At 40.4% G+C, this 288,358-nt stretch overlaps 5 protein-coding genes and 2 long non-coding RNA genes across 15 annotated transcripts; 3 read left to right on the plus strand and 4 right to left on the minus strand.

Moving 5' to 3' along the window:
- Nucleotides 1-6,374: 6,374 nt before the first annotated feature.
- LOC121132967 lies at nucleotides 6,375-19,583 on the minus strand. Of its 2 annotated transcripts, none has more exons than XR_005869681.1 (3): nucleotides 18,885-19,583; nucleotides 10,048-10,127; nucleotides 6,375-8,587 (listed from the first exon to the last, which is right to left on the minus strand). It is a non-coding gene; the product is annotated as an uncharacterized LOC121132967 (long non-coding RNA). The 2 variants fall into 2 exon arrangements; XR_005869682.1 differs by lacking the exon at nucleotides 6,375-8,587 and having other exon boundaries at nucleotides 9,915-10,127; nucleotides 18,885-18,941; nucleotides 19,163-19,583.
- A 119-nt stretch (nucleotides 19,584-19,702) lies between these two features.
- Wasl (WASP like actin nucleation promoting factor) lies at nucleotides 19,703-71,305 on the plus strand. The gene is given in 13 exon segments (XM_005078060.4): nucleotides 19,703-20,165; nucleotides 49,744-49,878; nucleotides 51,281-51,367; nucleotides 52,313-52,409; nucleotides 53,237-53,260; nucleotides 57,974-58,142; nucleotides 58,940-58,982; nucleotides 59,721-59,874; nucleotides 64,553-64,578; nucleotides 64,580-64,654; nucleotides 64,656-65,072; nucleotides 65,817-65,925; nucleotides 68,738-71,305. Coding segments are annotated over 13 exon segments (1,506 nt in total). The 5' UTR covers nucleotides 19,703-20,057; the 3' UTR covers nucleotides 68,800-71,305.
- On the minus strand, nucleotides 42,706-60,666 carry LOC110342432. The gene is made up of 3 exons (XR_005869683.1): nucleotides 60,574-60,666; nucleotides 43,749-43,801; nucleotides 42,706-42,790 (listed from the first exon to the last, which is right to left on the minus strand). It is a non-coding gene; the product is annotated as an uncharacterized LOC110342432 (long non-coding RNA).
- Nucleotides 71,306-81,196: 9,891 nt separating the features above from the next.
- On the minus strand, nucleotides 81,197-88,580 carry Lmod2 (leiomodin 2). Its single transcript, XM_040728678.1, has 3 exons — nucleotides 88,164-88,580; nucleotides 81,909-83,267; nucleotides 81,197-81,408 (listed from the first exon to the last, which is right to left on the minus strand). The coding sequence occupies exons 1-3, from the start codon at nucleotides 88,434-88,436 to the stop codon at nucleotides 81,382-81,384; spliced, it is 1,659 nt and encodes a 552-aa protein (XP_040584612.1). The 5' UTR covers nucleotides 88,437-88,580; the 3' UTR covers nucleotides 81,197-81,381.
- Nucleotides 88,581-106,450: 17,870 nt separating this feature from the next.
- Asb15 (ankyrin repeat and SOCS box containing 15) lies at nucleotides 106,451-163,590 on the minus strand. Of its 6 annotated transcripts, none has more exons than XM_040728524.1 (12): nucleotides 163,185-163,590; nucleotides 158,335-158,424; nucleotides 142,083-142,113; nucleotides 121,733-121,841; nucleotides 119,927-119,979; nucleotides 119,707-119,838; nucleotides 118,298-118,456; nucleotides 114,644-114,889; nucleotides 112,957-113,128; nucleotides 110,832-111,402; nucleotides 109,914-110,067; nucleotides 106,451-106,672 (listed from the first exon to the last, which is right to left on the minus strand). In XM_040728524.1, exons 3-12 carry the CDS (start codon nucleotides 142,093-142,095, stop codon nucleotides 106,500-106,502), a joined length of 1,782 nt encoding a protein of 593 aa, XP_040584458.1. In that variant the 5' UTR covers nucleotides 142,096-142,113; nucleotides 158,335-158,424; nucleotides 163,185-163,590; the 3' UTR covers nucleotides 106,451-106,499. The 6 variants fall into 6 exon arrangements, with proteins under 6 accessions (XP_040584458.1, XP_040584459.1, XP_040584460.1 ...); XM_040728525.1 differs by having other exon boundaries at nucleotides 163,102-163,189; XM_040728526.1 differs by lacking the exon at nucleotides 142,083-142,113 and having other exon boundaries at nucleotides 163,185-163,589.
- A 173-nt stretch (nucleotides 163,591-163,763) lies between these two features.
- Nucleotides 163,764-173,553, plus strand: Ndufa5 (NADH:ubiquinone oxidoreductase subunit A5). Its single transcript, XM_005078058.4, has 5 exons — nucleotides 163,764-163,893; nucleotides 164,162-164,206; nucleotides 169,234-169,350; nucleotides 172,959-173,024; nucleotides 173,391-173,553. Exons 1-5 carry the CDS (start codon nucleotides 163,873-163,875, stop codon nucleotides 173,490-173,492), a joined length of 351 nt encoding a protein of 116 aa, XP_005078115.1. The 5' UTR covers nucleotides 163,764-163,872; the 3' UTR covers nucleotides 173,493-173,553.
- Nucleotides 173,554-173,687: 134 nt separating this feature from the next.
- Iqub (IQ motif and ubiquitin domain containing) lies at nucleotides 173,688-234,636 on the plus strand. Of its 3 annotated transcripts, none has more exons than XM_040728522.1 (14): nucleotides 173,688-177,900; nucleotides 179,669-179,787; nucleotides 182,096-182,469; nucleotides 184,235-184,369; nucleotides 188,371-188,532; nucleotides 188,616-188,788; nucleotides 189,447-189,602; nucleotides 200,803-201,013; nucleotides 210,276-210,451; nucleotides 219,731-219,901; nucleotides 227,079-227,255; nucleotides 229,329-229,577; nucleotides 230,108-230,293; nucleotides 233,836-234,636. In XM_040728522.1, the coding sequence occupies exons 3-14, from the start codon at nucleotides 182,100-182,102 to the stop codon at nucleotides 234,016-234,018; spliced, it is 2,349 nt and encodes a 782-aa protein (XP_040584456.1). In that variant the 5' UTR covers nucleotides 173,688-177,900; nucleotides 179,669-179,787; nucleotides 182,096-182,099; the 3' UTR covers nucleotides 234,019-234,636. The 3 variants fall into 3 exon arrangements, with proteins under 3 accessions (XP_040584456.1, XP_040584455.1, XP_040584457.1); XM_040728521.1 differs by having other exon boundaries at nucleotides 179,669-179,782; XM_040728523.1 differs by lacking the exon at nucleotides 179,669-179,787.
- The last annotated feature ends 53,722 nt before the right edge of the window (nucleotides 234,637-288,358 follow it).

The following is a 288,358-nucleotide window of genomic DNA, read 5'->3' on the forward strand; positions in this document are numbered from 1 at the left end:
GAGAGTGCAGCTCCTCAAATGGCAGTTGAAGTGTTCCTAGTAAGATTAGGGCTGTGCAGGTGCACAATGATGAATCTGCTGGCCTTACACGAATTTGTCAGGTGACATGAACAAAATGTACCCAAAACTCTTAACATCCCAAGACACTTGCTTCCAGGATATTTGAGGCAGTCTTATAGCAGCTAGTCATTGCCCAGGAGAGGTAGCCAAATGTCTACATAGTGTCACATATACAGCAGTGTGAAAGTGTTCATAAGACAGGTTTTTATCAGATGAGAAAACGAAAAGACAGAAAGCAGAAATATTTAAATTTTATGAACTAAACCTATGAAAAAACACGAGGGCACTTGCTTAAATTATTAAGCTCAACCCTGTTGGCTTTGATAATGATAATTTTAATCATAAACCTAACATTTATTTCTGCTGCAATGACATAATATTTGTATCACATAATTCTACGTGGACTAGATGGCTGCCTGACGTGTAATTACTTCCGCTAACTTGCTTACTAAACGTATTTATGCTTGGTGTTGGGATGCCATACAAAATATACAATATCCAATTAATGCTTAATTCCAGATCAATAGAAAGTGATTTTTTAGTATAAACTCTCCCCAAAATACTAAAGACCATGCTGTTGTCTATCTGAAATTCACATTAGGTGTCCTGCTTTCTTCTTCTCAATCTGACATCTCTATATTACGATATGCACATAACACATTTTATCATATAGCATTCATTTTCCCTATTGCTGGTAACCACAGTCTGCTTTCCTTTTATAAAAAGCACCTACTACTTTAGAAATGTATGTAGTGTGGGAGAACTAACCAAGCTCCCAGGATGTGTGACCTAAGTTTTATCTATGAGAACGTTGCAAGTGAGATGCTACAGTGACTAGGTCAATAACCATCATGTTACTGACAAGGAAAGCCTGAGTTCAGACGCTTGCACGACAAGTAAAAAAGGGGAGTATTTTTCTTTGTCGCTCCAAGATTTTGTGTGTGTGTGTGTGTGTGTGTGTGTGTGTGTATGTGTGTGTGTGTGTGTGTGTGTGTACATGTGTGTGGGTACCCACTGAAGCCAGAAGATGGCATTGGATCTAATGCTGGAGCTACTGGATGATGTAGCTGCAGGACATTGGCACCGGGAACTGAATTTAGGTCCTATGTAAGAGCAGCAAGTACTCTTAACCACTGAGCCATCTCTCCACCCTTGGAGGACGGTTTTTCTTAATGTTTATGTTTGTCATCTTGTTCCTTCGTTTTTCATGAAATAAATGAATAACTGTAAATCCTGGAGCTAGTTGGAATTAGCACATGGGTAGATCTTACTTATGAATCCAAGTTACATAGAAAAGTACTGACAGTCAGGTATGAGAACCAATAGACTAGGTTTGCCTTTTTTTTATTTTTAAGCTACATTAGCTGTACTTAGATTTCCACCAGCTACAGTCATGAGTCTCCTCAGCAAAGATATTGTGAGAGGTTAAAAATACATAGAATGATGTTATTAAAGAAAAAAATGGGTGGGGGTGGGGCCTAAGGATATAGCTCAATGGTGTAAGTACTTGCCCAACATGCACAAAGTCCTAGTTTCAATACACACCACACGAAAACAGCCACAACAAAAGGAAATCAGAAACAAATCCAGAAGAACAATGAAAACCAATCCTGAAGGCTAACATAATTACTGTTTTAACACATGCATTGATAATATGTGAAATGCAATTAAAGTACACATAACTTTTTAAGGTTGGTGATTTTAAATTACTGCAATAAAAATTTTCAATATATCTAGCATACCAGGCCCAAGACTTTTTCAAAAATATTTGTTAGTATAAAAATGGTTTTATTATACAACAAACTGCTCTTTGTAGTATATGGGGACAGGTCAAACATTGTGAAGGCATTATAAAAGCGACCAAAGTGCTTCATGTCATTGCACATCAGATTTTGCTGCTACTGTTCTGGCACACAGTAATGGGGTAGGCAACAGGGGAGAGATACAATGATTTATAACTATTAACAGAAAAAAATCTCAGTGCTTCTGGAAAGCCCACTCACTTTTCACAGCTAAATTTCAAAATGAGCATCATATTTTGCACTTTTACAGAGAGACTGCTAACTTATATTACTCTAGAATATCCTCTACAATAGCATTATAAAAAGATAAAAATAACTTGTATAAAGGTGAATTTCTTATTTTTTTCTTACAGCACTCATCCATTAAAATACAGAATGTTAAAACTAGACTTTAGTGCATTTGGTCCTATAAGAGATGTAAGTTAATGTGGTATAACTATTTAGCCTTCCTGGGATGTCATTCAATGAAAAAAAGAAAAAAGAAAAAAAAACTTTGGCTACCTAGGGAATCCAGTGGAGAGCACTTCAATTGAAAACTTTTGTAAAGGCTTCATCTCTTACTGGGTTTAGAAAAATAGAAAAGGGGGTGTAATTAGGGGTTTTGCTGTTTATGGTGGTCTTGGAACACTAGTATTCTATATTGGTAATCAAGGACAGACACACGTGCTTTCCAAATCAAGAGAACAAACGACAACTATTACTGAAGATAAGAAAAGGGCTTTTTTATCCGCTCAAAGAGTTCTGTACCAAGTCCCGTCAGGAGTCTTTCCTACTAGGTATAATACGAACATAATGTCCTTTAGAGCAGAACATAAATTGTTAGAAAGCTGTGTGCAGTAGATCTTTTCAACGAGGAACTATAGGAACCATGGGAAAGGGGGAAAATAACATCTAGTTGTTACAAAAGAATAAGTTACATATGATGGAACCACAGCAAGAGGCAGGGAAGGGAGCGACCAGCAATTGGCCTTGTACAAAATGTCTTGGGAGGGAAATTAAAATAGCTTAAGAAAGAAAAGCAGCAAAGAAAACCTTAGGAACATGAAAGAGTAACAGGATGTGTTAGAGTGAACACATCTAGAAAATACATGTCCTCGGAATAGTGTTTGCCTTGCGCAGGAAGCAGAAAGAGCATTGTTTGATGCTTTTAAGTATAAAGTGGATTCATAGTCTTGACTTAAATAAATGTGATCACTCAGGAGGCAGAGGCAGGTGGATCTCTGTGAGTTCAAGGCCAGGCTGGACCGACAGCCTCCAAAATAATACAGAGAAACCCTGTCTCGTAAAACCAAAAGAAAAAAAAATGTGATCATCAGGGGGAAGGCCTGCACTGTTGAGGTGGTGAAATGGTTGGAGAAATGTTGACTGCAGAAAAGCGGATTACAAAAGCACTTGCTCTGTGATTCCAAGCTTCCGATAAATGAAATATCTAAAAACATATTTTCTTTTACTACAAGCATTTGCTTTTGATTGTTTTAATTTTAAATGGACAAGTCATTTTATTACCAGACATTATTTCTAAGAAACTTTTGGAAACCGAGAAGGTAATTAAAGAGTAGATATTAGAAAAACAGACCATAAGCCCCTTTCTCGCTCCATTTCCTGTCAAATCAACATATATTTGGTGCTGTGAAAAGCAATGAATTTTCTCTGTATGTATGATTTCATTTTAAATCCTTGACTTACAAAAACCTTTAATATATACATGCACATTGTCAATTTTTCTCCTTACATATACTGACATGGCTCCCTCTTTCCTACCTGCCTCAACTTACTTAGAAAATAAAATACACAAACAAATCAGCTCTTAGTTGCCATCTTTCATTTGAAATCCATACAGTAATGATTAATTTCTTTCATTAATCTACAAATTAAAATCAACATTTTCTAGAAATCGATTTATTTTTCCAAGGAAAAGTGGCAACTTTAAAAAAAGGAAATATACTTTTAAGCTGGGCGTTGGTGGTGCTTGCCTTTAATCCCAGCACTCAAGAGGCAGAGGCAGGCGAATCTCTGTGAGTTCGAGACCAGCCTGGTCTACAAGAGCTAGTTCCAGGACAGTCTCTAAAGCCACAGAGAAACCCTGTCTCAAAAAAACAAAAAAAAATGAAATATACTTTTAATGAAGAACAATATGTTCAAAATATGCATATTCTAAGCATTTAATATACTTTTGAGTGAGTAGTGCATTGATCAAATTATTTCAATATGGTATGTTCTTTCTGGGCAATGTGGCTATATTATTAAGACAGATATTATTATATCTGTCTTTAAGTGCCAGTCTCACTTTCAAAAGAAAGTTTATAAGATTTCCATATATCAGGAGAGTCAATGAAAAGAAGCAAAGGTTAAAGAGGAAAGAGGTAGCTGACAAAAGATTCACTGAAGGAAGGAGAATCATGAAGTCCCTTGTGTGACTTCAGGGGACAACTTTGACATGTACAGCCCAACGTATGAGAACGGAAATCTCAGTCATGATTTAAGCGTTTAGCACTGGGAGATCCAAGATTATTTATCACAAAAGGAAACAAGGTGCTACAGGGAATGTGGGGTAGTTCTTAGACCTCTGGGAATCTCTCTCTCTCACACACACACACACTCTTCTCTTCTTTAGCATATTTCTCTGACTATTACTCAAAATTCATACTGAGAATCTGCTCTAGGCAGAACAGTGTCATCTTTATGAAAAACACCTATACAGTAGATATGCTTACAAGCATAGATGGAAAGTGCAAGATGAATTGGGGGCAGTATATAGAGATCAAAAACAGGGATTCTAGTTAAGTTTCAGCAGTGTTTGATTTGGGGTATAAGAATAAATGAAAAGAAGTATTGACAAAAAAGAGAATAAGTAAGTTTGACATGATTTGGTAACTGGTAATTAAAGACAGGGATGGTGTGAGGACGGAGTGATTTTAAAGCTTCTAATTGTATGACTTTATGGTGTTTGGTATTCAATAAGACACAACATACAGGAAAGGAAAGATCTGGGATAAAGTGTATTTTTATGTGATGACATTGAGGGACTTGGCAGTTTGTGGCTGCTACTCCTCAGGAGAGATATCTGGAGAGAGATTTGGAAATCAAGCCATTAATAAGGTTACTGATAAGGGTAGGTTCTGCTGTCAATAGGTCCAGACTTGAATCAGCTCTCTTGCTAACACTGTGGAATTTATTGGAACATGTTACTAATAAAGCCTGCAGAAGGCCATGGAAGGATAAATTCAGTGAGAGTGTACCTAAGTAATTCAATGTAGAGCCAGGCATATAGAGCGTGTTCAGCAGTAATTGCTTATATTGCTCTCTCAAGTAGAATTAACAAACTGACCTCTTACATTCAAAGTCAAACAAAAAAGCAAGATGATAGGATTCCATGGTTATCAATATTTAAGATGTAAAGCCACAGAGAAGACAAAGTGTGTGAGCAGTGAACATTTGATTATCGGAGACAGACATCATATTGATGGTGGATAGCTTGCAAAGAGTCAACTATTATATTTATCAGTACCACATAACTGAAGTCTCAAATACTTTCAATGATCTTGTAGTCATCATTAGTGCTCTTAATTAATAGAATACATACTGGTGGTGGAAATAAGATTACATGGCTTGATTAAAGAAAAAAGGAAAACGGACAAGGGTATAGATTACTCTTCAGAAATTGTCTATACTCAGGAAAATACAGGTTAATAACTAGTCAGGCAGTTCATTTATTTAAGTTCCTTAGTTATTCTAAGTAAACAGTTTTATTTTAATGTGAGAGGTATTTGAATACACTTATACATTTATAAGAAAGATTCAGTGGTTTTTTTAAATGATAGAAAATACAAGAGGGAAGTCTGAAGCTTTGGGTGGAGCAAGATACAGAGAAATCTGGAGCGCAGCAAAGCAGAAGGTTTGACGAAACGTCGTGTACGTCTTAGTGAGCCTGGAGAAGGCAGACCAGCTGGGTGCTCAAGTTTCTCTTATTCACTTGAAGAATTACAAGGGATCTCAAAGTATTATGGTGCTCTATCCTGCCTGAGAACTAATTGTATTAGTCGGGTTGTCTACAAGAACAGAACTTGCAGAATAATATATATTATTATCTCTATACAGCATATATAGAAAAAGGGGGAGTGAGGGAAGGAGAAAAGAAGGGTGAATTTATTAGAATGGCTTACAGGCGGTGATCTATCCAACAAGCTGTCTACCAACAGAAAGTCTAAGAACAGAGTTGTTCAGTCCTTAAAGCTAGATGTCTCAACTCGTCTTCAGTATATGCTGGAATCCTGAAGAAGTGGGATCTAATGCCAGTGAAAGAATGGACTAGCCAGTAAGAACAAGCAGGCAAAGAGAGCTAACTTCCTTCTTCATGTCCTTATAAAGGTGCCAACAGAAGGTGTGGCCCAGATTAAAGGTGGATCTTACAACCTCATAAGATCTGCATTAAAGGTGTGTCTTCCCACCTCAAAAGATACAGACTTCAATCCCACTTCATAAGATTTAATTTAAAAAAATCCTTCACAGGTGTTCCAGCCACTTGGGTTTATTTAATTGCAAATGTAGTAAGTTGACAACCAAGAGTAGCTATTATGTAACTATAAATCAGTTCACCACCGGAAATAAACAGCAATAATGGTATATGCAGTTAACTTAAAAACAGCGGAAACTGACCCAAGCTAACTAAAGCAAAGGGGCATTTATCAGAAAGTTACAGTAAGACTCGGGTCAGTTCATTTTAGTGCAAAGGTCAGCTCTCCTAGAGCACCTATCATCTTGGCATTATCTTAGTCCATTGCTAAAATAACATCATGCCGAAATGACCTGCAAAGCAGGAACTGGTAAATATATTGGGTTCTTGATGAGATAACGTATTTCCTAGGGAATATAATATAAATAGCAACAGACACAGGACTCAGGTATCTTGTAAACATCTCTAGAGGCTAGTGTTCTGAGGTGCATAAAATACATGCAGATCTTTGGACAGATATGACAATAGGTTCAGTTATGATTCAACCTGTTTATCCAGTGATCACAAAACTGGGTATTCAGGAGTGGAGGCGAAAGCAGAATAAGGCCATATATTTAAAGTGGTGTGTCAACAGTCCCTTAAGATATGGTAAGTCTATGGTGCTTGGGCAGTAGTAGGGGCTTGTCCTAAAACAGGAAATTGTGAAAGGGTAACATTCTTCTCACGTGTGTCAGATATTATAATGTGTATCTGTATCCATCCCATCATTGCATAAGAACTGGGTCAACATGTCAAGTTGAATCTGGAGCCATGCTAGCTGTTCTCCTCAACCTAACATCAGTGCAAAATCATTTCACTATGGGTGTGTCTCTGGAAAATGATCAGCATTAAACACCTGTCCTCACTATCTTAGAGGAAAAGGGAAATGTGAAAGGGGGAGTGCAATTCAGCTGCAATAAAATCCTTTGTGACATCTATTTATATGTGCGTGTATGTGTGTGGGTGTGTATGTCCCACTAACTACAAGTGGAGGTCAAAGGACAACTTGCAAGAGTGGATTCTCTCCTTCTTCTGGGTGGGTCCCAGGGGTGGAACTCAAGTTGCCAGTCTTGGTGGAAAGTGCCTTTATCCACTGAGCCATCTTGCTGGCCCATAATTTAATTTTTAAATTGTTTGTGAAAACATTATCTTGGTAAGGATCCTTTTACTTTTATATGACAGGAAAGCCTCTGGGGGCAACTGAAACAAAGGAGGGAGGATTTATGTAGGCTGTGTAGTATTTACACAGTATTTCTCGTGATCAGGAGCAGAAAGTGAAAGTCGGTCTTCTGAAGAGCTGGGACCTTTAACTGTATAGCTTTGGGTGGCTCTTACTTGAATCTCATTCCCTCTCTGCCTCTTCCTGTAAATTTATTCCATTGTACTTTCTAGGCTAAAATTATTTCCTCATTCATTCTAGTTCCCAGAAAACAGTCATAGCATATTCCCCAAGTTTTCATATCCCAACCTACTGCAATTAGTACTTGGCAACATAACATATACAGTACATGTGATTCACAGATCTAAGGAGACAATTGTGATTCCCCAGGTAGGATTAGACATATACCCCCTTTTAGTATTCTGTGGCTAGAGGGTGAAACAACAAAATATAAAGGTGGCTACTGCTGTCTGGGATAGTGGACATGAAGCTTACAGAAGAGTAAACTTCACTAGGAACATCACATATGGAATCTTGTTATCAGCACATGATTTAAAAAGCTAGTAATGAATAGAAACATTGAAGAGCGATAAGGAAATGAATCAGGAGACAGGACACATGCTACTCTCACCGAACGATATCTAGGTCCTAGGAACGCAGAAGGCCAAAATGCGGCCTTCCACTGTTATTTTAGCAATCATTACTGCATCTGTCCTTTGCTCTTTCCTGCTGAAGCCGTTTCTCACCTTCCTCTGTTGTGATGTGGATTGTAGAGGATCTGATCCCTACACAGCACAGTTCCCAGCTTGGAAGTAAGGTGCACCCCAGCTGGCTGAAGCCCCTGAGAGGCTCCAGCAGGATACTGAGAGCCAGACCAAGAAAGAAGCCAGGAAACTTTTCTCTCTTCTGCCTGAATGCACCTCCTCCTGCATGAGTCCACTGAATAGACCCCTAAACATCTATGTTCTACTCAGCAACTCCAGGTCTTCCTCCAGCTTCGATGCTGCAGTGACTTTTTCCTCTTGCTGATCTCTGAGTTTCTTCATGGTCTCCATGTGGCTTCATTCCTCTCACCTATGAAAACAAAGGTCTGGATTAAATTAATTCTTTTATATTACATGAAATATCCCGTGACTTATCAATTGCAATCCAATAAATATGTCCTACTTTTCTTTTGTCATAGCCAAGTTTCTCTGATGCTACTATAACGAGGGTTTTGGGGACAACAAACAGCTTGCCCTCTGGAAAGTCACTCCAAAGCTAGGTTAGGCTATTTGCCCCCAATATGCCAATTTAAAATGACACAAAATGGTGAAACACAGAAAGGTGAGATTTATTCAAAGCAGCCACTTTGGGAAGAAAAAAATCCAAGAGGCACTTTAAGTTTGAAAAGAGAAATAATTGGGAGGCTGCAATATATGATTGAGCAGTCCTGGCCAAGGTGTAGTCTGGCTGATCTTGTCTCAATTCTGGCCCACCTGTGCTTCTCAGTATCATACCTTGAGGGCATCCGTCTGGTTCCTTAAATATGGCCCCTTCTGCTCCAGAGTATAACCTCACCTTTGTAGACAATTGCTCTCATTTAAGAGGTGGTGTGTTCTACAAAGTTGTGTTTGGGGAACCCATAGTGACCCAAAAGGAAAGTTTAAGGACAACAACATATCTCTGTGTTTGCAGTGCAAGGGAATAGAGAGACACAAAATAAACACACCCTTGCCAGTGTTGCACTGTTAGCCCGAGTAAGGAGTCCATGCTCTTTTAGCAAAAGCAGCTTTTACGTTTCCTTTTCCAAATCTTAGATGTTAGAAAGCTAGAGCTGAAGGCAAGAATGTAAACCCCTACGGAACAGAAGCCTCCAGTGCTGCAGGAACTTCATAAAAGACTATGTTTTATTCATCACTGGCAGCAAGTGATGCCAAGTGCCAGTAATTATCGAGCTGAGAAAAACTGTGATTTGATTTATCAAAAGGACAATGTCTACTCAAATATTCTTTTCCCTTAAGCACCTGTGTGTATCGCCATCCTTGCTCTGCGGAGCAGCACTTGACACCCTTCTCAGCATCTTAGGCTTCTGATGTCACTATGCCATTCAAAGCTTTTGTGGGAATTAGCAACACGGAGCTAATTGCCCGAGTCCACACCTTGACTGGCAGAGTAAAGCAAATTTACAACCCTGTAAGTTTTTAAAACTATAATTTGATACATTTTGGATGCAAATAAAGAAAAGATTTAGAAGCCAACCTTTCAAAGAAACTACAGTGCCAGGTCGAGCACCTTGTCTGCTTCATCACCTACTTGGCCAAAGCTCTGAGGGCTTCCTGCTTATGGCCCGGCTGTCACAGGCTTGTCTAATGGGAACCACCACCCAAGCTGCTCCTCCCCCCCCCCATGACCTTCTTGCCTCAAGATAATTCTGCTGAGCGATTCATGCCAGAGCTACGAGAATTCAGCCAAGACTACGTCATTTGTGTTGCTTTTCCCTTCATTATCCACCTTCTTCCATTTCTTTCCCATGCTTCCTGAAGAATATTTACTTTAGAACCACGTGCGCTTGGAAGATCTGTCCTCCAGTCTGCCTCTGAGGGCAGCGGTGGGGTGGCACCCTTGGGGTCGCCTAAGAACATTGGAAAACACAGATATTTACATTACGAACCATAACAGTAGCAAAATTACAGTTAAGAAGTAGCAACAAAAATAATTTTATAGTTGGGGGTCACAACATGAGGAAGGAAGACTGGGAAACACGGCCTTAAGGGCTCTGGTCTAAGTGTTAAATGTAATTCCTTTTTAAATCCTAGCAAAGAACAAAGAGAAAGGAAGTATCAACAAATAAGTTATGCTTGGTAATTTAGGTTCAAGATTCAGAGGTCTAACCCTAATATTTCAAATTTGTGACTATCAGAAGGTGGACTGCAGATAGAGTGGAAAGGGAGTTTTCCTCTTTGTTTCTTTCTTTTTTGGAGATGGGTTTTCAAACTTGTTCTGCTCTCTGTAGGATCTTCAGGTTGATGTGTTTATACATTCAGAGTACAAATGCATATGGGTGAATGGTGCGACATCTTTTATGTGGGAGACTCTTAGACTTTGGTTGCTGAATGCCAGCCTGTTACTATTTTATTACAACTTTATGTCCTGCAAGAATCTTGTGAGATGAGTTTATCTCCACAGTACAAAGAAGTTTAGTAATGTGACCGACGACAGAGCCAATCTTCAACTCCAGGTCTGACTATCCTGTCTGCAATTGTTACTTTATATTATGCTGCCTTTTAACCAAAATGTTAGAGATATGTAATCAACAGCTGTTGCTATGCAACAGACCAAAGATACCCACATATGCCTATCCACTTTTCTGTCTTTTCCATTTTTAGGCACAGGTAAATGAGGAGTTTGGACTGCATAATTGCTAAGGTCCCTGCCCACTCTAATGCATTGTTTCTAAATAAAGATAGAGCCAAATGAGTCCTGAACAAGAATAAGGAAACCACCCTAACATGGTCACTGACTCCGACTAAATCATATTAATGGTCAACATGTTTTATATAGTAAAACATTTTTTAAAAACAATGAATAACGTTAAATTCTAGACATAATGAACTGACTCATTCTCACTGGTTTAGTAATTATCAGATGTTATACATGTAATACACATGTGAGGAGGAATACAAAATGTCATCCTGAAGACACAACTGGACAGCAGGTATTGTCTGTGTTTGCTACTCTATCTTACTGCTTTTTCTGCTAAAAAGACCTCCTCCACAGTCGTTCAGCATCTTGGGGATCCATCTGCTCACAATTAAATTAACTAGCTGTTGGGTCCCTTTTGAGCATTCTTCCTTTCCCTTGGGAACTTCTGACTTAAGAAACTGTACATTCCTAATGTTGAGATTTAAATATCAGGCTCTCTTGTAGTTAGGGCACAGGTCTGTACAAAACCTGTACAAAACTCAATATGCATGACACACACTAGACCAAAAATTTCATGAAATATTAGTCACCAAATATCCATTCATTTCTTCTCTGAAGTAATTGAACAGGGAGCATTTAAATTTGGTATACTGTAATTCTTACTACCCCATGTAACAGTAGAGTCAGGCATATTCATTTTATACAGTCAAAAATGTATTTGTAATTGTGTTACATCTCAGAGGAGAAAAATCAGGCAGGAGCCAAAGAATACCACAAAGTCACACTGCACAAGCCGCACACAAGAAATTTTTTGGGAAAGACATGGGAGGGTGGCTCCCTCTGCTCAAGAGAGAAGCCAAAAAGTACTGAGCCAGAGATAGCCTTTATATATGGTTCCTTAAGGGCAGCGTTTACCAGGGTAGCCTGGGATTCGTGGGATTTTGTGGCCTGATCCTGGGCTTTTTACTCTGTAGATGGCTCTTGGCCACCAGCTAGGGGATGGGTCCGGTCCTTAAGGTCTTAAGTGTTCTGTGGGCAAAGCCTGGAAGTTGGAGGTCCTCGGGGGTGAGTCCTGGCAGTAATAATGAAAAATGTAATATTATTTACATTCTCACGAATTGCATTTACCTGTTATGTTTCATTGTTGGTTATTTTCTAAATCCAAAAACCATAGGGTTGACCATAGATTTTTGAGCTGAAAATGACTCTAGTGATCACTAATTCATTCGTTTCACAAATTATCACACAGAATCATACAGTGGTTCAGGCACATTACTTTAAGGTTGCAGGGATTTTTGAACAATGAATTCCTGCTTACTCTAGAAGCTGTTTTGTCAGATGTGAATAAAGATATTTGGCTGTAAATTCTATCCCGTCTAAGTCTTAAGCCCAACATGAATCCCAGTGAGTGATTCATCATGAAGACCCACCCCCACAGAAGTAATGAGACTCAGACACAGTCAGTGCATAGCTACATTCTTTACAAGCTTGGGGAAGGGTGGTAAACTCAAGCCCTTGGGGTGTCTTCTTGCAGGACACCATCAAAATCTCTAAGAGCCTTTTTGAGCATAGATAAGTAAGTCCTGTTTGAGAGTTGCTTATTCAGGACCAGTTTGCACATGTGAATTTGAGTTTCTTGCAAGTTTTCAGGTAATGCTAATGGTGCTAGGACAATCTTATTCCGAAGCTACCTATCTACTTCTTCCCAGGCCCTGGTGTTTATTTTCCTTTTAAATTTACTCATTTCTAATTGGGATTCTCATTTCCAGCTCCTAATATTAATGGTAGTTTGAAGTATTTTGAGACCAAATAAGACAACGGTTGAGACTTCACTGGAACAATGAAATTTAGGTGTACATTCTGGCTGCAAAAAAAGGATGAAATGGGAAGTCTGAAATTTGACCACCAAGGATCCCAGATAGAAAAGAGAAAAAGAAAATTCAGGGGAGAGAACCGTCTAAAATTTTTTTTAGTTCTAAATAATGTGTGGTTTTAGATAAAAGGATCTATGTAATGCCTAGCAAAATAAATGCAGATGTCCATTATGGGTTCATTATCAAATTTCAAAATTCCACGGCAATGCTAAAAACCTTAGTAGGTAACAGTACAACAAAAATGTGAATTGTGACTATATGACACACTTCCTCCAGTGAGGTGTCACCTACTCTAACAAGGCCATACCTCCCAATTCTTCTCCAGTAGTGCCACTCCCTGATGACTAAGCGTTCAAATATATGAGCCAATAGGGGACATTCTTATTCAAACTACTACACCTTGTAACAACAATTATGCCTCTACAGACACCAGAAGTTAACAAATAAAAAGTGCCAGGAAATCAGTTACTTCTTTTAGAATTGTTGGCCAGTGTGATCCCTTAGACACCCAAATATTACAAGCTACTTCCATTGCTCTTCATTACCCTCCAGAACTTGACCTTCAGCCTACTGTCGAAGACACCCCACGTTTGAATCATAGAACATGTAGAAATCAAGTTGGTACTAACCTGATTCATTACTACTGGCTAGCTTTCATGGTACTGTGCATGCTACTACAAAAGAAAAATAATCATCAAGCATACCCAGGTTTGAATCTTGTGAGCTATGATAATGACTGTCCTGGCAAGACCTTTCTATTAGATAGTGTAATAGTGGCACCAACTAATGGGAGTAACCAACCACTTAGTGACTGGATTTGAAGCCCATTCATTAAGATGAATCCCATACCTGGGACCTTCCCCGGTCCAAGAGTCTATGACTACATAGGTGAAAGGCACTAGGGGTGAATTGACTATTACTATTTTGCTAAATGGGGAGATAATTAAACTCCTAATGACATATCTTTGTGCTCTTAGATACTTTTATCTCTCAACCCTCAACTGAGAAACTTCTATTTGCAGGGGATAGTGATTAACACAGAGACCTACCACTTGTCAAAGTGTAGGAAATAAGAAACTACAGAATGTTCAACTCTCATCCATTTACTCTTCCCAATGCTAAATTTCCATTGTAGTAGAAAGGGTGGGAAGAGTCTAAAAGTAGATAACTATAAGGAAACAGTATGTCCTAGACAGCAGGACATCTGCACATATGAACTCACAGTCAATTGAGACAGCATGCATGAAAGCCAGCATAGAGATTAATGTTAGGCATGAGATCCCATCCCTCACCATTGAGATTGTTTGTAGTTGGAGTTTTCTTGTCCAGCCAGGTCTGGCCACTTCAGTCCCAAATGAACACACAGAGATGCTATATTAATTATTACACTGTTGGCTGATGGCTAGGGCTTCTTATTGGCTAGCTGTGTCTTAATTATTAACTCATTTCTATAAATCTATGTATTTCTACGTGGTCTTGGCTTACCGGAGAATGCCCAGATCTGTTACTCCTTTGGCAGCTACATGACGTCTCCCTGGGGTCTCTGACTACCTTTCCCAGAATTCTCCTTGTCTCCTAGTGCCACCTGTCTTCCTGCTTCTATTGGCCAAACAGTGTTTTATTCATCAACCAATTAGAGAAACATATGTACAGAGAACATCAATTTTTAACTGCTGGGAGAATTTCCTTTAAGAGTATAGCCCCTGGTAGCTGACTATGCACCAGTAGAAAACCACATATCCAAGAATATTTGGGCAGCAAAATTTGGTCTTGGTGGGTTTAAAAATAATATTTTGAAAAAGGGCACAAAGTTGAGTGGGGAAGGGAGGGGAGGTAGATCTGGAAAGAGTTGGAAGAGAGGGTGTGCATCAATCAAAACTCATTGTATGAAAGTCTCAAAGGAATAACATTTTTAAAAATAAAAGTTATATGCCAGAGATAATATCCTTTACCTAAAGCTATCCATCAGTGAAGCTATGAAGACATTCAGCATCTTCAAGTTATCTAAGAACCCATTTGCTAACTCAATTACAAATTGACCTTGAGCACATTATAATAAGGAACTAATGTCTCCCCTCTCTCATTTGGAATAATTAAAGTAATAGCTATTGAATATTCATTAAAGTTAAAGACCAGCAGCTGGAACAGAAGTAAGCAGCATCGTGGGAGCTATAGCATGCTTAGCACTTCAAATCACTTCATGAGTAACAGTATGTTTTAGGTGTCTGGGGACTAGTCCATATAGTTGCAACAGCTACCACAGGTAATTCACTAAAGTTGAGTAAGACTCCAATTTCCCACTAAAATCAATGACGAATGTGAATGAGTTGCAGATCATCCATCAATTCTTTAAATGGAATCCACAAAGTGATTTGTACTTAAAATGAATTTGAACAGTAGGAAAAAATAGTTTGGCAGCTTTATTTTTAATAACAAAACATTCCACATTTAACTGGAGAAAATATGTACTAGATCAAATATGCTCAAGTATTCCAACTTACACAATGCTTAGACAAAAATGTTCACAGGAATTCTACATCAATGTGGACATTTTGCACCCATGCCACTTGGAGGCTGCAGTGAAATAAGCCATATTCATCTTCTCTGCAGCATCCAGACCTGCTGTTTTGTCTCTATAAGTCAGTTCTCCCGCAGCTAGGCAACATGTCAGAAACAGCAATTATGGCTACAATGGCTGAATGCCAATAGATCCCTGTGTGCTGCTATTACCCCATTCTCCCACAGAGAAGGGTGTCAGTACATTTTAAATTATTAACATTCACCAGGGCAGTAGTGTGTTTCGGAGGACTTGTAAGAGTACATGCACACTGACATCTGTAAAGAGGAAAAAGGAATAACTGAAGACCAGGATAAGAAAAATGTGCCAAGTGTAGTTATAGTAACATGGGAGACATCTGAAAATATGCCCCCACTTCCATAAATATGTTACTCCAAGGTGCTCTGACAAAATGAAGGGTTCACCTTAGAGGATCATAGCCAAGCAAGACAGCAGAAAATAAAGCACTAGGAGAGATTTTAGGTTAGGGATGGAAAGCCACATGAAAGAAGTAAATGCAAGAATTACTTTTTATATTTATTCTATTTCTACACATTTTAATACAGCAGATGTATTTTATATTAAGATAAAACAACCCTACTCTTTTTAGCCTAGCTAATAAACTTCAAAACATGCAGTTGAAGGAGAAGCAAATGCTTATTTCCTGGATCAAATCCAGTATCTGAAACTGGGCAAAAGGAATTTGAGATAAGAAAATGGCTTGCCAAAGAAAACAACGAAAGCTGTCATGTGCCCTGCTAGAGAAGTTATGCTATCAAGCATAAGTCAGGACTTGCTGGGCTTTTGGAAACAAATATTGCTAATACTTCTTGATTTCAAGATGAATGTGGAAAAGAGCACAGTTTGTGTACTGTACAGAGGAACTTTGATAATACATTATTCACATGTTCAAATGAGTAAGGAAGTCTCATTTCCAATGAAATGTTCACACTTAAATTTTCATGCTTTAAGACTATCAAGGTAAGGCAGGCAGTTGTAGCACATGCCTTTGGTCCCAGCACTCAGGGAACAGAGGCAGGAGGATCTCTGTGAGTTCGAGACCAGTCTGGTCTACAAGAGCTAGTTCCAGGACAGCCTCCAAAGCTCTTGAAAAACAAAACAAAACAAAACAAAAGACTATCAAGGTATTGGGGAAAGTCCTGAGGGAAAAAATAAAGAGGTGGAAATAAGAACTGAAGGTATAACTTTGTGGACAAAGGGATGGGGAGTGGTCTTCTGTGTATATGTTTGTCTTATTGGTTGATGAATAAGGCACTGTTGGCCAACAGGGAAGCAAGATAGGTGGGACTCAGAGAGGTAAAGGATTCTGGGAAACAGAGGCACAGGCAGTCATCATGTAGGATGCCAGAGGAGTAAGAGATCCAGACCCTTTCTCCGGTAAGAGAAGACCACATGGAAATACTCATATTAGTAATTATGGGTTAATAATTAAGTCAGAGCTATCCAACAAGAAACCACAGCAAACGGCCAACAGCTTCATAATTAAAATAGCATTCTGCATGTTCATTTGGGACTGATGCGGCTCTGGGACCAGGCTGGCGGGAAGAATGCTCGTTACAACAAAGTACTATATTGAAAATTTTGTGGAAGACACAAATAACTTGGGATTGAGGAAAAAGCACATGACCATCATAACTTTTAGCCTTCAAGTATAAAGAAAGCAGACGGCAGTGAATGAAAGCTGTACTTAGGTAAGACGTAAACATTTCTTGAGAAGGAAAAAAAGCAGACAATACAAACAAGAAACACAGGCTAGTAAAAGTGTGTGAAATGATCAGAACTCAATAGGTCTCTCATGTTCTAAGGCGCAGACCTATTGCCATTCACTCACCACACCACAGCTTTTCTTGTTTGTTTGTTTCCACAATTTTCTCTCACATCTGTTTTCAAAGCAGTTCACTGGTATTGTTAGTTCAAAACTGTTCTTTCTAATTTTGTGTACAATTTTAGATGAAAATAGAATAAACCTCACTTTCACCCTTCCCTTCCTCCAGCCCCTCCCAGTCATCTTCCCTCCAACCCCTCCCATACCACACTCTTACAGACACTCTCAAAATATTTTGTAATTGCTTCTTCTGGTGTGTTCCTTTCTTTGTCAGTGAAGAGGATCGAATCCAGGACCTTGCACACATTAAGCAGGCATTCTCTGGGCTAGGTTCCTAGTTTCTTGAATTTTACTAATTAATAGGCCTGTCTAGAATTATAGTATTAACCATTTTGGTATTTTAGCATAATGGGATAAAACAACCTATTTGGAAAAATATGTAGCCTGAAGAGAGATTATAGTCCAAACTTACTGACACAAATTTGAGAATTGTGAAAAGCCATAAATAAGAGGGTTTGAAGGATCAGAGTTTTAGAAACAACAAATACAAAAATATATTCTTCAATTCTTTCTCCTTTACACCAGTGTTTCCCAACCTTCCTAATGCTGCAACTCTTTCATAGTTTCTCATGGTGTGGTGACCCCCAACCACAAAATGATTTCAATGGTACTTCATAACTCTAATTTTGCTACTGTCACGAATCATAATGTAAATATCTGATGCCTCTACGGGCCAGGACCCTCAGGTTGAGAACCACTGCTCTTCTCAAAGGACCATCTAGCAGATTATAAGCAATGATGGTAAATGGTTGGCAGGATTGGAGTAACCACTGTGTATCAGGTTATCTTACTTTACAGTTTTAAAGTAGGTGTAACCATCCAAACTTCCACTATATTACCTTTATGAAAGAGCAATTTCATTTTACAGATGAGGAACCTGAGACAGAAAAGGTCTAACAGGAACTTTAACCTTGAACCAACTACAGCCTCTGTTTTTGGATACTAAAATTCACGTGTTTGAAAATGTCAGGGCTGAATCATTTCCCAAGAATTTCTGATGACTTCAGTTGCTGCTGTGCTTTGAGTTAATAAGAGGTGTATTTTTAATAAAACATAAACTGACATTTCCCACGTTAGTTCTGTGATTCAAAGTGGTTTGCACCTCTACAAGCGACTTTTCATAGTCTAATTATTTTAAAGTCTTTGCTATTTTTTTAGATTAATTTTCCCCTTAAAATTATTATTTGTTTAATTTGAAATATCTACATATTATGTGAGTACTCCTAAGAGTATATGATATCATCTTTTTTTGTAGACTTGTTCCTGGTCACCTAATTTCACTATGGGCATTATAGGCAGCCTTAAAACTTTCATATTTTTATTACTTCATTGGTAATGGTTTACCAATGCATTGAGAGTTATCACAGATTTACCAGAGTTTGTCATAAAATTTTAATATGCAAGTGTTTAATTGAAATTGAATAATTCACAAACATTGTTAGTACAAGTTACGTGATAAATTGTATCCTTAACGGTGAAATGCACATTTTATATCATTCAATGAAATGATTTATCATTTCTAGACTCCAAGTTTTTTAATAGTTTTTTTTGTTTTTCATTCAACCATATCATTTTATATTAAGCTTTGATATTCTGAAACACAGTTAACGAAGAATTCTCAGTATTTACTTGTGCTGGGAATGTAGATCAGTTGTCTGAGGGCACACCAGGCCTAGGTCCCAGCATCTACAAAACAGAAATTAACTCGTAAGGATAAAAGAGGTAAGGCATATCCCTATACATTCCCAAATGCGCATATTTATGCTGAATAAAAAGACAAGATCTTTGGAATTCGAGACTGAGGACGATGGAGAGGGTTAGTTTCCAATTCCAAGACAAGAAAAAAAAAAAAAAAACTAAGTGGCATTCAGGGCTCGTCGGAAAATTCGAGTGTAAACGCTACACACACTTATCCCACGAGATCCGCCAGGCAGGTGGTGGACGCCTTTTGTAAGGGGGTCCGTTTTTGACATCTATGAAGAGGCCTTCCCTGATCCTGGCTCCTCCACGCCCCCAGGGGCAGCCTGTACTGAGTTCGAGAACCGGAGGCACCTGATCGGGGTTCTAACCGAAACCACGCTGCTGGCCAACCTTTGCAGCTAATCCAGACCTGCCAGGCGGCCTAACAGTCCCATCTCAGTTAATGCCAAACCCTGAACCCCGGGCCCGGACGCCCACAAAGGTGTGCGGGGCGGTAACGAGGCGTCCAGTCCGGGGGAGGTAACGCAGGACTCTCCAGCGCCGCCTCGGTCCGAGTCGCGCACGCGCGAGGCGGCTCCCGGGAGACTCCGGACCCCATCCCGGCTAAGCGCTGGCGGGCGTCGCGGCTCCCGGATGGGGGCGGGGCTTGCGCGGCCACGCCCCGGCGCGCAGCAAGCGAGAGGGCGGGGGTGTCCGGCCGCGCCGCGCTTCCGGCGCGCTCCCCACCTTCCCCCCCGCGTCCCGCGTCCCGTGGTCTCGCCCGCCCCCGCTGCCATGTTGGATTGTGCGGCAGCCGCCGCCGCCGCCGCCGGAGGACAGGAGGAGTAGCGAGTTTAGCGCCGCCCGCCCGCCGGAGCGCCAGGACGACGACCATCCGGCCCGAGCCGAGCCGGGCGGGGGCCGGGAGCTTCCCCGTGGACACGCAGTCCGAGGGCGCCCGCCGTCAGCTCCTTCCCTCGGCCTCCGCGCGCCGGAGGAGCGGCGGGATGCTGCGCCCGTGACTGCCGGCCCGCGCGCGCCCCTGTCACCCCGAGTGGGGACCGAGTGCTCGGCCACCTCCCGAGGAGACCGCCCTGGACGCTCCACCCGACCGGCGACACCATGAGCTCGGGCCAGCAGCCTCCGCGGAGAGTCACCAATGTGGGCTCCCTGCTGCTCACCCCGCAGGAGAACGAGTCGCTCTTCTCCTTCCTCGGCAAGAAATGTGTGGTCAGTAGCCGGGACCCTTGTCGACACCCACAACGTCCCCTCGGCGGGTTCGGGCTGGGGGGGACGACGACTGGAGAGTAGGAGGGAGAAGGGGGGCGGGCGCGGCTGGGGTCCCGCTGCGGGCCAGGCCTCCAGCCTCCCGGGCCCTGGTGCTGCCCTCGCCCTGCTAGCCCGGGTGCAGGCCGGCCCGGCCCGGCCGGGAGCCGCCTCCCTGAGCTGTTGGAGAACAAGGGAGTGTCACCTCCTCCGCTGGCCTGCCCGGTAGTCCAAGTCGGGGTCCGCGCCCTTGCTGCAGGTTCAAACTTTACTCTAGACCACAAGGGGATTTTTTTCTTGGTGCATCAGTAGCTTCATCTCAGCACAGGATCCCAGCACTGGCCCTTGCTTTACTTCCTACTTCTGGATCTGGGCTACTCTTCCTTAACAATGCTTTAGGAGTGAATAGATGGGGGGTGGGGGAAGAAGCGCATCGGATTTTCGATCCCCCTTTAGGATTCCGTGAGAAGATGGAGTGGAGTGCAGGTTCATGGTCACCGTTATCAGAGCAAGGGGCAGGGAACGCGTCTGCACCCCACTGCAACGAAACGGGGTTTATTTCCCCCAGCGTTTGCGCCTAGGCCTAGCTTCTGCACTCCGCCCCACTGTTTTTCTGTTTTATTTTGTGTTTTTTTTTTTCTTCCTTGCATTGGTAAGAGAGTGCTGCTCTCTCCGCAGCCATGCGTAGAGACGCCGCAGTTTCTAGTAGTTCTTGGCCGTTGCAGTCAAAAGTGATTCTGAGTTTGGTCCTGTGGGGTCAATCCCAACCCCAGATGGCGGCTTGGGAGCGAGCAGTTCTGTGGGAAGAGGGGGGAAATGCGTGTTGTTGACGGAAGCATTCATTATGGGCTTGTGGGGCTGGAAGGTTCTCCCTGGTGAAGGCCTTATCTTGATCTTACTGAGTTGACTCGAGTTGAAAGGGGGATTGTTGAGATACTGACCAGTCCCTTGCTAGCACCCCCCCCCAGTGTGTGCTCCTGGAGCCCAAAAACACCCAGAGAAGTTTCAGCTGAATAGGACCATTTTATATTTTTCCTTAGCAATGGTAGATATGTCAAACCAGACTACACCTGCTTAAGAAGTTAAGAGTAGACGGTTTCTGGAAAGTTACCAGCTTAATTGTTAACTTTATGAACTTACTCTTTATACCTACTTTTGGACGCTAAATCATCCCATTGGACTTAAGATGTATTTCTTGTTCTAAAATTTAGACTTAAAAGAACACCAAGTCTACAACCAGAAGTAGTAAACAGTTTGAAAGAAAGAAAGAGGGGGAGTCAACTTTAAAAATGAAGGAAGTCCTTCTTGGTATATAGTATTTTAAACAAAAGAGAAAGTGGAGCCCTTGGCCCCAAGTCACACAGTAATTTAGGAATGTAACTGGAACTGTATGTCTTGTCCCTTTGTACTTTCCACTACAGCGTGTTGTTTCGTGAGGACTCTCTGCCCCTTAATAATTTGGTTATCAAAGTGGTCTTAAGGGAGTAACACTTCATTTTTGCATAAAACCAGTATCATTAAAATGTGAGTTTCTTAAAGCAACGTTAATTTTTTAATTTTTTTGAGTTTGGGAAAATCTCCAGCTTTTTTTTCTTAAACATGTACTGCCTGTGCAGGGAAAAGGCCGGCTTTGCTGGTTTTATTATATTTAGTATACAATCTACCAGAAGTGATTGCTGCGTTCACATACCAAGCCCATGAATTTCAGGCATGGAGGGCATTGCCTGTATGTGCTAGTGGACTCATTGCTCAGAGCTTACCTGTAGTGTTTACCCAGGGCTTCAAGGGAACGGCAGGCAGGCAGGCAGACGGGGGAGTGTGTTTTGATAGACAGAGATAGCATGGCTCACTGTAAGCAAGCATAAGTGGGTTGCTGAATTGGTTGCAAGTAGTCAGTGCTCAATTTCTTTACGTCATATATTATTAATCAACTTTACCTTTTGAATTGCAGTAATTTAAAACCACATTGTTGTTGCCTTCTCTTATAAGATGAAATTGTGAAAATTAAAATTTGGAGACTTTGGTTTAATAGAGAGCAATGTAAAAATCAGTGTTTTGAAATAATTTTTATAGACCTAGACTCTTTTTTTTTTCTTTAAAACAACAGTGAAATGCATTGTCTCATAAATCAAGCAGTAAAAGTTACAGGTCAGATCAAATGTAGTAAACAGATGCATTCAGAGCTCAGTCTATGAAGTCAAGGCATGAAACTAGTTATTTGGTGCCAGATTTTAAGCAAGTTCTTCATTCCTTGTTTCATCAAGTAAACATGTATTGAGTAATTGAATGTTGAGGTCAGAAATCAAGATTGATGCTTGCCCTTGGGGAATTTAGTGTCTGATGAAGGAAATAACAAATAAACTGATGAACAAGTCAGTACTTAAGAGTAAATATGCAAGAGGTGCTGTCACAGCAGGACTCTTCTAGCTTTGTAGTCAGGAAATGTGGATAAACCCCTCAACTCTCCTGCCCTGTGTTTGCTTTTCCTACCTGTTAGAGCGCGGTCTCATGGAGTGGTGTGCTGGTTAGGAGTATACATAAATATCTGAAAACCTGCTACAAAAGGAGAGTAGATAAATAAAAGCTTTGTAGAATCGGCAATACCTTAGTAACAGGTACTAACTAGGTTGATAAAGGAAGTGCTTGGAAAATGGGAGGGTTTCATTTAAAGTTAACTGTAATATGTGAATGTTATAACTTAACATTGGGTTAATAGTTCTAATGGTGTCATTATCTGGGTATTGTCTCGAACTTAACAGAGCAAGATTTACTTACCTTTTTGACAAGGTTTCTGTGTGCTTTGGCAGCCCTGTTCGGAACTTGCTCTGTAGACCAGGTTGGTCTTGAACTCACAGAGACCTCCTGAGTACTGGGGTTAAAGGTGGTATTTGCCACTGTGCCCAGCAAGATTCACTTACATTATTGTGAACCTGGCAAAGTGATAGGTCTTGCCATGTGGAGTGTAATATGTGTCGTCCAAAATAAGTGGGGAGTAGGGAAATAAACCCTGTAGCTGGTTCTGGTCTACCTTCTTTGTTCTGAATGGGTTGACGCTGGTGTGGATTGGCCATTTTCTTCCTGCCATATTTTGGTTTTTTGTTTTGATTTAGTTCTGTTTTGCATTGCTTTCACTGTTAGTGATTCTTAGAAATTTTTTATTAATTAGTGTTTACATTCATTCCCTTTACTTCCTCGGCCCTTGTTTTTATTACTCATCTCCATTAGTTAAATTGTGTTTCCTCGATTTGTATGCAGTTCTGAGAGATGGACCTAACACCTTGGTATTTTGCTATAATTTTCACATCTATCACAGGTGAGTGAGTACTTCTTGGTTGAATAATTATAATTGCTCATTTGATTCAGACTAAGGAAGCTAGTCAGCATCTCTTACTGCTTGATTAAGTTGACAAAACTTTATATTCTTGGCAGATGTTATCTGGAGCTCAATCTTTCTTTATTAAGCAAAATGGTTTCATTCCCCTGCTAAGGTAATATAGGTAGTAGGATTGACTGTCTAACAGTCATTTTGTTTGTTTTAAGTCACAACTTGTACGTAGTAGTTCTCAAATAGATATAGATGGACATATATACTTAAAAGATACCTTCTTGAAAATTGAATTAAGGCAGTAGCAATAGAGTGACACTGGGAAATGTCTTTCACCTTGAGCAGTGAGGAGAGAAAACACTGAAATTCACTGGGTTTGTAATACAACCATGAAAAATGCCTTCCTCTAGTGAGCACCAAAGTATGATGCAGTGTGGACGGCGTGAGCAGAGGAGATGGGAAAACTTAGCCTACGTTGTAGATCTGGTCGTTTTTAGCCCTTAGAGTGGGCACATTTCTCAGCTCAAGTGTCTAGATCTCTAAAAGGGTCTTACTAAAGGGTTTCAAGAATTCCATAGTTAGGTAAATCATGGGAGAATGGCCACCACCTATGAAAAACTTGAAGAATTTGTAGAATCATATGAAGAATGTTGTTCTTGATAGTATTCAGTGTTGGTTTACATTTCCCTTTGATGACAAGGAGGTTTTGATTTGTTTAAAGTTTAGTTGATGGTGAAGTCTATAATAGCTTTTGGACACAGCTCTCTGAAGAGCCTCTCTACCGTTTCCTCATAAGCCCATCCCTGCCCACTGATTCTGCCACCGTTTGGCCAGTGGGGGTGTTTTATTATAAAATACATCATTACAGAGGTTATTCTTTATTTAGTGTAATAATGCTACTTAATGGTTAATACCAACTCATCCAATCTGACAATAAAATGAAGTCTACTGGAATAATAAACTAGCTTGGCTGGGATCTTCATTATCACCCATGTAAGAATCTGTTGACTGAAGTCCTGAAGAGAAGAATTCCACCTGTAGGGCTGTTGAGCAGTTTCTGTCATGAAACCAGCATTGTAGCCTTCAGAAACAGAATGTATGTATGTATGTATTGAGAAAAGGTCTTTGTCTAGCCTCAAACTTGCAATGTTGGTGTGGTTGGACTTTAATTCCTGATCTTTTGCCTCCAGCTCCAGAGTTATGGGATTGCTGATAAATGTATTCACACCCTAATGTTTGGGGCATAAAGCATGATTTATTTATTTCCTTTATAAAAAGTAGGCATAAAGCATGATTTATTTATTTCCTTTATAAAAAGTAGGAAGAGTAAGATTCAAATGAAACATTTTGACAGTATCTCATTTTATTTCTGTCCATATTCCACAGATTTTAAATAAATGATTTTAATGGAAGCATTTTATTAGCCTTTTCAGTTTTAAGTAGAAAATAATTTTAAAAAGCAGATAGTTAGGCTTTGTTATATGTTATTTTGTAGGTCTAGAAGTCACAGCTTTTCCCCCACATATGGTAACCTAGTATTAAGAATGCAATTCATTTTTATTATAAAGATTTTGGAGGCAACATAACTCAACACATTGATATTTACCTTTATAAAGAGGGCACTGCTATTTGTAAATGTAATTCTTACCGACTTACTAATAACCTAAAATACTCATTCTTTAACTGTTAACTAGTTACTAATTAGTAGCTGTTGGGCATCTTCAACTATATTCATAAATGCACATGAGAAAACCTCATGTTTATTGACTGTGTCACTGCCAATCCTCGTAGAAGTAGTATATGAGTCCATCATTTTAATGGTAATAAATGATAGTGAATAAATAAATAACTCCAATCTCACTTTTTAGTTGTGTGTTGCAAGTTTGTGACACAATGGTAGCTTGCCTAGCATATGGCAGGTTGTAAATTCGTAGAATGGTCAAAAATAGTCAGGAAAACTCCCTTTAGAACGTAGGGTCAAGTGAAAGTTATGTAGTAAGTTTATATTTTGATTATCAAAACAGTTAATTCAGTATCCTATACCCTAGGATTTCTTTATAGTAGTAATTCATTAAGACTTATTTTTAATTTGTCATTGAAGATTTACTAAAGGAATCATCTGTAAACGAAATGCTTATTGAAGATTTGCTACTTTGAAACAAAGGGGAAATTAAAAAAAAGTTTAGGAATACATAATAATGTATTGGGATTATCACAAAGCTGTATGCTTAGTAACAGTTTAAAAGTCTTTTTACTTACAGAGTTAGAGTTTTATATTAGGTTTAAAGAAGGTAGAAGTATTTACAGGCAAAGTACTTACCAAACCCGTAATTCCAAATTAAAAATAAATCTTTTCCATGGTATTGATTGTTGACGTATAGACGGTTTCAAGGTGACTGAGGACAGCTGTCTATTCTGTTTGACTTGGCCAACATTGGAGAAGGATGGCATTTTACTATTCAGGTTGCTGGGACAAAATGCCTGACAAAAGCAACCTGAGGAACAGAAAGCTGGCCTTGGCTAGCAGTGTGAGGTTCTGGCCCATTCTAGGAGTGTGCAGCAGTCCGAGCAGGCTTATGGCCGCAGACCAGGAAGGTAGTGGGCTTGAGGATGGGTGCACATGCTGTTTCTTGGCTTGCTTTCTCCTTGTGTCATGTTTATTCAGTTGGGAACCACAGCCCCTTGGATGCAGCTGAGCAATTAGCATGGTTCTTCCCTATCCTGTTAAGCCTATCTGGAAACGCCCTCACAGGTATACCCAGAATAGAATGTCTCTCCTAAATCATTCCAAATCCAGTGAAGATTAGCAATCATAAGTCCTTTTCCATAATAGTTGAAGGACAAGAGATGCTTAATTTACCAAAAAAGCAATATTTTATATAACTTACATTTCTTATGTTAGTGGTATATTTCCTTGTCCATTTATACCTAATGCGTTCTTTTTATCTTGCATTTAATGCCATATTACCAGATGATAGGAAGTTACATGTAATTTGTTAGTCTATACTGATAATGCTAGAGGTGCTATGACAAAATACCAGAAACCAGATAGTCTTTAGAACAGTTTATACTCTCATTGTTCTGGACCTAGAAATGTAAAGCCAAAGTACTAGCAGGATTTGTTCCTTTGTGGGAAACTGAGAATGACTCTATTTCATACCTCTCTTTTTAGCTTATAGCAGTTCGGCAATGTTTAAGGTTCCTTGACTCCAGTCTCTGCTTGTACAGATAACATGGCATGGTGTGCTCACTCTGTTTTCACCATTTATAAGACATTAGGGCCACATTTTAACTTGTTATATCTCAAAGATCCCGTTCCAAGTAGGATTGCTTTCACAGGTATGAGGGTTAGGGTTTCAAGGGAGCTTTCTGGGGGGTACGATTCAACTTAATACCAGTATGTGTTTTGACTTTCAAAAGAAAGGTTCAGTAATGTGATAAACTTTCAAATGTGTCCTTTCCAGTATTTCTGTAGAATAAGTTGTAAAGACGAAAACTAGGACACAAGCATCAAAAGTACCATGTGGGTAGATAAGTGCCTAACTGCCCTCCAAACAGTTGTTACAAATTACATTTTCATCAGGACGGGTATTTAAAAAATGTCTTACTGGTGAAAGAGCCTCATTGTTGTATTTGTAGTTTCTGTGAAGTTGAACAGCTTCATATCTATTGAGCATACATACTGTTCTTGGGCCACTTGTTTTTCTTTTAGTGATTTGGAAGAACTGTTTATAAGTACTGGATAATAGTTCATATCATAGTATTTTGGAAACTTGTTTATCCTTTGTTAAAATTATCTTTATGTCTGTGGTAATATATAAATCTTAAATTTTCCTATGGGTGTTGGCCTGTTAACCCCCCCCATCTGTTTCAAAAGGTTTGTTTTCATTTGGTTTAAGGTTTGGAATCGAGGGACACCTGGACACTTACAGAGTTGTTCAGTGGCAGAAGAGGCTCAGGCATCAGCGGACTGCTACAGAGTTGAGGAGCCTCTGGTAGGCCTCCAGGACTTCTGCTAATACTTGAGGGTGTGCTTCTCAAACTTCCCCAGGGACAGCTAGGGCCAGGACAACCCTGCTTAATAAGCCTCATCTCCTCATCTGGAAGCGGCTTTTGTGGAAGCCACAAAGATGAGAGATCCTTAGGGCAGAACCCAGGGCGAGAAGATCTAGAAAGTCCTGGTTTGGGTTGTTATTCCCCAGGGCCACCTCCATAGACTCTGGTTTTACCCCACTCCATCTTCAGAAAGCTTCTGTGCCTCCTGAACAGCCCAGCTGTGGAACTGGTTTTGCATCTTGTATAGACAATCTTGGAGCCATCTTTCCTTCTCAGGAGTTTAGGGAGAAGGGAGCTGTCCATCTAGAACTGCATGCCTGAAAGAAATAGTTGCCCAAAGAGAAGCAGCTGTAGGGTTCCTGAGGATTCAAAATAACCAGGCAGATTGCTGTGCCCTCCAGTTCTGATCATGGGTGATCAGCAGTGTGGGAGATATCACAAATAGATGTGGCGGCTGTTTCTGGGGCTGTCAAGATGCGGCTGGAGAGATTGGAAGGCACTTGGAAGTGTAGAAGGAAGGAGTCCCCAGGTCTGCTCTGTGGAAACACTGTTGAAACAAGACACAGATCTAGGACTTTGGGGTGAGCTATTTTGTTTTGTCAAGTTTATAAATTAGTTAATTAAATATATTTACTAATTTATACTTTTACCTGTTTGAAAATAGTACTTTGAGTGTCCAGGTGTACTTAAAGCTAGTTTTACATTCTCTTCTGCTTCTTCCGTTTGCCTGCTGCTTGTCTGGTGCAGTTTCCGTGTGTAGCTTTACGGTGTGATGATGCAGCTGAATTAGAGGTTGTTATTACCTCAATGTTTCCTATTACTTTATTTTGTCTGTACTTAATACCCAGTAAAACTATGCTCTTTCTACCCATTACCACAAAATAGTTGTTTTGATTTATAATAGCATTGGATTTAAGGTTACTTAGAAGGAATTGCTACACTGAGGCTTCCTGTTGGTTTCATTTTTTTTTTTTTTGTTGCTTTGACAAAAAACATTCTTAGGGAAAGGGAATGTATTTTAGCTCACAGTTTAGATTACAGCCCATCATAGCAGGGAAGTCAAATCAGCAATTATTTAAAGTAGCTAGTCACATTAGATCCATAGTCAAGAGCAGAGAGAAATCAGTGCATACTAACTGTTCAGCTTGCTTTCTCTACTGTATCTAATTCAGGACCCAAACTCAGAGAATGAATGGCGCCACCTACTTTGAGACCGTCTTCTCATACCAATACCAACTAACATAATTAAGATTGTTGCAATAGCCGGGCGTTGGTGGCACACGCCTTTAATCCCAGCACTCGGGAGGCAGAGGCAGGCGGATCTCTGTGAGTTCGAGGCCAGCCTGGTCTACAAAGTGAGTTCCAAGACAGCCTCCAAAGCCACAGAGAAACCCTGTCTCGAAAAAACAAAAAAAACAAAACAAAACAAAAAAGATTGTTGCAATAGACATGCCCACAGACCAAACCAATCTAGATAATTTCTCATCTAGACTCTCTTCTCAACTGATTGTAGATTGTGCCAAGTTGATAATTAAAAAGTACAAGAATATTGCTCACATATGCTTGTTTAAATAGTATTTAACCATGTATGCATGTATGTATGTATGCATGTATGCATGCTCCCACTGCACTGCCAGGGTTAATAGGACTCTTCCTGGTTCTCCCTAGTACGATTAGGTTCCACATTAAGCTCTTCTCAGTGGCTGAGTCCCATTCTCTTCTGTGCATACTTACATAGGTATATGTATACCTGCATTTTATCTAATGATTTTATGAAGAACAGCTGTATCTATCTTGGTTTTTTTTTATTATGGGGTCTTAGATGGATGAAAAGTAGGCTAGAGTTACGTCTAACTTGTACTGTGGCCATCAGCAGATAGCCTGTCTTGAATGCACTCTATGTCCCCTCACGTACTCTTTCCTAGATTGTTTAAAAAGGACTCTTCAGCATCATGTCTTTCACCCAGTGATTCTGGGGAAAGATTTATTAAGATTATCTTTTAAAATAATAAGCTTTTAGTTCCATTGATTTCTACAGTGTTGTTTTCTATTAATTTCCCTATGCTTAATTTGCATTTCCCAGGTTTTCATTATTAAACTGATTTGTGTTTATTAAGCTGATATATGTTTATTTTTAAAAGGTGAGTATGGGGCTGGAGAGCTGGTTTGTCAGTTAAGAGTACTTGCTGATCTTGCAGGAGACCTCAGTCCAATTCCTAGCACCCATATGGCAGCTCATAACTGCCTGTAATATCAGTTTTAGGGGTCCAGTGCCCTCTTCTGGCCTCCCTGAACTTCTGCAAGCACATGGTACACATACATGCATTCAGGCAAATACGTATAAGATAAAATAAGTATTTTTTAGTAGGAGTTTTTTTCTAAGTGCTGTTGATGTGGGGTTTTGCACACCGGGTACTCATGCTGTAGTGCATCAAATTGACCAGTAGTACTCAGGTCTGCTTTACCCTCGCTAATTTTCTATCTACTAGTCTCTGACTAATTGGGAATAAGGCTGCTTCATGTAATTTTGCCTCAAATATTTTAAAACTTTATTAGATGTATAAATACTAACAATTGTTGTCTTGGTGAATTGGCTCTTTTGTCATTGTGAAGTGACCTCTTTTGTGCCTCATAATATTTTTCTCTAAAATCAGCCTTGTCTGAAATTAATATCACCACTGTAGCTTTCTTTAGCATGGAGTTACAGTCTTTTTGCATTCTCCTGCCCTTAGTCTCGGAGTCTTGCAGGCATGCTAAGAGTTACCCTTAATATCTGTGGAAAAGTGGTTTGTTCCATACATAATACAGGATACATTCTACTGAGTGCTTTTCAGATTTTTCTGTTAATAATTGTATTTTTAAAGGACCTAATAATGGTCTATTTTTGTATGGTTTGCTTGATGTTTTTGTGCTGGGTGATTGTTGTTTGTTTCTTGGGTATATAGGCTTAGATTGGTTTGTCAACTGTGGAAATTTTTCGGGTTTTGTTTTTAAATGCCACCCTACCCTGATGGACTTAATTTACACACATCATGAACTGCTTAAAGGTTGTCCTGTATATTACTGCTGTTCTATTTCAGACATTAGTGTTTTTATATATGGAAGCTTAATTTGGTTCTTATTCCATGTTTCTATAACACGTCTAATCTCGTTTAGCTTTAATATATGGAATGCAGTGTGACATTCTTTACTGATTGTATCCTAAGGCCAATTTTTCTCAACTAGCTCTTGTCTGGGTTTTTTTGTTTGTTTGTTTGTTTGTTTCTTTTCCTTTTGGGGGCAGGGGGACACAGGGTAGCTTGGGAGGCTGTCCTGACTAGCTCTTCTAGACCAGGCTGGTTTTGAACTCACAGAGATCTGCTGACCTCTGCCTCCCACGTGCTGGGATTAAAGGTGTGCGCCACCACTGTGTGGCAACGAGCTCTTGTCTTAACTGTGGAGCTATGTTCTTGCTCTTTTTTTTTTTTTTTTTTTTTGGTATGCTTGGGAACATTCAATTAATCCCAACTATCCAACTATTCTAAAGTTTAATTAGCCTTAAATTTTTGATAGTTTTTTTTAGTTACACATTCACATACACTGTGCACATGTGAGTATCTGTATGTATGGGGGCCAGAGGTCACTTTGAGTCTTTCTCAGTCACTTTTTACCTTGTTTTTACAAGGTCTTTGCCTGAACCAGAGACTCATCATTTCGGGTAGACTGACAAGACAGTGAGCTCTGGGGGATCAGCTTGTCTCCTTGCCCATACTAATGGGGTTGAAGACAGTGTTGCTACCCTGGGTTTTTATGTGACTACTGCATACAAGCTATCCAAGTTCTGCTTCCCATAACGCTGGAGTGCCTCATGGGCAGTGGGGATCCCTTAAAGGGTTTTTCTATCACCCCCATAAAATTTGCTGCTGTCTTAGTTTCTGTTTGCTGTTAAGAGACACCGTGGCCAAAACAACTTATAAAAGAAAACATTTCATTTAGGGTCTGGCTTACAGTCTCAGAGGATGAGTCCATTCCCAACATGATGGAGAGCTTGGCAGCAGGCAGGCATGGTGCTGGGGCAGTAGTAAGTTGAAAACAGAAAGAGGGAGACTGAGACTCTCACATTGATCTTTGAAACCTCAAAGCCCCACCCCCCACCCCAGTAACATACCTCCAACAAGGCCATACCTAGTCCTTCCCAAAACAGTTCCACCAGCTGGGGTTCAAGCATTGAAATACATGAGCTTATGGGGGCCATTCTCATTCAGATTACCCCAGCTGCCGTTATACTTCTCACTTAAAAGCTGTAATCAAAAGCTGTACTCACTGAATGTTTCTTTTACTAATCAAATTATTATCTTTTGTTGCATCAATTAAAAATGAGAAAAATAACATGTTCCACTTTCCATTTAGCATCCTTTGTACACATTTGGATTTCTGTCTGTCTTGGTTCCTTTTCTTTTTTAAAAATGAGTCATTATTGGAAATATTTTACAAATAAAAAATAGTATGTAGCTATATTAATGTGGCTACTTAAACAAGCTCTTGCCCAGACCCAAAATCTATACATCTCAATGTTAGTTCCTTTTTCTATATCTGTGATCATAAGTGATTTATGTAAGAAAACTCACCCCATTCAGGGTATAGCCTGTCATTGGAGGGGAAGTGTGATGGCTGCAGGGATGGTCACGTTGCATCTCAATCAGGCAGCAGCACTCTGAATGCTACTGCTCATCTTTCTTTCTCCTCACAGGCATGCCTAGAGACATGGTTCTTTGTGTAGGGGGATGGAAAGGGCCATGGTGGTGTGCTGCAGTGGATGTGAAGGTCAGAGGGTGATATAAGGGAGTCGGTTTGTTCTTTCTACCATATGAGTCCCAGGGATGGAAGGAATTCAGGCCCTCAGATCGGCAGCAGGTGCCTTTAACCCACTGAGCCAATTAGGTAGCCATTTGTGAAGATTCTAAGTCCCAGAAAATTGACACTCAAAATTAATGATCGCAGTGGTCCTATTACTAATTTTCCTCCTCCTCGGAAGACCTTTTAACATCACTGGTGCAAATTCCCTTAATTTGTGTTTGAAGGACAGTTTGCTGCATACAGAATTCTAGGATAAGTAAGGTCTTCCCTAACATAAGGGCTTCTGTTATTCTTACTGTCTGATGTCTGAAGGCCGTTCATGGTAATCCTTGGCCCGAATGAGACAACATTCTTCACTGTGACCTCTTAAAACTATTTGAAGCATGCATATTTAAGGGACTCTTAACTTTTGAACCTATGCAATAATCATTATAGCTTCCTATTTTTTTTTGAGAAAGATACAAGGAACTTTGTGCAGCTTTTTTATTTCTTTGATTAATTGTATTCTGACTATAATTTCATTTGTGGCCCAAAGCTATGCTCATAATCCATGCCCAGCCAGTGGCTGTTGAATTGTGCTGTCAGGACCCACTGTTGGAATATGTGGAGATCAGAATTAGTTTTGTGCATGTACTTATACATCACCAGAGGACTCATGTTAGCATTGCATTTTAAATTGACTTTTGGTATTGTTCCATAAGCTCTCTCAGCCCAACCTGTTCGTTTCTAAAAACAAGCTTCTTCACAGAGTGCTAGGAAACAGCTTAAAGTGTTCCAGAATGTTACGTAATACACAGCTGTGAGGTTTTGGAAAGGCTCTGATAGCAGCGCAGTGACTTGTTTTAAAAATTAATTCTTCTCATTAAAAACAGTGCTTTGTATTAAAGATTTACTGTTGTGATGACCATGTGGTGCCCGGTAGCCACTAAGCAAGTGGCTGTTAGACACTTGCAAAGTGATGAACTCAAACTGAGTGTTGAGTAAGATGAAATGTGCTCTGGACTTCAAGACTGAGGACAGAAAGAATGCATCATGCTCTATCATTACACTTGATAAATGCTAACATTTTAGGAATTTTGATTTTATTTAAATAAAGTTTGCTAAAGCTCATTTCACTTACTCTATTTACATAGTGACTACTTAAACATTTGCAATATGTTATTATACCATTTCTTCTGAGCAGTGCATACTTAGGTAAGTCACAGAATAAAGTCAAGATCAAAGTATTAATAACCTATGAACTCTACTGCAAAAATAGTATTTATATTTTTGTGCAAATCCTCTTAGTAGATTTTGTTACATATCGAAAATATGTAACTACCCACACATGCATTTTCAGATGACACACCCTAGGGGTACACTCTTCCATTCTTTCATGGACATTGTTTCAAGTCAGTGAGCATGTCACTAACAAAGGTCTTAATTAAACATTAAGTCTATACATTCAAACACAGTGTTGTATTATAGGGAGGTATGATGTGTGTTGGGTGGGGGTGGGGGAGTAGTGAAAGCTGTTTTTGAACCTGTTACCCTCCTGCCTCAGCCTTTCAAGTTATTGGATTGCTGGCATGTAGCACTGTAACCAGTGACAGACTTCAGTTATTTTACAATGATAATTTCCAAGAAATAGGCCTACCTAGTTAGAGGAAAAGAACTTTTAAAATTTGACTTTTCATTGCCAAATTGTACTACATGATAGATTATGCCTCTTATAATGACATCCTGGTGTGTCCTCTGTGGTTGTTGGTAGTTCCTAAGTCCCATGTAATAGCAAGCAAATATAAGGACCAATATTTTTATTTTATTTTGTTGAAATGTTCTTGGTTATAAAGCATTTTACTAAATGCTGGAAATACTTTTCCTGAGCATTCTTAGAGATAACTAATTTTAAAATGAAAATGAACAAATTAGGTGAATATGGCAATATACTTTCAATCAAGTGAGGAATTACGTTTCTTTCCTAAAAAGGAAATAAAAATCGATTAATATTTATTGTAAGAAGGAACTCCTCTTTAAATTAGTTACTTTGAAGTAGGATGTATCAAACAAAGAAGTGGTCAGTTTTCTGTGATTTGCTGTTACCCTTTCATATTAATACACTGATCATTTTAAAGGGGTAGATATACAAGATGGCTGTGGTGGTGCACACCTTTAATTCTAGCACTCAGCAGACAGAGGCTGGCAGATCTCTGAGTTCGAGACCACCTTGATTTAATAGCAAGTTCCAGGATAGCCAGAGCTGCATAGAAAGACCTTGTCTTCAAAGAACAAAAAAAAAAAAAAGATGAAGAAGGGTCAGGGAAGATGACTCGGCATAAGGACTGGAGTGCAGTTGGATCCCCACTGTAGTGTTTGGTTGTTTTGTTTTGTTTTTGTTTTCTCTTTGTGGGCCCACCACCCAGCTACCAAATAAATCCATGGAGACTTATTCTTACTTATGAATGTCTGGCCTTAGCTTGGCTTGTTTCTAGCCAGCTTTTGTAACTTAAATTATCCTGTTTCTCTTTAACTGCATTTTGCCTCTGGGCTTTTTACCTTTCTTTATTCTATATATCTTTCTTTCCTTTTTACTCTGTAGTTGGCTGTGTGGCTGGCCTGGGGGTCCTCTTCCTTTTCTAGCTCCTCACTCCCTTTCCTAGATTTCTCCTTGTGTTTATTCTCTCTGCCTAACATCCCTGCCCATTTCTCCTACCTGGCTATTGATGGTTCAGCTCCTTATTAGACCGGTCAGGTATTTTAGGCAGGCAAAGTAACATAGCTTTACAGAGTTAAACAAATGTAGCATAAAAGAATGCAACACATCTTTGTAATGCATAAACGAATGTAATACATCTTAAACTAATATTCCACAACACCCATTACTCACATAAAATCTGGGCTGGCCTTTCAGTAATCCCATTTCCTAAGCGGGTGGAGGTGTGTGTAGTGGGCGGGTTGTGTATGATTAGAAGGGAGGGATGGAAACAGCAGAAACTTGTTCCCCAAGGCAAACTGACAGCTAGAGTAGTTGAACTGTCAGTAAGCTCAGGGTTCAGTGGGAGACCCTACCTCCTTAAATACACTGGAAAAAGCTTGAAGAGGGTACCCAATGTCAAGTGTGCATGCATGTGCAAATAAGCACACTACACAAACATTGCAAATTTTTATTTCAAAGTATACTTTAAAGTAGATATGCAGATGCTAAATATAAAGTTTGACAAGTAATGTATAGCCACTACCTTTAAAATAAGCTTATGAGTATCTCATGCTTCAAAAAGTGTTTCTATCTAGTTGTTTTCTTTTACTGTCATTATCACTTTGTTTGGCTGCTTAGACCTTTTTCATTCAGCATATTTTGATACTCACCTATGTTAATGACTGAGTTTTCATTTTTGCTCAGTAATATTTCATTGAAGAATCTACTGATATGTTTATTCTCATATTTAAATTATTTATGATTTTGAGTTGGGTTGCCTGTGGTTTTTTTAACTGTTAAAGAAGAGGCTGACATAATTGTTACACTCTCTGGTGTGTGCACATCCTTTGTTTCCAATGAATGCCTGGAAGAATTGCATTGTCAATGGATTGATGTGAATTTATCTTTAAAGAACTCCTGCCAGTTTTGACTTTTCAGTGACTTGGAGCTAGTTTCTCTTAACATTTGATGTGAGCTGTGGTTTGGTTGCTGGTAGTGAATGTGGAATGGCCTCAAGTGACTCTTATTGGACTCCCTTGAGGACTACCGATGCTGAACACTGTCATATGTCTATTGGCCATTTGGACATTTTGCTTTTTATTGGTTGGCTTTTCTGCTGCTTGTAATGCCTTATGGCCATTCTTTGTGTATTTGAACATATGGCAGCACTTAGGAATGTGCACTTCTGGTATCTTACTTGGGTTGTCCCAGTGATGTCTTTTAGTTGGCCTGGGCATCTATGGGGCCTCTGGCAGTGGAATCAGTGCACAAATGGACTTTGGGAGGCCATTCCCTATGGAGGGATACTCTCTCAGCCTGGATACACCAGGGAGGGCCTAGACCCTGCCCCAAAGGATGTGACAGACTTTGAAGACTCCCCCATGGGAGGTTGGGAGGGAGAGGGAACTGGGATTGGTATAAGATTGTTTTTAATTTAAATGAAACAAAATTCCTCTGCCAAAAAAATATATTTGGGATTCTGTAGAGAAGAAAGTCATTTCAAAAAAGTAGTTCCTATTATTATTATTATTATTATTATTATTATTATTATTGAAATACCCCCAAATTAAATTAAAAGCAATGCTTCCTAAATGTAAACAGGACATAAATCTCACGTTCTGTACCTGGGTATATAGAGTATGTGTCCTCAGTGGCAGTGCACTTGCCTAACAGGCTTGAGACCCTAGGTTCACCCAGCACCATAGGAAGAAAATAAAAATGACATGTTTTTCATTTAATTCCTTTACTTTCTACCTTTTTTTGGTTTTTCGAGACAGGGTTTCACTGTGACTTTGGAGGCTGTCCTGGAACTAGCTCTTGTAGACCAGGCTGGTCTCGAACTCACAGAGATCCACCTGCCTTTGCCTTCCAAGTGCTGGGAGTAAAGGAGTACACTACCAACGCCCGGCTCCTTTACTTTCTTTAAACACATTTTTATTAAATATAATACTTGTTTTGTTTTTTATCGTGAACCTGTATATTAATAGATATCAGGCAGGAGGAAATCATGAAGCAGAATAAATTGGAAGTAGAGTGTCTCTGGAAGGGCTGTTATAATGCCTCTGGCAGAAGGAAGTATAAATTTCAGGTCTCGTTGGTAAGTGATAACAGCTTGGGGAAAACTGAAATTATCTCCTAATCCCCTTCTATAAAGTAGGACAGTAGACACTTGCTGTATTGGGGTAGAACAGTGCTCAGCATTGTGGACTCCACTGTGAGGCAATTTGAATGTCAGATCCACTCCCTTTTGTTGGTAATTCTATGACAACAAGCAAATTACTAAACATCTGTTTTAATTTCCTCTTGTATGAAGTTTGCTCTTTCTAGGGCTGCTAGTTAAATACAAAATACAAGTAAAGATAAGCACATAGTCAGGGAATGTAAAGGCATTTTGTTCTCATTGGTTTCTTTCACGAGTTCAGAAGTAAAAAAATGTGTGTACTTTAGGAAGTCTTTAAGAAGTGTAGTGTTGGGTAAGGTTTTTCATTATTTTTAAACAAATAGTGAAACTGACTTTGACTGGCTTAATCAGAAAGGAATTTATTGGTCACCAGAAGATCTCACGGAATCCAAAACAAAGCAACAGTAAATCTTCAGCAACACCAGAAAGCTGGGATGCTCTGAACAAAAAACAGTAGGGATCAGTGGAACCTTCCTCAGCTCCCTACGTCACTTCCCAAAATGCATCACTGCAAGAATCAGTTCCTGGGAGGAGAACTGAGTAGACTGGAAAGAAAGAAAGGAAGGAAGGAAGGAAGGAAGGAAGGAAGGAAGGAAGGAAGGAAGAGAAAGAAGGAAAGAAAGAAAGAAAGAAAGAAAGAAAGAAAGAAAGAAAGAAAGAGGTGGAGAAAGCAAGACCTTGCCTTATTCAGTGCCTTTAGTGATTCCTTTAATGTTTGTTCTCAGATTAACCATACATACTTCTCTATTTCCTCCCACTCTGACTCTTTATATTGCAGTCCAACAAATTAAACATGGTTGTGTACATACAGTACATAGGTGTATGTCTGTGATGTTTTTAAGGTCTTCGATAATAGACAGTTACAGAACATAGAATGGCAAATACAGAATTGGAATACAAAGCCAGTCAGTTATAACTGTGCTGGTTAACCACGTTTAAGAGTTGAAAAGACTGGCCTTCATTTTAGATAGACCTTCTTCCCCTGTAGAAGACAAAGCTTGCTTGCGACTGGACGTCCTATGGCTATATAGCATGGTATTAAGGAACCCTCACTTTGAATTTCTAAGGATGCATCTTAAAAGCTACTTAAAATTTTCCTAGATTGCAGTCTGTCAGAAAGATGGTCTTTTCCAAGACTAATACCATAATGTGACTTGAACATGTCATTAAGTTCCAGAAAGCTAAAACAGCCACCTGATTTAAAAGCAAAAATAGCTATGTAAAATGTAACAAAGTTTCTTTCATATTAGTCAGCATTTCCCATCTGTCCCTCTTTAAACACCTGTACACAAAAGAGCTAGGTAGATGGCACCTAGAACTAGGTGTTTCACCTTTATGCTTACTTTGGACAAAAACAAGTGACTTATTTTCTTTCACCTATACATTGGTTAGCATACTCTTGCCCCTTATTTCACATCTTTCTTTCTTCACATAGCCGCCCTTATCATTATTTAAGAAGCACTCCCTCCCTCCCTTGTCACTGTATAATATTCTGTTGTATGGCTAAACTGGTATGTTTAACGGACTGGGCAAATATTTTTCTTTGCGATAGAGGAAAATTTATATTATGTCTATAATATTGGATAATTTTAAGGTTTAAATACTTAAATTGGTGTAAGGTTTTTAAATCCATAATGATTTTGCTAAAAATCTTTCCAAAATGGGTTACCCTCTATTTACGCTTACTTAAGTAGACAATATACTTCATTGAATTCATTTTAATACTTATATGATAAGACTACATTGTCTATGTAAACATTGGATACTATCCATTTTATGCAACATTTACTTGGTCCAAAGTCCTTTTTTACTGTAGGATACAACTATCTTATCATGGTATTTTTTGAGTCCATTCTCTTTTGACCATGATGACTTGCCTTTTAGGGGTCTTGGTGGCTAGTTGCAACCCTTTTTATATATGCTGTATGTTATTTTGCTTCTATAACATATCTCATCCCTCAGAAAACTCAATTTTAGTGTTTTGTAGTTTTGCTGCTGTCCTATAAAACAAGTATTGTTGGAGCATGATTGCCTGTATTTTCTGAAGTCTACACATGCTGTGAGGTGATTGTGCCTTGTTAGCAGAAATCACTAGTGTCTGTGTCCCCAGTATGAAAACCCTGGCTGGATGTTGCAGTGATCATCATTTTTCCCCAAATGAAATTAGTTTTCTGAGTATGTTTATTTCTCTATGATAACTTTTTATCTCATCTATTTCTTGATATTTCCTATCCACTAAAAATTTAGCCTAACCTTAACCCTGATGGAGGAAGTCCCTCTGTGTATATATTTGTCCTATTGGTTGATAAATAAAGCGCTGTTGGCCAATAGGGAAGCAATATAGGTGGGACTAGGAGAGGTAGAGGAGTCTGGGAAAAGGAGTCACAGTCAGTCACCATGTAGGACACAAGAGAAGTAAGAGGTCTGGACCCTTTCTCCGGTAAGAGAAAGAAGGCCATGTGGAAATACTCAGATTAGCAGTTATGGGTTAATAATTAAGTCAGAGCTAGCCGATAAACCATAGCAAACAGCCAACAGCTTCATAATTAATATAGTGTCTCGTGTGTTATTTGGGGACTGAGACAGCAGCGGGACCCAGGCAGCTGGCTGGAAAGAGTACACATTGGGCCTTACCCTTCCTAGTCCCCTGAAAAGGTTCAATAAAAGAGTACTCCCTCCACTCCGATTGTGTTCTCCTCCCTCCCTCCTTTTCTTTGAGTATGCTGCAAAAAAGTAGGGGCAAAGGCATCCTCTGAGAGAGGATGGTAGGAACTGTCCTCTTTGGTTAGGAGAGCCCACCAGGCTACTCCTGAATACAGTCTCTGCCATGCAAACGAGGGCAGTCACAATGGGTGGACATTTGTTTAGGGGCAGAGTCTGGGTAATTGTGTGATAACAGGTCATGGCTATATCTTCAGCTGCTCAGAGTTGGTATTAATGAAGCCTGTTTTGTGTTTAGGGACTCTTTCTGGACAAACACAGACTGGAAACTTCCTGGTGAGGGCTTGTTCTGTTTTGCCCATATGTAGCTGCTGTGCTCTCCCTCCAACAGAGTATTCGGCACAATTTAAGGAAGCTGATAGGAGGTGTTTTCTTCATGATCTTCTTGGAACTGAGCAGGGCCATCGCTATCTATCATTTGTTAACTCTGCCAATGGCAGAGATTAGTAGAATGCCGCCTTAGCTGGCCCAGGAAACTTAAGGGATCTAAGAATTCCCATGGCAGAACTTAACAGATTTGTCAAAGCATCATCTGGAGATGGAAATGTTGAACCTTGTATGATGTCCACCCTGGATGAGCAAAATTATGTCTCAGGAGTGCTGGCCAGAAGAAAAAGAGAAACTACATAGTGCTCTAGCCTATGTGTCAGAGTCTAGAAACTGTGCTGAGAGTAGTAGAAGATTAAGAAAGACAGACACCTTTCTGGGTGTTGTAGGAGATGAAGAAAACTACAAGTAACACAAAGCTGGGTTCTGGTAGGCCATGCATTTGGATGGAGATGTACTAGCTGCTTGAATACTCAGTATGTTTACATCAATAAGGAAGCAGGTTAGGTAATCTTAGTGGGGGGTTTCTCTAGGTGAAATAGCCTCAGGGGAACATGATCATGTAGTTGTCTGGACCAGCAAGCTGTGGCTCCATCACATGCTGATTTTAACTAAAGGGCAACTCTTTGTCAACATCTATACTAGGACCAGGTAATGTCTTGCCATTCCTATATGAGGCATTGACATCCTTGACATGACAATGCTCATGTCATGAATGCTCACTCATACTGGAGTACACTCACTCCACACACTGTAGGGTGTTGTCCTTGTTAGTTTTGTTAATTTGATATAGCCTAGAGTCATCTGAGAGAATTGCTTAGATCAGACTGACCTGTGAGCCTTTCTTGATTGTTACTGCGGGCAGTTAACATCCCAAGACAGGTAGTCTTGGGCTGTATAAGAAAACTGGCATGAGCTTATAAGCAAGCCTGCAAGCAGTGTTCCTCTGTGGTTTCTGCTCATAGTCCTGCTGGAGATTCTGCCCTGGCTTCTCAGAGATGTGGTCTGTGACCTTTTGTAAGCCAAATAAAGCTTTTTCATAAGTTGCTTTTGGTCTTGGTGTTTGTCACAACAATAGGAATGAAACCAGAACAGGTGTAGAAAAGTGTCTGCACGGTGGGAATAGAGATTGACCCTTCTGTATAGGTTAAGAGCAGAGAGCCACTCTGTTTCAGGCTTTCAGATCCCACCAGAGAAGTGCCTTGGCCACAGATCCTGGACTGCTGATAGTTGGTTTTTGTTTTCTGTGATAAAACACCATGACCAGAAACACCTTGAAGAGGAAGTTTATTTTGGCCTTTGATTTCAGATGGATGAGTCCCTCGTGGCAGGCATGGTGGCTGGAACAGGAGCCGAGAGAGAGCTCACATCCTTAGCTGCAGGTGTGAAGCAGAGAGCAAACTACAAGTAGGACAGTGCCCTATACTCTCAAAGCCCGTCAACCGTGCTATACTTCCTCTAGCAAGACCACACCACCTATACCTGCCTGCCCAAACAGAGGCACCAAATGGGGGGACAAGGACTCAAATGCCCAAGCCTATGGAGGACATTCCTTGTTTAAACCACCAGACCAAGAAGGGAGGAGTGCTACTGAAAGGCCTGCTGAAGAGACTTGGTCCCAGGCTACAGGAATTATCTGTGTAACAGAGAAGCTTAGAATATAGCAGTTACTCTGGCCCCCAGCCTTAGTGTTGGTGGGTTGTCACCTCAAATATCTCCAGGTAGAGAAGACAGTTCCTAGAGAAGACCAAATCACTCACCTTTTTATGTGGTGGCAGGCTTGTACAGGAGCAGGTGGCCCTAGGCTTGAGTCAGGAGAAATGTAAGAGAGTTAAGGTAGTCAAGCCTTGAGTGCTTTGCTCATTAGACCAGAGTAAAGAAAGACAGCTTTTACTTCAATAGAGGAAGTGGCAGCCATGGGCTGTAGCAGAACTTTCTGGTGTCTTGGAGCTGATTAAATTGTCTTGTTAGACAGGCTTATATTGGTTGCCTTCATAGTAGGAAAAGTACTAATGCTGTTTGTTCTTAATATTTCTTTAACCTTTGTATAATTGCATGCTGTGTACCTGTAGGGCCCCCATCTTCCAGGAGATGACAGTCTGGTAATAAGACTTAAGCAAACAGATTGTATAATAAAGTTGATGCTAGGCATTGTGGGACCACAGAGAACAAACCTCTCCCAGGCTAAATGAGGGTGTGCGTTTCACATTTGGGAGCACATATCTTGAGAGGAAGGATCAGAACATGAGGGAGGACCTTAATGACCCCAATACAATTTCTTGCATCCTAAGTTCTGTGAGAGTGGGGCTGCAACATTATTTTTATGATTGGAAGCTAATTGTTTTCCCTTATCATCTTGCACATACTATATACTTACCAGACACATGGACATTCATTTTAGTAAGGACCACCAGATTGGTAGCGGATTCATACATGACTCATTTGTCCCCTGCACAATAAGCAGCATGCTGTAAAGAGAAGGGGGCTGCTTTACAGTAGTTTTGCCATTAGCCAACTACTTCTGTCACAGAGCAGATGCTCTATAGAATTGGAAACAAGAATAAAGGATATAATGTCTGTGGGTAGGGATTGCCAGGGAAACAGCTAACAACTCAATAATAAGTGTTTTCTAACTTAACTGCTAAATAGCAAAGTACTCTTACTGTTGAAACAGAAAGGTATTTTCTCTTGAGTATTGAACCTCAGATACAAGTCAAGCATTCAAGCAACTGCTGTGTAATCACTAAAAACATCTTACACAAGTAGGGAAGAATCAATCCCTTCCTACAGACACCCGTCCGTGGCTCCTGCCTGTCCTGCCTGTCCTTGTCAAGTTGATTTTGAAATTGCTAGCTGCTGTTTTTCTAAGTGGGTGAGGCCACTCAGTGCCAAGAGTCATTTCATTAAGTGTGCTTTGGAAAATGGAATATAGTAATTCAGCTTTTTCTTTAGATACACAATTCTATTTTTCTGGTTGCATCATGTTTGTCTTATGCCAACGTAGGTTTTGTATCTTGAAGTTTATACAATTTGGAGGGAGTACTTCAAGAAAAGGTATTAAAGTTAAAAATAAGGTAGGCATTTATTTAGCATAAGAAACAATTAGAACAAATAAAAAACAAATTCAAAATTCAGGGGGGAAACCTGTTAATATATCACTGTTCTTATTAAATGGAAATGGACTTAGATGCTTGGCAAAATTTATGATGAAATGATACCAGGTTGACTCTGGAATTCTGCAATAAGCAAACCCTTCCAGCAGCCACACTGCCTGCCTTTCCATTTTGTTGTCCCACACTGTTCCCGCAGGGAATGCATGGAAAAAGTAGTAGTAGTTACACGTTGTAAGCCTTTTTCCTTCCATGTTACCAGGATTTAAATCCTAGCTGGTAATGCTGACCATTGGTGAATGAATTGGAGACCCACCTTCATTCCCTGAAGCTTCCAATCCAAATTGAGCATTTCCATAATCCACCAAACTTCAGGACGAGACAGGAAAGAGGAGGCAGAATAGGAAAAAGATGAAAAACTTGATTTAGACAGATCCACTTAAGCTATAGGAAAGAAGCAAGAGAAGAGCACCCGCATCTGTACCAATGGTCTTTAGCAGTGTCCTCACCCACTGCAGATAGGTCCTGGAGTCTGATGGGTACAGTACCCTCTCAACTGTGTCTACAGATGACTAGCCCTCTAGTGGGAAACTCAGGACCATTTGTAGTTACAGTGACCGTCATTGTGAGTTCAGATAATTCTAAAAATCTGTGCAAGATGATTTGTAGTTTATAAATTTGCATTTTAGGCACCTCCTGAGACTTGAGTAAGGGTTGTAACTTTTGAGTGACCTTGATCCACTCAGCATACTCCTGTCAGTGTGACTTTGTAAAGTGTTTGGGCTTCTTTGTTGCTGGTTATCTGTTGTTTTTGTTTTGTTTTGTTTTACTTTGAGACAGGGTTTCTTTGCGTAGGCTGTTGGAACTCACTCAGTACACCAGGGTGGCCTTGAACTTAAAGAGATCCGCCTGCCTCTGCCTTCCAAGTGCTGGAATTAAAGGTATCTGCCGCCACCACCGCCTGGCTTATAAAGTGCTTTTTAAAGATGTGTTCTCCCCACAAATCTTTCTGATAATGATAGTATGACCAAAACTGTTTCTGATTCACTGCCAGTTTAAAGTACATGTCTGTTATAACTAAAATAGAAAAAAAAACCTGTAACTTCGTCACAGGTAGGTTCTTTAGTGTAAGCAGTCTTAACAGTGTCTGTCACCCATTGTACAAACAAGCCATCTTACTACTTTATGTCTTGAAGTAGTACAGTCCACAAGAAGTCCCACAGAAGAGCACCAATCACATATGCAATCAGCACGAGTTTTTATTAAAATTCCAACATGTTGGGGTGGCAAATGACAATGAGGAGAGAAGCCACTCCTGTAAAGCACGATAGGGGAATTCCAGGGAGGGGAGGTTAGGCTGGGGGCTGATGGGTGGTGGGTTTAAACCAAAGTTTACCGGTTGCTGTAGGATTGATTGGTGTCTCAGCGGTTAGGGACTTTTAAGCTGCAGGGAGGGAGAAGCTATCTTTAATTCTCTTTACCTTGTTCAAGGCTGTGGGGTGTCCTCTGATTGGTTGCCGCTGGGTTGCGGCTTTCCCAAGAACTTCTTGCTCAGTTCTGGCCAGTTCCAGTAAAGTGAAACTAAGGCCTGGTCTCTGGGAAGGTACTAGCAGGGCTTGCCATGGCCCTTGTCTGGCTCCCCGGCCCTCTCAGGAACAACATAGATCCATTTCTCACCATTTGGCAAATAAGCTCATGATTGGTGGCATCTAGACTTTGACCTCAGGTTTTTAGCGCAACCCTGCCTTTGAGAAAAACAGATCACACTGTACACTTTCCAAACTTGGGTTATTTGCTGATGTACTTTTGGTCAAAGCAGATGATATGGACAATTGCAGAGTGATCGAGAAGGAAACCGGTGGGAGCTTGACTAGTGAGGCACCAGGGGCCATTACAAGAACACTGTTATCTCCAGTTAAGATTACCAAACTGGGGAAAATGAACACAGTTCTACAAGAATGTAACAAAGTAAAACATGAAACAGTGTTCCAAAACAAAAGCAAGATTACCAAACTGTATATGGTTGGTTATCAGTCAGAACCATGGAGTTAAACTGAGTTTGATGTTATTTTAATAGTAAGTCTTTAGTTTTTCCCTTTGATGTTCACTTCACTACCCACCCCCACAAGGTGCCCCAAAATGCCATAGTCCTTCCCTGCTTTGTTCCCCTGATCCATCTGTTTTCATCTTTGGGGTAAAGTATTACTTTAGGAATCCTTCCTGTGGTATTAAGGTTTTTGTCTTTAGGTGATTGAATGGTTGGTGATCTCTTTGCCCATTGTGTCTGGTCCCAGGTTACTGACTGTTTCCATATGGCTGCATTTTCTTCATTTGGGATTCTACTTGTTACTTTTGCTGGTGTTGTCCCGCTCCTCTTCTTCCCACCATAGCTTCAGTTTACTTTTGTTCGGTTTTATGTTTTAAGTTTCCAGATTCTGTTTTGAGATTGGTGTTGAGCAAAAGTAATAGTTATTTTAAAACTTCTTTATTGAAATCACTTCAAAATTATAAAAGTTCAACCAAATATTTTATATGTTTTACTTTTCTGCTTTCTATACTTCATAGAGTAAAACTTCATTCCTAGCAATGATGGAGGTGTCAAGCAGAATTTCAGTATCAGAATAAATCATGCAATTTTTAAATTTAAATTAGAAACAGTCCAGGCGTTGGTGGTGCACACCTTTAATCCCAGCACTCAGGAGGCAGAGGCAGGTGGATCTCTGTGAGTTTGAGACCAGCCTGGTCTACAAGAGCTAATTCCAGGACAGCCTCCAAAGCCACAAAGAAACCCTGTCTCGAAACCCACCCCCAAAGGAAAGAAAAATTAGAAACAATCTTATTTTACATATCAATCCCAGTTCTCTCTCCCTTCCATCCTCCCCTGCCCCCCCACCAACGCCCCATCCCATCCACCTTCTGCTCCCCAGAGAGGGTGAGGTCTCCCATGGGGGATCTTCAAAGTCTGTCACATCATTTGGGACAGGGCCTAGGCCCTCCCCCATAAAACATGCAATTGTTAATTAAATATTTGTTTGGGAACAGAGTATGGCTAGACTGTAAGTACAGATTTGCAAATACAGTATTTCAGGTGCTGTGGGACATTACAATATTTTACGGAGTAAGAAACCAGTACAGAAAGTTAGTCTATCTTAGAGTGAGATCAGTGATGTAACAAGTAGTAGCTACACAAGAAAGTTAAGAGACAGAAGGAAGAGCCTGCAGGCAGTGAATGCAGCCTGTAAAGCCAGCCTTGGGGTATGACAGTGTTGCTGAAGGGCAGTGAGAGGTGAATCACCTCCCTTCCCTGGGTATACCTCCCCTCTCGTTGCCTCTGACACTGAGATTCTGAGTGGGCAGCATTGTTGAGTTAGTCAGTGCTGATTAGTCTGGGTGCACAAGGTCTGATGGTTCTGTCTTGGTCACCATCATTGTAGTACACTTGTCTCCTGCTTAACAGGTTCATGGCCTTTATTGGACTATTAAGAAATGGATTTCTGTTCCAAAGCACTCGTCCCTAGGATGTTTTTCATTAATATCTTCTTGATTGTGAAAGACAAGAGCAATACAGTTGATTAAGTTCAATTACTTTAAAGGAATGGTAGGAATGTTTGTACAAATTTAATTAAGCCACTGTCAATCTAATTTAAGGAATACTTAGTAGTTTATCTTATTGTCTGAAATTTTTGTGTTAATGTTTTATGTCCAAGCTGTTTTTACATATACTGTAGTCATTGTGAATTAATCCAGAAAGACATTATAAAATGCTATAATATGTCCTTTTCAACCTTTGACAGTTTAAAGTAGAAAATGGTGTGGATAAATTTATACTTATAGCAAATTTTTAAAAATATTTCTGAAAATTGCTTATTGTTGGGTTTTCCTTAGTTTTGTATAGTGTGAAACTATGTGTGGAGAATTATAGCATAGTTAAGTCTTCATTGCATAAGCAATTTTGTCAGTATTTAAACTTTTGTTATTTTTTTGTGTTTGCATACACATTCAGATGATGTTCTGTAGTGTTAGTATTGATGCTTCAGTAAAGAGTTCTGACAGTAGATTTCTGCCTCAGTTACTGGTTATTTCTTGTCCCACCAGGTCCTGCTGCCCTTCTCAGTCCCAAATAAACACACAAAGACTTATATTAATTATAAAACTATTGGTCAATGGCTAGGGCTTCTTATTGGCTAGCTCTGTCTTAATTCTTAACCAATAACTACTAATCTATGTTATGTATTTCTACATGGCCTTATATTACTGGAGAATGCCTCTCTTGTCCTATCCTCCTGGTCTCCACATGGCTTCTCTCATGTCTTCCCTCTGTCTACCTTTCCCAGAATTCTCCTCCTCTCCTGTTCCCACCTATCTTCCTGCCTCTATTGGCCAAACAGTGTTGTGAATCGTAATGTAAAGTATCTGATATGCAGGACATTATATGCAATCACCAAAGGGGCTGTGACCTGTGGCTGAGAGCTGCTGACGTAGCGGCAGGCAGCCTCCGGAGTTGTCAACCTGTCCATTGGGCCAGTGTCAGCTCCTCAATATCATCATTAAACCAGTGTCCCAGAGCACATACTCTTCATGTCCCTATAATATTTCTTGTGGAAAATTTCCCAGTTCTCTGCATGAAGTTTAGGTGAAAAAAATTTTTTATTAAAAATATAGCATTGAAGCCGGGCGTTGGTGGCGCACACCTTTAATCCCAGCACTCGGGAGGCAGAGGCAGAGGCAGGCGGATCTCTGTGAGTTCGAGACCAGCCTGGACAACTAAGTGAGTTCCAGGACAGCCTCCAAAGCCACAGAGAAACCCTGTCTCGAAAAACCAAAAAAAAAAAAAAAAAAAAACAGCATTGAACACTGTAACCCAGAATGTCTTTATGAACTTTTGGTCCCTAGTAGTATGCTGATCTCACATTCCTGGTTTTGACATAATTAAAGGTTTATTTATATAAAAGTTCGAAGGAATTCTTTTGCCAGAAGGCATTCCCCAGCTATAATTAGATGATACCAAAATGCCACACCTCCAAATCTTAATATAGTCTGTCTGCTAAGCTTATACAGTGCCCATATTGACTGTAAACATCTTAATTACTTAATCAGATCCTGATTTTGATGATTTAGATTGCATATGTTTACAATCACATGACTCGTGACAGCGGAAGGGGACTGGTTGGAAAGAAGAGGGTCATTGGGAGTAGGGAGGGCTAGGAGGGACTATCGGAGGCAAATATACAAATACATTATGTGCCTGGGTGAAACCCATTATTGTGCATAATATTGCCAATTAAAACTGAAACAATGACTCAGGAAGTAATTTACTTTTATATTTACATTGAGAAATAATTGATTTGGTAGCTAATTCCTTAAATTTTGATTTAGGAATGAGATTAGTGGTCTTGAAACTATAATTGTTATTTTCAGAGTTGTTAATGCTATCTTTTTGTGAGTGCCACTTTAAGAGAAATAGATTAAATAGCTGTCTTCAAAAAAATTTATTCAGATTAAGTGGGAGTTTGCAATAGTTCCTAATTGCAGGAAAGGTGGCAGCAGGTGCCCTGGAATACCTGTCAGCCCAGGATGTCCCTTGCAAGTGTTGCAGTTAACTCCTTCTGTCACCTAAGAGCGCCACTGTGTCCTGTTCATGGGAGATCCAGACAGCGGTCAGTCAGATTGATTTTTGTACCCTTAGAATACTTTTCAATCTCTGTACTACCTTTGCAAGTGACTTTTTACCATTTTTAAAAGAGGAGTTATCATCTGTCTTGATAGGCTTATTAGTAGTAATATCAAATTTTGCTTTCGGGTTTGATTTAATTCCTTTGCTATAAAGGGGCAACTGTTTTATGGAAGTCAGCTTTCCCCGATAGGATTGTTCCACTGTTTAAATGTCCGTATCCTCAAAATGCGGTATGATTAAAGAGATGTGAAAATATAGAATCTAAAGTCACACATTTCAGCTTTCTCACTTAGCAGTTTATCAGACTCCTTATTTATCCTTAGTGTTTTGTTTCTTGAGTGTAACGTTTAGTTAGAATAGCAGTAATGATTACATGGGGTTAGTATTTTTAAATGCATATTGCCAGAAATAGTTTAACAATCAATAAATGTTACTTTTCAGTAATTATTGGTATGGGTATTATATTAGTTATAACTTCAAAACGAAGTAACTAAGATAATGAAAAGTTCCTTGTCTCTGTTTCTGGAAGCAGTTGAGTGGTCCTGGCTTCGTGCTTTGGGAGGTTGCAGCCGTCATCGGCAGGGACTGAGTCTAGCTGTTTTGAAAGTAATGGTTGTGCATTGTTGGTATTTTGCAGACTATGTCTTCTGCAGTGGTGCAGTTATATGCAGCCGATAGAAACTGTATGTGGTCAAAGAAGTGCAGCGGCGTTGCTTGTCTTGTTAAGGACAATCCTCAGAGGTCTTATTTTTTAAGAATATTTGACATTAAGGTAAGTTTGGTTTTCATTTCATTTTAACTTGTAGGTGCTTATCTGCCTTGATTATAATTTAGTTTAGATATTCTGATTGTCTTGTGTATGTTTAAATTGATAACTAAAAGAGTGACATTTATTGTAGATACTGAAGAATATTGGAACCAAGTGGGAACCCAGATATGGATATTGTGACCTTGTTCCTATGGCTTTGTTTTCTGTCCTTTAGTTATCTGTTGTCATGAATGGTCTTAAAAGTGAAAAACAAATCCTGAAGTAAACAATTCATTAGTTTTACATAACTTATTACAGACCTTTACTGTAGTTGGTCTGTTTTATTACAGTTTTTACCATACTTCAAGTATAATTAAACATTATTGTAAGTATGTTTTAAACAGGGAAAGCTATGCATAGGTTTCAGACATGAGTGGAATGTCTTAGAATGTGTCCCTCCACTGATAGAGTAGACTGCAGTAGTTCCCTGAAAGTAGCTTTATATTTCTTACCAACACTAAGAACTGTTTCAAAACAGGACTATATAACTACATTAAGAAAAAGAAATGTCCACTGTAGTGGTCATAATATATTTATAGCAGATTTTTCATGTTTTTTTCTTTTCCTTTTATTTTTTAACAAATTGTACTTAAGTCATCAGGGAACTTCCAAAATATTTCATCTTCATTCTTCAGAAGTAGGCCACCATGTCATATCTTAAATCCTAGTTCCCTCATGTATGCCTTATGGGCCTCAGTGAAATGTCCACAGTGTTTTTTTCAGTGATGCATGCATTGCCTGCCTTCCTCAGCAGCTTCTTCTCCTTATGCTCAGGTTGGGCAGTGATGTATATACATGGGTAAATTTCCTAAGTGCTGGCCAACCCTAGCTGTCGATTTTTCATATTTTAAATTCGTAATATAGGTGGAGTCTTGGGTTTCAGAATTGGGCAATGATTGCATTTTTCTTACTACTGAATTCTGATTAAAGATAGCTATTGCTTAGTACTTTGGCATGAAGAATAAATACGTTTCTTATGCTGTGGCTGTAGATATTGCAGTGTTATGTGGATCTCTTGTCCATTATTTGAATTTATTATTGAGCAACGCAGAGAAAATGTCTGCATCTGTAAATTGAGAAAAGATACTGCTGTAGTGTTTGATAAAACATAGCCTAAAACTTGGCTAATGGAGCACCACATTTGCTCATCATGATGTTGGTAATCCAGTGAGTCTAGTTATACTTGGCTAAGTGGTGTACTTGAATGAAACTGCCTTATATACAGGTTTCCTAAGTTGTATGATACTGTATTGAATATGTTATGTGTATATACATATATGTGTCCCTAAAGGTTCCTTTAGTGAGTTATCTACTTTTAGTCCTAGAAGTATTTTTTTGTAAATTTTAACTTTTCCTGTTTTTCTAGGATGGGAAATTATTGTGGGAACAAGAGCTATACAATAACTTTGTGTATAATAGTCCTAGAGGATATTTTCATACCTTTGCTGGAGATGTAAGTCCTATTTTCTTTTCATCTTGATAATTATTCTACTGGATGCCATCTTAGTTACTTTTCTGTTGCTGTGAAGAGACGCCATGACCAAGGCAACTTACAGAGGAAAGAGTTTATTTGGAGCTTATAGTTTCAGAGGTTGAGTCCATGGTCATCCTGTGATGACCACGGTGATGATCACAGGAACAGCAGGCGGGTGTGGCTCTGGAGCAGTATCTGAGATCTTGCATCTGACCCACAAGCAAGAGGCAGAAAGAGCTAGCTGAGAATAGTACAAATCTTGTGAAACCTCAAAGCCCACCCCTAGTATCACAGCCTCTCCAACTAGACCACACTTCCTTAATCCTTCCCAAACAGTTCTACTGACTGGGGACCAAACATTTAAACCTGTGACCTTATGGGGACATTTTTATTTAGACCACCACAGTTGCCCATTTTCAATCTGCGTTACTTACAATGCTCTGTTGAAATCAAGCTTAATAAGTTTTTTTTCTGAAGATGAAGTATTCAGTTGTTTAAGTTTCTGCCATGTAAAAATTTTTTTCTAATAGTCTCACTTTACCTTCTCTGGGCTTTTTTACTTAAAAGTTATTTAAATCATAGGCGAGCATTTGTGACGCACGCCTTTAATCCCAGCACTCAGGAGGCACAGGCAGGCGGATCTCTGTGAGTTCAAGACCAGCCTGGTCTACAAGAGCTAGTTTCAGGACAGGCTCCAAAGCCACAGAAAAATCCTGTCTCAAAAAACAAAACAAACAAACAAAATAAAGAAAAGAAAAGAAAAAAGTTACTTAAATCATAAAGTGATTTTTCATTTTAATTGTCAGAAAGCAAAACTTTCCTCTTTCAAGTGTGCTTCTTTGGGTTGCTATTATGCCATTATCATTACTGCATAAAGCTTAATTTATATACTTTTGTTTGTTATTTTTGATGGAAATACTTCAGACTTGTCAAGTTGCTCTTAATTTTGCCAATGAAGAAGAAGCAAAAAAGTTCCGGAAAGCAGTTACAGACTTGTTGGGCCGACGACAACGGAAATCTGGTAAACACCTTGCTTTTCCTTTTCCTTTTTGTACATGAAATGAGCCAGTAAACTGGTTACCAAGCAAATGTGAATCACTGGCTGTTACGTATAAACTGTAGAACTCTGGCTCCATTCGTCCGCATGCATACAAGCTGTGGCTGTGGCTAGTTTTGTCACATCACAGCTGCAGTGTTGTAATGTAGTCATCAAAGCCTGAGATGTGTACTGTCTAACCCTCTCCGCAGCAGAGCTCTGTGATACCTTCCTCAAAAGAAATATCTTTGCTCCAGTAACCTTTTTTTTTTGCTGATAAAATTCCATGTTTATTGATTCTGAAACTTGCATTATTAGTGCCATTTTTATAGCAAATTTAAGTGCTTTTATGCTTTGTAAACAAATACTTTCAAGAAGCTTAAGAATAAGCAGAATGGCAGACTAAATCTGCAAATGTTGCTTTGTCTTTCAGTGTTCAATGCTGTACACTGTACAGTCTTAAGGAGCTTAATTTAATGCATAAGACAACTCTTAACATAGCCATATACATAGTTAGTATATGTACATAGTGATTCAGTAGAAGTTTAAGTTAATTAGCATAGAGCTATTGTTTGGCAGGTGTCCCCAGCCTTGCTGGAGTGAAATAAAGGCTGAATAGGAAAGATGAGCCTTCCTATAACCATCCTGTAAAGTGTCAGTCTTAGGGACACACTTTAACTGTCTACATATCACCTCAAGAGTAAAAATTTATGTGTCGTATGTTATCAAGGTTTTACTTTTGTTAAGTATATATGTGTCTTTTTTGATAATATTTTATGGGTCTCATAAATTTTCTGATTTTTTTTTTACAGAAAAAAGACGAGATGCTCCGAATGGTAAGTTTTTGATAATTATTGACAAAAAAGTTTTCAAATTACAGTTTAATTATTATAGAAACATGTACCATGGGTCAATGCTTAATAATTGTGATCTAATGCTGTAGTTTAATTCTTATTTTCAATTGTGGAATGATATGCAAACCTTAAAAATTTACTGTTCCTAATTTGGTTTCTAACATAAAATGAAAGTTTAGTGTAAAGGTGGGTACTATTCTATTCTGTACTCCCAAGTTAGTTGTTTAGAAAGTCCATGTGCTTACTTCTTTCCTAAAGGAATTCCATTTGATTTTGTGTTGGGTTCTTTTCGAGATAACACTTCCTTTATAATATTTAATATTTATCATGTGTTACATGACACACTTTCTTAAGTGAAGACTTACATGTGTACCAACTATTATGCACATAACCCTCTAGAGTTTGGTAATGAACTCTTAAATGTGATAAATAATTATTGTTCTTTCTTCTTCCTCCTCGTCCTCCGTGTTCTTTTTTCTGGGAAGAGGCTCTGTTACTTTGTCACATTCAAATTGCTCCAAGAACCTCAATTAGAAGTGGGGATTTAGCTTCTGATTTTTAAATGCATTCCAAATCCTCCCTTTAGAACTCAGAAAGATTATTCAGGAAAATTTGCACAATACAAAGTTCTTAATATAGGATGACCATTGGTAATTATTGAGGTTTGTACCCTTCACACAGATAGATTGCCTTTTAATTTTGTCTCTTTTGTTTGTTTCGTTTTTTGAGATAGGGTTTCTCTGTGTAGCTTCGGCACCTGTCCTGGAACTAGCTCATGTAGACCAGGCTGGTCTCGAACTCACAGAGATCCACTAGCCTCTGCCTCCTGAATGCTGGGAGTAAAGGTGTGCACCACCACCACCTGGATTAATTTTGTCTTAAAATCTATTTTCCAGGTACAAAACATGAACCAAAGATAGATGTATTAAATTTCATTATTTAACCCTTAAAATTGTTAATAGGTAATTGTTGAGAACTAGTTGTGAAGGCCTTCTAGGTGTAGCATCTAATTTTTGAGAAAATAACTTGAAATATTAAATAATAGATATATGAATTATATGCTTAAAACTTTGGAAACATTTATTTCAATATGCACAACATGTATTTATGAACAGACACCTAATTTCTATGAATTGATACAGTTTTAATATTCCCACTGAGTTGCTCACAATTGTCTTGTCTTTCTTGAATTGCTCTTGGGTTTTTTTTGTTGTTTTGTTTGGTTAACTGGTTTGAGTTGTTGGTAGGTTGGGTGGTTTTTTTTTGGTTTTGAGACAAGAGTTTGATTTTCTGGAACTCATTTTGTAGACCAGGCTGTCCTCGAACTCACAAGGTCCTCCTGTTTCTGCCTCCCATTGCTGGGAATAAGGTTGCTCTTCGTAATCCCTAGTTTTATACTCTTAGGTTTTTGGTGTAATAGTCCTAACTTGTTTTCATTAAATAAATAGGGAAGCTGGTTGTTTTTTTTTTTAATAGTATTATTAAAGGGCAAAATTACACATCCAGTATTAACAATATATTCATACTTTTCAATTTATAAAAATATGTAAGTGTAGCTACATATCATATATATATATAGTAGTGAGGAGAGATGGGATATATTATGAGAGTTTACATTTGACTTTTCGGTCCAGCCAGTCTTGCTCCACCACTGTGTGGAGAGTAGTAATTTTAATCAGCTACAGCTGTACTGTATTTTGATGCGTCACCACTAGGTGGCAGTGGACACCTTAACCATGGTTTGCTGTCTGCTGCACACTCTCAGGTCCTCATGTGTCAGACCTTTTCACGTTGTAACTATTAAAAAGATCTTTATGTAGAAGTTACATACATTTCCAAAAGGAAATTTGCTCATCTTCCTCAGTAGGCCTCTGTGTCACTGTTTTCTCAGATATCTTACCTTAGTGGATAGTTCTTTCATTCTAATTAAAAGGAAACTTGAGTTCCCTTAGATTTGAATTTGAAATTAAGATTAAAATAAAAATCAAGTATCTGTTGTTCGTAAGAATACTTAAAAGTCCATTCTTGTGGCAGCTGTCCTGAATCAGGAAGGGGTGGTTTGTGTCTTCCCGTCCTCTTCACTTGTTGCTTTGGTTTTTCTGTTTGTTTGTTGTTACTGTTCATGTAGAACAGTCTGGTCTCAAACTCAAGATGGAGCCAGGTTTGGCTTTCATGGCTTCCTGGTCATTCTTAAGCCTTCTTCAGAAATACATGAGTCACTTTTCCTAATGTGATTTAATCAGGCTTTCAGATAACTTTAGTAATTCCAGTACAATGGAGAGTTTCAACTTAATTGAAGAATTACAATCAAATTGACATTAAGTGATCACTTGTTGAGTATCAGCCTATATTTCAGCAGTTCTCAGTCTGTGGGTCAAGACGCCTTTGAGAAACCTCTGTCTCCAAAGATACTTATATTCATAACTAGCAAAATTGCAGTTAAGAAGTAGCAACGAAAATAATTTTATGGTTCGTGGTCACTACAACATGAGGAACTGTATTAAAGGGTCACAGCATTAGGGAGATTGAGAACCACTGCTATAATTTATTAAAGTTTATTGGTTTTTGAGGCAGGATTTCTTTGTAGCTTTAGAGACTGGTCTGGAACTCACTCAGTACACCAGGCTGGCCTCGAACTCACCGAGATCCACCGGTTTCTGCTTCCCAAGTGATGGGACCACTGCCTGGCTTAGGATTTCTATTTGATGTTTATAATTCTGTTGAGGATTCCCAAGACAACTTCTGTGGTTAGGGACTCACTAGGAGAACTCATGAGACTGAATATGTAGTTGTTTTTATTGAAAACATCCAGCGTAGTAAAGAGACAGAAGCCAAGTAAGCACAGAAGGCTACAAGGGATGAGCTCTATAGACCTCCTTCTGGAACCAGTAGTGAATTACGGAAGTATGTGCAGTGTGGTCTAAAGGAAAGGCTCATTAGAAGAGCTCGTTGGAGATTCAGTGCTTAGTGTTTTCACACAGCCTATAACCATGATTCCAGACCTTCCTACATGAAGAAAGCAATATTAAGTGTAATTGTTGGCACAAAGTTGGGGCACAGTGAGTCTGAGTCCACCTTTTCAGGGAATGGTGAAAGTTTATGTCCCCACTAGGCAGCTAAGATGTTTTAGTTACTACATTTCTGTTGCTGTGATAAAACTCCATGACCCAGGCAACTTATAAAAGGTTTTTGATTTGGGCCTCATAACTGCAGAGGGAGGGTCCAGCACGATCATGGTGGGGAACATGGCAGCGAGTAAGCCAGCATTGGCACTGCAGCAGTAGCTGAGAGCTTATGTCTTGATCCGAAAGCAAGAGGCAAAGAGAGAACTAACTGAGAATGGCATGGGCTTTTGAAAGCCCAGCCTTCCTCCAGTGACACACCTCCTCCAACAAGACCACGCCTACTCCCAAATAGTTCCACCAACTGGAGACTTAAGTATTCAAACATAAGTCTGGGGCCCATTTTCATTCAAACCAACATGCATATCTCAAGCTTTGATTCTTATGTATAAATAGTGGTGATATTTTGATACTTTTTGAAAATTGTTAATGAAATGATGGCAAAGGAACTTGGTCTGAGAGGAGATTTTGTTGAAGAATGTGTTTTAAAAATGGGGTGTTGAAAGAACACGTATTGACTTTAAGTTCAGGAATGCATAATAATTTTTAAATTCAATTGGTGTTGCACTGAGACCTCCATATCTTTGATTGTGTGAAAGTTATGGGATATGTCATTTAGTGTTGCTCCTAAAGAGATTCCTGACCGGTATCTGGAGGTCCCAAGGTACTTTTACCATTAGATCTTTGCAGGAGGTCTGAGTGTTAGAATTTCTTTCACTGTATGTATTTGAGCTTTGTATTTCTCATAGCCAATTTACATATGTACTAATGGGAAAATATTAGCAGACTTAAATCTGGCAGTTTGCAGGGAAGGTGGTAGCAGGATATTTTAAATAATCTTTTTCTTACTGATAAATAAAGTTGAAACAAGACAGGATTAATGATGTCATTACTTTCTTTGTAAGTGTTGTTTTGTGTTATATATATCAGAATTACAGTAAAAAAAAAAGAAAAAGCCTTAGGGAATCAGGTTAATTAAATTTTATAGACATCAATGTTCTTCATGATATTTAATGTCGAGATATAAATAAGCAAGCATAAGTTAAAAAATAAAATACAGAAAATTAAAAATTATGATTGTATAAAATTATTTTCTTAAATTGTATTCCTTCCAGCCCTTGAATCCCAGACAGATGGCTGAGAGGCCATCAGGGGACTGATCCAGACTCCATGAATGTAGTGTCAGTGGGGAGGCCTCAGAAATCTCGGGGGCCTTGGGTAGTAGATCAGTGCTTACCATGGCGTACAGATGATCTTTGGGAGACCATTCCAAATATAGGGATGCTCTCTCTCAGCCTGGACACATGGGGAAGGGCCTAGGTCCTGCCCTGGATAAAATGACAGACTCTGGAGATCTCCCCCCAAGGAGGGCCTCGCCCTCCCTGGGGAAGGATGTGGGGACTGGGTGGGGGGGGCTGGAGGGCTGGTGGACAAGGGAGGAGGGGTGGGAGAAGGAGCTGGGATTGACATGTGAAACACTCATGTTTCTAATTTAAATGAGAACATATATTGAGGGGAAAAAAAGATGAAAAAAAATTGTATTCCTTTCATACCAGTTTGGCTTTCTTTGTAGGTCCCAATCTACCCATGGCTACAGTTGACATAAAAAATCCAGAAATCACAACAAATAGGTTTTATGGCTCACAAGTCAACAATATTTCCCACACCAAAGAGAAGAAGAAAGGGAAGGCTAAAAAGAAGAGATTGACCAAGGCAGATATTGGAACACCAAGCAATTTCCAGTAAGACTCTTCCTTTGTCCTCTCGTCACTTAAAAACACCAGCTCTTGCTCTGTTATAGCCTAGGCTGCCTTGGCTTTAGGATCCTCAGCCTCAGCTTCCGTAGCAGTGCCTGGGATTACAGGTGTGCACTGCTACTACACCCAGCTTTATCTTGATTCTTTTTCTGTGTTCTGTGCTGCTCCTGTTCTTTAACCTGTTGGAACATTTTGGTTTGGGGGAGCTCTGTGTAATATTCGCTTGTCTGTTGCTGTGGTAGAATATCCCAACAAAAAGCAAGTTAGAGGAGAAAGTGCTTGCTTCTGCAGGGGGGGTACGCCGTCATGGTGGAGAAGGCGTGGCTACAGGGGTGTAAGGGATGCAGAGGAAGTGGGCCAGTCTGTCACCAGTGACTTGCTTCTCTAGCATGCCTCCCTCACAAAGGTTCTACAGCCTTTCAAAGTGTTCAAATACATGAGCCCTTGTGGGGAGGGGGACACTCCATATTTAAACTATAACAGGAAGAATGGGTATATTCACTGGGGTGTTTGTTTGTTTGGTTGGTTGGCTGGCTGGTTTTGATTTGAACAAAGGGAATGAGTTGATTTATTAGGGAAAGGTGAGAGAGAGCCCCAAAGGAGCAGGCAGGCTTCCAGGGAAGAATACACACATTCATCTCTTTGTGAAACTTAGAAATGTTGCTGTAGTATTGATGTTGTTTGCTTCTCAAGACAGTACAGATTTCGTGTTTTTTTATGCATTGTTTTGCAAGCCCTTGTATGCTTTTACTTTCCTAATCTTTTTCTATTTTCTACCTTAGGCACATTGGACATGTTGGCTGGGATCCAAATACGGGGTTTGATGTTAGTATCTTTTTGAGCTATATAAAACTACATAGAAACGCTATGGCTTATTCTTGGATTTTTATTTACAGTTTTAAAACTTAGTATGTATTAGAATTTGAAAATGCTATGTTTGTGTGTGCTGCTGAGGTTTGAATCCATAGCATTATTCTGTCATAGTTGCTAAGTCCCTTAAAACAAAATTTTGTATTCCTTGTGCTAAATAATTTTGTTTTGAATGCATAGTGAAAAATGTTATTTTTTAAAGTAATAATTTCAGGAAAGTCTGTCAAATTACTGAAAACTAGTATAACAAAATTGTTAGTATCCAGTTATAGAATTATCCAGTTTGTTTCTAAACTGGGGTTATTCTTTTCCCTGTTGTCACACACTTGATTAGCACTGTGACAGCACAAAGAGGTCCTTGCCCTCAGATCTTCAAACTAATCGGTAATTCAAGATTAAAGCCAAATCTTATTTAGGGCAGGTTGGAATAGATGAGCACAAGATCTAGTCTTGAGTAGATTAATAAAAATAGGAATAGAATGCCCTCTTTTAAGGCATGGAAAAGATAAGATAAAACAGAAAACCTCTCTTGTTCTTTTCATAAAAGAAAATGTTGTGTTAGCGTTTAAGTTACATAACCATTTTAAAAGTCTATGAATTTAGCTTCAGAAAGACACAGGTAAATTGTAAGTTTTACTAACTTTGTGTTTTGGAGCAGAATTGCCTGCTTAGAAGTTGTTTTATCTGTTGTAGCTCAATAATTTGGATCCAGAATTGAAGAATCTTTTTGATATGTGTGGGATTTCTGAGGCCCAACTTAAAGACAGAGAAACATCAAAAGTTATTTATGACTTTATCGAAAAGACAGGAGGTGTAGAAGCTGTTAAAAATGAACTCCGAAGGCAAGGTAACTTTTAGTCTACTTTGGCACCTGGCTGTCTTTTTCCTTTAGAGTTTTGTAAGATTAACCTTATGGTGGACAACTACACATCCTTCTGTGAGTAGAATGTTTAAATTTATGGATGACAAATTTGGTCCAGCACCACTATATTATTCATTTATTTGGTGTAACTAAAGCTTTGAGCTAGATGTGATAAGATGACCTTTAATCCCAACACTCTGTAGGCAGAGCAGTCAGATTTCTGTGAATTTGAGACCAGCCTGGTCTATGGAGTTCAAGGGCTACATAGTTAGACCCTGTCCTTAAAACAAATGGACGAAAACTTGACATGATTGTTGGTATAAAAAGTCACCTTGTAATCTGTAATAAAACATTTTCAGAATATAAACTTATATAAAAACTTTCTATTTTAAAATATAAATCTTTTTTTTTCTCTGTTTAGTCCAGAATATAATACTTTCTCTTGGTTCCTGTGATCATAGTTTCCAACCTTGCGATGGTTGGAACTTTGTGTTTTGCTTGCTTCCCAGCACTTATGACAGGCAGGTGCGTAGATGCTTTTGTGCTCATGGTCACCTTTTCAGCACCGTCTCAATTGGAACCAAGCTTCTCCTGTTCTTTGTGCTCACACCAGTGTAGCTGAGCTGAAGCTCCAGTTACATGGTCTTGAACTGATTGTCATTTGAAAGTGGGTATTTAACTTACCTTTGCCTGCGTTTTCACTGCTGAAACTCAGTTGGTCTTTGATTGAATGTGTTCTTCCCAGTGTTCTAGTCAGTGAGGTCTCGGAGTCTTCAGAGCCAACTATGGAAGCAAACAGCTTATATAGCTCATATTGCTGCTGTATAACACAGCTAGTTCAATAGAAACTAGCATTGTGCTAGTTTATCTTCCTAGCAGACACTACACTTCAAATGTGGTGGATTTTAAAGCATTCTATGAATACCGTGTCATTTTAAGTGTGTATGATCATGAAGACTGCTCTTCCTAGCAGACACTACACTTCAAATGTGGTGGATTTTAAAGCATTCTATGAATACCGTGTCATTTTAAGTGTGTATGATCATGAAGACTGCTCTCTACCACACCCGCTGGTGCTCAGGGCTGCTCAGCTCAGCAGTATTGGCTGCATTGCTCTCCTGTGTCCTTCATGTCAAAAGAAAAGTGATCATACTAACTAGACTGAGTTTTCTTAAACTTTATTACATCTATTTTCAAGACAGACAAGGCCTTTCCTTAATTGTTATCCTAAAACAAAAAGTCACAGGATTTCAAAATCATATTGGCACCAAAATATCAAGATATTAAGATTTTTATATTTCAAGGACCTAACTTTTTCAGTGTGGAACCTATTATGCATCAAATGATGGTTTTATGTAAGATTTTTCTTTTTAAGATTTCATTTGTATTTGATTTGCAATTAGAAACTGAAATATGGTGGAGATGGGGTGGTGGTGTGTATAAGCTTCATCAGTCAGCTGTGAGCTGTTTGGCATGGATTAGGAACTGAGCTGAGGTCCTCTGAAGCAGTTCATACTCTTAGCCAATGAGCCATCTCTCCAACCCAGATAGTTTCTTTTTTTTTAAAGATCAAAAACATAAATTTTCTGTTCAGTTTTTTCTAACTAACTGATTTTTTTCTAGAAAGATCACATACATAAATTAATATTCAAAAGTATGGAAAACACAGAAATGGAGAAGTCAATGAAATTTGTCTTAACCTACTTATTAATTCTTTTGTCATTTTATAAAATTGTGGAAAAAGATTTATAAAGACAAATTTGTGATTTCCATATCTGTGTGTGTAGCTATTGAAGTCCATTAACTCACAACAATCTGTCCTTTAGGCCCACCACAGTGGAGTGGTATGTATGTGGAACAGAGTTTGAACCACTGCTCTGAGTTTTGCATGATTTGCTGTGTTGATTTTTGAAGTAGCTAGAGTTTGTATGTTCTGCCTTTAAAAACTTACTTTTGAGAATTAAGATTCATTTGTAATAAAAAGAAATATATTTCTGTGAGTCGGAGCTTAAATATTGCCTATAATTTTGATTAATTTATTGAAGTTCTCTGTATTTACTAGGAAATACCTCTTACCCACAGCTTTCATCTTGTTTTCACTGATACTGATTGATTATGCTTGGCTTTATGCCTTGTTTATCTCTAACTTGTGTAAGATATGTTTACATTGAGTAGGGTAAAGGAGGAGGGAGTATTATTAGTGAGCACAGTGTCATATGTCCACTTACGGACTTAACAGTATTTCCATAAATTTAATTATATCTAATATAATTGAATTAGATAACATTTGTCTGTTAAATTTTCAGGAGAGATCATGATTATCAGTTCCTAAATGTTTTAGGAATTCTGTAATACTATATGTTTTTAGTATTTTTGCATATAATTCCTATGGTTATAATTATATATAAGAAATGCAATTATCTATTGGTATTCTTAATGTTGATATTGATTTGAAATTATAATTTTCAAATACTTTAGCCTTTTTATGTACCATGAACACAAGGGTTTTTTGGTTTTGTTTTTTCTGTACGATTCAATATTCCTATAGATTAACCAAGGGTACTTATTTTTGGTTGTGAGCCTAGCCTTTAACAGCTGACCTATCTCACCAGCTCCCAAGGGTACTTATTTTATAATATAAAAGTATCTTCTTTTATAACTTTATCTTTCATGTTTTCCTCTGGTACTTTTTTTAAAAATTGACAAATAACAACTGACGTTTTCCTTGTGGTGTTTGTGATAACTCTTAAAAGTCCTCCTCACTGGTGGCTACTTGACTGGCATCTTGGAGCATTGGACTGTCCAAACAGTGTGTCTGTCATCTGTCTTTACCTTTCTGTGCTAATTCTCCCACATTTGTCCCTGTGATGTAGTGTGCTCTTTGTGTTAGCTAGAATACAGATGATAAAAGCGAAGGATTGGTAAGAGATTATTTCTTTAAGGAAATGCAGTGGAGTTTGTTGTCACTTAAGACAGCAGAAGGTCTAGGGCTCCGTAAGCAAGCACCAGCTTCTCATCCAGGGGACTTAGGTTCAATTCCCAGCACCCACATGGCAGCTTACAGCTGGAAATCCAATTCCAGGGGTCCAACAATTTTCTGGATTCCACGGGCACTTGTGGTGTATGGCATACATGTAGGCAGAACACATACATGAAACAAAATACTTTTTTTTTAAACAAAAGAAAATAGAAATGCCAAAAGTGGGAGTGGAGAGATGGCTCAGTGGTTAAGAGCACTAACTGTTCTTCCAGAGATCCTGAGTTCAATTCCCGGCAACCACATGGTGGCTCACAACCACCTTGAATGAGATCTGGTGCCCTCTGCTGGCATGCAGGCAGAAGACTGTATACACAATAAATAAATAAAAATATTTAAAAAAAAAAAGAAAGAAATGCCAATAGTATAAGTTCTTTTCCTTTTGTGCCATTGTAATAAGGCATAATAAGGCCGATATGTGTAACAGTGGGTTGAATAATGTTACTAAGTACCATGTAAATTTCAGTAGCTAAGTATATAGCTTCTATGAGTTCTAAGATTGCTGTGTACCCCTAAAAATCAGTTTCTGTGATCAGTCTTTAAACAAATGGGTAGTGATACAGTGCTTAATGTAACATGGATTTGTATATGTCATTAGTGAAACGATGTCTCCAGAAATACAAGATTTAATCCTTAAAGGGTTGACTCACAGTCCTCAGTATATTCTTATATTCTTTCGGACTTGTTTTCCTTATGTAGCAAATGTGTTTAATTCTAAAGAGAAGGTACTTGTTATTACTATCAAAGTGTAGGATAATGCTTACAAGCAAAGTGTTTAGTTACAGTGTTACATAAACCATAAAAATGTATATTTTCTTGTGTATGTGTCTGTGTACTCATGCATGCCTGTGTGCATATGTGGGTACCTACGGAGTCCAGAGTCGGAATCTCTGGAGCTGGAGTTCCAAGCATTTGTGGGCTGACTGATATGGGTCCTGGGGACTCAGTATCCTCTGTAAAAGCAAGCATAGCTTATAATTGCTGAGCTGTCTCGCCAACCATGTATTTTTCTTATAGCTTCAGAGCTGACACTGACTACTCATAACTAGATTCTGTTGCTTGTTGACATCAGGAAGGTGATCTTTAAATATTTGTTTCCAAATAAAACTGTAAGATGTCACCTATACTCAGATGGTGATGGAAGTCTTTGTTCTGCCCTGTCCTTCATTCAGCCTTTTAGTCCCAAATAAACACACAGAGGGTTGTATTGAACTGTTTGGCCAATGGCCTAGTCTTCTTAGTAGCTGTCTGTCTTAATTGTTAACCCATTTCTATTAATCTGTGTATCTCTACATGGTCTTGGCTTGCTGGAGATTGCCTGGGCATCCTACCTCCCTGATGGCTACATGGCCTCTTACTCGACTCTGCCTTCGTCTGTAGCCCCGCTTAGCTTCCTGCCTGGCTACATCCTGCCTGTCCATTGGCCGAAACAGCTTTATTCACCAATCAATAAGAAACAATATTTAGAGCATACAGAAGGATATTCCCCATCACTCAGATATTTATAAAATTTATTACAAAATTTTGCTGGTTTTGCTCTTTGGTTTATACTGTGTTTATGCGTGCTAAAGTAAATTGCTTTATTAATATGTTTATGCTCTTATTTTTTCTCTGTTCTTATTTCAGCACCACCACCTCCTCCACCCTCAAGGGGGAGGACCTCCTCCTCCTCCTCCCCCTCCTCATAGCTCAGGCCCTCCTCCCCCGCCTGCCCGGGGAAGGGGGGCTCCCCCCACCACCACCTTCAAGAGCACCCACAGCTGCACCGCCGCCTCCGCCTCCCTCCAGGCCTGGTGCTGCTGTCCCTCCCCCGCCTCCGAACAGGATGCACCCTCCTCCGCCGCCAGCGCTGCCCTCTTCGGCACCTTCCGGCCCACCCCCACCTCCGCCTCTGTCTATGACGGGGTCCACAGCACCACCACCTCCTCCACCCCCTCCGCCTCCACCGGGGCCACCCCCTCCCTCTAGCCTGCCTTCTGATGGTGACCATCAAGTTCCCACTCCTTCAGGAAACAAAGCAGCTCTTTTGGATCAAATTAGAGAGGGCGCTCAGCTTAAAAAGGTGGAGCAGAACAGTCGGCCCACATCCTGCTCAGGAAGGGATGCGCTTTTAGACCAGATACGGCAGGGCATTCAACTGAAGTCTGTAAGTAATGGGTGCTTTTCATTTCGACTATTTTAGCACTGTGTGCTTTTACCAGACCCCGTTATAAAGTGTCTGTCTTTGAGGCTTATATTTTTAAGATGTTGGTTATGTACGATGAAATGCACACATTTTGTATGTGTCCATTCTAGCTGTGTAGACCATACTTAGTGTCAAGCTGTGACGCATCTGTCACCATAGAAAGTTATCTTGTACTCCCCGCCAACAGTCAGTGATGTGTTTGCTATGTGATACTTATGCGTATTTTAGACATCACATAGGCAGAGTCTTACAATGTGTATAATCCATTGTTCTAGACTTTGCATAAAAGATTCCTTAAAGAAACTACTTAATAAACTGAAGGGAATTAAAAATAGCCCACTTGAAAGCAGTCTTGGTAAGTTCAAACAAGTAAGTTTATAAAAATGAAAGCATATTCTTCAACACTAAAATTTTGTATTTGGAAATTAAAAATCAGACTCTACAGAAAGTGAAAGAGGTTCCAGTACTAGAATTCACAACAGTGGTGGTATGTAGGTTTGGATTCTGTCGTTCTTCATCTTCTAAGTGTTAAGAAAACTCATCGTAATTGCAGATGAGCTCTTAACCTTGTTGTGTGTGGGGCTAAAGGTCAGAGCTCAGGTCCTAATGCTTCTGTGGCAAATCCCTCGGCCCTCTGAGGCAAAGCCCCACGCGGATTCTTTGCCAAGGATTTCTAACTGAGTTACGATACTTTCCTTCTCCAAGGTGTCTGATGGCCAAGAGTCCACACCGCCAGCACCTGCTCCCACCTCAGGGATTGTGGGTGCGCTGATGGAAGTGATGCAGAAAAGGAGCAAAGCCATTCATTCCTCAGGTGCTGACGAGGTCTGGGGGCTGGAAGTGTGTTTACAGAATCCGTGAAGCTTTTCTTTGTTACATTTTTGTCTGGTAGTTGTGCAGCTCATTGGTATTGCAGTTTTAAAACGCAATGCTTAAGAGAAAGATGCCATGCAACAGAGCTTGGGTGAAGGGGTTTTTATGAATGGGAAAGGGGAGGGGAGACTGGCCTCTGGGGACAGGAGCACCAAAAGAAAGACGAGCGAGGGAGGGAGCGAGGAAGAAGAAGGATGGGGGGTGGGCAGGGCCAGGCTCTTTTAAAAGGGAACATAGTAAATGTGCTGGTGCTCTTAGTGGCTGCAGCTGAGACAATGACTGGTCTTCCTACTATTATTTGTTTTTGTTTTTGTGGTTTTTTTTTTTTTTTTTTTGGTTTTTACGAGACAGGGTTTCTCTGTATTGTTTTGGAGGCTTTCCGTCCAGCCCGGCCTCGAACTCACAGAGATCCACCTGCCTCTGCCTCCCGAGTGCTGGGATTAAAAGCGTGAGCCATCACCGCCCGACTCTTCCTACAATTTGATAGATACCAGGACACCACAGCCATACAGAACCTAGAAGAAAAAAACTTTGTAAAAAGTGATGATTTCATTTTCTGTCCTGGAAAACACTATAGAATCGTTGGCAAGCAGCCTCTAGATAAGGCATTGAGATTACTCAATACCGTTTCTGTGATATTCTAGTAATAAGAACTATAGTGACAAAGACAGTGTTGTGCTTGGTTTTTTACTCCCTGAGGGGCCTGCCACCTAGCTCCCAAATAATTATACTGACACTAATCCCTTCTTATGAATGCCCAACCTTAGCTTGGCTTATTTCCAGTCAGCTTTTCTGAAATTGTCCAGTCTACCTTTTCCCTCTTGACTTTCACCTTTCTCTGTGTCCATATATTTTTTCTTCCTATTCTGTGTCTGGCTGGGTGGCTGGGCCCTGGCGTCTTCCTCCCTTCTCCTTTTCTTCTCTCTCCCTTCCTCCCTGCCTCCCCTCTCTCTCCTCCTCCCTATTTATTCTTTCTGCATGGCAGCCCCACCTGTCTCTCTTTCCTGCCTACCTATTGGCCGTTCAGCTTTTCGTTAGACCAATCAGGTGTTTTAGATAGGCATAGTAACAGCTCACAGAGTTAAACACAAAATAAAAGAATGCAACACATCTTTGCATCATTAAACAGAAGTTCCACAGCCTAAACAAATGTAACCCATCTTCAACTAATATTCCACAACATAGTGTGTTGCTGGTACAAAAATAGACACGCAGACCAATAGGACAAAATGGAGCAATTCAGAGATAAGCACAGTAGTGAACAAAAAACATTCACTGGAAAAAGGACAGCCTACTAAATAAAGATACTGGCAAATGGCTATCCACTTGGCAGAAGAATGCAGTTAAACTATTCACCCTGCACAAAAATCAGCTCAAACTAGATCAAAATACCTTAGTTTAAAACATGGAATTCTGGAGAGAGGGGATTAGATTTCTTTCACTTTTCTCTACCTTCTGTTACTTTTCAAATCCAGATACTGGTGCTGAAATAGTTTCTTATAGGAACTTTGTCTTATAAGGGAGCAGAAGATATTCTGTTTTTATTTATCCCACATTTATAGTGTCACATACTCGTTACTTTCTGGCTCTTTATCATCTTAAACATAAGTATTTAACACCATCTTTCTTTACACACTTGGCCTTGGTAGGTTTTTGTGAGGTGTGGATATCATGGAAAATTGATAGAATGTGAATGTTCACTAGTAGAATTAGATGACATCAAAACCTGAATTCACTCAGAGAATAATGACTGAACAACTCTACACAGCACTCCTGCTGTTTAGGATCCTATGATAGGTAACAGACCAAGACTTAGCTTTTGTGGAGTCCGTATTCTAGTATGATACGTTAAATTCACAGGCAGTCTAAGAAATTGAGGAAAGGGAAATGAAACAGATAGTTCTCGATTCTGGAGAAGGGTCACACAGGATAGTCAGGAAAAGCCTCTTTCAAGAGTGATTGCTGAGCGGGTTGTAAGTGATGAGATGACCAGAAACAGGAAAGAGCTACTTCAAATGCTCTGACATGAAGGGACAGTTGGTTGAGGGTGAGGACAGTAAGGGAGATGATTGTACTAGGGACAGTGAGAGGCGGGGCAGGGCAGGTGGAAGATTAGAAGAGGGCAGAAGGGCTGGATAAGTCAGGTGTGATGTTCCAGAGCAGGTTCAGAGTAAATCCAGGCAGCAGTGGCCAGCCACAGGAGGCCTTTGAAGGAAGAACGTGGCATTGTAAACTTAGAGTTTTAATTTTCCCTCCATCTTCTCTGAGGTGAACCTGCTGGAGAACAGCTGTAACTAAGGCAAAACCTGACAGTACGTATAGACCGTGGTGGAAAGGAAGGTATTTGATGGAAGGAGAGGAAAAGCAATTAAAGCCACATGCCTGCTAACCTAAGAGAAGATGATGTCATTAAGATGAAGAAAAGTAGATTGTGGGAAGAGGAAAAAACTAAAGTTCCAGGGTTACAGATTTATGTAAAGTGTGTAAAAGTAATTGTGAATCCAAACTCTCGAAAAGCTAACCCAGGTTGCATTTGACACATTCAAACATGCAGGGACCAAGGGGCTAAAATCCAAGTCTTGGATCTCCTGTTCTCATCTTTGATCCCATTCGTGTCTGTAGATTGATTTTAAGCCATCTTAGTAACTAGATTTCAGAACTTAAATGTTTGTTTCAGGAGTTATTTAGAGAAGTCACTGTAAAGTTAATGTCATCTTATTCATGTATGTTTAACTCTTGGTTTTGGGTTTTAGATGAAGATGAAGATGATGATGATGAAGAAGATTTTGAGGATGATGATGAGTGGGAAGACTGATCTATATATTATATATATATTTTTAAGGTGAAATACTAAACACTTTCTGTCTATGGATCTGTAAAATTATCATGTAAATGTTCTACCAATTTGCTGTATATTTTTGTTGCCTTTTGCTTTTTTTTTTAAATTAATCTGTGCAATACCTCATTTAATCTGTAAAGGTTTGTTATAATCCTATACAAAGCTACTCCCTGTTACTGTGTGCAAGTTTACAGCAGGATGCTCACGTGATTTGTGAATATTTTCATTCCATCAACAAGGGAGTTTAATTATGTGTGAGACTGACACAAACCTTAATGTAATTTAGTTAGAATGCCAGAAGGAGAACACTATTTTCATACCCTACTTTTTCTGTACCTAAATTTTCTTAATAAAATTTAGCATAGCACTACATTCTTTTTCAAGTTATGTAAACTTTAGTTTCTTTAGCCCCTTCATTTGGAAGATGATGCCACATATGAATGTTGAAGCTGATACATTGCACAGTTCTCTAGACATCACTACACTGATGGAGTTTTTCAAATTCTAGCAATAGGTTCTGCTTAAAATCACTACAAATACTAATGAAGAGAAATGGTAGCAGCACACCTCTTCTGTAATATTGCTTGCCGTTGGTAAGCAGTGGCATCTGCAGGCAGGAACCCTGTTGAACCCTCACATATCTGTACTTGACCAAGCTAGCTTTTATGTTGTGGCAAATGTGACAGGCTCTTTTCAGCAAAGAATTAAATACTTTTGATATCACTCCCCGAAATATTTTCAGTTAACATTTAAGGAGGTTGTTTTGTACCTCATAAACAATTGTAGTCATGCTCATATTTGACTCAAAGTGATGTCAAAGCAATGATAAAATGGTGTGAAGTTATCTTTGTATTTTGCAGATTGTATGCATTGTTGTATTCAGAAATATGAATTGTAAGTGTCAGATTTTTTGGCAAAAGTATGCACAAATGATAAACCTCACATATACTGTATGTTTTTACGTTGATGGTTTCTCCAAGGTTTTTTCAAAAAATCTGATGAAAAGTTACGTTTTTCTTAAAAGATTGATGGTACCAATGGGAAATTTCTTAGAATACATAACTAATTGGATAGATATAAAAAAATAAAACTTTACAGCCTGCACACTTGTTATGCATACTAGATGGTATGTTAAAATTAGGTTTTCCTTGCCTCATTACAGTACACTAATCTGCCTAAAGGTGGCCATTTCATATTTACAGTGATAATTATCTTACCTACATACTTTAATTAAATTTTAGGTAGACGATTATCTGATTTAAATAGTCATATTTTTCTCATATTGAGTTGTATGCAGAATGTAGCTTCAAATGTATTCATTATAGTCACAATATCCAACTAAAAAAATTATGCTATCTAGAAGTATACCGACCAAAATCTAGTATTGACATGATCTTGACAGGCTGGACCTGCAAGATATGGTTTGAATTTTAACAGTTTATCACATAATCTTTAGTGATCATGCATCTAGTTATTGTCAGGAATAATTTAAAAGGGTTAGTTGCTGAAAGCAGTTAAGTGGTACAGTAAGACGATTAAGTTATTCAAAGAATGTTACCTTCCTTGCAAGAGTAATTACAGCACATTGGAAAGATCCTCAATTTTGTGTTTCTTGTAAGAAAACAAAAACAAAACAACAAAACACAGTGCTCTCTGCTGCTAAGAACCTTTTTCTGCTTACTGTCATTTTCACGTGGCTTGAGCTCTGTGAGGCTGGTGTGTGTGAGGCTGAACAGCTACAACCCATAAAACTGGGAGTTCATGCAAATAGCAAATTATTTGTAAATAAATAACATCGGGCTTTTATATTCTTTTTCTTGTTGAAATAAAAAAATTAAATTCCTTAACATGTCTTTTGAGATAATGCCAATTCTGATGTCCCTGACCTTTTGCCAAGAAGTTTGGGATTTGTTTCCAATTAATTTGGTATTTGACCAGGAGCTTGCCTAGAGACTCTCAATTCTTTGAATTGCATATACATGGGGGCTTATGTTATTTGCCAAAGATAATTGGGTTCACTCTTCCATACAGAAGTGGCATTTTGTTTTTGTTTTGATTTTGATTTTTGTGCAAAGTCTAAATTATAGGAGCTGTGGAATTCAGTACAGGCATGAAGACTAAATCCACTCTACCGAGTAAGGTACGCTTGTACATCTCAGTCCTCCACCACCATCTTGCACTATGGGTGGCACTACACCTGTACATCATCTGGAAGCCTCGCAGATCTATCCAGCTATGTGATTGTCTGATAGCCTTTGCATTTAACAAACTAGCATGAGGCCTTTTATATCTAAATGCTATGTGATAGACAAGTAGCCACATATTGTATTATGAAATTCATAAAGATTTTTCAATCATTCAATTCCATTTATCAACTGAAATTTTGTTTAGTATGTGAATTTTTTTTTGAAATGTATAGTGAATAGGATGTTGCACTGGTGGCAATTCATCATGGAGCATAATAAAATTAATTTGACCCAAATAGCGTAAAATAGTGTGCCTTATTTGTTTATTAAGACTTTAGAACAGACATTTTTAATTGTTGAGTCTAGCCAAGAGTGCACAGCAGTGCCACTGCCGGGTAATGGTTGAAGTTTCCAGCACCGCATGCCCTGAGAGGTAGAACACACCATGATGTAGTAAACATGGTGCGTAAAAGAACTCCTCAGCCTGTTCCAGGAATCCTGACAGCTGCTCAGCACTTACTGTGAAGGCCTGCATGGTACAGCGCTTCTAAACGGTATTTATAGTGCAAGGTCAGCGTTGAGGACTCTTTGAGACCAAAAATGTTCAAGTTTTCCAGCCTGGAATGATACTGTATGTAGTTTATTGGGAGTTTAGTAAATACCAAATAATAGTTCATGTGGAACATAGTCTTTAATAAACATTATTAGAGGTGATGTTCATTTCAACCAGAAGCTTAGTTTTTGGTAAGTGGCATGTTTTGTTCCACTGACCTTGGCCCAAGTAGGAGCCTGAAAATGGAGCTATGCTTGGAACCCAGAGTGTTGGATGCTACAAAACACCCTTAAAAAGCTTTGTTCTATGAAAGTGTTTCTGTTGTACAGATAGGAACACTTAAGAATATATAAAACTATTAGAAGAATTATTTCAAGGCAGTGTACCGTAGAATTAACCTGCCTGTGTATTTATCTAGATGAAGATCCTGAAGTGACTGCTTTAGAAATGGGGTTCCTGAAGGGCAAGTGTATTGAAAAGGAAGGGTTGTGCAATAGGAACCCTCTGCAGAAGGGTTGAGAAACTTTACATTCCTGAAACACATCTCCCTCTACAGCACAGTTTCCTCTCATCGCTTCTTTAATCTGAAATGGCTGAGGATTGGAGAGATAAGAGCACTGGCTCTTCCAGAGGCCCCGGGTTCAATTCCCAGCATCCACATGGAGGTTCACAACTGTCTGTAACTCCAGTTCTAAGGCATCTGACAAACTCTTGCCTCCTTGGGCCCCAGGCACACGTGGTGCACGGACATACATGCAGCAAAACACCATGCATGTAAGACTACATAGAAATATTTTTTTTTTTTTTTGGTTTTTCGAGATAGGGTTTCTCTGTGGCTTTGGAGGCTGTCCTGGAACTCGCTTGGTAGTCCAGGCTGGTTTCGAACTCACAGAGATCCGCCTACCTCTGCCTCCCGAGTGCTGGGATTAAAGGCGTGCGCCACCAACACCTGGCTAGAAATAATTTTTTAAGAAATTTAAATTTGGGAAGCCACTAGAGAAAGATTTGGTAAGCAGCTTGTTATGGATGATGGGGCACATACTCTTCGATTTGTGTAGGTGTATGGCTACAAATTTCACCTTCCTCACCAACTAACTTGATAGAAGCCACCAGCACCTGTGCCTGTCTCTACCCCCAAAAAACTGAAGGAATCAGCTTTTTCCTGGAACATGTGGTAGTGTTTTGGCTCACTAATGATGGTCACCCTACATTGCCAAGAAGGTATTTATGGCTTGAAATGAGGTTGAGCTTTGGGTTGTACATGCTTTGTACAAATTCTTTGTAGACATTAGTAGACATTGTTTTACTTGGACATAAGTATTCTGTGAACTCTTATAATAAGCTTAACCTAAAAGAAAAATAGTTTTCAAGTGCAAATATCTGAATAATTTAAGTCAACAGAGGCACTGTCAGACTGGGAGTTCTTCCAGGGACCACATGGACATTTAAACACAATGGCCTAGTTTTCCTGAGGAAAGGAACATTCTGATTTGATTGCATGTTCTTCATGTTTCCTAGAAAAGAATTATTCATGCCCCTCTACCAACTACCATATCCTACCAACCCAACTCCATATTCACACACACCGTTTTGTAAAATCTGTTGAGTCCAGTTTGTGGTGGTCAACAACTCTTGGGCATGGGACCAGCCCTCGTCCTGGCTAGTTCTTATGTCCACTTGACACAGACTAGATAGTCATTTGCCAAGTGGGAACCTCAATTAAGAAAATACACCCACCAGATTGGTTTGTGGGAAAGACTATCGGATATTTTCTTGATTGACGATTGCTGTGAGTGGGCATCCCACAGAAGACAGTGTCACTCCTGGGTGGGTGGTTCAGGGTGCTATAAGAAAACAGGCTGAGCACACCATGGAAAGCAAGTATGTCCTGCCTCCAGGTTCCTGCCTTGAGTTTCTGCTCTGACTTCCAGCTGTGATGGACTGTAATCTGTGAGGTGAATACAAGTTCCTTCTGGTCACGGTGTTTTCACAGCAATAGAAACCCTAACTAAACAACTGGGATGATCAGTGCACCAGATGCCATTACATTGAAAACCAGCTTTCCCTCTTCCAGCAGCAATGAAATGCCAGCAGCTCCTTGGGGCAGGACTTTTGTAGGTCTTGTACATGCTATCACAATCCCTGAGTTCATATGTGTATTTGTCCTGTTGTGCCTGGAAAATGGTTTTTCTTAAAGTCATCTACCACCTCTCTGTCCCCTCTGCATAGATCCCTGAGCCTTGTGGGGTAGGGTTAGACATACCATTTAGGAGTACGTATGCTACATCATTCTCTACATGTTATCCACTTAAGAGGTTTTCTATTAGTTGCCATCTGTTGCAAAAAGAAGCTTGTCTGGTGAGTATTGAACAATGTGTGATCTATGTCTATGCGGTGGGATAATGGTAAATAGTCCCCTGGGGCCCATAACCCTATCTAACAGGTTCTTGGCCTCATTGACAGAATACACGTATGGATTCAGACTCATGAAGCAGGCCTTAAATGAGTTCAGAAAGTGGTTACTTATTCCCATATGCCACTATTGCATCAGTGAGCATATTTTGACATGTTGATCATTTTTGTAACTCACAGCGCTTATAGTTCCATGAGACTGATAATTCCTTTTCTCTGCTGCCTGCATAGCACATTCCAGCACTATAAACACTATAGTCAGTAGGGATGACACTTTGAGCTAGTTGAGTACCAAGTTGATTTCTCCATTCTCGATGATCCAAGTACATGGTGTCCTCAGCAATAGGATCTTACCATCAACTTTTGGAGGGTTTCCAACACCATTGGCAGTAGCGTGTCATGTTTAGAGGTTTATGGGACCCCATTAGCCAACAACTAAAAAGGAGATAACTCACTAGTAGGAGGCATTTGGTTGGGGGCAGAATATGGTTTCTACTTAGGATACTGTCTCCCACTTCATAACCTCCATTTAAATTACTTTCACATATGTATATATTTTAGGAAGGTTCTCCAGCAGTAGGTTTCCATATGGCTTTCTAAAAAGTCCTTTAGTGGTAAGTCATCCCCATATTTCCTCCTCGTTACCCTTGTACTCCATACCTCATCTTCTTATTCCATTTCCCCCTTTCTCCCCTTATTACATGGTGAACTAGTGAATAAAGTAAGAAATAGAGACATGAAGAAGCATTTTTTTATATTATGTTCCTGTCTTTATAAGTTCCCAGGTGTTTTCTAAACCAAAGACAAATGTACTTGAACACACATATTAGTATCTTAATGTCCTATAGTAAAGCAAGTTATTAAAAATGATCCTGTTACTATAATTGAAAGTAAACACCAGAATAAATTCTCTCATATAGTCACCTTTATAATAGTGGTTCTTATCCTTCGTAATAGATAATCAAATTCATTTGACCATATGTAATGCTAATCCCACTGAGGGTCTTTTGTTGTTTTTTGAGACTGGGTCTCTCTACATAGCCCTGACTGTCCCTGTAACTGGATATATAGACTAGGTTGCCTTTGAACTCACAGAGATCTGCCTCTACCTCCCAAATCCTGGGATTAAAGACAAGCACCCCCATGTCCAACCTATGAGACACATTTTTCTTCAATTGCTTCTGGCTCTTTTACAGGTTTTAGTAACAGCAAATTGCAGGTTTGGAGGTGTGCTCGTGATCAGTTAAGACAGAGCGACAAAAAGATACTCATTAGTGAAGTTAGATGATTGACACTAAATATTAGACATACATTGACATTAGTATAATGTTAACAGATAATTCTTGGTGTAAGTTGTTCTCTTATCATCCTTGAGGCGGCATATCCTGTTTTCAGCCATAGTAAATGAGACTTGGAGAAGTTAAGTAGTGTGTTCAAAGTTAAATAGCTAGTCAGTGCAAAGCTGGGTCTTGACTGCCTTGGGACCTTGGCACAGATAGATGATACTAGCTATCAGTAATGATCTAGCTAAGAAACTAAAATGTTTCTTCAGTACCTTTAGATGTAGAAGCTTTGGGGTTTTCATGCTTCTGCAGATAGAAAGACCTGGGTTAAATGCCATCATACTGTTTCCAAAACAACAAAATGCAGCAGAAAGAAAAATGTACTATAACCATGCAACTAAACCAACAGTCTCTAATGGCAAACAAAAGCAAGTTCTAAGATATGGATGGCCCATATTAGACTGAATAGAATGTTTACCGTTTTTTCTTGTTGTTTTTTTTCCCCCTTGGAGACAGGATTTCTCTGTGTAGCCTTGGCTGTCCTGGAACTCTCTGTAGACTAGGCTAAACTCAAACTCACAGAGATCTGCCTGCCTTTGCCTCGTGCGTGAGTGCTGAGATTAAAATGTGCCACCACCATCCACTGATTGTTTAAATTTTGAATTCTGTTTTCAATATTTTATCTTTGATTTGATCATCTCTGACCCCTATTCTCTCATCCATTGAAATTAAAACATTTTCCATGTGAAATATCAGAATAGGTAACTGTTATGCTTGAGTAATCCCAAATGCCTAATAATTGATTATGTAAGAATCACACAAGAATTTATTTAGAATTTTCTTGTGAATTTAAAGTAAACCCTGACCCTGGTTTGATTTATTTGGGAGTTTGTAGGACTCTTTGTTTTGCTTTTGGGGGGAGGGGTTGTATTTTTTTTAAAACAGTTTTTACTAGGGACATAGGGACACCCTCTGTAGGAAAATGACTTTATTCCATCCCACGTTCTGACAGCTTAAGTTTGCAGTCAAGTCTTCTTGTCAGCATCCAGAGAAGAAATGTTGATAGTGCCTGGATTCTCCTTTTCTGCTCCTTTTCTGCTGACTTCTGGTCTCCTGTAGCCTGTCTCAACTAAAAGTGTGTTGAAAAAGCAGATGTAGAAGGCTAAAACAACTTCTAGGAAGACATTCCCAAATAGGTATAAACAAATGTGTTTTTCCTTGACTTTTCTCTTTCAATGTAATTTACTTTCTAGCTCTTCATCTAGGTCAAGGACAATTTTGGACTACTAGTTGAATCTTCTGATCTTGTTAATTTTTATTGTATTTATATTATCATTATTATTGTTACTATTTTTGCTTTTTTATCTTGGGTAATGACACTTCAAACCCTATCTTGAATGAGGGTTATTCTTTGATAAATTTATAGAAGACAGCTTGTAAAATTGTAGCCTAAAGTGACTGCTTATGTTACAGTGAGATTTCATTCAGGAAGAGAAATTTAGTAATCATGCCAGCAACAGCTTACTCTGATGAGAGTGGTTTGGAATGCTTTTCATTTGGGTGCCAAATTTTTAAATTTTAAATATATGACTCCAAAATTGTATGTTGCTAACAAACACTTAGCCTGGGGTAATCACCCTTCAGCTAATTACAGTGTTTCAATTGGGAACAAAGTTACTTCTAAAAATCAGTGCGGAAGAGCCAGTGTCAAAAGCCTCAGCCCTAGGTGCAAATGTATTTAATGACCTCAGAACTTAAGGCTGTAAAGCCTATGGTCAAATACCTCAGGATGGCTTCCTCTGAGATCAAGATTATCATTTTCCAGTTGAAAGTGCCTGCCCCTCCCGGCTGTACTAGGGGACCTATGCAGCTGTGTCCTGACAGTGCTCTGCACCACACGTGGAAGCAGGGTGCTGTCACTCAGAAGGGGCTGACCGCCAGTGCAGAGAAGTGCAGGGAGCCCACTCTCCGACAGCACTCTCTTGAAAACTTAACGGGTCAATAGGCTTTTACCGTGTTTGGGACCAACCCTACATCCTCATACTTCAGCCGTGAGCCTTTTCAACCAGCGTAACAGCTTTCATTTGTGAATTGAACACAACTAGCCTGCTTTCGGGTCACGGATGATGGATGATGTGCCAAGACTTGGCTGTGCACCTCCTCCTGTACCATTGTAACCTCCACTGAGGAGGAACTGAGCTGCTGTTCCAAGGAGCTCAAAGCTCTTTGCTCTCGAACAACCCAGACAGGGATGCATATGGCTCTGGACCGCATGCCTGTTTGTGAGTATCTTCCTAGAAACAAACTGGGACTTGCTGCTTCAGTTGGAATGGCTGGCCAGCAAGCCTCCAGGGTCTCCCTGTCTCTGCCTGTCAGTGCCGGGATGACCACACCAGGCTCTCTATGCAGGCTGAGTTCCAAACCACAGAGAGGGAGGACTGATGAGCATAGGCATCAAGACTGGGCTTGTTTAACCCACAGAAACAGCTGACCTAAGCAAGCGGGAGCTCTTGAACCCCAGACTGATGGCTGTAAATCCAGCATGGGACTGATTCAGACCCCCTAAATGGATATCAGTGCGGAGGCCTAGGCAATCTATGGGGCCTTGGGTAGTAGATCAGTATTTATCCCTGGCACACAAATGGACTTTGGGTGCCCATCCCACAATGACAGATGCTCTCTCAGCCTGGGCTCTTGGGGGAGGGTCTAGGCCCTGCCCTGGATGAAATGACAGACTATGGACACCCCCCCATGGAGGGCCTCACCCTCCCTGGGGGAAAGAGTGAGGATTGGGGGAGCGGGGAATGGAGAGGTTGGTGGGAGGGCATGGGAGGAGGGGAGGGAGAGGGAGCTGGGATTGACATGTGAAACAACCTTGTTTTTAATTTAAATTTTAAAAAACATTAAAAAAAGGAAAAGAAAATGTGAAGCACTTAAAAAAAATAAGAGCCTAATAACATCTGTACTTAAAAATCCAAATTGTCATCCTGTCTGAGAAGCTCTCCTTCTGTCCCTGTCTGTTTTAGGTAAAGGGTCTGTAGTAAAATGTGGCTCACCAACAAAAGTCATCCGGTGACTGTTTTTTAACAACTTGTCAATTAAAGGAGGGCTTGACCCTCCTGAAACACCTGATGTCCTTGCCATTTCCACAGCTTTGATGTAGAGGGTGTTTCTGACTCAGTGATATCCCAGTGCAGAGCAGAGTAGCTCATGCTTGGAACCATTGGGTACACCATGTGTGAGGAGTGTTGTAAGCACCTCACAACACTGGATACAGGTGTCAGTTCCTTGGCTCCTAAGTCCGGTGTTTGGAAGAATGTTTGGATAAGCACTTGGAAGATATTTATGGATGTCAAGTGCATGGATGTCGGTGCCATGGTTGGAAGTTTCAGAGCAATCCTTAGCCTTTATCATGTTCATGTTATGTGGTGATTAATGGAAATGAAAGTCTGCTTTATGACCCTCATAGAAGGAAGAGATGTTAACTTTCTGACCGACACACACACACACACACACACACACACACAGGCACGCACTCGCGTTCACACACACACCCCTAAAGGGCTTATTCACAATAGGAAGTCGTGGTTAGGAAATCTTCACAAGAACATACTGATTTACTCCAGCCTTTGAATCATCTCAGTGTAGGGTTCCTACTGCCTCCTCTCACTCCTTGGTACTAAGTATCTCAGGGCAGGAGGCAAGGCAAGATCTTGCTGACAGAGTTACTAAACACCTGCGGCCGTGGAGCACTGCCGGAAAACAGTGCAAGGCTTGGTGATTTTGGCCCCAGTGCAAATCAGGATGAGGTGTATTTTCAGAGACCCACGTGCACCTATAAATCACCACCTCAACACTTCGTCTTGGGCAGTCTTTCCCTCGAGGAGCTGAATGCTTCTTATAGAAGATGAGCTAATTAGTTTTGACACCAGCGTTGTGAGTTTTCAGCCTGTTGAATGGTGAATGGTTGAATGCCACAATGCCCTGCCTATTTGCAGCACTGGCCCCTGACAGAACATGTTCCACAAGTACTTCCCGTTAACTAATGTGCTCACTGGGTACCTATCTACGCCATACTTGTCTTTATTCTGAACTTGGTAATACACTTTTGTGAGCTGTGAGGGTCCATATCTGTACATTCCACTTTTATGGTATGCCTGATAAGTCATTCTGTGTTCTGCTCAGGTTCACAGAGATCCAGCAAGGCAGGGTTTTGAAGTGCAAAGCAGTAACTTGTCACTTAGTCCCTTGCTTCTGGGGAGAAGACTTAGCCCCACAAGCCCCACAAGCTAAGCATCTCCTGGTAACACAGATGCTATTAGCTGTTCCCTCCTCCTTTAGGAAGTCCTTGTGTGGCCTTACTCATGATGGGGTTTATCAGGGCCCATTCCTCCTCTCTCCCTTCCCTCTCCTTACCTTAGGTATACCAGAGCCTGTCTCTGCAAGCAAAGGTCAGGAAAAAGGAAGGTCTGGCTTGCTATTCTGAATTCACATGTACAGGAACATAAACATACACACATCTTTAACCCTAATTAAAGCATGATTTTGCACACTAGTGGAAAGGGTGAAAATAGTGTAGATACCACCCCAGCAAACAGCAGTTTACACTGAGTGTAGGAGTAAGGGATATCAGAGGACTAGCATCTGGGTAAGAGTAGAACACAACTGCCTAGGCTTTGCAGTTAGTGATTCCCAGCTTCATATTAACCTCTGCTCCTCCATTTCTCACTTAGCAAATGGAGACAGCGCCTCTTTAATGCTGTGAAATAGACACCACCTGGGTTCCGAAAGTGACCCTCATCTACTGCCTCTAATGTGAACCTCAGGCACTGACTAAACCTACAGCCTCTGGAACCTTTGATTCCACTTATTCTTACTGAGAGATGGGATGAGCAGAAGGAATAATCCTGAGAATTACTACAGGTCTTTCGGTGCAAAGCTTGATGGTCTTCGTTAGAGAGAACTGAAAGGTCTGCCCATGAAGCAGGTGCCCATGGTACCTGCAGGCCATGAGGGATGGCACAAATCCCAGTTAATGCAAAGGATCTGGAGGATGGAGGGAAGGAGATCTGCAGAGCACGTTCCTCTTATTTGAATTCTGATGCCTCTTGGGTGACGGGAAGAGATGGGATCAAAGTTTGAATTATGAACAAACATGCCTATGTCCCCAAGTGCACTTTTGTGGATGCTGACATCACTCAAATTTGCCTAAGAAAAGAAAGGAGGGAAAAGGAGAGAGAGAGACATAGGGAGAAAAGAGACAGAGGAAAGAAGGGAGATGTAGGGATGGGGACAGGGAAGGGAGAAAACAAAGTCGAGGAGGGAGAGCAAGGGGAGGGTAAGACAAAGCGGGGGTTTGTGGAGCCAGAGATGTCGAGGACCGAGGAGAGAGCATCCTAGCCAGGGTAACTGCATATTTACCTTTCATCATTCCCCGAGCACTCATCTCCTTCCTAACATCCCACCCTATCCTTTCCAGAAATTGTTGATTAGAGGTGCTATTAGACTTAGGAAAACACAGGGACCCATGCTGCCTTCTGGTTTGCATATCAATGAATCCAGGGAAATGGCCACACAGGAATCTTTCCCCAAACTTGCCTCGCACTTCCCAAAGAGCCTCTTTAATTTTATCTTCTGGAAAGAGATTTGGTCAGAATTTCTTGGGCATGAAGAAAGAAAGCAAATGGTAAGGGCATGAGCCCTTTTGGTGTGAGTACGTAATGATTTTAATATTTAGCAATATTACATACATAGCCAGCAGATGTATTAACTCACAGAAAAATATTAGTTTTGCTTTAAAAAAAAGAAAAAAGAACTTTAATCTAAGATTATTGGGATTACAAAAATAATAGCACATTTCTTTAAGTGATTTGAGCTCAGTCACAAAGACACCAGAGATGCAAAGAGATCTTCTAAGGCTTCTGCCCATATGAATCTTATGACATTTAAAAAAAAGTTTATTTTCATATTTACAGAAGGAACACGCTGATTGCTTGTTAAAATTCCCTTTGGAATTCCATAGTGACACTATCTTTGAAGTTGGGGAGTATTCATTTTGGAAACAGTTTACAGTGCACCTCAGGTCACACACTAAACAGTTCCGGGTCCTCTTCTACAGAGCGGTCTATCTCAGAGCATCGGGAACCTCCACCTAGAGAAACAGGGTGAAACAACAAGCGAGTTAAAGCGAACCATCATCATTGCTGCCACCTATAGGGTTTACCTTTAGCAGTGTTCCCTAAGCGGAATTTGAATATAGATTATGATCAAAGTATGACATCCATACTTACAACCTTGGTGGTGAATCACTTGCGGTTTTGTGGGTAAAAAAAAATCTGACAAGTGAAGAATCGTTTTTAGAATGCAGATAATACTTAGTTTTTGAATCGGGGAACTTTGGATTTTTTCTGTGTTGGAGTGTCATAAAATGATGAGCCTGGCTGAGATAATAAGTTGACAGGAATGGAAATGTGCTCATTCTCTCACACAGTATACCAGCCCCGAATGCTGACACTTGGCATGCTTGCGCTCATATGCACAAATAATTGAAACATTAGTAAGAATTTGGACAGGTGGCTTTGATAGCATCCATCCATGGAGGCTGATTCATTGAATCAGTTTCACCTTAAGGGCTGATCTGGGGTCACTTACCCTCCGTAGCTGTCTTATGCTGCTCCCCCGAATGGCTTCCATGAGGTTCTCATGAGCTGATCTCTGTGGTGTAGACGGCCGGGAGCTGTCTTCCATTTTCTTCTCTTGCACTGACCTCAGAGAATTCTTTATTTCCTTTAGGATATTGTTTGGCTGTTTCTTAACCTTTTTCCCTTTTTTCTTTCGCTGACTATTTTGCAGGGCCCGCTGGGCACTTTCCTGTTGTTTAATGACTTCCGCGATGTTTCTGGTGATGAGCTTTTTCTCTGGGAGGGGAGGGGGAGGCGGAGGAGGAGGAGGAGGCAGCATGTGGGGAGGGAGAGGAGGTGGGGGTGGAGGAGGGGGAGGAGCTACAGGAGATGGAGGCCTGCTTCTCCCAGTGTGGACTTTCTTGGAGACTTTGGGAGATGACCAGGGAGACTGCCTTGGAGATGCATATGGAGAAGAGCCTGGTGTCCCCCTTTGCCAGACCTTGGTCCTAAGAGTAGGTCCTCCCTCATAACCCTCTTGCTGTTTTTGCTCCTGCATGCGCTTTTGCCTCTGTTTATCCATATTCCTTGTTAGAATGCTCGTCATACTCATTCTTGGTCCTGGGAGCTCAAAATGGTACCCCAGCCTGAGCAGCGTCGTGTTCTCCTTGAGCAGCTTGACAATCTCCATCTCCACCTGGGAGCCCATGATGTGCCTCTGGTTGTGGAAGCGCAGCTCCGTCAGCACGGTGTTGTGCTGCAGGGCTCTCATGATGGCCAGGATCCCCTTGCCCGTGATGAAGTTGGACTCCACGTTGACACTGGTGATGTGCTCGTTGACCTTGAGCATTTCTGCAATGGCGATGGCTGCAGCGTCATCCGCATGCGTGTTGGCCAGACTAAATGTCTTCACTACTGTGTTGTCCCTGAGAGCTTCTGCGAAGCGGGATAAGGTCTGCGTGGTGATGTTCTCGATGTTGTTCAGATTGACCTCTGTTGTGTCAGGGTCATTGTTCTTAATCTTTTCCAGGGCGTCCTCAATAACGGTGGGGTTTCCACAAGGGTGAATGGCAGCTGGCGACTCTGTGTTTCTCTGTGTTCCTCCACTGCTGCCATTGGTTAAATTTATATTTTCTATTTGACTTTTAAATGTCTTTGGCTTAGAGTTATCTGAGTTAATGCTATTGCAGTTTACAGTGCCATTAATATGCTTTGGGGCTTCAGCTGTAGTTTCCTCTTCCTCACTGTCCTCGTCTTCCTCATCCTCCTCATCCTCCTCTTCCTCTTGAGACTCCTCCTCCTCTTCTGTGCACACCTCCTCAGAGACTTCACTGTTGCTCTCTGTGAAGATCAGGTCTTCCTCACTCTCTTCCTTGTCTTCTTCTGCAACCTAAGAAGCGCATTGACACCATTGAGGTTTTCACCGGAAGCGCATTTATCACTTTACAAAAGTGACGTAAGTGCCGCAAAGATCTGTTGTGAACAGGATTAGCAAGCCCTTGCTTCTGACCTCTCTAGTTCAAGTGGCCAAGGTCAACATTTTGTTGCATAACCACTAAGTCTACAAGGACAGCAGGCATTTATTGAATAAAATATGTGACCATTTTTCTAGTTTGAACACATAAGTCAGATCTTCAGCTTATGAAAGTGCTGTGTAAATGTTTCAACATTTTTGGCCTAGCAAGATATCTCAAAAGATACAGGTACTCTCAGCATAAGCCCAGTGGCTCCTTTGACCTCTACATGTGCCACCATAAATAAAATAAGAAAACTTGGGTGTACTGAATTCATGACTAATTTTGTTCCAGTTTTGCGAATCTAAACTTCCCTCTGGAATCAGTACACTGTTCTTTCCTATTTCTTTACACCAAGCAAGTACAACAAAAATAAACAACACAGTAATGAATTCACTATCCTTAATGCTCAAAATTTTTACCAGATCTGTTGGCACACACCTGTTATCCTGGCTAATGGGAAGTTTGAAGCAAGCGGGTAGTGAGTTCAAGGTCAGCCTAGGCAACTTAGTGAGACGATGTCTCAAAGAGAGGGGGCCAGGGCTTGGAACAGAGCCAGGCAACAGAATGTTTATTCCCCAAATGTTCAGTCAATTGCAGAAGTGATGAAGCCAAGTGCCCTCTGTCCTGCTTGTCCCCCTGTAGAGAAGCACATGTGGTTTGTTGCGGCTCAAGCATTTGTCTGTCGTGTGATGGTACCCAGCATGAGAGTGTGGAAAGTCCACACTCCCGGAGAGCCGCTGACCAGGGCAGGTCAAAACCTGCTCTCTGGAAAAACAACAAACAAGCCATGGTAAAGCATGACAGCCTGCAGAGGACTAGCCTCCCTAGATCCAAACCAGCGGCGTGCAGTAGCAGAGAGCGGGCCCTAGCCCAGCCTAGCGCTTTAAACGTCTGTAGCATGCGTCAATTGTAAAAGGCTTTCGGGTAAACAAGATTTGATTCTAGCCTAGTCACCTCTGTTCACTAGTCCCTGTGCACCGACCCCAAGACACTGCTTTCTCTTCTTCATGTTTTCTTTTATTAGAAAAAGTCTTGGAAATGTCGGAAGTGTCTTCTTTTCCCTTACTGTTTTGTGAGTCCTTCTCCTTATCTCTTTTGAAGCCCCATGGCTCTTGCCCCCCCCCCCCATCCTGCTCTTTCCTCTACACCGGGTGTTGCTGTCTGCGGCATGTGGATGGTGCTTTGGAAAACACTCTGTTGGTCTCCAGGTTTGTCTGCCCAGTTGTTGTCACAAGATAGCTTCCAGTTAGCTACACTTGTTTGGAGTGGCAGGCACCAAGGGATGGCCTGGGAAAGGTCAGCCTCTCCTGGAATGACCTGTCCAGTCTCAATTTACTTGATGTATTAGGAGAAGGGAGAGGGTGTCTGTCTGTCTGTCTGTCTGTCTGTCTACTTGTCTATCAAAGGGTTGGAGGGACAGGAGACATAACTCAATCATACAAAACACCCTATAGATGCATCAGTTGGACAGATTTCTAACACGCCCCCCACACCCCAAGTCCCTTTGCTTTGTGTAAATTCTTGTAAGTGGATTCCCCATCAGCTGTCTAAGGGTGTGTACTGTACCCTTGTGTTTTCTGGCTTTTCTTCAAAATCCGGAGTATGCTGCCTTCCGTACGACCGTGAACTCTCATCACCCTCAGTACTCAGATAGGGCTCTCTCTACAAGAGCTGTTCCCCTTCAAAACACAGCTGAAAACCATGTCAATTCTCCAGCAACGTGAGCTGTTATGTAATATGCTGATGCCTCTTCTCAGAGGCCTTCTCTAACACTTCCTGACGTCACCCCCGACATGCTTTCCTTGACACTTCTCCCAATAAGCTACATCTCCCACTTTAACTGCTCGCTCGCCATTTTCTCCACGGACTGTTTAAAATGGGCATAGGCCTCACCTAGCACAGAGCTTAGCATGTTATAGAGGCTCAGTAAACACTTGTTTACTGCATAGTTGTTCGAAGTTGATGTTGTTTAACAGTACTCATAGGATTATACTTGGAAGAAAATACTGATAAGGTCAGGTATAGTTAGGGGGCACCAAGTGTCCTGGCTCTTTGCCAGAGCCTGAGAGGTTTACCGGGACACAGGACATTTCTAATGCAGTCCAGGGCAACCTGAGATTGTTGCTCACCCCAGGAAGGGAGCATGTGGGAGAAAAACAGCAGCAAGGGGGAAGGGAGAGGAAGGATGGCCCCCAGGACCATCCCTGCTTCTTTATGAATCAGTTCTACACTGGAGGGGAGTGGGCAACGGTTTCCTACAACTGCTGCTTTGGAGTTAGGTCTGATCCTTTGGGGAATGGAGTGGAAGGGTGGACGTTGAGGAAGAGGTGGGAGATGAGGTGGGAGGGGACAGAGAAGATGGGATGCAAATGTTGATGAACATGGTGAGTAAACAGAGCAACAAGGAGACAGCCAACCTCTTCCGATCATCTCCACAACACCGTCACATCTGTAAGCAGGCAAGAGGCTCTCGGCCTGGTTCTCCCTACAAAGAGCTGGTTGACAAATCACTGAACCTTTCTGGGTCTCCAGAAAATGGGTGATCCTCATAGTCCTAATCACCATATGGAGTTGTTGGACCACAGCTACTTAGGCCTACCCTGATAGTTTCCCAGCTGCAGATCGTTTTGAAGTACCAGGCCATGTTCCTCCTGCTGGACAGGCATCTACACGCTCGTAAAACTGCCTTCATGCCAGTGTCTCTAGTTTCAATTCCAACTTGACTGACAAGCTGTTACCCTCACATAGGGACCTTAACTTTTCCTGGTCCCGGCTCTCAAGTGAAGAAATGTAAGACGAGATGAGCTAATGTGAGAAAAGTCATTGGCAACTGTGCCTTAGACCCAGAAGCTCAAGTGGGGAGAACTGAACTGCAGCTTTTCCAGAGTGCCTAGAGCTGATGTAGTACACATGTGTGTCAGCCTATATGGACAGATAAAAGGCTGCCACTCACTGGGTGCTACACAGAGTCTTCCTAACCCTTCGTAAAGCCAGGAGCCTCACCACCCATATCCCTTCTAGACCCCAGTTCCTTCTCATGGAACCTCTTTGTGCAGTCGTCACTGAGACAAGCACCTGCTCCCCCATCTCCTCGGCTGCTTGGAAGTTTTCCCTGCAGTATGACTGGACTTACTCGCTCTGTCAGCCGGCTTCTGCTCAGCACCCTTGTGACTACAGAGACAGCTGGCTGGGACTGTGAAATGGGAGAAAAGTTAACCAGCCGAGAAAGGAATCAAAGTTGGTAAAGAAGACAGCCTCTCTAATTGGTCCGATAAGCCACTGGCAGGATCAACAAAACCTTTGGCAGCCTGAGGTGGGTGTCAACAGCAGCTGACAACGGGCTTTGCCCTTTGGTTCCCTCTGCTGTCATAACATTATGACATTAAAATGCCTTTGTCCTGTTATTGTCATAGGTGCCTCTATGTCCTGGTGTCTTAGAGACAGTTGCACTCGCATTTTAAAGAAAATTCTTTAACAAGCATAATAAGATGTCATTCCATTTCATCAGACTGTTGACCCTCGTTTCCATTCCAAACAAAAACCAAGAACAAATAAGGAAACCAATCAAAGCAAATCCAACTTTTAAGTGATGGTTGGGGAAGAACCAACTAGCACAAATCTTGACTCGTCCTAGACTCTCCCTCCGCATCTTCCCATGGTTTCTCACTACTGTAACCATCACAGCCTCAGAAGATCCTGGCTTGGTCCCAGTGGCGCTTCCTTCAATGACTAACTCAGGCAAAGCTCACACATATCTTGCTGCAAAGGTGGTACACACAGCTATCACTGAGATCACCACAGTCCCCAGATGAGTACTGTGGAGGGCTGGCCACCATGAGCCCACTTACTTCAATTCTAAGTGATTTGAGTGGAGCACACAGGCTTGGAAATGGTCGTTCTATAAAGTCAGGGTTTCTTTCCTACAATAACATTCTACTGCTATAACGACTTTCCCAGACATTAGTCTTTTTAGCTTCTTTACAGTGATGCCTCACTGGGAAATTCAAAATGACTCTTTCCTGGGCAGCACACATGGGCTTCCTAGACCTGAGTTCTTGAACATAAGCATGTTTCCTAGTCTCAAAATCCCCATCAAGATTCTCAGAGATGAATCTGTACATGCAAGCTTGACCTGCATCCTTAGTGGGTTTCATCTAGAATGTTATTTAGCCTGCGTTTTTCTTTGGGGGAAAACTCAAGAACTTGTTGAAATCTCAGTGAGAAGAGCGGAATCTTGATTGACAAAAGAAACAAAAAATTGAGGTCTGTTATTGGACAAATGGAAAGAGAATCCTGAAGGAATGATTGTCTGTACAAATTAACAACTTAAGGACAAAATGGGAGGAGGAGAGAGGACTCTTGACTCTTATTCCCACATTCTTCCCAGAGCCTTGAACTTGGGCACTGGAAATATAAAATGTTTACCGCTACCTTTACTGCTGTCAAAGTATCAGGAAATAAAAGTACTTAACTGAAAGAAAATTGTTCCAGAAACATGCTATGCGACATCAGTGCCTTAGAGTGTTTGATGACTCATTGAAACTAACACTCTGGCTGTGAAGCATTTTCCTTTCCAGGTTCCCATTTTTAGTCAATAAAACCACTCTCACCAAGACCATTTTGGCCTGGAAGGTATTTCAGTAATGGGTACAGCTGGGCTATGAGAAAGTTTAAGTGATGAAGAATGAGAAGCTACAGAAAAAAGGGGTGTCTGGCTTTAGAGGAGGATGAGGATAATGGGCACAGCCAGGGCAGTCTTCAGAGCCTACCTTTCCACATTCCCCAAGCCGTTCCTTCTCCAAAAGTTTTTGGGACTCCTTTTCCCAATAAGCCATCAGCGCCTCTCTGCTGAAGTTCCCTGTGGGGGTTTTCTCCGTCAAACTCTTTTGCCTTAACCCCACAGGAAGGTTTCGGTCAGGTTCAATGTCTTCCAGCTCCCTCTCGAGCTCCTTAAGCTCCTCAGCTGAGAGGGAGGCCAGAAGTTCATCCTCATCGATGGATTCATATTTACTAAGTCCCCTTCTGTAGCCAAAAGTAGACATGGTCCCGGCCTCGTCAGACTCCCCAAGAACTTGAAGAACCAGGCATTCAAGGCAAGCAGGGGCTGACAGGGAGGCAAGTGTCAGGCTGGTCGGCAGCTGGTGTGAGGAGTGGCCTCAGGAGCCTTTTAAGAGTGGTGATGCAGGGTTGTGACAATGTGGGGAGGGTGAAAGCATGGGCTGTTTTAAGCATCAGACGTCAGCTAGACATTTGAACACAAAGAATGTCACATCAGTGGTGGATGGAGGTCTCAGAACCAGCAGGGATTATTCGCAGAGTGGCCAGAGCCATATTTAGCTGAGCCTGATAGCTGGTGAGGACAGGCGGAGTGTTTCAGATAGGAGGTCACATGGTTCTCCTTACTCTTTGCTCAAACAACGGAGGGTAAACTCTGTTTTGAAACTGTCTCGCCACAGACACTACAGCCATGAACCAACTCTTTCATTATGAACTGAGGTTGGAGAAACAACCCCATGACGTCCTATGGGTTGTTAGTCTAGTTCTTCTAGAATCATATCTTGGGTGGTGTGATGGGGACAGAGCTACGATAATACAGGGTTCTGTAATTTATTGTGCTTTGCAGTTTACAAAGCCCTGTCATGCAATTGCCTAGGTGCATGTACTTTAGGCCAACAGTTACAGATTTTGGCAATTTGAGACTGAGAGATTAAGTGAAACCCTTGAAGGTTGACAGCTGGAAGGGCAGAAGGAGTCTTCTCCCCTTCACCAAATGGCTGCCTTCTTCTCCTTCCTGTGTGTGAGCAGAAACTGGATTGTGCCAGTTGATTAAAGTCTGACACTGTGGCAGCCCAATGCTAAACACCCTGTAGATTTTATATCATTTATTTCCACAACTGTTTGAAGAATGTTATCATTGTCCGTGTCTGACAAGCATAGACCCCTGAGAGCTTGAGTAACTAGCTTAGGAAAACAAAGCTAAGAAGTAGAAAAGTCTAGAATTTCAACCCAGATAGTATCTGGGCTGAAAATTAGAAAGACATTAATTTTTAATTATGCCTGTGTATTCATTCTTGGGGTGTTATACTATCTATGGAGTTTGTAGAATTTCATACTAATTTCAGGATACAGATCTATAACTTTGGTAATATGTGTGCATAGAGATATACATATACCAACATAATATGCGCAGCATATAATATCTATGCATTCAGCTGAGCTTCTGGTGAGTATCTGGGCTATCTCTAGGCTTGGGCTGCCCATTACACTTACCTGAAAGTCTCTGAATACTCATATGGTTTTTATTTCTCCGTAGTAGAAACATTAGGTTGTATGGTAAATGCAATTGCAGTGAAGTTGCAAAACCAATTTCTAAAATGGCTCACCCATGAATTCCCAACGGAGGGAAAGAGCGCCAGTTTCCCTACATCACCTGTTACTGCTTGTTTTCCTGGTCACAGCCATTTTAGAGAGGACAAAATGGTGGTTTTCAGTTTCCCAGTTACTAATGACGTTGAGTGTAGTTTCACGTGCTTATTGCCCTTGGTAAATATTCAAATTTTGTGCCTATTTCTAAATTCAGTTGTTTTTTTTTTTACTAAGTTGTGAGTTGTTTATATATTTGAGAAACAAGCATTTAATGAGACAAATGATTTGTATATATTTCCTCTCATTCTTTGATTTGCCTTTTAGTGTTATTAGAAGAGTGATTTTTAAAATTAGGTTCACCTTATCATTTTTAGTCTATTAGTTGTTTCTTGGTGGTTACAGTTAAAACACCATTTCCTAATCCCAGGGTGCAAAGATTTACTCCTGTGTTTTGCTCAACAGTTCAGATTTGCTTTTTAGGTTTAGGCTTATGACCCATTTTGACCAAATTTTTTTTATGCAGAAGGTAAAATATTATATATATAATATATATGAGAGAGAGAGACGATAGAGAGAGATAGTTACTCATCTCAGCACTATTTGTCATGAAGACTCTCTTGTCCGGTAATTGTTTGGCACATCTGTGGGAAAGTAACTGAGCATTGATGTAAGGGTAGATGTCTGGGCGGTTCTGTCTGTTGATGTGTGTGTGTCTCTGCCAGTGCTCCATGGTTAAACTTTCTGTAGCTCTGTAGAACAGTTGAAGTCAGAGTTGAGTTCTTAGCTCCACTCTTCTGCATGATGATTCAGTTAAATATGTTTCAACTCTTAGTGTTCTGCCTTCAGAATCAAATGATACATTCCAGAAATGATATTCAGAGAGAGAATAATGAAACTATAAATGATTAACTTTTTAAAATTACTTTTCTATTTAAAGATACAGACTATTTGTTCCTGTTTCTGAAGTTCAATGTGGTCGTGATTCCTTAACATGATAAGTGATGGTTAGGTCAGATAAGTATTATTTTGAACTAGTAGCATGCATACATATATTTTTGAGGAATGCATGACGCTTTTTAAATGAAAAGATTGATTTAAGTTTTGAAAGTGCCATCAAGTTATGATAGGTATATAAATCTGGTGAATAAATTGAGTTATTCAGCTTAACAATGACATCTTACATGAAAATAATAATGTGTATAAATTATAGCATAAACTCCTTATTAATGACACATTAGACACATGGCACATTGGTCAATGTGAATATTTGGGAGTAAGTAATTATGTAATATTAGGAGAACTGTGTTTTACTCCTTTCCTTTATGTTTTTGATGTATTTAACTCATGTTTGTCTTGAAATTTACTGAATACACACATGTTAGATTTCAATTGATCTACTTGGATTAGAGCAATAAATGAAACCAACTGAGTCCTTTTCTTCGTAGAGAGCAACATGAACATATTGGCAATGGAACACAACAAAAAGAAGGGCTACAGGGAAGATCAGACAGGGTAAGGGAAGCAAGAAGTTTTGGGGAAGGCAATGCTTCATTTCAGAAGATTTCTATAGTCTGATGGCATTTGAACTCAGAGCTGAAAAGGGACTGTATGCACACATATTATAACATATATGGTATGACCATGAAAAAATTGCACAGATAGTCTTAGAATAAAGGACCTTTGAAATACTCAGTCCTCTGTACTATCTATCTGTGTTGTATTCGAACGTTATCAATCAAAATATTCCTTGACAAATGGCTCGGGTCTGTAGAAAGTTCCTCTATATATTGTACTGAAAATGCTTAGAAAACCATCCCATATGCTTTTAGTTTCCTCATTCGAATGACCCAGAATAAATATAGCCTTCCATGAGTTTCTTCTGTCAAGTCTTGAGTGGCCCATAAGCGTCTCTGAAAGTGACTCCAAAGAGTCAGAATTAAAATATCATACCACTTGGCACCATCACTGACAAAAACTTGCCTCTTCAGAGCAACGGCCACTTCAAACACCTTGGTATATTTACTGTCAGTCAGTCTGACTGTAACAATCACAACTCGTCCCCCACAGACTTCGTGATATCTACTCAGAAGTAGTTTCCACAAACTCTAAATCCGTTTGTTAAAATTCTGCCATGTGACTAGACACTGTCATTCAGCCTTGCTTCAACTAACCTATGATGGACAAATTTTTTCGGAAGTTTTTTACATCAAGAAAAACAGTCCAGTTGGACATGTGTTCTAAGAGCCGGCATTTTATATTTTGGAATTTTCACTTGGTGTTTTTGTTCATTGTATGTAGAAACAATGATAGTATAAGATAACAAAGAGTTTTCAAAATTAGTATGTCTTGTTTTAAAAAAAATCACTGCCTTGGTGGGAATTTTTTGTTGTTCTTAATTCACTGATTCACTAAGACATATAATCTCATGATAGTGTCAATTCCTTGTTAAGGGAAAACTGAGTTTTCTCTTTCAACCTCTTGGGTTTTGTTTTGTTTTGTTTTTTCCCTTCTAAGCTTCTTCCTGAAAATGTCTCCTGTGGTTGCTTGTCCACACAGTCACTCTCTCCTTGCTGTGAGACACTACTGTGCTGAAAGCTAGGACTGCAGGCAGGAAAAGAGAAACCAATTCAGTTTCTGCCCTCAGGTAGTTGAGACTCTGGAATAGAATAGGCAGCTGGCAGCAGCCTTGCCGAGCAGCCAAGCCAGGCGCCAGGGGAAGAGCCAGAGCCCAGCACAGAGCAAGATGCAGACCAAGACAGAGAAGGCACAGGGATGGGAAGGGGTCCCAGGCAGAGAGAGCAGCCGCTGAGTAGGGGCCCAGGAGAGAGAGAACAAGAGTGAACACTGTTTAACAGCGGGGGGAGTAGAGACTAGGCAGAAACTTCCCTGATTCCACAATTTGCTTAGGGAGGTAACCACCCAACCACATTCTCTAACAACTGTCAGCACTGTGCCCTACTCGTGCTGAGAGCACACAAATGTTGAATGTTTTATATGAAGAGTTGTGTAGGTCATGCTACAGAGGTCTTTATTATCATCTAGCTATGCGTGCTTATCTCTGCCATTACCCTACATAGCTGCCATGTGGCCAGAAAGTCTGTTGTACACCCCGTAGGGATTCCAGAAGATGGGGAATGGAGGTTCAGTATGACCAGAAGTCAGTAGTACCAGTCTTTCCAGAAGGTTGATATTTCACTTATTGTTTTGTCTCTTTACTTTTTGCGTTTCATCTGATATATTACGTGGGATGGAGTTATTGCAAGAGCATTTAGTGCTCTTAAGCACTAAGCCATCTCTCTAGCCCCCCGCGATGAGATTTTTATACATGTACATAGTATGCTTCCGTCACATTCTTGCTTCCCCTGACCACTCCCCCCTTCCTCGTTCATTTTATGCTAATTTTTCCTTTTAGTGTGGATTCTTCATATAAAGATAGCAACAGTGTTCTCTTAAGCAACCATGTGCATAGAACCATCTCGGCCTAACATTACATAGAGGAAAACCCCACTTGTTAAAGTATTTTGGTGATGGCTTCTGTACTATTGGCGACTGCTATTTAGCGGTGTTACCAGACAGTATTATTGTTTTTTTGTCTTTTTACTTTAGGCTCAAATTTCAGGGGGTACTTGGTAACTTCAGAAATTGTTCATATTTCAAAACAATTTCTGCTACAGGCATTCCTATCTGCAACTGCAAGACAGCTCAAGATATTATGTGAATTTAATTTTAAATTATATTTAACATTCATGTTATATGGCATACAATTATCTATTTACTAATTAAAACCTATTTCTATGCGCCCTGTGCTTTATGGTACATTAGATACCATCACTACGAGATTTAATATACGATATTTAATTTCAGTATGTATAAGGTAGCCCAAAAGTCCAAGGTGGGCACCAATGTGTCACCTTACTCAGCTAAAATCTTTGAGCTGAGTGACGTTCCGCGAAAACATCCAGATAGTGTCCCAGTATCTCAAACTACTAAAGATCAGCCTCTTGCTTTCTCTTTCTGCGGCTTCACCCCAAAGGCGGCTCACACACCCTCAGACACCACTCGCTGGGGCCTCGGTGGGTATTTTTCAGCGGCTTCTCTCACAGTGCAGTAGTGTGTAGGCATAGGTCTGGGCTCCTCTGCTCTAACCGCCTCCGGATTCCTGCTTTATGTCGGGCTGTTCCCCGTTGCCTCAACGTGAGTCTATGCTGCTTTCATTTTCTGGGCTGGAGACAGCGATGGACTGAAGTCCTTCTTATGCTTTGCCTATTGCCCCACCCTGACCACCATCTTCCGCAGCAAAGCCAGGGTAACCTTTTAAGAGCACAAATGTCACCAGGTCATTCCCCTAAAACCCCTAAGTACCTTCCATTGTTCTTCAGACTGAACCTTCAGCGAGTTCTGCTCACCTTTCGTGCTTCTCGTAAATGACCTTCCAGAGTCCACACTTGAGCCGTGCTGGCATGACCGTGAACCTCTCTGAGCTGCTCCGTCCTTTGCCCATTGCACTTGCTTGGTTCTGCCTGTAAAGCCTTTGTTTGCCTCTTGAGCTGCTCTGGGCCCACAGGCGCTGAGGCCCCAGGCCACGTGGAGCTCTAGGTTCCCACAAAGGTGGTTCACAGACCGTGACATTTGGGGTTGCTTGTTTTAAACAGGTCTTCACGGGAGAACGCGTTTCCCAAGGCAGGAGACTTGCCAACTTCACTTGCTTTCTCCAAGGCCTAGCACAGTTGTTAAGCGTTCAGGAAGTATCTCAAAAACAAAGCTGCAGGACAGGAGTGAGTTAGTCATGAAAGTGAAAATGCAGTTTTTGAAACTGACAGAAATCATGGCAATTACTGGATCTGAAGTGATTCAAAAGTTTTTGTTTTATTCTGAGACTTGTTTTGGTTTGTATGTTTGTTTGGTTTTGTTTTTGGAGACGAGGTTTCTCTGTGTAGCTTTGGAGGCTGTCCTGTAACTTGCTCTGTAGACGTGGCTGGCCTCGAACTCACAGAGATCAACCTGCCTCTGGCTCCTGAGTGCTGGGGTCAAAGGCGTGTACCGCTGCAGCCTAGCTGATTATTCTGTGACCAAACTCAAGGCTTCTTGCAAACATTGTAACACTTTGTAATGGTGTAGCTCCCACTGGGCAGCTCCAAGTCTTTTTGTTTACCAGAACAGCTTTCAGAGAAAGCCTTCCTATTTGTAACAGAATGACCAACACCTTTAATTTTCTTTGCTCTGGGACACCCAAACACTTCCAGCGGCCAAGGTCCACACTTTTTTAGTCGCTGTTCCTTCGTGGTGTGTGATTCATAGCTAAGAACCAGCCCATCTGATCCGCCTAGTAAGTGGTACAACCTCAGGGTGATATGTTTATTCATTTTATGAATGCCTTATTAACATATTTATTTACTTATTTATTTATAGTGAATCTGTGAATTGGACCCAGAACCCTGTTTATGACAAAGAATTACTCTACCACCAGGTACATCCCCAGCCATATTTTCTTTTGAGACAGGATCTCACCGAGTTTCCTAGATTGGCAGTGAACTCACTCGCAGCTTCAATGGACTTTGAACTTGTAAGCCTCAAGCATCTGGGAGTTCAGGCAACTGCCACTATGTCGGACTTACTTTTTGTTTTGTTTTAATTGTCCCTAAATTGCCTTGGAGACACAGAAATCATCTTATATTGTCATTAGTAAACACGGGGAAATGGAAAATTCTTCAATTTCACAAGTGTCAAGGATTTTTGCCTGCTTTATAATAATTACTAAATTTTACCTAACCTCTCCCTGTCTAGATGCAAAGTTGCCTCCTGAAATCAGTCTACCATGTTTCCCACTTACACAGAAGGGCCGGTGGTTTCCACATTTCTTCCAGATGGTTTGTAACAAGGCTGAAGGGTGTAGTAGTTCCTAAGGAAGTTAAGTTTCCGAGTTTGCTCAGGCTGTTCCCAGGGGAGAAGGTCAGGGAACGGCCAGGCTCTGGACAGAGGGCAAACACATGTCCCAGGGATCAGATGAGAACTAACGATTCCCTTATCAAGGCTGCCCTCTCAGGCTTGGCAGACAAGCAAATCTCCGAGCTATGCCAACCTGTGGCAGAGAGTGTGAGTCAAATTTAAAATTATTAGGGCTATTTATAAAAGTGTCTCACAAGTGTATATCATTTATAGTTTACAAAATGGTTTTTATAGCCAGTGTGTCAGGCAGGATAACATAATATGATCTTCTTCTGTTAATGTTTATTCTAACACCATGTGTGAGATAACAAACACTTGATGGATAAATGTGATTTATTCCATTTTACAAAAGATAAAACGGGTCTGAGAATTAAAAATATCTTTACGTTCGTGCAGCTAACAAGCAATAGATATGATTGTGTTCTCTAACTCCAAGCTGCCTTGCACACTGGTGTTACTATCTGGCATTTTAAAATGTATCAAAAGAAAAGGCAGACACAAAGAAAGACTGAACTTGGGAATGGAGCCTCTATGGTTGGTCACATAGTCTGTGTTTATCTGACTAAAACATATATAAATAATTGTAGTGTATGCAAATGCAAAGATGAACTAACAGCATCTAAACCGTGAAGCTAAAAATACAATTTTGAGGAAAAAGAAAAAAATCTAAAATTGAGACAGAAATAAGTGAGCCCCTTGAGTCAAACCTGTCATCACATACAACAGTCCATGCATGTGAAATTCCACTTAGGAGACAGGCAGATCGTGTATTCATCATCTGAAGTTCTAGTGACCAAGTTTTGCTTGTGGTGGAGGAGAAGCTCTTTCATTGATTCCCCGGCAACCCGAGTTAGAAGGCAGTCTTGGGGGGAAGATGTGCTCTCTTGTGATGCTAAGAACAAAGTGTGGCGGATGGATTTGTCCACACCACGGATGCTGTCCTTCGGCAGCCTTCTCAGCTTCAGGACAGCCTCTGCTTAGGAGCCAGTCCAGCTGGGAAACAGCAGCTGAAGTCCTTGGCTCCTGCTGTGGAGGGGGTGGGAGGGTCCGGGGCCCCGCACACAGCACAGGAATGTGGAGGATGCTGTGCTCCACAGACTCTGGGTCTCTTTCATTGGCAGTTCCGTCAGGAAAACCCAAAGCACTGCTCTTCCAGACTGAGGACTCTAACAGACCTTTCCTTCCAAAGCTCTCCTGACTTCCTGTGATCCAGTCTTCGCTGGTTCTCCCCAGACACTTGTTCCTGTAATCCCCATCGTCCTTTGTTTCCTACCTGGAGCTGTTTTTCAGGGTTATTATATGAGTCTTTGCCGAGTCACACCCTTCACAGGATAGGAAATCCTCACTTTTAGCTCTTCAATTTATACATGTTTGGATGTTAGGGTGTGGTGGTGGTGGTGGTGGTGGTGGTGGTGGTGGTGGTGTGTGTGTGTGTGTGTGTGTGTGTGTGTGTGTGTAAATGCCCGTTTAGAACAAGTATGAAAATACCAGAGGCTGACAAAGCCATCTTTGTTGATTTGGGGTTGGGGACAAATGGGATTGGTGAAAACAACAGGCGCATACATGCTGCCCTTGAGGGCTCTCATCTTCTACTCTTAGTGATCAGCACACACAAACAAAAAAAAAGTTAAATCATGTGCTATGAGCACAAGGAGCAAGCACTTTCCTCCAAGCCACAAGATGCCACTGTTTATGTGAGCACTGGACGGGCTATAACCACTGTGCTTCCCTGTCAGAGATGTGCGCCCCCTGGCCTTTTTTTTTATAGTGACTTTTTAGGTTGCAATGTATGTACTCTAAGGCTCACCCATTGTAAGTTTAAAGTTCAATGGCTTAAAAACAAAAAGCAAGTTAACCAAGTTAACTCTTCCTAATACACAGACAATTACATGTTTTCTGTGTGTATTACCAAAGTTTGAATATTTTAAATAACTGTAACTACACAGTTTGTGGTCACCTGGCTTCTTCATTTCACCTACTTGGGGGTATGTTGACTGAAGATTTTTTTGTCACCACTTTGCATATAATCTGCTAAAGGACATTGAGCCGTTGCTGTTTGGAGCTCTTCTAGTGGATAGGCTCCTGATTTCTTGATGAACTAAGGAGATTTGCATTCAGAGCTGAGGCTCTAAGGTACAGTCTTACTTCTGTTTTTCACAACCTTAACTAATTATAAGATCTGTTTCCTCGTATGGGGTGAGGTAATTAGCCCGCGTCCTGCTCTGCTTTTAGAGCAGTGACAATAATCAAGCGAGAGGTACACATGACGTGCTTTGTGAACTATGAGCCACAGGACAGGTGAAGGGTGTTGAACAGAGATGGTCTTTCAGTATATGCTAGAATGGGTTGGGTATTTCTCCAGGTTCCTTTCTCATTTGCAGAACAAATAATGATGCGATTGAGGTGCTGGAAAATCTATGATCTTCGATGGCCTTCAAGTTCTCACTCTTAGCAAAGGCTATTTTTAAATGTTTTGAAACCCTTCACTTTCTAAGAATTTGTTATTTTTCAAATTATTTTTATTAGGACTTTAGAGACAGCACAACCTTGCATGGGCTAGCCTGGAATTGGTAGGTAAGCCAAGCTTGTCTCTGACTCATGACCCTCCTCACAAGTACAAGGACTACAGGTAAATGCTACCCCTCCTGCTCTAAACTTTCTGTTGTCTGTCAAGTAAGAGGATTGTTTCCCTTTGAACAGATATCTGATGATCATAAATTATTCAATTCAGCATAAGTGATATTCAGGTTTTACTAGGAGATCCTTCAACCTGCCGTCCCCCACTAGTCTCTTAAGTACCTCCAATCAGGGACCAGAATGAAGGTTGAAGGGGGTCTACTGAGTCAAAGCTATGCCTAAGCTAATGTTAGCCTCCTCCTATCAAAGGTAGTTAGGTTTGCTGCATTGAATGCAGCTCAGACATTCAGGAACATAGATTGCCAACCCTTGGATCCCATGTCTACTCACTTAATTTTCAGAGTATAACAAATACTGTGCTTGAAACAAGAACATGGAATTGACCTCAAACAGAAAGAACCGGACACTGGCATCTCCCACTCACTCAACTCAAAGATAAATGTCCCAATTAATGTCCCCACACTTTCAAATTTAAATAGTATATGTGACTTCTAGAACACATCAGTTTGAATCTCCTGAGGAAATCCCAGCAGGGACAGCTTACAAGGTAAAAGCAATGGCTGTCTTGTTCCTGGAATCTGAAGTGCAGAATGTGTGTTCCTGTTCAGGCCGTATGATGGAATTGCTTGTCGGTCCAATGTTAGAACTCAGGCAGGCACTCCCAGTGCCCCGATTCAAATTACTAGACTGTCTGCTGATGAAAACAGCAAATCCCCAGACATCCTCAGCAATCCCTACGGTTATATAACATGGGCTGTTGAGGTCAAATGAGTCTGTTCTTCCTCTTCCTACACATGTCTTCCCCCAAGAAGCCCCTTCCTTTCCTTGGCAATACTAGATGACTAGGGCTTCGTGAAACCAAAGATGATGTGAGGTTTTTATGTGCTGGGTTCAAAAGTTCTGTGCTAAACTTTCATCCTGTGGAACCTGTCAAAATATTTAGAGATGGCAGTGAGATACCACATATGGCTCTAACATAGGTTTGAATATTCTCAGATGTCATTATGACAGTCTGTAGTCCTGTTCCTTAGGATGAACATTTTCACTTCTACTGCTTCAGTCCTAATTCTGTTACTCTGTAATAATGGCAATGGAAAGCAGGTTTCTCATGTACTTATTTTATGTATGTATAATGATGATATGCTTATATCTTGTTCAAAATCAAGAAGCTAATAATATACAAAGCATGATTCAATCTGGTTCAGTGTCTGTCTTAATGATCAGATATATTTGCATGCTTCATATAAGAGTGCTAAAGCAGTACATATTGCTTAAGCTTGTTAGTTGGCAAATTTACATATATATATATTATCTAGAACATGCTGTTTTAAAATATGTATATATTGTAGAATGGTTAAATTGAGCCAATTATCATATGTAGTATCTCACATACTTACCTTTCTCTATAATGAGAATACCTAAAACCTAAACCACCCTTTTCTTTCTCTTTTTGGGGAGGAACTGGGGGAGTAGTTTGTTCTGGTTTATAGTGTGAGAGAGAATATTTGACCATGTTGGGAAGGTTGGCTGAGTGGCAACATAGCAGCAGGAGTACACAGGAACTGGTTACATTGGGCCAGCAGCCAGGTGGGAAAATGGACCTGATTATGAAGTCCCAAGGTTACCCATATTTCCTCCAACTCAGCCTCACCTCCTAAAAGTTCTTCTACCTTCAAAACAGCGACCCCTGCTGTTCAAATGTGCGTTTGAACATACGAGTGCTCAAGGACATGAGCCTGTGAGGTACATCTTACGTTCGAATCACAGCATTCTCTTCCTGCCTCTCATTGGCTATGGCGATCTCATCGTACAAAATGTATTTAGTCCAACTTTGCCTTATAGTTCTAATACTGTTTGAAAGTCCAAGGCCTCTTCTAAGACTCAAGGTGATCTCTTAACTATGAACCACGTTAAAAAAAAACACAAAACATGTCACATATATCTCTTAAACAATGGCACAGAGTAAACGTTCTCATTCCAAAAGGGAGGAAAGAGACGTAACAAGACAAGATCCCACCAAAGGAAGGCGAGGGCTAGGCATTGCAGCTCCTGGTCCAGGTCGTGTCCTTCCCCTACAACTAGTTTGCTTGCATCCTACAGGGATCGGCACTTTCAGCTTTCCTCTGCTGATAGCCAAATGTTTGGCATCTCCGGTATCCTAGAGACTCCATAGTAGCTTAAGTTACATATCTACAGCTTCACACCAGTCTACGCAAGGGATCTTGTAGAGAATCCAAACTTGCTACATATTGTCTGGTCTCAGAAGTAAGATTACATGCTCCCCTCACTCTTGAGTCTTGCATATTTGTAAATACAGCGCTACATCAAGGTTTGGTACCATCTCCAGACATATGTGAGCCTCTTAGGTCATAGCTACCGTGGTTAAAATCTGTAACATTTGCATTTACTGAACTGCCCTTAACTTAGGTCCACATATCTTTCCTTGTCAAACGTCACATTTTTTTTCTTTCCGCTCTATTTGCTCACTATAATTTGACTAAAAGGAGTGAGTACAAACTATGCCACTGCCTGGATATTGTGCTGTTTTAAAATTTCTTCTCTGTGGCCTTGAACTCACAGAGATCCACCTGCCCCTGCCTCCTGAGTGCTGGGATTAAAGGCGTGCGCCACCAATGCTCGGCTGCTTTGTTTATCTTTTATGGACATTCCAGATTTCAGGCTGCCATTATTATCTACACTCTTGAGAACTCTTTAACATGTTTAGCCTGTATTTCCCAACTTTCTCACTTCTCCTATAATCCAGTTCAGAAAGTCTCAGCTTTAGCGAACCAATGACTCGACTACTTGGGACCACTTTTTTGTATTGGCTGTTTTCTAGTTGGTGTGACTAAATACTGGACAAGAAGAAACGTGAGGGATGCAGCTTATTTGGCTCATGCTTGAAGAGATACACCCCATCGAGAAGAAGGGATGGTGGCAGGTTGCTTCCTGGCAGATGAGCCTGTGGCTGGGATTCTTCTACACCCCGTGAGAGTGGAGGAGGTGTGGCAGTGGAAGACTTCATGAGGATGAGTGTGCAGGTGGGACAACTCTTCTCCTGCCTTGGCAGAACAAGAAGCAGAACTCTTTTGGTAGGTGTTTTGTTTTGCTTTGTTTTGTTTTGTTTTTGAGACAAGGTTTTTCTGCAGTTTTGGAGGCTGTCCTGGCACTAGGATCAGGTTGGCTTCAAACTCACAGAGATCTGTCTGCCTCTGCCTCCCTAGCACTGGGATTAAAGGTGTGCCCCGCCACTGCCTGGCCTCTTTTGGTAGTTTTTACTTTGTGATGGCTAATCTTCACTGTCCGCTTCTCTGGATTTAAAATCACATAGAAGACACACCCTGGACATATCTGTGAGGGCATTTCTAGAGAGGATTAATGTAGGAGGGAAGATCCACCCTAAAGCTTGTGGCATTACCCCAGGGGATAGAGATCTAAACTCAATGAACAAGCTGAAGATTGCTAGATGGTTACCAACCAACTCTTCATTCAGATGTGAGAAGACAGCCTCATGCTTTTATGGCTATGTCTCCTCTGTCACAATGCACGGGACCCTTTCAAACCATGAGTCAAAATAAACCCTTCATTCCATATATTGCCTACTTTCAAATATTCCATTGTAGAAAGGAGAAAAGTAATTTATGTTGCATTATTATTGATAGTCACCATGTAGTATAACAAGCATTTAAAAATATTCATGTCTAATGGATATTTGCTATCATTTGACTGAAATATCCCCAATGCCCTCTCATATATAACAATTTCTGATAACTACTGCTTTCTGCTTCTGTTTTACGTTTTCAGGTTCTGCCTGTAATCGAGGTCATGTGACTTTCTATGCCTGGTTTATTGCACCTAAGGTAAGGGCTGCTTAATACAAAGTGCATATTCTTGTAGTACATACATGTACTGGTTAGTTTTGGTAAACTTGGCATCAACTAGAGTCATTTTGGAAAAGGAACTCTCAGTTGAGAAAATGTCTCCATAAGATTAGCCTATTGGCTGGGAGGCAGAGGCAGGCGGATCTCTGTGAGTTCGAGGCTGGGCTGGACTGACAGCATCCAAAACAATACAGAGAAACCCTGTCTTGTAAAAACAAAACAAAACAAACAAACAAACAAACAAACAAAAAGATTAGCCTATATGCAAGTCCATCAGTCATTTTGTGATTATAGATTAATCTGGATTATAGATCAATTCTGGGTGGTGCCACCCCTGGGTAAGTGGTCCTGTATGACACAGAATGCAGGCTGAGCAATCTATGGAGAGCAAGCCAGTAAAGGGCACTCTTCCATGGTTCTGCATCAGTTACTGTCTGACTTCCCTGGATGATGGGCCACAAGCTAGAAGAAAATAAACCATTTCCCCCTGAAGTTGCTTTTGGTCATTGTGTTTTTCTTTTTCTTTTTCCTTTTATTTATATTTTGTTTTCTCTGTGGCTTTGGAGGCTGTCCTGGAACTCCAGGCTGGTCTTGAACTCACAGATATCCGCCTGCCTCTGCCTCCCAAGTGCTGGGATTAAAGGTGTGCACTACCACCACTCAGCTAGTCATGGTGTTTTATCACAGCCGTTAGACATTAACTAAGGCAATATGGCATTGCAGCAGTATGATATTTAGATTGTATATTTGTACGTAATTGTTACATTAAGTGCACATGTATCATACACAGATACTGTAGTGTGTATATGTATATACACATGTGTAATGTTAATTTTAAATGAATAAGTTGAAACAGATATAATTTTTAATATATCCTAAATAATTTATGATTTGGGAAGTAGGTGCATGCTGAAGAATAATGGGACTTAAAACCCAAATTTGTATAGGAATATCTAGCAAAGGATACTATTAAAAAGATTAAATATTTTCTCTGTCATGACTCTCTTGTATTTTTCATGCTGTCTGATGCATATATTGATTTTTTAAAAGCCTGCATTGAATGGTGTGTTGCATATTTAAATAATTGTTTCCACATCTTCTGCATTGTCTTTCTTTTGTCTGGAAATATGCCATGTAATCAGGTAAAATGATTAAACCGAATTCTTCAAGAAGAACAAGGTTTCAGTGTGACTATTGAACTTGTTTAACCAGAAATGCAAGTATGATTTGACTGCAGCCTACAGAAAAATTAACCCACAACTCATTTGGCTGAGAGATCGTTTCCACTCTTTTCCACCCATGATCTCTGAATGAGACTAAACAAGAGCTACAGTGACTAAAACAGCCACAAGCCCCTTGGCAGCATGGGGAACTGGCATCCACACCTGTCTTGTCAGTGCACAGTCGGGACATTGGCACCGCTGTAGACTACTTGGCTTCTTAGCCTGACTGTGGGGAGCAGCTGCTGCCCTCTTCCATATAAAGTGACACGGGAGGGTATACACAGTCCTAGTCAGATAGGAATTCATTCCTCTTTCCATCTAGCTCTCTAAAACACAAATACACTGTTGGAAAGGTCCAAACTATAGTGAGTTTCAGACACAGTGTCATTTTTAACTCTTAAAATAAATTTTGTCCCTTCAAAAAGTCAAGACAATAACCTTTAGAACCTTTAACATGTGTGTCTAGTTCATATCTTTATATCCAAATAGTTTTTGTGCTTATTTACCCCAAACACATTTACTATCTGAAATACCAAACAGCAGACTTACAACTCCAGCTCTATTTGCCATTTATTTAGAACAGTATTTATAAGAAGAATCAATTTTAAGCACAATGAAGAAACAAAAGAATTATGAAATCTTGTACACGAAACATCACAGTTCAAAGTAAACACATTATGATATAATTTATATTAAAAATACTCAAGGAAATAAAATACATTAGAACCATAAGCCCTAATTATACAGGTTTCTTTCCAAGCTTATTTTTCAAAGATAACTGAAAGCAAATGCAATTCAGGAAATTTACAAGCTACTGGGATGTTAGTACCAAGAGAATATTCACTCTTATGATAAAATAAATGTAAAAAAATACTCTATTAAAATGTAAGACTAATCAATTTAAATAATTGTATTACTAAGTTTATATTCCAAGTCAGAAATCCAAACCCATCATTTCACCATGAAGTCACTGACTGTTTTTGTCTAGTTTGTATAGAACACTCATATTCTCAGCAATGTGCTTGTCTCTGAGCACACACTGGGAAGTAAAGCAGACAGGATCCTGCCCTCATGGAGCTTCCAGTCTAGCGTGGCATAGATTACTGCAGTACACTAGGAGCAGTTCTGGGCAGTGGCCTCCAGGCCAGAGGAAGCACCAGCTGAGCCGAGACCTGCAGTGTTGGGGTCAGTTAATCAGTGGGAGAGGGGCAAAAGGAAGAAAAAAAAGAGAGCTTCAGGTAGAGGGTGATGGAGACTTAAAGGTCCTGAGCTTGGATGGGAACCACTGAGTTGTGGAGCAGAGTGAAGTTTTGTTTGTCAGTGCGGAGATGAGAACAGTATGGTCAGTCTTTTCAAAGCTAATGCCAATCCATCTTAACAGCTGAGCTGACCACCATCTTGTTTTCTAGCATTCTAAGAAATAACCCCCTTTAAAAATGAAATGGTGATGGGGGGGTTGGGGGGAGGGCACGGGAGGAGGGGAGGGAAAGGGAGAGGGACCTGGAACTGACTTGTGAAGCAACCTTGTTTCTGATCTAAATTTAAACTGAAAAAGAAAAAAAAAAAGAAAAAAAAATGAAATGGTGAAGACGGGCGTTGGTGGCACACGCCTTTAATCCCAGCACTCTCGAGGCAGAGGCAGGAGGATCTCTGTGAGTTCGAGGCCAGGCTGGTCTACAAGAGCTAGTTCCAGGACAGCCTCCAAAGCCACAGAAAAACCCTGTCTCTAAAAAACAAACAACAAAAAAATTAAATGGTGATAATAGATGGCATACTTAAAGAAAAAAGAGGGCCATATTTTCTATTAATAAAACAAAACTCTGGTCTTATAAAACCTGGGAATCAATACAGAAGGCAAATAACAATGATACTTCTAGGAGTGGGGTGGGGAGATGCAGACAGGCTAAAGAGGAATGAGATAGTTAAGCATGGAGGTCATGGAAGAACTCAGCATTCATATCCCACAATAATGGGAGCGATTTTCTGTAAGGGAATGAGCTATGTTTAAGTCTCTGAAAGATCATTCCGGAATGCTCTGTGCGGTAGACCCCATGAAAGACAAAGGCAGGCCGGCCAGATAAGCAGCACTGAACTGTCTCAGGAAAAGGAAGATTACAGTCACACGTAGGGTGGCGCTTATGGGACTGAATAGGAAATGGTGGCTTTGGGAGGGAAACTCAAAGGCATTTGGTGAGTTGGCATGCTGGGTGAGATAATGGGTGGTGGTGATCAAGGCGGACACCAGGTCTTTCCCATTTGGAAACCGAATTGATTGCGCTAATACTGAAGTGCTGAATGTGAAGAGAGGAGGGTTTCATGAAGGGAGGATTTGAGCACACATTGGATTGAAGGTATCTTTGCGTTGAGATGTCTGTGAGGGCTGAGGCTGTGAATGTTACAGTCCCCGGCAATATGGTCCCAACCACGCAAGTGAATGGTGTTTCTCCGAGAACACAACATGACCAAAAAGGGCGGAGGACATGTCACTGGAGGACTGGAGGGCTGAGAGGGAAAACAGCCAGACACCCGTATGACGAAAACCAAGGAAAGGGAGTTAGATGCTGCAAGCAAGAGTCAACAGGAAGAGGGAGTGAAAGTCGGTTTTCACATTTAGCAACCAGGAATTTGTTAGGGACTGAGGAGTAGAGGGCTGTGGGAAGCCAGGCTGCAGGTGACTCTGCAAGTATGCAGGTGCTTTTCTGGAACAGTGGCTCTAACAATAAAACTGGGCAGCAGCTGGCAGATACATGTAGGGCTTTGAGAAAGTGGTTATTTGCTGTTTAGCCTAGATCCTCAGTCACTGACATTCAGTTGATAGGGAGAATTTGAAGACTTGTAATAACTGAAGACCATCAATAGAAATTCAAATACAGGGTATTGCTTATCTTAGGAACCTAAAAGTCTTTAGAAGTGTCCTTGCTCTTCCCATAGGGACGAGACACCACTACAGAATTCTCAGTGGATTTAGATACACTTAAGAATATAAAAGATTCCAATGACTTCTCTAGGGAAATCACATTTTAAAATACTTTAAGAATCACATTTTAAAATATCATTTTAACTTTAACTGTTGTCCGTAGAGATCATATTCTTTAAATAATAAGTATCTTCGAATTGCTGCTGGGAGAGGGAGTTTCTCCATGGAGGCTGGCTGGGAGAGTCGCTGGAGTCCCATAAGTCTGCGGATTTTTAACCGGCACAGATGCCTTAGTGAGCAGGGATTCTCTTAAAGAAATGGGAAAACAAGCAGGAAATTCAGAAGTTAATTGAAGATACAGATTGTTTCAGAGTGACACGAGGACTGTCTTTTGGAAAATACACACGTCAGTAGTTGATGGTTTTGACCTCAATTTGCATTTCAATTAAGTACTCTAGCCCTCTCAGATTTGGGCTCTAAGAGGTCTAGAGTTGCATCTGCATTTGTGCCAGGAGCCAAGCCTGGCTCCCAATGGATGTCCAGCTACAGTTTGTTAACAGACAGATTTTGATTTTAAAAACCAAATGGTCACATATTTCTCCTGTTTTTATAACTAAACATTATACAGATGTATTTCTTTACTTTCTCTGGTTTCTTTTAGTCTTTCTGATGAATATCAGTAAAACATCGTTAGACAGTTTCATAAATCATTCACAAATCAATCAGAGGCTTGTTTCCAGTGTCTGCTACATACCGGACACTAACATTTACGTATCGGCTGATATGTAAAAATATTAGAATTAAACACTGATGTTTTATACTGACAAAAAGAACCACTGAGGAGGCAGCATTACAAGTATACAAGTAAATGTTGGCCCTGGACCCAGTCAGCTGAGATTAAGATTCCGCCTATGTTATTTTGTGTGACCTTGCACAAGAGGCATAACCCCGTATCATTATTATTCTCACTTATGTAAGGTGGACAACAATAGTACCTCCTTCACAGGATTGCCTGAGGCTAAATAGGTTATATAAATAATTAGAAAAATCCTTGATACACTGGACCATAACATTCAGTAAATGTTTTGGGAGAGGAGAGACAGCTCAGTAGGTAATATATTTGCCGTGCAAGCATAGAGACTTGAGTGGTATCCCTGGGACCAATGGAAAAATTCAGACATGGTAGTGCATGCTTGTAATCCCAATGCTAGGAAGGCAATAACAGGTAGATCCTTGAAGCTCACTGGCCAGCCAGCCTACCTAGTCAGAAAGGGTCGGGGGAATGGCATATGTCGCTCAGACTTCTGGCCTACATATGCACGTATATATTCATGTGCATTTTGTATGGGTATACACACAAACACAACAAAAAGAAATGTTAGGAGTTATTCACTTCAGTGATGAAAGTGATTACATTTTTGTTATATTTGATTATTAAATTTCAAAATACATTCTTGGTGGCATATGCCTGTAATCTCAGCATTTGGTGGCCAAGGCAGGAATGTTACAGGTTTGATATATATATATATATATATATATATATATATATATATATAGAGAGAGAGAGAGAGAGAGAGAGAGAGAGAGGAGAGTTTCAAACTAGAGTGGGATGCATAGCAAACCCCACCTAAAAAATAGATTTGTACATTTTCTAAAAACTTGAGGAAAAATATTATCATCAAAATAGGGACCCTCCCACATTTTAATAAAATAGCAATTTCATTTTGCTCCTTAACAAACCAACCACCTTTCTATAGCCAAAAGAACTTTGATATCCAGTGGTTTACCATGCTCACAGCAACCAGCTGGCTAGCTGGTTGCAGAAATAAATCATTGAAATAACAAAAAAGCGTCCTAACTTCGTTCTTACCAGGAATATCTTACTAAAATCATCACAACTTAGAATTCATTTGCAATAAAAACAGTGGACCATTAATTCTCATTTCCTAGCAAAATCTGTGTTCCTTACAACAGAAATATCAGTGATGATTGCGGGAAAAGCCAATGTTACCAAGTAGGATAAACAAAGCTCAAATCCTGACTTTGTTGTTCCCCAGGCCCAAAACTTTGGGAAACTAATTTGTGCTTTAGTGGTGTTTCATTTTTAAATAGCCAAGTCATTTAAACCTTTTGGATTTGAAGTTTTTAAATGAGACTACCTACATACATGCATAGTCTCATAAATTACAACTATCAAGTAGGTGAGCATCTTTGAGTACCTGTCAGGTTATGAAACAGAACTTTGTCAGCCATAGAGAATATTTGCACAGCCTTGCCAACCTTCTTCCTTCCTTCTCCTACAAATCACCACAATTCTCACTTGTACAGCAATCACCCTCTTTTGAAGTTTTGTCGTCTAAGTGATCTCACCCCACACTAATTATAGGAGGGATTAAAAACTGATGTTCCTGCCTTGACCTCCAAATACTGGGATTACAGGACTATGCCTCCAAGACTAAATTTGTTTTAATATTGAAAGAATGTAATTTGAAATTTATAATCAAAGAAAACAAGAATGGAATCACTTTTATCATTGAAGTGAATAGCCCCTCCCACTTCTTTCTGTTGTGTTTGTGTGTGTATGTCTACATGGGTGTGGTCATGCTAGTGGATGTGTATGTGCATATGTAAGCCACAGTCTCAGCATCTGATATCATTCCTCCAGGGCTTTTGTATAGTTAGAGGATTAATAAAATCATTCAATGCCCTTTAAATATCTTTTGATCTTCAAGCTCCTTTTCTATCCATTTTTATCATGTCAATCATGAAGAACCCAAATGCCTATATTTTCCCACGGCTGGAATGTATTGCTATGGTGTCGCTCCATACCCCATTGTCTCCTCCAGTTTTTGGAAGGTGGTAGCTGAATCTAGAGATTGATCATTCTTATATCTGTTCTCTTTGTCAAATGATTTTTCTCTTGTCTGGGACCTCTATAATATGGTACCGACAATGGCCATGGTGTAACAAACACATTCATTTATTTATTCAGGGTATAAAATGATAGCTACTACATTTTCATTTATTATTTGAGACATTTTCATGAAGAGTTTTTGCTTAACTGTTTTTAAAAATGTCAAGGTTATTGATTTTCTATAGCTCCTTTGAAATGATCAGTTTTGGATTTTACGATTTCATGTATTTAGACATTTCGGACATATTTATGTTACACATTGAAACTACTGTGTTTTTGAAACTTGAGGGGTCCTCTTTGGCCACTGAGAGTTTCTTCAAGTTGGCACATGGACTCTTCTGAGCCCATTCTGGCAGTCACGGAGTTTCTTGGCTGCCTGGGGTGAGCAGATGCTCCAGGTTCATTCTAATGTATTTCCTTCCTCAGATAGGGACCCATCATCCTTTATTATTTCTTTTGCAGGCATTGCTACACCAAATTCTGTGTAAGAGGGATGCTCAGAGCTACTATGGTCATTGCTAATTGTAAGCTTTCCTAAGGCTAGAGACACACACTCACAATTACATTCACAAGCACACATACACACAATAAACAAATAGATAAAAATTTACAGTAAAGGAAACATTTGCTTTTACCTATTATTTGACGGATTTCTGGCCATTCTCTCTGTACTTCTAGCACAGACTTCAGTTTAGCACACAGAGGGACATAGTCCATGTAATCTACTAGTATACGGACAATGCTGCCCACCAGGTGCTTCATCCATGGAACTGTAATAAACTCACAGAACTGAGAAAATTGTTAACAGTTAATTTAGTGATACTTTTCATATATCATACACATAAGCAGTATTGCTATGAAAAGTTACTCTTCATCTTTTTACAGGAAAGAAAATATTCCTGCTTATGATGACCAAAAATGAAAAGGAGATGCCATGACTATTTCTTTGAACTAATAATACTAATTGCATATTCATGGTTCTCTTTGGATCAAAGTGAACACGACATGGAAAGTCAAAGCTTTATCCCTCTAGCCCCAATATCCCACCAATTGGACACAAGTGAATAATTGCATACATTTTAAAATTGTTTGACACTCTATTTCCAATCCAAGAAAATAGATAGACTTTTTTCTTGGCCCATTGTTGCTTATCTGTCTATAATAATAAGCATATAAATTAACACTGGTTTTGTTTTGCTTGTAACATCCTTACATGAGTGAAATGTTATTATTTAAACTGTAGATTGTATATATTTACTTAGAACATGGAACACCTTCCAGAACAGAGTACATATTGGGCTATAAAACAAGGCTTAATACCTCTAACACCAAAGTCATTCAATGATATTTAATACCACAGTGGTATATATCTAGGAATCATTAACAGGAAGAAATGTTAAAGTTTAAAAATAAAAGTTAAGAAACATGCTCTTGATCAACTTTGGGGGAGTCAATAAACAAATCAAAAGGGTTGAAAGCTCAAAGCCTGGAGATTCTTGAGACAAATACGAGTTAGGATACCAGCCCAAAATGAAGGGAAAGACGCGACTCACCGGGTTATCCTTTATTATACAAGATGTCCATCCTGGAAGCACCTCCTCCTGTATCTCTGACCACACAAATGAGTTTCCAAAGATGTCTCCATGCATGCAGTCAAAGCACAGTTCCACTTGGTAGCCATTATTCAGCAGGAGCCTTAGCATAGCCTCATCGTGTAGGGCATACTGGATGGCACTGGGAAAACGAGTGTCATTCACATGCATAAAATAGCAGTTGACGTTGGCTCCGTAGGAGAGAAGCAGCCGGACAATTTCATGGCTATTGGCCCTCACCGCCACAAGCAGACAGTTGAGGGGATCTAGGTTGGGGTCTGCACCTGCAGCCAGAAGAACTTCTGTGCAGTGGATGTCATTGTTAGAGACAGCAAAATAAAGTGCAGTCTTTCTCTCGTCGTCATAGCTCTGGGAAATGTGGTCAGCAAGCAGGGCATTGACATCAAACCCGCTATCAATGAGCAGTTCCAGGCACTGGGCATTTTGTCCGTCTGCTGCTGAGTGAACTGGTGTTAGGCCACTTTTCCGGATTGCGTGTTTGGATGTTACCGGGATGAGATATTTCAGAGCACTAGAGCAAAGAAGCAACTCCTTAAACAAACCCATTACATACAGAAAATCAGATAATTAAAAGAAACTTTCTCAGTAGATAAGTGGATTCAGTTGGTTTAGTTTTCCATGTTTCCTTTATATAAGTCTGTACAGACTTGTTTAGCCTTTGCAAATCAAGATACTCCTGTTCAATGTAATTTAGTTGAGTTTTAATTTAGTTTACCATTCTAAAAATTCCCAAGGAACATCCTGGATCCAATAGGTTTGAGTCCTCAGGACTCTCTCCACTTCACAGTTTTGTCTCTGAACAATAAAATTTGTATAATCAATGGGTGTGATTGCAAAAATGTCGAAGAGAATAAGTTCATCTGATAGCATAGAAACACACTGCATAACCCTGACCAATAGAAACCATGCAGTCTTGGCAAATTATATTGGACAGCATAGACACAACCCTTTCATTTAAAGATGAACAAAATGAAGGCTTAAGAGGGACCATGACTTGTCCAAGGCCATAAGTTCCATTTGAAAGGGAGGGATAGCATTTTAATCTTTTGATTCTTATTCTTTCTTTTTCATTGATCCCTACCTATGCCATCTATTAATACTGCCCGTGTACTTCCTGTCCCCCATGCAGCTCACAAGTGAATTCTTAGTGAAAAGAAGAATCTTTAGTATTTGATCAACCTTGCATCCATCCCAGATGAAACAACTGTCCATAGCTCATGTTTCTAAATACATGTGATGAATGCTTGTGAATTTCACACTTCACTAACCATCTAGACATTCGTGAGAGCCACAAGCAAGGATAACTTGATCTCCTGTGCCTAATTTGGAGCTATCATGTGTGAATTTATGGACCCTGGGAGTAAATCCAGGTAAACTTTAACAACATGTCACTTCGCATCAATTGTGCGTCATTGGCCCCTTAAATTTGCCAGTGTGGCCACCAGATATAACGAAGCCTAGCTACTTCAAAGTTTTTGAACTTATAAGATATTGTTAATTTTTTAAAACCATTATCTCTCAGTGGATAGTTTAATACTGTGATGCTGTATTTCCATTACTGTGCTGGTTATGACATATTTTATGGTTGAAAAGTTCACTCAACTGTGTGGGAAAAAGAAATTAAATTTATAATGAATCTTTTCTATTCAATAGTATATTTGCCATTATGGTACTATATACATATGACAATGCTAAGAAATAACTGCAATAAAACACAATATTGTTACAGTATAATGCTCAGTCAATGGTGAAATGTTTAGAAACTTTATAGCCATTTGTTGAAATATTTTTTAAACACAGGAAGACATTCTTTGCCAGTTGGTAAAGATTTCTCGATTATAACTTTATTCCTCTGCAAGGAATTGTTTTTATTAAAAGAATTGTATGAATTCATTCTGTGGAAATCAAGACTACAGAATGAAAGAGGAAAAGCTATCAAATCAATTCTAAGCATTGAAATACAAAATGTGTGAAAATTTCCCTTTGAGACTTGGAGAGTAGCATATTTTGTGAGATTGTACTGTATACACACAACTTAGAGTGATCACTTCAGTATCTTACTCACAGATAATGTCCCTCATAGGCAGCTCGGTGTATTGGAAGATGTCCTGCTCTGTTAGGCACATTGCCGCTTCCTCCATATTCCAGCAGGAGGGAAATACAGTCAGGGTTTCCACCTCCTGCTGCCTCGAATAACACAGACGCCCCATCATCCGCCAAAGCAAACACATCACCACCTGGCAGTGTAAAGCGTGTGGCTTAGATGGCTGAGTAGTGTTAAGTTAGTCTGTTAAGGTCATCTGTCATCTTCCTTTCTAGTTAAAGCTCAACAATATAGACTTTTGACCATCTATGTTTGGTTTTGGTTTGTTTTTCTGTTTTTAATAGTTTCAATAAAAGCTGGGAAACATATTTCATTTTATTAAACTTTCAGGGACAGAGAGTAACAAAAACACGATTGAAAAACAAGTCAGTTGCCACTATGGATGCATGCTTCCAGAATTATGATCATGAGACTTAAATTTGGTGACAATAGGTAGCACTCTTTTAATCCAACCAATAGTTATGGATACCTAGGAGGTGCAAACACAGCCCTAAGCTGAATTAGCCTACTAAAGGAGCTTACAGAGTGAATGGAGATGTAACTAGAGGACATACAGTGTATGATGCTGGAGGGACAGTTTTGGTAGGACCACACTGTAAGGGAAGAGAGACATCTTTGATTGTGGATCTGCTGCTTACTTCATGAAGTGGGATAGGGTTTGTTTTATGTGTCTCTATTTCTTTGTCTGTAAACTAGTATAGCATATTTCTAGGGGCTATGTGATAATTCAATTAAGTTACTTTGGGAAGCACAAAAATGTCAATTTTCACCCATACAAGATCCTTTGGGGATCATGTGGTTGACTGATAGATCAGGAATCTGGAGCTGGGCACTTACGTAGCCTAGGGTATCATAAGGAGGAGGTGGAGCTTTGAGGTCTCAGGGGTGAGGTATGACACCTCTGTTGGAGAATTCATGAGAATGTCTCAAGAGACTGACTTTGAATTTTGCTGAATGTGGTTCTAACCGAAAGCAAGAATCTGACCTATATTGAGGCAGAGAGAACACTCATATTCTATTTTACTGGAGTGGGACACATGGGATTGTAATAGTGAAGTGTAAGCCTGAAAAAAAATCTAAGTAATGCAGTTGCAGTGGTGTTTTAAGTAGAATACATTATTGAGGTTGTAGTGGAGGGAGAGGAGCTAAGTTGTAATATATAGCATCGATTCTCTGCCAGGCAAAATGGAAACCTGTAGAATTGTTAGCAAATGCTAACATGGTCCGGGGGAAATGGGAAGGACCTGGCCAAGATGGCAGGCAACATGAAGACAAGAGAAACTGATATTCTGCATCCAACTGACTTTGAGAAAGAAAGTGATAGAAGATTTACAGGGAGATCTAACCTTTCAGTCCCAGTTAAGAGAGGTTGTGACATCAACAAGTGGAAAAAGAGGAGGAATTCAGCAAAGATGACCGTAAAACCCTTGCCACCAAATCTATATGTAAACCAGGCTGTCTGGAAAAAGCAATTAGGGCCGGTCATACAGATGTCTTCCTGTCACAGTTAACAGGGCTTCAGTGGAAGCTTGGGGGTTTAATGAGGGGATAGGACTTTAAACCTCACCCAATTACATTCAGGGGAGAGAGCCCATGGGCAATAAAGAGGAGAGTCTACGATTAGGATAGGATGACTTATTTCACTTACCTTTGTGGATCAGATGTTCTAACACATCATAGTGACCATACTCAGCAGCGACTCCTAAAGGTGAGACTCCAAATCCATCTTTCAGGTGAACGTTGCCGCCATGGCTCAGTAGTAGGGCTATAATATCTTTTCGGCCTTGCTTAGCTGCTTCATGCATTGCTGACCATCTCTTGACGCAGGGTTGGTCAAGGCTGGTGTTGTATTTAATCAGTGCAGATACCATGTCATAGGAGCCCTTTTTTATAGCTTGAAATATTTTTTTTAAAAAGAACAGGAATATTAACATGAAGTTGTCATGTCAACATGAGTACTTTATATTGAATTAAACTAATATCAAAACAGCTATAAGTGCCAGGCAGTGGTGGAGCATACCTTTAATTCCAGTACTTGGTAGGCAGAGGCAGGCGGATCTCTGTGAGTTCGAGGCTAGCCTGGTCTTCAAAGAAAATTATAGGATAGTCTCCAAACCTACAGAGAATCCCTGTCTCAAAAAACAAAACAAAACAAAATAAAAACAGAAAAACCAAAAAGGTATAAGCTATTCTATAAAAGGATATTATATTTCGTATATGCTTTCTCATTTATGTTTTGAAGTTTAAGTCTTCAAGAAAAAGAGTGGGGTAAGAATTTCGTGAAACAACGTTCATCATCAAGACAGAATTCTGTGTGTCCTCACTCCAAACCTCAACCTCTTTTCCAAGAAATGGGAACAACATACTATAGGGTTTCACAAATTAAATAATGTATGTTAACATTTAGTATAGTACCCAGTATAAAATATGAACACAATAAATGCTTCTTAGTATCAGTATCATTTCTAGGGCTCTGGTACTCCATATATAAATATTTATCATGTTTGTTCCCCCATATAAACACATTATTTTCCCCACTAAAGACAGTATTTGCCAACAGATTGTACTTCAGACAATCAACAGACGAGGGACTGGGCCCTCCTTCAGATGAGGGAGGTGAAATTCATCTCCTCCTACTACTATACATCATGTGTTGATAACTGTCCATTTGCCACTGTTGTTCTAACTGTGGTGCATTACCTCATCCTAGCTGGTGTCACTGCAGAGAGGAGTGAGCCTGGTTTTATCTTAGTGTTACTGTTTTGGGTTTTCATTTTTTTAGGGGGTGGGAATATCACAGTAATGAGGTTCTTCCATTTAGGATGAAATATGCTAGTAGCAAGATTAACTTCTGTATGAACACAGCAGTGTATATGCAAAGAATCTTCAACTTAAAGTCATTCCTTAAAATTTTCACTTCTAATTTAATACTTTGGAAGGATGTATTTTTCCATAGAAATAATGATGCCAATGGTGGTGAGTCATCTTTCACAGATAACCCATAAAGACAATCCAAATCAGTGGTTCTCAATCTGTAGGTCATGACCCCTTTAGGGGATCACATATCAGATATCTTACATATCAGATATTTACATTACAGTTAATAATAGTAGTAAAATCACAGTTATGAATTATCAATGAAATAATTTTATGCTTTGGGGCCACCACAACATGAAGAACTGTCTTAAAGGATTGCAGCATTAGGAAGGTTGAGAACCACTGGTCTAAACTAATAACCAATTGAAGTAATTAAATCGCAAGGCACATTATTAGTTTAATATAGTTGATAATAAAATATGAACTTTTATGTACAATTTTATTCTTAGTCTTTTATGTATGCTTTACATATAAGTTCCATAGAATTTGAAAAGCACCAATTTAAAATTGTTTAGTATTATGTAAGATTTCCTTGGAGATTTGTGGTTTTCTGGAATTCACTCTTTATTTCTAATTTGTCATTTTCTTCCTCTTTCTAAATACACGAATTTCATTCATGTAATTTATATAGCAGCTCTGAGTGATTTTCTGACTCATAAAATCACAGAGAAGGGAGCTCTGAGACATCTGGGACAGACTGGAAGAGTAAAGGAGGAAGCAGCCTGGGAGGGTGTGCTTTGATTTGAGAGACAGGGACTCACACTTTGAGAAAGAGGCGACAGAGTGCTGTGTGAGCGTGGAAAGTCATGGAGAATGGAGGCCAGTAGATCTGAGACCCCACGGGAAACAGTTTCCGGAGCTTCTTCTCCACCCAGGCCAGGGTAAGCATGGCTATCCAGCAGAAGAAAGGTAACACCACATCTCTTGGATGGGCAGAGAGTCCATCCAAGAGCAGAAAAACCCTAATAAGTGTCAGATCACAGCAAATCTGACTCATCAAGGAATGGTGACATGACTGTGAAGCCTTGTAAGTCAGAGAGATGGCTGAGTGGGAGAAGGGATCCTGGCTAGATCTATGGAAATTTTATTTTTGCCATCTGAGCATACCTCATGAAAAGATGAAGAATTAAGTTAGGAAAAATATTAAACAGAATTACATGCAACAAGGAACATTCCTCCTCTTATCTCTCCTTTGCAAGTTAATGAGCCATGAGTATCAAATTTCAAAGCAGCACAAAAGCAAAACTGATAAACTGACATGGATGATGCGTTTTCTTGGAAAACTTGAAAGTCCAGTTGTTGATGTCTCTATGTTACTAAAGACAGGTCAGGGAATTAAATCCCTGTGAAGTGTTTTACAGATGCAATGACTTTTTATTTCCTTACTTTAAGTATGCACCTTCACTGTAGCATCTATATTAACTTTCCTCTTAAGTTTATCTAGTTACCCTACACATTTAAAACAAGAGATTAATCAATATCTTTGTATCCAGAATGCCCAGCAAAACATCTGGCTTTAATATGACTTCTCTTTTCCTGGGCAACCATCCTATGTGAGGATGTGAAGTCTGTTATTACAGTCTCACAACCAAGATGTTAAGTCCACAGATCTCAGATACCAAACCCCAAATTCTTTTTTTGTTGTTGTTTTTGTCTTTTTTGTTTTTACGAGACAGGGTTTCTCTGTATTGTTTTGGAGGCTGTCGGTTCAGCCTGGCCTCGAACTCACAGAGATCCGCCTGCCTCTGCCTCCCGAGTGCTGGGATTAAAGGCGTGTGTCACCACCGCCCGGCCCCCCAAATTCTTATTCCATCCCTGCGTCCCCCAGAAAAGGCAATGTCATCTTGGGTCAAACATAGACAGTCAGTCTACCCTTTCTTCTTCAGTCAGGAGATTCTTGCTCAGCGATTAGCCGAGGACAAAAGCCTGAGAAGTTCATGGGCAGCAAGTTTTGATTACCATGCTGTGCAGTGTCACTGCTGGAAGCCCTCACAGGGGTCAGGCTCCGTGCCCCCACAGAATCGCCTCTTTCCTTCAGTCTGGTTTGGCTGCTCTGATGTGAAACTGATATTCCTCAGTTTCTCATCACCTTCCTACCTTGTTCTTCCGGCAGCATGCTGCACTCACAGCTCTCACTCCGTTTGACCCTACCTCGAGGGTCTGCGTTTAGGCACCTCGTCACTGAACTGATTTAGGTTCTTCCTGGTTATGTATACTCTGCATTTGAGAGCTAAACTGTGTGGCCATCTCGTGACAGGATAATAAAATTCATGGGCAGGAGAAATAGGCCCGGGAGCACTGAAATGTTGGACAAGGGAAGACATCCAGGCCGCAATTTATAGCCAGTGTACAGTGGCTTCTAATAGGCACTTGTTAAATGTTTATACTTGTTTCAAATTATAAACATTCTAGAAAAATAACTTACCAATCAGAAGGGGTGTTTCTCCTTTGTCATTTTTGGTGTTGGGCCAGACCCCCTTTTCTAGCAACGTTTTGACATTTTCCACCAGATCAGCTTTGACTGCCAGAGTCAAGGGTGTTTCTCCATCACAGGTCTTGAATTCCCAGACTGTCTTATAGGATGCTGAGATGTGAAAGCATTTTGTTGAAAAGTTAAGAAACATATCTGCTTATGTGATTTGGTTTCAATCAGAATCTCACTTAATATTATACATATAATATCGGGCAAAGTAATTAACGGTAAATGGAAGCATAAGAGAATATACAATAAAAAGATTACCAAATACAGCAAGGAGTAGCAGACACACATAGACTTGCTAATCCAGCTGACAGCAAGGAAACCAACACCTTCAACACACTTCAAGTTTTTCCTTAAAATAGGTTACTAATTCTCATTTCTGAATACATTGTGAATTAACTCTCCAATCCTTTTAAATATGCAAATTGCATATGAGATTGGTTTTGTCAAATGAATGTAAATGAGAAATACATTTGAATGGACATCTCATTGTGTTACAGAAGAAATATCATCAATGCCATCTATATTTGTTGGTCAAGTCATCTAATTCTCTAAGAGGCTATATAATTATCAGATATTTTTCATCTCTCAAAGTACTAAACTAGAAATCAACACTGAAGCTTAAATGGTAAGACATTCTTATATGTTCTATAAAATTCTGAGATGTGAAAAACACCTAAAACATAATGTGTTGACTTATCATAGTGATGTTTTCATTATTAAAAGATTAATGTAATATAAAGACAACTGTAGTATATGTTATATATGTACATATATATATACATATATATATGCATAGTGATACATATCCTTTTGGAAACTAGATCAAGAATAGTTGAAGATGAAAAATTTTAATTTAACTCTTAGAAATCTTTTGTTTTTTTGTTTCTTTATTAATGTGCATGTCTGTGTATGCACATTAATACATGTGAGTGCATGCCACATGTGTACAGGTGCCTGCTCAGGCCAGAAGAGAGTGTTGGGACCCCTAATGCTGGAGTTACAGGTGGTTGTGAGCTGCCGGATGTGGATGCTGGGAACCAAACTCACTTCATGTGAAAGAGCAGCAAGTGCTGATCCATCTCTCCAGCCCCTCAGATTCACTTTTCAAAGAAAAATAGCTTTCTATTCAGTCAACTGACTAGTGATCTACGGAGCACTTTTATCAAGCACAGGCAGCAGCACCACCTTTCCACCACCCTGTACCACATTCCTAGGTGAATGGATGCAAAAGCCGTATTGCAGGTGCCACACGTCATGCTAGTCTTTTGTTCTGCTTTTTAGTTTTGCTTGTTATGCTCATTTGGAACTCCCCTTTTCTCTGGCTTTGCGCAAGGATTGTCATAGTTTCTTACCATCCAGAACAGTCTCGAGTATCTGTTGAATGGGCTGAACAACAGCTTCATGCAATGGGAACCATCCTTTCTCATCAGCTTCATCCAGAGCATATTTATATTGCACATACTCTTGGAGCTCAAAAATGTGACCTGCAGGAAATGCGTGGACTCATTACACACTAGCCCTGACAAGGTGAACGTTCAGTTCCATGTCATTGTAGGTCACGGGCCCACTCACCTTGCCTTATGGCCTCTACAAGCTTTCTGTTTTGATCGCTTAGTGACACCAGTCTAGCAGAGAGAGAGAAAAAAGAAACAGTCAAGCCATATTTGTGCTGGTGATGTATTTTAAGGATCTGAACAATGTATTTGAGTTTTTGCAAATATCTGTAATAATCAAACTTTGCAAGAAAATCATATAGCTGATTTTCTCCACTTTAAAATTTCCCAGGAGTCAGACAGAGAGTATACCAGTGAAGAGAGCAAAATACAAGATTAAGAGGGCTGGGGAGATGTCTCTAAACAATCGAAATGGGAAAAATGACTGGAGTCAGAGTCAAGGGTTTGGGTACAGGCCTGACTTCATGGCCCGAGGAAAATCCATTAGCCTTTCTGGGTGTTGGTTTCTTCATCTGGGTGGGGTTAAATAGGGAGATTGCTAAGACTCTACCAACTTTCAAAACTATGTGCTCACTAAATGGTACTTGGCTTTTAGCAATTGTGGAGAGATACTTGGGAGTTTAGGATCCACGTGCATGTTACAACTATTTAATCAATTGATCAGCAGGTAGAACATTTATACTGAATATACTCCCGGTCAGTGGTCCAGCAGGTCAGGAGTTAAGCTCACATGACAATTATCTGACACATGTGCTTCTTAAATGGAAACAGGCCCTTCATAACAAAGGTCAGGCAGAAATATCTGCTAACATTGTAGAGTTGTGAATGCCTTGTGGGGAGCTCTGAGGTTCTAGATTCTCTCAGAGGTTTCAGTCCTATGAAAAAGCCAAACACCAGAAATTTTATGAAACATGCACACTTTTTAAAAGTTAAAAGGTTTCTATAATCTGAAGCGAAACCAGAGTCTTACAAGTTCACTTTCAAAAGTTAAAGAGCAGAAGAGTCGGAGAACTGGTTAGCTGGTCAAGTGCTTCCTGCAGAGGTTAAGGGACTTTAGTTCAGATCCCCAGCAGACACCTGTAATCCCAGCAGTGGGGGTAGAGACAAGAGGATGTCTGGGGCTTGCCCAGATAGGCAGGCTAGCTGAATTCCAGATTCACTGAGAGATCCTCTTTTAAACAGAAAGGCAAGAGAGAGCCACTCAATACTGACCTCTGACCTCCTCAGAGGTGTGTGCACCTGTGCTCCTGTGAGAGCATGAACTCCAGAGCACTCATGTGCTTGGACAACCCCCCACCCCCCCACAAGCACACAAGTACACTGCACACATAGCTCAAAGGCAATAATTTCATAGCAATGAGTGTATGCACACAAGCATTACTAAGTTCCAGACTATAAAATTTAAAGCATGAAAATAGAATGTAAAGGTAACCTAAGGCCTGTTTTTTTCATTATGTATCAAGTATAGTAGGTACTAGGTTTTTCAGTTTAAGATTCTATTGTTACTATGTTTGTATCATCAATTTCATGTAGGGTTTTACTTGTCTATTCACAAAGGTTAGCTGACAAGGTGGCATGCTACGTACAAACTTCTGTTTATTTTATATTGTTTTTACAAATTTGTTCAAACCCTACTCATTGTCCCCAACTCCACATTAATTTAGAATATAGTCAGTCTCCAAAGAAATTCAGCTAAGCAATTTCCCACTTGGGAAATTTCCATTTTCTACATGAGATGCATATTTGTAGATCAGATTACTAAAATTCGTGTAAAGTTGACATTTTAAAGATGTTAGACTTCATATCAGAAAAAGAGCCTGTGTGTCGTGGGGGGAAGTAAGCATTTTTATAGAGGAGGAGTGAGTCTCCCATAAAAATGACTGTCATAAAGAAATCTGCTGAGGGTTGTTGGTTAGAATGCTACCTTTCAGGATGGACTACAGCTTGGCTTGCTTCAATGGACTCCTGAATACAGAGCTGAATGTCATAACTTGCAAGATGGTCTTCATTAGGGTCATCATTAATATTCATATCTGAAAATAAAAATGAAAGACATGATTTTCTTATTGTCAGCAAGGGATTCAGAACAATAGATGTAGTTAACCTAACAAATGCAAAATGAAAAGCAGAATTCATTCACCTCTCCTTGGTACATACATACAAATAGCTAAGATCTCAATCCATGTATACATAAATTTCATCTTATTAACTTCAGATGTTCTGTTGAAACCTTTAATTACCTACCCCTTGAATGTCTGGGTCTTAGAACTTTGACTTTCTAGCACTGTCTACAGAAGGGCTCGTTGTCTTTTACCAAGTTTCTAATGGATCCTAACTCTGGCCCATCTTTTACACAACACATTAGAACCTTAGAACTCAACTGGAGAAGGGGTCAGTCAACAGTGATCCTTTCATATGCTCTACCATCCTCGGATGTTAGGTCTGGTGCTCTCAGATCATCTGAACATTTGAGATGAGGGTCGTCTTAATGTCTGTAGAGGCCCCCATTAATTCCCCTGATCATTTCTGTCCACTTATCACAAGCCACTGCTTCTGACTAGTCTGTCTCCCCTGAGGATAATATGTAAAAATGAAAAGACAGTAGGCTCGCTGGCTTATTTTTTTTAAAATATCAAGTTAGAAGAGTAAATTTTTATCTTTAATGTTAGGTCAGCTCTTTTGGTTATAGGCAGAATGTTTAGTAAGTATAAAAGCTGAAAATAGCCCAACAGTGGTGTGACTAAGCAACATGAAATTGTCATTAGTTAGCAGTATTCCCAAGCCCGGTGCATTCCTTCTGACATTTGACACGGCACTGTGCCTTTTTGAGGGGAGAAACAGAAACAAAGTCTGCAAGCAATTTCCAGACACAGATGACATCCGCTGTACGTCTTCTCAGTCAAGGTCACATAATCTGGACAGACAGCTTTAGAGGCCCCCAGCCTCTGGACACACTGCACAGAAACCCTGCCATTGTGAGGGTTTTGTTTTTTTCATTTTTCTGTGCAGAGCCTTGCCTGGTGGTATAGTTTCTGTGGTCCCAGCACTCAGGAGGTGGAGATAGGAGATAGGAGGCTCTTAAGTTTCAGGCCAGCCTGCAGGGTAGTAACGAGACCTCATCTCAAAACAACAAATAAAACACCACCGCCATCAACACCAACAAACTGTTCTGTATAAGAAGCCTTATGGCTGTTTTAGAACAGATGGGTAAACCGCAAGGCTATGAGACTGAATGAAAGACTGTCCCATGCCTGACTGAGCATACTCCCTAACACTGGCATAGTTGTCACCTCACAGGTCAATGTGCATATCTGGGTTCTTCCTTGCCAAATCAATTCAAATACTCTTTTTATTTATTTGTTTGTTTAAAGCTGATTCATTGTCTCTTGTCCCTAGACTGACTGCACAAGACCAGAGGACTAAGGTGCAACCTCAGTGTACAGAGAAGCACCTCCGCATGGTCTGCATGGTCTGGGGTCTTTACATGAATAAATGATGGAGCTAATAAATGAATGAGGAGTCACTGAGCTCTTCCTTATTCTTACAAATGACCATTTCTCTCAGGAATGCAGTTTTGGGTTTTATTTTTCCAACTGAACAAACTGACTGCTGACTCCATATCTGGCTTCATTTTTGTTTTTACATCTGTTGCTTTCTTCACAAGGATGTCTCAGCGGCTCTTCACCCTGGTCCCCACTGCCTCAAGCCTGGCCCAGGAAGCTGCCTCTTTAAGCAGCCCTTGCTGGAATTCTGCACTCCCTCTCTCGCCCTCTTTCTGTGACTGTTTCTTCTTATGTAACATTTGCTTGTCATTTGAATTTCCATGTGCTCCATGTCTGCTTTGAGAACTCCTCACACATTTGTGTTTTCGTTCTCACCGGACGATTGCTTTCCAGAGAGAGAGGGAAACAAGCTCATTTCTATTTGGCAGTGCTGGCGGCCCAGCGTGTCACACATGCTAGGCTAGCACTGAACCACACCCTAGGCCATGGCTTCTCTTTTATAGTTTTCTTCGTTATTTACACTCCCAATTTATCTGCTCTTCCAAGTGGCAAATGACTTCCCAGTGGGGACAGAAGTTCTTCACTCATTTCCAACGAGTCTGCACTGAGTTCTTCAGATAACACAATTAGATGACACAGTGAAGCCTTATGCACTGCTGCCTTTCTTGCTGATGTAACTTCAGAGATCGGGCTTATGTGGGTACCAGATTAGTATGGGATGGAGAGCCTCTCACTTGTTCAAATACTCAGTTTAAGTCTAACCCTGATTGAAACCTGGGCAGTCAGTGCATGAAACACTACATGTCCCTTAGAGCCCACGTTGTCAGACCCATTTGGAGCAAGGCTTCCTGCACGTTGAGGTTGGAGCTGGTCTGTGAAATGGCTTCCCAACATTCTTCAATGGCCTTTTAACTATCACGAAGAGGGATGTTATCAACCAGGCTTAGCACTCTGGAGGCAGAGGCAGGAGGATCTTTGTGAGTTCGAGGCCAGCTTGGTCTACAGAGCCAGTTCTAGGCTAGCCAGGGTTACACAGAGAAACCTTGGCTAGAAAAACTAAAACGGAACAAAGGGGGGGATGGAAGATGTTACCAGTATTCTTAGCTGTTTTACAGCCATAATAAAAACCTGGTGAAGTTACAGGAAAACTATGACACAGCAGCTCCAAGCTGTCTCCAGCAGAACCGACAGTTTAGATGACGGTTAGCTCTGTATAGGTGCAGTCAGGTGTCTGAACATCCCTGAAGGGGTGCATTGGGGTAGCATGGAGGTATTCAGGAACAATAAGAAAGGCAGGCAGTGAGTGACTGACCTGTATTGAAAACGTGGAATGACAAGGATGACAGATCAATTAGAAATTATTAAAGAAAGAGCTTCTCAAGGGTATGAAGAGAGGGCAGATAGCATTTAGCATCAATTGTCTCACTTCTTAGTCTAGTCTAGAGAACGTACTTGGTCCTCTCTTAAGAACAATGTGCCATAGTGCACTTAATTTTGTTCTGATTGTTCTGGAGAGTGGGGCAGTGGTGGCATGCTCCTTTAATCTCAGCACTCAGGAGGCAGAGGCAGGTGGATCTCCGTGAGTTCGAGGCCAGCTCTGGTCTACAAGAGTGAGTTCCAGGACAGCCTCCAAAGCCACAGAGAAACCCTGTCTCAAAAAACCAAATATATATATAATAGTATATATATAGTTCTGGAGAAGCCCATAGTGGGAGCACCTACTCTTTAGTAGAGCTGTCTTAGAAAATGATTGAGGTAACCCCCTCTCGTGTGTGTGTGTGTGTGTGTGTGTGTGAGAGAGAGAGAGAGAGAGAGAGAGAGAGAGAGAGAGAGAGAGAGAGAGAGAGAGAGAGAGAGAAACAAAGAGAGAAGACAGAGAGGGAGTATGTGTGAGTGTACCGCATGAGAGACTGTGTGTATATGATTGTGTGAGAGAATGTGAGTATATGCATGAGTGTATGTGCGTGTGAGTGTGTATACATGTGTGAGAGCATGTGCATGTGTGTGTTAGTGTGTGTGTGAGAAAGAGTGTGAGTGTATGTATGTATGTGACAGAGTGTGTGGTGTATGTGTGTGAGTACACTGTGTGAGAGTGCGTATGAGTGGGTGAGACAGTGTGTGAGAAAGAATGTGAGTTTATGTATGAGTGTATATGTGTGTGAGTGTGTATACATGTGTGAGAATATGTGTATGTGTGTGTTGGTGTGTGTGAGAGTCTACGAGTGTATGCGTGTGAGTGTGAACATAGGTGTGTAAGAATATGCACGTGTGTGTATGTGTGTGTATGCACGTGTGAGTGCGTGTGTGTGAGTGTAGGCCACCAATCAAAGTTGGTTGCTTCTTCTATGACTTTCACATTATTTTTGTGAGAGACCCTCTCACTAAACCTGGGGCTTACATTTTCACACAGACTGGCTGGCCAGTGAGCTCGCAAGATCCAGATGTCTCCCTCCTCCTGAGGTTACAGATGTTCACCACCATGCTTGGTGTTGCATATGGGTGCTGGGGATCTGAATTCAGGTCCTTACACTTGCTCATCAGGTGCTAACCTACTGATCAATTCCCCAGCCCAAATATTAAGGAACTTTTATGTAAATTGATTTCATTTACAGCACTGGTTAACCTTGCTAAGAGCAGACACATATTTAGTGGCAAATTATGTCTCTGAAGGGACATGCAACTTTGAATGTAAAGTTAACTCATGGATATTCTGGAGCTTTTTAAAGTTTTAGATAGTTTAAAAAAAACAGCTAAATTCCAGGTTTTTAAATGCAAAGCCCCAAATGTTTAGTTAAGATCTAAATGTTTATTAATTTGTTTTACAGATGGCTGAGGTGAATCCCAAGTTTACACGTAGAATACCATAAGCCATAAATCATGGAGGGTGGATTTGTCTCAAGAACCTTGCATGGGGCTGGAGGGATGGCTCAGCAGTAAAGAGAACTGGCTGCTCTTCCAGAGGACCAGGGTTCAACTCCCAGCACCCACATGGGCAGTTCACAACTGTCTGTAACTCTAGTTCGAGGTGACCTGATACCCTCACACAGACATAAATGTGGGCAAACACGAATACACGTAAGGTAGAAATTAATAAATTATAAAAAAAAGCACTTTGCACACACACCTGTCTTGCAATCCCTATTCTAATTGTATGCTCTAGGCAATTATGGATCATTGCAGAGGAGTGGAGGTTGAGCCTTAATCCACCAAAACTTTCACAGCTGATGACGCCTGAGCAGAGCAAGGAGAGCATGCTCTTCAAGGTCTTCGGGAGCTGCCGTCTGTTGTCTTTGACAGAAAACACTTTGATCCTGTTCCTGACAGTCAGCGCTTGGTGACAATAACTTCCAAAAATAACCACTAGCTCCCAAAGGCACATAAATCCCTTCCTTTGGCTCTGAGCAGGGAGGTTTTGTGTTGCATAGGGTGGTCTGAGGTTTCCTAAGCTTGTCTTCATTCCGTTCTTTTTGTTTTGGAGTCTAAACATCACTGTCCCGGGGGAAAAAAGGATCAGCATGCCAGCTGGTGGCCAGGAGGTTGGGATGGTGTTGCAAGGCACACTTCAGGGGAGAGCACCAGGGCATGGTGCCCCCCCCCGTCCTGCAGCTGCACTGATGCCTTACTGTCAAGGTGGTTGGTAGGTTTGTGACACCCATCAGAGTACTCCTTGGATTGTGCTAGGTCCTGAGTCATGGAATCACCGCTTTCTTTTCCCCCATAAGAAGGATAAAAACAATCACATTTTTCATGAATTATTTGGGAGGCTCACTCATGATTACATCCACGTCTGTTACCCCATCTGCCATGACTCTGTCTTGTGCATAACAAAACAAAACCCTCTCTCTCTGTCAATAGCAAAGGTGACGTGGGAATCACCTGAGTGGACAGTTGTCTCCACAGTGCGAGGAAAAGCTCCATGTCCATAAATATTATACTGCCCTCAGCACCTGTCAACCTCATTCTGTCACATTAGCGACAGACCTTGTCCTGTAGGGCACATTGTCCTCTCTTCCAGTATCCTTTTGAGAATACCAGTAGCAGCTAGGCATTGAGGTACAGTCTTCTAAGCTTAGGTAGCTTATGAGTGACTGAGAGGCAGGAGAGCCAAAGGTCAGCCTGAACTAACTACACAGCAGAGATCATTTCAAAACAAACACAAACAAGCCAGAAAGCAAAATGCCTATGGCTCCATACTGGTCCCCACTGTAGAGCCAGGATTTCTAGAAAGAGTTTCAGGAATAGCATATATGGCAAGATGGCAGAAGGTGACAGGCTGAAGTACGGGGGGACGTGAAAATAGACTAAGACAAGGACAACCCTGAAAAATTAGGTTCTCTTCTTTATGCAAGCATATCCCATACTCAGACCCTGGGTCTCCAAAGGAAGTGTGGGTTTCTTCTGGGTGGGTTGCTGAGCCTAGTCACAGGGATTTCTCTTTTACCAATTGGTGGGCTGTTCTCCTGGCATCCCAGAGAGGAACATGGGTATTTACCCTACTAGAGGAAAGGCAAGAGTTAAGGAGGAATAGCTCCAACTTTTAGTTTTATTAAGAAAATTTATTATGTTATATTAAATGATGTTCATTTTATCTCCATCATTTAATTTGTATTCATAATTTTCAAACAGTCATTTTTGTAAGTAGAGTACTTTTATGACATTGGTGCTTATCGGTGGACATACACGCTTATTTCCTGAATGAAAGGATCAGTGTCAACTCAGGACTCCCCAAGTCTCAGCCCAAAGGGGATTTATTTGCCCTAGAGGGACAGAGGGCAAGGAATAAGAGACAAAGACAGAGATAGAGGATGAGGGAGAAGGGGCAGGGATATTTGTTCCAGAGGGACAAAGGACAGTCTCTGGATAGAGAGGAGACAGTAGTGGCCCATAGGCAATGGCAATGTATAGCACAAAAGGGGAAACCTCACGCTAGTATGAGGTGTTTAATTTTGATTGGGCATGTTAATTAGGTGACCAAAGGGGGTTTCTGATTGCTGGGCTTCAATACCTTGATAGCTAGAAGTCAGCCTCAGGAGGAGGAAGTGGCCAAATAAGGGAATGGACCTTGGCTACTAGCTTTGAAAATGTAATCTAACAGATTTTAGCAAGGCACAGGGAACCTGGAGAAGTGCTAGGCCTGCCAGAGCCATGTTTATATTGTACTAACCAACAAATTGGATACATAGTTTTCATTGCTGATATGAGCCCAGTTCACTAGCCATGAAGGGTACGCCTGTCAGACAGAGGTACACCTATCAGAGCTGGGCTCTGCCTCATAGACACTAGGCCCTTGTTTACAACTAGCACAGTCTTACAACTCTTTCTTTATGGCATTTGCTTTTTTTATAAAAGAAAGTCTATGAATGATGGGAAGAACTAGATAGATTTAAATAGTGTCTTTCTTAACAGCACAAGATGTCCTTTTGGCGTATTACACACACACACACACACACACACACACACACACGCATGCACGCACGCACGCACGCACGCACGCATGCTCAAACACACATATATGCATAGACCTTAGTAAAGAAAACAAATATCATTTTTGTGTTGCCTCAAAGATGCATAACTTGATATTTTGGAAAAAGAAATAAAAAAGCAGATGAGACAATAAATCCCAGTGCGACAATTGATATGTGGTTAGAATTTAGTAAGATTTAGCTGCATGAATGAATACTCAAACAAGTTAATATACATTGCTCTTAAGGTGAGTTTGTTTTTCTTTGTGTCATACATGCTTTTTGTTTTTTGTCAAATGCACTTCCGGTTTTGGGACTGTGCCAATTAATATTTGATTTCCATGTAGACTGTCTCTCAATAGGACCTGTTACATCAACTTTGTTCATCTCCAGTTTCATATTGCGAATGTAGACATTTTCCTCTCCACTATTAATTTCTAAGTCAAACTCATTTATGACAGAAAGGTAGGAGGAAGCATGCTAGCATTAGGAAATGACTCAGAGTGTAGTCACTCTGTTCCTACACACAAGGACTTCCTGAGGAAGACAAGGTTACCAGAAAGGGAAGAGCTCTGCATTAATGACGACTGAGGGATGGACAAGCTCCCCTTACAAGTGAAAGTGATCACAGTTAAAAAATTCCTTTCTTCTTTATAACTCTCCATCTAGACATCTATCTTATAAAAATGATCAGGATGTAGGAAAAGATTGTTATGTGAGAGTGTATATCTGAATTTAAACAGCCAAAACCTTTGAAACAACTCAAATGGCCAACGATAATTGGACACAATACAGCTATCAAAATTGATATGAGAAGAATCCTTAGTGTCATACTCAAGAATGATAATCATTTAACCAAATACATGTAGACACTTTTATGGAATGAGGTTGACTTTTAGTACTTCAGTTTTACTAAGATAAAGGGAAACAAGATGACCTTAGAAATGCATATCCTTAGGGCACTGTACTTACTACTGTTGTGATAAAATGCTGTGGTCAAGGTAACTTGTTAAAGGAAAGGGGTTTAGTTTTGGGCTTATGGTTCCAGAGGCATAAGAATCCATTACCATCATGGCAGGGAAGTGTAGCAGCAGACATTAGACAAGGCAGCAAGAACATCTGAGAATTCATATCTCAAGCCTTAGTAAGTAGGGACAAACTTGAAATGGTGTTAGGCTTTAAATTTTCAAGCTAGTCTCCAGTAACACACTTCCTCCAGCAAGGCTGCACCTCCTAATCATACCCAAACAGTGCCACAAAGTCTGGACAAAGTATTCCAATAGCTGAGAATATGGGGGAACATCTCATCTGTAGCCGAATCCTGGTGCCAGAGAGATAGCAACTAGCCCCAACTGGGCCACACCTGGCCTAGCACCTAGCCATAACCCATCCTTTGTTGAGCAGATACCTTTTGTCCTCCTATGTGAACGTTGTCTGAGAGTTCCCCAAGGATACAAAAACCTAGGCAAAACTTGGTTCGGGAAACTCAGAAAACTATGGTACCTGATGAATTGAGAATTTGCACATGGAATTGTATTTTTGGAAGCCTCATTCAAGTTGTTCTCAGCATAAAGTAATCAACTGGCTAAAGTGTAAATATTGAGAAAAATTAAGATGCCCTGGGCGTAGGGAAAGAGGTTCAGTTCATCAAGTCTGGGAACCCTTACAGCTGCTAAGTTCATTCTTAAAGTAACTCTGAGTTTTCTTACGATAGACCCTCGTGAACTCCTGCCCACACTGCGACATCCACAGCACTCATCAAAGCGGCACAGGTACATAACTTGAGAATTCAGTGGTCACCACAATATAGTCTAATTTGAAAAGCCCATCTTACATAGCTACTTTTAATTTATATTTGGAACAACCATCATACAAACAGTGTGGGGGTTCCACAAAAAATTTAAAGTAGACAGAAATGACCTGGTCTGTTTCTAGGAATCTTGAGAGGAACTGAGGTTTGCACTCCCATGCCCAATGTGGTATTATTCACAATAAAAAAGGTGGAATCAAGCTAAACATCCAGGTGAGTGGATAAAGGAAATGTGCTGTGTATTTACTGTGGAATATTACACTGTCCTAAAAAGATGGGTGTAATGTTATTTGTGACAAGTAGGATGAAGCTGTTGAGCATTATATTACATAAAATGAATAAAATACCAGAGGAAAGATATTGGAAGATCTCAAAACATGGAATCCAAAAAAGTTGGACTCGAAGAAATATAATTGGATGATAATAGGCAGGGGCTTTAGAGTAGACATTTAGGGAGATATCTTCAAAGGGCATAAAGTTTCAGTTATGCAAAATGAAGAAATCCGAGAATCTATCATATGGCAATGAGTCTACAGCTAACAACATAATATCCTATACTTGAAATGTGCGAAGGTAGATCTCAGGTGTTTTCTATCATCAAAGGAACTAAGATAAACTTTTTGGAGCCTAACACTTCAAGCCCTTTGGGGAAGATGTCAGCACATACCTCTTGGGCAGCAGCTAACGCTGAGAGGAATGATCTACCTGTATTCCAGGAAAGCAGGTTAAACCCAGTGGGGTATTTCTTGGCTTGGGGAGCACAGAAATCTGACAGATTAATCCATTTACTGCCTAACTCAAGCATAGATGTCAATAGCTAAAGTAGCACAAGCAGAAATTTTTGTATTTTGATAGTGAGAGGTAGCTCCCAAAAGAAATGATATTTTAAATAATTTAAAAATCATCTTTGCCTTACACAGTTGGGAAAGGCGAGTGCATAAATGAATTATAATCACAGTAAGCACTTCTTAAAGAGTGTCATGTGGATGCATGTGTGCACATGCATATGTGTGTGTATGTGTGTAGGAGTGTGTATGTGTGTGAAGGCTAGAGTTGTTTTTCTTTTGTAGTCTTCTATTTTCCTTACAGAGGCTGTCGCTTTCTGAACCTGAAGTTGAACACTTTAGCTTGTTTAGCTAGCTAGCTTGCCCTGGGAATACCTTGTGTTGCCTCTAGAGAGTTGAGATAATAGGTGGCCTCCACAGCCACCTTGATCTTATGTGGGTTCTGGGAATCTGAACTCTAGTCCCCATGATTGTGTGACAAGGACTGTATACGCTGAGTCACTTCCAAACCTCTTATTATTCTTATACATAAAAATATACACGCACACCTACATACATGGATATACACATATCCTTTTCAAATATTTGTTCCTAGGCATGGTTCATTTTGCTGGGCATGAAAATTCCAGTGCAGTACTCAAGTCTATTCCATACTCACTCAAGCAATACCAAGTTGTTGCATAACTTAATAGCTTGTTTTAAAACCATGCACAAGTCATTAATTTCCTCCTGCTGGAGGCTGAATCTCTCCTCCAGTCCTGGCCTGCCCACATCAGCTGCCTGGAAGTCAGTAAACACTGTCACTGGATGGCTGGACTTCTCTGGAATGAGGAAGTAGGTGCCTGTCACGTTTGAGCAATTTTGATTCAACCATGAACAGGTCCTCCAGTATCTCTGATATTTTATTCTCCTCCCTTTTCCATGGGACCAGCCACAGGAGAGTTGAAACTCACCAGCTAGCTCACCAAAAGTCCCATTTCCAACATGCCCAAACCATGTCTAACTAACTTCAGCTTAAGTACAGTGACAGCGAGCTTTCTTAACTCTGTATGACCCCTTGATGCCTTGACGAGGTTTATGGGTAGAGAGGCTATGCCTACCCTGAAACCCAAACTCTATAGGCTCAGTTCTCTGTTTCAGAACTGTGCTGAGAAACTGCGGCTCCTCTGAAGCCTTTCAAATAGCCCCTTAAAGGCTGTCAGGACTCCCCTGAGCTTTCTCTTTCCAAGGCTGCACAGTGTTTCTCATTGTGACAGGACTGGTATTCCTTGTCGTCTTGAAAGCTTTCTTGTGAACACACTCACTTAACCATCAATTTCTAAAAGAGGCTCTAAAAGTGTAGCCCAACAGGTGTGCAGAACAGCACACCAACAAGTGGGCATACTCACCTCTCTCTTTCTATACATTACGTATCTGTTAACTTAGGCCAGGCCAGAGAAGCGTGGAGGCTATCATGTTACACAATGGATTTGAACCTCTTTTGCCCCAAGTTATATAAACCATATTTTTCTCATTATTTGCTGAGTCCTGCTCCACGTCACTCTTTGCTTATTCCTGCTGTCTTTCATCTTGTTAAAGTATGATCTGTATCCCCCATCTGCTAAGATTGAATGCATCCCTACACTCCCAACTATTATTCTACTTGCAGATAGAATAAGCACATCTTTTATGTTGTTGTGCTCTGTTGACAAGGACAAATGTGCAACAGAAATTAGCATAGGACAGAGGCCTCCAGGCTGGCATGGGTCTGTTACTTAGCGCCCTTGAGAAAAGCTGTTTATCCACTTACAAATCCTCTGAAAGACACTACCACCTAGTACTACTCATGTCTCTTTTTTGATACTCATGTCCAATACCTTGTTGAAAGATAGATGCAGAGTATGGATGGCTATTTTTCTACTGATGGACAAAGACACCAAGGCCTACGAGTTCCCAGAAGTAATCTTTCCAAGGGGATTCAGGCTATCCATCATTCAAAAATACATATTCAATGTCATCTGTGTTTCAGACTCAAGGCTATCCAGGCCCTACTCAGCCATACACTATCAACATCGTTAGAGTTTCCTGCTTTTAAATACTGTGTTCTAGGTGCTGGGGGGAGGATCAACCAGTAAACCACCTATTGCACACAAGTATGAAGACTTAAGTTAGAATACCCAGCACAAACAAAACCAAACACAAACAAAATACCCAGTGTGGTCCCTCATGTCTGTAACCCTAGCACTAAGGAACTGGAGACAGGTGGACTCCTGGAGCTCATTTTCCAGGTTCAGCTAAAGATCCTGTATCAAAATATAAAGTGGAGAGGGACAGTGGGAGATACCCAGTTCTGACCTCAAGCCTCCAAATGCATAAGTATACATGTATACATATACACACATGTGCATGTGCAAAGAAAAAATAATAAAATCGGGCTATCAAAATAGGTTAGAGGCAAAGTTACTCACTTCCAAGTCTAAATGATCTGAGATCAATTCGTGCTCTCCATGTTGTAGAAGGAGAGAACCCACTCCTAAAAGTTCTCTTTTGCACAAGTGTGTCATGGTATACCATATGTGTATACACACAAACACACACATAAATAAATGCAATGAAAACTTGCTGAAATAAATAAAAACCTTTTGAAAGCAATGCATGGTAGACCCCATCCCCATTCTCTTTCCTTATTTTCAGTGTTGGCTCTGAGGCACACACAGAGTAGCTCCTCAAGAAGTATGCATTTTGAATTTAATAATCTCCATAGCAATTGTGTACTGAGGCCTCCTGTACTGTATTCATTGAATGGATTGAATATTTTGTGTTCACAGCATAATTCTCCAGTTTTATAGGTGAAACCAAAGTCAAGCTGGCCAGGCTCACCTATCAAAGGGATGGTGGAGATGTGCATGTACGTCTGGTCATCTCTAACAGACCACACAGGTTTAGCTGGTTCACTACAGCTAAAGGGATCCATGAAGTGCAGGTCTCATTTCATAACCTAAAAGCTCATAAGCTTCATAAAAGTTTTGCAAAAGATTTTTTTTCCACAATTCTCAATTTTACAATTCACAAACTCATTCACTCCAGGTTAAAAAAAATTAGGCACATTTTCACTTGAAGTTATTAGATGTTCTTATAAAAACAAAGTATAAAATTATGATGTTTTTAATGCTCCCACTATGAAACAGTGAAAGGTGTTTTATGGAAATAAAACCATTTTCTACATAGACAATTGCCCAGAAATTCTTCAGTTAAGACCCACTGAGTGTGGGCAGTTACTGCATTTGAAGGGCTGGCAGCCTCACCATTCTCTGGTATTATCTGCAGGAGGAAATTTCCAGATCTACTGAGTTCTGCTTTTTTTCTTTTACATCTTAAAAGATAGCTTTTAAAATCTGAACACAAACATCTATCTTTTTGAATGCAACAATAAAAATAAGCCTTCATAGAAACACATGTTAATTACAGAAGTCATTTCTACCACCTCAAAAACCATGAGACTAGATAAGGCCTTTGGGGGCCTACATTATTCACAAAGGTGTTCCTTGTTAGTATATTCCTACTTTATCTGTTTTTCTCATGATAAAGTTCTGTAATATGTAATAATTACTGAGTTGATGTTCTATGAGTCAATGAATCAACCCCTGTTTTATGTTATAATTAGGCAGGTAAGCCCATACGTGATCAGTAAGATTTCAAAGGATGAGTTTCCACCACGCCCTGTGTGTCCATTCTGCTCCAAATATTTCCAGTGTTGGTACTCCATAAGCGATCTGGCAAGGTACAGATCAAATATTTCATAATCTCACCTTTTGGAATGATCGTCTTGTTATTCTTATCCAGGGACTTGCTTCCCTAAATCAGAGGAAGTGCCTTGGAGCTAATGTGTTTCTCAGTGTATCTAAAATTAAGTATCCAGTCGGTGTTTAAATTAAGATCTGACCTTGTGCAGCAGAAACACAAGTGTTCCCTGGCACATGGGAAAGAAACACCCATGACTTCTGCTGACTCTCATCAAAAGAAATGCAAGCCCATGGAAGAATAATAAGATTAACTGGGTTCTGATTGGCTCAGAGAGTTTATAGAAAACACGAGCTGCCAACTCAGCTGCAGGGAGACTTCTTGATGAAGGAACAAGGTCTTCCACCCACACAAGCCAAAACACACTGTAGTATGAATTCAAGAGGTAAATTGTGTGTCAGCAGATCCCCACCCTCCTGGCAAGTTTCCGGGCTCACTTTCCTTTTTTTTTGTTTTTCTTCAACTGTAAGACCCAAATCAAATAACATTGGACAAGATCATCTAACACCCGTTTACTGTCTTCACTGTGACTTGCTCTTGGTAACTGCCACTGTGACCCACAGATAACAGATAGAGCTCTCAGCTGTATCCATTCTGACCCAAAATGCGCAGGTCAACAAGCAAGTATATGGAATAGCGCTAACAAACAAATAAACAAATTGTAGCAAATGTAAAGCAAGCAAAAAAAGAGGGGAGGGGAGAATTTTAGTTTGAGGGGTCATTTCCTTAAAGGACCATAAAATCAGAAGAAAAAATATTACAACCAATAAAATCTGCCGTCTTACCGGTTTCCTGATGGGAACAACCTGCCTTGTGTTTGTTTTGACCGTGCTATCTTTGTGTTACCCAGGCCAATGTGAACATTCTCAAAGCCATCTGGCTTGTGTCTGTCCCTCTCCCTTCCTCCACTGACACAACCCTGCTCAAGGATCTCTGGCTTCCTGGCTTCTGGGGCTGAGTGACACTCCTTATTCCTCATCTCACAGCTCCAAGTTGGATTCACCGGCACTGTTCTTTCTGCCCTTTCTACTTTAGGGTTCTGGGAGCCTCTGCGTGCTAGACTTGATTTTTTTTCTCTTCATCTCTTTGTCTTTGGGGCCAGTGAGTAAACATGAATCCTGTAGCCAATCCACCTTTGTTCTTACACTCCAGAAAAACACAGGTATGAAAGGAGAGGTTCTCCTGCCTCCTCTTTAACGGTGATAAACAAGGCATGCTTCTGTCATCCTTGGGACAAAAACTTTGAAAAACAATTCACATTTATATAACTGCTAACTGAATACTGAAAGAGTAAAGGGCAGGGAATAAAGAGGCATGCGTGTTTTCTAAATTATTAACCTGATGGAGCTTTTCCATAAATGTTGTTAGAAAAGGCACAAGAGATGCTCAGTACTTCAGTCTTCATACAACTCTACTTCAATGTCCACATTAATAACTTCAAATAAATCGTCGGAACTCAGTGGAATTTATGGGAAAACATGAACTCAACACTTTCAAACTTGATTCGGGGCATTGCAGTGATGTGTTTGCGCTTAAATCATTTCGTGCTGTCACATGTATAGAATAGTTATCACACATTCCTGCTCCAAATCATGTTTAATATAGTGTTTAAAATGGCTTACAAAAAAGACAAAATTGAGGGACTTAATGGTTAGGTGAATGACACAAACTACTGAATAATAGACTTACAAATAAATAGTGTTTTCCCTCATGGTTTCTGATACCTGGGATTTGCTTTAACGTTTTGAGACATATGTAGTGGCAGATGCTTGGGGAGGCAAAGGCAGAGGAATCGTTTGCTCAGGGCCAGCTGGGGCTACAGACTAAGACCCTTTCTCAAGGAACAAAAGATAGTGATACTCAGTGTACTCACCTGTACTATGGAAACAGTAAGAATACTGTGACCAGTCACTCACCACCGTTATCAAGCCTATCCCTTAAGTCATCAACCATCAGTACACATAAGTAGTAACACCCTTCGAGTAAAGAATTATTATTAATAATTGCCTTCACATTTGGCTTGTTCTAAAGTGGCATTTTCTCAAAGTGGAAATGGAAAGAGTTTCAGATTTCAAACAATGTACCTGTGGAACTGTAAAATAGTAAATATTTTTTTAACATGCCTTCACTTTGCTAGTGGAGGGTGAGTTTCGGCGGAGGTATGACGGGACAGCAAAGGATTTTTAGTAGCAATGTTCTGATGAAGGAGCATGGAAGGAGAATGATATCCAGAGACACCTCCCTTCGCTCTATATTTAGGAACACAAGCACGTCCTGGTTCAAGATGATAATTATAGCAAAGGACATGGAGAATCTGAGGTTAGAATGGCGGAGATGGACTGTTAGAGACCGCCCTTGGGCTCTCCCGTTTCTATTTAGGGAATGAGGGGTTTGAGTGGTATTGAACGGGAATTCCAAAGGGGTACTGGAGCATCCCTGTATTCATGTTTAAAGCACCTGCTGGCCCTGAATGCCTCGCTTTACAGAAGGTACTCTGTGTCCCTGAAAACAAGTGTGAGGTCTGTAGGCTTGTCATCATGAAATGAAATACATCTCTTGCGATCATTACACATAATCCATGCACTGTCTCTCAGAGCCATTTATCATGCGCCCACTAGACTAGCTCATTTCTATAAAGCCCTGTAAAAACTGAAAACTAAGCTCTGTCTTCTGAAAGAACTGGGGGGGGGGAGTCCTACTCTATGATTGTTATCCTAACATTGTGTTGACAGTAAGCAATACCTATGCATATCCCATTCAGAACAAAGTAGAAATGCAAGAAAGGCAGTCATCAGTTTCCAGCTTGCTTCTGAGTGCTTGAATAATGGCCTTGTTTTTTCAGGCTGAAAACCAAAGAACTGACACCAAGTCAAATGCTTTAGCACCAAACTCCTCCAGGAGTGCTGACATCTTACATCTGGGGAAGACCTGTACTGCTGATGTCATTCCAGTCATTTCACTGACAAGCAGCATCACAAACTCAAATGCAGAAGAGTACATTTTCAGGAAATTTCTCAAAAAATTAAAAAGACAACTCCATGTGATCCAGTGTCAAAAGAATGGTCCATGGGGAACAATGCCTTGGGGAACTGTGAGAGAGCCTCCAGGAGAAAGGCAGAGGGCCTTTCACCTCAGGTGCATTTTGTTCCCTGGGTTGTTCTTGGGTGTGATTTCGGGCCTCCTGTGACAAACATTTTAATTCATAAGACATGTTTGTTCTTGTTGGATGTCAGAAACAGCTGGAGAACCCAGTCTGGTCAATGTATCCCGAATCTGGACATGGCCTTCTGCCTGGCTTTTGTGTTTTCCCTGGTGTAATGTATAGTATGTGATAGGCACTGTGTTTAAATTGGTCTGCCCTAAGAAAGTTCTGGCAAAGGGCTGCTCTGTTAATATTTAGTATGTGTTCATTGATGTCTGTTTACATGCTTTTCTGAACTCAAACAACCTTCCTTAGACCATTGCTTTCTTTGCTTCATTCATGTGTAAAAGCACACTGAAACTCAAGAAGCTAGTCTCCAAAATACCAAATAATCCAATTAAAAAGTGGGTATAGAACTAAATAGGGAATTTTCAATAGAGGAATCTAAAATGGCTAATAGACACTTAAGAAAGTGCTCAACATCCTTAGCCATCAGGGAAATGCAAATCAAAACAACTCTGAGATACCATCTTGCTCCTGTCAGAATGACTAAAATTAAAATACCAAGGACAGTTTGTGCTGGAGAGGATCTGGAGAAAGGGGAACACTCCTCCATTGCTGGTGGGAGAGCCAACTTGTACAGCCACTTTGGAAATAAGTATGGAGATTCCTCAGGAAAATGGGAATCAGTCTACCATAAGACCCAGCAATTCCACTCTTAGGCATATACCCAAAAGATACACATTCATACAATAAGGACATCTGTTCAACTATGTTCATAGCAACATTATTTGTAATAGCCAGAACCTGGAAGCAATCTAGATGCCCCTCAACTAAAGAATGGATAGAGAAAATGTGGTACATTTACACAATGGAGTACTACTCAGTGGAAAAACACAATGGAAATGGATGGATGGAACTAGAAGAAGCCATCATGAGCGAAGTTATCCAATCACATAAAGACAAACATGGTATGTACTCATTCATATATGGATTTTAGAGTAAAGGATTACCAACCTACAATTCACACTGTCAGAGAAGCTAGGAAATAAGAAGGACCTTAAGAGAGACATGCATGGTCTCCTGGAGAAGGGGAAAAGAACAGGATCTCCTGAGCAAATTGAGAGCATGGAGGGAGGGGAGAGGGAGCTAGGAGAAAAGAGAAGGGGAGAAGAGGCCATGAGGGGGCAGGAAGGTTGAGTCAGGGGAAGAATAGAGGAGAGCAAGATAAGAGATGCCTTAATAGAGGGAGCCATTATAGGTTCAAAGAGAAATGTCCAGAGATCTACAAGGATGACACCAACTGGCAATCTAAGCAATAGTGGAGAGGCTACCTTAAATGCCCTTCCCCCTGGAGCCTTGTCCAGTAGCTGATGCAAACAGAAGCAGACACCCATAGCTAAACACTCAACTGAACTTCTGGAAACTAGTTGCAGAGAGGGAGGATGAGCAAAGGGGTCAAGACCAGGTTGGTGAAACCCTGACCTGAACAGAAACAGCTGACATGAACAAGGGGGAGCTCATGGACCCCAGACTAATAGCTGGGATACCAGCATATGACGGACCCAGACTCCCTGAGTGAGGATGTCAGTTTGGAGGTCTGGTTAATCTATGGAGCTTCTGGTAGTGGATCAGCATTTATACCTAGGATATGAATGGACTTTGGGAGCCCATTACACATAGAGGGATACTTTCTAAGCCTAGATGCATGTGGGAGGGCCTAGGCCCTGCTCCAAGTGATATGACAGACTTTGAAGATACCCTATGGAAAGCCTCACCCTCCCTGGGGAGCAGAAAGGGAATGAGATAGGGGGTTAGTGGGGACAAGGGGAGGAGGGGAGGGAGAGGGAACTGGGATTGACATGTAAAACAAGCTTGTTTCTAATTTAAACAAAAATATTTTTAAAAAGTACACTGAAACAGAAGAAAGGCTGTCTATAGCATTTGACTGTACCCCCCTCCCCCATTCTTTTAGGTCCTCAGATCCTGGGTCCAGCAGACAAGATCTGCTCAGGTGAGCTGAAAAGTCAATATCTAGCATCCTGTTTCTGAGCATATGGCCACTAGAATTAAAAACCAGCATCTCAAAGAAATATGTGCCTGATGTGTTCATTGTAGTATGATTCAGAGTAGCCAATATATGCAACCAAGACAAATATCCAGTAAATATTGTAATGGAATGTTATCCGTACCTCCAAAATAAAAAACCCTCATCCAGACTCCCTGAATGTGGCTGTCAGTGAGGAGGCCTAGGCAATCTATGGGACCTTGAGTAGTAGATCAGTGTTTATCCTTGGCATACAAATGGACTTTGGATGCCCTTCCTACAAATGAGGGGTGTTCTTTCAGCCTGGACTCTTGGGGGGAGGATGTAGGCCCTGCCCTGACAGACTTTAGAGATCCCCATGGAGGGCCTCACCCTCCCTTGGGAGTGGAGTGGGGACTGGGTGTGGGGCTGGGAGGACTGGTAGGGGGGCGGGGGAGGAGGGGAGGGAGAGGGAGCTGGGATTGATGTGTGAAGCAAGCTTGTTTCTAATTTAAATTTTAAAAAAACCTGCTATTTTCAGCAAGATGGATGAACCTAAGGAGGACCTGTGTGAAATAACCCAAACACAGACAGACAAATCCTGCATGTGGGAACACTTAACATGAGGAAACTAAAAAACAGAATTCACAGAAAGAGTACAATAGTGTTTTCCAGGGTTAGGAGGGTACCCCCCCCCAGTATATCATTTCAAGTTGTAAATGAATAAATTTGAGAGTTCTAATGTATAACATGATAACATGTTACATGCTCATAGCTTGTTAGAATGGCAGATTTTAAACGTTCTCATCGGAAACAATGGTAATTATCCCATAAGATTGCTATATTAATTAGTTGGGTTGTGGTAATAATTTTACTTAACTATGCATATCAAATCGCCACATTATATACTTTGAGTTTACACAAATTTCATTTGTCAGTGGAACCTTAATATAACTAAAGTGCCTTCTTTTTAAAATTTAAATATTCACACAATATATTTTGACAATGTTCTTTTTCCTCCTCCAACTCCTCCAAGATCCTCCTCACCTCCATACCCAGACAACTACATATGCTTCATATGCTTTCCTTCTCTTAAAAATCAAAACACACGCACACACACCACCACCACCACCACCACCACCACAACAACAACAACAAAATACTATGGAGTGCATTCTGTATTAGTCAACTACTCCTGAGCATGAGATCTACCCTAAAGTGTAGTTGATAGACACATTGAAGGAAATGGATTTTCTCTCTCCCTTTAGGTATCAATTGCAAGTAACTTCTTGGTTAGGGGTGGGACTTAGTGTCCATTTCCCATCCTCTGTGCTGTTCCTGACAATTTCATACATGTGAACAAGGTTTTCTCTTCACTCTCCCTGCTTTTCCCCTTCCAGGCCTATTGATCCCTGTAGCCCCTGGCACCACTACTCATCCCTTTTCTAGTTTTATGACTTTTTTTTATTTAGTTTTGTGACATATTTAGCTTACTCAAGGACATCAGTGTAACCACTGGGTTAGAACTGCCAACTGAAGCCCAGTGGGGTAATCAGGCTGGAAATCTTTGAAAACTAAAAACAATAATAAGGTTGAAACCGAGGTCAGACAGTACACGTGTTAGTTTAGCTGTATCCTATGTTAATTCTTACCTGTTATAGGTCTATATGAGTGATTCCTAAACTGTTCTTTAGGGAAAGGGGAAGGAATTGTCTCTCCTGTGTGAATAAATTTGCTTCATCAACATCTAACAAGAACAAACTTACTTTTCAGATCCATTAGTCTACAGCAGTGACTCTGTAAGAGGAGAAACATATACAACTCAAATGCAGGGTTATTGGATTTTTCTGTTCAGTTAATCGTATCCCACCAGAGACTTCTAACACATCCATTTGCCTGTCTGTTTCCTTCACTAGTACCACAGCATTTTAATCATTCCAGTAGCACAGAATGGTGTGACAATTGTGAGGGCGGGCCTTTATTTTTATTTCAAAATTCTTTATGTCACATGTTGTTTCTTACACTTGACTTTCAGAATTGCTTCCAGTAATAAAAATGAAATTGCAACTGAAAATACACCAAGAATAGATTCATCTGGGCAAAACTGACATGTGCAAAATATTGACTTGACTTCTCCCCAGGAAAATTACATGTCTTGATTTATTAAAAATTGTATTTCAAATTAATAAAGTTTCAAAGATCCTTAATGAAATAGTGAAGAGTCCTTAAATATTTATTCATTAGTATTTTGTAATTTTTAATACTTTGTAAGTAAGATTGTCTTTCTCTAATCTACTTGAAACCATGGGCTCCCATATATTGAAAGTTAACCTTCTTTATGTACTAATTTTGACTCGGTTGCTTTTCAGAGCTCTTATCTGGTCTAAGGATTTCAGGTAGATTTCCTTAACTTCTCTCTGTATGTAGTGTCTCAACATTATGGATGCTGAAAGGATTTGTGTGTGTGTGTGTGTGTGTGTGTGTGTGTGTGTGTGTGCATACATACATACACATACATACATACATATATATGTGTGTGTGCATACATACATATATGTATGCGTACACATATGCATACATATACATACATATGCGTGCATGTGTTGAGGTAGTGAGGGAAGATAGATTCTACTAACAGTTTTGAACAAGAAATTAGCATGTAACACTAACATGCTTTCTGAAAAGCTCATAAAGTGAGGATGAAACAATAAAAGTGAAGAGGCACTGTTTGGAGAAGAAAGAAGGGTCTCCATCTCCTAACAGCTCCTAAGATCATCAGAGCAAAGCGTCCTGGCCCTTGTTTCCCTTGGCTGGAGTCTCTCTTTCACATGAAATGCTAGGGCTATTGTTGGGGTTGGAATTTGATGAGCTTTGATTTCTCTTTAATTTTAGAGCCTAGAATGTTGTTGTTTGAAGTTCTACCTTCCAAGCACCCCCTATTTTTTAATTATTATTTTTTATCTAGGTTAGAAGCAATCTTGTTTCACATGTCAATCCCAGCTTCCTCTCCCTCCCCTCCTTCCCTGCCCTCCCCACCAGGTTCCCAGTCATCCACCCAATCTCCACTCCGATCCCCAAGGAGGGTGAAGCACTCCATGGTGGATCTCCAGTAACTGTTATTTCATCCAGGGCAGGGCCTAGGCCCTTCCAGAAGAGTCCCGGCTGAGAGAGCATCCCATATTGTGGCATGGGCACTCAAAGTCTTTTTTTTTGGGGGGGGGGGGAGAAAAAAACATTTTATTTAGAAACTTTGAGGCGATAGACTTTGATTACATTATCCTTTACTGTCTCTATTTCTTCTTTTTTTTATAAATTCTTTTTTATTATTTATTTTTTTATTTTTTAAATTTTATTTTCCAGTTTAAATTTAGATAAGAAACAAGGTTGCTTCACAAGTCAGTTCTAGGTCCCTCTCCCTTTCCCTCCCCTCCTCCCGTGCCCTCCCCCCAACCCCCCCTTATCCCCTCATTCCCCCAGGGAGGGTGAGGCCCTCCATGGGGGTGTCCATAGTCTGTCATTTCATATAGGGCAGGGCCTAGACCCTTCCCCAAGAGTTCAGGGTGAGAGTGCACCTCACATTGTTCTATGGGAGTCCAAAGTCCGTGTGTATACTTGGGATGGGTACTGATCTGCTGCCCAAGGCTCAATAGATTACCTAGGCCTCCTCACTGACACCCAGATTCAGGGGGTCTTGATCAGTCCCATGCTGGATTCAAAGTCTATTTTAAGCCAGGAATAAATACTACCCAAAGCCCAATGGATTACCTAGGCCTCCTCACTGACACCCACCTTCAGGGGGTCTGAGTCCCATGCTTTCCACACAGCCATCAATCTGGAGTCCAAGAGGTCCCCCTTGTTCAGGTCAACTATTTCTGTGGGTTAAACCAGCCCACTCTTAACTCCTTTGCCCATCAGTTCTCTCTTTCTGATACTGGATTCCAGGAGTTCAGTTCAGTGTTTGTCTGTGGGTATCTGCCTCTGCTTCCATCAGTCGCTGGATGAAGGTTCTGTTTCCTAGACTCTCTGGCAGTGGGATTATATGCTGGCACTCCCCTGATTCATATCTAAAATCCATAAATGAGTGAGTACATCCCATGTTTGTCTTTTTGTGACTGTGTTACCTCACTCAGGATGGTTTCTTCTAGTGCCATCTATTTCCCTGCAAATTTCAAGATTCCGTTTTTTTTCCCCAATGAATAGTACTCCATTGTATAAATGTACCAAATTTTCTCTATCCACTCTTCAGTTGAGGGGCATCTAGGTTGCTTCCAGGTTCTGGCTATTACAAATAATGCTGCTATGAACAAAGTGGAACAGACATCCTTGTTGTATGAATGGGCATCTTTTGGGTATATGCCTAAGAGTGGAATTGCTGGGTCTTGTGGTAGACTGATTCCCATTTTCCTGAGGAATCTCCATACTGATTTCCAAAGTGGCTGTACAAGTCAGCACTCCCACTAGCAGCGTAGGAGTGTTCCCCTTTCTCCACATCCTCTCCAGCATAAACTGTCACTGGAGTTTTTGATTTTAGCCATTCTGACAGGAGCAAGATGGTATCTCAGAGTTGTTTTGATTTGCATTTCTCGGGTGGGTAGGGATGTTGAGCAATTTCTCACGTGTCTATCAGCCATTTTAGATTCCTCTACTGAGAATACTCTATATTTAGTTCTGTAACCCATTTTTTTATTGGATCCTTTGATGTTTTGGAGACTTGCTTCTTGAGTTCTTTGTAAATTTTGGAGATCAGCCCTCTGTCAGATTTGGGGTTAGTGAATATCTTTTCCCAATCTGTGGGTTGCCTTTTTGTCTTGATGACTGTGTCCTTTGCCTTACAGAAGTTTCTCAGTTTCAGGAGGTCACATTTATTAATTGTTGATCTTAGTGTCTGTGCTACTGGTGTTATGTTCAGGAAGTGGTCTCGTGTACCAATTTGTTCAAGGGTGCCCCCACTTTCTCTTATAACAGGTTCAGTGTGGCTGGATTTATGTTGAGGTCTTTGATCCATTTGGACTTAAGTTTTGTGCATGGTGATAGACATGGATCAATCCACATTCTTCTACATGCTAGCATCCAGTTATGCCAGCACCATTTGTTGAAGATGCTTTCTTTTTTTCCATTGTATATTTTTAGCTTCTTTGTCGAAAATCAGATGTTCATACATGTATGGGTTAATATCAGGATGTTCAATTCGATTCCATTGGTCTACCTGTCTATTTTTGTGCCAATACCAAGCTGTTTTCAGGACTATAGCTCTATAATAGAGCTTGAAGTCAGGGATGGTGATGACTGCTTCTATTTCCTTAAGTGCTATAGGTTTATTTAAATTGCTTATCTGTTCTTGATTTAATTTTGGCAAGTAATATCTATCCAGAAAAGTTTCCATTTCCTTTTCAAGTTTTGTGGAGTACAGGTTTTCACAGTATGACCTGATGATTCTCTGGATTTGCTCAGTGTCCGTTGTTATGTCCCCCTTTTTGTTTCAGATTTTGTTAATTTGCATGTTCACACTCTGTCGTTTTGTAAGTTTGTCTATCATGTTGATTTTCTCAAAGAACTAACTCTTCGTTACATTGGCTTTTTTTGTATTGTTTCCCTAGTCTCTGCTTTATTGATTTCAGCCCTCAATTTGATTATTTCCTGGCATCTACTCCTCCTGCATGAATTTGCTTCTTCCTTTCTAGAGCTTTCAGTTGTGCTGTTAATTCTCTAGTGTAACTATCCTCCAGTTTCTTCATGTGGGTACTTAGTGCTAAGAACTTCCCTTGTAGCACTGCTTTCAAAGTGTTCCATAAGTTTGGGTATGTTGTGTGCTCATTCTCATTGAATTCTAGGAAGTCCTTAGTTTCTTTTTTTTATTTCTTCATTGACCTAGGAATGGTGCAATTGTGCATTATTCAACTTCCACTATTTTGTAGGGTTTCTGCAATTTGTGTTGTTGTTGAATTCTAATTTTAATGCATGGTGGTCTGATAAGGTGCATAGAGTTATTCCATTTTTTTGTACCTGTTGAGGTGTGATATGTTGCCAAGTATGTGGTCAATTTTTGAGAAGGTTCCATGTGGCGCTGAGAAGAAGGTATATTCCTTTTTATTTGTGTGGAATGTCTATAGTTGTCTGTTAATCACAAATGGGTCATAACTTCTATCAGTTCCTTTGCTTCTTTGATAAGTTTCTGTCTGGTAGTCCTGTCTAGAGGTGAGAGTGGGGTGTTGAAGTCTCCCACTGAGTTTTAGTAATGTTTTTTATGAACGTGGGTGCCTTTGTATTTGGGGCATAGATGTTTAAAATTGAAACTTCATCCTGGTGGAATTCTCCTGTGATTAGTATGAAGTGCCTTCCTTCATTTCTTATGATTGATTTTATTTTAAAATCTAATTTGTTAGATATTAGGTTTGCTACCCCCGCTTGTTTCTTGGGTCCATTTGATTGGAAAATACTTTCCCAACCCTTAATTCTGAGGTAATGTCTGTCTTTAAGGCTGAGGTATGTTTCTTGTATGCAGCAGAAGGATGAGTTATGTCTAAGAATCCATTCTGTTAGCCTGTGTCTCTATATGGGTGAGTTAAGACCATTAATACTGAGGGATATTAATGACCATCAATTGTGCATTCTTGTTTGTTTTGGAATAGTTGATGGTGGTGAAATTATATGTGGATTTCCACCCCTTTTTTCCTTTGGCTGTTGGTAAGGTGGGATTATCTATTGCATATGTTTTTCTGGTTGTAGTTAATTCCCTTGGGTTGGAGTTTTCCTTCCAGAACTTTCTGTAGGGCTGGGTTAGTGAATACATATTGTTTAAATTTGGTTTTGTCATGGAATTTCTTGTTTTCTCCATCTACAGTGATTGAAAGCTTTGCTGGGTCTAGCAGTCTCGGCTGGCATCTGTGGTCTCTTATTGTTGGTAGAATATGTATCTAGGACCTTCTGGCTTTCAGAGTTCCCATGGAGAAGTCAGGTGTGATTCTGATAGGTTTGCCTTTGTATGTTACTTGGCCTTTTTTCTTTGCTGATCTTAATATTCTTCCTTTATTCTGTATGTTCTGGGTTTTTACTATTATGAGGTGAGGGGATTTCCTTTTGTGGTCCACTTTATTTGGTGTTCTGTAAGCTTCTTGTACTTTCATTGGCATGCCTTTCTTTAAGTTGGGGAAGTTTTCTACTATGATTTTGTTAAATATGTTTTCTGCCTCTTTGAGGTGGATTTTTTCACCTTCTTCTATACCTATTATTTTTAGGTTTGGTGTTTTTATGGTGTCCCATATTTCCTGGATATTTTGTGATAGGGATTTTTTGGACTTAAGATTTTTTTGGTTGATGCATCTATTTCCCCTAGTGTATCTTCAACACCTGAGATTCTGTCTTCCATTTCTTGTATTCTGTTGTTTTTGCTTGTATCTGTAGTACCTGTCCATTTGCCCAGCTTTTCTATTTCCAGCATTCTTTCAGACTGTTTTTTTTAGTTGTCTCTATTTCAGCTTTCAACTCTTGCACTGTTTGAATTGTTTCTTGTAATTTTTGCTTTGTCTTTTCCTCTCTTTCTTGCATTTGCTGAAGGTTTTGGGTTGTCTTTTCTTCCATTTCTTGCATTTTTTGCATTTATTTTGGATTGTTTTTTCCTCCATTTCTTGCAATTCTTGCACTTTTTGGATTGTTTTTTCCCTCCATTTTTTTGGTTTGTTTTTTTCTTCCATGTCTTTAAGGGATTTTCTCATATCTTCTTTGAGGTCTCTATCACTTTCATGAAGTTGTTTTTAAGGTCTTTCTCATCTACTTCTTCCACAATGGGCTGTTCAGGTCTTTCGGGTGTCGATTCTCTAGTTTCTGGTGGTGTCATATTGGTTTTTCTGTTGCACCCCTATTTTATAGTTTGAGATTTCGCTAAAATAATTATATGTTCTTTACCCTGTCTTATGCTTTTTTTCTGTGGTTTCTTTCATAGTCCTTTTATCACCTCTGAACCCCTAAATAAGATACATCCCCCACTTGTATACAAGGTATCCATTTATCTATTAAGCATGCATTTATTAATTGCCATGTGTCAGGCACAAAGATAAGTTCTCATAGTTTGATTTGTACAAGTTCAAATCAAAGAAACTAAGGGTTGGAGAGATGGCTTAGTCGGTACTATGCCTGCCATGAAGCATGGAGACCTGAGCTCTGAGCTCCAGCACCTACACAAAAGCTAGCAAGGTGATGAATATCTACAATCGTGATGCTGTGACTGAGGAGGAAGGGCGTGGAAACAGGCAGATTCTTGAATCTTGATGGCCAGCCAATGAGCTTCAAGATTAGTGAAAGATACTATCTTTAAAAAAAAAAAAAAAAAAAAAAGGGGCTTCCAGCAGCATCAGGTAAACAGGCCGGCTTCCCGGCCTGTGCTCCAGTGCCTGCAGATCCCCTGGGACCTGCACAGAGCTCCCAATCCCGGCGGGAGCCAAGCACCCCAGACTCCGGATCTTCGCTCACACCAACGAGACCAGGAAAGGAGAGGAGGCTGGGAGTCCAGCGAAGCGGCGGTTCTTCCAGCAGCATCAGGACCAGCATTCGGACAAGGAATAGAAGAACCACCAGATTATTGGACTTGCTAGCACCCACCAAAAGGGAACGCTGGTCCCCAGACCAGTAAGGGGCTCTTTCTGTACCCACTAGAAGAAGAGATGGGAAAGAGACAATACAAAAACACAGTCAGCAACAGAAAAACAAATATGACACCGCCAGATTCTAGAGACTCCACACCAGCAAGACCCCAACATTCCAATGCGGACGAAACAGAAGAGAACGACCTTAAAAGCACTCTCATGAAAATGATAGAGGCCCTAAAAGAGGATATTGGAAAATCCCTCAAAGAAATGGAAGAAAAAACAAACCAAAAAATGCAAGAATTGGAAGAAAAAACAAACCAAAAAAGGCAGAAAATGGAAGAAGAAATGAAGCAAAAAATGCAAGAAATGGAAGAAAAAACAAAGCAAAAAATGCAAGAATTGGAAGAAGAATCATACCAAAAAAGGCAGGAAATGGAAGAAGAATCAAAGCAAAAAATGCAAGAAATGGTAGAAAAAACAAAGCAAAAAATGAAAAAAATGGAAGAAGAAACAAACCAAAAAAGGCAGGAAATGGAAGAAGAAACAAAGCACAAAATGCGAGAAATGGAACAAAAAACAAACCAAAAAATGCAAGAAATGGAAGAAAGAACAAACCAAAAAATTCATAAAAGGCAACAAACGGACGAACAGATAAACAGAAAATTGCAAGAAGCAATGCAAACACTGCAAGGGTTGAAAACTGAAATAGAGTCATTAAAAAAAACACAATCTGAAGAAAGGCAGAAAATAGAAAAGCTGGACAAACAGACAGGCACTACCAATACAAGCATTACCAACAGAATAGAAGAGATGGAAGAGAGAATCTCAAGTGTTGAAGATACGCTAGGAGAAATGGATTTATCAACCAAAGAAAACCTTAAATCCAACAAATCCTTAACACAAAACATCCAGGAAATATGGGACACCATGAAAAGACCAAACCTAAGAATAATAGGTATAGAAGAAGGAGAAGAAATCCAGCTCAAAGGGGCAGAAGGCATATTCAACAAAATCATAGAAGAAAACTTTCCCAACCTTAAGAAAGACATGCCAATGAAGGTACAAGAAGCCTACAGAACACCAAATAGAGTGGACCACAAAAAAAAATCCCCTCGCCACATAATAATCAAGACCCCAAACATACAGAATAAAGAAAGAATATTAAGAGCAGCTAAGGAAAAAGGTCAAGTAACATATAAAGGCAGACCTATCAGAATTACACCTGATTTCTCCATGGAAACGCTGAAAGCCAGAAGGTCCTGGATAGATATTCTACCTACACTAAGAGACCATGGATGCCAGCCCAGACTACTATACCCGGCAAAGCTCTCAATCACTATAGACGGAGAAAACAAGATATTCCATGACAAAACTAGATTCAAGCAATATGTGTCCACTAACCCAGCCCTACAGAAAATTTTGGAAGGAAAACTCCAACCCAAGGAAGCTAACTACAACCAGAAAAACATAAGCATTAGAGAATCTCTCTCTACCAACAGCCAAAAGAACAAAGGGGTGAAATTCCACACATAATTCCACCAACAACAACCATCGCAAATCGAAGAAGGATAAGCAATCATTGGTCATTAATATCCCTCAATATTAATGGCCTTAACTCACCCATAAAAAGACACAGACTAGCAGATTGGATTCGAAGACAGAACCCTTCCTTCTGCTGCATACAGGAAACACACCTCACCCTTAAAGACAGACATTACCTGAGAATTAAAGGTTGGGAAAAAATTTTTCAATCGAATGGACCCAAGAAACAAGCCGGGGTAGCAATCCTAATATCTAACAAACTAGACTTTAAAATAAAATCAATCAAAAGAGATGAAGGAGGTCATTACATACTCATCACAGGTGAAACCCACCAAGAGGAAGTGTCTATTCTGAACATCTATGCCCCAAATACAAAGGCATCCACATTTGTTAAAAAAACATTATTAGAACTTAAATCTCATCTAAAGCCCCACACAGTTATAGTGGGAGATTTCAACACACCACTCTCACCACTAGACAGGAATACCAAACAGAAACTCAACAAAGAAGCAAAAGGGCTAATAGAAGTAATGACCCAACTGGGATTAACAGATATCTATAGAACATTTCATCCACATAAAAAAGAATATACCTTCTTCTCACCACCACATGGAACCTTCTCAAAAATCGACCACATACTTGGCAACATATCAAACCTCAGCAGCTACAAAAAAATTGGAATAACTCCATGCATCTTATCAGACCACCATGCTTTAAAATTAGAATTCAACAACAACACAAATTGCAGAAAACCTACAAACTCATGGAAATTGAATAATGCTCAACTGCACCATCCCTGGGTCAAAGAGGAAATAAAAAAGAAATTAAAGACTTCCTCGAATTCAATGAGAATGAAGACACAACATACCCAAACCTATGGGACACTTTGAAAGCAGTGCTACGGGGAAGTTCATAGCGCTAAATGCTCACATGAAGAAACAGGAGAACAGTTATACCAGAGAATTAACATCACAGCTGAAAGCTCTAGAACACAAAGAAGCACACTCCCCCAGGAGGAGTAGACGCCAGGAAATAATCAAATTGAGGGCTGAAATCAATAAAGTAGAAACCAGGAAAACAATACAAAGAATCAACGCAACGAAGAGTTGGTTCTTTGAGAAAATCAACAAGATAGACAAACCTTTGTCCAAACTTACCAAACAGCAGAGAGTGAACACGCAAATTAACAAAATTAGAAATGAAAAGGGGGACATAACAACAGACTCTGAGGAAATCCAGAGAATCATTAGGTCATACTTTGAAAACCTGTACTCCACAAAATTCGAAAATTTAAAGGAAATGGATGACTTCCTGGACAGCTATCAATTGCCAAAACTAAATCAAGAACAGATAAGCAATTTAAATAGACCTATAACCCCTATGGAAATAGAAGCTGTCATCAAAAGTCTCCCAACCAAAAAAAGCCCAGGTCCAGATGGCCTCAGTGCAGAATTCTACCAGAAATTCAAAGAACAGCTTATACCAATTCTTCTCAAAGTGTTCCACACAATAGAAGCAGAAGGGTCTTTGCCAAACTCTTTCTATGAGGCTTCAATAACCTTGATCCCCAAGCCACACAAAGATACAACTAAGAAAGAGAACTTCAGACCAATATCCCTCATGAACATTGATGCAAAAATACTCAATAAAATACTGGCAAATCGGATCCAAGAACACATCAAAACAATCATTCACCACGATCAAGTAGGTTTCATCCCAGGAATGCAGGGATGGTTCAACATACGAAAATCCATCAACGTAATCCACCATATAAACAAGCTGAAAAACAAAAATCACATGATCATCTCACTAGATGCTGAAAAAGCCTTTGACAAAATCCAACACCCCTTCATGATAAAGGTCTTGGAGAGATCTGGGATAACAGGGACATACTTAAACATAATAAAAGCTATATACAGTAAACCAACAGCCAACATCAAACTAAATGGACAGAAACTCAATGCAATTCCTCTAAAATCAGGAACAAAACAAGGCTGTCCACTCTCTCCATACCTTTTCAACATGGTACTTGAAGTCCTAGCTATTGCCATACGACAACAAAGGGGGATCAAGGGGATACAAATTGGGAAGGAAGAGGTCAAACTTTCACTGTTTGCAGACGATATGATAGTTTACATCAATGACCCAAAGAACTCTACCAGGGAACTCTTACAGCTGATTAACACCTTCAGCAAAGTGGCAGGCTACAAGATCAACTCAAGAAAATCAGTAGCCCTACTATATACAGATGATAAAAGGGCTGAAAGAGAAATCAGAGAAACATCACCCTTTACAATTGCCACAAACAACATAAAATACCTTGGGGTAACGCTAACCAAACAAGTGAAAGACCTGTATCGTAAGAACTTTGAATCTTTAAAGAAAGAAATTAAAGAAGCCCTCAGAAAATGGAAAGATCTCCCATGCTCTTGGATAGGTAGGATCAATGTAGTAAAAATGGCAATCCTGCCAAAAGCAATCTACAGATTCAATGCAATCCCCATTAAAATCCCAGCACAGTTCTTCACAGACCTTGAAAGAACAATAATCAATTTTGTATGGAAAAACAAAAGACCCAGGATAGCCAAAACAACCCTGTTCAACAAGGCAACGTCCGGAGGCATCACCATCCCTGACCTCAAGCTCTATTATAGAGCTATAGTCCTGAAAACAGCTTGGTATTGGCACAAAAATAGACAGGTAGACCAATGGAATCGAATTGAAAACCCGGGTATTAACCCACACACGTACGAACATCTGATCTTTGACAAAGAAGCTAAAAATATACAATGGAATAAAGAAAGCATCTTCAACAAATGGTGCTGGCATAATTGGAGACTGGCATGTAGAAGAATGCAGATCGATCCATGTCTATCGCCATGCACAAAACTTAAGTCCAAATGGATCAAAGACCTCAACATAAATCCAGCCACACTGAACCTCTTAGAAGAGAAAGTAGGTGGTACCCTTGAACGAATTGGTACAGGAGACAGCTTCCTGAACATAATACCAGTAGCACAGGCAGTAAGATCAACAATTAATAAATGGGACCTACTGAAACTGAGAAGCTTCTGTAAGGCAAAGGACACAGTCAGCAAGACAAAAAGGCAGCCCACAGAATGGGAAAAAATATTCACTAATCCCACATCTGACAGAGGGTTGATCTCCAAAATTTACAAAGAACTCAAGAAGCAAGTCTCCAAAACACCAAAGGACCCTATTAAAAAGTGGGCTACAGAACTAAATAGAGAGTTTTCAATAGAGGAGTCTAAAATGGCTGAGAGGCACTTGAGAAAGTGCTCAACATCCTTAGCCATCCGGGAAATGCAAATCAAAACAACTCTCAGATACCATCTCACCCCTGTCAGAATGGCTAAAATCAAAAACACCAATGACAATTTATGCTGGAGAGGATGTGGTGAAAGGGGGACACTCCTCCATTGCTGGTGGGAGTGCCAACTGGTTCAGCCACTTTGGAAATCAGTGTGGAGATTCCTCAGAAAAATGGGAATAAACCTACCACAAGACCCAGCAACTCCACTCTTAGGCATATATCCAAAAGATGCCCATTCATACAGCAAAGAGGTCTGTTCCACTATGTTCATAGCAGCTTTATTTGTAATTGCCAGAACGTGGAAGCAACCTAGATGTCCCTCACCCGAAGAGTGGATAGAGAAAATGTGGTACATCTACACAATGGAGTACTATTCAGCTGAAAAAAATAATGGAATCATGAGATTCGCGGGCAAATGGATGACACTAGAAGAAACCATCCTGAGTGAGGTAACCCAGTCACAAAAAGAGAAACATGGCATGTACTCTCTCATATATGGATTTTAGACATAGATCTGGGGAGTGCCAGCCTACAATCCTATGGCCAGAGAGTCTGGGAAACAGAAACTTTATTTAGTGGCTGATCGAAGAAGAGGCAGACTCCCTTGGTTAAGTACTGAGCTGAACTCAAGAAAGCCAGTAACAGAGAGGGAGGACTGATGATCAAAGGGATTAAGACTGGGCTGGTTTAACCCCCAGAAACAGCTGACCAGACAAAGGTTAACTCTTGAATCCCAGGCATTAGCCTGGGAAGCCAGCATGGGACTGATCAAGACCCCCTGAATCTGGGTGTCAGTGAAGAGGCCTAGGGAATCTATTGAGCCTTGGGCAGCAGATCAGTACCCATCCCAAGTATACACACGGACTTTGGACTCCAATAGAACAATGTGAGGAGCACTCTCACCCAGAACTCTTGGGAAAGGGTCTAGGCCCTGCCCTATATGAAATGACACACTATGGACACCCCCATGGAGGGCCTCACCCTCCCTGGAGAAATGAGAGGATAACGGGGGGGGAGGGGAGGGCACGGGAGGAAGGGAGGGAATGGGAGAGGGACCTGGAACTGACTTGTGAAGCAACCTTGATTCTTATCCAAATTTAAACTGGGAAATAAAATTAAAAAAAAAAAAAAAAAAAGGGTAGACACCTATAGAAGGCACCCAGTGTTGACCTCTGCCTACCAATACACACACACACACACACACACACACACACACACACACACACACACACACACTTTAAAAGATATTTAGGAACTTGTCCATCATGTAGAGAACATCATAGACATTTTAGAAGCCAGAACATCAAAATCAGATGAAGACACAAAAATATACCATTAGGACTTTGCGGGACAGAATTCCATTCTGTAGCCTGAATCTAGGCATCAGGAAATTCATCTTATTTTTTTTATAATTGCTTATATCCTACTTCTCCTCTACTCAATTATCAATGAACACAATAGTAAAAATGAAAGTCATTTCATAAATGAATTATTGATGGTATTTTGTTTTCAGATTCTAAGTGTTGGAAAGTTAGAGAGTTTTTACCTAATTTTTAAACCTTATTTAAACTTGACTGTAGCTTTTTTGTTTTGTTTTGTTTTGTTTTGTTTCGAGACAGCTTTTTTTCGTGTAACAGCCTTGGCTGTATTAGAATTAGAACTTACTTTATAGGCCAGGCTAGTCTCAAACTCACAGAGATCCAGCTGCCTCTGCCTCTGCCTCCCTAGCACTGGGATCAAAGGTGTCACGTTGACTCACCCTGTATGGCCATTTTTAATAAGAATGTCCTCCAAAGGTTCACATATCTGAATATTTGATCCCCAGTTTGTGAAACTGGGAGGGACTAGGAGGTATGATCTTGTTGGAAGAGGTGTGTCACTTGGAGGGGCCCAAGCCATTTGGCCTCTCTCTCTGCCTCATACTTATGGACGAGACAGATGGCAGCTACTATTCCAGCTCCATGCCTGCCCACCTGATTGCCCATATTCCCTGCCATGATGGTCACAGACTTACCTCTGAAACTATAAGTCTCTAATAATTCTTTTTTCCAAAAGTTTCTTTTGGTCATGATGTTTTCTTCACAGCAATAGAAAAGTAACTAAGGCACCCTGGAACTCTTTTCTTCACAGCACATCAAAATACTGATCTCACTGAGGCCCACATGAGAGGGTTCTCCTCATGATGCAGGTCACTACCTCAGGCTGAACCTCTTGCTACCTCTACTACCTGACCTCTACTCTTAGTTCTTGCTCATCTGTTGCTTGGGTCACAGGACCTTCTTGTCACTTCAGCATTCCAGGCTCTACAAATCCTTTTGTTCCTTTAAGACTGTCTCAGTCACTGTTCTGTTGCTGTGAAGAAAAACCATGACCAAGGCAACTAGGAGAAGAGAAAGCATTTAACTGAGGACTTGTTCAGAAGTTTAGTCTCTTATGCTGGCGAGAAGCATGGCGGCACATGTGGTACTAGAGCAGTAGCTGAGAGCTACATCCTGATCCAAAGGCAGAGAGGCAGAGCAAGACACACTTGGCCTGGTGTGGGTATTTGAAATCTCCAGTGACACACTTCCTACAACAAGGCCACACCTACTCCATCAAGACCACACATCCTAATGCTTCTCAAATCGTGCCCGTCTCTATGACTTAGCATTCAGATACGTGAGCCTACAGAGGCCATTCTCAGACAAAGCTCCACAAAGACTCAGCTTAAGCCTTCTTCCACTGTTCCCATGCATTTCTCCTAATCTTTCTAGAACCTGTCTCCTTCTTCCTTTATTTCCGTACCATGTTTCACTTGTCTTCAAGCGTACTTGTTTTTGTCCCTATATTACATCAGGTTTTACTGAAGACTGGCAGAGTGACACTGTGTTTTCACAGTGTGAACATTTGACAATTATGAATTCACTGAAGGCCAGGGGCTGAACAATGGCAGGAGGGACCTCCAACTTCACCATGAGCTTTATGTGTTTTACTTCAACCAGTGTCCAAATAGGACTTTTATAATATAGGGAATGATAAACTGGAGCCTTAAGTCAAATTCATAATGCATCCCATAGCAAAGTCAACATGTTTTTAAACAAGAACCTGGCCAATAATTGATTTGTGTGATTTTTCCATAATTAACTGAGTTCCCAGAAGATAAAGAACTTTATATAGACTTGTGATCCCATAGTACCAGATTCGCTCTTAGTTAATTTTTAACTTTCATTCTGACTACATTATCTTTTAAGTCATCAAACAAGAGTCATGCAGAGATTCAGTGAAGGGGAAAAGTAGAAAAACTACTCCGGTATTTCTGAGAGCACTCATTGTATGTTTTGCCTAAGCCCGAAATGGTAATGACAAAGAATGTGGAAACAAACATGTGACCATTAAACATGAGTATACAGCAATACAGAGATTTGATAGGTGCTACTTAATGGTAATCATAATGAAAGAGATATTTATCTAAAATATTTCCAACTGAACTTTGAAAGAGTTAAGGGGAAACAAAATGAAAGTCAAGAAAACATTTAAAAAGATAGCACAGTGTATTTTCATGCCTTTATATGTTTATATCATCTCTAAATAAAACAGTTGAAAAAAGGCCTTCAGAAGGTATAGCTAAAGACCCTAAAGAAGGAAGATATGAAAATAGCAAGCAAGATTTGAGACATACATCAAGGAACTATTCCTCAAGTAAGATTTTTAATGTGAGCAAAAGACAAGCTACAAATGCCAGGAAAAAGTCACAGCAGCTGTCAGTACAGAGACTTGAACTAGTAATACCATTGGATTGTGAAGGAATAAGAAAAAATGAGTTCAGGTTTAAAGAAAAATTCTAATCATGTATAAGAGGAAACACAACTCCATGTAACATATCTCCAAAGTTATGGTTTCCAAATACTCAGACTTGCAATTTGGGTCTGTTTTTCACCCAGACCTTCTTAGAAAATTGTTAGAGACTGACTTGAACCAAATCATAGGGACAAAATTAAGTATGAGAAAAAGATTAGTGGAGACCATTGGAAACATTCCACTTTAGGACTAGTGATTAAATAAAGGCAGGGCCTGGGATTACCAAACAGAATGCTGATGTCCTATGCCCTCACATTAGAAATGAGTCTATTAATACACTTCAGAGACAAGGGTGAAGTCAAGTGGAATCGGATGTCTCAGCGGGAGTAGGGAAGGTGAAAGGAGATATCCTGAATGATGCAGCATATACTGGAAGCTCAAGCATATTTACATGAAAGCAGATGCTAAGCAACACAAGATCTCATTAAAGTCAATAGAAGAGGCGATGCAGAGGAGACAGATGAAACGATATAATATAATTTTTCCTATCAGGGTACTAATAGGTGCTATACAACAAAACTGAAAAACCAAGGGAGTCATATAGTTTCCCACTAAAGTAAAAAAATAAAGTCACTCTTCCTAAATACTTAATGAACTACAAAAACTGAACATATAGGAAAATATTTTTAAAATAACCGGAGCACAGCTATGTCTATTATTAAAAAACGTAAATGAACCTCACTGGCTAAGAAAAAAATTAATGCATGCACATTGGATTTTTACCTTTCTCCATATTTTCTCCCTTTTGTGTCTTAGAATCCAAAGGACCCGGGAATTAGCAGGATCACTATAAATCCAATGAAGAATTAAAGACTGAAAGAGAAAAATAGAAAAAGAAATAATGCATCAAGGATAATTAGACAAGAAACACTTCTATGCTTTGTGAACTGTTTGTCGCTGGGTCAGGAGTGAATTTATTTCTCAAAAATATGTTACATGATATAAAATCTTTGTAGATTTTTTTTTTGGTATTTACGAGACAGGGTTTCTCTGTATTGTTCTGGAGGCTGTCGGTCCAGCCTGGCCTCGAACTCACAGAGATCCGCCTGCCTCTGCCTCCCGAGTGCTGGGATTAAAGGCGTGCGCCACCACCGCCCGGCTATATAAAATCTTTTATACAAAGTACAGAGGATTGAGGGGGAAAGTGTAGAAGTGTAAGTGCGAGAGACGAGAGCAAGGAAACTGGTAGACACCATGTGGGAAGTCCTCAAACATGGCCAGGCAGGCATGATGCTACTGGCAATGCGGAGCTATACCTGAGTATGCGGAGGAGGACAGGGCTAGGAAGTAAGCAACAGAGTGAAACAATGTTTCTGGAGTGCGGTTCACCCCCCCTCCACCCCCGATAAATATCATCTGGGAATTCACTAGGAATTCAGATTTAGTTCTTATCCTACACTTCAAACCTCTGCCAAGCATCATTAACTAGGATTGAGCAGGTGTTGGTTGATGTCCAGCATTCTGTTTTAATAAACCTTCAGACGGGAGAAGCAATGTTTTGGAAGTGATCTGGGTTTGTGAGTTACTCAGAAGCAGTTTTAAAGTGTTGAGAAACTAGAACAGTGTAGACAGAAGTGCTCAGACAGAAAATCACTAAAAGATGGTAGTCAATTCTGCATTAAAAGAATTCCCCCCAAAAGCGACCTCAAGGGACATTTTGGGGAAAGACTATGAGTAAGTGAAGGGAATGAATGCTGCACTAAGAATCACTGGAAATAGATGTGTTTTCACATGGAATTTCAAAATATCACTTTCATTTGTTATCATCAAAGATTTATTACAGTGATTATCGAATGAAATTAAGTCAAAATAATACGGTTAAGTTTGTTTGCAATTCTCTTACCCTTTGCCCCCCCCCCGCAAACAAAGCAATGGTAGTTTTCTGTTTTGTTAAATTAGTAAGATGTAACCATGTTAAAAACAATTCCAGGCTTAGGGGGAGAGGGAGAGGTGAGCACGCGTGCTCTCTAGAGTAAATGAGATTTGAAGGCAGTCTCCTAGCACAGTCAGCTTTAGCTGGTTATATTTTAAACAGCCCATAAGAGAGAGCAAGACTACCCAAAAGAGGCATGCCAGGAGGACTCCTATGAGTTCAGTAACAGGAGCAGCCCCAGACGGCATCTGGGACCAGTGAGAACCACCAGAAGGGATAGATAGCATGGTGTGAAGGAGGGAAACGCCCTCTATACTTAGGAGCTGTCAAGTGTAAGCTTTAAGTATGATTGGCAAGGATTTAAGTGTACCCCGTCATAACACAATTTCCCTTAACAGAAACAGCCAGAGCAATCATTATTTTCTTCACATTTCTAATTGTCTATATCACTCACTGAAGTCATGTTCACCAGGCTGCACTTCCCTTCTGCTGTCTTCTTTCCTGTAACTTCCCAGGCAAGCAGTTTTGTTTGGTTTGCTTTTGTCCCAAAGTGTCCTTGAGATAGGACGCTAATTCTGCTTAACTTTCTTCCTCCACCTCACTCTTTGGTGTCCAGCTGCTGAGAACATCCCTGTCCCACCTCTTGCTCAGGTGGGTTTCACTCTCGACAGCCCAGTCTCTTTCTAGGGGCACCGACCACAGATTGACTCCTTTGTTCCCTTATTCTTCCAGTCCCTTAAGTCAGTCTCTCAGCTCCTCTATTTAAAACACATGCGATGTAACACAATTAAATGTCACATAAGGTCACATGGCGGAGGCTTCCTTAAGTTATTTACTGTTATTATCTGTGACAATTCAAATGGCAGGTGGATCTGTTTTTGAGTTCCTGCTACTTTGGAATAGATTTTTTTCCCTTACAATTTACATGATGCTGAGATATTTTAGCCCAGATTCTTTTATGATTTACTGATCATATTTCATCTCAAATGAAACTTCCAGAATAGGTAAAACACACCACACACGTAGACAAAACAAAAACCAAAAATCCTCTGTTGTCTGAGTGATGTAAACTTGTCATTAACTTCTACCACCACCTGCTGGTCAAAAGGCTGTATGTCATATGTCAAAAAGCTGTATGTCTTATGAGTTAACTGGGAAAAGAAGAGACACTTGGGATGTTTCAATTATTTCTGCACTACAGGATTACTCGGTAATGTACACAGAAAGGGCGGGTTGTTTAAATATAAAGACTCCTAAGACTATTTCTTACTGCATTATGAGTTACAGATTCTGTATTACGTAATATTTCATATTACAAACAAGGAAGCTCTTGGGCCCCAAAGCCATGTTTGCTGAAATTGTAAAGGTGTGGGGGGGGCACACTTATGACTAAAATATTTACCCTGGCCTTCAAAACATGCAGATTAGTAAAAGCTTTCACAATTTTAGCCAGAATTTGGGAGGTTCTCCAAGTTTTCATTTTCCCAGTTGTTAATGAAGGTGTTGTTGCCCGTTTCCCTGTCAGCTCCTAAAGCAGGTGTCACACATAAATCTATTCCTTTTTTTTTTTTACACCATTGTACCGCTCTTTAAATGTTTTTGACCAGTCCTATTAGGAAACATGATATTTTGCTATTGCTTGCTTCTTTGTAGTGGAATTTTTCCAAAGAAGTAGGCGATGCTAAAATGAAAGGAGAATCCAGTTATTCAGAGCAATCTGAGAGCTGAAGGTTTTGCATTCATCAGAAGATGCCTTGGTTAGGTGACGCTGGCATTGAAGCTGCCTGTGGCAACAGGCCTTTCTGTCCTCTGTACTTCTGCTCTAATGTTCCCTCTGGCAGCAGCATCCTGTAGCTAGTTCTGTGTGACAAGAGTTTCTTACTCACCTCAGGTCTCCACATAAATATCACCTTCTCAGAGAGGCTTCTGTGCCCTCCTAAGTACATGCTGCACTTTGCACACTTTGGAGATGGTCGCAGAATTCTGTTAAAGTTTTTTTTCTTCAGTACCTAGCCACTGCAAAGCTTGTTGGGCACTGAGACCCAACTCACTCACTCTGAGCAGAGCTTTATCGTGTCTGCACCTCTGGCTGTCACAGAATAAGCAATCAGTGCAACATCTCGGTGAGTGATTAGCTCAGCCTTCTGCTGTGTGATCGAATTTCAGTTCATTTGTGAAGTCCCTTCTTTTTTTATTTTTGGCTTTTCAAGACAGGATTTCTCTGTGGCTTTGGAGGCTGTCCTGGAACTTGCTCTTGTAGACCAGGCTGGCCTTGAACTCACAGAAATCCACCTGCTTCTCCCTCCCGAGTGCTGGGATTAAAGGCATGTGCCACCAACACCTGGCCTGTGAAGTCCCTTCTTAACATTCTGTATTCAACTAGTCTTATTTCACTTAATTTGTCATTGTATATTGGATGAGATTAGTCAAACAGAGTGTTAACACTTAGGAAATATTTTTATTGTTGCCACATTCAAACATTTTTTTCTTATGCCTAATTTTATCTTTTGATTCATAAGTGTTAGTTTTTAAAAATAACCATGAATTTTTATCTATTAGAATATTCTATGCTTATTTGTCTTCATATCATAGAATTTGTTTATTGTCATCAAAAATTTCATTTTCTTCTATACTTTTCTGTTTTGATTTTTAATGATGTATGTGCAGAAATGAAGAGAGACACCTTCCAGAGCAGGGCAAGAGAGCCATAAGTCATTATTACTTGATGGCCTATTGGCTTGCCTTCTCCATATATTTTCAACAGAAAGTATACTTAATCTTAATATTTAACTTAATTTCAATCCAGGTTGGAGTATTAGATGTCACCATCTTTACACTTTCTAGGAGAGTCCATATTAAAAAGTGTAAATAGTTGGAAAGAAGCCTGTTTCTGGGCAAATGCTATAAGAGGTACATAATCTCCAAAGGCCTGGGGTTTGGTTGTTATTCTACTTTAATGATTCACCTCTCCCTCTCCCCCCTCCCCCCTCCCCCCCCTTTCTCTCTCTTCTTCCCCTCTCTCTTCCGGAGGGGGATGCAAGCTCTCTGGTTTGGCATTGTTTTCACCTTTGCTATGCTTATGAATGATAAGAGATAAATGTCAAAGGAAGGAGCTGTCCAGTTGGGCCGTTTTCAGGAACAACCTCGCCATTACCGGAAACCAAGACTCTCTTTCCGTTGCTTTGCTAGTATTTCCCTCAGTGGAGCCAGAGGCCTGGATTTCTAGGAGATGGTTTGATCACCTAACTTTGATAAGATCCAGCTTCTAACAACAGCAATAACAAAAAATGCTTCCATCACCGAGAAGCAGAACTGGAGGCTCCTAATCACATTGGCCAGGCTAGAGGGCCCAAAGAGCAAGTTCTGTAAACTGCAGGGTCAAAAGTTTGGCGCTAGCTCTCCTGCCTCTAATCTCTCTAGCATTCACAGAATTTCCTAACATCCATCTTTCCCAGGATTGGAACATACCTGAGAACGCAGAACATTCTATCCTCTTATAATGTTTGCTAAGACATTCCTAGATCCCCTTCTGATATCACAGATGCCACGGGATGTGTCCCTTTATAGCGAATTCCACGGTCACTAGCTTGGAATACCACTAGCGAGCCTTCACTCACCGTGCGCCCGCCCCTCTACAAAAGGTTGCTTCAGAAACCTAAACTTATTTTGGTACCACACGAAGCGATCAGTTTTGTAGTACCTTAGCCAGGATCAGCCAGGTCTGTCTACCCTCGGTGTCTTTAGCAAACAAATACCGCACAGCAGACGCCTGAATCCCAAGTGTCAAAGAACGCAGGCATCTTTCATAAAGCCACGGTTCCACATTCTAGAACACTCTCAACAACGCCAGGCATCCTTAGGATCTGGAGGCAGAGGGTAGGGAGACTGTGACTTCATAACCTCCCATTCATCCGTTTCCTTGAGAGCAAACGGACGCATCGGAGGGTCAGTTCCACTTTACAGTTTCCGTTCGTGAGAATGGATTCAACACATGCGGAGGAAGAGCATTTTTCGTGACGCTCAGGCCGGCTCTCGCCCTCACTTCAGCGAGCTGAGAAAGTAAGTGCTCGTGAGGACATGTGTGACAGGCAGAATTAAAGCGCCTGCAGTAACTGCATTTGAGAGTTTTTTTTTTTTTTTTTTTGTAGTGCGGCGTTTTTCCCGGTCAGTCTCTGCAGTGCGCTCAACCCCCCAGCAGAGCCTTGGGGATGAACTGCACATGCGCAAATCCCTTCCAGGTGGGCGGGAACAACCCGGCCCCGCCCCAGTCCTCCCGCCCCAGCATTTGGAGCCCAGTGGTTACCTAGGTGACGCAGGAGCCGCCTCGACGCTCGACTGAGCAGGCCTGGTTCCCAGAGGGCCGCGCGCCGCGGGCTCCGGGTGCTGTCATGGCGGGGTTGTTGAAGAAGGTGAGCGGGTGGAGGTCACCGCGGTGCCGTGGACCGGGGCTGTAGGCAGCCGCGACCCCGTCACCCGTGGGTGCAGACGCCAAGCCGGCGCGGTTGGGGGCGGCCGGGTGCGTGGTTCCGTCCCGAGGGTGGGTAACCGGCGGGCGGGCCGGAGCCCGCGGGCCGTGCAGGGCCGTGCGGAGCCCGTGCAGGGCCGTCCCGGGACGGGCGGGCTGGCTTTGCTGCGCGGGCGACGTAAACAGCACGGCTGTGTTTTCTTTCCGAACAGACCACCGGCCTGGTGGGACTGGCTGTGTGCGACACTCCACACGAGGTAAGTGCGTGTGCGTGTGTGTGAGCCTGTGAGTGTATGTGAGTGTGTGTGTACCTGTGTGTACCTCTGTGTGTGTGTACCTGTGTGTGTGCGTGTGAGCCTGTGAGTGTGTGTGTACCTGTGTGTACCTCTGTGTGTGTGTACCTGTGTGTGTGCGTGTGAGCCTGTGAGTGTGTGTGTACCTGTGTGTACCTCTGTGTGTGTGTACCTGTGTGTGTGCGTGTGAGCCTGTGAGTGTGTGTGTGTACCTGTGTGTACCTCTGTGTGTGCGTACCTCTGTGTGTGCGTGTGAGCCTGTGAGTGTGTGTGTACCTGTGTGTACCTCTGTGTGTGCGTACCTCTGTGTGTGCGTGTGTGTGAGCCTGTGAGTGTGTGTTGTGTGTGAGTGTGTGCGTGTGTGTGGTGTGGGTGTGTGTACCTCTGTGTGTGAGTGTGTGCGTGTGTGAGCCTGTAATTGTGTGTTGTGTGTGTGTATCTGTGTGTGTACATGTGTGTGGTGTGTGTACCTGTGTGTGTACGTGTGTGTGAGCCTGTGATTGTGTGTGTGTGTGTGCGCGCGTGCGTGTGAGCGTGTGACTTCGGTCTTGCAAGGTTAACAGGCCAGGAGTGCTCGCTCTCTCTTCTCTCTCTCCTTCCCTCTCTCCCTCCCTCTCCATCTGTGTGTGTGTGGTGTGAGTGTGTGAGTGTGTGACCTCGGTCTTGCAAGGTTAACAGGCCAGGAGCTTACGTGCTCTCTCTCTCTCTCTCTCTCTCTCTCTCTCTCTCTCTCTCTCTCTCTCTCTCTCTCTCTCTCTCTCTCTCTCTCTCTCTCTCTCCCTGTCCCTCTCTCTCTCTCTCTCCCTGTCCCTCCCTCGCTCGCTCCCTCTCCATCTGTGTGTGTGTGTGTGTGTCCTTGACAGCCCCCTCCCCCAACTCTTGCCACGGTTTTTGAGGTGGCCTTTGCCGTGGTCTCCCTGTCAGGAAGCTTTCTTCTTGGCATTTTCTAGCTTCGGTTGTGTGGACTATTCTCAGCGCCCTCCACGTCTGCACTTTGATTTTCCATCCTTTCCCTGCCTTAAACATTTCTGCCTTGGATTTCACACGCTGGCTTTCCCCACCACACTAATAGTTGCCTCCTTCAGTATCCACCACAAAAATAAAAAACGGAAACAAACCTAAACAAAACTCCTGAAATTTCCCTCCTTCCCTGAATACAAATATAACTCGAGCTATCAGTATTTACTGTTTCCAGCTTCTATTATCTCTTCAATATACTTCAACCAGACCTGGTCAGAGCTATTCCTGTCAGTGTTACCCAGGATACCAGTGATGCTAAATCTAGTCAGCTCACATTTCTCTTGATGTTACCAAGAATAGCATTGAAAGTGTTTTTATTGTATTTATTTGTGTATGCGCCAGTGTGTGTGTGTGTGTGTGTGTGTGTGTGTGTGTGTGTGTGTGTGCGCGTAGGTTAGAAAACAACTCTGTGTGGTTGGATCTCTCCTTTCACCGAGTAGGTCCTGGGCAGCTGGCTCACTCAGGTCATCAGGCTGCTGGCAAGTATCTTTACCTACTGTGCCATCTCCTGGCCCAAGAGCAGCGTTTCCGGCACTTCTGATGCTCTACATTAAGTAGTTGTTTACTGGGTGTCAGGGCGGCTTCTCAGTATCCTATTTTAGGGTTTTTTTTTTGGGGGGGGAGGGTGTTTACTGCTTTTTTCCTAATCCTTTGTCTTTTCCAGTTGTTCCTTATTTCCCCACTTTTATACTTTTTGTAGTATTCATGACCCAATTCTTAGTTTTTAAATTGAGTGGAGACAGTCTAATGATTTCACTATCTATAAATAGTCAATTCTATTTCTCTATCAAGTACTGACCTCTCCTCTTATCAAGTCATTTATATATGTATGTATCTATATACACACATGCTCTTGTATCTTCACGTATGTGCCAGACCAGTAACCCAAACTTAACAGATCCAGCTAAGACTTCCCATTTAAAATGATACTGGATTTCTTTCATTATCTCACTTGCTATTTCAGTAAATCCTCTGGATTTGACCCTCAGACTATATCTAGATTTTGTATACTCCTCACCACCTTTGCTAGTACCATTTTCCTGTCATTGTCCTCACTTCTGTGATATTACATTACTTTGGTAACTGCTCCCCCCCCCCCTTTCTTTTCCCCATTGATTTGTAATAAAATGAGTCAGGTCATGCCACCTCTTTAAAGCCTTCCAGAGGGTTTCTCAGTTTTAGTGTCCTTTTAGGGATTTTTTTTCCAGGTCATCATTTAACAGGCCACATTCTGCTGATGTATCTTGTCTGTCCCAGGCTTGACAAAGATAAGACTTTTTGTGTGTTCACTGCTAGAACTCGGATGAGTATGTAGTATGTATTATGTAGTATGTAGTCAGTGCACAGTGAGTGACTCTCTTGCATTCTTTGTAAATTTGTGCTTCAGACCTACTGTGGAGAACGGAAGCCACAGTCTTCTGTTTCTAGTATTCTTCCTCTATGGATTGTATGTCCGTGAATCTTTGTGCCCCCACTCAGGATTTCTTGTCATTGATATTAGAATCTTTTACTTTCACATTTATTCCAATAAATGAAGTGTTCTGAATGTTTTCTCCAATACTCTCGTTTGGCCTCATTTTCATTAGTGCAGCAATAGTTTTATTGATTGCAACAGCTTCATTATTGGCCTTCTTGATTTGTTTTCTTTTTAAGTCATGACTGCCAGGTTAATTTTCCTAATACGCAGACTTAACTACCTTTTTCTTAAGCCTTTTAGCTCCCCACACAAAAAGGCCCAAGTACTTTAACTTCGTATGTAAAATTACATGCAGTCTAACTTTTTCTCCTATCTTATCTCCTAAGTGGTTCTTTTGTATATTCGTTTCTAGTCAATTGCTACCCAAATAAATATGAGCACCAAACATGTAAGCTGTCTTAATGTAATTTTAAGTTTTTTAGAAATTACCTCTTTTTTCTTTTGTATTATTATCATTACTATTATTATTATCATCATTATTGTTATTATTTTGGTTTTTTGACACAGACTTTCCCTGTGTAGTGTTGGAGCTAGCTCTTGTAGGTCAGGCTGGTCTCAAGCTCTCAGAGATACACCTGCTTCTTCCTTCCATGTCCTGGGATTAAGGGAGTGTACCACCCCCGCCCTACTCCATTTTTTTTTTAAATATAGAAAACTAAAAATGGTGCATGAGTGTCATCCCAGCATTTGGGAGGCTAACACAAGAGGGTCTTAAGTTAGAGGGCAGTCTAAACTACACAGTTAAGACCCCGCTTCAAAGGGAAAAGAAAGGTTTCTTTATTTTTATGATTTAACCTAACATCTGACATACTATTTTAGTATATAATCAATATGAAAATCAGTGCTAGTCTGCAGCCTTTTTTACGATGTATTCTTCCTGTGCCACATCTCAGTGGAGATTAGTTGCACTTCAAGTACCCTACAGCTGTGTTTGACTGTCAGCTGCTGACTGCACAGCACAGCTGCAGAGTTAGAGCTACTTCCTGTATGATTTTGGTGCTTTTGCCATCTAGGCCTGTGTTACTTTGTATGTAAGTTGCTTCTCCCAAACACCTTTGAGTTTTCAACTACCTTTATCCCTCAAAGGTGTCTCCGATGCATCTTTTTTTTGTTGTTGTTTAATCAACCCCTCTGCTTTCTGCTGAAATGATTTTCCCTTTATAGGATGCTAATACTGAGATTGAGACAGTATGTGGCTGGTACGGCTGTGATCCAAGGTCCTATACACTCTCTACATCTTACGGATGAGGAATGAGGGCATCTAGGTAGAAGCAGCTTGTCCAGGCAACTAGGCTGTGGAGCTATGTGAATGCAAACAGTGAGCTCTTAGTTTTGTTTAGTACTACCTCCCTGCTCTGTATCTTACCCTGGCCTACCGTAAATGGATTTTGTGTTTTATGGTGTTTAAACCAGTCTCTTGTATATAGAAAGGGTTTGATCCATGTGCAGCCTGTCCTTATAACCAAAGAACACATGGTACTTACGTGGCAGCACTGTAAAATCCAATCCTACTGAAACCAGACATGTTCTTTAGAGGTGCTGATTGCTTGTGATCTCTGAGTGCTCAGGTAGGGTCTGCTGTTTGAGAGGACTGCTCAGTTTACATCTGCAGTGTGGCATAGTGATGAGTAAAGTCCCCTTTCACTGTGAGAAGTGCCCCAGGTTGGGTAATAAATTAGATAGACACTTTCTTCTTTGTATTGTCCTATGCTGATCATTCTGATTCTCATCTGAATTTCTGTAAGGCTAGATGTGTTCCTTTTTTATCCCGAGAGATGAGAAAAGTTTGTTTTCCATTTATTTGATACTTTTGTGTAGGAATGTTTCGCCTGCATGTATGTCTGTGTACCACTTGTGTACCTGGTACTGGTGTGGAGGGTACCTTATCTCCTAGGATTAGGGTTACAGGTAATTGTGATCTTCTCTGTGGATCCTGGGAATAGAACCCAAGTCCTCTAGAAGGGCAACCAGTGCTCTTAACCACTGAGCCATCTGTCTAGTCACCACTCCCTTCCATCTTTAAAAAATCAGATTGAAACTTATTAAAATACTGTATTAAAAATGAATATATGCATTATATTGATACATTTGAGAGGATAAGGATTGGATTAAAAGGATGCCCAAATCAAGAGTTTAAATCAGACCCCAACCTTTCAAATTTCTTTAAAAAATTTCAATGTACTGAGTTTAGATCCCCATCGTCCACCTAAATTCTGTGTGGGTGTGGCAGCCTTTGCATCCTGAATGCTGGGATTAAAGGCGTGTGCCACCAATGCCTGGCCTAATTTTTATATGCATCACAGATAGAAAGAATTTCCATGTTTGCATTCCACTTTTCCTTAGGTTGTAATTGAGCATAGATATGAATTTTAGTAAAACACACTTTAAAATTATGAATCCTCTTTTAGTTTTTCCTGTGAGATACTGAAATGTATTCTGTCTAATCTTTGATGGTAGTTTAACTTACTTAAATGTGTATCATTTGTCTTTTCAGAGGCTAACAATATTGTATACAAAGATTCTTGATATTATGAAACAGTTCCCTCAACATGCAGCCTATAGAAAATACACAGAACAGATCACCAATGAGAAGCTGGATATGGTGAAGGCGGTAAGTGGTTGAGTGGGTTTGGCTGGTTGGGTTTATCCATCAGGAAGACCTTTAAGAATGTTTTCAGTTGCTTGTCTTAGCTCTCAGTTTGCACTGTCTTCCTTCAGTGCCGTGCTTCCGTCTTCTGTCCTTTCCTTCAGCAAACCCCTGACTTGACTGATCCCTGTGTGAAGCGCTGCTGGAGAAGAGTAAGATTGGATCCATGTCCTGAGGACGTGCAGGTGTCCTTTGAACCACTCTTCCTTGTCTAGTTGTCAGGGACCGTTTCCCTCTTACTCTAGAAGCATCCATCTTGGTTTCTAATCACAGTAGAGAAGAATAGAAGCACAAGAGACTTGTGTCATGGTGTGATGTTACAGAAAGCTGTCAAAATAATTAGTTTAGAAAGTACTTTGTCCTGGGCTTGGCCATGCAAGCCCCTAATCCCCATTCTAGGGAAGCTGAGGCCGGAAGACCACAAATTCATTGTCACCTTGGGCTACATGTATGAGCCCTAGGTTCAATGGCTGACCCCATAGGCGCACAAGCACTTTGTTGTACAGGAAGAGGGCCACACTTGGTATTCTTACCTACTCAAAGCTACACTGAACAGTGTTAACACTGGAACTGAATACTTTGTTCCCAGAAACCTGTATGTCACAGCTATGGTGTTGTTTTATTTAGAAAGAAATCATCATAGGAAATAATTGAAGTTAAGTAAACTCACAAGGGTGGGCCCCTGATCTTGTAAGGATTAGTATGTAAAAATAGATACTAGACAGTCAGGGCTTGCCCCTTGCCATGAGGCCAGCGAGTGAAGGATGTGGGACACATAGCAAAGTGCCAGCGGTTTGTGTCTTCAGGGGGAAAACAAACCCTCACTAGACCCAACTATGTTGTCACCTTGACTTTGGTTGTCTGCTCTCTACAAGAACAGTCAGGTTTACTTCTTGCTTAGTGGTCCTAGGGATTGACCCTAAACTCCCACAAGTGAGGCAAGCATACCACATGAGTCCCACCCCCTCCTTTACTTCCTATTTTGACACATTTCACCAACCTGCCAACGACAGACTTGAACTTAACTCTGTGTAGGTTCAGGCATGCTTAAAACTTGCAATCCTCCTGCCTCAGCACCTAGAATAGGTGAGCTTCCACGTCTGTATCACAAGGCTCAGCTGAAATTTCTAAGGTTTAATCCAGTTCTATGTATTTTGTTACAGTAGCCTACCAAATGGAGCCTGTACAGCTCTTAGTCACAGTGCTGAGTAGGGAGACAGTGAGGAGAACTGCCATTTTCATTGAACTCTGTCACACTGTGACCAAGCTTTCACCCCCATGGTTATTTCACACTCTTTGTAGAATTCAAAAACTGTCCATCTGGGCATAAGAGGTAACAGTATATATATAATTAGGTTATCAAAACGTCGGTCAATGAGACCTCTTTTTATAGTTAAACAGCAGTCTGAGTTTTAACTTTGATTCTTAGCTTTCCAAGTCTGGAAGTAACGTACAAACTCAGTCTTTGAAGGAGATTACTGGTGGCTTGATTTGTTTGAGGCAAATGAACTGATGTCTTTTTTTCCTCACAGAGTAAGTATGTCCCTGCTTTTCACAGCTCAACTGATGCACTGTGCCTTGATTCCTCTCAGCTTCCCGCTTCCCTGACCTTTGTTTATCCTGTCTGTTGTCTTGTTTATCCTGTCTGTTGTCTTGTTTATCCTGTCTGTTGTCTTGTTTATCCTGTGTTCTGTTGTTTATCCTGTCTGTTCTGTTGTTTATCCTGTCTTGTTTATCCTGTCTGTTCTGTTGTTTATCCTGTCTGTTGTCTTGTTTATCCTGTCTGTTGTCTTGTTTATCCTGTCTGTTCTGTTGTCTTGTTTATCCTGTGTTCTGTTGTTTATCCTGTCTGTTCTGTTGTTTATCCTGTCGTCTTGTTTATCCTGTCTGTTGTCTTGTTTGCCCCTCTTGCACTGCATCACTGTTTTTAGTAGTCTGAGATACTTAGTTGGTTCCCATCAAAAACTGTGTCTCAGTGGTTTTTTGTTTTTTTTTTCTACACTTACTGTCTTAGGTCTTTGTATCTTTTTTACAGTGTCAGGATTCACTGAATCACCTCTTCATGTAGGAACCTAAATCCTTTCCTCTGCTGCTTCAGCTGCTTTCCAATTAATTTTTCGTGGTCCCATCTTACTTTGTATCTCATATTGCTAATAATAGAATGCACTCTCAGTATGTTATCTTGCATCTTTTTCCTGTTGAAAATCATCCTTTGGTTCTCTGTGTTGTGTTTACTTCTGAAAGACTTGAGTTTTAGCCTCTTCCCGAGCTGTGTATATGAAACCTAGCTTTAACTGATGACTTTGGAGGTAGAGTTGTGGTTAATTTTGGCATGGTCTGTTAGGTCTGCTGAGGCCTAGCTTTTTATCTTCTTAACTCACCCTGCCATTTTCTGTTAGGTCTCACAGGTCAGCAGCTCCAAGCTGCTGGCAGCTCTTAGGATTCTTTGCAGCTTTATTTTTGTGGTCACTTTATTTTGTCTCAAATGCCCCTTGCCTTATCTAGCTGGTTTGAATATGCCCACTCCAAGATCTAGATGTTCCTGGTCATGTAGCTCAGCAGCTAAACATTGCCTCACATGTGGGAAGGCTTGCTTCTACTTTCCCATACTGTCAAAAGTACAAAGTTGCTATCATTAACTCTCTTTTCATTTCGTTTATGGAACAAAACCCACCTGTATAATGACACTAAAAAGTTCAGTCTATTAGAGAAGAGTTTCCTTAGATAGTGTAGGTATAATATTAGTGATTTCCTTAAAGAATAATTTACATTAAAAATGTACAGAAATCATAAGTGTTAGGCTTGATGGTTTTTCAGAATTAACACATTCTAATTAATACCAGACAAATGACATTCCGTATCACCAAATCATTTGTTCCAAGTTACTACCCTCCTAATGGTAGCTACTGCTTTGTTTTTTTTTTTTAACATAATAGATCCATTTTACCTATTTCTAAACTCTAGGAATGGAATACCTTTCATCTACCCATTCATATCTGCTTTTTCCTACTTAGCACTGTATTTGAGGAAATCATCTGGATATTGCCATATAGTGTTCTACTGTATGTATCTCAGTGCCATAATTGGCAGATCAGTTCTATTGGTGTTGGTCATTTAGGTTATTTCTAGTTTTGGGGTGTAATTTATGGTTTCTGTGATGTTTTTGAATATACAATTTATTATCCATTGTTTGGTATTTATCCAGAAGAGGAAATTATTTTTTGGTTATCTGATAGCATTTATTGTTAATTCTTTTAAAGCTGGTGTAGAAAATATTTGCAAAAATAAAATATTTGAAAATCTGTTTTACAAAGACCAAATTATGTATCATGTCTTACCTTTGCTAAGTATTTTAATATTCAATAGCTTTTATATTAAGACAAAGGTAATGGAATAGTAGAGAAATGGATTAGATTTGCATCAAATTCTTGGTAAAAACCTATGCTCATGGTGAGAGAAAACTGCTTGTCAGAAGGGCTTTTATATGTTTTTTAACATGTAGGATATTAAAATATTCAGAAGTTATGCTTCTATGTTTAATTTTCTTTTTTCCTTTCTGCTTAAAATTGTAGGAACCAGATGTTAAAAAATTAGAAAACTTGCTTCAGGGTGGTGAAGTAGAAGAGGTGATTCTTCAGGTAAAGAGGCCCTGAACAGTCAGTGTGTGCCATCCCCTGCTGCTCTTGCTTTGCAGCTGACGGCTAAGGGAGAACCTGGGTGAGCGTTGAAAGCCACTGTTGTCAGGGAAGAACAGGTTTTCCGTCTCTATGAGCTTGTGAACACTGATTCCTGCAGATTTCATTCTCAGAACTCTTAGTGGTGACCGTGTGGCTCTGAAACTTTAATTTTGTAATACCAATATTTGACGGTAGACTATGTCATGACATTAGAATCCTGATAGTGAAAGTGTGAGTTCTAGTAGTTAACTTCCAGGTATTACTGTGAAAATGCCTCTTGAATAACCTATCAAATGATCTTATTTTCAATTGTTCTTTTATTAATAGGCTGAGCATGAACTAAGTCTGGCAAGGAAAATGCTGCAGTGGAAGCCATGGGAGCCACTGGTGGAAGAGCCTCCTGCCAACCAGTGGAAGTGGCCAATATGATCACAGTTAATGATGGTCGATGGGAATTCAATGTGCAATTAAATGTTCTGTCATGCTTCAATGTGTCCGTGTTATTGACACCGTACAGTTAAGAAAAGTAGTATGTATGTATCTTATTTCCGGGACATATTTAGGAGACAACGTTGGTTATGGTAATGAAGTCTTATGAACTCTTTCAAAACCCTGGCTTTCTGAGGTCACACAGTAAGCTTGCTGTGTCTTTGTCATTCCTCACTGAATTCCTCCTGTTATTTTGAGCCTCTTTGACATTTTGCCAGCAGTGCTGCTATAGCTTTGTTTAGTGGAGCGGACTTTATTGGTGTTTGCATAGGAATTTCTGGGAGTTAGTATGTAAATGTGGTAGTAGTGTTCTTTGCACCTTGAATATGAGTGCCAGCCACTCTTCTCAGTATTTAACTAAATCACACAACTCTTCAGAGTGGGATGCTGTGTTTTATCTGTGTTGGTCTGGTAGGAGACCTCGAAGCCACCCTAGTGATGTAACACTGTAAAATAAGATGTGCTGGAGCATCTGAGGCCATGATGATAGTAATATTGGCAGTGTATCTCTGGAACTCCTAATAGGTGTCGTCGTGTTGCTGTTTACCAGTACTCTTGGATATGATAGTCACTCCAGCCTGTACGATATAGGTTGTTCCAAACATGCCACAGCCCTCCTTCCTTGACTTGTCTGCCAAAGTACCTGAGCAGAAGTCGTCACGGGAAGTCATGTGCCAAGGTCTTTATATTGGGCATAGACAATTATAGTAAGAGCAGTCTGCAAGACACTGATCTAATCTACCCTTTTGCACTTGTTACCGTTCTTATGGCCCATACAACCTGTTTTCAGTCCTTCGTTTCTTTTCCCATTTATTTCATAAACAGCCAGATTAAAGTCCTGACTACCCAGATGATTCTGTTTGTCCTAGATTTTAATGTTGCTTCCAGAGTCTTCTAGACTAATCTGAGTAGTTTTTACAATGGATTCTCTTGGAAGCACCTGGGGTATGGTAAGGATTTGAATAGGAGCTGTCGGAAGGCTACTGAGAAAACCGCAAGGAACCATTGTAAAACTACTCAAAGTAGCCTTCCGACATCTCCTATTCAAATCCTTACCATACTCAGGTGCTTCCAAGACAATCCAACCAGATTTGGCTGTGCAGACAAGAAAATGACCTTCAGTTTTGGTGTTCCCTGCCCTTGCTGCACTTAATGCTGAATGTTTCAGTTACTGGGCAGTCTGTGTTTTGAAATGTAAAGGGCTTTACCTAACATGACCAAAGATGTATTCAGCTTTGAATGTTGTGAATGGGTGTATACTGATTTCATAATGATAACTAACAGCTATATAGTAGACTATCCTGGACAAACAGCACATGGCACCCTACTAGAGTAAGGCTCTGGGGGCTGCCACTTCCTGGGGGCCACAATCTGTTGAGTGTGATGCCACCAAGATGCAGTTTTCATTGTGCCCCCTAGTCTCATTCTCCCCTCACTTTCACGCAGATTTGCAGGTTAGAAGAAAAGGCTTGGCTTTTGACTTCCTCCCTTTCTTAAGGAGCGTCAGTAGAGTGAGTATGGGTGTCTCTTCAAAATGACAAAATCTGTGGGGCAACTCTCATGTAAAAACTAGTATCAACTTTTTCTTTTTTCTTTTTTTTTTTTTTTGGTTTTTCGAGACAGGGTTTCTCTGTATTGTTTTGGAGGCTATCGGTCCATCCCAGCCTCGAACTCACAGAGATCCGCCTGCCTCTGCCTCCCGAGTGCTGGGATTAAAGGCATGCGCCACCACCGCCCGGCTCAACTTTTTCTTGGAGTCTCTGTGCTTACACAAGTTATGTCCCTATATAAGCACGTGCTGGGCCATAATGATAAATGCCAAATTGCTAAATACGCGTTTTTGCTTGTATTCAATAAGTTCAATTTTCCAGGAAAACATGTTCAGTGAGATCTTAAATTGTACATTCAGGTTGATAAGGGATTTGAGTTAATTGCTAGGGACTACAGAGATGTATTTGAAAGTCTCTTTAGAGGTAGTCAGCTTAAACTAGTTAGTGAAATGAAGCAGTGCAAAGAACTGACTTGGCACAGTCTGTCTCTCTCTCTCTCTCTCTCTCCTCTCTCTCTCTCTCTCTCTCTCTGTATCTTGTAGCTTTCTTAGAGATAAGTATCACTACCATGTTACAGAATGTCACATTTTACTCTCTGAGCACGGATTCCTTTTCTTCAGGGTAAAACAGGCCCACAAATCTTTTAAGTTTTAAAGATCAACGGAATAGAATATTTTCCAACAGCTTGTTTACAAATAAACAAACCTAAGTTAATATGAGTTCTAGTCCATATCCCACTTTCATTTGAATAGGCATTTTTTTCACAGAAGCGCCAATGTGTTTGATTCAGAATTGAAGATGGGATACTTAATACACACCATGTACCCACATTACCTTCCAAAATTCAGTAAAGTCTTGACTATCAAACGTATCTGATATAACTCAAATATTTGAGAAAGTGATGATGGACCTTTACAAGTTCACAAACGATGCAAATTTAGTCCAGAGACAATTTCCTAAGCAATGTCCATGTCCTTAGTATTGCAAATAATTATTCTAATATTTTTCCTACTTAGCCATTTTTATCAAGATGCATTTCCAGAGTTACTTTGAAATGCTTGATTTCATATGTCCACTAGATGGCATCTTCGTAAAAGTGGGAGCACGCCAAAAGAAGTAACTTACAAATGAATGCAGAGATGACTGAAGGTCGAGGAGTCATTTGGAACAACAAAACCTAACCAAGTGCACAGATTTGGGATGAAAAGTAAAATCAAAAGCTTTAGCATGGCACTATTTTCATTTTGTAATTAATTTATAGTATTGATAGTATTTTCCTATCACTATTTTCATTCAGGGAACATTGACACCTTCATGTGTTTGTGAGAGAGAAAATGCATGTTAGCTACTCAAGCTACATAGACCACGTGAGAAAAGTACACTCTAAGAAAGGCTGTTTTAAAGTTGAGCATATAGCATCACGTATATAGTACATTACTAATACGTTATTGAGAAGGATAGCGGATATCGGTGGAAAGAGCACCAACCTTCCTGCTGCGTGTTGTCTGCCCTACTTCCGACCTCTATTCCTAACCGTAGTGTTTTCATACTGCCCCTAAGAGGAGGATAATGGATGCTAACCCTTTGAAGTGGAGGGGTGGGAAGGTGAATGGTAGTGGAGAGAGTGGAATTGTAGCAACAAGGTATAAAGAAATGAAGAGACAATGACTAGTGTGGATGAGGGAATGGGCTGTATAACAAGTTATTAGTTAAACACAGTAGTACATATTGTTGTAATTTAGAAAAGTGACGCCTGAGAGAAAGATGCCACGCAACAGAGCTTGGGCAGAGGGTTTTTTTTTTTTAAATTGGGGAAAGTGAATGGGAAAAGGGGACAGGGAGAGGGGAGACTAGCCTCTGGGAACCTGAGCAGCAGAAGAGAAGAGCGGGAGAGAGAAGAGACAGCAGAGAAACAGAGAGGAAGATGGGAGGTGGGCGGAGCCCTTTAAAAAGGTAGCAGAGTGAGTGTGCACAGGTAGCACTATGAGTGTGCTCATAGTGTCTGCAGCTGAGGGCGTATCCTGCCAGAAACCCAAGGACAGGTCAGTATAGATGCCCGAATACTAACAATAATAGGGGTCTAGATTATGGGCTGGGTCTAATCCCGGCTCTCTCATTAAATCTTGGTGTGTTTCATTTTTCCCAATAGTACAATAGTCCTTCAATAGAATCATTGCATTGACTATTCAAAATACAGATACAGCGCTTAATGACAATACTTACTAAACGTTAGCTGCTGCTGTTATGAGATAACCACATGAAATTGGTGCAGTGAACATTTTTCTCTAAAATTGTGATTCTAAAACTTTAAAGAATTTGAGGACAGAAAAGCAAAGCTTCTCCTGACTTATAAAGAGGAGTAGTTAATAGTTCTCCTGTTCTCTCTGGCTGCCAGGAAGCTGCCGCAAGAGTTGAAATTGGACAACAGAAAGTAGACGCTCACTGTTGTAAACTTGTGTTCTTTTATCATCCCTGTCTCTCAGTGTTCATATTTGCATTTTTAAAGAAAATAACCTGTGAGTTTAGACTGCTACAGACTACATTTTCAAAGTGTAAGAGCTCCGGGAGGAGAGAGGTTAGCTTCGAATCACGCCAAGGTCTAGGTTCCTGGCATCTAACAAGCTCCACTTTTGTCTTCTCGGCTTTTGCTCTTGCAACTGCGCGGGGGCGGTGCCCTGGAGGAGGAAGCTGCTAGTTGCTAGGATACGGCCAACAACAAACTATCTAAGCAGGAAGGGGCTGCTTCCGAGGACTGTGGAGAAACCTCTTGGTCTGTAATAGCTGTGTTTCTTGAGCAGGTAAGGGGACACATTTAGCGTCCCTCTTCTGGATGACTGCTGGTTGTAAGTGGGGGTGACTCTGGTGTATGGACCTTACAGGGGTGCTAGTCTCTCGGGTCCCAGGACCGTCTGGTGAGGAGCGCTCCTTAACTTTAGACCACAAACCTTACAAAGCCCCTTTTCTAGCTACTCCCCCCTCCTGATTTGATATCGTCAATCAACAGGGTCAAGATGGGAGGTGTACAGCAGCACCCTGCCTCCTGGGTGCTGATGACGGTAACGCTGGAGGAGGAGAGGATGGTGCCTGCATCTGGTTTTCTATGGAGGCCGTTTCCAGTCCGCAGGGAATTCAGGGCCTTCAGACTTTCCTCACCAGGCAGGCACACTGCTTTCCTGCACTCACCATCTCATCAGCTCACCTGCTAATACAGACTTAAGTAGCCTGTTTCGTAGACGCAGCGCAGGATCTCTGCCTTAGTAACAGTACTCCAGATGCAGCAGGCTTTAAATGGGAAGAACTGAAACCATGCACTAGAGGGCAGTACTTAATAGCTGTCGCGTTTTAAACCGTGAGACTAGAGCCTTTTTGAGTAGATAATATATAAGAATGAGGAATAGTATTCACCCTTGGGGATGCATGCCTCTTTGCACTGTAGAGATGAGGCAGGAGGATGGCAAGCTGAAGGCTAGCCTTGATTACACAGTGATATGTTGTGTCAAGGGATCTGTACCTCCACCAAATAGCACGACAGTCTGTCTGTCTTATTCACCGTTCTATTGCTGTGAAGAGATACCATGACCAAGGCAGCTCTTTTTTAAATTTTATTTTAGAAACAATCTTATTTTACATATCAATCCCCCGCCCCATTCCCTCGCCCTCCCAACCTCCATTCCCCCAAGGCAACTCTTATAAAAGAAAGCATTTAACTGGGGACTTGCTTACAGTTTCAGACATTAGCCTATTAGCATCATGGCAGGGGAGCAGTAGCTGAGAGCTACATCCTGATCCACACACCAGGGTGGTGGTAGGTGGGGGGGGGGGTGAGGAGGTTGGGTCTGGATTGGGCTTTTAAAACCTCAAAGTCTACCTCTAACAAGGCCACACCTCCAAATCCTAATCCTGTCAGAGTACCCCTCTCTGCTGCCTAAGCATTCAACATACGAGTCTATAGGAGCCATTCTTACTCAAACCACCACATGTTCTAGCAATGAAAAATTGAATATCAACCATCTTTTACCTACGCGTTTCCCTCCTCTCCACCCATTGATCTTGCAGAGGTGTTGGAAGTGTATGTGCTGTGTAGGTGAAGTCAACATGAGTGCCCACTGTTCTGTGTCAACACTGTATATCTCAGAGTAGCTTCCTAGTATTTCCTGCCCTGCCGTATTTCTCATACATTTGTGTGCATACGTGTAGGTATTGAAGCTACATGTGAGGCAGTGTTTCTAAGGACATGTGACACTTGGAAACTCACAAGTAAAAAGATTCAAAAATTTTCACTACCAAAGACTCCAAAACTTCAGTGTGGTAAAAGACAATATCAAGTGCACAATTGGTAATGCATTTATAAATACAACAAAGGGTTATTTAAATGAAGGTACTTAATGTCCGATACAAAGATGAAAAGAAGTATCAAGGGGCAGCAATATGATGTTGAATGTTAAGAAAACCATTTGATAGAATTTAACAGAGATGTGCATGTATTTTGACATCTTCACCTAATTATAGAAAATCTTTTATAGTGTGTTTTAACTTATAAATAAAGATGATGTACATTTGTTGCAGCCCTGCTTTTTACTTATTTGGCATGGAAGACAATTGAAGTGTTCTTCGCTAGAATGGAATATAACGTGGCTTCCTTAGCTCTACAATGAAGATACTACACAATTACTGAGAAAAGTAAGGTAGAAATAAATGTTTAAAAATGTTAAGTATAGGCTGGGCAGCCGTGGCGCACGCCTTTAATTCCAGCACTCAGGAGGCAGAGGCAGGCAGATCTCTGTGAGTTCGAGGCCAGCCTGGTCTACAAAGAGAGTTTCAGGACAGCCAAGGCTGTTACACAGAGAAAGCTTGTCTCGAAAAAACCAAAAACAGCTAACGAAACAAATAAATATTAAAGATACATTAAGTGAAAAACAAGTAAAACTACATCAATGTTTAGCATATGCAGAAAAGTTTATATAGTTAAAGACGTGTGGTTCCAATTGTAAATTTATCCATGAACAATTTTTAGAACTATATTGCTCGACACAGAAATAAAGAGGTTTCTTTTACTGTTTATTTTATCCCTTTCTGTTCTAGTAGCTTTATTTTTTTTCTTTTAAGAATATTATAGCCGCTGGGCGTTGGTGGCACTTGCCTTTAATTCCAGCACTTGGGAGACAGAGGCAGGCAGATGTCTGTGAGTTCGAGGCCAGCCTGGTCTACAGAGAGAGTTCCAGGACAGCCTCCAAAGCCACAGAGAAACCCTGTTTTGAAAAAAAAATCAGAAACCCAAATTAACCAGACCCAAAGTCTATACAGCTCAATGAACTTTTACATACTTAGAATAAGCATTTGAAATGAAAGATGTGGAACTTTACAGTCAGTTTTACACTTTAAATATCAAATATATTTTTATGTATTTATTCACCACCAAACCCCAAATTAGAATTAGAAGACAATTATCTTTATATCCTCTTACATAGCTTTGCTATAAAATTGTAATAAAAATTAGAAAGTTAAAAAGTAATTTAAAAATCTTTCCGAGTTGTGGCTAGGATGCCGTGGGTACCTACTCAGGCTGGAGCTTCATGGCGCTTTGCAGCTCATCCTGTAGTGTGCATGCTTGGTCGTTTGCAAGTGAAACGTGCTGCGGTGAGTGTTGGTGCATATTTATGTATGCAAGTGGAGTGTGCTAATAGACGTGTGGAGACTGTTGGGAAAAGATATTAATTAGCAGCTTACCCTAGCTGAGTGAGGATTAAAGACCTGCTGTATGCAGTCTCCACTCCATTTTAAATCACTGGCATGTTATGACTTGCAAATATAGGATGGTCTCCGATTGTGAAAAGTCTGTTTAACTTCTGGAGCTGGCCAGTAGCATCCATTTAGGCAATCCCCAAATCTTAGCTTGTTCATATGGGTGGAATTGGCAGCCCTGCGACCCTGGTGCCATCTGACATGAGGTGGTACAGCCAGAGGTTGCCTTGACAGATTGCTTAGACTTTCACTCTTCAGGACTGTGAGTTAAATAAACCACTTGTCTTTCCAAAAATATGGATCTCGGGATCCTAAGATAACTACCTCGATGCCTTCTGAAGGGAGATCCTGGTGACCTCCCACTAGGTTCTATCACTTAAACTGAATCATGTAAGGCCAGCCTTGCAACATGGGAACCCCTGGGGTTATGAGCCCAAACTCTTGGTTACTGTAACTTGGACTCCAATTACATTGCACCATGTCCTACATTTGATATCTATTGGGTCAGAGGTCACTGGGGTCTCTGCTTCTATTTGTGAGAGTAGAGCTGTAGGTTTTTTTTTTTTGTCCAGTGTACATTGTCTGGTTGTTTGAAAATTTTAACCCTTTCTATTGCCAGAAGCTATCATGCCACATTAGATTTATATTCTTAAAAAAAAAACCCAAACCCCCAAACAACCATATCTTTTCTTAAAGAGGTAAGCTTTATTGAATAAAAACAAAATAAGATTTTTACTCCCAAATGTTCCCAGAGAATATATCATTTTTAAGGTTCTCTGTTATTTTTAATTTTCAGAAAATTTTAAAAATTAAAACCCCATCTGCGCTTTAACCCGATGCCTGTCACTAGTAAACCTTAAAAAAATAAAAGAAGGGTGATGGGATGAGGGTTGGGGGGGCATGGGAGGATGGGAGGGAGAGGGAACTGGGATTGATATGTGAGATAATCTAAATAAAAAAATCTAGGAAAGAAGAAAAAAAAACCCCAAGGATTAGTATTTCAGGTATCTGAGAGCCTTGTCTGCATATGTGTGTGTGTGTGCCTGGTGTTCATGGATGCCAGAAGATGCCAGAAGAAGGCCTCTGATCCCCTGGAAGGAAAGTTTCAGACCCTCGTGATCCACCCGGTGGTGCTGGGAACCAAACCCAGGTCCTCTGCAGTATCAGCAAGTGCTCTTAACCACAGACCCAGCTGTCCCACTCCAACAAGAAGCTCTTACATGTGTCATAACTTTACTTGTCTCAATTTAGGAAAATGTCCGACCCAGAGGAGCATGTTGACCCTCAGAAGAAAGCCGACTCCACAGCTGACAGCGAAGCGACTACCGATGTCATCAGTATCCCTCTGCCTTCAGAAGAAGCAGAGGAGTCGGATGTTGCTGGCGAGCAAGAATCTGAAGTAGAGGAGTTCACCACCGAGAGCGAGGAAACGACAGAGGGGCGGAGTGAACGCAGCATTTCCACTGCAAAGTCGTATGATGCCAGGCACAGGGACGAGTCTCAGGAAGAAAAGCAAAAGCAGGCAGAGTATCGGAGACCGGAAGATGACCCTATGTTATTTCTGAGTCAAACAAAAGCCATAAAGGAGACTCTGCAGAGGTCAATAAAAGAATCTTCAGCAACAGGTAGGAGCTTCAGGAGACCGGACACTGTATCTCTCTGTTTCAAAGGGTAATTCTTTGTCTAATTTAAAATACAATGAGAAGGTTCAAAAGTTCAGTTTAAAATGTGTTTATGTGTGTGTGTGTGTGTGTGTGTGTGTGTGTGTTTGCGTATTTCAAATAGAATAGGAATTGAGTGTATTTAGGAACCTGAAAATTGGGAACAGATTCTAAGTAAATTTTTATCTTTTTGGCTTGGAGATTTGGAGTTACTATTTTTATAAAATATTTATTTATTAGGTATACAGTGTTTTGCCTACATGCCAGAAGAGGGCACCAGATCTCATTATAGATGGTTTTGAGCTACCATGTGGTTGCTGGGAATTGAACTCAGGACCTCTGGAAGAACAGCCAATGCTCTTAATCTCTGAACCATTTCTCTACCCCCTGGAGTTAACTATTGCACATAGCTAGCAAGATACAATGTGGAATCCAGATCTTTATTTGCATTGGGTATTGCCTTAATTACCATGATGCTTTTGCATGTTTGTTTATTTGTTTTTGTCTGGCTGGTACAAACGTTATATTCGGCTTGGGAGAACACATTTTGGCTTTCATTATAGGTCAGTGTTAATGACATATGTAGAACACTGTGGATGCCATGTAGGTGTTGTCAATATTTGATAACAGCAGCGACCCAATGATTACATCACTGCTGACTGCTCAGTACTCAGTGAATTTTGAGAATTTCCACCTATAACAAAAAGAACAGAAATAGTATCAGCAATGAAGGAACAGAGACAACTCCTGTCACCCTCAGCACGGAAGAGCTCCAGTAATCCTTTAGGGACCTCAAAAGCCAAACCAGCATTCATAACTCCAACAAAGAAGGGAATTGCAGAACAAGCCAAGATGGTGCAGAGTTGGAGAATTTATTAAAGACGTTTTACTACAGGCTTTAAGTATGAAGTTAGAAGAAAGAGAGGCTCTCAGGGGGAAAGTAAACTACACCTGAGAACATGGGTGCAGACTCTGCAAGAGTCCTAATTAATTGTCTTACCATTTGCCATATGTATCATTTTGGTGGCTTTCAAGTTACACTTCAAACTGTTGCTAAGAAACATTTCCTTTTCGTTCTATTTTTAAGTGAGCTTATAGGATGGCTTCAGAGATATAGTGGATGGAATTATAGTCTGATAAAGCAGAACAAGGGGTCAATATGATTGCATAAAGGGGTTCATTCAGTATGTGTCCTTTATTTATGTGTTTTCTGGTGAGATTCCCTGAAGTCTGCAGGCTTAGAGCTGGGCTAAGAGAAAGGCTATAAGCAGTTTCAACTGTGCTGGAATCCTTGCTTGTCACCCATCGAGTGACAGCAATCTGATAGGCGAGGGGTTCTTTTTCCTTCTCATGGTCCTATAGCTTCCCTGTCTTTCTATCCTACCTCAAGAGCAGCAACTGACTTTGGTGACATGTACCTCTAGAACACAGAGGTGGCAGCTCAGATGCGGCTGCATGCTGTGCCAAGGATGACAAGGAGCAGACTGAGAAGATAAAGTTTGCCAGTGTCACCAGACAGAAATCAGTAGCTCTCAAATCAGAGATTTTATGTCAATTTGGATATTCCAGTAATCCCTGGTAATGTAACTTACACCACATGCATCGTGATTAAAAACAAACAAATGAAAAACAAACAAACCCGTGTCCTACTTTCCCATTCTTTAGATACAGGTTGCTGATCCTTGCTGTATTTGCTGATGATCTTTTCTTTCCTCTTTTTTGTTTACAGTAAAAGTTGTACTTATTCCTGTAGGCCAGGAAATCATAATGCCTTTTAGAGTTGATGCTCCGTTTAGATTCCTCAAGGAGCACTTTGCATACCTATTACGTGTCCCGCATTATGTACTGCAAATAACACATACAGGTAAGTTTGAAGGCTAAGAAATGTATCATAACTGTCCTGGTTTTGACACACAAACTACCTAAGACCTTTGATTTTATAACTATCTTAGTAGTTACTACTTCAGCATAGCATTGTGGTTATACATTAGCTCATGTAACACACTTCTGTAAACACACGTTTCAGTCTAGAGCCTTTGGATATCACTGAACATTTTCAGAATCACGATGAACTAGTTCTGTCCTCAGGTCATTTACAGACTAGCAGGGAAGGTTTGCATGGGGGTTGTTGTCACATACCATGGAGGTGTTTTCATGGCAATGGCCCCTCAAACTTGAATATTGCAGAGGAAGGAACCTAGGTGGCTATAGGACATTTCAGTCAATGAAAGTGATAATTCTTGGGCTAAATTCCAAAGGTGTGGGGAAACTTGATGATGTCTTAAGTAAGTGGAAGGGAAATGACGCTGAATAAAAATGGGTGCTGAAGAAGACATAGAGCATAAATATAGTTCCCGAGTTTTCTCTATGTTAAGGTAATACTCACAATGTGAAATTTACTTACATTTTGTGGATATTGTTGAGAATCTTTGCTTAAATTATTCAGCTTCATATGGTAATTGGATAAATTCTTTGTAACTGTGGTAGTCTTCTAGGTTAGCATTGCTGATATGTTTATATTGGATGTATATGAACAAATCCTAATGTTTTCATTAAAATGGTTTTCTATATTGATTGATAAAGATGTTACAAATAGTTCTCAGGGAATAAATTTAGTTCTACATTAAAAATAGAAGCCTGGGCATGGTATGATGGCATAGCAGGTCAAAGTACTTAAAGCAAGCTTTTTTTGCATTTTTTATAGCTTGTTTGACATGTCAATCCCAGTTCCTTCTCCCTCCCCTCCTCCCGCACTCTCTCACCATCCCCCCCCCAGCCTCCCACCCTATTGCTACTTCCTTCCACATAGGGGATATCCAGAGTCTGTCATTTCGCTCAGGGCAGGGTCCCCTAAGAGTCCAGGCTGAGAGAGCATCCCTCTTTGTGTTATGGACACATGAAGCCCATTTGTATGCCAGGGATAAACACTTGATCCACTGCCCAGGGCCCCATGGATTGCCCAGGCCTCCTCACTGACTCTCACATTCAGGGAGTCTGGATCAGTCCCATGCTGGCCTCCCAGCTGTCGGTCTGGGATCCTGAGTTAAAGCAAGCTTTACACCTGACTTCTATCCTTGGGACCAACTTGGGACCAAATGGTGGAAGGAGAGAGCTGATGCCTTCAACTTGTCCTCTGACTGTCACTCCTGTGCCATGACATGCACACACATACATGTATGCAAACACACACACACACATGCATGCAAACACACACACACAAATTGAATAAATAAGGGAATAAAATGTAATAAAAGTTTTTAAACCCTACAAGAGTGAATGAATGCCAAATGTTAAGATGTATTGATAACCAATTAAAGGTTGATTGGGCAGACCAAGCTGAAGTATGGAGTGATTGTCAAAAAATGATTATCAAAAAATGATAATGATAATCACAATGGTGGAGTCATTAGTATGTGTTGATATTTCTATAAAATATTCTGCTTATTTCATCATTTAATTCACACAGCAACCCTTTGAGGGAGATATATATTATTTCTATTTGGAGAATAAACTAAGGGAACTCCTATAAAGTCAATGTACTAATATGTGGCTGAGTTTGAAATGGATGACATCAAAGAGAGAAGTTTAAACTACAGGTTATTAACTTAAATGTGAGGCTACAGAGAGCTTAGAGATCAGTTAAAGGATATTGATATAGAGGAGCTCTGTTGTTGGTGTTTATGACTGACCATTCTTCTTTATAGTTACTGGTACAACCTCTGGGTGACAAGTTCATGTCAGCACCACAGAGAGAAATGTGAGATTCCATGCCAACCAACCATCCTGCAAAACAGGTGCTTTCTTCCAGCACAGGAACTGTATGTAGCTCAAGCTTGATGGGTCCGTGCTTGCTCTAGAGAAGAACATAGGAATGAAGAGAGCTCAGGGAATATATGTTAGTTTTCTGTGGCTGCTGCAGTGATTACTATAACTTAGAGGCACAAAGTAAACTTCCTTGACAGTTCTGGAGGGTAGAGTTGTCATTTTCAGTGGGATCAAGGTCGGGTGTCTGTGGGGCTGCTCTCTCTGGGGTATCTAGAGGGAAATCCACTTGCTCGCCGTTCCTGCTTCTAGAGCTGCAGGTCTGGCATTCAGTGCTTCCTTGGCCATTCATCCATCCCCAAAGACACATATTTAGGCAGATCTGACTTTTCTTCTGTCACATTGCCCTTTCCCCTGAGTCAAGTCTCTCTTTCCCCTCTCTAAGAAGGGCATGTGTAAGCAGAGTACAGCTAGACAATGAGGATTAGCTCTCCATTTCAAGTCCTTAGCCAAATCTGTAGTCGTTATTGCTCTGTAAGACTAGGTCCTAAGGATCAGGACATGGGCTACTCTTGGTGCTGCTGTTCAGTCTGTCACAAGTAATTCACTCAACCAGATTCACTCAAACCTACTGATCTGGGGAGACCAGCTAGGGAGCAAGACCCAGAAAGCTCCCCCCCCCCACGACTGAACTTACAGATGTGTATTCTGGGGATCTGAATTCAAGTCCTTATGCTTGTGTAGCAAGCACATTACCAACTTGACCATTCTTAGCCCTTTCCTGTATTTTTATATCCCCCAAACCAGGAAAATATTAGCTGCTTAGTTGAACACAGCAGCAGCAGTGCACAGCAGGAAGGAATGAGTAGAAGTTGAAGCAATGTAACAGAAACATGAAGTGATGTGTCGTGAAGCTTGGCTCCACCTGACATTCACTGTGTAAGACTGTGTTGGAAGAGAAAGGGAATGAGGGACTCCTTGGGATTCTGAGTCATTGCTTTCCTGCACTGCAGAGTGGAATGGCTAGTGGGGAGGTCTCTTTGCTTGCTACTCCAGTTTCCAGAGTGGCAGATCACACTTCTCCCATTTGGACATGGCCTGTGTTGTCTTTTGTATAAACGTTTAGTACATGATTCTGCTCATACCATAGGATGGTTTTATTTTCAAGTGTTCATAGAGTTTCATGGTTATTAGATATTTATATTTCTGAAGGACTGGCACATTGCTCTATTTATACTGCTACAGTGCTTCATAGTAAATTCACTAACTATTCTCATTATGGAGTTTTACTTATTTTGATTTTATTTAGACCTATTTGTAGGACACGAGATGATTATGTGATAAATCTACACCATGAAGAGTTAATCATATAACTAGCATTTCCATCTCCTTAGACAGAGTCTCCCTCTGTAACCCAGTCTAGTAGTCACTATATAGCTTAGGTTTTACTTGAACTCTTACGTTGGTGAACATTCTACCTCAGCATCTCCTTTGCTAGGATTGCAGCCATGAGCCACCATGACTAGATTTATTTACTTTTATGGATATGCAATCACATGCATATTATGATGTATGGCATGATGCTTCAACAAGATTTAAAATATGAACCAATAGAGCAAGATAATAAAAGATAAATCTCTTTATCTCTTTTCTAGTTATCTATACAATATATTAAATTGTTTTGAATTATAGTTACTGTCTTGTGTACTTTTCTGTACTAACATTATAGCATGAGGTAGAAATCACTAATACTGCATCTAGTAATTTACTGACATGTGTTTCTACAAACATCTTTGATATTTTCCATTTCCTTAAAATAGGAATGCCTGTCTTATCACTGAATATAACTGTGATTATGCTTAACAGTACGTATTATATACTTAGAAACTACGAAGATAGTAAAATTTAAGTATTCTCACCATAGAAAGTGTGTGACGTATAGGATTTGTTAGCTTGATTTAGCCATTTTACAACCTGGGCCTGTGTTGGTTGTAACATCATTTGGTACAAGTTAAACACACAGTTTTTCTCAATTTAAAGTAAGAATGAACAGAAACAACCATTTCTTTGCCTTAAACCATTTTAACACTCTCATTTTCTCAGGAATAATTGTTGGGAATAATGAGTCTCTAGTACAATATGGAGTTAAACCACAGGAAATTGTCCAGGTGGAGATATTTTCCACACATCCTGATCAATACCCAATCAGAAGAATAGAAGGCTTGAGTGAGGGCTCCCATATCATAACCGTCACCATACAGACTGGTGAGTCCTCTGATGCCTTTTAGATGATGTTTTACAGCACCCCTTGTGTTGAACTCCTTCAGTCTTGGTTTTCATCTTCTTAGGCACGGAGTGCTACGAGGAGGTGGCTGTTGAGATAGTAAAATCTGACTTCCACAAGCCATTTCTCGGTGGATTTAGACATAAAATAACAGGAGTAGAATATCACAACGCCGGAACACAAACCGTACCGAGAAAGATTCCTCATAAACCCAATTTGTTTTGTAGGGACACTCAGGTAATTTTTTATTTGTCCCGTTTATGAGCGTGATGTTACAGGATCAGTAATTGCATACTCTATGACTCCCTTAAAATTTGCCACAAGCCAAATAGCTTTGGGGTTGACCTTACTGCAGTGACAGGTAATGAAGAAAAGTCAGATAAGTGGGCATCTGGTGGTAGGTCATATGCTCTGATGGAGATTCACCAGCTGCCCAGAAACTCTGTGCACATATTATATACCACTGCATGTGGAATCTAATGTGAAAGGAGGTGTTTTTTATTATTGTATACAGCTGATAAGGAGTCAGTTAATCTTTTAGGGTCTCTTGAGGAGCAGTGTCAGACTGCTGTCTTCTGGGAGGAGGAAGCTGTGGTTGGTGTTTTCTACACACTGTCTGCCTCAAGGGAATGCCTTGTTATTGCCCTGGATCTTATCTGGGGAAGGCTTTCCATTTCCATGGGTGTGAGGCACTGGGTCCTTGACGTGGCTATGCTCATGTCAATAATACATACTCATCCACTTCCAACATAATGAATTGTATGACAAGTAATATAACAAAAGAAAGATTAATGTAAATATGTAGAAAAACACTTTTCACTTGCAGATGTTTTATAAGATTTTCTTTACAATAGGAACTATGTAAAGGTGCTTATTTTTAATGTTTTTATTTTAGACAGTTTTTGAGAGGAAAAAGATGCAACAAACTATAAACACAACATCCACTCAGATGAATAAAATTGGTGTGTATGTATCAAACATGACTGATAAATTGCTCAAGCCAGGAAAGTACTTTACAGCAGCAGAGTTCCATGCTCAAAGGTTGAATGCGGTAAGACAGTGTTCGCTGGGGTTGAACATTGACAATGAGATGTATTCTTCCCTGCATTTCCCTAACATGGCAGCTTGAGGAAGAGCAACATGAATAGCGTTCAATTGCTACTAAAGGCAATCATCCTGAATATCCCTCTATTTAAATAACCAGACTCCATATAAATAAATAGCAGAATCACAAAAATTGCTAATTCTCTGTGTTCCCCAAGGAGTCTCCTCAGGTGTTTTTGTGTAGCCTTTGGTCATTACTAGAGTTCTCAACACTTCTGCCCCTTACTCATAACCCTTATGTCAGTATAGTCAAATGGGGCCCTCACCAACCAAACATGGCAGTTTGACTTCTCTGATACTTATGTAATCTCTCCATTATTTTAGTGTTTGCATGGTTTATCTTTTCTTCACTGTTTTACTTCCAACCTAATTGACCTCTTATAGACAGCTTACAATAGTATCTGTCATCTATTATCATTTGTGAATATATATATATATCCTGTAGCCTAAATCTGTCTTTGCTTCTCTCTCTCTCTCTCTCTCTCTCTCTCTCTCCACACACACAGATACACACACACACACACACTCACGCACGCATACACGCACATGCATGAGTGTGTGTGTGTGTGTGTGTGTGTGTGTGTCTGTGTGTATAAAAGTCAGGGTCATTTTCTACCTTAGCCCGACCAAGATCTTGAGCAATGAACATGTAATAAAAAAATAAAGCTTATTAACTGTTTGCCCTTATGTAAACTCTACCAGGGCTGTTTCTGGGCTAGCTTGTAACCTGGCTGTATCAGCTATGACAAACTGATGAGTTTTTTTTGTTTTTGTTTTTAGACTAAACTAGGGAAAGGATAGAAATACACAGAATATTGAGAAACGTAAATTCTCCTGGTATTGTGAGTGCATAAGAAGACTGTATGTAAACGGTTCAGCATCCGCTGTGTTGTGGACCAGGGTACAGCTCCCTCCAGAGCTAGGTGACTAGAGTTGTGAATCTGTCTACTCTGAAGCTCTCTGAAGATTAGCACCTCAGTTATAAATCATGACTGTGTTTCATTCTCACTCATCTCATTTCAACAGCAAAGTTCCTGACAGTTTATGATTTTAGAGAACAAGTTTCTCAGTGAGTAAGAGAACAGTAGGCATTCAAAGAAAGGGACTGCTATGACATCTCAGAGTTGCAGATCCTCGGAAGAAGCCCTGTTTTTGTCTACTCTGTAGCTGACTTCATTAGCACTGTTAGCTAGCCCTGGCTTCTTTCTTTCTCAATTTTATTTTATCTTTGAGATTACGATATAATTACATTTTCCCCTTCCTTTCATCCCTTCAAACCTTCCCGTGTACCTCTCCCACTCTCCTTCAAATTCACGGCCTGTTTTTTCACTGTCATTGCAATATATATATATTTCCTGTTCAGTCCATATACTGTTACTTGTATTTATATTTTCAAGGCCGACAGTTTGGCACATGACAATCACTTGGTGTCCTCTTTCCTGGGGAAGACTAGCTCTCTTGCTCTCAGCTTCCCTCAGTTGGCTGTAGCTCTTTACATAGGACTGGGGCCTCTTGGACTCTCCCCCATCTGTGTAAACTGTGTGGCTACTCCATGGTGTGGCCATGGGAGAGGAAAGGTTTTTACTGTAGATATGAGGAAGAAAGCAACAGAGGCATCTGGAAGTAGCCAGAGAGAGAGGAGAGAGAGAGAGAGAGAGAGAGAGAGAGAGAGAGAGAGAGAGAGAGAGAGAGAGAGAGAGAGAGAGAGAGAGAGAGAGAGAGGAGTCAACTGAACATGTCCAGTAGACGGGGCAGAGGTGGGTGAGGGGGTGGGGTGGGTGAGAGATGAAGACAGAGACAGGACCAAAAGAGCTCATAACCAAAATAGAGGTGTTATAAGAATGGGTAGCTGGGGGAGGGAAGCCCATGAGCTGAAGAAATTTAGGGACATGAGGAGATGAGAAGAGCTGAGGAGAGACTTTGAAATGTGTAATAGGTACTTGTGACACTGAGGAGCCTGGAAGCCAGCACGTGCTTTGGTGCACTAATAGGTACCACAGACAGCCCTTTGTCCATTTTGCCAATATAAAGGGGAGAGGCTTCGTTTAATAGAGGAGAACTGGCTTCACAAAGTTCTGAGAAATGCTGTTGGTTTTTTTTATGTCTAACCATAAGAATTTGGAGAAATGAAGTTCTTTCTGTGTCCAATACCACCCTCTTTGAATGTCTATTGGTATCATCCTTGTTCAGCTCACATTTGGGCAGTCATGTTGGTGAGACTTTATGTTTTTGTCTGACATTACTGGGAGAGACGATCCCACATCAAGCTCCCTGATTCTCTGGCTGTTATAATCTTTGTCCCATTTTCTGCAATGTTCCCCAAGACTTAGGTGAAGGAGTATTTTGTAGATGTAGATGTAGCTATTGGGACTGAGCTCCATACTCTGCAGTTTGCTTGGTTGTGATTTTCTGTGTGGTCTCTGTTGCAAAGGGACGTTTCCTTGATGAGAGGTGAAGACTACACTTATCCATTGGTACAAGGACAAATATTTATAGATTGTTGTTAGGGACTTTGCTGGTTTAGTAACTTAGTGGTTGGAGATTCTCCTCCAGTAACCATGATTTTAGTAGCACTGAGTAGTTGGCTAGGTTTCCTGTACAAGGCATGGCCTCCCTCTTGTTAAGTAAGTCTTAAGTCCAATTAGAAGGTGGTTGGTTACCACCAATTTTCTCATTGATGTAATTCAAAGGCATCATATCTGGGTAGGACTGTTGGTTGCTTCCCTCCTTTGGAAGCTTTTATGATGGCTTCTGGTACCATGAAAGCTAGGCCTCAGGGAGGGGGAATTCATGCCAGTTCCAGCTCAGAGGTCTTTGATCCCGATTCTCAAGTGTCTAACTGTCTTCAGCAATAAGGACTTACTGTCCACCTCTGGGTGGTAACCAAGGGCAATAGCAACTAGAAAAGATCATATTGAGTGAGGTAGCTTAGACCCAGAAAGACATTCGTATGTTCTCTTTCACTGGTGATTCCTAGCTCCAAATCTTCAGGTGTGGGTACATAGCATGCAGTATCTACAGGAACCAAGAGAGTAAAATGGGCCTAATGCCAGTACAGTGGAAATGGAGAACAACAGGGTGGAGAATAGCAGAGTACAATTGATCTGGCCAGGGAAATGGGCAAGGGGAGAGTCTTTAGGATGGGGTGGGATGTAAATACTGAAGGAAGTGGGAGGAGGCTAAAGAGGAATAAACAGATACACGTGACCTGATAGGGGAAGAGGGGAAAGAGGAGGCTCCCCAGGGAAGGTGGAGGGAGGTAATACTGTGTCTCTAGTGCAGTCTTATTTTTGTTGTGTTTTACATTAGTGAAAAGGTCCAGAAACTTTAACTTTAGAATCCAGTGAAGGGCATGTTGTTGAGTTGGACCTCTGTTCCTCATCAGCTCAGGTGGCAACTGGAAATGCATGCAGGTGGAAGTTTCCAGATACCACAAATGCTGTTAGTCTGAACACTAATCTGTTAACTGTTTTTTACAAGTGATTCTCCCCACAAAAGTACATTGTTCTTGTTGTTCCACGAGGGGCCTTTTGTTGGCTTTTTAAAATTGATCAGTTTTTCTTTGATGTATACTCAAAGGAGATTCTGATGTGGTCAGAGGGATTAACACAGAAAATAAGAATATTACCCTCCTTGCCCTCCAAGGTTAATTATCCCAGGGGACCCTGGGGCATCTTTCACAATGCCCAGTAACTGTGGGAAGTCACCTGTTCTCATGTTCAAGAGGGGGCCACTGAGATTCCATTGGGTAGATTTTGTCTAGTGCATGTCTACACAGGTCTAACCCAGTGATTCTCAACCTTCCTAATGATGTGACCTCTTAATACAGTTCCTCGTGTTGTGGTGACCACCCCAACATACAATTATTTCATTGACACTTCATGCTGTAATTTTGATACTGTTATGAGTCATAATGCAAATATCTGATATGTGACCCAAGGAGTCACGATCTACAGGTTGAGAACCACTGGCTCTAACTTGTTTTTCATTATATGCATATGTACCTCCTTGCTACATGTTTGAAAATACCATTTTGTTGTAAACACATGTTTAAACTGGTATCCACTCTATAGGCTACAAGCAGTTGTAACTTTTACTGAACTAGTCTTCTGCTAAGCGCCCTCTGTCCCTACTGCTATTGTATAGAGAATGGTTAGCTACTTAAAGCCAGCTGGCACAGAAATAGCAGAAGGAAGATTTACGCCAACATTCTAGAGTTTGTGCTCTTTTTAACTAATTAATTAATTAATTGATTTTACATCCTAACTGTAGCCTCCCCTCCCCCCTTCCTTCCTCTCTCTCCCATCGGCATCAGGAAAGCATACCATATCAAACTGCCACAAGACTGAGCACCTTCCCCTGTATTTAGGCTGGGCAAGGCAATCCAGTGTGAGGAATAGGTTCCCAAGGCCAGTCAAAGCACCAAGGACAGCCTTGCTCCCATTATCAGGAGTCCTACAAATAGACGAAGCTACACAACAGTCACATATATGCAGAGGGCCTAGGTCGCTCCCATGCAGGCTCTCTGGTTGTTGGTTCAGACTCATGAGTGAGGCTAGCCATTTCTGTGGATTTTCCTCCGTTATCCCTGATGTCCCTACTCCTATATTGCCTCCTCCCTATCCTCAGCAGGACTCCCGGAGCTCAATTCACTGTTTGGCCTGGGTCTCTGAATCTTCCACCGTTAGTCACTGGATGAAGGCTCTCCAATGGTGATTGGGGTAGTCACCAATCTGATCACAGGGGATGGCCAGTTCAGGCTATGCCTCCACTGCTGCCAGGAGTCTTAGCTGGGACCATCATTGTGGACTCTTGAAAGTTTCCCTTCTATCAGGCTTCTGCCTGACTCCATAAATAAAACTCCCTTTTCCAGTCATCTTTCTTGGCACTCTTCTTCTCCACCCACCCTAACCTGATCCCTCAAGTTCCCGTGCCCATCCATCCCCTCTCCAATCAAGAGATCTCCTTTATTCCCCCTACCTTGGGAGATCCATGCACTCACCCGCCACTTCCTTGGGCCTTCCTTGTTACCTAGCTTCTCCTGGTCTGTGGATTGTAGCCTGGTTATCCTTCACAGTTAATACCCACTTACGAGTGAGTGTGTACCATGTTTGTCTTTTTGGGTCTGGGTTATCTCACTCAGGATGATTTTTTCTAGTTCCATTTATTTGTTTTTAACAGCTGAGTAATACTCCATTGTGTAAGTGTACCAAGTTTTCCTTATCCATTCCTCTGTTGAGGGACCTCTAGGTTGTTTCCAGGTTCTGGCTATTACAAATCAAAGTGCGATGAATGTAGCTGAGCAAGTGTCCTTGTGATATGGTTGATATGCCTAGGAGTGGTATAGCTGGGTCTTGAGGTAGATGAATTCCCAGTTTTCTGAGAAACTGTCATATTGCGCTCCAGAGTGGCTGTACAAGTTCGCACAAGGGTCCTCTTGTTCCACATCCTTGTCAGCAAGAGCTGTTGTTTGTGTTTTTGATCTTGGCCATCCTGGCAAGTGTAAGATGAAATCTCAGAGATGTTTTGATTTGAATTTCCATGATGGCTAAGGGTGTTGAACATCTCTTTAAGTGTTTCTTGGCCATTTGAGATTATTCTCTTGAGAATTCTCTGCTTAGGTCAGTACCCCATTTTTCAATTAGATTATTTGGTTTTTTTGATGTCTAGTTTCTTGAGTTCTTTATATATTTTGGAGATCATCCCTCTGTTGGATGTGGGGTTGGCGAAGGCATTTTCCCATTTTTGTAGACTGCCGGTTTGTCCTTTGTCCTTTGTCCAGTGTCCTTTGCCTTATAGAAGCATTTCAGTTTCATTAGATCCTATTTGTTAATTTTCTACCTTAGTGTCTGTGAGATTGGTAGAAGTTGTTTTCTGTGCCAATGTGTTCAAGGCTATTCCCTGCTTTCTCTTCTATCAGGTTCAGTGTAACTGGATTTATGTTGAGGTCTTTGAGCCACTTGGACTTAGTTTTGTGAAGGGTATAGATATGGATCTATCTGCAGTCTTCCACATGACTATATCCAGTTATTCCAGCACCATTTGTTGAAGATGCTTTCTTTTCTCCATTGTATAGTTTTGGTTTCTTTGTCAAAATAAAGTGTCCATAAGAGTGTGGATTTATACCTGGGTCTTTGATTCAATTCCATTGATTCATGTGTCTGTTTTGATGCCAATATTATGCAGTTTTTGTTACTATATCTCTTTAGTAGAGTTTGAGATCTGGGATGGGGGTACTCCCAGTAGTTCTTTTATTGTACCAGATTGTTTAAGCTATCCTGGGTTTTTTGTTTTTCCATATGAAGTTGAGTATTGTTCCTTCAAGGTCTGTAAAGAATTTTGTTGGAAATTTGATGGGGATCTCATTGAATCTATAGATTGCTTTTGGCAAAATGACCATTTTTACTATGTTAATCCTACTGAACCATGTGCATAGATCTTTCCATCCTCTGATATCGTCAATTTTTTTCTTCAAAGACTTGAAGTTCTTGTCTTACAGGTCTTTCACTGGTTGGTTAGAGTTACCTCAAGATATTTTATACTGTTTGTGACTATTGTGAAGGGAGTTGTTTCTCTGATTTCTTTCTCAGCCCTTTTATCATATGTATTTTTTTTGGTTTTTACGAGACAGGGTTTCTCTGTATTGTTTTGGAGGCTGTATTGAGTTAATCTTTTATCCAGCAACTTCACTAAAGGTGTTTATCAGCTATAGGACTTTCCTGGTAGAATTTTTGGGGTTGTATACATGCAAATGACATGTATATTATCATGCCATTTGCAAAAAGTGATACTTTGACTTCTTTTCCAATTTGTATCCCCTTGATCTATTTTTGTTGTAATTGCTCTAGCTAAAATTTCTAGTACTATTCTGAATAGATATTGAGAGAGAGGAAAGCCTTGTCTTGCTCCTGATTTTAGTGGAATTGCTTTGAGTTTCTCTCCATTTAATTTGATGCTGGCTTGCTGTATATTGCTTTTATTATATTAAGGTATGTTCCTTGCATCCCTGATATCTCCAAGTCTTTTATCATGAAGCCATGTCGGATTTTGTCTAAGGCTTTTTCAGCATCTATTAATATGGTCATGTTTTTTTTCTATCAGTTTTTCTATATGGTGGATTACATTGACAGACTTTCATATATTAAACCATCCCTGCATCTCTGGGATGAAGCCCACTTGATCATGGTGGGTGATTTTTTTAATGTATCCTTGGATTCAGTTTCTTAGCATTTTATCGAGTATTTTTCCATCAGTGTTCATGAGGGAAATTGGTCTGTAAGTTTCTTTCTTTGTTCAGGCTTTGTGTGGTTTGGGTATCAGGGTAACTATATCCCCATTGAACAAATTTGGCACTGTTCCTTCTGTTTCTATTTTGTGGAATAATTTGTGGAGTACTTTGGACTAATTTGAAGAATAATTTGAGATGTTAGCTCTTATTTGAAAGTCTGATAGAATTCTGCACTGAACCATCTAGGCTGTTTTGGTTGGGAGTCTTTTAATGACTACTTCTGTTTCCTTTGTGGTTATAGGCCTGTTAAATTGTTCATCTGATCTTGGTTTAATTTAATTATGTGATATCTATCAATAAATTTTTCCATTTTCTTTATATTCTCCAATTTTGTAGAGTACAGTTTTTTGAAGTATGATCTAATGATTGTCTGGATTTCTTTAGTGTCTGTTGTTATGGCCCCCTTTTCATTTCTGCTTTAGTTAATTTGGATAATCTGGTTCTATTTTTTAGTTTACTTGGATAAGGGTTTGTATAACTTGTTGATTTTCTCAAAGAACCAATTCTTTGTTTCACTGATTCTTGGTGTTGTTCCCTTTGTTTCTATTTTATTGATTTCAGTCTTCAGTAGGATTATTTTGTGCCACCTACTCCTCTTAGCTGTGTTTGCTTATTTTTGTTCTAAAGCTTTTAGGTGTTCTGTTAAGTCACTAGTATGAAATTTCTCCAAATTCTTTATGAAGACACTTAGTGCTATAAACTTTCCACTTAGCACTGCTTTCATTGTGTCCCATAAGTTTGGGTGTATTATACATTCATTTTAATTGAATTTCAGGAAGTCTTTAATTTTTTCTTTATTTCTTCCTTGATGCAGTGGTAATTCAGTTGAGAGTTGCTCAGTTCCCTTGAGTTTATAGGCTTTCTGTAGTTTGTGTTGTTGTTGAACTCCAACTTTAATCCATAGTGATTTGATAAGATGCAGGGGGTTATTTTACTTTTTTTGGTATATGTTAAGACTTGTTTTGTGATCAACATATATGGTCAGTTTTGGAGAAGGGTCCATGAAATGCAGAGAAGAAGGTATATTCTTTGCTGTTTGGGTGAAATGTTCTGTAGATGTCGATTAGGTCTGTTTGAGTCATAACTGTTAGTTCTGTATTTCTCTGTTTAGATTTGGATGACCTGTCTGTTGGTGTGAGTGGGGTGTTGAAGTCTCCCGCAATTAATGTGTGGGTTTGATATGTGATTTTAGCTTTACAAATGTTTCTTTTTACAAATGCAGATGCCTTTGCATTTGGGTCCTAGATGTTAAAAACTGAGACATCATCTTGGTGGATTTTTCCTTTGATGAATATAAAATTCCTTTCTCCATCTCTTTTGATTAATTTTGACTTGAAGTTTATTTTGTTAGATATTAGAGTAGCTGCATTAGTTTGTTTCTTAGGTATGTTTGATTAGAAAATCTTTTTCCAACTATTTATTCTGAGGTAATGTCTGTGTTTGATGATGAGGTGTGTTTCTTGTATACAGCAGAGGGATGGATTCTGTTTTCATATACATTCTGTTAGTCTGTGTCTTTTTATTGGCAAATTGAGTCCATTTATATTGAAAGATACTAATCACTGGTGATTTTAAATTCCTGTTATTTTTGTTGTGTATGTTTCCCTCTTGTGGGGAATTATCTATTATTTGGTTTTTTTGTGAGTGCAACCAACTTCTTTGGGTTGGAGTGTTTCCTTTTAGTACCTTCTGTAGAGTTGGGTTTGTCAATAGATACTAATTCAATTTGACTTGGTCATGAAATAACATGCTTTCTCTGTCATTGGTGATTGAAAGTTTTGCTGGATATTGTAGTCTGAGCTGGCATCCAGGGTCTCTTAGAGTCTGCAAGACATCTGTCCAGGCTCTTCTAGCTATTAGAGTTTCCACTGGGAAGTCAGGTGTAATTCTGATAGGTCTGTCTTTATATGTTACTTGTCCCTTTTCCTTTGCAGCTTTTAATAGTTTTTCTTTGTTCTGTATGTTTAGTGTTTTGAGTCTTGTGTGGTGAGGGCACTTTTTTTTCTGGTGCAATCTATTTGGTGTTCTGTACGTTTCTTGTATCTTTATAGGTATGTCCTTCTTTATGTTTGAAAAATTTTCTTCTATGATTTTGTTGAATATGTTTTCTGACCTTTGGGCTGGACTTCTCCTTCTTCTATTCCTATTATTCTTAGTTTTGGTCTTTTCATGGTGTCCCAGATTTCCTGGATGTTTTGTTTTAGGATTTTTTTTAGATTTAACATTTTTTTGACCAATGAATCTATTGCCTTTTGTATCTTCAATGACTGAGATTCTCTCTTCCATCTCTTGTATTCTTTTGGTGGTATCTGCATCTGTAGCTCCTGTTTACTTACTCAGGTTTTCCATTTCCAGAATTCTCTCAGTGTGTGTGTTTTAATAGCTTCTATTTCCATTTTCAGTTCTTGAACAGTTTTGTTTCTATCAACTGTTTGTTTTATCTTGGTTTTCTTTAAGAGATTTACTGATTTCCTCCCATTTTTTGGTTGTCTTTCCCTCCATTTCTTTAAGGGATGTTTTTCCATTTCCTCTTTTTCATACAGTTGTTTTTAAGGCCATTTTTTTTGTACTTCAGCTGCTTGGAAAGTTCAGGTTTTCCTGTTGTAGGATTCTGGTGGTGACATATTGACCTTTCTGTTATTCATTGTATTCTTGCACTGGCATTTAGGCATCTAGATTTTGGGTGGTTATCAATCTATGTGTTGATTCCTGTGTTTGTCATTGTTGGATAGGTGTTCTGTTGCTTTGTTTCTGTTTCCTCTCTGGTCTTCTGAACTAAGTGGTCAAGGATTCTGGTGACTGGTGAGTCCTCAGGTCCAGTAGGGTATCTCCACTGGGGTTTTGGGGGCCTTGGGTCCCCTTGATCTGCTCTGGCCTCTGTAAAACTGAAGTTTTCTTGGGTCTCTAGATTCAACCTGGCCTCTAGTAGAGCCTGAGTCTTATTCTCACCTACCCAGAACCAGCCTGGTCACTGGTACAGCTGCTGGGGCTGTTCTGTTGAATGGCATGGACTGTATGTGGGCCTGTGGTGTCTGTTCTTCCAGCTGGTGTGGATTTTGTCTGGGCCTATGGAGTCTGCTGGAGTTCTAGGGAAGGGCTGCTTGTGGATTGGGGAGGGCATTTGTGGCTGGTGTGGTCTGTGCCTCAGTGGCAGAAGTCTACTGAGGTTGGAGACACAGCAGCAGCAGGGCCAGGGATGAGCAGAGATGGCTTTGGCCTGGGAAAGGGTCATGGTGAATAGAATCCAGGGAGAGGTACAGTTCTGCTGTTAGGCAGGCCACTTAGATATTCTGGTTTGTGTGGCCTGGACATGCTTGTGGGAAATCTTCTGGAGTAGGGAGGAGGGCCTGGTTTGGGGTTTGAGAAATGGTCACAGTGGAAAAATCCTGGTGGGGGTTAGTTCCACCAGTAGGTGGGTCATTCACCCCTTCTGACTGGTGTGTTCTGTGCCTCAGTGGTAGAGTCCAGTTGGGATTGAGGGTAGGGGCCCCACAGTAGCAGGGCCAGGGACAAGCTGGGATGGTGTTGGCCTGAGGAAGGGTTGGGGTGGACACACTGGGGAGGAGCTGCAGTTCCACTGCTAGGTGAGTCCCTCTGAGCCTGTGCTTTTCAGTGTTTACAAATGGCCTCTTCTAGGAAATGTATTCCTAGATTTCAAAGCCAAAGTGGCACATATATAAATAATGGCACATTATTCATAGTTTTTACATCATTGTGCATAATAATATCTCAGAAAGATTAAAACTACACCACCAGTATTGGTTTGTTGTCAATTTTGAATCTAAACACTCATTGTTGTCTTTCCTTATGTTCTGGTTAACCAGTCAGTGACACTATGTTCCTTGTGATTTAAACACAGGTGATTGTGATACAGACTCGATACAGGCAATGGCATGCTAAGCGCTATGTGGAGAGCTTAAGACAACAGAAGAAAAGGAGGCTGGAGTGGGAGGAAGAGCAAGAGCTCAAGAAGATCAGAGAAAAGGAAGAATGGATTCAAATGGACTACTACCGGAGGCACAACCCTAAGACGAGTGAAGACTTTGAGCTCCTTTACAATGCTCTGGAGCGTAAGTGCCACAAGGGCTTTGCAGGACACATAGGCTTGATGAGGAAAAAAGAAAGACATCCTTGTTGTAGGGCGTTGTCTTAGGAATCTAGGTTAGGGCATCTCTCTCTCTCTTCTGTGTGTGTGTGTGTGTGTGTGTGTGTGTGTGTGTGTGTGTGTGTGTATACAAACATCCCTGGCTGCCTTGGAACTCACTATATAGACTAGGCTGACTGGCCTCTGAGGTCTGTCTCTCAGCTGGGATTAAATACATGCTCTTTTCTACTACACCCAGCAAATATGTTATAGTTGTAATGGGAATTAAGAATGACATAAAATTGCAAGTGTTTTAAATAACAACAAATGTATTCACGGCTGTGAGAACTATGGAGTTTTAGAATATCATTGCTCATCTGATTGTGTGATACTTGAATGGCTTGTGAATTCATCATTGAGTCATGACTCTTACATCCCACATCCCATCTGATTATACTCTAGCCATTCCCCTTTAGCCCCCAACAACAACAACAATTTTATCTTATGACCTCTATAGGATGTGTGTTACTTAGAGATAAAGGCAAAGATTTCATTACTTCCAGTGTTAGGGTCTGTGTCACTTACTCAAAGGCTTTTGTGACTGATAATATGATGGAAGATAGGGAATAAAGAAGGGGCTCCAAGGAGAGAAATGTATCTATTGCCCTAAGTAAAGAGTTCATGGCCTTTACAACTAATGGAATACATAAAACTTGAAAAGAAGGAAGACAAAGCCAATAGACAAGACCAATTACTCCAGGCTCTTCTTAGAATATGGGTAATCAAACCAACATTCTTCAGCTGTTGGCATTCATGGAAACCCAAGTTAGTGAAAACCAGCTGTAGCATACTGCTATTGTTATCTGATGGTCCTCACTGTCCCACCAAATTTTCATTGTCATCAGCACTTGTGTCTAGCATTTGTTTTTACCAGTGGAGTACAAACTCCATGAGTGAACGATTCATTGGTATTTGGGCAATGTTTATTTTTCTGTTTATTTTTGTTAGCTCATATGCCTAACAATAGCCATAAAATGAATTAATGAAGAAGGGAAGAAAGAAACCCAGGAACAGATAAACATAATGGTCTGAAGACAGGAGCCCTTTCTTACACTGCATATCTGAGAAAGGAGAGCTTGGGTTCTTGGAAGAATACAGATTTTTAACAATCAAAAGTAGCCCCAATTTCATTGTAGTTGAACAGTGTCTTTCAAGTCAAGAGAATAAGCCTTTGTCTTCTCTGATTATTTATAACATTAAGCATTGTTATCTGTTTTTGTGGTTACCCCATGTAGTATAAGGATCATTTCATAATTGGTGATTCATAGAGGGTATTGTTAGTCATGTTTCCTGGAAAAAATCCTATAATCATAAAACTAACATTCTATTATAGCAGGAATATATGAGAATGATATTTTAAGTCATATATGAATTAGCCAAGGGTGTCACTGTTATTTTTGTCATGATGATGGGCAACTTTGAGAAACATCAGAAAAGATCAAATTCTGCCTTCCCTGTTTGACAGTGTTGGGTAGACAGATTGACCTCTTCTTGTAAACCTGTTTTCCAATTCTGAAAAGGATTCAACCGTTTCAGTTGCATTTTATTCAGAAGGCTCAATAGAGTGAAGAACACAAATATAACATTTACCGAAATGCATGTGGAGTGCCTGCCCCGTGGCGGCTAATCTTAACAGGGTTTCTTTGTTAACATAGAACATGCATTTTACATATGGCTATACAGGAATTGTATGGTTAAAATGAAAACAAATTAGACATTTCTTATGTAGGAAATTTATTTCAGTTTTTCGATTTAAAACTATGAATTAAGATATTTAGACTAATTTTAAAGTCATTTTTGGAGGGGGTACTCAGTATCTGTTTACAAGATAGGTGTTTTATGCCACTTCTCTCTTCAAGTTTTCAGTCCTTCTTCCCAACTGTGCCTTGTAATTGCTGCCCTCTTGTGGCTCAGAGTGACAATTGCATGGTTTGAACTACAATCCATAATCCAAAACAAGTTTCTTTTTTATTATGTCCTTAGTAATAGAAACAGAATGATACTTATTTAAGAAGATAAGGTTAATTTGGGGAAGAATAGAGGAGAGCAGGATGAGAGACACCATAATAGAGGGAGTCACTATAGGTTTGCGGAGAGATCTGGCACTAGTGAGATTTCCAGAGATCTACAAGGATGACACCAACTGGCAATCTAAGCAATAGTGGAAAGGCTACCTTAAATGCCCTTCCTCGATAATGAGATTGACGACTACCTTATATGCTATCCTAGAGCCTTCATTCAGTGACTGATAGAAGCAGAGGCAGACACCCACAGCTAAATACTGAACTGAACTCATGGAACCCGGTTGTAGAGAGTGAGGAGTAAAGGGGTCAAAACTGGGATGGTGAAGCCCACAGAGACAACTGACTTGAACAAGGGAGAGGTCATGGACCCCAGACTGATGGCTGAGAGGTCAGCATGGGACTGATTCAGACCCCCTGAATGTGGGTGTCAGTGGGGAGGCCTTGACAATCTTTGGGGTCTTGGGTACTAGATTAGTATTTATCCCTGGCATCAGAATGGACTTTTTGAGCCCATTTTGTTTTTTTTTTTATAAAATTGGTTTACCTGTTGTATGTGTGGAAATCAATTTGTTTTTAACATAATTTGCTTTTAGCTATTTTTTTTAACTGAATGACATTTTCCCTATTGAATTGATTTTCTATCTTTATCAGAAACCAGTTAACTGTTTACTTGTGGGTCTGTCTAGAAATATCTAGAACCTTTATCTTGTTCCATTGAATTATTTGTTAAGCTTTATACCATTATTACACAGTTTTGATTTCTGTAGTTTCACAAATATCGAAATGAGGGGCTATTAGTCCTCTGAGTGTTTTGTCTGGTTTAGTTTTTTTTTTTAAACAGGTTTGACTATTTTAAGTTGTTTGCTTTTCTGAGTAATGTTTAGAACAAGTTTGTACAAATGAGTCTGCTAGGACTTTGAATTTTGTGACGACTCACTTCTTATTCACATGGAACCGACCAATGAGAAGTTAGGGAGAGTACTTCCAGTTTTTCACAATGGGTATTATTTTACCTTAGCTTAGGTGTTTATTGATGTTATTTATTTGACTGAAGGCATTCATTATTATAAGTAAATGTCTGAAAAATTTTTTATTGGGGGGGGATGAATGCTGTGTCTTGACACCTGCCTTTTCAGTATTCAAAGAATTATACAATTTGTTCTGTAGTCCATGCCACAGAGATTTATATCAATTGAGTTCTGATTTGTTAAACCAACCCCACATTTCTTTTTTATTTAAGAATTTTTATTTTATACACCAACCCCAGCTCCCTCTTCCTCCCTTTCTCCTGTCCCCATCTCCCACCCTTCCCACCCCCTATCCACTCCTCCTTGGGGAGTCAACGAGGTCTGGAAGTCAACGAAGTTGAGGAAGGACCAAGCCCCTCCCCCTTGTATCAAGGCTGAGCAAGGCATCTCACCATAAGGATATGGGCTCCAAAAAAACCCATTTCATGCTCCTGGGATAGGTCTTGGTGCTATCCCTCCCCCAAAGATCAAGTCACACAACTGTCACCCAGTCTAGTTTAGTTCCATGCAGTTTCCCGGCTTCCAGTCCATGCACTACCCCTAGCTCAGGTCAGCTGTCTCTGTGGTTTTCCCCATCATGGTCTTGACCTTCCTTGTTCATATGATTCCTCCTCCCTGTCTTCACCCAAATTCCAGGAGCTCATCCCAGTGCTTGGCTGTGGGTCACTGCATCTGCTTTCATAAGTGACTGCATGTAGGTTCTGTGATGACAATTAGTCACTAGTCAGATATAAGGGAAAGGCCTATTCTGACACTCTCTCCACTACTGCTAGGAGTCTTAGCAAGGGTCATCCTTGTGTATTCCTGGGAATTTCTCAAGCACCAGATTTCTCTCTAACCCCACAATGACTCCCTCTATCAATATATCTTTTTAATTACTCTCCCCCTCCATCCCTTCCCAACTCAATCTTCTTGATCTCTCATATTCCCATCTCCCATCCCCTCCCTTCTACCCCTCTCTCACTTAACCCAGGAGATCTTAACCATTTTCCCTTCCTGGGGCCTTCCAAGTGTGTCCCTCTTATGGTCCCCCTTCTTACCTAGCTTCTCTGGGGTTGTGGATTGTAGTGTAGTTATCCTTTGCTTTACATCTAATATCCACTTATGACTGAATACATACCATGTTTGTCTTTCTGGGTCTGGGTTACCTCACTCAGGATGGTTTTTTCTAGCCCCATCCATTTGCCTGCAATTTTCAAGATTTTTTTTTTTTTTTTTTTTTTTTTTTTACTGTGGAGTAGTACTCTTCAGTTGAGGGCATCTAGATTGTTTCCAGGTTCTGGCTATTACAAATAATGCTGTTATGAACATAGTTGAGCAAATGTTTTTGTGGTATGAGTGTGCCTCCTTTGGGTATATGCCCCAGAGTGATATTGCTGGGTCTTGAGGTAGATTAATTCCCAATTTTCTGAGAAGCTGCCATACTGATTTCCAAAGTGACTGTACAAGTTTGCACTCCCACCAACAGTGGAGGAGTGTTCCCATGACTCCACAACCTCTCCAGCATAAGCTATCATCAGTGTTTTTGATCTTAGCCATTCTGATAGATGTAAGATGGTATCTCAGAGTCGTTTTGATTTGCATTTTCCTGATAGCTAAGGATGTTTGCCAATCCCTTATTTGTCTTTTGGCCGTTTGAGTTTTTTTTGTTGAGAATTCTCTGTTTAGGTTTGTACCCCAGTTTTTAATTGGATTATTTGGTATGTTGGTGTTGAAAGACCCCAAGCGGGGGACTTTCACGGGAGGGAGACCCGAACCCAAGGAACGAGACCACGAGCTTGGATGCAACAGCAAGAGGCTTTATTGATAATACACGGGTACCCGGGGCGTCTCAGTCTCGGGAACTGAGAGCCCCGAGCTGGGGACTCAGGGGTTCTTTTATAGCAAAAAGCGCAGTACAGAAGCGAGAAGCCTAGTTACAGGACCCTGATTGGGCAATTTAAATGAGGCTGGGGCTCAGAATGAGGGCAATTGAGGTTTTGCTTGGAACTCAAGTCTCAGCCTTGGCCCTATCTGAGGAACAATAGGTCTCTGTGCTTGCCCAATCTTGCTGGGCTGGCCATCTGGTCAGAGCTCCCTTCTGATAGCAAAGACTATTCAGCTGTGGGGACCTTGAACTGAGCTCCCCTCTGATAGCAATGACTATTCAATTGTGGGGGAAACGGAATTTTCCATAAGCCTCGGCTGCCTGTTTAGACTGGGCCGGGGTCTTTCAGTGTCTAGCTTCTTGAGTTCTTTGTATATTTTGGAAATCAGCCCTGTGTCAGATGTGGGGTGGGTGAATATCTTTTCCTGTTCTGTGGGCTGCCATTTTGTCTTTTTTACTCCGGTGGCGTTTATTGGTTTTTCTGTTGCTGAATGTGTTTTTATATTGTCTTCTTCCCATCCCTTCTTCCAGTGGGTGCAGGAGGAGTTTCTTTTTCTCCTGGTGGGCACTGGTCCAAGGTTCTCTTCCGGTGAGTACAAGCAGGTCCAATACTCCGATGGCTCTCCTCTTCCTGTGGGTGGAGGTGAGAGAAGGATGCTGACAGACTCCAGATGGGCTGGACCACTGGGATGAGTTCCCCGTTGTGCAGTCCCCAGGCCTCAGGAGGCTTCTGTGGGGCACCGGAAGGCAGACCGGAACCAGGCCCACTTCTATATTTTTTGCTTTTTCTAGACAGGGTCTGTCGGTAGACTAGGCTAGCCTCAGGCCCACATAGACCCACCTGCCTCTGCATCCCAACCGCTGGAATTAAAAGTGTGCAACACCCCCACCGGGCTAGAAAATGCTTTTTTAAAAGTCCAGAGTAAAGATAGGTTTGATTGTGTGAGCAGAAGAGATTCTGGGAACATCCTTAGAAATATCATCCTGACACTGTACTTACACGCTATTTCCATGCAGAAGGAAAGAATTTGATGGCCACTGGATTAAATGAAGCCTTTGTAGTGAGCCAAAGGCTATGTCTCATGTTCAGAAGAAAGGATATTGTGTTTTTTCTGCTTTTGATAGAATCATGTATTCCATACAGCGTGACTACTCGAGCTTGGATCATGACACCAGCATGCCATGTCTGGTGTCTGTCCTTGGGCAGGTTCACATTACTTTACCTCAGTTCCCTTTTCACTAAGACCAGAGATGACAAAACCTGCTTCCTCCCTGGCTTGTCAGGGAGATTCAACTGGCTCCTATGTGTGAAGTGATCTTTTTTTTTTTTTTTTTCTAGACAGGGTTTCTCTGTATTGCTTTGGAGCCTGTCTTGGAACTCGCTCTGTAGACCAGGCTGTTCTCAAACTCACAGAGACTGTCCTGCCTCTGCCTCCCAAGTGCTGGGATTAAAGGCGTGTGCCACCAATGCCCGGCATGTGAAGTGATTATAAATAAACCCATCTGTACTTTGTCCTGCTTTCTGCATTGCAACATACACTTACTACAGTTGTGTTTACAGGTGGATGGATGGAACATGATCACATGGCTTCTGGTATAAACAGTCACGATAGTTAGGTCGTAGATCTTTCACCTCAGGTGGTGTGTTTTTGAGTCCTGTTTCTTAAAAGAATGATGTGGGTTCTGCTTTCATTTTGCTCGTCTTGACCAACTTTCCATGTTTCAGTTTTGGTGTCACCTCGTTTCAAACGTGTGTCGTGAGAATATCATGCCACCGCAGTCCTCCAAAGCTCCTCAGTGGTGCAGGGGGCTTGGTGCTTTCCCAGAGGACTTGAGTTTGGCTCTCAGCACTTACGTTGGTTGGCCCACAACCATCTGTATCTCCAGCTCTAGGAGATCTGCCGCCCTCTTCTGGCCTCTGTGGACACTTGTGGCATACACACAAGACAAACGACACACATGCACATAAATAAAATTAATTATTACAAATCTTCAAAGTTGCCTGGCAGTGGTGGCACGCACCTTTAATCCCAGCACTCAGGGAGACAGAAGGAGGCAGATCTCTGAGTTTGAGGCCAGCCTGGTCTACAGAGTGTGTTCCCAGGACAGTCAGAGCTATACAGAGAAACTTTCTCAAAAAAAGAAAGAAAGAAAGAAAGAAAGAAAGAAGGAAAGGAAAGAAATCTTTGAAGTTATTCTATTTAAACAGCAACAGATTAATATGTAAAGTATTAATATGTGACATAATTACACATTAATATGTAATCTCATATTTTAAACATAATGCATTACCCATTGCATTATTCGCCTTTCTTTAGACTTTGTTTCAAAAAATCTTTTTCTGTACACACCAACATAGTTACCCTTGTTTTCAGCTGTGATGTCAAATGTTAGATGTTCTCTTAAGGCTTTTTTTTTTCAGAGACTTTTTTTTATTATTATTATTATTTTTTTTATTTTCCATTTTAAATTTAGATAAGAAACAAGGTTGCTTCACAAGTCAGTTCGAGGTCCCTCTCCCTTTCCCTCCCCTCCTCCAGTGTCCTCCCCCCATCCCCCCCCCGTTATCCCCTCATTCCCCCAGGGAGGGTGAGGCCCTCCATGGGGGTGTCCATAGTCTGTCATTTCATATAGGGCAGGGCCTAGACCCTTCCCCAAGAGTTCAGGGTGAGAGTGCACCTCACATTGTTCTATGGGAGTCCAGAGTCCGTGTGTATACTTGGGATGGGTACTGATCTGCTGTCCAAGGCTTTCAGAGACTTTTTTAAAGCATGGTAACTATGAACTAGCTTCATGGTCAGTCAGGCTAGAGATTTACCATCTTCTTCTATGAGACCTACTTCCAGAGATACTGTGGTAGTTTGGGAAGTAGTGCTTGTGTATTTTGGGCGATGGTTTATTTTTAATGTATTCATCCAAATCTTCATTGTATTTCCTGGGAATTCTGTCTGCCATCGGGACAGCGCATTCTTTTCTTATTTCTATTGATGCTCTCTATCTCTCCCCTTTGCCCTCCTTCATCTTTTTGTCACTTCAGTCAGGACAGTGTTTGGCAGGTTGTGCGGAAGCCTCTATTTTGACAGAATTTGACAGCATATTTTGAGTGCTATGTTAGGAAACAGGAAATGGTTGACCTGGATGTGAGAGGAAATTATGACACATAATGTACAATTTAAAAATGAAAGTGTTTATGTCTTGAGAAGGGAAAATGTAAGAGAGACATGAGACACTACCTTCTGTTGGGCAAAGAGGTGACATGTAGTTCAAGAAATTGGCTCTGTGGCAGGTCAATTATTCCTAGCCAAGCTGCTGAGAGGAGGCTACGATATTGGATGTAGGGTCGAGCAATTTCATTTCTAAGGTCATTTCCTATCCTATGCTCTGTCACTATAAGCTTGACAGTTTTGAAATATGAAGTGAAAAATAATTTTATTCCTCAAATTTAGTTTGCTTAAGGATTTAAATAGAACCTTGATTAAAATCATATCTGAGTCTAGAACCTTTGATTTAAACTTGAGATATGATATAGAAATTCATTTGTGATGATGTAGATCTATATTTAGATAGAATGGGTTTACTAAATTATTGCTCTTTGGAGTTTTTTGATATGATCTTGGGCTATATTTATGCAATATCATCTTTACTTATACTGACCAGGGCTTTAAAACACCTCAAGAATTACTATAACATAATGCAGTTAATCTAAAATTTGTATGGTGTGATTTAGAGTTTTGTCAAAATAGAAAGTGATACAATAAATGTCATAAGTAATGTAAACTCTTGTGTATAAAACTATTTTGGGTCGTCGGGGAAGCAGATGGTAAGATGGAGTAAGAAGTAGCAGAGAAAGGGAAGGAAGAGCAGAGGAAATCAAAGAAAGTCTCCAGACTTGCAGAAGCTGCAAGGGTAAATGAAGGAGCAACGGTGTGGGAGACCCAAAAACGTTAAGAACACTTAGTACATTTGAACTAAGAGCTGCGCAAAATTATCTTAGCTTGAGTGTTGGAAAGCTGAGGCCTGAGTTTGATTTCCAGCAATCACATAAGGTGGCTATAGTCACCTGTAGCTCCAGCTCCAGAGGGATCTGACACGTCTGGCCTCCAAGAGCATCTGTAGTCATGTAGACAGCCCCACACAGCCATAACTAAAAGAATAAAAATATGAATATGATCAGGTAAATTAATATAATTAAAAAGTAAAAAAAATTCTCTGCCTTTTAGAAAGCGGTGGATTTTGACAACTCATGAGTCTTTCATGTTATTCCTCTAGTTTGGCGGCAAGAAGAAGTTGCACAAATTAACCAATATTTAGCTAAAGCTGAAAGGAAGGCTGCTCTATGCGAACTTTTGGAAAAAGAGATACAGATAATTTCTTCCATCGGGAGACAGAGATACGTTGCTCGAATGGAGAGGCAGGAAGCTGCTATACAATGTTTTCTGGATAAGGTTAGTGGTCTTACTTAAAGGTGAGTGGGTCCCGATTTAGCAATGTGAAATTATGATCTAAAGGAGAGAGTAACAATGTAAGAACTTCTGTAAAGTTTTGATATTTTGATATGTCTTTAAATCCTATATATTTACTCTTTTAATACAGCTGAATACTTGAACTGTACCCTCAAATAGACTAACAGGGAACATGAGATTCTCATGTGCCTGACCGAGGAGATTTGCTCATGGTTACTTGAATTTGGAGAGTTGCCCATTCTGATGGTGTGCAAAGTACTAAAGTCCCAGAATGTCTGAGTCTTTGGTACCCAGTGGTCAGCAGCTTGGGAAGTTAGCTGGAGACCTATGTGTATGCTTTGGATCACCACAGCCCTAGCTGACTGGACATTTCTGATCAGCAGATATATATATATTTATTGAAAAGCAAGAAATCATGCAATTATAAGGAAAACTAAAGTAATTACCTTGTTGTGGTCAAACTGCCTGTTTGATATTGAAAGTCAGTTTCCATAGCAACAAATTTCCTTTTAGAAACCTGATCTTTCCAGACAATTAAAAGTTAATCCACCCAGAAGAAGTAAAGGACACAGTTTTCTAAGATACTTGTTTGCTGTGATTCTACTTCTGTGGTTCTTGTTAGTTGAGAATATTTTTTTCTTTAAAAAAAAACACCTTTTTATTACTTTAGATACCCTCCTGTCTTCCTATTTGTGCACCCTTCTACTCGACTTCAGATTACCATTGGCTTTAATTTTAGTTCTGGTTCCAGACCAGATCCTTAGGAACTTCTAAACCACGTGCCCAATTGTCCAATTCCCACTGTCTTCTGCCCCTTTGGAGATCCCAAGAGTATTCTTCAGGGTGATGTGATAGCCCAAAGTCACCCTCACCTCCATATGAGTCCTTGTCTGTAGAGGTCATCGAACCTGTCTCATCTACTCACTTGCTCTAGATCAGCAGTTCTCAATCTGTGGGTCACAACACCTTTGGGAGCCAGATGACCCTTTCACAGGATTTGCCTAAGACCATAGGAAAACACAGATATTTACACTATGATTCATAACAGTAACAAAATTACAGTTATAAAATATCAATGAGTATAATTTTATGGTTGGGGGTTACCACACCATGGAGAACACCAAGGGTCACACCATGGAGAACTGTATTAAAGGGTCACAGCATTAGGAAGCTTGAGAACCACTACTTTCGATAGAAACATGAATGTTACTATTGATTTCTCTACCTTCCCACCAACCTGCTTTTTGCTGTTGCTCTGTTTTCCCTTAATTATTCATGTGTTCCTTTCCAAACCTGCTCTCATTGACTGTAGGGAAATGGTTCTGTTCCACATCTTGATGATACTGCCTGTGTCAAATAGACCATGCAGGCAAAGACATAAGCCACAGATGTCTGAGTCTGATCAGACTTTGTAATTAACCTGATATTAGGAGGTGGGGGGGGTCATAGTAACTCCTATCTTCTCCCTCCCTATCCCTCCAGGAAAATCACCATGAAGTGGGGTTGCCTTTCTTTGTCTCTTGTATGTTATAATGGATACTCATTTAAGTGAATATGGGTGTTCTTCTCATCTGGATTATTTGTTACCATGTGGGGCCATTCCTTTTCCAGTATAAATTCTCAGTGCTTTGTCCCATCATCAAATTGACTATGGGGAAGACCTTAGTGGATACACATAGATTCCATCCTTCTGTACCTCTCTGTAGGATCAATGATTTTAATCACCTCCTGTGCACCCCTAATCTCATTGTTATATTATGATTATCATTGCGTGTGTGTGTGTGTGTGTGTGTGTGTGCACTAAATCTAAATGGCTCCAGTTGCGCTCAGTCGCTTGTTTGTCTCCAGAAAGACCATGCACTCTTGATGCTTTTGCCTCTGTGTGGTTTCCTTTCTCAGGTTTCTTAGTTGTCAGTTACTTTCCCTTTCACACAAGCTTGAATGCTTCCTTCTTCCAAAAAGAGAGGGTTAATACCCCTCTTCCTTTAGATTGTGCTCATTGCTCTCATGAGGCTGTCTCTCTGACTTTATACACGGTAACTATTTGTGTTGTATCTAACCCTTGACTGACTTTCAAGATTATCCTTTTGAGACAGGGTCTTACTATGTAGCATTGGTTGGCCTGCATCTCATTATATAGACCAGTGACCTCAAAGTCACAGAGATCCAAGTGCTTCTGCTGTGGAGTGCTAAGATTAAATATATGTGCCAGCACACTCAACAGGTTTATTATGATACTTATGGTAAGAGATATCTTTTATTTTGATGCCCTCCTGCCTTCACACATTCCTTACATGGATTATCAATACATGTTTATGGAAGAAGACAGGAAAATATGAGCAGAAAATAATGGTATGGATTTCATATTCCAAATAAAGATCAAGTCATGTAGACAGCACCATTGTTAAAATTTTCAAATTATCTTCCTTCAAGGAAAGACAATTGTGGGAAACTGTAATATCCCTATTTGTGGTGGTTTGGATGAGAATGGACTTCATAGACTCATACATTTGAATGCTTAGTCACCAAGGAGTAGAGCTCTTTGATAGGATTGGAAGGATTATGAAGTGTGGCCTTGTTGGAGAAAGTGTGTCATGGCGGAGGGGAGTGGGAACTGAACTTTCAAAATGCCCAGGCTAGGCCCAGTCCTTCTGCTTCTCGGCCTGAGGGTCAAGATGTAGCTCTCAGCTACTTTTCCAGCATCATACCTCCCATGCCTGCTGCCATGATGCCCACCATGATAACGAGGGACTAAACCTCCGAAACCGTAAGATGCCCACCACTAAATGCTTTTTTAAAGGGTTGCCTTGGTCACGGTGTCTCTTTATAGCAATAGAACACTGGCTGGAACAATTTATTTCTCACGATCATATTCAAACTAAATATATTGTTTGAACAAGCTGCTTTATCTTGAACCTTCTCGATGACTAGAACTATGGTTTCAGATGCCTTTTAACTTTACTAGAGGTGATGGCATGGACCTGGTGCAGCCTGAGGGTTTGCAAGAGATGGAGGCTTCTGGGTTCCAATGGACAAAAATGACAGGTAGCACTCGTGCATCCTTAGTTGAAACTTGTCTTCTTCAGGACTTTCCCTTTATGCTATTCTGGCTTCTTTTTTGTAAGGTAGTCTAAATTCTACTGTAAACCCTTATACAATGAATCTCCTCATTTATGCATTAAGCTCTTTGCTACCATATCTTTGGTCCCCATATCTAGCATTGCTTCTAAGCACTCTTTGAAATTATATATGTGGATCAAATATATATATATATATGTGTGTGTGTGTGTGTGTGTGTGTGTGTGTGTTTGTGGGGGGACAAATCACAAATATGAAACTGATTCTAGAGTCAATTGATTACCATCATCCTGTCTCATGAAGTACATATACATGCTAAGAAGATTTTATATGCATTTCATCCAAAATAAAGATAAAATGGAGACTTATTGTTCAGAAGAACTTCTAACAGGAAAATCTGGTTTTGATTTCTAAATACGTTGTAAAGAGTGGAGTCCAAAGTCTTGAAGGACTCTCAGCACAGGAAGATCTGCCCTGTGACAGAGGCCTGCTGGGAAGTCCAAGGAGGTGGGGCTGGATTTTGATGTTGTCCTGGAAAGTAGACTGACTGAGAAGACAGCTGGAAGGCAGTGAGGGGAGTTTTGACCTTCGTATTAAGTAAATAAAACATTAAATCAAAGTGTGTGTGTGTGTGTGTGTGTGTGTGTGTGTGTGTGTGTGTGTAAAGTTGTAAGGGTCAAGAAAAGCAAAGCAGTAATTGGCTTTGGGTCCAGGAGTAGTCAAACTGACAATCTTGACACCACTGTAATCCAAGATTATCTAAAGTATGTTTTTGTATATGAAGTTGTACTAAACATCTAGAAAAGAAGGTAAATGATGCAGATTTTAGTAGGAAATAGTTATGGTCTGTTACTGCCTTACAGGACTTTTTGATTGCTGATAAAACAGTTTTTAGTTATCCCAGAAGTCAGTCAAGGTCACAGTTATTTTAGAAATTAAAAGTAACAAGCAAGCAGGTTTACAATGTAACATGTATCATGAAAACACTATGAAGTGAATATTTAAAGCAAAAATTTACTTTCTTATCACTTAGAAATAGCTTCAAAGGATAAACATTTAATTTAGTTTCGGTTTAAATTTATTTAGCCCAATGACTGTGGGAACTATTGAAAAAATTTATTGTTTTATCTTATACTGAACATACTATGTCTCTGAATAATGACTGACATGATTTCATTGGTCTAATCAAGAAATTGAACTAAAGATCCTTACAGTTCTCACTCTTTTTAAAGATTTTTAAAAATTTGGTTTAATTTCATGTACTTTGGTGTTTTTGCCTGTGTGTTCATGTGAAGGTGTCTGAATTCCTGGATTTACAATTACAGTGTGAGCCGCCATGCCAGTGCTCGGAAATGAACCCAGGTCCTCCGGAAGAGCAGTCAGTGCTCTGAACCTCCAAGCCATCTATCTCTCCAGCCCCGACTCTAAAGATCTATAAAGCATTAATTAACTTGTAATTTACCACATGGAACATTACCTTCTTCAGGTTACTAGACATTAAGAACTGACAGGTTGATTGAGGTCAAGGAATTCGGGTCATGACATCTAAATGAAAGATGACCAGTTGGTTTCTGGTTTTAATGTTTTGGGTGAGTTTTACCAAACTATGTGAAAAGATCATTTGTGTTTCTGTAAGCGATTATCCCTAGAGTTGAGGCCATGCATTTCCTTGATCCATACATCCTTTCTCACAGTCACAAGCTTAAAAAACCTGCAGTTTTGTGAGCTGTGCCGTGTACATGCCTCTTCGCCATGCTAAAGCTAGGCCTAAAGCTAGGACAGGAAAATGCATCCGCCTCCGAATGAGCTGTGCGGTTCACAGGGGGCCACTGTGGATGAATAAAACCCTCTGCTGTAGAAAAGAAAAGTTGATCACAACCCAGTGGCTTTTGGGTGGCTTAACTTTGTGCTTAATTTGTACCCTTGGGGACCCGAGAATTAATTCCGGAGGAAGAAAAGGGTTATTCTCCCAGGGCAGCCATTTTTTCTTCTCCGGGGAGGCCTGCTGCTCTCAAGGCTTTTGTCAGCTCCCCACCTCCCTTCCTGTCCCGCTGTTCTTCTGTTGCTCGGCCCCACAGCCTCTGCTGTCTCATTTGTTGGCAGCTAAGTGGAATTTATTACGCCTCTATTTCTGAAGCAATTTAAGAGCATGATTGTTGTACATCTCTTATTATAGCCAAAGCATTCAGAGAAAAAAAGGAACTATGAAGGAGAAATAAGCAAAGTTGACATTTTCCCTCATCAGAGTAAAAAAAAAAAAAAAATCCCAAAACCTTAAGGACTGAAATCAAAGAAGAAGTCTGTACTTGAAGATGAAGTTATCAGTGCTGGCAGAAGCACAGCCAAAGATAAAAACAGCTTTGCTGAACAGATATAGATCTTGTTTGTGCCAGCTCCTGGGAACTGGCACTTCATACATAGGATTATCTGATTATATCATTCAGTTCTCTTTAATCTGACTAACTCCTGTTTATTCTCTTGGTTTCATTTTAGGTATGGTTTTCTTAGGAGTTAAGTGCTTTACAGACAGCCTACCCTTGCCTATTTATCTGTAGCTATCAGCCATGCTCATTCTCTACTTCAATTAGTTATTTTCTTATCTTTATATCCCATGAGATATGAGAGCTTTTGAAATCAGGACATTTTATTTATTCCATGCCCAGTGCACTAATTAGTGTAGACCCAATAAGTATTTGCTAGCTGAATGAGCGAGCACTGTAGACTCTATGAAATATACAAAATTCCCTGGGAAATTTATTTTTTATGACCTTTTAGTAAAATAAAATTAAAATTATAAAATACTTATTGAACAACTGAGATCCAATTTCCTTTGCCATGAGTTACTGAAACAGAGATACTGCGTGTGTGTGTGTGTGTGTGTGTGTGTGTGTGTTTATAATTGTAAAGGATTTCAAATGTAAGTGATGCTAAGGGTTCCAGCTATAGTACTAGAGAGCATTTCTTGGAACGTGTAAAGCTTGAAGGATTTGGATCTACATTTGAAAAAACCCAAGATATTATTGTAGTGTCTTGCATTCCCTAGAGCCACAAAAAGTCAGTAATTGTGATCAACATTCATTTGCAAGTAGAATTAAATAGTGTAGCAACTGCCAACATATAATAAATTATACAAAGTAGGCAAGTTACCAGCCTGCAGAGTAAACGCTACCATCCTTACTAATGGTAGAGAAGAAATTACATTTTATAGAGTCATGCTGAGGAAATTCGCATATGAAGATTAAGATACTAGTTAGATTTGAGAATATTACAGATGAAATTTAGCATTATAATTATTCCTTAAAACTTAAAAAATGAGCTGTGAAAGAGGCATTGTAATTGAGCAAAATACTCAGTGTCTCTTTCAGTTGTAAAATTACATTATTTCTAATTGATAACAATGAAAGTATCTTAATATTAACCCATTTTACTTTTGTAACTCTTCAGCCAGCTCAGCTCTAACCCGCCAGCTGTGTAACTAACATTACCTAATGCTCTGTTTCTACGGTGACATGAATCAGCCAGGTATAGTGCTGCTGCTTGCCATTCTCCAGATACAGGCTTGAACCAAGAATCTGAAATTTCTACTGGAGATTACTAGATCTAAGCAACTTTTATTTTTCCCGTAACTGTAAGGATACTGTTGTTTTGAAAACATAGCAAATATAATTGTAAGGTGCAGCTTTGTATTTCCTCCATCTAGCATGCTAACAATGGAGGTAAGTTGATGCTATAACTAAAATTTCCACTGTAAACTATCTTTCTCCGTGCAGCTAGTATCTATCACTGTGGATATCTAATGATTTTCTCCTACACATAGAGAACATGGCTTAACTTAAAAATCAAACCACATCTAAGATTTAAATGGTTGCAGTTATGTTATAAATCTGGATACAAGGACCCTGAAACAATGACTAATTAGCCTACGAAAACATTCAATATCTAAAAGGCCAGCAATTGTGACCAACACAGGCTTGCTTCTGAATGACTATGATCAGGCAAAGAAACAGAGCAACTTTTCCTCTAAAGCAAAAAAGAAAACAAATAGTGAGTGACTCCCAAGGGATATCTAGCTGAATTCTCTGCTCTTAAACTCTTGGTAGGAGGAGACGGATCAGTGCTAAGTATAGTGTGGCATCCTTAAAAGCCGTTCCCAGTTCTACATCCAGTAGACAGTTCAGACCCCATGCTGTGTCTCTGACTTCGTAGCCTGGGAATCCTTAGTTGAATGTTAGGGCAAGTGATCCTGATCGCCCTCAATTCAGGATGTACATTAGGCTGGGGTGCTCTATGCCATATTTGTCAGTAGAAAGTGAGAATTTTTGCCAGCAATTGGTTAGTAGTGATCATAGTACTGTTAAGACAGCTGCCCCTCATGTGTGCAAAAGATTGATTCCCAGATCCTGTGGATACTAAAATTCACAGCTACTCCAGTCCTGTATGAAAGGACACTGTGCTTTCTGTAACATATGTACATCCCTGTGTAGTTCAAGTTATCCCCTGATTCTTTCTTTTTAAGTGCTGGAGACTGTAATTAGGGCTATATGTTTGCTAGGTAAGCACTCTGCCACTGAGCTGCACCCCTGTTCCAGATGACTTTTAATATCTAATATAATATAAATATTTTTTGTTGTTGTTCTGACTTGTTTAGGGAGTAATGACAAGAAATAAAAGGGTCTATATATGTTCTGCATAGATTTCAGTTTTTTTTTTTTGAGGCAGTCCTCATGTAGCCTAAGATGGTCTCCAACTAACTATGTAGGAGCTGGTCTTGAACTCTTCTTCTTCATGCCTCCACCTCCCAAGTGCTGGGATTGTAGACATGTGGCATCATGTTCAGCTGGGTACAATTCTTTTAGAAGTATTTTTGACCTGTGATTCGTTTAATTTGAGGATGCAGAACACACAGATACAGAGGCCAGCTGCAGAGATGTTTCACTGTGGAAACCTGCTATGTGAAGAACTTTGCATTTACTACAGACTTTTTCTATGTAAGACACTAAGACATAACTCACACACACCCTTTCTGAGAGACCTGTAGGCCTTTAAATATTAAGGGTTACCACCACAAATGCTCTATGAAGTTTATTTTCAATTGGTAAGGCACATGACCAGAACACATGAATACATAGTCAATGTAGAGCTAGGAAGATAATAAAAAATACATGCTAAATGTATGGCGTCCTCCCTGTGGAGTCAGTGAATAGTTCTTAATACAGATAAAGCCATTCATCATGCCAAATAATATAAATCAGCTCCCAACTTTCAGTTTTAGAGATGTGTTTGCCCTTCTGCAGACCAAACAAATGTCCATGCCCCCCCCAATGTCTTTATATGATTTACAGTGGCCTCCTGTATTGCAGAGGTATCTTAAATGTTTTTAAAAGATATAATTTTCAACATGTTTATGTGCATGAGTTTATGTGCAGCACACGTCAGTGGGAGCCTGTGGAGACCTGAAGATTTGGATCTTCTGGAACAGGAATTACAGGTGATTGTGAGCTACCATGTGGGCGCTGGGAACTTATCTGGACCTCAGGCCTCTGTAATAGCCACGAGTATGCCTAACCAGTGAGCTATCTTCCCAGGATTCATCAGATTTGGATTCGTCTTCCTCAGGGAGTCATCAGACTTGCTTATGTGATATGCTCAGTGGAGTCCAACAATGTCTTGTTCTGTCTTTTTTTCCCTCCCCAACAAGAGAGTTTTAGATACTCTGTTCAGCCCATAGTAAGATGTTTCAGTCCAGAGCTCCGTGAGTTTAGACCTCAGTGGTAGAGTCCTTACCTAGCATATAAGAAAGCCCATGTTTGGCTTGGTGAGGTAGCTGTCTGCTCTTCCAGAGGTCCTGAGTTCAATTTCCAGCAACTACATGGTGGCTCACAACCATCTGTAATGAGATCTGATGCCCTCTTCTGGCCTGCAGGTGTACATGTGGACAGAATACTGTATACATAATAAATAAATAAAGTTAAAAAAAACCCAAACTCAATCTGTAGTTCATCAAAGATAAATAAATGGGTAAATATTCTACTTTTCCATGGTCTAGAAATTCTCCAATTATCTTCCTTAAATTTTAGCAATGCTTTTAGTTATGACTTAAGACAGATTTCTAGTGAATGGAACAAACTTATTATTTTTGGTCTTTAATTAACTATAATTTGCAACTATAATGTTATTTTCAAGTGTTCAGCTCCAAAGGTCTGGAGGAGACCTGATGGCAATACCATTGAAATGGACACACAGTTCACTATAAGAGCCAGAGAATTGCAGAGCATCTACAGCTGTATCATGTTGAAAGACCTTTCTCAGGACGAGAGGCTGGATATACTCCTGACACTGAAGCACACTGTGAAGGTATGTGTGTCCCCTGCCACACTGTGAAGTCTGTCTGTCCACTGTCACACTGTGAAGTCTGTCTGTCCACTGTCACACTGTGAAGTCTGTCTGTCCACTGTCACACTGTGAAGTCTGTCTGTCCACTGTCACACTGTGAAGTCTGTCTGTCCACTGTCACACTGTGAAGTCTGTCTGTCCCCTGTCACACTGTGAAGTCTGTCTGTCCACTGTCACACTGTGAAGTCTGTCTGTCCACTGTCACACTGTGAAGTCTGTCTGTCCACTGTCACACTGTGAAGTCTGTCTGTCCACTGTCACACTGTGAAGTCTGTCTGTCCACTGTCACACTGTGAAGTCTGTCTGTCCACTGTCACACTGTGAAGTCTGTCTGTCCCCTGTCACACTGTGAAGTCTGTCTGTCCCCTGTCACACTGTGAAGTCTGTCTGTCCACTGTCACACTGTGAAGTCTGTCTGTCCACTGTCACACTGTGAAGTCTGTCTGTCCACTGTCACACTGTGAAGGTGTGTCTGTCCACTGTCACACTGTGAAGGTGTGTCTGTCCCCTGCCACACTGTGAAGTCTGTCTGTCCCCTGTCACACTGTGAAGTCTGTCTGTCCCCTGTCACACTGTGAAGTCTGTCTGTCCACTGTCACACTGTGAAGTCTGTCTGTCCACTGTCACACTGTGAAGTCTGTCTGTCCACTGTCACACTGTGAAGGTGTGTCTGTCCCCTGCCACACTGTGAAGTCTGTGTGTCCCCTGCCACACTGTGAAGTCTGTCTGTCCACTGTCACACTGTGAAGTCTGTCTGTCCACTGTCACACTGTGAAGTCTGTCTGTCCACTGTCACACTGTGAAGGTGTGTCTGTCCACTGTCACACTGTGAAGTCTGTCTGTCCCCTGCCACACTGTGAAGTCTGTCTGTCCACTGTCACACTGTGAAGTCTGTCTGTCCACTGTCACACTGTGAAGGTGTGTCTGTCCACTGTCACACTGTGAAGTCTGTCTGTCCACTGTCACACTGTGAAGTCTGTCTGTCCACTGTCACACTGTGAAGTCTGTCTGTCCACTGTCACACTGTGAAGTCTGTCTGTCCACTGTCACACTGTGAAGGTGTGTCTGTCCACTGTCACACTGTGAAGTCTGTCTGTCCCCTGCCACACTGTGAAGTCTGTCTGTCCACTGTCACACTGTGAAGTCTGTCTGTCCACTGTCACACTGTGAAGTCTGTGTGTCCACTGTCACACTGTGAAGTCTGTCTGTCCACTGTCACACTGTGAAGTCTGTCTGTCCACTGTCACACTGTGAAGTCTGTCTGTCCACTGTCACACTGTGAAGGTGTGTCTGTCCACTGTCACACTGTGAAGTCTGTCTGTCCCCTGCCACACTGTGAAGTCTGTCTGTCCACTGTCACACTGTGAAGTCTGTCTGTCCACTGTCACACTGTGAAGTCTGTCTGTCCACTGTCACACTGTGAAGTCTGTCTGTCCACTGTCACACTGTGAAGTCTGTCTGTCCACTGTCACACTGTGAAGGTGTGTCTGTCCACTGTCACACTGTGAAGTCTGTCTGTCCACTGTCACACTGTGAAGTATGTCCACTGTCTTTCTTAGGTTTCAAGTCAAGGTCACCATCAATAAAAAGGTCAGCTGGATACTGGAATCACGAGTTCCTTCCCTTCCTCCCTTCCTTCCTTCCTCCCTCCCTCCCTCCCTCCCTCCCTCCCTCCCTCCCTCCCTCCCTCCCTCCCTTCCTTCCTTCCTTTTGACAGGGTTTCTCTGTGTGACAGCTGTGGCTGTCCTGGAACTAGCTTTGTAGACCAGGCTGACCTCTAACTCATAGAAACCCACTTGCCTCTTCCTCCCAAGTGCTGGAATTAAAGGTGTGTGTCACCACTGCCGGGCAAGTTCTCTTTCTTTATGTAATTATAAAGTGTGGGAAGCTTTTCGGGGCTGCAGTCGGAGTCAGCTGATCTGCTCATGGGTTCGTACCTGAGAGGGGGAGTGTGGATAAAGAAGAGGCTAGCTAAAGACATTAACGGAAAACACAGAGACACCGGATAAGATCAGGAGGGCAATTCAGTCAATACGGAGTGCCTCAAGTTTATTTTTCATCACTCTTAAACACCTTAACTGAAAAGGGGAGCATGGTATCATGTATATGGAACAAACAGACTTTTCTTCCTCAAATTTCCAAGGAGTCAGTAACTACACCTTACATGAAATTTCTCGTTATCTGACCTAGAGGGTCAAGAGTAAACACACCTCAGATTAAGTCTGTTGTTATTTAGATAAGACACCCAAGGCTAAGATCAAACATCCTACTGTAGCCCCACCTTTGACCTTTAGGCCTTATGACTTACTAAGGGCAGTTTTGAACTCTCTGACCTTTAGTCAGGAGTGGTGTCATCTTTATGGACCCCGACAATAAAGTTATTAATAAATGCTTGCATACATGAAATTATATAAACAGCTAAGTTATTTTGTTAATTTGGGAATAGGAATGACTTATGAATTAATACTTAACTGAAACCTCTCAAAGTCCGTGCTATGTCAGTGACAATCAGGCACAAAGCCGTGGGTCTGATTTGCAGCCTTGAAAAAATTATGTACATATCTTATGATGACGTAACAACATGTATACATAGTGTATTCAAATGGAAATTCATCTTTATGTAGCCATGTAAACATACGGTTTTAAAAATAATGTAAGCCATGTAAGTCATGATTTTAAAAACGGAATTAAAAAACAGCAATTGTTTTCTACATTTTGGACAGTTTTCAATGAAAAACTGCCCTTAGTCATTACAAATTTTGTTTTATCTATTGCTACTGTTTGTGCATCTGTGTTACATGTATGTAACATATGTAGAGGGACTCCTGTCCTGCATGCCATGTGCTCAGGGCAGCAAGAAAAGACCCCTGATCGGCGCCACTTTCTCAGGTGGGTAAGGACAGAGGAAGAGATAGGTGGGCCAGCGTCTGGCTGTGGGCTCAGCCGAGAGTGCGTATGTAGAGGTCACAGGATAATTTTCAGGACTGATTTTCTCTTTCCTCCCTCCCAGATGGGTAGATGGAAGACAAGTCATCAAGCTTGTCTTGCAAGTGCTCTTACCACTGAGTCACCTAGGTGCTCTGTTTTTAGTGGTTATAAAGCCATCTAGCGTCTTTTCTCCAGCCATCCCCCCCACGCAAAAAAAAAAAAAAAGATATAGACGTGTTTGTCTTTACTCCCTCACATACTATTTATTTTCTGTTTTAAATGAAAGTTGTATAGTGGATGTCATGGGTCAGATTTCCTCGAGAAATAGGCTCTGAGAAGGATTTGAATTCAGAAGTTTCCCTGGGCATCCTTGAATATAGAAAGTAGATAGAAAAAAATGTTCATGTTTTAAAGAAGGAACCTCCAGGATCATTCGGACACGAAGAGCGGGCACAATCGCGTCAGTTTCGCCAAAACTCTGAAGCTGGGCATGCCGTGAGGATTTGCCCGGTGTCAGAGCAAGGGTCAGGACTGATCGCTTGTTTCACTGAATTAAGGGTGTGAGTTTGCCCTGGCAAACTAAGCAGCTTTCACCAAATGACTGAGTTGAGTGTTGTCTTCCCACGATTCACCAGGAGGGGGCGAGTGAGAACTTCCAGTCCGGGGCTACAGAACACAGGCAGCTAGCTGCTGCTTGGATCTACTTTCTTGGTGATCTGTTCCTCCGATTTGGATCGATCTTTCTCTTTTCCTGAATAAAATTATAGTAGTGAGGTTAATGAGCAAAGTACAGACCCTATTGTACTTACAGGCATCAAGGCCTCAACAGACTCCCCTGTTTTCCCTCTGATATTCCTTTTAATGTTTCCCCACCCTGGATTAGCAGGGATTCTTCCCAAGGTTCCTGTCCCTCCGTGGGGTTTAAGAGCTCTAGAACACAGGGCAATATGCTCTTTTCTCAAAATTATGCAAGTGTTCACCAGGGGATGCCCAGACCTGAGTGCCAAGCACACATTTCTTATCCCCAGGGGGCGGGGTAATAACGCCTCCAGTGTCTTTTGGAACCAGAGTCAGTTACCTTTAAAAGGATGTGGACACTATCCTCTCCAGATCTCCTGACCTGGAGAGAAGTAGAGCTCAGAGGAGTAGTGTATCCTCTACTGGAAGCTGTTTAACTTAGGAATTAGGACCTTTAAACTTGAATTGCCCCAAGTATAAGGCACAGGAGGCAAAATATCTTCAAGAAGTAAGTGGGACCTTCCCTGTCCCTGCTCCTGCTACCCCCAGGTGAGGGCAGCTTCAGAGGTTCCACTTGGTCTTTCTGGTTACACTGCCTCACAGCTCAAGGCGATCGGAGCAAAGGAGGCCATGCCAACTTCGACATATATTCCATTCCAAGTACACAATCACAGAGCAGACTAATAATCTCTCTCTCTCTCTCTCTCTCTCTCTCTCTCTCTCTCTCTCTCTCTCTCTCTCTCTCTCTCTCTCTCTCCTCTCTGAACTTCTTGTATCTCTTTTGTGAGCTCGACCCAGGCCAGAAATCCATTTGATTTTCATTCCCATTTATTCCCGATTCACATAGAAATCATGGGGCTTTTTTCCTCTGTAGTTGATTACTTATTTGATTCAGAATGTTCCTGAGATGACACATGACATCATGCTGGATTTTGGACTAATATAGTAGTTATCTTCAGCCAAGATGGTTGTGTTTCAGAAGTGGGCAATCTCAGAGGGAGAGAGGGATGGAGGGAGAGAGGGACAGAGAGAGAGACAGAGAGAGAGAGAGAGAGAGAGAGAGAGAGAGAGAGAGAGAGAGAGAGAGAGCAAGCGAACTAGCTAGCATTAGTAAAGAATTGTTGTCTTCTACATGCCATAGCTAGCAGTGGTTCAATCCTGGGGGGTGGTCTGGGAACCACACTTCATTTGTGCAAGTTATATGCTTTCCGTGTTCCTAAAGGGGGGAGGCATTCCAATATCACTAGGACCAGCAGTACTCTTGCATTAGACAGCTCCAAATGAAAGTAATCTTAGGCATATATCATTGGAATTGCTGGCATATTAAATGAGGGAATTCAGATAGTGTTTTGTTTCTAAATTGTGTTTTAGTTCTTGAAGATAAGCTCTTAGCAGCTTCTCCTTTTGTGACATAATTGTGACATAATGTGACATTAATTGTTTATGAGTGATCATCTATGTGAAAGAATTAAAGTTTGGACATAAAGAATGGATTAAATAACTGGGTGGTCAGTCAGTTTTGCCATCAGGGTGACCCACAGTTTCAAGCAAGTGCATATAGATGACTCAATAAAAAACAGTGTTTCACTAAAAATAGCAACTGGAAAAATACTGGCTGCATTTAACTCTATCTAACCAACTCACTTGTTGACAAGCCTGAGAATTTTACAGTCATAACTGTAGATAGCCCCTTTGGGTTCTTTGTCCCTTAACTGCGTAGAACTCTTCTGTTGAGAAAAGTCAGAACCCCAACACACAAGGATCTTAAGACACACTACAGAGTTCAATAACTAGCTCATAGGTTTTGTGCATCTCTGCCTGTCGGGGAGGAGAGGCATGGGTTGCTTTTACCCTGGGTTACTGATGTAAAGATGCTGGTGTTGTAAACAGCCTTGGCAGAAACCTTCTTAGATAGCAAAAGAGAAGCAAAGTTGAGAGACAAGAAATAAGGACGTTTCTAGAGGGTCATGTAATGACCAGGTTGGCAAAGAGAGAAAGAGAGCACGTGTAGGGAATCCTCCTACCTGGTAATTAGGGACAATCCCCAGTTAACTAAAGAGGCCAAGGATGAATTCCAAAGATGACCCGTGTATCTGAATTTGTTTAACCTAAACTATTGGGATGAAATTTATTTAACAATATTTTGAAGCAAGATAAAGATATAAACATAACTCATTCTGACTAAAATAAGCTTAAATATCATTAAGTAAGCTACTTGAAGATGTATATGTGTATCTGTTTACTCAAATATGTACTAAGAAAGACCAATGAATTTTAAACCTGGTTATACACTAGAATCACATAGAGCTTCAGAGACAGACAGACAGACACATACACAGAGGGGGAGAAGAGGGAGGGACTGAGACAGAGAGAGACAGATAGAGAGACTGACTATGAGTATGAATAAGGTCTAGACACCATTTCAGAGACACTAACTTATATCCTTAGGCATGGAAGCCCTATTAATGAAAATCTATTCATTTTCTTCAAGGCCCTTCTAAAAGGCTTCCAGGATGAAGCACTACTACTTTCACACTTTCAATTTAATTTGTTAATGTTAGCAAATGTCTAGAAAAAGTAGGAAAGAGCATTGTTTTACAGTCGCTCTCTGCCCATTGTCTCCCCCACAGAAACTGTATAGCATCTGTTTTCCCCCAGACAGGGAATACACTTATCTCTGTTTCACTGCTTACAAATATAGTTAAGCCCTTAATTCTCACCTGAAGTTTCCTTGTTTGTTCAAACTACTCAGTTTCAGCACTTTAGTAAAAAGTGTTGGACGACACAATTGGCATGTGGAAATAGATACATAGTTTAGTAGTGCTGAACAGGGTATTCCACCATTGCTAAACTATGTATTCAGTGACCTTCTATACCCCAGTGTGCTCCTTTCTTTCCTCCTCCTAGACTTCCTTCTGTGTCCTTGAAGTGATCGCCAGCAGTGGACAGTAGTTTTCATGGGTGTCTTTCCTTTGATTCTTCTTAATGGTTTTGCTTCTTCTGCACAAGCCTATAAATAATTTGGTTCAGCGTTTCTACTTTTGACCCTTAGTGAAATTACACTGTGTGTAACAATTTGTATCTGGTTCACTTTGCTGACTTCATAAGACTTCAGTGTTAAGATTTACAGCTATCATATAGCTTGCTCATTTCCATAAAGTCCATTATATTGGTAAGCTATGATTTATTTATACATTCAATTTGCTTATGAATAGTTATTTGTAACCTTTGGCTACTGTGAAGTAGCTTTTTAGATACAGTTCTCTAATGGACTTGTGCAAAGAACTGCTGGGTTATAACTTACACATTATCAAGCCAACTATTTAATGATACTTTGGTCCCCAATAAGTTGTACCAAATTTTACTTCTGTCAGCTTTTAAAATGTTTTAGAACTGGAATTCCTGTTTGTTTAGTATTTTCAAAAATAGAGATTTAAAATAATTATACTGAGTACTTTTATGTTTTGTATAGGAACATGAATGTAAACTGACCCAAGAAATCCTAGAATTGATTGACAGAGAAGTTGACCTTATGATGAGAGGAGTCAAACCTCACAATCTTGAAGGACTCAGAAAAAGGATTACGACACTCTTTTTTCACTACATCAAAACGCCTCTGTTTAATCCCGAAGTTGCAAGATACCTTAAGGTACTCTCCTTACTGTACTTATTTTCAAAGTGCCAAGATTTTATATCATTAATCGAAAGATATTCAGTGTCTGCTTCTACACTTTATACAAATCTAAGCAAGACCATCACTAGGTGAGACCTCTGCATTTAGTAATGTTGATAGACTCAACTTTCCCATTGTCCTCTTCTTTGTATGAAATTTCTGCCTTGAATTCTTTTCTGAGAGCCGAATTGACTTTCCGGTTGCTGCACAGAGTTGAAGACACAGTGATCTCTCATTTGCCCCCTCCTGCAGTGCTATGCTCTGTTTGCTCCAGCCAACTCTTATTCATTTTCAAAAACCAAACTCCTGCTACTTCACTCTCATGAGGCCTCAGTTGGCCTTTCCACCTCTAAAATTCTCCCATCGTTCTTGTCTGTCTTCCTCTGGCATTTAGAATGCAAGTGTAAGTATCAGCAATTGGATTCATGAAGCCAGCTTGAAGAACTCCAAATGGAGCTTGTATTTGAGTTAAATTATGTCTCCTCACTCCAGTGTCATTATGTTTCTGGGAGCTTTGTATACCTCACTATCTTCTTACTACACTATTTAACCCACTTTAGTAAATTGGGAAGTTTCATTAAAGAGTCATAGTTGTAGGATTTTTTCTTTTTTCTTTTCAGAATTATAACCCAGGGCATTGACTATCTTTAGATTTTTGGAAAAGCAAAAACCTCAAAATATAGACAAAAATCTATAAAAACAAAATGTCCTTATTATTCATATTCTGTTTATTTAGTTAGAAAATGATTGTGCTGTTCAAAAGACTGGAAGAAACGTTTCCCATTGTATTACTTCAGTTATAACCAGCCCAGTCTAGGATATGGACAGAGTGATTACAATGATCCCCAGGTATCTGAGAGTCAGTCACTGTGCCTCCATCCTATGCTCCTACCAGCTACTCCTCTCCATAGTGGACTAGTTATGATCATAGCAGGTACTTTCAGCAGAACCCGTGTAGGCAGCTGGACAGCTATGGACAGCAGAGTAGCTATGGTCAACAGAGTAGCTATGGGCAGCAGCCTACCTCTAGTTACCTCCCTCAGACTGGATCCTACAGAGCAGCAGCTATGGGCAGCAGAGTTCATTGCGATGGAACAGATGGGAGGGAGACGAGGTGGACATGGAGGACTGGGGAGAATGGGTAATGGCAAGCACTATCGGGAATGTAGAGACCAGCCCTACTAGAGAGACCCACAGAGCTGCATTGATGACCAGATTTAGTTTTTAAACCAGAAAATGTTTTAAATTTATAATTCCAAATTTGTAATGTTGAGCACAGCATTATGATTATTCCTTGTTTTTAGTTACTTTAGTATTTTCACCATTTCTGAAGAAATGTTAAAGCAAGTTAAATGGTTTAAAAAAAGGACCATGATACTTCTTTTGTACCTAACAAATCAGCTTTACTTCAGGGAGCAACAGTTGCCTTCTGTCCTCTCCTGGAATTTTGTCACTCTAAGCTTTATCATTGGGGCTTTGAAACATTTTATGTTATTTTTCTTACACGACAAAGGTTAGTCAAGGCCATTTTCTTGTTAGTTTTATCAACTGTTTTTCATACTTGAAAGAAAAATCTACACTGAATTTGCAGAGTCAGACAGTCTCTGCAAAGATCTTAGGTCAACAGCAATAAGATAAACGTTACCCTCTGCCTCTTCCACTTGAATCGATTTATTTCCCTTCCACATCACTCAGGAAACAGCTTTCAATACAATATTGAATGAGATCGCTGAGTGCAGATAGCCATCCCTCGTTCCAAGTAATAGTCAAAAAGAATGTATTTTTTAAATGTACTAAGAGTCAGAACCTTGATTTTCTAAATACTCTGCCATCATCTGTCCAGGGGTTAGAGAGTAACACAGATTTTTAATACGTTGATCAGGAAAATGAATCTTCCCAGGAATTTAAATCTTATACAGAGTAGGCAGTTAAAAGGCAAAATAGGACTTTTTAAAGTAACTAGTTTTAGAATTAATTCTAAGCAGTCTTCCGTGTTTCTGTTTAGCATGTGGCTTGGATTTTTATCATTTTTTATTTTTTCCTATTTAGGTCCCTCAAGACCCACTGAAGTTTTATGATAAGATTTATTTTTGCCACAGTTGCCAGTTGTATTTGCCGTCTGTGGAATTTTCTGTGTCACCCACCTCACGCCGTGTGTACCGCTGCCGTCACTGTGTGCACCTTGAGAATGAGACTGAAAAACGGGAATCGTTTTTGAAGTACAAGTGTTTACTTCAGCGGCTCTATTACTCAGAAGTTGAGTATGGGGATGACTCTCAGATTGCTTTCCTCATGCAGGTACGATCTATAAGGATGGCAGTCATGAAATACACCAGTCAGAGAGCCTGTCTCCTAAGGGGCTGTATTGACATGAAGTTCAATACATTTGAACATAGTTTTGTCTGGGAAACATTACATGGGGTTTCCTAAAGCAGAGACCTGTGGCATTCCTGAGTTTCATGCACAGATATGCTCTTGGTATTTAAGTTCTGTACTATGCTCTGAAAACTCCCTGGCAAATTAGGCATTGCATCCTAGAACAGAAGGTAGATGTTTAAAAAGAATGACAGCAAGTATGATGGAATATGCTAGCTACAGGAGACTAGTAGTCATAGAGCATGAGACATCTGATAGCAGACTTTGTGTGGTCGATTGAAAGATGACAAAGTTTGGGCTGTGGCTCAAGAAAGAAAAGTCTTTTGAATGATGTTCCCTTTTGAAATATTCACTCAGCATGATTTAATTGCTTTCCCAAGTAATATGATGATATTTAAACCATTTATTTAGAAGGAAACAAAATTACTGTTCAACATTATTTTGGCATGTAGCTCCAAGATATTAAGTACTTGACAGAGAACATCTGGGCCTCCCAGTCCATCCTCAGTGCCTGGGATGATCTCAATGACCTGGTCATGGTCAGGTGGGATAAGAAGATGGAGTGGTCTCCCTGGAATTGCATTCTTCTCACCAAGGATGAAGCGGTAGCTCATCTCAAGCTACAGAGTATTGAGCAGGTAAGGTGCTGTATTCTGAAATTTTAACTTAGCCAATGGGGTTATAACAGGCATGTTGAATACCCTTTAATATACCAATGACTGTCTGAAGAGACCCATATATGGGGTGAAAATAGCAAAATAATGTGGATGTTGTGTATTGCAGATGTGAAAATGAAAAGAAAGGTAAGGTATATTGGGCTAAGGATGAGAGATGTGAATATATAAGCATCTAACATTACCTTACCCTCTTCTAACAAGTTTGGGCACATTCGTTTCACAGTGAGTTCTGTGAAGGCCTTCGTTTCACTTATGTGTTTCTATCTCTTTAATACCTATAATAATAATGCCTGTTGAAGACCAGGAATTTGACAAGTATTTGTTGACTAACCCTTGACCAGCATGTGGGGGCCACAGCTAGCAAAATGGCAACTTGTACATCCACTATGGAAATCCTCAACATCCTAGTGCTAGAACTACCATGTGATTCAGCTATGCTATTTCCTGAGTATATGCCTGATGGAATCTAAGTCTGAATGCCACAAGAGGCCACAATTTTTCTGTGGCATTCTTCATCACAGATAAGATATGGAATTAACCTAGGCCCAATCAACTGATGAATGGATATACATATATTATGCTGTGTGTATTTGCTTTATAATCAGAACACAGTGTTAAAGTAAGTATATGACATCCTTGTCTGAAGATACCATGATGAAATTATTTTGCATGTTAATTTAAAACAAATAAGCATCTGTATAATGAATAATGCTTGTTACCAATATATAAATATTATGAGACCCAGAGTTTATCCTTTGATTTATTGGCAGGAGTTTGCCTTAAAAAGTACTCAACTGTCAAATAAATTCTATTCATAACTTTATGATCTAAACAGCATTCATATTGATGAGATTCCATTCTTCTATTTGCTTCCACCTAACTAAGAGTGGAAAAGCGCTGCAAAACTTAACTACTACTTAATTTCAGTGACTTACAAGATGAAATCTGTAATGCATTCTGATGAATAAACTTGAGGGGCCCTTAAAGCCTTCCTAGAGGGCTCCATTTACACTCAGCAAGTGCAATGCCAGGAGCTAGCTCAAGTCTCTCTCAATTTATTATATGACTGTATTTTTAACTCTGTGCACAAGATGCAGCTAAAGGAGAGTAAAACAATGACGTCAAATGCAGTCATTCTGAACAGTGCTGTCCCAAGCAAGATGCTACTGTTGTTTGTTTTCGAAAGGGAGGTCAAGGAAATTATATAGAGAGGAAACTAGTTACAATTTTAGCCTTTCTCAATAATTTTTGAATTCTAAGAAGCCAGGCTATGAAAAATTCACTATAGGGATTGAAAGAAAGGGCAGAAAGAAATTGAAGCTATGTTAAATGTTATATTTAGTAAACTAAGCTGCTTCATAAATATTTAATCACTGGAAGCACAGCCAGTACCAGCGATATCATTTCATCTAGGACCTGTGATGAAACTGAAATTCATTCCCAAAGCTGATATTCCAGTTCTTCTTCAATTAATCTACACAACTCCTTTGTGTACCTAATCAAATCACTGAAGTCTCAAATTAAATGTTTCATTCAGGAGCATTTCTAATCTCAGGACGCCAGTCTTTCTGAATTCTGCGAGTGGCTCTAATGCCAAGCCTTTCCCTCTCTCTACAACCTCCAGTGTGTGCTGTCCTGTAAGCCTTACTGTCCATTCCTTTCTGAACAATTCAAGTTTTTGCAGCAAATCAAAACATTTCCAGACATAGACACTGGCTTTCCTTGAGTCAACAACAGAGCAAAGAAGCAAACACAAGCACAAAACAGCAACAGCAACCACTGCCATAAAACCACCATCACCATAACCACCACCACAACCACTGTAACTACCTCCACCACCATGACAACCACCACCACCACAACAACAACAAAAACTGCCACCACCATGACCACCACCACCACCACCATCATAACAATTGCCACCATTGCCACCACCATCACAGAGTATAAAGTGATCTCTATTCCTTGCAGCAAGGCAGAGGAGAAGGACTTCATTTCTGAGAGGGCAGTGTGAGGAGGACTAGGCTCTCTCTCACAGCATGTAAATTGGCTAAAGCTGGGCCAGTGGGTCACTAAAAATCTTCTCTCATGTCCGAGTATCTTCCCTGTGTTTGTCACTATCAAGTTGTGCACACACATGAAGACTGACTATCTTTATGCTATGAAAATTGAGAAGATTGGCTAAAAAAACATGGTGTTAACAAAAAGAGTGAACGTTGCAGTGACCTCATGAAGTAGGATGGGACACATTTTTTAATGCTTTAATGCTCTTGTTTTCTCATCTATAGCAAGGAGATGATGCTGTCTCATCTTAGTGAAGTTTTGGAAACACTAAATGATCTCCACTTAGTGTCTGGCATTAGTTACTTTGGGTAATAACTCTGTCTATGAAAGTACTGTGAGCCAGCTATTTCTACTGCACACTTTCTTGTTCTCAGGACTTTCCTCTTTGGCTTTGTAAAGGTTCTGCAGTGTAAAATGTCTTACTCTCAGAAAATAAAACTTAAGGGAGACATAGGAAGTATTGTGATTGGGTGAATAGACATCTGATTGAGAACATTGAAGAGAATAGCTGATATTTATTAATTTAGCCAGAACTTATTTTGGATATGCCAAATATTGTGTAAAGTGCTGTGAAGGGAAAAAACAGCAACAACAAACAAATGTAATGAACACAATTTTTCATTGTTTCTGTTGCATTTGGGCTCAAATGTAATAAAAGAGTGAGCAAATATATCATGACTTAATCAAATTGGGGTTTTTCTTATGCGATAAGGAGACCAAGGGTGGCAGTTCCTAGCTAGGATGGTGTCTCCACAATGTTTTCAGACACTCAGCTCTTCCAGCCTTTCCCTCAGCTTCCTCTAACTTATGATTCCCCCACCCCGTTCATATGGATCTAGAGTGAAAGATGGTAACTTCATCAGTGTCATGTCTACTGCCCACGTATGGGAAAAGTATAAAGATGCTTGATGCATGAATCTTTCTAAGAATCCACCTTAAAATGTAAGCTTTGTTCAAATGTATGTATGTGTAAGCATATAAATTTGTCACTTGTTACATGCCACTGGAATGAAACATAGAAACCCAGGTATATCCTATCCCATATCAGGTAACTGCTATATATACAAATGGAAGGGAGAAAGAGTATAGAATTAATAACAATAGTTTGGACTTAAGAGAGGGGAGTGAGGGAGAGAGACAGACAGACAGACAGACAGACACACACACACACACACACACAGAGAGAGAGAGAGAGAGAGAGAGAGAGAGAGAGAGAGAGAGAGAGAGAGAGAGAGAGAGAGGAAAGAACATATCCTGGTAGACTTTAAATTGAAGCATCACAAGAACTAAGCCTGAGAGATAAGAGACATAGTGAGAAGAAAATGTATCGTAGGTTGAACTGATAAATATGTCAAACAAACAAATAACAAAGCATACTAAGACATGGTTATATTTCATATGGCAAAATGAAACAGAATTTTATTTTCTTTTATTTACAGGGGTACGAACGCCTTTTTATTCACAAGATCAAGCACAAACATATCCTGGCTAAAAACTATTTTTCACAGATTCCAATGCTGGCTTCACTTATACTTGAAGATGGTGACATAGAAGAGATTAGACGTAAACACTGCACAGACAAGCCACCTAAAGTTATAGAAGCCCGTGAGACTCTCTCTTAGGGGGCTTAGGAGTACCATTCTGATGATGAGCATGTTTTTTCTCTACTAAGAGAGTAAAACAAAAGTCACGGAATATGGAAACAGCTTTTATATTTCCATTGGTATTTGTTTTATTCATAATATTTTAAATTATATGAACAGAAAAAATCTGTATACATGAACCATTGTTGTGTGGTTAGTACTAAATTAATCTGTAATTTTTGTTTCTAGGATTAATAATTAAAGAGAACGTTTTTATCTATTTTCATGTGAAGTTAAAAAAAAACCTAAATGCTTTTTAGTCAAAATACAACAGCCAAACAAAATCTTGTCTTAACTTTCAAAGAAAATAATTTATTTAACATACTTTATGAGTATAATTATTCCATATACATACCTGTATTTTCATATAAGTGCTTGGATTTTTTACTTTTATTGTCTTTTACCTTTTAATCACATAATCCAAGAAAAGAAACTGTAAACAAACAAATCTGCCTTGCATACCATGAAAAAAAAACAGTGGAAATGTTATTTATGGAGGAGACTCCCTGTTGGGAAATGTTGAGATTCTATAAGTAGTATGAACTTGATCAAATCAACTGCCAGTCTACTTCTCAATAAACTCAACAATAACCCTGACTCTATATCTGTCTTGAATCTGTGATGAATGTCGATGCACCCAGAGATGGCACACCAAAAATAGCATGATTCAAGAAGAGTTTTATTTACAAAAGAGCTTGTTCTAAGATAGACATGATGCAGGGACAGAGAAGGAACAGTGCGGGAGTCCAGGGTGAGATCCAGACACACTGAGTCTTTCCCACAGTCCCCAGTACTTGGGAAGGGAGAAGCCAGGGAGCCCTGGCAGAGTGGAAAGGGATAAATAGGTCAATGAGAGGACGAGCAACCAACTCAAGATAACCTCAAGAACCAAAAAATAAACCCTCAGTCTCACACTTCTGCCTTGCTCCAGTTGCCTTCTCCAGTGGGAAAATCTCAAAAGGAAGGAAGCAGAGAATCAAAGGTCAAATGACTTTAGGGTAAAGGACAGGGTAGAGAATGGTTGAACAGACATGGAGGACTAAACAGAAAACACTGGACAAGGAAACAACTGAAAGTGGGATAGAATCAAATAGTGATATTTCACTTATATCACAGAATTGTAGAGAAACATGTATTTTACTCTAATATTTTATAAATGATGCTCTTTCGAGTTTAGAGATCAACAACATCACTATAAATATTTGTTCCATATAAGCACTGATATCTTAGCAACATGTATCTAGCATATCTGCAAATTTTCCTTACACAGCAAGAGCATGACACTTGTCAACTGTCGTTAAGGAGCCAAGCATTTAGAAGAAAACTCTAGAGCACTGTTTCCTTTTTTGATTAATAGTCCAGACAGCCTGAGAACTTTCTTAACAAAACATTCCAGTTGGCACTAGAATAGAACCAAACTGATCATTGGTTTAATGGGAATAATTTATCTTGGACACATTCAGGTTTACACAGGAATGGGAATAACCAGGTTTTTGCAACATAGTTCAGGATAATTTGTCAGCTCTGAGAAGAACTGAAAAGGTGGTTAGGGAGAAATAGCCAGATAGGATCAAGTGAAGTATTTTTTGAGCCCTCTTGGCCCACTGATGAAACAATTGGCTAGAACATTGGCTCCTGGGAATGGAAGACAAGGAGTGAACAGAGAGAAGGAAATAGATGCCCAAAGCCTGACACTAGATGTTAGGATATTCATTTCCCCAGATCATCCTGTTTTTTTTTGTCTGTTGGTAGTGGCTGTGTTTCTCTAAGACCATGGCTTTGATTGGATCTACCTCCAGCATGGCGCAGCTCTCCTTTAATTTCCTAGATCTGCCTTCCTGCTTTCTATCTTTCACTTGAAAGCCTGTTTCTGTTTTTGTAAGAAATTCAAAGATGCTTTGTTTTTGTTGATTTCCTTAGTGTCTTCTCTTTTTGGTCAATCCTTTTACTAAATGACACTCAAATTAAGCAGTTTAGGTATGTGTATTAGTTACTTTTCTGTTGCTGGAATAAAATATTTGGATTAAAAGCAAGTTAGGGAAGAGAGAGTTGATTTTGGTTACCTATTCTAGGGGGGGATTCAGTTCTTCACGGTGGGGACAGCCTAACAGCAAGAGTCTGAAGCCAGCCTAGAAGTCAAGAAAGTTGGCTGATCACATTTTATTCCCACATAGAAAGCAGAGAAAGAGAATAGGACATGAGGCCAGGCTATAAAACTTCGAAGTGCTCCCAGTGATACTTCCTCCAGCAACACTCTTTCTCTTAAACGTCCGAAACTTTGCCAAGCAAAGCCAGCAACTGAGAACCAAATGTGGAAACATGAGTCTGTGGGGGACATTTTTATTCAAACCACAACAGTGTACCAAAATGTTCTTTCTGGGCCCTGACCACAGCAGTAATTGGCCTCTATGAGTAGCCTCAAGAAGATAAACTGAAAATGTAGCCTTAATCTTGGATTGCTTATGTGTTTGACTTCTTGTCTAGGGAGGAACAGGATGAAGGCAATATGCAGCATGGGGCAACTTGACAATTGTTTAGACTATCACCAGCTGGCACAGTATACAGTGTGGATGGAGAATAAAACAGAGAGATATAAGAGGTGACGCAGTTAGTGACTACGTTAGTTAGCTTCCCATTATTGTTACAGAATACCTCAGAAAAGTGCATCAGATTAGGAAGTATTTATTTGGGATCATGTTTTCAGACATGTCAGCACCTGTTTGCTTCCAATTCCTGAGAATTCCTGAGGAAGGAAGTAGTCAGGTGTGGTGGCTCATACCTGCAATCCCAGCAATGAGTCTTAAGCCAAAGTGATTACACTGAGTTTGTGGTCAGCCTGGGCTGCTCAGTGAATTCCAGGACAGTTTAGATTACAGAGTGAGAACTTTTCTCAGAAATTGAAGGAAAATTGATCTAGAGATCCCATTTCTGGATAATTAGGATTTCGAAGAAATACTGGTTTTCCTGGTTCAGAAATGCTATACACAATAGCTAAAATTAGGGAAAAAATTTCAATGGACAATTACTCAGCCTTTTAAAAAGTTTTGCAATGTTCAACTGTATTGATGAACCTTTAAGACATTTTGTTAAGTGTAAAAAGTCACTCATAAAAGATAAAAATTACATAATTCGGGCCTAGAGAAAGAAATGGCTCAGTGGTTAAGAGCACTGGCTGTTTTTCCAGAGGTCTTGAGTTCAATTCCCATAACCACATGGTGGCTCACAGCCATCTGTAGTGAAATCTGGTGCCCTCTTCTGGCCTGTAGGAATACATGCAGGCAGAATTCTGTATACATAATAATTATATATTTAAAATTACATAATTCTAACCATATTAGGTATCAAAAATAACTACATTCAAGCAAAGAATTGCTATTGTCATGAACTAGAGGGAGGAGGGGAAAAACTAAGTCTGCTAATCAATGAGTATAGAACTTTGTTGGTGAAAGATAAATAAGTTGTAAATATCAGCTATACCACACTGATCCTGTAATTATCAATGTAATATTATATAGATAAAATTTTGTTAAGATCTGATGTTACCAAAATAAAATGAAAAGATGCTCCAGAAGCAAAGTGATTTGGCTCTGTTGAGACTTGTAACAAAGATGATGGATTACTTATAAGATTGATAATCAGGACCACTTGAGTTTACTGAGTAACTGTATTGGTTTCCCAGGGTTATCATAGTAAACTAATATGTATTTGGAAGCTTTAAACAACAGAAACATATTTTCTTTCATTTTTAAGGTCCAGAGGTCTTAAAGTATTTGCAGAATTACACTGTCTCCGGAATCTTACTTTACTTTTGAGTTGTTAGGAACCAAGTTTGGGGATTTGTGGATCTAAGTGAGTTCTCCACCACTTTATTCAATGTCAGGCCTCCTGAAGTCCATATGGGACATCAAGCCTTACCTCTCGGCAGTTTCTGGTGGCTTTCAACACCCCTTTCTTTACTGACTGTATTTCCACAATGGCATTCCTCTTCTGTGCTCAAAGTGCACCCTTCTTTCTACATGTTTATGCCTTATTTGATTTGGGGCCTACCCACCTAATCTAGAATGATCTTATATCTAAAAATTTATTATTTCTTGTAACATGACAAATAAAAACCCAGAGACAATATTGAGGTTCAAGCTTCAAGTTGAAGATCAGAGAAGCAAAGAAGCCAAGCCAGTAGATCCTACTTACATCTACCCAGCTGAAATGGCAATCCTGTCCCCACCAATCCTCAGAGGCAAAAGCTTTTCATTCCCTGTTTCCTCCTGCCCAGCTTTTTATTCCTTTCTCTGCCCAGCCATATCACTCCTGTCTCCACCTCCCTAGAGCTGGGATTAAAGGCATGTGATCCCAGATGCTGAGATCACTTTTGTGTGAGCTGTTTCTTTTAGGACTGGGTCAATTTCATGTAGTCAGTGTGACCTTGGACTAACAGAGATCTGTTTGCTTCTTAATCCTGAGTCCTGGTGTATACCACCACCACCTAGCTTCTATAGTTAACTAGTGTGGCAGCTTTGTTTTTTTGATCTCCAGTGGCTTTAATAAATCATAAACAACATATCACCACATTTTATGTGAATAAGTATTTCTAAGCACATAGGTATGTGCAGCACAAATGTGCATGGTGTCCCAGGAAGCTAGGGAAGGTCATCAGATTCCTTGAAACTGAAGTTATAGGCAGTATTGAGCTGCTACATAGGTTCTGGGAACTGAACCTTGGTCCTCTGCAAGAGCAGCAAGTGCTCTTAACTGTTGAGTCATTTTTTTCAAGCTCCTAATAACCTATCTGGATATTCAACTTAGCTTTACTTATAAAGACCCTTTATCCAAAACAAGATTGCATTCAGGATGTCTGAGAGCTAAAACATGAAAATATTTTGGTAGAAGCTACCATTCAACTCATTACTACAACCTGCTATAGTTCTATTTAATGTATTTGAGAAGGAAATACTTTAGTCCTGAAGGGCCAAATAATGTGCTTAAGGTACCAGAGTGGAGAATCACAATCGTGCCCAACCTTCTTAGGTGGAAGCCTCTTCACAGACAGATGGAGAGGCACTGAAGGATGTTTACCATGACTACTCATCCAGGTCTCCAGAAGCAGCCGTGCTCTTTTCCAGGAGGGAGTCCTTTGGGAAAAGATAAATGCCCAGAACTGCTGGGCATTCACAGAGACTGGCTTTCAAATGACTCTGATCCCTAGATTTGAAGTATTATGGTCCACTGGTCAGAGTATCGGTCTAGGATGGATAGTTGATACATTGACCTAATGCCTTCATTAGTGAAATGGTAGACTCATCCTGTTTTCATTTTCTCATTCCTAGAATATAAAGCAGAAATACATATAGTTAGTTACCGGCAATATTCCTGTGTGTATTTTCTCTTTCCTGTGGTGAACATTCCTACTGTTATAGGAGGAAAGGCCAGTGAACTCCCGAGAGAGTACCCCTGCATCTGCTTCTAGAGAAAGAGCCAAAACAGCACCACATCCATGGGATAACTGATGCCATAAGTGACATGATAGGTGATGACTCTCACCACATTTCCATCTGCCTATTGTGGAGGGATATTTGTACATTGTGTGAAAATGTATTGCTGTGATTGGTGTAATAAAAACCCGAATTCCCGATAGCTAGGCAGGACTTCGGTTCAGAGAGAGAACTCTGGGAAGAATAAGGTGCGGTCACCAGCAGACACGGAGGAAGCAGAATGAGCAGAATGGAGACTTGAGCTAATGTGCTACATGACAGAACAGAGATGAAAATAAATGGGTTAATTTAAATTATATTAGCTAGTGGGACAAGCCTAAGCTAAAACCAAGCTTCCTTTAGTTAATAAGAAGCCTGTGTGTCATTTGGAAGCTGGCTGGTAGGACAGAAGAAGACAAGACAAGTTCTGGGCAAGGAGCTGGATGTGGATTCCTAGTCGTTGAGTGCCTCTGGCAGGCGGTTGGTCAGTGGTGTACAGACACGGCTCCCTGCTACTGTGGGCTGGAGCCAGCTGCCAGTACAATGTGCCAGTGATACCTGCTAAGCTTAGCCACGTGGTAGCTGACATGGCAGCTTAAGATTTGTCTCATTCACTCAGAGATTCCGTTAGGTGCTTAGCAAAGCCAGGTTCAGATATAAAACAAAAACAAAATGAACAAACAAACAAAAAAACCTCTGAATAGATATGGTATGTTTAAAAATGTACTTAGATGTTAAAGAAAGAAAACAAAAATCAGCATAGCAGTCAGAATAATCATTTAAAATAATTAAGGTCTTAAAGAAATAAGTAATTGAAAAATAAAAAATGAGCCACATAAGAATAAGGAATACACAGAGCATCTGGATTCTGTGTGGTACTTTGTTGACCTTAAATTTTTTAAATGCTGGCCGGGCAGTGGTGGCACATGCCTTTAATCCCAGCTCTTGGGAGGCAGAGACAGGTGGATCTCTGTGAGTTCGAGGCCGGGCTGGACCGACAGCCTCCAAAACAATACAGAGAAACCCTGTCTCGTAAAAACCAAAAAAAAATTTTTAAATGCTAACATACAAAAAATAGATGCTCAGAGACTTTGGATTATGGAAACTACTAAATTGAACCAACCTATATATATCTAAAATGTCTTATTTTCAAAATGGAACTCAGAAAATATGTTGCATTGGGGGAGAGGTTATGCCTTTGTTTCTACAGGAATCCAAAAGTCATGGTTCTCTTCAAAATTAATGAAGATCAGATTTGATTTGGGGAGATCTCCTGAGAATCTTGGCTACATACATAAGAAAGAAACCAAGAAAGACTACAGGACAAGTGACTAACCCTTTACATGGGAACAGCTCTGAGACTGGGTGAGACATGATAAATCTTGTTAACTACAGAGCCCTCATGACTGGTTATACAGTCCAATGAACTTATAAAGTTGACAGATACCTTTTACCTGCTCAAACATAAAACAGAAAATCATTAGCTACCTTGTACACACTGCACACTTGTTCAGATATATGTTACCTTTGAAAGTTTGTGTGTTTTCAGAACAAAGGGATCAGATACCAATAAATACAGGACAAATACCCTAGGTGATCCAGCCTCTCAGAATGGCTCTGTTGCAGTTTCCTCAAAAATCGACATCTAGAACAGCTTCAAAGCTGCTAGCTGAGATGGTCCAGTCTCTTAGACTATTTGAGTGAAGAATTTAGATGAAGTCTACACTTTCCCATCACACAGAGACTAAACAAAAAGTAATACAGCTAGCTCTCCCAGGACTTGATTATTACCTCAATTTTCTCAGGATCCCCTAAGGATGCTGTCACTCTCATACAACGTGAAACAGTCTAGAGAACACAATAAACACAACACCTACATTCCCAAGAGGTGGGTTGGCGGTTTATGGTCATTTGGTGGATTATGGATGTTTATCATTGTTTAGGGTGGTTGGTTGCAAATTATTACTGGTTATGGTCAGGGAGAAAACTAAACAAAGGTTAGATTCAGGGATCCCTTTCTAAAAAGATAAAAAAGGAGAATGTAGTATAAATGATAGGATAAAAGAATAGATTGTTGAGTCTACTTTTAAAAAACCACTAGTGTCAAATGTTTTACATTGGTATGGACTTTGTGTATTTATATTAATTTAAGGTTATTTTGTTAGAAAATACTCTGTATATGTTTCTACTCTTGTTAAAGATATTTTTGTATATTGATACTAATTTAAGGTTATTTTTGTCATATATGTATACATATACACATACATATATATGTTTATATATACATATTTATGTTTATACTTTTATTTAAGGCGCTGTACCTATATGTCGTGACCGCCTTGACCAGCAAGGAAGACGCAACGCTCGGACTCTTCTTTAAGCAGTTTATTCAGGAACCTTGAACAATCTTCTGACCCCGGGGAGTGCCTGCCCACAGCTTAAAAAACTCTTGGGCGGCCAACCCCAGTATGCCACATGGAACATGCAGATAGGTCCATGTATGCGGAAGCAAGCCTGATATCCAGCCTTAACCAAATACAGGTGGGGCTCTTAAGGAGTTTTTTTTTTATCACAGAGAGCACTTGCTGTCGGGCTAGCAGAAGGTGGAAGCCAGCGCCATCTTAAGGGTGTGGCACTTCACAGCTCTCTACACCTATACAGCTCACTTAACAGTGTAATGTAAATTTCTAGTCCTTGGAAGTCAATATTGCAAACTATTTAGAATAATTAAGAAATATAGGTTAGTAGTTAGTCATGTAACCATCAACTTTGTGGCAATGTTAGGTATGCTTTCAAGGTCAAGCAGAGATATATTTTAGATAGATAAATGGCCTTCAAACACTTCAGAGAACATTTAATAACTTAAGGTTTTTCATTACAGTGAGACATGTATGTTCCTGGCAGTACCAATTTACTTCAATAAAGAATGTTGGATCAAAAAGCCTCCATATTTACTTTGCTTTTATTGTGGCAAGGTTAATAACTGGGCAAAAACTTCCCTTGCCTTGACTGCAGACAGTAGGCTGTCCAAATTGGACAGTAGGACACAAAAGAAGATGACTATCAAACATTGCCAAGACAAGGTAGGACAGTCCTTCAAAAATTTTCTGCTTCACAGAAAAGTCTGTCAGATATTCTAGACCTGTAGGCTGAAGATGGATGCCCCAAACTGTCAAGGCAGTCAGCAGTTTCTGCCATTTCTATAGTTTTAGAAGTTGCTTGCTCTGTACTTGCTTTTCTCAGGTAATAATATATCTTTCTTAGTTCTCTGATAGGGATTGAAGACTACATAGTATACAGTTTTCTTTGTTACCAAATTTAGAAAAAACTCTATATAAGAGATATAGAAACATGAAAGCTTACATTATTTAAGATGTTTTTTAGGTCTAAAGATATTTTTACGATGATAATACAAGTTATGATAGAAAAGGGTTTAGGTATGAAACTTTGGACTCTGTACAATAGAATAGATAATATAGTACTTTTTCAGAATTTGCCAAATACTTATGAACTAAACATTGTGAATGTAATTCTTACTTTCTTTTTGTATATAGTTTTACTATGTTAGAGTTAAAAACCTTTCTTTCTTTTGGTTTCTTGAGACAGGGTTTCTCTGTATTGCTTTGGAGCCTGTTCTAGAACTCACTCTGTAGACAAGGCTAGCTTCGAACACACAGAGATCCTCCTGCCTCTGCCTCCCAAGTGCTGGGATTAAAGTCATGCAGCACCAACCTCCGGCTTAAAACCTTTCTTTTTTATTTAGACAAAGAGGTAGAAGCATTGTGGGATATTTGTACACTGTGTGAAAATGTGTTGCTATGATTCCTGTAATAAAAAGCTGAACAGCCAATAGCTAGGCATCAGGTGTAGGTGGGACTTCTGGGCAGAGAGAGTGCTCTGGGAAGAAAAAGATGGAGTTGCCAGCAAGACTTGGAGGAAACAGCATGAGCAGCACAGAGAGATGAGATAATGAGCCGTGAAACAGAATGTAGATTATAATAAACGAACTAATTTAAGTTATAGAAGCTACAAGAAGAGACTGGTTCTATGGAATGATACTTGCAATATCTCCAAGACACAGATACCCCAGAAGAGTTCTGATGAAGATCTAGTGAGGACAGTGTACCCAAAACTAGAGGCCTTTGTAGCATGGTAAATAAAAGACCCAGAGACAGATACTAGGGTTCAAGCTTCAAGCTGAAGATCAGAGAAGCAAAGCAGCCAAACCAGTAGATCTTACCTTTATCCAGCTAAATGGCAATCCTGCCTCTATCAATCCTCAAGGCAAAAATCTCTGAATCCCTGTCTCCTCCTGCCTTTTATTCCTTTCTCCACCTAGTCATATCACTCCTGTCTCTGTCTCCCTAGTGCTGGAATTAAAGGCGTGTGATCCCAGGTGCTGAAATCACCTGTGTGTGAGCTGTTTCTTTTAGGGCTAGATCAATTTTATGTAGTGTCAGGTATGGCTGCCTCACGTACTCATAAGAAAAGACTCTCATGGAAAGTACGTGACTTGGGACCACCCTGCTACCTGCCAAATTCCAGAAACAGACCTGCGGCTTATCTAGGGCTTAGGCTTAATAGAAGGTGGAATGTGAAAGGTAAAGTTAGAGTCTGCAGTTAGGTTACCAGAGGACACAGGATGCCCTACCCATCCCACTGACCTTACGCTCCGCCAGGTTCATCGCAGCTACAGCACATCCCCCATTCCTTCCCCTCCTCCCTTCCCCTATATAAATCCCTTTGGGATGAATAAAGTTGTCGCCTTGATCAGACTCTTGTCTCAGCGTCCGTCCTTGTATCCCCTGCCCCCCATCTTTTTCCTAGGTGTCCACCAGACCCATGATGAGTGTCCTGCGGGTCGGGAAAGTGTAGTCAATGTCGCCTTGAACTAATAGAGATCCGTCTACCTCTTAATCCCAAACCCTGGGATTAATGATATGTACCACCACTGCCTAGCTTCTATAGGTAATTGGAGTGGCTATTTTGCTCTTTTGATTTCCAGTGGCTTTAATAAATCATGAACAATATATCACCATAGGTTTTGAATCAGACCAATGACTTATTGCAATGGACAATTGCCAGGCAAGCTGATGAGACAAAGAGGTCTACTATGCGACACACTGAAGCCTGCAATGCCACCAGGACGGATGAAGAGGTGATGCAGAGGCAGGAGACGAGGAGAAGCTGAGATTTTGCAGTTTAGAGTGTGTTTTGTTGTTGTTGTGTTTATTGGGATTTTCTTTTTTTCTTGCTTTTGTTTGCTTGCTTTGTTTTATTTTCTTTCATGGGGGTGCAAGAAGGATGAGAGGGAAATATGGGGGGACCAGGGGGTAAACAGAATAGGGGTGCATGATGTGAATTCCCAAAGACTCAATAAAGAAGTTTTTTAAAAAAGCTATAGGATCTAGTGGGACAGCATAAGGTAAGACCGCTTTCATAACTAATAATCAGCCTCTGTGTCATTATTTTGGAACAGGCTGGTGAGACAGAAAAAGACTTGTTACAGCCCATGCTTTCTGTTGATGTAAATCCTGCATAGGTCTCAAAGGAGATTTAGAGTATCATAGGGGCAACCAGATTATGGTGCCAACTGCAGTCGCACTTACAGATGTGGCGTCTTCATTAAAACAAGTCAACAATGTCTCTGCTACTTGACATATACTTGCTGACAGTGAATGTTTTCAACCTCCAATAGGAAAAATGTATCACAAACATTTAGCCTCCAGAAGGTAGAGATACCAGCCAGTTTTTATTACTTTACCTGAGGTCTCTTTCAACTGTTTTTCTGATAATCCAGAGATTGATTTCATATCCCACAGAATATAATGTTGGTCCATTACATTACATCCTATATTGGCCTTAGTAAGCCTGAAACAGCAAGCACCCTTCATGTTTCAGTAAGATGTCTGTATGCTAGAGTGAGAAGTTAATGTCATAGGAGTTCAGTAGCTCAGGGCACAGGCTGGAGTGATTAAAACCACTAGGTAGAAAGAATATGGATGATTAACAGTGAGATATGGCAAACAGAGTAATATTCCACCCCCAAGCAAAGGTAAATTGAAAATTACAGCAGCTGAATAAAGCAAGATCATTGGGATCCAAGTTCTTCTCAAATGAAGATTTTTATTTCTACTAGCATGTAAAGGATTCTAACTGTTGTGGATGGATGGGAACAAAGAAACATGGAAATAGGAAATCATAAGATATCAATTAGGCATGTGCTACCATATTCTGCTAAGGCTGGCACTTGAGCAAAGAAAATACACTGTAGCTATACAAGTTTTCTTATAACCTGGAATATGGCACTGAGCAGATGAAATAGTTTTGGCCATGTCTGTAGAAGAAAGAGATGCTGAGTGGAGCTTCTGACAAATTCCACTCAGGACAAGAAGATCCAAGAATACGGGAGTAATTCCTTGCTTTCTGCTGCCACCAAACATTCTTATTCCTCTGGTCTTCTTTGGGGTCATAATAGAAACTTAATTCACTCAGTGACTACGCTACTCATAATACCCATAAGAGAATGTGTGTTGTCATATTATCTAATCATCATTTTGGCTATGCATAGCATCTTTCCATATAATCTGCAAATTGTTTATTGGAATATATATTGTAGATAAACAGGTAGATGACATGTTAGATGGTATAGATATAGATTTATTGATACCCTGTTAGGTCTGAAAGGTATAGGTAAATTGCATAAAGCAAGTAGTTTAGAGTCTCACAGACATAATGCTCTTTGTTCAGTTTTCATTTATGTCTTAACCAGTAGCTATGGTTTCCTATAACCCCTTAATAAGATTTTGAAAATGAACTGCTTTGCAAGAAAAGGTCTGGTTTAGGGTTGGGTCTACACACCTTCTGACTGTCGTCTTCATCCACACAGGAGGTGACCATGGAAGATAGAAGTAAAGACTTAAGGAGAATCTTCTCATGAGACATAATGCCAGTCTCTGCTTCCCACATTTTTGTGGGATGGAAAATGATTGTTTGTATAGACCCAAGGGGATGTATGACAGGGACTGACTGTGGAGCAACTGGCTACAATTGTGGAAAGAATTCCAGAAAACTGGGCGGTAAGAAGTTCAGGAACGAGATAGACATGCCCTATGTAAATGCATTTCATAGATCATTTACTGCAGAGGAAGCTGTGCTGTGATATTAAGCAGTGTTGTTTACCAGTCTTTCTGGTGTCTGTTCTCTGGGACCATTTGCAAAATCAGTCTGCCAACACGTATGGAATTTGTTCATGGGCTTAACAGAGAATTTGAGTTTTTCTTTATAAAGACTGACTTTGCTCCAGCCGCAGCTAGGTGACTATCTATCCACAACACAAAGTGGTATTTCCCAGGGAAACTAGCATGCCATCTGGTGGCTGATTTTACTGAATCTTTTGGGTAGAAATCTGTACTCATGAAATATTTACTATGCACTGATTTACCTTATGAGTTTATAGTATGTCTGTTCACACAGTAACTTATAGAAAGTCTTGTTCACTATGAGTGTGTCTCGTGTTGCCTTTAACAAAGAACTCATAACACAGAGAAGGAAGTGAGACAGTGGGCTTCTTGCACATAACTGCTGATCTTACATCTCAGAAGTGTGTGTCTTGACAAATGAAGTAAAATATCCCACCAAAGAGCCAATTATGGCACCATCTTTTATCGTCTGTGTATAGTAGGGCTACTGATTTTCTTGAGTTGATCTTGTACCTGCCACGTTGCTGAAGATGTTTATCAACTGCAAGAGATCCCTGGTAGAGTTTTTTGGGTCACTTATGTAAACTATCATATCATCTGCAAATAGTGAAAGTTTTATCTTTTCCTTTCCAATTTGTATCCCCTTGATCTCCTTTTGTTGTCTTATTGCTCTAGCTAGAACTTCCAGTACAATATTGAAGAGATATGGGGAGAGGGGACAGCCTTGCCTTGTTCCTGATCTTAGAGGAATTGCCTTGAGTTTCTCTCCAATCAGTTTGATGTTGGCTGTTGGATTGTTGTATATAGCTTTTATGATGTTTAGGTATGTACCTGTTATCCCGGATCTCTCCAAGACCTGTCTTCAGAACATACAAGCCTGTGTCTTGGTTACTTTTTCTGTTGCTGTGATAAAAATACCTTGCAAAAGTAAGATTATGTGTCTTATGGTATCCGTTGTTGTGAAGAGACATCATGACCACAGCACCTCTTATAGAGGAAAACATTTAATTGTGATGGCTTGCTTACAGTTCAGAGGTTCAATCTATTATCATCACCATGGGACATGTCAGTGTGCAGATAGACATGGTGCTGGGTCAGGAGCTGAAAGTTGGTATATCTTGACTTGTAGGCAATAGGAAATGGTCTGTCTCACTGGACATGGCTTGAGCATATATGAGACCTCAAAGCCCGCCTCCATGGTGACATATTTCCTCTAACAACACCACATCTACTCCAACAAGGACACTCCTCTCTCAGTGTTACTCCCTTTGGGGACCATCACTTACTTTCAAACCACCACAAAAGGGAAAATGGTTTATTTTAGTTCCAGTTTGAACTTGTATCCCATATATTGTTGGGAAGTCAAAGAAGTACTAGTTTAAGGCCATTGGTCACTTTGTATTCACTGTTAAGAAGCAGGGATAAATACTTGTAGCTCACTTTCAATCTCTGTCTCTCTCTCTCTGTCTTTCTCTCTTTCTATCTCTTCTCTCCTCCATCTCTCTCAGTGTATTATCTCAGCCCAGGGATGGTACCACCAATAGTATGTAGGTCTTCATATCTCAACTCTATCAAGATAACCCCATCAGGCAAGCCCAGAGTCAAATTGAGATCGGCCTCTTCCTCAATCATGTCACATATCCCTTGTGAAGAGTTACCATTTCCCAACCCATCAACCTTGGAACCAGTTGTTCAGGGAAGAACTTCGTTAAAGTAATACAACAATATTTCCATTGAATTAGGATGTGAGACTCCAACATAATTCTTCAGAAACCTGGTTGAGTAACTGTTTTCTAAGAACAGATTATAATCTCCATGTTCCACAAGTTGAGACTTGTAATATTTGGTTGAAAAAGAACACATTTTCAATTTTTTTCTTGCTGCAGCTTATTTTATTCTCATAATTTTATAAGTTAGAGTTCAAGGGAAAGAAAAATGACATTTCATTGCTGTGCTATGGGTCCTGTTACAGCAGTACAATACATTGCTTTACTGGTTCCAAGAGCAGTATATAGGGGAAATAATGCATGAGTATATCAGACATGTTAAACCATCATTTTAGACTTCAAAATATACTTTGCAGAACAGTAACATGCATTTAAATATGTTACTGTTTCAGAAGGAGGTGTTTAAAAAAAGAGTTCAGCCAAGAAGATAGTATATGGAATGATCTTGGCTGAGAGAAAATTCTGATAATATTTATTTTACCATATTAAATGTAATTCACTGAAATTACAAAATGTAATTTGTTGTGTTATGTGCATATAAGATAGTAAGATGCTGAGGAAGACAATGATTCTGTCATGGTCGTGAACTGGTCATATCTGAAAGGATCAGCTCACAGTTGCTTGGATGGAATGTTCTATAAATTTCTGTTAAACCCAATTGAGCTATTTGTTGCTTTTATTTTTATTTACTTATTTATTCTTAAAATTTATTCTCTCATACCTACCACAGCCTCTTCTCCCTCCTTCTTCCTTCCCTCCCATGCAACCATTCTCCCACTTTTCCTTTCCCACAGATCCACTCCTCCTCAGTTTCCCCTTAGAAGACAGCAAGCCTGCCAGGGATATCAACTGTACACAGCACAAGATGCAATAAGATGAACCCAGCATTCTGCAATTTCTGTTCCTCTGATCTGCTAATTCTAGTCCTATGGGTTTGTCAAGGATAGCCCAACCACACTGAACACACATTTTATGTATGTAGTATGGAATAGTCATTATGAGTTGGCTGTGATGTCTAGTAATATATTATCTATATGATACAGAAAACCAGGTAGACAATGACACACAAAATATGCATTCTTTCCATACTTTCTTATCCATGATGTGAGATTGGTTACACTTTGGCAGCAAGATTGTAAAAATGTATATATTTATACACACACAAGCATACATACATATGCACACGCACATACACGCACACACACACGAGGCACAGGCCATGCATAATACATGTTAAATAAATGAGTATACCTTTGTCAGAGTAGTTGTTTTGTTTCTTTTCAGACAGGGTTTCTCTGTGCAACTGCTCTAGAACACACTCTGTAGACAAGGTTGCCCTCAAACTCTCAGAGATCTGCCTGTCTCTACCTCCTGAGTGCTGGGATTAAAGGCATAAGCCACCACTGCTGGGCATAATTTTTATTGTTGTATATGCAGCATGTGGGTGGTAGACTCAATTGAAATGTTAGATTCACCTTCCAGTGGTTGGTGACTTACTTAGTGACGTGTGTAGTGGCCTACTGTAGAGTAATGCCTTGGCACCATGGAAATTTTCCTCAAAGTCCCTGCGTTCTACTTCACCCAGATATCCTCCTTTGTCTGTCTGTGTGTGTGTTACTGAAAAGAGACAGTACGATGTTCTGTAGAAGTGAAGCTTACAAGTGAACCAGCTATGAGCAGCTGCCCATATTCTTCAGTTAGGATACTGTAGGTACACATACTAAAGTGGTTTTTATGAATCTCTATGGCACTTTCTCAGCAAAAACTTCCTCAACTTCTCAAGAACTTTATTTACAAATGGATTGTTGGGTCTCTCCGCCCCCTCAGCTTGGCTCCCCACTAATGCTTCTGTTTGGCGGCCTCCAGTGATCTTCCTAACCTGCATTTATCTTTCCTTAATTAGAGGCAGCTGGGCAATTTTAGAAGACAACAATTCACTAATCTCTCTTCGATAATTTGCAAAGCCAGTAATTCTTTCAAACTTCAGGAGACTGATTTCCTTTCAAAACAAGAACTATAGTCTCAAACTTTCTTAGATTTTACTGTTTTACAAATATTCTGTAATAATGTATACATTTTGAAATACCAATGATTAGAATAAATAAACATTATATACACTCCTATTTTTATGTGGTTGTTTCTAGGTGATAAGAAACAGAGCTCTCTCATTATTGTATGAAACTGTTTAGTTTATGATATGCACAACAAATTCTGAGGAATGGATTCATACTTTGAAAAAAGCCTTTTTAGTTTGTTTTAGAATAAAGAATACAGACTTCCTGCTTGCTAAAGAAAATCTTATTCATTTTATATTAACAATACATTGTTGTAATTATCTTTAATAGAGAAAATTCTAGAGATATTAACAATCTCTCCAGTAAATCTAATGTCTGAAATTTGCTTTCATCTTTTAAATTACATCATTTAACTCATTTCCTTTAGATCTGCTTTTTGTATGTAGGGTACATGCATGCATATTCATGCTCACTGGGTGCCTGTATATGAGTATATGGGTACATATGCCCATGTGCTTGCATGAGGAGGCTAGAGCAGGACCCCCACCTTATGTCTTGAGACAGAGGTCCCCAAAGAATCTGAAGCCCCTGCCTACCCAGGTAAGCTCTTGGGATCTGGGTGCCTCCACCCTGTAATGTTGCTTTATAGTCACCATGCAAGATGACCTTTTTGCTTGTTTGTTTGTTTTTGCTTTGTTTTTTTTCCCGTGGGTGCTGGGAATTGGAACCCAGGCACTGATTATTGCAGAGCAAGCACTCTTACCCTCCGAGCCACCTTCCCGGCCTCTTTGATTTGCCTTTCTAACCATCCTTTGTGTTTTAGTCTTGAGTGATTCTTAGAAAAATTCATTAAGTAAGCTAAAATGTCAGGCTGGGCAGGGTTTCTCCAGCAGGTGCCTCAAGATGGAGAAGAAGAAAGCAGCTTTTAGTATCTGACACATCATAAAAACACTTTCTTAAACAATGCTAATATAGTACATATATTATGAATAATACATATGAAATCATGTCAACTGGAAGGAAAAGGATGCAACTCGGAGATCATTATGTTAAGTGAAATAAGCAGGCTTGGTGTGTTTGTATATGTGTCTTTGCGTGATTATATGTGTGGGTGTGTGTGAGTATATATGTGTGGTGTGTCTTTCTGTGTATGTGTGTGAGTGAGTGTGTGTATGTGTATGTTGTGTGAGTGTGTATGTGTTGTGTGTGAATGAGTGTGTGTATGAGTGTATGTGTATGTTGTGTGAGTATATTATATGTGTGTGAATGAGTATGTATGAATGTGTGCATGTTAGTGTACATCTATGAGTGTGTGTATTTGTGTATATGCTTGTTTGTGTATTATAAGTGTATGTTTTGGTGTGTGTATGTGAGTATGCATGTGTGAGTATGTGTATGTGTGTGAATGAGTATTTACATATGTGAGTGTGTGTCTATATTTGTGTGTATGCTTGTATGTGTATGAGTGTGTGTTTTAGTATCTGTGAGTTTTTATGTGTATGTGAGTGTGTGTGAGTGTGTGACTCCATGAGAGGGAAGAAGATCTTAAAGGAAAGAGAAAGGGGTTATGAATGTATGTGATTTATATGTCACTAGGGCAGATGTGGCAACTCTGGTAGGAAGAAGCAGGCCAACAAGACAGGGACAAAAGTGGTGGCAGAGGGAACTAGGATAAAAGAACAAAGTGTAATGGCATAAATATGTGAAATTTCTAGGGTGAACGGCACAGTAACTCAAAAATAAAAAAATGATTAATTACACATCTTTAATTGCTTGACTTGAGTTCTTAGATTCACTCTTTTCACATTATGGTCCTCAGATTCATATATGAATTAAAGCCATATTTCTGGGAAGGAAAATTTGAGGCAGATTTTTATTCATATGCAATTACATGTGTAATGCATAATTTAATTTTTGGCTTAAAATGACTTCCTCTGAAATAATTTATAAGAGTATCTATCATTGACTGAATTTATTAGATTTAAAAACTACTCAACTAAAAATGTTAACTCAAAGTAAATTTATTTTAGACGTTTAATCAACTATAAATCCAGATGAGGGATGTTTTAAAATCATATCAATATGTTCAGACCACTGCAACTTACCTTCCCACTGTCTATTCTCCCTGTTCTTTAGCTTGTATTATATTGCTTTGTGGGAGAGGCTAAACATGCCTCAATAGAGTTCAGACCCATTGGAAAGGCCAGTTATATCCATGGGAAGAAAATTCCAGTCAGAAACAAAGTCATAGACTGTGAGAGATCTGTCCCCTTTCTAGTATTCTGCAGGAAGGCAAATGCAGCCCCATCTCATCCATCCTGAGAAAGGCTACTGGTTATCCTGTTTGGTGTTAATGTTTATATCTTCCCTTGTGAGTGTAAGCTCTTGGAGATTTGCTATTTGGGATATTTGATTTAACTCTTGTTTCTGTTTGACTTTCTCTCTCCCTCTTTCTCCTCTAACATACAGATATAATTATATAGAAGTTGTGTTTTGGTTTTATTTTTATGTAAAAACCTTGACTAATACAGAGTTTGATACCAAGAAAGAGAAATCTATCGTGAGAAATAAAGGTGTGGAGTGGCTTTGGAACTGGCTGGTGGGTAAAGGCAGAAGAGTTTCGAGATACATGGGCCTGAAGGGTCTGTGAGAGGGAACAGGAACACTAAACACAGGGCCACTATCTCAGTGGGTTAGGGAAGTAGGCATTGAACCAACAGTATTATTATTTGTAAGATTTAGCAACGTTTGCCTTCCTAGGTTTGTTGTGTAAGGGATAGTCTTGATTGTCAGCCTGACTACATCTGGAATTCAGTAAAACCCCCAAATGGTGGGCACATCTGTGAGGGACTTTGATTAATTTGAAGTAGGAAGATCCAGGTCTAATCTGAATCTTTGAGGTATGAAACATGCCTTTAATCCATTTCATTTGACATGGGAAAAGTCACTTCCAATCTGGGTCACACCTTCTGCTGGAAGCCGATATAAAGACACGGAAGAATGAAGTTTTGCTCTTTGCCTGCTTGCTCTTACCATGCTAGCAAGTCCATTCCATCACTGACATTAGACTCTACTTCTTTGGGAGGCCAGTGTATACTGAAGACCAGCTGAGACATACACCGGACTGAGCAACTACTGGATTCTTGGACTTCCTGTTCATAGTTAGGCATTGTTGGATTAGTTGAACCACAATCTGTAAATCACTCTAATATATATACATATACATATATACATATGTATGTATGTGTGTGTGTGTGTTCAGTCTATAAGTATTGTTATTCTAGAGAGCCCTGACTAATACAGGAATTTTGCCTGAGAAAGTCCGTCCAGGTTCTTAGTGTCATCATTAAAAGAATCTATAGACTGGGCCAGCTGGCCAACAAATATTTTACTTAGAAGAGGAAGCAAATGTACACACACTGGAGAGCAATGACAGAGACTTTGGGTGACTGATGACGTAAGGATGGGACAATGCTGTGGAAAGCAGAGGTGAACAATTTGTGATTTAGGAAAGTTCATTGAGGGGTATTTTCCTGGTAAAGTTAGTTGACTATCTCTTCCTTTGATATAAACTAAATCTTAAGCTTGTATCAAGGTTATATTAACCCAAATCATGGGTACTGATCTGGAGTCATGTCCAGTGAGATGAATTTTTTCTTAAATGTGATACCTTTAGTGATCAAACACCGCCAATGGAAAGCCATCGATTTGTTATCTGGTGGGAATCTGAGGACCCCAACATACTCTATGATTTTGTGATTGGTAGTGATTTCAAAGATCCAGGGAGAAGAAAACTTTTTGTTTTGACAGGAAAAACAATCTCTTTCAGTGCCCCTCTTCTTTATCTTCTCGTCTAGTAACCTTCTAGTAACCCTGGGCTTTTGGACTTCCTTGTGATCTTTTCCTCATTCCTTCTTTCCTTTGGCATAGGATGTAATTCTGGTGCTTTATCAAGGGAACTGGTTTCTGTATCAGATGGAGACCATTACAGGAAACCTTAACCAATCAAATGCAGAGAACAAATGCTTGTGTGGTACCCAGACCTGACAGATAGATCTACAACACAATTACTGCACATAAGACTCAAGAAACATCTCAGAAGAGGATGTGGAAAGAATCGAAGAGCCAGAGGAACAGGAAATCTACTGTGAGATTGTGTCTCCTAGAATTGTCAGGGAAGCTATAGCCACGATTTCTCAAAAACTGTGTCTACCTAAATAATATCCAAACAATGACACCAACAGTAGATGTTTTATTTACATATTGTAATATGTAAAGTATTGCATAGACATGTTGTAAAATACTCTTTTCAAAATTTAAAACTATAGATTATAGATTTAACTTAGTTTACGATGGTTATGGAACATACCTCAAGGAGATAGTAATGGAATGTTCCTGTCACCTGCCACAGGGGTTACACTTAGGCTGCCCTACCCTTGGGTTGCTCCCAACCAATGGTGAGATTATTAATGCTGGCCCCAAATAATATATATGAAGTGCTTTAGCCAAAACTTTCTGTCTGCTGTTTGAGACTGCTTTTCATTTCCTTTATTTCATCTTTTCACATATGTTAAAATTCTGTTGTGGTACACTAGCTGTGCTGATATTGCTTGGTCTTTTCTCATTAGTCCCCACAGGGTTTATCCTCAGTCAATCTGTTATATGTCTAGACTTGTCACATGTTTACTAGAGAACCCTAACTAACACAAATTTTTGCATATTCCCACTATCTCTAATATGATTTCTAAGAATATCTTTAATTTCTTGTTTTGAGATTATAATATATAAGTTTTCCCCAACCTTCCCCTCCTTCTTTATCTCTTTCAAATTCATGGCCTCCTCTTTTTCATTAGTTGTCATTAAATGAACGTTTATATAACATGATTTTTATTTTGGTTTTTCGAGACAGGGTTTCTCTGTGGCTTTGGAGGCTGTCCTTGCGCTGTAGATCAGGCTGGCCTCGAACTCACAGAAATCAGCCTGCCTCTGCCTCCCGAGTATTGGGATTAAAGGCATGTGCCACACACACACACACACACACACACACACACACATATTTAACATGATTTTTAAAAGTCAGTGTTCATATTCAACTTAATCAGTCAAATTGGAAATTGTAAAAGTGTAGCTTACCATTTTAAATAAAAATTTTAATGTAAATCTGAAATATAATAAAAATATCTAACATAAATTATAGGTTATATTTTATAAGATAATATAAAAACAGAAAATTCAGTTTATATGCTACAGGAACTAATAGAAATTACCACTTCTGTCACCTTTCAAAATTCATGTTTTGAAGAGACTATTATGAAAATAACACTGATAAATACATAGGTTACTATTCATTACCTAACTTTCAATAAGGCATTGTATAAACAATTAAAATAATCATTTATTTACAATGCAAAAATCATGATAAAAGGTACTCTCTCAACTAAATCAGTGCACTTGCTTATATCAGGGTGATGTTCAGCTTTAGGGAATAATTAAAAAGAATTATGCATGAAAAGTCAGAAAGAATTGCATTAACTTCAAAGATGTTATAATTAACTTCTCTGCATATTCAAAAGTAAAAGAGTATGCACTCTAAAATGTTCATTCTGCAGCTACTAGTATTTTTATGTATTGTTACTAGGCCATGGTAAGGTGTAAATACTTTATAAACTGAAATAAATTGACTATAATTGGAATAATGAGTTTGATACATGAGTATCAAATATATATTTTATTATATAGTTTTCTGATATATTAACATGTTTAATGTTATCAATTTTATATTTTTACATTACATTTGTACTTGCATATTTTTGGTGTTATTAGAATGATGGGCATGTGTCTCTCTCCTTCATTCTTTGGAGGTTCTCCCCTTCTGGCTAACATGTTTTTTAAAGATGAATATTGAGAAAAATGGAAGAGAAATGCATTACTTTTAAAAGTTTATTTTTCAATTAATTAATTTATTTGTTGTACATCTGGACCACAGTTCCTCTTACTCCTTTCTTTTTTATGTATTTTTAAATTTAAATTAGAAACAATCTTGTTTTATATGTTAATCCCAGTTCCCTCTCCCACCTCTCCTCCCCTGCCCCTCACTGACCCCCTATCTCAAGCCCTTTATTCTTCCCAGGGAGGGTGAGGCCTTCCATGGGGGGGTCTTGAAAGTTTGTTATATCATTCGTAGCAGGGCCTCTCCTGTATGTCTAGGCCAACAGAGTAACCCTCTATGCGGAGTGGGTTCCTAAAGCCCATTTGTGAACTAGGAATAAATACTGATCCACTACTAGAGGTCCCACAGATTTCCCAGAGCTCCAAACTGAAGACCATGTTCAGGGTCCTATGCTGGTTGCCCAGCTATCAGTCTGGGATCCATGAGCTCCCCCTTGTTCAAGTCAGCTGTTTCTGTGGGTTTCTCTAGCCTAGTCTTGACACCTTTGCTCATCACTCCTCCCACTATGCAACTGGATTCCAGGAGTTCAGCTTAGTGTTTACCTGTGGGTGTCTACTTCTGCTTCCATCAGCTCCTAGACTAAGGCTCTAGGATGGTGTATAAGGTAGTCATCAATCTCATTATCGGAGAAGGGGATTTAAGGTAGCCTCTCCACTATTGCTTAGATTTTTAGTTGGTATTATCCTTGTAGATCTCTGGACATTTCCCTAGTGCCAGATTTCTCTTTAAACCTATAATGGCTCCATCTATTATGGTATCCCTTTTCTTGCTCTCCTCTATTGTTTCCCTGACTCAATCTTCCTGCTCCCTAATGTCTTCCTCTTCCCTTCCTTCTTTTTTTTCCCAGTCCTCTGTTTCTGTTCAGAAAAGGGCAGGCCTCATATGAGTATCAATAAATCATGTCATATCAAGTTGCAGTAAGGCATAGGAATAGGGTCCCAAAAGCTAGCAAAAGACTTAAAGACAGCTCCTGATCTCACTGTTAGGAGGTCCAAAAGTGTTGAGCATAGCCTGCCCCACCATCCTGACTCCAGAGCTGCATCAGTCCCAAATAAACACACAGGAAGCTATATTACTTATGAAGCTGTTGGCAGTTTGCTTGGTTTTTTACTGGCTATTTCTGACTTAAGTATTTACTCCATAATTGATAATTTAAGTATTTCTCTTACTGGAGAAAGGGTCCAGACTTCTTACCCCTATGGTGGCTACATCATGACTCCCTGTGTTTCTCCTTCCCAGAGTCCTCCTCAACTCCTAGTCCCACCTATCTTGCTTCCCTATTGGCCAACAGTGCTTTATTCAACAACAAATAAGAGACAGATTTCAGAATGACATCTCCCATCATCTCCTCTTTTCTGTCTAACATAAGAGAAAGGTTTTAACTTCAACATAGTCAAATTATATATAACAGAACAGTTATCAAGTAAGAACATAGTTACAATATTTGTCCATTAACATTTAGTAAGATTTAAAGAAAATATCATCTATCCTATCTTTATGAGTCTAAAGTCTTATGTGTAGCTTATCTTTTATCATTACTAAGGACAACTATGATGATAACTATCTGTCTTCAACTCCATCAAAGACCACAGAAAGATAATATATAAACACTAGAATTGACAGAGACATCTTGCTGCCTGGACACACAAGAAGACCCATCTACACAATTGTTGCATATATATTGAGAGGGTCTAGGTCAGTCTCATGCAAGCTCCCTCATTGTCAGTCCAGTCTCTTTGAGCTCCTATAAGGCCAAGTTAGTTGATTCTGTGGGTTTTCTTGTTATTTTAATGACCCCTCTGGCTTCTACAGTCCTTCCTCCCTCTCTTCAGCAGGATTTCCTGAGCTCCTCCTAATGCTTGGCTATTGGTCTCTACATTTATTTCCATCAGTTACTGGAGGAAGCCTCTCTGATGACAATTGGGCTAGGGCCCAATCTATGAGTATAGCAGATGTCTCTCAATTAAAGAATGGATAAAGAAAATGTGGTACATTTACACAATAGAGTATTATTCATCTCTTAAAAACAATGACGTAGTGAAATTTGAAGGCAAATGGATAGAAAAAGAAAAAAGTGAAGTAATTCAGATGTGGAAAGACAAGCATGGTATGTATTCACTTATAAATGGAAATTAGCTGTAAAGTAAAGGATATCCATGCCACAATCCACAGGATCAGAGAGGCTAGGCAACAAGGAAGGCTGGGGGTGTGGTGGGGTTGCATGGTCTCCCTGGGAAGAGGAAGTAGAAGGGATTTTGTGGGTGGAGTTGGGGCAGGTGGAGATGGGAACATGGGAGATAAGGTGGGAGAGGGGGTGAGTACTGAAAGAAATGACAGGGAAGGGAGGCATTTTGAGGTAAGATAGAAACCTGGTGCAAGAGAAACTCCCAGAAATCTACATGAATGATACCAGCTAACACTCCTAACAATAGGAGATATATAACCTGAACTCGCCATCTCCTGCGACAAGGCAAGACTTCCAGTGGAAGGATTGGAACACCAACCCAGCCACATAATCTTTGACATACAATCTGTCTTCCCTATGGAATGTGCTGGGACAAAGGTGGTGAAGAGATTATGGGCCAACTAATGACTGGTTCAGACTCAGACTCATGCCATGAGAGTCTGCCCACCCCTGACACTGTCTGGAGGGCCAGGACCCAGAGTCTGGATGGCCCAGAGACCTAGGATAGAATCAAACATGACTGGAAAAAAATATATATTCTGTTGACCTTGTTTTTTACTTCCCTGAACAAGGGTATTGGAATTAAACTATGGAAAGAAAACCAATAATCTACAATATATGTAATATTAGATCACCATAATAAGCTCTGACGATAACTACTTCTATCATTTTTGGTGAATGTTCACATAAGATAGAGGAAAACAATATCACTTACAGTGGCATGAAACAACTTCTTTTACTCTTCAGAGGAGCTTCCTCAGTAACAAACACAAAAGAATAGACCTTCTTCTCAGTGACACATGGAATCTTCTCTAAAATCAACCACATACTTGGCAACATTGGAAACCTCAACAGGTACAAAACATTGGAATAATTCCATGTATCTTATCAGACCACCATGCTTTTAAGTTAGAATTCAACAACAACACAAACCGCAGAAAACCTACAAACTCATGAAAATTGAATAATGCACAATTACACCATTCCTTGGTCAAGGAAGAAATAAAGGAAGAAATTAAAAACTTCCTAGAATTCAATGAGAATGAAGACACAACTTACCCAAACTTATGGGAAACTTTGATGCTAAGAGGAAAGTTCATAGCACTAAGTGCCCACAAGAAGAAACTGGAGAATAGTCACACTAGAGAATTAACAACACAACTGAAAGCTCTAGAACAAAAAGAAGCAAATTCACCTAAGAGTAGTAGATGCCAGAAAGTAATTAAATTGAGGACTGAAATCAATAAAGTAGAAACTAGGAAAACAACACAAAGAATCAATGTAACAAAGAGTTTGTTCTTGAGAAAATCAACAAAAGAGACAAATCTTTATTCAAACTTACCAAAAGTCAGAGAGAGAACATGCAAATTAACAAAATCTGAAACGAATAGGGGGATATAACAATCTACACTGAGGAAATCCAGAGAAACATCTACCATGACCAAGTAGGCTTCATTCTAGGGATGCAGGGATGGTTCAACAAAGGAAAATCCATTAATGTAATCCACCATATAAACAAACTGAAAAATAAAAACCACATGATTCCTGTCAGAATGGCTAAAATCAAAAACACCAATGGCAGTTTATACTGGAGAGGATGTAGAGAAAGGGGAACACTCCTCTACTTTTGGTGGGAGTGCCAACTTCTACAGCCACTTTGGAAATCAGTATGGATTTCCCTCAGGGAAATGGGAATCAGTCTACCACAAGACCCAGCAATTCCACTCTTAGGCATATACCCAAAAATGCACATTCATACAAGGACATCTCCTCCACTATGTTCATAGCAACATTATTTGTAATAGCCAGAACCTGGAAGCAACCTAGATGCCCCTCAACTGAAGAGTGGATAGAGAAAATGTGGTACATTTACACAATGGTGTACTACTCAGAGGAAAAAACAATGGAATCTTGAAATTTGCAGGCAAATGGATGGCACTCAAAGAAACCATCCTGAGTGAGGTAACCTAGTCACAAAAAGACAAACATGGTATGTACTCACTCATATATGGATTTTAGGCATAGAGCAAAGGATTAACAGTCTACAATCCACATTGCTAGAGAAGCTAGGAAACAAGGAGGAACCTAAGAGAGACATACATTGTTACCCAGATAAGGGGAAAGGACAAGATTTCCTGAGCTAATTGGGAGCATGGGAAGAGGGGAGAGGGAGTTAGGAGAAAGAGAAGAAAAGAAGGGAAGGGGAGAGGAGGACATGAGGGAGCAGGAAGATTGAGTTAGGAGAACAATAGAGGACAGAAAGAAAAGAGATACCATAATAGAGGGAGTCATCATAGGTTTAAAGAGAAATCTGGCACTAGGCAAATGTCCAGAGATCTACAAGTATGACCCCAACTAACAATATAAGTAATAGTGGAGAAGCTACCTTAAACGTCCTTCCCTGATAATGAAATTGATGACTACCTTATATGTCACCCTAGAGCCTTGATCTAGTAGCTGATGGAAGCATAAGCAGACATCCACAACTAAATACTGAGCTGAACTGCTGGAATCCAGTTGCATAGTGGGAGGAGTGATGAACAAAGGGGTCAAGGCCAGGCTGGAGAAACCCACAGAAACAGCTGACCTGAACTAGGGAGAGCTCATGGACCACAGAATGATAGCTGGCAAACCAGAGTAGGACTGATCTGGACCCCCTGAATATGGGTGTCAGTAAGGAGGCCAGGACAATCTATGAGTCCTCTGGTAGTGGATCAGTATTTAACCATAATACACGAACGGACTTTAGGAGCCCATTCTATATAGTGGGATACTCTCTCAGCCTAAACACAAAGGGGAGGGCCTTGGCCCTGCCACAAATGATATGACAGATTTTGAGGATCCCCCATGGAAGGCCTCACACTCCCTAAGGAGCAGAAAGGGGTTGGGATAAGGAGTTGGTAGGGGCCAGGGGAGGAGGGGAGGAAGTGGGAACTGGAAGTGACATGAAAAACAAGGTTGTTTCTAATTCAAATAAAAAAATAGGTGTGGCAGAGGGCTCAAGGATAAATAGGTACCATGGCTGGAGGTGAGAAGGCTGACAAGGAGGGTTAGGACGTGTATAAGAAGGCAGAAAGAGGGAGAAGACTGGGAAGCATACTGTGCTGCGGGCACATTGTGTTCCATCCTAAGCATTTCCAGAGCTACACCTTTCAGTACACTCTGCTTCTCCTCTCTTCCAACAGGAGGAGTAGGGTACCTGGATCCATCCCTCTTCTCATCCCCCATTCCCAGAGCCTTTATGTCTTGTATGCATTGCTCCTGATTGCACAGCTCACTCCTCATTATTCACTGTTATCTTTTTCATATGGCACCTGCCCTCTTTTCTATAGATGTAATCATGAATCATTTTTAATCTTTTGGACACTGGGTAGAACACAGCACAGGATTCTTGTGCCCCACCCCCAATCCAGCTTTATCACCTTAAAGACACCACAGGGCTGTGCCCCATCTCAAGGGGCAGAGCAGGCTGGTGGTATGTTTGCTGCCTCATGCCCCCCGCTCCTCTGGGAGTACTGAGTCCAAGTCAGCTCCTTGGTAAATCTCCCTCTCCGAGGCTGATTGTTTTGGAAGAACATCTCAGGTGACATGAGGCAAAGTCTTTCCAGCACAAGCAATTTCTGAAACCTCCGTTTCACTATTCTTCATTTCAGCTATTAAAATTCACCGCAGCAACTCTGTGGACACTGCATCTATGTGGGCTGGAGGTAAATTTGGGCCGTAATGGAGGATGTCACTCACAAGGCAAGATAATTTAAGGATGGTCTCTTTGCATTTGAATTTTAAAAACTCTGCAGCAGGAAGAAAGAAATGTTGCAGTGTAAATTTATGTACCGGTATGGCTTTTGAGAAATATCTTTAGAATCAACATATGGATCACAGAGTGCCTATAATAAGCTTGGATAATGGAAAATTTGCTTATTTTTATTTCAGTTTATTTATGAATATGAATTTATAAATTTATAATTTCCCAAGGAGACAACATTTCATTTCCATGGAAGGAGGACATGTATGATAAAAACAAGGCTAGAAGCCAATTTGCCATTTTTTTTTGCTATGAAGTTTAAAGTTACAGGATGGTCTAATTTGAAATTTTGGGAAAATAACATTGAACAAATAAATTCTGAACAATGCTACACTTTGGAAAACAATTGTTTTGCTCTAATTGTGTGTTGTGTCCTAGGTAGACTGACAATAATAATATAGAGTTAACCTTGGCACAGACAGACCCTGAAATAGCTTAGCAAGTGTGGAAAATGTTAAGATTATCTCCCAGTGATGCAGCCAAGACTTATTTTTCTCCCTTTCTTTATATAGTTAAGATTCTTTGTCATCATAGCCCTCTCCTTCATGAGCATGCTGTAGGCTGTACCCAAGGAATTTTCAATTACTTTTCAGTGAATGATGATATATTATTTAAATTAATATTACTTGAAGCACTAGAATAACAGTTATAGTTAGATTCAGCTACAATTAAGCAAAAACCTACATAAAAAGAAACATAGTATCTTATATAAGAAATACACATTTTCTTTTCATCTAAAGGATTAGAAACAGTAGAGGAACAAAGTGGTAGGTTAGCTCTAAGACATGGTGTTTTGAAAGAAAATGGCCCCCATAGGATTCTAGGGAGTAGCATAATTTGGAAGTGTGGCCCGTTGCAGTAGTTGTGGGGTTGCTGAAGGAAATGTGTTATTGGGGATGGGCTTTTAGGTCTCAGGTGTTTAAACTAGACTAACCTTGGCTCACTTGCTCTTCCTGATGCCTGTAGATCTAGATGTAGACCTCCCAGTTACCTCTCCAGTACCATATCTGCCTGCATGCCATCACACTTCCTGCCATGACAATAATGGACTAAACTGCTGAACTGTAACTTAGCCAATAATGAAATGTTTTCCTTTATATAAGTACTTGTGGTTGTGGTGTCTGTTCACAGCAATAAAAGCCCTACTAGCTAAGACAGTTACTCTTTGGAACATAGATTCTGTACAATATGACTCTTGCTTCTGTACAATATGACTCTTGCTTCTGTGGCCCAAGAAGGCAGCTAGAGAGGCAACAGCAGTATCATGTCAAAGATTCAACTGGGATGACAGAGGGATCAAGGAATAAGGTACAGCTGCTACCTTGTAAATGAGATCTCTTTATGTCGTTAGACACCACTTCTACTTTCTCTCTTGGACTAGAGCTTAGCAACATGGAGAAGCCCAGATTCAAGGTGGCATGCCAAGTATAAACTCTGTTCTGAAGGATGGAGTGTCTCACTCAATCGCAAGTTCTCTACCATAGGAGAGGGGACAAATGCCTATTAGGTGGTAATTGATAGTGTGCCATAGGTGGCACACAATTTTTCTTGCTTTGTAGTTCTAATTTTTGCACCCACTGCTTTCCAAGGTTTCTGTTCTGCAGAAGAACACATAGTAAGAGCTAGTGGTAAATGACATCAGATAGAAACTTGGGGGATGGGGCAGTGGTGTTCAGTAGATGGCAGTGAAAAATCCACACAGTTTTGTTACCAAGACAGAATTTACTATATGTTAGTAGAAAACTAACCAAGACATTAAGGGGATTCAAGAAGAGTGGCAGATTGACATGTGAGAACTTCTATCATTTCAGCTGTTTAATAATAGAGTAAAAAATTAGATTTCTGCCAAACCATCCAGCATCTGCCACTATCAGAGCCTTGGCCCCACACCCATATAGCCCTGTCCTGCCCACCTAATCCCCAGAGATGTAAGGGCAGCCCAAATCATCCAGCATTACATCTGCTACCATCAGAGCCTTGGCCCCACATCCACCGGCTGTACCCACTGGGAAGAGATGTGAAGATGACAGTGTAAGAACACACTCAACCACATAAAGAGTAATATGACAATGCCAGAGTCTAGGGACACTACAGCAGCAAGACCTAAACATCCCAACGCAGAAGAAGCAGAAGAAAAGGACCTTAACAACAACTTTATGAAGAAGACAGAGGCCCTTAAAGAGGAAATAAGAAAAGAAATGGAAAAAAAGACAAACAAAAAAATGGAGGTGAAGAAAACAATTCAAATAGCTCAAGACATGAAAACTGAAATAGAGGAAATAAAGAAAACACAAACTGAGGGATTGCTGTAAATAGAAAAGCTGGGTAAATGATCAGACACTGGGGCACTGTTAAAAGACCAGAAGTAAGAATAGTAGCTATAGAAGAAGGTGAATAAGCCCAGCAGAAAACATACTCAACAGAAACACAGAAGAAAACTTTCCCAATCTAATGAAGCACATGTCTATGAAAGTACAAATTTGGGTATTAGTGAGGAGGCCTAGGTGATGTATGGGGCCTTGAGTAGTATTTATCCCTGGCATACAAATAGACTTTGAGTGCCCATCCCACAATGAGGGATGCTCTCTCAGCCTAGACTCTTGTGGGAGGGCCTAGGCCCTGCCCTGGATGAAATGATGGACTCTGGAGATCCACCATGGAGGGCCTCACCCTCCCTGGGGATCTGAGTGGAGATTGGGTAGGGAACTTGGGGGCTGGGTGGGGAGGGCAAGGTAGGAAGGGAGGGAGAGGGAGCTGGGATTGACATTTAAAACAAGCTTACAGTTAGAATTCAACAACAACACAAATTTCAGAAAGCCTACAAACTCATAGAAATTGAACAATGATCAATTGCATCACTTCTGGGTCAAGGAACAAATACAGAAATTCCTAGAATTCAGTGAAGAGGTAGGCACAAACCCATGGGACACTTTGAAAGCAGTGCTAAGAGGAGAGTTCTTAGCACTAAGTGCCTACATAAAAAGCTGGAAAATAGTTACACTAGAGACTTAGCAGCATACCTGTTAAGAAGAAAAAGAAGAAAATTCACCCGGAGGAGTAGACACTAGGAAATAATCATATTGAGGGCTGAAATCGATAAAGTAGAAACAAAACAATACTAAGAATCAATGAAAAAAAGACTTGCTTCTTCGATAAAATCAACAAGACATACAAAACTTTATCCAAACTAACTAAAAGGCAGACAGAATATGTAAATTAGCAAAATCAGAAAAACAGACACTGAGGGAATCCAGAGAATATCAGGTCATACCGTATTCCACAAAATTTGAACATTTAAAGGAAATGGACAAATATCTGGATAGATATCACTTAATCAAATTTAAATCAAGAACAGATAAGTAATTTAAATAGACCTATAACCTCTAATGAAATAGAAACAGTCATCAAAAGTCTCCCAACCGAAAAAAGCCCAGGGCCAGAGGATTTCAGTGCAGAATTCTGCCAGAAATTCAAAGAAGAACTAATACCAAGAAACCTCAACAAATACAATAGAAGCAGAAAGGTCATTGCCAAACTTTTTTTACATGACTACAATGACCTTGGTCCCAAAATACACAAAGATATAACCCAGAAAAAGAACTATAGACCAATCTCCCTCATGAAAGTTGATGCAAAAATACTCAATAAAATACTGGCAAATGGAATCCAAGAACACATCAGAAAAATCGTACACCGTGATCAAGTAGGCTTCATCCCAGAGATGCAGGGATGGTTCAAAATATGGAAATCTGTCAATGTAATCCACCATATAGAAAACTGTAAAAGAAAAACCCACATGATCATCTCACCATATGCTGGAAAACCTTTGACAAAATCCAACACCCCTTTGTGATAAAGGTCTTGGAGAGATCAGGGATACCAGGAACATACCTAAGCACAAGAAAGACAATATAGAGCAAGACAACAGCCAACATTGAACTAAATGGAGAGAAACTTAACACAATTCCTCTAAAATCAGGAACAAGACAAGGTTTTCCACTCTCTTCATATTTGTTCCTTATTTTACTTGAAGTTCTAGCTAGAGCAATAAGACAACAAAAGGAGATCAAAGGGATACTAATTGGAAAGGAAGAAGTCAAACATTCACTATTTGCAGATAATATAATAGTTTACATAAGTGACCCTAAAAATTCTACCAAGGAACTCGTACAGCTGATAAACACCTTCATCAAGGTGGCAGGATACAAGATTAACTGAAAAAATCAGTAGTCCTACTATATAGATGGTAAATGGGCTGACAAAGAAATCAGAGAAATATCGCCCTTTACAAGACCACAAACAACATAAAATATCTTGTGGTAACTCTAACCAAAAAAAGTGAAAGATCTGTAAAACAAGAACTTTAAGTCTTTAAAGAAAGAAATGAAAGAAGATATCAGAAAATATAAATATCTCCCATGTTCTTGGATAGGTAGGGTCAATAGAGTAAAATGGCAATCTTTCCAAAAGCAATCTACAGATTTAATGTAATCTCCATCAAAATCCCAGAACAATTCTTCACAGACCTTGAAAGAACAATACTCAACTTTATATTGAAAAACAAAAACCCAGGATAGCCAAAATAACCCGGTACAATAAAGGAACTTCTGGAATTATCACCATCCCTGACTTCAAGTTCTACTATAGAGCTATAGTAATAAAAACAGCTTGGTATTGGCACAAAAACAGACAGGTAGACCAATGCAATCAAACTGAAGACCTTTATTAATCCACAATCTATGAACACCTGATTTTTGACAAAGAAGCTAAAATAATACAATGGAAAAAGAAAGCATCTTCAATAAATGGTGTTGGCATAATTGGATGCTGACAAGTAGAAGTTTGTAGAGAGATTTATATCTATCCCCATGCACAATATTAAGTCAAAATTGATTAAAGACCTCAAAATAAATTGAGCCACAATGAACCTCTTAAAAGGAAAAGTTGGGAAGTATGCTTGAAGAAATTGGTACAAGAGATCACTTCCTGAACATAACACTAGTAGCACAGACACTGAGTTTGACAATTAGTAAATGGAACCTCCTGAAACTGAGAAACTTCTGTAAGGCAAAGGACACAGCCAACAACCTGAGCAAGTGGGAGCTCACAGATCCCAGTCTGACAGCTGGGGAACCAGCATAAGTCCGAACCAGGCCACTTGAAGTGAGTGTCATTTGGGGGGCTTGGACAGTCTATTGGGCCTCTGGCAGTGGAGCCAGTATTCATCTCTAGTTCACAGATGGGCTTTGGGAGCTCATTCCCTATTGAAGGATCCTCTTTCAGCATAGACACACAGAGGAGAGCCTAGGCTCTGCCCCAAATGATGTGACAGAATTTGATGATTCCCCATGGCTTGCCTCACCTTTCCTGAGGAGTTGATGGGGGTTGAATGGGTGGGTTGTTGGGGGGAATGAGAGGAAGGAAGGGAGAGGGAACTGGGATTACTATGTAAAATAAGATTGTTCTTAATTTAAGTAAAAATTAATTGAAATATATAATTAGATTTCCATATAAAAATGTTAAGCAGAACAAAGTTCTCAACATTTCTTTCGAGTTCATTTAAAGGATTTGGTGCAAAGGTCTCTTCCTATCCAACTCCATGATTTGTTTGTTCAGTTGCATTTTGACTTGTGTGGCTTGGAGATGTGGATTTTCAGGATAATTGCAATTCTAAACCACACAGGAACTTACCATTGTACCAGGCAGATGAAGTATAAAAATAGCAACAGTGTATAAGCTTTGATCAATGTGACCATACTCACCTAATATGCCAGGGAACAGTGGAGCCAGCATGAAATTCAGGAGGCAACTGATATTGATAGTTTGGTAGTGGTGGGGCAAACTTGTAATTAGTTCAGAGTAGCCAAAATAGCATATATTTCTTACATTTCTTTCAGGTTTGAATGTTGGAAAATAATCCCCTTTAAAATGCCATGCATGAAAACAAATCTCATATGTTTGTCATTTTTCTTAGTTGTATTTTTCTATTAACAATTTTCTCTTTTTAACTAATTTTTTAATTAAAATTCTTTTCATAAATATATTTTGACCACATGCTGTTCCCAACTCCTCCCAAATCCTTCCTACTTCTCATCCCTCCCAACTTCATATTATCTCTCAACAAAAACAAAATGAAAAGCACACTCATACACACACACACACACACACACACACACACAGAGAGAGAGAGAGAGAGAGAGAGAGAGAGAGAGAGAGTACCCAAACAAATACCAGACAATCCCCTCCCAGACAAACACCTACATGCCATAGGAAAAAGTAATTTTCCCTTTTCCAGTGTGATAAAGGCATATCATTTAGGGGTGAGCTCCACTGTCTAGCTTCTCTTATGAAGGTTGACCAGTGCACTGACCTGAGTCCCAGGCTAGTCTAACCACGGGAGATCACTGGAAGAGTGTGGTTCTGCTACGAGGCAGGAATCACAAAAAATGGAGCGAGGCTAGAAGGAAAGGCTGAAATGATGGCAGAAAAGAATCCTAAGGTCCTCACTAAGGTAGAGTCCCTAGGGGAAGGAGGTATTCTGGGAGGAGGGCCACTATTAATTTTCTTTACCTGTGTCCTCTTAGGGAACCATTGTAGAAATCAGGTAAAGATATTTTTGTTATTTGTGTAATGTTTACACTTGCAACTCATTCTTAAAGTTAAAAACAACGAACCAAACAAAACCAGTGAAATTTGGTTGTATTTTATTTTCAAATAATCTAATAGTTTCATGTATTGATTTAAAAATTCTTCATGTTTCGTTTTATTTTATTTTACTTTAGTCTTCTCTCATATATTATATCCTCACTGCTGTTTATCCCTCCCCTCTCCCCTAGTCTCTCCTCCCAGTCTGCCCTTTCTCTAGGATTCACCCACCTTCTGCCTCCCCTCAGAAAAGAGCAGGCCTCCAAGGGACATCAACCAAATGGCATAACAAGCTACAATAAGACCATGCATATACCATGACATCAAGGCTGGACAAGGCAACCCAGTAGGAGAAAAAGTGTCTCACAAACAGGCAAAACAGCCAGAGGCAGTTCCCCTACCCTGCCCAACGGTTAGGAATCCCACAAGAACACAAGTTACACAGCCATAACATATATGCAGAGGACCTAGGTCAGACCCCAACAGTCTCCCCTATCTCTGGGATTCCTCGTGAATCCCTGCCAGCTAATTATATGGGCCATGCTCTCCTGGTGTTCCTGACTACTCTGGTTCCTCAGATCTTTCTCTCACTCCTCCCCAGGACTCCAGAGTACCACCTAATGTTTGGCTATTAATTCTACATCTGCTTTTATCAGTTGCTGGATGAAGTCTCTCTTGTTTATCTGATGATTATCATTTACTTTGTAGCTAATAGTCACTTACAACTGAATACATGCTGTGTTTTTCTTTCTGGATCTGGGTTACCTCACTCAGAACAGTTTTTTTTCCTAGTTCTATCATCCATTTGCCTGCAAATTTCATGAGGTCATTGCTTTTTATAGCTAATACTCCATTGTGTAAATGTACCACGTTTTCTTTATCCAGTATCTATTATAAATAAAGCTTCTATGAACATAGTTGGACAAGTGTCCTGGTAGTAGGATGGAGCATCCTTTGGATATATGCTCAGTGCTCAGGAGTGGTATAACTGGGCCGTGAAGTAGATTGATTGATTCCATTCCCAGATTTGTGAGAAACTGCCATACTGATTTTCAAAGTGGTTGCATGAGTTTGCACTCCCACCAACAATGAAGGGGTGTTCCCCTTGCTCCACATCCTATTCAGAATGAGCTTGTCACTTGCGTTTTTGATCTTAGCCATTCTGACAGGTGTAAGATGGAATCTCAACGTTGCTTTGATTTGCATTTCCCTGATAGCTAAGGATGTTGAATATCTCTTTGAAATGTTTCTCAGCCCTTTTAGCTTCCTTTATTGAGAATTCTGCTTAGATTCGTATCCCATTTTTATATTGGATTATTTGGTTTTTTGATGTCTTCTTGAGTTCTTTATTTTGGATGTTAGCCCTCTGTTGCATGTGAAGTTGATGAAAATCTTTTCCGATTTTATGAATTGCTATTTTGTCCTATTAACTGTGTCCTTTGTCATACAGAAGCTTTATAGTTTCATGAGGTCCCACTTATTAATTGTCAATCTTAGTGCCTGTACTGTTCAGGAAGTTGTCTCCTTTGTCAATGCATTCAAGGCTATTCCCTAATTTTTCTTTTATCATGTTCAGTGTATCTGAGTTTACATTGAAGTCTTTGATCCACTTGAACTTGAGTTTTGAGCAGGATGAAAGATATGGATTAAATGGCATTTTTCTATGTGCTGTCATTCTGTTAGATCAACATCATTCAAAATGCTCTCTTTTTTTCCATTGTATAATTTTGGCTTCTTTGTAAAAATCAAATACCCATAGGTGTATGGATTTCCTTCTGGGTCTTAGATTTGATCCCATTGATCAACATGCCTGTTTTTATGTCAGTACCACGTGGGTTTCATTACTATAGCTATGTAGTACAGCTTGAAGGTGATACCTCCAGAAGTTCTTTTATTATTCAGGATTGTTTTAGCTATCCTGGGTGTTTTATTTTTACTTATGTACTGTTCTTTCACGGTCTGTAAGAATTGTGCTGGAATTTGGATGGGGACTGTATTGAATCTGTTGATTGCTTTTGGTAGGATGGACACTTTTTTTTGTTTTTACGATACAGGGTTTCTCTGTATTGTTTTGGAGGATGAACACTTTTACTATGTTAATCAAACCTGTCCATGAGCATAGGAGTCTTTCCATCTTCTGATATTTTCTTCAAAGGCTTGATTTCACTATACAAGTCTTTAGTTTGCTTAGTTAGAGTTACCTCAAGATGTTTTATATTAGTTTTTGGTATTGTGAAGGGTGATTCCCTGATTTCTTTCTCAGTCTGTTTGTCATTTGTATACAGGAGAACAACTGATTTAAAAAAATCTTAATATTGCATCCAGTCACGTAACTGAAGGTGTTTTTCAGCTGTAGGAGTTCCCTGTTAGAATTTTTGGTGTCACTTATGTATATTGTCATATCATTTGTAAATAAAGACTCTTTGACTTCTTCCTTTCCAGTTCATATTCCTTGATCTCCTTTAGTTGTCTTATTGCTCTAGTTAGAACTTCAAGTACTATATTCAGTAGATGTGGAGAGAGTAGACAACCTTGTTTAGTTCCTGATTTTAGTGGAATTTCTTTGAGTTTCCCTCCATTCAAACTCCATTTGAGTTTCTATCCATTTGATACTCACTTTTGGCTTGCCGTGAATTGTGTTTATTATGATTAGGTGTGTCCCTTGTATCCCTGATCTCTCTATGGGGTTTTGAAGGGGTGTTGGATTTTTTTCAAAGGCTTTTTAAGTATCTAGTGAGATTATCATGTGTTTTTATTTTCTTTCAGTTTGTTTATTTAATAGATTACAAATGTGGTGCTTTTGTGTTTGGGCATAAATGTTAAGACTTGAAATGTCATCTTGGTGGTTATTTCCTTTGATTAGTATGGAATATCCTCTAGTTCTTTGGATTAATTTTGGTTTGAAGTCTATTTTGTTAGATATAAGAATAGCTTGTTCCTTGGGTCTACTTTTCAACCCTTTAAGGTAATATCTGTCTTTAATGTTGAGGTGTATTTCTTGTATGCAGCAGAAGGATGGATCCTATTGTAGTATTGGCTAGGTTAGCCTGTATCTTTTTATTAGGTAATTGAGTCCTATGATATTGAGAGATATTAATAACAAATGATTGTTAATTTCTGTTTTTTTGTTGTTGGTGCTGTTATTCTCTCTCTCTCTCTCTCTCTCTCTCTCTCTCTCTCTCTCTCTCTGTGTGTGTGTATTTGCTTGTGTATTCCCTTCTTGGGGGTATTACTGGTGTGAGATCATCTATTTCCTGTATTTTTGGGGGGTGTGGTTAACCTCCTTGGGTTGAAGTTTTCCTTCTAATACCTTCCGTAGGATAGGATTTGTAGATAGATATTGTTTAAATGTGTTTTTATCATGAAATATTTTTGTTTTCTCCAAACATGGTGATTGAAAGTTTTGCTGGGTATAGTAGCCTGGGCTGCCATCTGTTGTCTCATAGAGTCTGCAGCACATCTGTCTAGGCCCTTCTGGTTTTTAGACTCTACATTGAGAAGTTGGGTATAATTCTAATAGGTAGGTCTACCTTTATGTCACTTGACCTTTATCCCTTGCAGCTTTTAATATTCTTTCTTTGTTCTGTATATTTAGTGTTTTGATTATTGTGTGGTAAAGGGACTTTCTTTTTGGTGTTCTACACACTTCTTGCACCATTATGGACAGGTTATTTTTTGGGTGAGGAAAAATTTCTTCTATAATTTTTTAAAATGTATTTTCTCAGGGTTTGAGCTGGTATTCTCCTTTTTTCCTATTATTTCTAATTTTGTTCCTAGTGCCCCAGACTTCCTGGATGTTTTGTGCCAAGAATTTTTTTATATTTAACATTTTCTTTGACTGACAAATCTGTTTCTTCTATGGTATCTTCAATGCCTGATAGTCTTTCTTTCATCATTGTATATTGTTAATGATGCTTGTGTCTATAGTTCCTGTTTGAGTACCTAGATTTTCCATTTACAGATTTCCATAATTTTGGGGTTTCTTTATTGCTTCTATTTCCATTTTCAGGTCTTGAACTGTTTCCTTCACCTGTCTACCTCCTCGACTTTCTTGGCATGCTTTAATGGATTCATTGATTTCCTCTAATTTTTTGCTTCTCTTTTCCTTGATTTCTTTAAGGGAGTTTTCATTTCCTCTATCGTCTTCACAAAGCTGGTTTTAAGGTTCTTTTCTTGTGTTTCAGCTGTGTTGGAATATTCAGGGCTCTGGTGGTGACATGCTGCCCTGGCTGCTGTTGATTGTGTTCTTAAACTGGCATTTAGGCATTTGTGTTTAGGATGATCTAGGTGCTGATTTCTTAGTTTGTCTTTGTTGGATAGTGTAAGGATTCAGGTATTATGCTGGCTTGCCCTGTCACTTGGCAGAACGCACTCAGGCAGTAAGTATCCTGGCCAACTCAGGTGCAAAGGACCCCTTTAAAAGAAAGATCCCCCTGCCCACTTATGGTCTCTTTCCACTCTCATCTTTTTTCACTCTCTCCTGCTGGGGCAGACAGGACTTTTCCTGTCTCCCTCTTCTCTTCTGTCCTCTCTCTGTCTCTGTGTCTCTTTACCTCTTTTCTCTTTCCTTCCCCCTTCCCTCCCCTTTCTAATAAAAGTTCTCACTAAGCTCTGTCTGCCTGGTACGTTTGTCTCTCAGCCTTGGTCACTCTTGTCTGCCATGGACTCCACTTTGTCGTAACGGATGGGTGTTTTCTTCTTAGGTTTCTGTTCCCTCGTCGGTTTCCTAGTCTCTGTGGCCTGGATTTCTGGTGGCCAACACGATCTCTGATCTAGTAGGGAGGCTCTGTCTAAGTTGGGGTCTGGACTTTGGGCAGCTAGCTTGGTTTTTGGTGGCACAGTGCTTCTGTACCCAGGTTGGGGGTTGGTTTCCATGAGGAAGAAGTGAATGGGGGCCTGGAGCACCCAGTGAGTGGAGGAGGGCCACTGGTGGACCACACATCTGTGATTTTGGCACTGATGCTGTCTCTGGTCGAGCAGAGAATCTCTGCTTGAGTTTGCCTCTCTATTTTTCTGGTTTATTGTCCTGGACCAGTTCTTTTTTTTTTCTTTTATTATTTTTTATTTTAATTTTAAATAGCTTGTTTTACATGTCAATCCCAGTTCCCTCTCCCTCCCCTCTTCCCGCACTCCCCTTCTCCCCCAGCCTCCCACCCTATTGCCAATTCCTTCCATATAGGGGATATCTAGAGTCTGTCATTTCACTCTGGGTAGGGTCCAGGCACTCCCCTAAGAGTCCAGGCTGAGAGAGCATCCCTCTTTGTGCTATGGGCACACGATGACTGTTTGTATTCCAGGGATAGACACTGATCCACAGCTCAGGGCCCCATAGGTTGTCCAGGCCTTCTCGCTGACACTCACATTTGGGGAGTCCAGATCAGTCCCATGCTGGCCTCCCTGCTGTCAGTCTGGGGTCCAAGAGCTCTCCCCTGTTCAGATCAGCTATTTCTGCTGGTTTTGCCAGCCCATTCTTTGCCAATTTGCTCATCACTCCTCTCTCTGTCACTGGGTTCCTTGGGTTCAGTTCAGTGCTTAATTGTGTGTTTGCCTCTGCTTCCATTAATCACTGGATGAAGGCTCCCGGATGGTTATAGACATCAAGTTCATTATCAGGAATGGGCATTCGACGTGATCTCTCCACTATCTCTTAGCTTGGCAATTGGTGTTATCCCTTTAGATCACTTGAGGTCACTCTGGTGCCTGATCTGTCTTCTAACCTATGATTCCCTCTTCCCTCTATTCTACCCCCACCCACTCAACTTCCTGTTCCCCCATGACCTACTCTCTCTTCCTCTTCTCCCCCTCTCTTCTTCCCAGCTCCCACTACCGGCACCACTCGCAGTGTTCCCCATCAATTCAGAGGATCTTGTCTCAATCCTCTTCTCTTGGGTACTATGCATATATGCATATCTTTTAGGTTCTTTCCTGTTTCCCAGACTCTCTATCAGTGGAAGTGCAGACTGGCACTATCCTGATCCATGTCTAAAATCCATATATGAGTGAGTACATACCATGCTTGTCTTTTTGCGACTGGGTTACCTCACTCAGGATGGTTTCTTCCAGTGCTTTCCATTTACCTGCGAATTTCAAAATTCCATTGTTTTTTTCTGCTGAGTAATACTCCATTGTGTAAATGTACCACATTTTCTCTATCCACTCTTCAGTTGAGGGGCATCTAGGTTGCTTCCAGGTTCTGGTTATTACAAATAACGCTGCTACGAACATAGTGGAGCAGATGCCCTTGTTGTATGAATTTGCCTCATTTGGATATATGCCTAAGAGTGGAATTTCTGGGTCTTGTGGTAGATTAATTCCCATTTTCCTGAGGAATCTCCATACTGATTTCCAAAGAGGCTGTACGAGTCGGCACTCCCACCAGCAGTGGAGGAGTGCTCCCCTCTCTCCACATCCTCTCCAGCATAAATTGTCTTTGGTGTTTTTGATTTTAGCCATTCTGACAGGAGTAAGATGGTATCTCAGAGTTGTTTTGATTTGCATTTCCCTGATGGCTGAGGATGTTGAGCACTTTCTTAAGCGTTTCTTGGCCATTTTAGCCTCCTCTATTGAGAATTCTCTATTTAGTTCTGTACCCCACCTTTTAATTGGATCCTTTGGTGTTTTGGAGACTTGCTTCTTGAGTTCTTTGTAAATTTTGGAGATTAGCCCTCTGTCAGATGTAGGGTTAGTGAATATCTTTTCCCATTCTGTGGGCTGCCTTTTTGTCTTGTTGACTGTGTCCTTTGCCTTACAGAAGCTTTTTAGTTTCAGGAGGTCCCATTTGTTAATTGTCGATCTCAGTGTCTGTGCGACTGGTGTTATGCTTAGGAAGTGGTCTCCTGTACCAACTCGTTGAAGAGTATCTCCCACTTTCTCTTCTAAAAGTTTCAGCGTGGCTGGATTTATGTTGAGATCTTTGATCCATTTGGACTTAAGTTTTGTACAAGGCGATAAACATGGATCTATCTGCTGTCTTCTGCATACCAGTACCCAGTTATGCCAGCACCATTTGTTGAAGATGCTTTCTATTTTCCATTGTACAGTTTTGGCTTCTTTGTCAAAAATCAAGTGTTCATAGGTGTGTGGGTTAAAATTAGGGCTTTCGATTCGGTTCCATTGGTCTACCTGCCTATTTTTGTGCCAATACCAAGCTGTTTTCAGGACTATACCTCTATAATAGAACTTGAAGTCAGGTATGGTGATGCCTCCTGAAGTTCCTTTATTGTATAGGGTTGTTTTGGCTATCCTGGGCCTTTTGTTTTTCCATATAAAGTTGATTAATGTTCTTTCCAGGTCCTTGAAGAATTGTGATGGAATTTTGATAGGGATTGCATTGAATCTGTAGACTGCTTTTGGCAAGATTGCCATTTTTATTATGTTGATCCTACCAATCCAAGAGCATGGGAGATCTTTCCATTTTCTGGTATCTTCTTTGATTTCTTTCTTTAAAGACACAAAGTTCTTGATATACAGGTCTTTCACTTCCTTGGTTAACATTATCCCCAGATATTTGATGCTGTTTTTGGCTATTGTAAAGGGTGATGTTTCTCTGATTTCTTTCTCAGTCACTTCATCATCTGTATATAATAGGGCCACTGATTTTTTTGAGTTTACCTTGTATCCTGCCACATTGCTGAAGGTGTTTATCAGCTCTAGGAGTAATCTTGCAGAGTTTTTTGGGTCACTTATGTAAACTATCATATCATCTGCAAACAGTGAAAGTTTGACTTCTTCTTTTCCTATTTGTATCCCCTTTATCTCCTTTTGTTGTCTTATTGCTGTAGCTAGAACTTCAAGTACAATATTGAAGAGATATGGAGAGAGTGGACAGCCTTGTCTTGTTTCTGATTTTAGAGGAATTGCTTTGAGTTTCTCTCCATTTAGTTTGATGTTAGCTGTTGGTTTACTGTATATTGCTTTTATTATATTCAGGTACGTTCCTGTTATCCCTGATCTCTCTAGGACCTTTATCATGAAGGGGTGCTGGATTTTGTCAAAGGCTTTTTCAGCATCTATTGAGATGATCATGTGGTTTTTCTTTCGCAGTTTGTTAATATGGTGGATTACATTGATAGATTTTCTAATGTTGAACCATCCCTGCATTCCTGGGATAAAGCCTACTTGATCATGGTGGATGATTTTTCTGATGTGTTCTTGAATCCGGTTTGCGAGTATTTTATTGAGTATTTTTGCATCGATGTTCATGAGGGAAATTGGTCTATAGTTCTCTTTCTTAGTTGTGTCTTTGTGTGGCTTGGGTATCAAGGTAATTGTAGCCTCGTAAAAAGAGTTTGGCAGTGAGCCTCCTGCTTCTATTGTGTGGAATACTTTGAGGAGTATTGGAATTAGCTCTTCTTTGAATTTCTGGTAGAATTCTGCACTGAAGCCATTTGGGCCTGGGCTTTTTTTGTTTGGGAGACTTTTGATGGCTGCTTCTATTTCATTAGGGGTTATAGGTCTGTTTAGATTGTTTATCTGTTCTTGATTTAGTTTTGGCAAGTGATATCTATCCAGGAATTTGTCCATTTCCTTTAAATTTTCAAATTTTGTGGAGTACAGATTTTCAAAGTATGCCCTGATGATTCTCTGAATTTCCTCAGAGTCCGTTGTTATGTCCCCTTTTTCATTCCTGATTTTGTTAATTAGCATGCTCTCTCTCTGTCTTTTGGTTAGTTTGGACAGAGGTTTGTCTATTTTGTTGATTTTCTCAAAGAACCAAGTCTTTGTTTCATTGATTCTTTGTATTGTTTTCCTGGTTTCTACTTGATTGATTTCAGCCCTCAATTTGATTATTTCCTGGCGTCTGCTCCTCCTGGGTGAGTTTGCTTCTTTTTGTTCTAGAACATTCAGCTGTGCTATTAATTCTCTAGTATGACTGTTCTCCAGTTTTTTCATGTGGGCACTTAGTGCTATAAACTTTCCTCTCAGGACTGCTTTCAAAGTGTCCCATAAGTTTGTGTATGTTGTGTCTTCATTCTCATTGAAATCGAGGAAGTCTTTAATTTCTTTTTTTATTTCTTCCTTTACCCAGGGATGGTGCAATTGTGCATTGTTCAATCTCCATGATTTTGTAGGGTTTCTGCGATTTGTGTTATTGTTGAATTCTAATGTTAATGCATGGTGGTCTGATAAGATACAGGGGGTTATTCCAATTTTTTTGTATCTGTGGAGATTTGCTATGTTTCCTATTATGTGGTCAATTTTAGAGAAGGTTCCATGTGGCGCCGAGAAGAAGGTATATCCCTTTGTATTTGGGTGGAATGTTCTATAGATGTCTGTTAAACCCAGTTGGGTCATTACTTCTATTAGTTCTTTTGTTTCTTTGTTAAGTTTCTGTCTGGAGTGGACCAGTTCTCCTTACTGGTGTGTCCTACATCTGGGCAGCTGTATTTCATCAAGGCCTTCACCTGTTCTTCTGACTGGTGTTGAATGCACCTGTGCAGCAGAAGGCCACTTGAATTGGGGCTCCAGGCGCAGCAGCAGTAGGGGACAGCCCTGGGGGTGGGTGGGTGGGTGGGTGGGGAGCAGTGGATCAGATCTTTGGGGACTGAATCTAGGGAGTGGGGCATTTGCACAGGCCGGAGGGCCATTCACCTTTTCCTGTGACGGGTGTTGCCTGAGGCTGAGCTGTGGATGACCATCTTGTAAATAACAGTAGCATTTTCTATATGGGAAGCACCATTCATAATATGTTCTATATTAAAAAGATGGAATTAGTTAATTACCAAACAACTGCATGGTGTGTGTTACTGCTAGCTGATTCTACAAAGAAACAGGCTTTTAAATAGGCTATATTACTTACTAAGCTTACAAAGCTATTTTTCTTTGAAGTCACGTTCGTTCCTCACCATGACATTGAACACACACACACACACACACACACACACACACACACACACACACTCACAATAACCAGATGTATTTGAATATTTATACATTGTGCTTTTTTTTCTTGTCAAACCTGGTAACTGCCCCACAACGCTTGTCTTGTCCGATTAATTTGCTGGCGGGTAGAGAATTGAAATGAACTTTTACTAGGCTGGAACCAGAAATTCTATCCCGATTATTATGTTCTATCACGCTGTCCCTCCCCCACCGCAAGCAGAACAAAGCCCAGGCAGCACAGGGTGAAACTCATCAGCGGGGTTTTAATTTCGCTGTTGTCTGTGCTTATCCACATTGATAATTTATGCCCCTGTCGTGATTGTGGCAAGGCAAGCCGCTTGTGTTAAGCTCCAACCAATGCGCAAAGCCTTGCTAGAGCAGCTGCCGAAGGTGCGCTGTTTCCTGACCTAGTGCCCTTCAGTTAAGTGTTCTAAATGCCAAAACGGTGAGGACATCTTCATGCTGGTCGTGTTAGGTAAGCATTCAGGAAAGCTATCTGGTCACGTGGGCTCATCGTCGAGGAGGGTGTTGCGTTTGTGTGCTCCCTTGCATTTATGTGGAATCTGCATTCTCTTTTGCTGGAGAGGAGCCAAGGAAAGCGAGCCCAGGTCAAGAATGCAGTGGGAGGGGCTGGAAGAGAATGGGCTGATGGGTGGGCAGGATCGTGGAAAGCTGCAGGTGGCCATCTGGAAGTTCTCAGGGAAAGGAAAAGGGCTATGCCTGCCTCCTCCAATTTCCTCACCAGCCAAGGACCAGCTGCTGCTGCCTCTGCTGGTTATGTACACTTAGATCCCGGCTCTTTTCTCTTTTCTGATGTTAATTTTACTTGCCATGTCATCGTTCTTATTTTTATCTCCCTCACCCCCTTTCCGACCCCCTGCTTGGAACTGACACCCTGCGCGACCACACATGTTTCCAGGAGATTTCCAGGAGTCTGTGGGTGACTGTGACTGGAAAGGGGAGTTGGCGAGGGGATTTCACAAGTCAGTCATTCAGCCAGGGTTCTGGGATGTATTTATCTTTGACATAATGTATTCTGGCCATGGTAGATTAGAAGAAACTATCTGCCTCCATTTTTTTCCCTTTTAGCTCAAAATTGATTGATCCTATGTCAAATTTCTTCCCTGCAAATCTTATGACCAAAAGCGCTTCTTACTGAACATAAAAGCCACAGTCATTTGCCAGAAGGCTAGTTTCCAGGCAAAACTCACAACCTTTTCCTTTTGTGTTCATCTTCTGTGCCAGAACTTCTTTAATTTCAAACATCAGAGCCAGATATATTAATATTACTATCTCATTTTCCATAAGTGCTTCTGGTTTAGCTTGCATCTTCCTACCCCTCCTCCCCCCAAAAACTAGGCTGCCATGCTCATCTGGGCCTCTGGCACCCTCCATTCTGGTCTGTGAAAAACACTACTGAACAGAGTCTTTCACAATACTGAACACCTTCCTCTATTGGCCCCTTTACTTCTCCATCCAGCCACTTAGTTCGTTTCCCAAGTACCCATTGAAGCAGTGGATGGAATGTGAAATGTCCCCTGTGGAATAACGTAGAGAAAGTCTCATGCCGGGAAGCTTCCCAGTTTCCCAGCACACAGCTGCTGCTGTGTCAAATTAGCACCAGGATGTCCAGTACAGTACAAGGCATTGAAGACAGCTCCTTCTCAGAGTCAGTGGAGAGCATAGGCTGCTGGCTCTGCTTAGCAGTGGTGGCCATTCTGTGTTCATTGGGAATCTTTTCCTTATCAGGCTTTATAACACATCTATTACCAACACCCCCAGACTGAGTTGGTTTCTTAGTAATATCTAGAGTAGTTTATAGTCTCCTCATTTCACACTGACTGACGGGGCATGGAGCAGATCATGTTTCTGGATTGACACATCTTCACTAAAATCTAGCTAGAAGTCATATTCTTCTGTGTTTTGATTTAAAGTTATACACTATGTATCCTGTCATTCAAGGAAAACAACTTCCTGCTGATTGTTGAGTTGCTAGATATGCTGAGTTGTAATCAAGTTAAACACTAAACGGAACTATGGACGACGACACTAGTAACATAAATGTATGACCTCAAGTATGACCTTACAATTTGCATGAAAAAATAAAGGGCCTAGACCCCTTTGCTCATATTATTGCTCCTCCCTCTCTGGACTCTGGGTGCTTGACTTAGTGGTTAGTTGTGGATCTCTGCATCTGCTTCCATCAGTTTCTGGATGAAGGTTCTGTGATGACAATTGCAGTAGTCCTCAATTTGATTAAAGGGGAAGACCAGTTCAGTCCCTCTCTCCATTATTGCTTATAGTTTTATCTTGGGTCATCTTTGTGCATCCTTCACAGGACCTGAACTAGTGAGAGCTCACCAACTCCAGGATGACAGCTGTGGAACCTGCATAGGACTGAGCTAGACCCTATGAATGCAGGTGACAGTGGGTGGATTGGGCTGTTTATGAGGTCACTGGCAGTAATTTGTCCAGGATCTACTCCAAGTATATGAACTGACTTCCTGGAGTCCATTTCCTATAGAGAGATACCTTGCTCAGCTTAGACACAGTAGGGAGGTCCTTGGTCAGGCCTCATCACGGTGATAGGACAGACTTTGTTGACTCCCTATGGGAGGCCATACCCTCTCTGAGAAGCAGATGCCAGGTGGGATGAGGGGAAGGTGTGGGGGGAACTGGATGAGAATAGGGAGGCAGAACTGGGACTGATACATAAAACTAAAAAATAAAATAAGTAAATGTAAAAAAGGGCCTAAAATATACAAGAGGTAATTGTGACTGCCTTTGCTTCAGCGCTGTCTGATATCTGGGGACAGAAGTGAAATGATGCATGAGTTTTCCTCCTCTCCTTCATGTAGATGGTGGAAGTCAGTAGACGAGGGAGCACTTTAGCTTCGTGGCCATGGAGTCTGACTGAATCGTCCCTTCTTCAGTGAGTACAGTTCTGATGACAGAATTATTCGTAGGTGAGGAGCGGGTGGTGATCAAAGGTGGGGGTCAAAGCGTGGAGAAATGTGGTTCAGTATCTCCGGTGATGCAGGAATGCTTACCCCCTTATTACCGTGAAACGATTAGACAGTGAAACGAGCACGCTTCCAAACTAACATTGGACATGCAGCTGAGAGGGGGTTTAAGTACGTTATTCCTTGATTCTGCCCACTTGGTATTTTTTGTTTTGTTTTCTCCTTTCCTTCCTCCTTTCTTTTTATATAAATAACCCAAATATGTAGAATGTATCTATCAGGAAAGGTAAATAACAGAAGTTGAGGAATTTGATGTAAATATAAAAAGTCTATTTACACATCTGTCTCCTCAAGTGGAAACTCCTTTAGAAGTAATTGGGGAGAAGAATTATAAATTTCTGCCAACATTTTCAGGTCAAAAGAAATAAGTTTGTTTGTCTAATTTCTTTTGCTTTTCTCTTTCTTTGTCTATCTTTCTCTGTTTCTCTCTGTCTGTCTCTGTGTGTATGTCTACTGTGCAGTTTGCAAATGAAAAAACAAGCAGTTAAGACAGCAACTTTCTTTTTTATGTCTTTTTTATTTTTAAATTTAAATTAGAAACAAGGTTGCTTCACATGTAAGTCCCAGGTCCCTTTCCCTCTCCTTCTCCCTCCCCACCTCCAATGCCCTCCCACCAATTCCCCATCCCTCATCCCCCAATCCCTACTCCTTTCCCCAGGGAGGATGAGGCCCTCTATGGGGGGTATCCAGAGTCTGTCCAGGCTGAGAGAGCATCTCTCATTGTGGGATGGGCACCCAAAGTCCATTTGTATGCCAGGGATAAATACTGATCGACTATTCAAGGCCCCATAGATTGCTTAGACTTCCTTACTGACACCTACATTCAACATTCATGGGGTCTGGATCAGTCAACAAGACAACAGGGCAGCCCACAGAATGAGAAAAGATATTCACTAACCCCACATCTGACACAGGGCTTATCTCTAAAATTTACAAAGAACTCAAGAAGCAAGTCTCCAAAACACCAAAGGATCCAATTAAAAAGTGGGGAACTGAACTAAATAGAGAATTCTCAATAGAGGAGTCTAAAATGACTGAGAGACACTTGAGAAAGTGCTCAACATCCCTAGCCATCAGGGAAACGCAAATCAAAACAACTCTGAGATACCATCTCACTCCTGTCAGAATGGCTAAAATCAAAAACACCAATGACAGTTTATGCTGGAGAGGATGTGGAGAAAGGGGAACACACTCCACTGGTGATGGGAGTGCCAACTCATACAGTCACTTTGGAAATCAGTTTGGAGATTCCTCAGGAAAATGGGAATAAGTCTACCACAAGACTCAGCAATTCCACTCTTAGGCAACTTTTCTTATAACTTCAGCTAGAGCTCACTTAGCAGACACTTGAAGAAATGAAAAGAGGCACAAACTCAGAATGGTGTTAGCAGAGTGCTAAAAAGAGGTCTATATGTGAGCATAGGATGATAACAGAATATGAAAGTCCCTCCATTCTATGTTACAGAGGGAGTGAGGAAGAACCAGAGATGAGCTTCAAGCCAAGTGCCTGCGTTTATTAAAACAGGGAGGATGTACAGAGCAGCCAAGGTGTGAGAAGGAGGAGTCAGGGTGTCTTAAATGCCTTCTGTTAACAATTCTCCTTTCTAATAATGGAAAAATCTGCTACTGAATTGCTTAGTGATTATTTCTATGCCATATGCAAGTTCATTCATCTTCACTCCCTCTCAGTAGCCCATTGCACAGTTTCAAGGAGGCTTCTCACCTGCAAAAGCTTGAAGCAAGGACAATAGACTTTATGAAATTCAGGGAGGCATAATAAGGAAGATTTATTTCAAAAGCATCTAGAAGTCTGTAGACATGCCAAGGGATTTTCTCCTACTGTGGGAATTGTCTATAATGGCTAATTTCCAGGTTTAGCAATTCTAATGCTCACAAATTACACTTCTAAGTAGGGAGAAGATGGGAGGCTTGTATTAGAATGGAAAATTTGCTTGCAAGACGAGGGTATTATGAGTAGTGATGGGTGAGCACTGAAAGATTTAAGCATGGATTTTTTTTTGAGGTGTGTGAAAAATTATTCAAAACACCAACAAACAAACCACTGGCTGTTTTTTGTACCTTTCTGATGATTATGTGTATACTCAGTTATTGTAGATCTGTGGGAAAGGGTGTTTCATTTCTTTTGCATTTTTTGACTAGTTCCAAAGCTTGAGATCATGGCAGGATTTCATTTGAATTTCTTATCCCCTGAAAGCTCCTTTAGGACACAAGCCAATAACTGTCTCTAACATGTTTGAATTAATTTGAGGCTTTGTTTAAATCACAGAGAAGTGATTATTAGAACCCAAGATTTATAACCTGCTACAGTAGTACATTCTTATAATCCTGTAACTGGGGCTTGGGCATTGAGGCAGAAAGTTATCAAGTTTAAAGCCAACCTATAGTACACAGTTTATCCCAAAACATAGTAACAGACAAAAAGATGTCATTTACTTTGAGCAGTATGAAATTTACAAAATATCAATGGTAATGTTTCTTAGCTTTAACTGTGAACTTGATTAGACCTATGCTCCTCTGAGAGCACTGTCATGTGAACACATCTATAAGGGATTATCTTTTTAGTTCACATAGCCCAGCTCACAGTGGGTAGTACCATCCCTACCAGGAGATCCTGAGCAGTGTGAGAGGGTTGCTGAATATAAGCCAGAACCAGCCATAATGACAGTTTGTGGTAGCAAGAACATGGAGTAAGGGAACACTCATCTATTGCTGGTGGGAGTGCAAATTTGTACAACTATTATGCTTCAAAGTTGTTCATTGGCAATGGTTTACAAATTGTATATAATCAAATTGTTATAAAGATGTTGTGGTAGTTGATAAATATTAATGTTGTATTTTATTTGCTTGACTAATTTTCTCATCTTACCAGATGTTAGTGATCTCTGGAAATACATAGATTTGTACCATAGATGTACATTGTACATTAGAATTGCTATTCATGCTTATCCATTTGCATGTTAGCATGGTACAGTATAAATAACAGATTTGATATTATAGATACAGTACATGTACATTAGAATTGCTGTTCAGGGTTAGGTATATGACCCATTTCCCTTTATTTTTGGTATAGTGTGAAAAATGGTTTCAGTAACTTCTTTCCAAGAAATTTGGTTGTTGTATACTAAAATTCATCTTTGGTTTGATTTCAGGTAATGTCCTATCCAGGTAAGAATTCATATCTGTTGAGCTATTACAGGCATCTGTAGATAATCTGTAGATAACACTGAGTTCTTTGCAGATATTTTTCAATGTGTTTTGAATTCAGTCTGCTTATCCTTTTTCTTATTGCTTTTTAAAAGTTTTTCTCTTCTTTATTTTTTACAGTGTGTGTGTGTTTGTGTGTGTGTGTGTGTGTGTGCACTCACATACTGCATATGTAGAAGGCATATGCATGAAAGTCAGAAACAACTTTCTTGTATGTGAGTTCTGGGGATTTGGTGGCAAGCACCTATCCCTGCCGAGCCATTCCACCAATCATTTATTTCTTTTTGATGTAAGACTTTTATGACCATGTAAATAAGTTATATGTAAATTCCAGGCTCAATGTGAGCCTGTCTACACTTCAAACATTTCTAAAACTGCTAGTTAAGACATAATTTTTGTTGTTTTTTATTTTTTTTCCCTTGTGAGTTTTTGTCTAGTGCATGCAGATTTTCTTTAGCCTGTACTTTCACTGAAGGGTCCTTCTTTGGAGTCTGGATCCTTTCCCTTTCTTCTCACTTTATAGAAATCCAAGGCCCAAATCACTGGTTCTCACACAGAGAAACGTAAAAATCTCTAACTGTAGGCTCCTCATAAATTCTCATTGGCTGAATTTAGACGTTAGTGTCCTAAAGTGAAGTGCTCTTCATAGAGCAATTACTTTTTATACTGCCATGTACTGGAGCAACAGCCAGTTAAGAGTGCTGTAAGCTGATTTTCAACTTGGAAGGTTGTGGCCTCACACAAATGTGGCCTCAGCCACAAGTCATCAGCAACTGCTTCTCAGAGGCACTGGCTGTGAACTCCCAGAAGGAAGTCTCTTTCTTTTGTGTGAGCTTTCTGCAACATACATCTTCTTTCCAGACTCTTTCATTGCTCTTGCTTAGCTACTACTGTTATCTGTAGAAGATGTTGACTCCGACATACTGTGTCTACCTTCCAATCATGAGACTTCCTGGTTTTATGTTTGTTTCATTAAAATAAAGCATCCAAGGATAGATTGGTCTAAGTCCCATGAGAAATTGTTAGTTTCAGAACAGATTAACTGTCTAGGTTTCTAATGTTTTATGCTACATGGGTTTTGAATTTCCTTTGATTTTCATTTTCTCAGGGGTGAGGCTTTGAGGTAAAACAGTAATTTTCTGGGTACTGTGAGTTGATTTGAACTGGAGGCCAATGGAGGCTGCTGCTTCCTCTTTATCTCCTTCCTCCTCCTTCTTGGTTATTTCTTCTTCCCTACTAGGCAGAAGAAAATGTCATAATTTTGAGCTATACTGGACCATGTCATTATTTCATAAAATAAGGCAACAGAGGGGGTGCATTCTATCAGACATGATCGATAATAGAAAAGGGTTCTGACACTAATATCATCTCCGTTACTAGAAAATATGTGTCTGGACAGCTATGTCAAAGGATATTCAAGGATAAAAGCTTTGGCCTTTATCCAAGACAAAGTTATGCAGATGCATTTTGGAAGGAGAGAAGAAGGATGCATTTTTAGAGGAGATGCTATTAATCACTGACCACCCTGTGATGCTGTGCATCTTTGGGGCTTCCTTCCCTGCCCATTTATAATCCTATTATGTCGATATAGGCCAGTGGAGAGAGGTAAGTGCCAGATTAGAAGAGAGTTGATTAATAAAGACAGTCATTCCTTCAGATGATAAATCTGTATCTCATAAAGACAAGTCCATTCAGCACTCCTTCCTTGGCGCCTTTACAACACAGTAAGCCCTATGTTTTGAAACAGAACTTATCATCATGAAGGGTCTGTTGAGAGCTAACTGAATATAAATCATGGTAGTGTCAGGGTAGAGATGCTACTATGTGCTCAACGACGAGTGCTTTGTTTGTGCTGTGTGGTTCTCTTTTCTGTTTAAATATGGATATGGCAACAGTTGGAGAGAGCCTACTTCAAGAGTTTTGTGTTTCCTCTGTTTTGCAAACTTCCTTGCTCCCATGACTCCATCCCAGGGGAACTCTGGGTTAACTGATGGAACCGATCTTGGCTCTGTTCTTTCTTCTCTTCGCCAATGATATTCTGCTGCTCACTGCTCTACCCATATGTCTCAGCAAATGGTGCAAAAGGATTGATGGGCGACGTGTATGTGAGATCTTGCCGAAAACGAAAGTCTAAAATACATTGTGAGAAAAGCAACAGTAACCACATTTGGGGCATAAGCAAAGGTGACAGATGTTAGGAGGGGGACTGCGTTTTTCATGCCTACAGAGCACCTTTCTCTGGGGCCAACATTATGTTCCTTTCTAACACACCATGTGCCAATGACTCCAAATACCCTTTCTGTGATACAATAACAAAAGCTCTGATCCTCGAGGCTGTGATTGCCCTGGCTGTAACTGCTCTTATTATATGCACTCTGCTCCCTTTGAAGTGCTTGCCTTCCTGGTTGGTCTGCACTTCCATGGTCAGAGAAAGGCTCTACTCTGTGCAGCTTCCAGAGTCTTATGCTTACATGTCAAGTTGCTGCTCTCCCATTCTGAGATGGCTGGATCAAGAAAGATCTGTAAAATGTTGGTACTGATCAGGCCTCAACACAAACCTCTCTGTATCAGGTTGATACCTGGCAAAAATAAAATACTCTCCAGACCGAGTGAACAGCAATTATTGCTGCCTTTCTTTAAGGAAGAGAAGATATGCTAAGTTACTTTTTTTTTAACACTCACAGATTTTCTTGAAAGTATTTAAATTCCTTCTTATCAATGATATTTGATGCTATATGGAAAACAATATATTTATTTACCAGAGAGAGAGAGAGAGAGAGAGAGAGAGAGAGAGAGAGAGAGAGAGAGAGAGAGAGAGAGAGAGAGTCGCACAAACCAGGAGTTAGAAGCCTGGCTGGCTTCCAGGAGAAAAGGGAGGTTCCTTTTCCTTTCACTTCCTTTTATATCTACCTGTGTCAGTTTACATGTCCCCGCCCTCATGGGCGGATAGCTTTGTGGGGTTCACTCCTACACCTTGTGATATTTTTTTCTATTCATTTCCCATATGTTTTTATTTTAATGAAATCTGACCTATATTGTTTTTAGAAGCTTGGTCTAATAACACTCGCCAAATTTCTCTTTGAGATGTGTTCTGGAGAGATCTATTCACCAGGCAAGGTCTGTTGTCTTAAAAACCTGCTCCCTCTTTTCTTGCTGGCAGAGTGGAAGCTGGGCTTGCCAAGAGAGGGGGGT

The sequence above is a fragment of the Mesocricetus auratus genome, unplaced genomic scaffold, assembly GCF_017639785.1.
Source record: "Mesocricetus auratus isolate SY011 unplaced genomic scaffold, BCM_Maur_2.0 Super-Scaffold_100019, whole genome shotgun sequence".
Lineage (NCBI taxonomy): Eukaryota > Metazoa > Chordata > Mammalia > Rodentia > Cricetidae > Mesocricetus > Mesocricetus auratus.

Coding starts and splice junctions, on each gene's coding strand:
- Lmod2 (XM_040728678.1), bottom strand. CDS start 88,436: ATGTCTACTTTTGGCTACAGAAGGGGACTTAGTAAATATGAATCCATC. Junction 83,268..88,163: donor GGCTTGGGGAATGTGGAAAG/GTAGGCTCTGAA, acceptor TGCGCTTCTTAG/GTTGCAGAAGAAGACAAGGA. Junction 81,409..81,908: donor GCATAAGACAGCTACGGAGG/GTAAGTGACCCC, acceptor CTGTTTCTCTAG/GTGGAGGTTCCCGATGCTCT.
- Asb15 (XM_040728524.1), bottom strand. Junction 118,457..119,706: donor ACTCGAGACTGTTCTGGATG/GTAAGAAACTAT, acceptor TTCACATCTCAG/CATCCTATAAGACAGTCTGG. Junction 114,890..118,297: donor AGAAACACCCCTTCTGATTG/GTAAGTTATTTT, acceptor AAATATTTCAAG/CTATAAAAAAGGGCTCCTAT.
- Ndufa5 (XM_005078058.4), top strand. CDS start 163,873: ATGGCGGGGTTGTTGAAGAAG. Junction 164,207..169,233: donor TGTGCGACACTCCACACGAG/GTAAGTGCGTGT, acceptor TTGTCTTTTCAG/AGGCTAACAATATTGTATAC. Junction 173,025..173,390: donor TAGAAGAGGTGATTCTTCAG/GTAAAGAGGCCC, acceptor TTTTATTAATAG/GCTGAGCATGAACTAAGTCT.
- Iqub (XM_040728522.1), top strand. CDS start 182,100: ATGTCCGACCCAGAGGAGCATGTTGACCCTCAGAAGAAAGCCGACTCC. Junction 188,533..188,615: donor AACCGTCACCATACAGACTG/GTGAGTCCTCTG, acceptor TCATCTTCTTAG/GCACGGAGTGCTACGAGGAG. Junction 188,789..189,446: donor TGTTTTGTAGGGACACTCAG/GTAATTTTTTAT, acceptor TTTTTATTTTAG/ACAGTTTTTGAGAGGAAAAA.